Source organism: Ciconia boyciana, chromosome 7 (assembly GCF_034638445.1).
Source record: "Ciconia boyciana chromosome 7, ASM3463844v1, whole genome shotgun sequence".
In the NCBI taxonomy this organism is placed as follows: Eukaryota; Metazoa; Chordata; class Aves; order Ciconiiformes; family Ciconiidae; genus Ciconia; species Ciconia boyciana.
This window is the reverse complement of record NC_132940.1, coordinates 62,475,451-62,723,067: the sequence shown is the minus strand read 5'-3', so window position 1 is coordinate 62,723,067 and position 247,617 is coordinate 62,475,451. Positions and strand designations below refer to the sequence as shown.

The following is a 247,617-nucleotide window of genomic DNA, read 5'->3' as shown; positions in this document are numbered from 1 at the left end:
TCTGGCCTTCCAGGAAAGAGAAACCTCATCTTCATAATTGTTTCCATCATCATTGCACTGTAAGATAAGGTAGTGACTGATGAACTAATACAAATTTCATTGATGTTTATATCTGTGATATTTTTGTGATTTTTTAAGGATCTGAAATTGAGACTTTTAAGCAGAGTTTGGAAATAACTGTTTACTTTGTAGAGTTAATTCGAGGAGAGAAAACAAGCACTCAGGAATTTATGTATAAAATCTGAAGAAATGTAGATAAAGAACTTTAAATGAGATTAAAATGAACTCAGGACTTTAACAACCATATTCACATTCATTTTCACCTTCATGGGACTGCCATCTCCATTAGTGATACTATCATGGCCTGCCAGAGTCAGAAATAGAAACTGTTTTTCCAGTCAGTTACAGGGTTATCCCTGGATTGTAGTTTTATTTTAATTTTAGTTATTTACTTCTAGCTTTTGTGCTGCTCTTATACACCAGGAAAATGTGTGCAGGCTTCTCTCACAAAGCATGACTATCTGTCCTAATTGTTAGTCTTGGAAGTGCTTTGCTGTTACATTACAAAATAAAATTAGTTCCAGTGCAAAGGAATTTTACAGATTTGTTTGGGAACATAAAAGAGTATTGAGGAGTGGAGGAAATAGCTGAATTTGAGAAAGACCTGTCAGAAAAATCTTAAGCTCTTCTCCTGAAACATTTGTAACATTTCGTGTTTCAAGTGTCACTGTTGAACTCGGTAGGAGTGGTTGCACTTAAACACATAGGTACTTGTTTGCAGTGTCTAGGCCTCAATTTGTAAAAGGCTATCGAGGAACTCACTGAGCTCTTGCTGAAGAAAAGAAGTCCTTAATTTAAGTAAAAACCCTATTCATTTGTTGTGTTTCAGAAAATTCTTTAATTCCCCAATTTTTTTCCCTGTGTGGGGGTGGTTTTGGTTGTTTTTTTGGTTAGTGTGTACTTTCTGTGCAAGTATTTGTCTGACTCGTAGCTCAAATGCCTTGAAGAATTTGAGTGGAATGCTTATTTACCATGTGAGCTGCTGTAGGATTAACATGGTCCTGGTGTTCAGATGGCTCAGTGCACGTGACTGGACACCCTAATAGATGATGATCCCGGTCCCCAGGTTTGCAAACCTTTTCTCCATTTGACTGATACAAGTACAGCTCTTCACTGTGTTTTAAATCGTTCATCATTGTGCACTGTGAATATTGTATGTCTGAGAGATCCAAAATTATGTCAGTCCTATTGGTAAGGAATTACTCTTGACTACTTCCTTTTGAGAGAATTATTGTTTTTTGTTTGCTACCAAAAACTCATTGAGCCACATTTTGCCTGATTCATTTTCTGTTTGAGTTCCCTTCACAAGGTTTTGTGTAGGACTCTCTCCCCCTCCTCCCATTTACCAGGAGATAAATGCCTGCTCGCAGCTCTCAGTCACTCCACATCAGTTTTCCTCACAGCTTTCCCTGTTTGTCCAGCTCGTCAGTCTGTCTGGGATAACGGGTATTCTTGCAGAGATTAGGTTTATTATGCATGCACATGTAAGTGAGGATGGCAAAGTAAAGAACCACTAAGGACTGGTTGTATGAAGATGGTCCTGAAATAAGTAATTAATGGTTATACCAGTAAGGTTCTTGAACTAACTGTAGAAATGGCATTGGAAATTGATCTTTTTGTCTGTGAAAAAGCATAGCTTGTCTTTTGGCTTGGATCCGTGCAGCACTGTAAGGACAGGAAAAAAGATCCCAGGAGCTGTTTGTTTTTGCAGTTATTAAAACCGATGAGCTCAGTGTTTGGAAATGCTGCAAAAAGGGAGAGAAGACCTGGAGCAAAGCAAGGGAAATGCATATGCAAGGCGGAGAGAAGAATCTCAGGCAATCTCAGATAGTCGGTGCCACCTAGTGGGAGCTCTCCAGAAGATTGAGTAGAACCAGGCTGCTGCTTTACACCCTAAAGAAGTCTCACAGAGGTCAGGCCGTGAAATAAAGCAATTATTAATGAGAGTGTGGGTGCTCAGCAGCATCAATAAGCAAGGCAGGGAGTGTGTGAGATGAAGGCAACAGCTGGTGGACCGTGTGTGGGTGAAAAAAGTAAAGTTAATTAAGTCTCTGATACAGCTCCATTACAAGGGGACTCATGTCTTTTAGAGTTAGCTAACAAAAAAACCCCTAACAACACTGCTCAGTCAGTGTAGAGGAGCTCTTTGCCTGTGATATGACACAAACTAACTGGAGTATTGCTCTGAAAGGTTAGGGAGAGACAAGAGACAGTGTGCACATGCATGATTTGTTAATCATACCTGAATTGTAAGTGCTTTGAGGCAATGGAGCTCGTAAAGTTTTACAAGCATTTACACAGCACATTTACACTGTGAATAAAGAAGTGCTATGACTGCTACTAAGAATCTTGGTAGGGAATACTGCATAATAAATAATGAGCCTTGAGAGTAAAACCTACTCATCTGTGTTATCAGACGTTCTTGTGTTCTGGCCATGACGATGAACAGCCTCTAAGAGGCATGAAGTCCAGCTCAGTGCATGATTTTTTTGTTTGTTTTTCTTATAATTTTATTTGGTTTGCTTAGGAAATTATGCTAGTCAGCCAAGGGTGTTGTGTTTGTGTGTTGCTCTCTTTAAAGCCTTGCAATTCATTCGCTGATTCAATCAGACTTATCAGAGGGCAGCAATCTCAGATATTACATTCCTGAAAGTTTCATGCAAATCGGTGGCTGGGTAGAGGAGTGAGAGCCATGAGGGAAAGGCTGAAATGTAGTATCAACTAGGGTCTAGTAGCATGGAAAAACACTTTATAAATATTCGAAGCACAGGAAAAGCTACCATTACTTTTCATAGTAAACTATAAAACACAAGATTTTCAAAGATAAGCTTCTGTTGGAACTATTTGTTTAGGCAAAAGTAACAGAAAACTGGTAGTAAAACAGGAATGTGAACAGGATTAGGTTATTAAGCAGCATCGGTGGTTTTACTCCTGATTACACTCTCTGAAGTGGAATCACATTGCTAGAGCACAGTCGTCATCATACCCCAGCACGCTGCCTGGTACCATGGCACCATTTAATGCTACAAAAGTTCTTAGCTGGAATACATTTATATCCTGGCAGAAACCCAAAGACAGTGTTTGTCTTACCTAGATGTCTCTTGCTGTTTCATAGTAGAATATCCTAGTATACTGTGAACATATTCTTGCTATTTTCCACTCATTCTATTTTAAATGTAAGATAACCTTGTCCCCAGGTGGAGGTTCAGAACTACAATATGTGACTGCCAGCAGACTGAGGAACTGATGGTCCCTCAAGAAGGTGCCCTGTGATTTAAAAGAGGGTGGCAATGCACATAGTCCTAGGAAGAACAAACAGGAATGGACCGAGCTCCCTATCTCTGTGCTGCCCCTGGGACTCTGTTGCCTCTCTCATATCCAGGCTCAAAGGGGCTCTCCCTTCCTCCCCGCCTCTTCAGCCCTTGATCTGAAAAGAGGAGGTTTTGAGTCAGTCATGGGGCAGTTAGCCTTGCATCTGTAGGAATCAAAGTTGCATTTACCATAAGTCAGGCCAATCCTTGAGGAGGAGAGGGGGAGAGAGAGAAGGGATACCAGCAACCCAGTGGCCCAGATCACTGGTGACAGTCCACGTGTTTCAGCAAATATCCCAAATCCCCACAGCATCAGGTACACTTGGGAACCTGATTCTCTGTTGTTTCTCTTTGGATATTTTGTGCTTTTTGGACTCTCACTTATGCTGACCTGCTAGAGGGCTGGGACATGAGATTTTGTAAGACTAGTTGTACACGCATGTTATTTCTAGCATGTTGTGTATTATCTACTCTTCAAAAGGAATCTCTTCAAACAGCCCCACAGAAGTTCCTGTATTTAAAAATAGCAACCATAAAGAGCTTGCATTCTCTTCTTGGCTTTTCTTGTTATATATTGCATGATTCAAGAAAAAGCCTGAACATATAGGGAGGAAGTGACACAGACATATTGCTGATGATGAGAGCACTAAGCAAATGGAAAACAGAAAACAGAAACTTGGCAGAAGCAGTAAGGAAGATTAAAGTACATCTGGGGTAGAGCTGTGTTATTCCAAGGGGTAAAATAACAAAAACAATTGGAAATCAAAATACATTATTCGATATTTTAGCAGTCAAATACCAGCAATGAGGAGAGTGAGTTTGCCAAATTTTGGTAAAATAATATTTTATTATGGTGAGCTTTCTACAGTGACTCAGGTAAACTTCCTGGTTGCTTAAAATTAACTTGTTTTATCTATAAAGTGCCTCAAAGAATGGAGAAGGCTGCTGCAACAAAGCAACATGGTTTTTGAGTTCATGTAGTACCTGTAGAATAAACACACTGCTAGGAAGCTGATGTTTTCCTCCAGTTTCAGATAGCAGAAATGTCCAAATCTGAACGTTACAGTTAGGTAAAATAATTCCTGACCTCCTCCCCTTAAGAATAGTTGATTAGAAGTGCAATTCCTCATCAAATCAAGTATGCATATATATTTACCCAAGGTCTTCACTTCTCAGAAGAGGAGCATAGTATGTAATGCATATTATGTATATAAAACAAAGACTTGCATTCCTACAGGCAGTTTTCTGGGTGACATACTGGTTCTATTAAAGTCAACATCCGATTATGAATATAGTATACTCAAGATTTCACTTATACTTTCTTTTGACTTCACAATTTAATATGTGATTACTTTGTTTTGACTTGACTTATAACCTAATGCATGACTAATGCTGATATGCAGGATAAAACTTCCTGTTAGAGTAAATCCCAAGACACTCTGGTAATTTTATTGTCAATTTGGACTCACACCAATGTTACAGTGGAGAATTTTTTCATCTTTATTTCCCCAGTAAAAGTAAGAGGCCCCAGCTGAAATATGACAGCCAGACTGAATTTTGGAGCAGTTTAGATCCAGAGCCAGACCTGTATTCTGCAGTCTGAATCTTTTTCTAATTAAAATACACTTGATCTACTGTTACAGTGTTGAAGAGCTTTTGAGGTCAGACTCTCACTTTTTCACTTTTGCAGGATATTTTGAGGAAAGAGGGTTGTCTGTGTTTTGGGACACATAAATGAAGTTTGGTTAATAGATTATAGTAACCATAGACTAGATCACATTGTAAATTTCACACTCCACTTTGATTTGCTCGTCCTGAAAAAATGAAATTTTTACTGCATTTATCACAGTGGTATTTGGAGACATATTAGGTTTCAAAGTGGGCTTACTGAACTTTCTGAATCTGTCTTTTTTTCTCTCAGGTCAGCATACACTGTCTTTTAGGGCTCTGTTCATGTCTTTCAGTGCCAATTTTGAAACTAGTTCAAGAAGTAGGTTTTATATGATTTTTTGAAGACATGAAGCCTCAGGATCAGTCAGGATTACCCATCCTCTTTGGACACATCACTTATATCCAAATATGCCAATATTTCTCTATAACTATCAAAGGCACACAGCCTGGTCTGAAACAAAGTGAATTTTTAAAAATGGAAAATAAATTTCAATTTCTTGAGTGGGAATGATGGTATCTAGGCTATTTTGCTTGGAAACTGGTTCCTTTCCTTATTTGAAGGGAACAGCTAAAACCCTGACTTTAACTAGCTTCACACTGCTAGCAATGTACTTTATACAACTCACTTCAGAACCATGCAAATATATCATGTTAGCTCATTTGTGTGTGACACAACACACAGCTGAAAACTTGATGTTTTGCAGAGCCTGGATGACACTCCATAATGTCACCTGGGGAAAACAGTTGTCCCAGAAGAGCAGGATTCGGTTTAAACTTGATATTTAGCATATTAACTACCTTCTCAGGCAAGCTAGTACTCCCACAAAATTCCTGCTTGGTGAATATTGGCCTATAAACTTCATGGGATAGTAGAGTGCTCTGGGCAACCTGCATGTGCATGTATGGAAGCTACAGCATCTACCAGGTTGTTATGCTGGGTGCTGTCGGGGGACCAAACCACAAATGGGCACACAGACACCTTGTGGCAGAGAGAGTAGGCTGCCCTAAACACCCCTCCATCTCTGACTTCTCAGGTCAGATCCTCAGAGAAAACCTAGAAGAAGTTGCTTCAAAAGCTAACCTGGAACCTTAACATTTCCTGGTTCTAATAGACAAGTTGATTTCATGGCTATTACAGGTTTTCTCACTCTGCACCATCTATTAAGTTCTCACTGTCCCAAAAGTACCTCTCTTTCTCTTTCTGATGCCACAGGGTCAAAGGAGTTTGTCTCTTCCATTGCTTTAGCCTAACCCTAACATCCCTTCTTCTCCCAAAGTGTCAGCACCCTCTTTCTCACAGTAATTCATTAACGTAGTTAAGTAAACTCCTTCCTTAGTGTAGGCAGCTGAAAGGTGTTGGTGCTTCTGGTTTAGCACGTGAAGAAAATGGAAGACATGCAAGAAATGGAACTCAGTTAAATGAGAAGCAGTAAAGAAGCAAGCACATAGATATTGTTTGCCTTCTAAAAGGCACACGTAGAGTGTCCTCTGATGATAAACCTGCAAGTGGCATATGCCCAATATTTTTAGTTAGTACAGGATTTCTTCTAGCAATAATAAACACTATTTAAGGTGCCAAAGCTGTTACTAGTCACAACTTCTCTATGCAAAAACTGCAGAGTGTGTTCCAATTGGTTGGTGCTTACCCAGGTATTATGCCAAGACTGCAAAGCCACAGGCTAATGATAATAGTTGGGGGTTTTTTTCACTTACAAAGGAAATTGTGCAATTAAGCATATGTATAGCAGTCCTATATAATAGGAAACTTCACCCAAGAGATCTGGTTGTAGGTCTTGAAATCACTGGAAATCTTTTTAGTACTGCATGGGCCCCAAACCCTTTATTTATGAAACAGATCCAGAACATGCATCCAAGCTCTCTATCCTGTTTCCATACCATAGTGCTTTGCTGGGACACAGTTTAAATTCCTTTGAACTCAAATTCTCCTTGACTACAAGAAACATTGACTGGGATCCTGCCTTTAAAAACAGCAAAGTAAATGAGCCTCTACGCTCAATCACAAATAGTCAAGCCTTTGTTATCTGAGCTGCTTTTAACATAAAAATCTCCTACGTGAAAAAAGAACAGCCTATTTGTCAAAGCTCTTTTCTGAGATGGAGGGATAAGTCTTGTCAGAGTCCTCAGCAAGGCAGCGTACAGATAAAACTTACCTGAGAGATGGCAGATGGAGGTTACAGTCTTCTCTGAATCAGGGAAAGGAAGAATTCAACCATGGCTTCTGCACACTACGTTAATGTCCGAACCACTGGGCTTCTGACTGTTTTGGATACCATGTTGAAAAGTCCTGATGTCATCCCAAGCCAGATGGGGATGGTACTGTAAATCTCCAGTTTTTGTAGGCTGGGGGAGAGTTTCTCACTTCAAATAATAAGCTGCTTTTACTGAAACAACCAATTAGGAATATGCTCCTGCCAATTTAAGTTCTTTTCCTTTGCACCTAAAGATTGAGCGTGGAAAAAATGTTTTTTTGATGTTGTACTTCAGTTATACTGCTTCTCTGCCCAATATCTTATAAATACCTTCTGCCTTGATGTTTATGCAGACTTTACTTTGAGGCCATATTGACCCCTGAGATCAGGACCCTGATGTTGAACTGAAATTGGAAAAGGGATTACAAAAACCAGGGTACGACCACTTCATTTTGGACATGATAAATGTGCAGTAAAGAGCTTTTAACTAGTGTATCTCCATCACTAGAACCCATTTAGTAAAGGACAATAATACTGATACAACTGAAAAGAAGAGGATGATGGGGGAGACAAAAAGAAGAGGCAAACAAGCTAACTGATGATACCCAGCTCATTAGTAAGCTTTTTAAAAGGAGGAAAACACACTAAAAGAATCCTTACTCCAAGTTCCCTGGTGCATCTTATTTTCTACATTCCTTCTAGAACGCAGCAGCCTTCTGGACAAAGACCACCTATGTTATACCATATTATATGTTTCTGATGCATATTCATCAGCAAGAAGCTTATCCAAGCTTTTTTAGGAATCTCCATTTGAACTGAGAGGCACGTGACCTGTAACTTCATCTTTTCATGGCAATAAGCACCACAAAAGTAAATGACTCAAGTGTATTTGTGGCGGTATTTGCAGAAACAAATCCGACAAATCCTTCTTGGGTTCTTAGTAACCTCTCAGATGCTGAATAATAACTGCTTTGAAGTGAGTACATAATCCTTTTTGGGGGTTTTCAATGAAATATGACTCCATGTTTCAAGATGTGGTGGTGATATGGAAACCTCTGTATGCAAATCAACTGCACCAGTTATTTTGTGCTGACAAGAAATTGTTTTACTTTTGAATGAGACAAGAAACACTGACTAAAGTACAGTCATGTTATACATTAAAAAGGAGCAGCCAATTTTAACACCTTGTAATGAGAATATATAGCGACAGAAATATTTCTTACAAGTACAGCCTGGTGGTAAAACGGTGAGATGTTCTGGCTCTCGATTAGCACAGTACAGTTCTACTTCCTATAGGTATGTGCGCTGTCGTGATGGCTTGGCTGCTCTTAAAACTACTCAGGCATGGTTCCAATGTTCATTTTTACATTGTGTTTATCCATTACAGTATATGGATGGCACTGACGTCAACTTCTCAGCAAAAGCAGAGCATCCCTGGTCACTACAAAATAAACGAATCTGATCCATCTGGCGCTTCTCTCTGACACAAGGTTTTTGCCAGTAATTCTGTTTGCTGCCATTCAGGCATCCGAGCTGGGAACCAGTTTGAGATTCATCCTTCCTCTCCTTTCTTCTCTCCTTGTTCAATGATCTTTAACTATGACTTCTTTAAATTTCTGTTCTATTTACCCTCTATGATTCCTCAATGGCAACAGCATGTGTTCTGCTTTAGAGTACTGCTGTAAGGAACATCATCCTAAGGGTCAAGCAGGTGTAATTCTGAAAACACTGTTTTACGTGGCTGTTCAGTCAATGACACTTTGAACCTTCACTTGGGCCAGGGGCCTTGTATATTGTTCTTGTGGGCTACAGAGGACACAGGAGTAACACAGATGTCCTTCTGTCACAAAATCTAGTCCAGAGAGAAAATGGAAAGGTTGGACCAGATGACCTTTTGAGATCCCCTCCAGCCTGGGCTGTTCTGTGGGTGTTCCTGGCCTGTGTTGTCCCCTCCAGCCTGGACCATTCTGTGGGTGTTCTGCGTCTGTGTTGTCCCCTCCAGCCCGGACTGTTCTGTGGGTGTCCTGTGCCCGTGTTGTCCCCTCCACCCTGGGCTGCTCCGTGGGTGTCCTGTGCCCGTGTTGTCCCCTCCAGCCCGGGCTGTTCCGTGGGTGTCCTGTGCCCGTGTTGTCCCCTCCAGCCCGGGCTGTTCCGTGGGTGCCCCGTGCCCGTGTTGTCCCCTCCAGCCCGGGCTGTTCCGTGGGTGCCCCGTGCCCGTGTTGTCCCCTCCAGCCCGGGCTGTTCCGTGGGTGCCCCGTGCCCGTGCCGCCGGTGACGCTGTGGCCCTGCCGCCTCTGCCCGCAAGATGGCGGCACCTCCCTGAGGCGGACGCAGCGCCGCCGGCTGCTCCCGCCTTGGGCCGCGCCGAGGCTGCGGCAGCCGCGGCGGGCTCGGGGAGGGAGGGAGGGAGGAAGGGCTGAACTGGGCAAGGTGGGCTTTGGCTCCAGCTGTGCCTCGCTTTGCCTGACAAAACGAAATCCTGTGAAAGCAAAAACCACCTTGGTTTAGATTTCAGGCTGAGTAAAATGAAAAGTTCTCCAGAAGCTAACTACGGAGATTGAACTAAACCCCAAATATTCAAACTTCCTGGGGGAAAAAAAAAAAATCCAGGTTATAGAGTTCCCTAAGGCAGCATATTTCTTTCAGGGGGATACCTGAAAGTGCTGGGTGCTGAAAAAGTCTCAGAGATCTTTGTGAGAGGCTCTTTCGACCTATCCACCCTCCGTATTCCAGGACACCTTCGTGGAAAGCCATTTGCTCTCATCAACCCATCCGGGCTCCCTCGTTCTCTCAGGTGCCACAGGTCTCTTACAGAGGTAGAGCTGACGGGTTCTGCTCACTGGGTGGGTTCCATCCGCCCTGTAGGACAGCTGCTTGGTGGTGTCGGTTCTCTGTTCCCCTCTCCTCACACACACTGCGCAGCTCCCGGTGTACGGGAAAAGAATCTGCGAGATGCCGTAATGTTATTGCTTCTATTCTGCACTGCTCTGGTGCGTTTCTAACAGCCTCAGTAAAAATTCTAGTTTAAAAAGTACATCTGGTTTCTACTGGCTTGAGCTGGCTTGTGGGTTTGGAGATGAGTTAATCAGTCTGCTGTCACCAAGGTGTACTGTCTTCAGAGTGTGACCATTTGGTTCACACATAAATAAAACAGGATTTTTGTTTATTACAATCTTTCCATTTTCTGCATTGGGCAGGTTCTGGCATTTTACACGGGCAGGTTGACTGAAGAGGTTAGCTTTTTAGCTTAACAGCATTTCATCCTCCACAGAGTAGTAATTACTATATTGACACACTTCCACTTCACTTGAGAGTAGACTCTGTCCAAGAAAAATAAAAGCTAGCTGGGGCTACCTGTCCACATGTGTCTCAGTTTTATTTCAGAGGCAAAAAAGAATCGTGACTAGGAAATAGGAAAAAAATCCTTCCCCAGTTGATGGAGATTTCATCATAGAGTTCAAAGATGTTCACTATGTCACTAAATAAGAAACTGTAACTGTATGTTAACGTTCATCTAAACTTTCCATCAGCTGATTCACGTTCATGTATTAGTTACATGCCCTTTACTATCTTATCAAAAAGAGAGAGCATTATATTGTACGATACTTGTGCCTGGGGCACTGGCATGGGCCTCAAGATAACTGTGTCCTATCTCTGCTTCTGCTTGACTTCGACATGTTACATGTTGCCTTTTCCTTCTCTGTGAATTAGGGATGGTCATTTGCTTCTTCCCATGTGGTGTTTATTTATACTATAAAAACTTAATCTCTCACTGTATGGTTTTTTCACAACTGATTTTGCCTCCGTGGGTATCCCTAGATGTTAATATAATGGAAAAAATATTTGACTGCTATGATTTTTTATTGGGGTTTTTTTTTTCCTTTCTGTCTATAAATTGCTGATAACATTCAGGAGGACTTTTCCAGAACTTTTAAGGCAGCCTTTGCCAGAGGTTTGTAAAGGGTTTTGAGATCTGCAGGATGAACATGCTAAAGAAGTGCCAAGGGAGATGATAATAGCCTATGTTTATTACCTTGATACAATCCATAGAGTTTCAGTGGAAACAAGTCATAAAGTGCTTGTACCCAGCTGATGGAAACTGGGGTCTTACAAAACTTTCTAATTCCCTTCTTCCCACCACACCAGCTCTTCGTCCCACTTTTCATTGACCTACTGTTCTCAGTGTGCTGGTGAGTCCCCTATTTTCAGTGCAAACTTGATTTCACATAGCCCAAAGTCTGCATTGTAAGTGAAGCACTTTGGTTTATGTTGCCTCGTTATTTTTCTTCATGGTACACCACGACACAAAGGTGGTTTTGCAAAGTTAATTGAAACCAACAGGTAACTGACCTGCACTAGTTAGAAATGACCTACTAGGTACCAATTTACTATACTTGGACTGCTTTTTTGGCTTGTACACAAATATTTATGGCAAATTGGTTTAAAACCTATTGTAACAGAGTTGCTGTGGCACCGTGGGATTATTTATAATAACATTTTATTATATATATAAAATATTATAAATATAATATATATATTTATATATGTTTGTATATATTAATATAAATATATACATGTATTTTATAGATATAATCGCTTTTTATAATCACATTTGCAGAATTTCACCCCTTAAAATCCAGGTTTTATTTCACTAATAAAAATGCATCTGTTCATTTCTGCTGAATAGACATTTTACCACTGCGCAGTCCCACGTTTGCTGGGAACTTCTCAAACTGGAGGCCTTATTCAGGGCCCTAAAAGCAGAGGAAAGTGGAAATCTGTGTACACGGGGGCTCACCAGGGCAGCACCAAACGGGGCTTTTGGTCACTCACTTTTCTCAGAAACAGCTTTTATAGGAAATATTTGTGGAGGAAATATCCTAGTAATTTTAAAAGCATTGGAAACATATTTTTCTTTTCAATGGACATCTGTTGTGCTAAAGAGAAAACAGGGCTTAGAAAATAATGATGACTCTGTAGCTCCATATTATTTTCACTGTTTGTACATACCCAGAACAGACCGTATTTGTCAAAAGTTTTGCTAAGCATTAGTAAGTGTTGATGTAAGTACAATATGCTGAAGCGTGCTTGTAGAAATCACATAATAATTCATAGAAATATAATCAAAACACAGACCATCCACAGCAGTCTGGAGTTCACAGTGCTAGAAGGGAGCTCTTAGTTCTTAGATGAAATTATAAATGCTCCTGGAATGCAACTTCTGCAACTTTCGTTTGTCTTGTCTAAACTCATTGACTGTGCTTTATTGGCAACTAAAAGCAAGTCAGTTATGGCATGAGGAATGTGCTGAACAAGGTCAAGAACATTTTAAGGCAGCAACTTTTTTTGTTGGTAACATAAGGCATAGAGGTTTCAACAGCTAAGTAAAGGTCAGGATGATTCAGGGTCAGCCTTAAAAGTGCTAGCCTGAAAAGAGTCATAAACACACAATGGCCCAGAATTTTCTACTGTTCAACTGTTTTTATAGCTGATTACTCCAAAGTGAGCATAGGTAGTCAGTAATCATAAAAAGTCCTGTTGGGTTTACACCTGAAGGGAGGAGAACAGTGTGAAGGTTTTTTTGAATATGCATTTTTTGGTATGTTGTAAACATGCCAGAAAAGCTCTTTGCAGTATGAAAATTTCTTCTGGAGTCCGGGAGTTAAGAATTGGCTGGACTAAGTAATGACAGTCTTTCTTACAGCTTCAACAGAAGTTGGACATAGTCCTTTTTCTGGAAGATAAGGTTATGGGCATTTTGTTTGTTAGAAGAAGAAATTTCATTGTGTGAGAGTAATTCATGTTTCCTAAGTATGCCACATTTCTTTAGTATGCCTTTTCTACAGTCGAAATGTGGCTGTGTCCTGTCCATCATCTGTCCTAGAAATGGAAAAATGAGTGACAGAAACTATTTGTTAAAAGTTGTTAAGATTATTCCACAAATGCTACAGGAAAGATACATTGTTTAGGTAGTTGCACTATGGTATATATACCTAAAAGTGAAATATACTGGGGAAAAAGAAAATTGGTCAATGGAGTGTGTTAAAGGTCTTTTATTTTCATGGATGCTTCACTTTGCCAGCTCCAATTTATAAATCTGCGGATTCTGGAACCCGAACTAAATATCAGTGGGATAGCATTTGCCCCATATAACCACATGCTAGAACTGGAGTTTGCTCAGCAAAACTGTCATCCCCCACCTCCAAAGATCAGATACTTTCTTAGCATCCTGATCTGTCTAAGGCTTAATAGAAAGAAATTTGTTTTACATATCTAAGGCTAATAAACCAAAATCATTGCAGTAGGGAACAGGTGGAAACATTCATGTTCTCTGAGGTTTAGACTGGTATATCACAACAGATACTGATTTCTAGAGATTGATAGTTTATTATTAGTTTATTTCTCATAATTAATGTGTCTGTGTGCTCACATGGACTTCATGAGTCACATTTCAGCTCATTATCTTGGGAAACAGACCTATTATTTTTGAAAGCCATCCAGTCAATAAATTAGTTTGGAATAAATGATAGTCCAAAACAACTTTTCAATAGATTGCTGTCATGCTTAGTTCCTATCAAAGAGAAGCCTGAATTTTTTGTCGTGACATATGGATTAACTGAGCCTTCCCTGCTGTGAGAAAACAAAAGACAATTGGTGATGCATGGAGCAAACTGATCTTAAAACAGAGACATCAACAAAGAAACATGACAGCATGAAAAGACAGAGTACAGTCTGCTGTCCACATTTACAAAGTCATTCTCTCTTTAACTCCAACATACATCTATTGTCTATTTTTCTCGAAGTAAGTGACAGTGTTCCTTAACTATAGCATCTCAAAAACCCCTGCACCTCAGACAGAAGTAGGGGCATGTTAACCAGAGTTTCCTTTGGTCTTGATCATGCTTTCATGCTTGCCTTTGAGCCACAATAAGCTCACCCAGTGTCAACAAGGAATAATTCTCCAAGCACAGTTCCTTTCTTTGCTCTGGCTTTCATTTGCTCTTCCACACTACTGAGACCATATGGAAATTTCAATGTGATACAATAGAATAAGCTGATTTGTCGTATTTTCCCCTCATTATTTATGCATGAATATGCCTCTTACCTGATATAATTTTATTTTGTTCTGTTATACATGCTTCTGATGTATTTAAGTAGCTCACTACATACCATTTAATGTGACTTTGTAATTGCCAATTACATCTTTATGATGCATCTAGATATAATATGGAGGCATAATGCAGCTGGTTCTCATCTGGTGTAAGACAATGGCTCTGTGCTGGATCAGTTCACATCTTTCACCAGATACTGAGGATCAGAGGCTTGTTAGACTGTGGATGAGGGAAAGTCCCTGTTTGACAGCAGAAGTGACACAGCCATGGTGGCTTGCTGCTAGGAGTGCAGTGTCATGAATTTTGAACTTCCTGATATGACTTGTAAAATTTTGCTTCAAATGAATCCTGATCATTATCTAATGTTCTTGTTCAGGTTGAATTCTTGAATTTGTGTGTTGGATTTTACCCCTTAAGGATCTGAGCATTTTTGTTCCAGTGTCTTTAGTAATAAATGCTTAGTATTTTCTTGATTTTTAGAGGAACAGGTATTTTATTTCCTATCTCTTTAAAAGTATCTCTCTTCTCTGAAATTCAGAATATTTGTGGGAAAAAATTATTCGTCCATTGTGCAGTTGCTGTCATACTGACTATTGTTTTTAAGTGTGATTGATTCTTAAAGAGCAGCTAATAGAGCTCTTTGCCCACTATCCTCTTGTCATTGCTGTAGATAGAAAGAAACCTTTCAGCAAGATAAACTACTGATTTTATTACACCTTGTACAGACCGTCATCAAAATAGGACCAGAAAGCTTGATCCTTCCCTTACTAATTCCTATTTTCATTGGTAATTCCTCTAGCTTGTTTCTACGAGAAGTAAGTGGGAGAGGCTTACACAACCTTCTGCAGATGGAAGGACTGGAACCATCATCCCTTAAAACATTGTCCCTTAAAATTATTCACAAGAAAAGCATATGGACTGTGTGACTTGCACAGAAACCCTGAGAAGCTAGAGGAGGAAAATGGTCACATCTTACTTTACCCACAAAGCCTTTAATTATTGATGAGATCTACCTGCTTACTTAACTCCCATAATGTAAATATACCCGCATATTGCATGCATTAATGGATTTGTCCTTAGGCCACCTTGGCAAGGCAGGGAGAATTTAAAGGGAAACTTGAAATTAAAACACAACCCTCCAGTGCTTTAGGACATTTAGGTGAAGTACAAATACTTAAATCCTGGCAGTACAGTGAGAATTGCAAGCCTAAAGCTCGTAATGGCCATGTTTTTGACAGTGATGTTTCCCTAATGCTTAACATTCTGTTTCAGCTTGTGTCCAGAACTGTCTCTGTCTTAGCAGGGCTCAGCAGCTTTGCCTGTCCCATGCTGACATCCCTCTGTGCAGACTGCTACCTGAGATAACCTCTCCAGAAGACATGGAGCCAGTATCTATCTTTATTAGAAATTATGCTACAGGATACAGGTCTCTATTCTTGCCCAATATTTCAAAAGAGATTTTTCCTCAGTGTTTCCTGTACTTCTGCCAGTCTTCCTCTATGGAAGCACCTGGCGAAGGAGAAACAGGGGTGAGAAATTGAGGATTCCTGGAGAAATGCAGGGAGAAAGAGGAAGTCAGGACAGGAATGTAGCTGGGTGGAGCTGCTTGGAGTAGGCTCTGGCTCCTCAGTGCAGTGCAGTGTGGTGCAGGAGCAGAAGGAGGCATTGAGCTGAAAAAGTGATGACTTGGTCTTGTTCCCTCTTCTAAAGATTGCTGATTTATCTAGTGATTGCTTGATGTAGAGATCAGGGTAATCCCAGCCTGCAAATTCCAAATGGACATAGTTAATTTTTCATAGGCCAGTATTTAAGCCCAGAGGAAGGTGAGATTTAGGACACATCTTTGCCTTTTGTATTTTTCTATAGGATAATTTATATAGCTTCCTTCTTGGTGATGCTGAGGATCCATTTCTTCTCTGCTGCAAGATTAGGTGCTGCAACTCTACTTTAGGAGCTAAATAGCCTAAAGTTAATTTGTCTACAACTTTACAACTCTTCTCATTACTTCTTTCAGGTCACCTACGAGCTTTGAGAGCAAGAAAATAAACCCAATGTCCCATATAATTTTAATGCCTAAGCTATCAAATTCTGGTTCCTGTGCTGCATTTACCAACTTTTAACTAAGTGAAAACAAGCCTTAAGATGGACAGAATAGTTTATCAGTTAATAATGTATATCTGAATGATATTACTGTTGTGCTCAACACTTAAAGAGAGCAAATATAAAAAACACCATAAATTTGAAGATTCCGGCTCAGTAATGCTGCAACAGCCAAAATACATTGTAGCAGTTCAGGAAGCAAATTCCATTTTCACTGAGAATTATAAGAAAATGTATATAAAGAGAAACTGCTTTTCAAACTAGATTTTAGTACATCGCTGTAATTCCTAATAACAGGAGCAGATGTCCTGGGGGGCTGCTACCTAGTTCAACACACACATAGTTAAGTGACAGGGGAGGAGCAACACAGCTGCAGAGGCATCCCCCTTTATCCATATCATGTCCAGACCAAGCTCTGAATGTCAATTGCATATTGCCCTGGTCCAAATTATCAGCTATAATACAAGCTAATTGATGTTAAGTGAATGTTGTCTACCATATCAGGTTAATTAAATTAAATGTTTCTGTCATATTTTCCTACCATGAGTTCAGTACAAAAGTGGGAAAAATGCTGTTGCAAGGAATGACATAGTAGGAGTGAGATTTTGTTCTTCTGCAATCCTTTAGATCTGCAAAATCAACTTCTCAATTGCTGATCAATCTCCAGACTTTTCCCTGCATGCATCATTGCTGGAGATAAAGGTCTTGTAAAGAAAATTTAGGAGGCAACTTGCTGATGGTGTGCAAAGATATAACAGAACCTATCTTGTTCTTCTGTTAGCCCTGCAGTGCTAACCTTGGTAGATCTGGCTTGTCAGTAAATATATGGTTACAAAAGAACGTTCTGCTATACTGAGAAGAAAGTTGACACATATTATTTTTCTAGTTCTAACTAAACTATAAAAGCTGATCATTTCCCATTGTCGGTAACATTGCAAATAAACTTAGCTAGCAGGTTTGGACTACCTTGACACCACTGGTGTAATTACCCATGCTATCACAGTAGATGGGTACATGCAAATTTGAGTTTTGAAATTGTAGCTGGCCTTTGCTTCTATTCAGCCTCTAGGTGTTTTTCTGTCATATAAAAAAATATATTTATCTCCTAAGAGAAACCATCATAGCGTGCTGTAATGTCAGGATTAGTTTGCCATTTTTTGGCTATTATTTATATTAGCATAAGGCTAAAGATCCCCAAGCAAGGTTCAGGATTCTACTGCACCCAAACACAACCCCAAAAGGTTATTCCCACTTCAAGGAGCAAAAGGCTTAGTTGTTGGAAGTCACTGAAAGTTAAATTGGCAACCTCCAAAGCTATTTCATATAGTTACTTGAGGCAGAACCCCATTTTTAGCACAGGAGTTACTAGAAAAAGGTCAATGTGTTATTCTTGTACCTGAGGCTGCAACACGCTGTGGTTATAGTGATAGGATTCATAATTAAAAGGCTGAAAACCAGCTAGGAACGTAGGATTGAAAGGCGCTGCCTGGTGACCAAATCCAGTTCCCTGTTATCACCTAAAAACATATTTTAGAATTCTTTTAATGAACTTACAAAGTTCCGCCATGTAGCTAGTTTTTTATTTTGTTCCTATTGCTTGTATTAGGAAGCTAGTCCAGACACTCACTTGTTAAACAAGTAAAAACTCCCTCATAATTTCCTGCTTATACATATGTGTATGACTAGCTTGGACTGGCTTGTTCTTATGCCAACATTCTCTTTTAGCTTTGCCAACATTCTTGTGTGTCCCTGACATTTATCCTGTCCCACCCCCCTTTTCATAGTGTGCTTTAAGAGAGCAGTCACATAACAATCCCTCTTTCTTCCCCAACCTTCATTCTGCTAGTTGAAACAAGCCTTGGTTTTGCTCGTCTAAACAGATCAAATTCTTTCTAGTTTCCTGGCTGCCTGTTCCCCTGTTCATCCTAATAGGCCTGCTCCATACCTGCATCATGTTGAATTCTTTTCTTCATACTCCTGAATAACCAAAATTGTATGTGGTATCTCAGAAGGCCTCCTAGTAGGAGCAATATATCTTTATTGCTAATGCAGCACTATATTCTAGGAGCATACTAATCTTTTTTTTTTTTTTTTTTTTACTGCCTTATCACATTACTGGCTTACCGAATCGTGTGAGTGACTCCATTTCTTCTCTTTGTGCATCATGGCAAATACAGCAAAGATTGTTGTTATTATTAGTCCCCAAGTGTATCATCTAGCTTCTTGTGGTTTTAGATTTCATCCATGTCTTACTTCAGCCTCCAAGTCATCTTGTTTTTCCAGCATGATATTCTCATACTCTTCAACACCTCTCACCTTTTCACCAGCAAACTTCATGAGCTTATGCCTATCATTTGTGCCATGTGCAGAGATACTATTTTTTTTCCCCAAAACTTATCCTTGAGAGATTCATTAGTGAGCTTCCCATAACTAAACAATTCCCTTTTTGAACGCTACTCACCATTATATCCTCCTTAGCTTTTATTGTACAGTAAGCTGCTTGAAGTTAAACTAATAATTTTCCACATGTAAGAAATGCTTCACTGAAGTCTGTATAGATTAGAGTTTGCATCTAAAAAGACAATTATAAAAAAAGAATATTGAGTTAGTTTGGCATGATTTAGTTCCATAAACTTTTTAGAATTTCATACCATTTCCATTAATCTTTAATTACAGTAACCTTCAGAAATATTTTTCATTTATAAATTTTGAGGTCAGTCTAAAAAGCCTGTAACTGCTTACATTGCTTTTTTTTCTCTGTATATCTAGGTGCTTAATTTATTATTGTCTTGATACTTGAATTAATAAAACATGCTTGATTTGCAGCACTGAGTCCACTCAATGCTGATTTTGTTGGAGTGAAGACTGCTTTTTTGACTTCTATATTCTCAAACACTTTTCCTGTAAGTCTTTGTAGCAATGTGGGTTTCTCCAAAAGTTAGTAATAGGCACAAAATTATTAGTTGGGGATTCCATTCCAACACCATTTTGTTGCTGTTGGATATGATCACGGTACAACCTGTTAAGCTGTAGATAAACAGACATGCAGGCATGTGTGAAATATTTAATTGCCACTTGCTTGCTGCAGTACTGTGCTTGCTGTTTCCTGAAGCATGGTCAGCGCAATTCCCATACTCAGAATGATTTTATTTGCATTTAGCAACAAATACTGCTGATGCTAATAGCTGTCTCCCTTAAGAATTTTAAAAGAAAGCTTATTAAACCGTTTTCAGTTCATCAGCTCCCTGTAGACAAGAGTGTTTAAATCCTGCCTTGTAATACGTAAATACCTATATATATGTGCATGGCAGTATGAGGTTAACCCTATGTATTAAAAGAGCTGTTCCAGGATATGTATGATTCCTTGAGAGTAAAGGAAATGAAATACCTTTTCATGCATCATAGTTATTACAAGGAAGAGAATCCTCTATGCTTCCCAAATACCCATGATTAGGAGAACAGGACCTATCTGTTGCTAACTTTCTTAATAGTTCATTTATTCTTTTAAAAGAACTTGGTTACTAACATTTGATAGGGAAGTATGGGGGAAAGCTTGCAAACATCTTCAACTGCAGTGTGCAGGCATCATCTTCTAGACTTGACATTTGGAAAGAAAGCCTACTAAAAGTTTAGGAGTTAGGGAAGGTTCTGGAGCAACGTGCTTCAGCACCATAAGGGAAAAATATGCCTATATGATTTTTTTTTTTAAATCATGGACCCTGATGAGTACTTTTGGAATATACATGTTAGCTGAGGCATTCCCTTTCCTCATGTCTTTGGTCTCAGAGTAAAGTCAAACTGAGTGGTGGTGCTTAAACAACGTGTTCAGGCACCTGAGTTTGACCCATTTTTATTAAAAACAAATCTGGATAAATTTTGGGGTTTGTAGATCACATGGGTCATTCTTGTCTATGGTGAGGGGACCCAGGAGGAGGAAAGGAGGAGAAAAAACTTCTCTTTCTATTAAAATACAACAAATTTGTCTGAATTTTAAAAGATGTATTTTAGTTCTTAAAACATCTGAAAATATGGGTCAGGTCTTGCAGTTTCTACTCATTCAAAATACATACTGCAGTCCGTAAGTGTTAATAGGGGAAAAATAAATACAAAAATCTTAGAATTTTTTTGGCTTAGATTTCAGTTTCATCATTCCCATGAAATTCGGCTGGTTTCTGTTAATAGTTGGTAAATAAGTTTATAGTAGGTCCCTCGGATGAAAAAAAGCACAGACAAATGCTCCTTTATGCTATGGGTACAGCACCTTTCAAAGGCCATAAAAACATGAAGAACAAGGAAAAAACTCTCCTCTTTCATTTTATCCTTCCCTCCCTCTTTCCCTCCAAGCCACTACATTAATTAGCTGTCTGACTGATTACTCAGTCAAGGACTTAAGAGATCAATGGTGACAGTAGCCAGGCAGGTAATTTAAGGGGAAAAACAGTAAAGTAATGCTCGAATGTCTTTCTGAGAATGAAGTGCGGTCTAGTTGTGTCAGCAGAACAGACAGAGAGGAAAGTTATACACAAAAACACGCTACTGAATTTTGGTTCTTCTGTGATAAATTACCTGAAAGTGTATTCCTGGGATTTCATTAGCTCCTAATTGGAAGCAAACACACAAAGCATTTACTCCTTTGAATTTTAGTATTTTAAGTACTAGTGATGTGCTTAGCACTGTATTAGACAAAGGAGAAAATACAGGCTTTCCAAGCAGCTCACATCTGAAATACACGAGCAATTCCAAAGGGACCGGGAAACCCTGAGGAGAATTCTACTTCTGCGCACTTTTTTCTTTGATATATTTTGCAACTGCATTTTCCGTGATGTACATGAGAGTTACTAGTTTTAACATCTAAAACCCAAGTTTTGAGGGGGCTGCCTACCCCGGAGGATAAATTAGAACGCTTGAAGTATTAGTGCTAGTTAAGACTGTAGTTTTACATGCAGCTGTTGCTGGAGCATTATTATTGCCTGTTTTGTGTGGTTGAGTTCATCCCTTTAGTATAGCCCTGACACTCACTGAACTATGCTATGAACTAACTGAAAAATTCATTAGGTGAAACAGACCTCTTTTATGACATATTCTAATATTTCTTGCATTTATTTGTTTCAATTTTCTTAGAGAATAACTCTTTGACATTTCCTACCCTCTGGATAGATCAAGGATATTTGAAAATCAGATTGTGTTGTCTACCTATGGTTGGTTGGCTAAGTCTCAAAGGGCTCTCCGTATTTCCTGACTTGATGAGCCTTTAAACACTCCTAGCACGAATACCCCAAATTTGATTTCTGCGAACACATAAACATGCAGGTACTCGGCCGAGTTTTTGAATGAGTTGCTTGTTCAGCTGTTTGCAGATTTTCAGGAGGGTAATAGCATGGCCAAAAGAAAATCACTGAGAAAAGAATTGTTAAAAAATTTAATTTTAAAAAATTAAAACCCATTTCCTCCTAGAAAATATTTTGTAATATTTGCACTGCTCTGCAAAACAGTGGATTGCTCTGAAGTTTCTAAATCCTAAGTCTTTTCTTTGTATTGAGGTGAGGCTGGAATAGCTCCATTAAGTTTATTTGAGTTATGTCTGGCTCTCACCTGTGTAGGTCAGAGAAGACACAAGTCTCCCCCAAATGTGTGATTTTAATTTGAATGTACATAAGTACACTAGATTACTCCGCTCATTGGAGTGTCATTATCCCAAATCCAGAAATAGATAAAAGTACTCCCAGTTGTTATTGCCTGCCAACATAAAACTTACTTTAGGATTATATTGTCAATAGCGTGTTCCTGCTAGGGTTTTGGTTAACTAATGCTAAAGAGAAAAGCTAAGAAATGAGATCAGCGGCCTTTATATAAGTAATTGTGGATGTGGGTAACATTTTATTTTCTCAATCAGATGTAATAGCTCCCTACAGAAATATACTCCTGACTTGAATATCAATGGATTTCCACTTGTTCTGTCAAAAAGAAATACTTTATTTGAACATTTTTTCCCTTTTAGAGAGACTGCTATGAGGTCAAATTGTTCAGACCCTTTTTGTTTTCCCTCCCTTCCAACCCCTCCCGCCCTCTCCTCTGAATGAACCCCCAACATCAATGAAAAGCCAAGTTCCTGTTATACCGGGCAAATGGGAGAGCGTAGTTGGTGACTGTTGGATTGGTAGGGTGGAAGTGACTGGGGAATGAGTAGGATCTTGACAGTAAATTCCCACGCAAGGCAAACCTCTTGAACCACACGTGCCCTGCCTCTCATCGTTGCCTGTACTGGCACCTGCGAAGCCATTCCCGCTGCAGGCAGAGCCACCGCGAGGGTCCCAGTTTCCAGTCCCAGCCAGGTTTGCCCAAACACACAGCAAGTTTGTCATTACGCTTCGTGCAGGGCTTTGGCCCTTGGTGGCAGCTAATGTCTGTGGATGGCTGTGCTGCTACCAAGTAATGGAAGAGGGGTCAGAGGGCAGAAATGCTCAGAAAGATAGAAACGAAGCAGGAATTTCAATTCAGAGCTAATGGATGGGGTTCGGAGGCTTCTATTAGCAGAAATTATCACTGTATTAATGTATTTCAGGCAGCTTTTTTTACAGTTGGATATGGTGTTATTTTCCTAGTTATCCATTCCGTGACAAGTGGTTATAATCAAAGCTGTCTGTGAGCACTATTATCAGAAACTTACTATTATGTGCTGTAGGAAAAAATATCAGGGAACAATGCAGTGCCAGAAAGCTATTATATGTTTTAAAGATCTAGTGCAACACCAAGTATTTATTTATGTACTACTTTTACTTCCTGTGGAAGAAAATAATTTGAACTTAATTTTCTTGTCTTACCCAACTGCTTCAGAAAATGTACCTCCTGAAGTAAGTCCATAATTATGATTAACAACGCGGGCTAGATCCTCAGCTACTGTAAATTAGCATTCCCCCATTCATTGCAATGGAGCAATGCCAATTCATTGCAACAGAGTGTCGTGGTTTAACCCCAGTCGGCAACCAAGCCCCACACAGCCGCTCGCTCACCCTCGTGCCCGGTGGGATGGGGGAGAGAATCAGAAGAGCAAAAGTAAGAAAACTCATGGGCTGACATAAGGACAGTATAATAATTGAAATAAAATAAAATAAAAATAACAAATTGTAATGAGAAGGAAAACAACAAGAGAGAGGAACAAAACCCAAGACAAAACAAGTGATGCAACCGTTCACCACCTGCTGACCGATGCCCAGCCCGTCCCCGAGCAGCGATCCCTCCTCCCTGGCCAACTCCCCCAGTTTCTATACTGGGCATGAGGCCATATGGTATGGAATAGCCCTTGGGCCAGTGTGGGTCAGCTGTCCTGGCTGTGCCCCCTCCCAGCTCCTTGTGCACCCGGCAGGGCATGGGAAGCTGAAAAGTCCTTGACTGGTGTAAGCACTGCTCAGCAACAACCAAAACATCAGCGTGTTATCACATTATTCTCATACTAAATCCAAAACACAGCACTTCACCAGCTACTGGAAAGAAAATTAACTCTAGCCCAGCCAAAACCAGGACACAGAGAAAGCTTCCAATGGCCTTGCTGTGCTGCTTTCCATCTTCAAGGGTATTAACAAACCTTCTTTAATACAATATCATACAGAATTTACTCTGTTTCACCAGAATGAACTTAAAAAAGGCATAAATCTAGCATTGTGTTCCTAAAAGTCTTTAAAATTATCTTGAAAGCAAAATTAATCCTTTCAATATATTCTGTTGATGAATTAAATCAACAAAACTGCTATTGCTCTGTCAAGTGGTCTGGCTTTGTAGACCAACTTTATTTTCTTCTTAAATTTCACGTTAGCCATATACTTAAAAATATTACTGTAATTCTAGTGTAGCTCTTACTGCTTATTGTGGAGGAAGGAACTCCAGTGAGACAACACAGAAAGAAAGTAATTACGTAAAAATGTTTCTATCTGCATAGTTGACTATGAAACATGAAGAAAAAAAAAATCACAAATCATAGGGATTTGGGGGTTAAGGACATGAGTAGGCAATAATAAATTTGACACTTTTCAATTAATAAACCCTCAAGAAGGCTAAAGATTAATCAGATTAATTTGAGCAACAGAGTAATCAAAACATTTTTAAAAACATTCTCTGATTCAGGCTGGTCTGCCATACTCTCCATCCAGTTGGCACTGATGAAAATGATGGTCAGAGACTAAGATTAGTGAAGAAACATTCAGAATTCCTGAGGACACACTGATAGACAGTTCACATCTGAAAACAGGTACTCTCCCTGCAACTTGTTCTTTCCAAATCTCCCATTCTCAGCATCCCCTCTTTTTCATCTTACACCTGGGAATTGAACAAACAAAGTCCAAATAGGTTTTTGGAACAGTCCTAAATCAGGGATACTGTGAAGACAAATGGTAAATGTCTGTTACCCCAGCTGCTAAGTTAATTACTGTAATGGGAAACATCTTGAGAGAAGCATTGCATATGGTTATTAGCAATTAACCCACCACTCCAAAAATCACAATTCCTGCTAATAACAGAACACAGCACAGCCTTCCTAATTACAATCTCTGCACGAAAATTTCTTTCTATCAGAAGGGAATGTTAAATCCTGTAACTAGCTAGGATTTAAAAAGACTGGAAATGGAGATATTGAGGATTAGACAGAAAAATGAAAATAGAAAAGGGTGGTGTGTTACTGACTCAGAGTTGTGGGCACACTCATTCATGCTTGGGGATACACAACAACCTTCATGACATTTTTGTAGGAGGATAAAATCATAAATGAAAATTAAAATGTTAATGGGGAGGGAAACATGCTTTAAAATGGAGAGGATAGGATGGGACTTCATGAGAGATAACAACTTTTCTACAGAACTCATGATCTGGACAGTGTTGTAAACAATGTGCTGAATTTGGATTGCACTGGAATCTGTCAGAACAATTTTATAATCAACAAGAGAGGAGAATAACAAAAATTATGTATTTTCCATCCCATAGAAAGTCCTTCAGTACTACATTCAGTAGTACTACATTCAGTCCTTAAGAAGGACATTGAGGGGCTGGAGCGTGTCCAGAGAAGGGCAATGGAGCTGGGGAAGGGTCTGGAGCACAAGGCTGATGGGGAGCGGCTGAGGGACCTGGGGTTGTTCAGCCTGGAGAAAAGGAGGCTGAGGGGAGACCTTATCGCTCTCTACAGCTACCTGAAAGGAGGTTGTAGAGAGGTGGGGTCGGTCTCTTCTCCCATGTAACAAGTGATAGGACAAGAGGAAATGGCTTCAAGTTGCGCCAGGGGAGGTTTAGATTGGATATTAGGAAAAATTTATTTACGGAAAGGGTGGTCAAGCATTGGAACAGGCTGCCAGAGAGGTGGTGGAGTCACCATCCCTGGAGGAGCTCAAAAAATGTGTAGATGTGGCACTTTGGGACATGGTTTAGTAGGCATGGAGGTGTTGGGTTGACAGTTGGACTAGATGATCTTAGAGGTCTTTTCCAACCTTAATGATTCTATGATTCTATACATGGAGGGCATGAGCTGTTTTTTTCTGACCATTTGTATTCTATAGAATTGGATTAGATTATTGCTCACCTGCACAAAGCCACCAAGGGGAAGCGGTACTTTCGCTGCTCAGATCAAAAGCTGGTTTAGCAGAGCAAGATGCAATTTAATTCACTCGTTTCACCAATCAGGAAGGGAACTCTTTTGTCAACATGTTCAGTGCTTGGTTTGGTAGTGGCCATGATGTGGTTCATAAGTATCAAGATCAAAGCCACACAATTGTATAGCAAATAAGTTTCACGACAGTAGGCATGTGTCTAGCTGGTCATGGCAGGGATGTGAAATATAAAGAAGTCACTAATGCTGTATCCACTACCCTTTTTTCCTGACATAGCCCACTGCTACCACTGTAAGAACTAGAATAAAAGAGTCTGCTTTTACCTCGATATTATCTGTGTCAGGTCTGAAGATTCAACTGACTTGGGCACAGTCGGATCAATTATCCCAGTAGGCTTTTGAAACTGCTTTCACCAATGCTGGTTCCCTGCAACTCTTACTCATGTGAATCGTCCCATTAAAGTCAACAGCTTTGCAGGATATTCTCACTTAAAACACAGCTGAGGATAAAACATTAGGTAATATTTGTAAGAAGGGCACACTGCACAGGCTGGGTTTACATTTCAGTTCAGGAGAATGTCAGTGTCATAGCTGGTAAAGCGAGGCCTGCAAGGCTTTCTGCACAGATTGCAAGGAGATTTTACACCGCTCCATCTTCAGAATTCAGCTGCAGCTGTATTTTGCTGTGTGGCCCCCAGGCAAAGGTCTCATCTATTAAGTGGCCTTCACCGAGTAAGATAGTCTGCACTTCAGTACCTCCCAATTTGCATGTTGCTGTTCCATTATTCTTAATAACTGTGTGTAATAAATGTTGTCTGTAGTTTGTAACGATCACATACAGGTTTGAAAAATAATGTTGAACAGTTTATCGTTGAGTTCCTTAAGATGGAAAAATTAAAATATTTTTGAAAGACTAATTTAACTCTCCTGGAAAAAAGAGCTGAGCAATAAGATCCTTTGCTATTTTGTCATGATGTGATCCTGAAAATAAGCCAGGTTAGGATGACATCTCAGGACATAATTAACACTCAGCCTTGACATAATGAAGGGCTATTATTTTATGAAGAAAGATTTCCTGGGGTTTAAGAAATAAAAGTATTAGAAAACTGTGGGCTCTGCAGGAGGCAATGAGATTAGCTCAACACAAGGTCCTGCAGAGTTAAAACTACTCCAGATGCAAGAAAGGCTTAGCCATTCAGTGGAAATTTCAGGGTACAGTTAATCTGCTCTAAGGTCAGATAAGGGCTATATGTTTTCTTTACCATGAAAAAGAAATCAGTCAATAAAATCTCAAGGGGATCATGTCAATGCAAGCTTCAAAGCAATGAACAATATAAAGCCAGCTTTCTTGTTCTGATTGGTAAATGTTTACCTACTTTAGCAAAGGCCTTGGAAAATAAAAACCATACAGGAAACTGTGCTTGTGAAGTGTGTGTAAAGGAGAAGCCGGTGTATCTTGTTACAGGACTGAAAGGAAGACAAATTAATGCACTGTAAAACTGAAGCTGACCCCTAACCCGTGAGGATCTTAGTGTACCCGTGCAGTTCTCTCTGTCACAAACTCGTACAGGGGCTAATTGGGAGCAACTTGAGGCCAAGCCCATTGCACTGGCGGGGAAGGGAATCGCAGTTGTCTTTAGCATCGGTTGGCTCAGGGCCCATCTGCTCATTTGCAGCCCAGTGGCTGGTTAGTCACGGGTCTCTACAGATAGGAAAATCATGGTGTAACGGACCCCGAGTCCTACTTCAGATCATAAAATGCTTAAGGTGTGTTTTTCCCATTTTTTATTTGCTACTATGCACAGTTCCCTGTCCAGGTCAGTTGGTCTCCCTTCTCTTGCCAGTAAAGGGGAAAGAGTTGCCTTCTGACAGCAGTAAAGGTCTGGAGAGATCATAAAGAGGAGAGGATGGATGGTCTAGAGGGTTGCGTGCAGCTCCGGGATTTAAGAAACCACTCCTCGGTTCCCAGCTTCATGTTCTTGCTGTCACTAACTCTCAGCGGTAGTGGTGGTGTCCCTCCCTCGTGATGTTAAATGCATTTATTTTCACGGTTACCTCTTTGAAGTGCTCAGCTGTGATCGCAGTGGCCGTCACGCACAGAACAAAGACGGAGCAGAGGGGCCGAGGTACATCTCTCACAGCAAAGCAGAAACGGCTTGGCATCCTGGAGCAGCGGGGAGGGTGAGCCGGGGGTGGGCAGCCCTCCTCCGAGAACCGGTAGCCGTCATGAACATGAGGTTGCATGCAACTTCATCTATTATTCAGTGAAAACAAATCCCTCCTTCTCTCCACCTTTCTGCGCTGTACCCAACAGGAATTCGGACCGGGAGGAAAGTCCCTTGACAGGAGCGGAACCGTTGCAGAGGAGGAGCGGTCGGCGGTAAGGACGCGGACAGAGCCGGCCGGCAGCAGACCCCGAGAGAACGGCTCCGGCTGCCCGGGCTGCGCGGGTCCCGGGCAGGCAGCACCGAGCCCCCCCCCGCCCCCCGCCGAGGGGGGCACCGCGGCCCCCTCCGCCCCGAGCGGCGCGGGGAGCGGCCGGGGGCGGGCCGGGGGCGGGCCGGGGCCGCCCAGCCACTGGCGCGCCTCGCCGCCGCTTTAAATGATTTGGAGGGCCGGTGCCGGCGGGGCTGTCGCTGCTGCGGGCGGTGGCGGTGCTGGTGCTGCCGAGCCGCGGCCGCTCTCCGCATCCCTTCCCTCGGTGGGGCCATGGCCATGGCCGCGGGAGCGGGGCCGGCGTGCCTGTACCTGTACCTGTGCCTGTGCTGGGCGCTGGCCGCCCGGGCGAGCGGCGGAGCGGAGCCGCGGCTGGAGCGGGGCATGTGAGTGGGGCGGAGCGGGCGGCGGCGGGGCCGGCAGCCGGGCAGCACCGCCCGGGCGCGCTGCCTTTGTCTCTCGCGGGGACAGGGTCCTGGGGGCCGGGCGGAGTTCCCCTCCTGCAACCGCGGCGGTGGCGATTCAACTCTCCGGCCAAGAAAGTTTAGCTGGGTGCGCCTTTACCTTACCCGAGGCCCCCCCGCAGCGTAGATTTCCCATCCGTGGAGTTATTTTTGAGTGGTTACTCGGGAGACTTACAGCCCCGGAGGGAAGGCGGGCGGGCTTGCCTGACTTTGATTGAGCTCTGAAGTGAGCTTCAGAGAGTGCATCAGCATCACCGAGTCTGTTTCTTCCCTCTCCTTTTAAAAAAAGCGAAGGGGTGGCAGAGCTGAGCCTTGTGCAGCTGCAGCAGCCCATGCTTTCTGAGGGGTCACGGTGAGCTTTGCCTGGTGGAGAACAGCAACAGGAAAACCGGGGTAACAAGGTGTAAATCCAGTCAGGAGGAGTAGGGACCGGGAGGAGACAGAGGTGAGAGCGCTGGGAAGCATCCCCCCGCAGCTGTAAGCACAGCTGGTCTGCAGACACAAAGGAGTTAGGTCCGCATGTATACGTACCGCTGCTTATGTGGAAGGAAGTTTCCACGAGGTGTTTTGCATGGCACGAGCAACGGGTGTCCTTTGTTGTAAATGCAATGTAACGTTTTTGTCAAGACATAGTTTTCTGGTCAAATTCTACAGGAGAGTAGCTGCCAGCAATATCTTAAAGTTTTTGCTCATTGAAATAGAAAAGAAAATTCCTGGAAACTGCTCCCTGCTTTGTATTGGGCACCTTTTTCTCTGCAAAGCTCCTATTGTATTTTTAAGGAATGTCCATTCTCCCCCAGGCAACCTGACAACAGCCTTTTCAGATGTCTGTGTATGCCCTGATTTCTAACCTCTTTGCTCTTCCTCTTTTTTTGACTTAATCAACTGCATCCCACCCTTTTATAATTAATTTGTCTTGTATTTGGTTTCAGTTTAGTTATTTCTTCTGTCACAAAATTGAAATTTCTAACCCTATTGCTCATTGGTTTTCTAAGCAATATCATGTAATTATGTATTTACTAGAAGTGCTTTTAAGGTGGTTTATATTACTCCATTTTGCTAGAGCACTGAGTATCCATCACAATGTTTAGAGAAGTCAAGTTCATTTTCTGGTAAAGCCTTTTTCTTTTTTAAAAGTGCTCTGTGTTTTCCAGGCATGCTTCTTGCTCTCTTCATAGGCAATTACTCTACTACGAGGGAGAATACCGTTGGCCTACGTTAATCTATTTGCATTTGACACATCGGTAATAACTATGATTCTGCACTTTTGAAGCTGGAGGTGGTGTTAATTGCGAATTGCCTCCAAACAGTTTTTGTTTGCTTTTACCTTTTTAAAGATAGCGTCGCTGAAAGAATATAGGAAACATTCCCTTCTGGAAATGAAGCTGTATGAGGATATTGCCGTTGGGCTTGAGTCATTGGGAGCAGCAGTGCACTGTTAGCCAGCAGCAATCAAAAAAACCCACCCAAACCCCATACCTGTGGCAGAGCCTTGGGTGCTTTTCCCAAGAGGCGTATTCCTGCAATTACTATAATTCTTACTGCTTTTCTTGAGCTAGGGCAAGTATAAGTATTACTCCAAACTTACTTTACACTATTTAGGGACTTCACCTTTGATGTAAAGAGAAATACAAGAAGTCATTGCTCCGTAGGAGTAAGCCTGCCAGCCGTCACCAAGAAACAGGGAAATGTCCAAAAGGACACTTTTCATGAATCACCTTTTTTAGTAATTTTGTTTTGTTCTTTTGACATTGGTCATCTGAAGTCAATGGGATAAGAACAACAAATGTATCCCTTGGAACATACCATGTTGGGTGCTTCCTTCTTTAGCATTTGCTGTTGTTGTTTTGATTGAGATCTTATGTGGCTGAGGATATACAGGATATTTGTTGTAATTGTTTTCGTTCTGCTGCTAGCTTGAGTATTTGCTGCTAGCTAAAAATGCAAGGGATCTGTGTGGATGTTGGTATTCTGCTTCCAAGCCCCCTGAGGAGATTTAATGTAGAACAGATTATAGGATGACTAGCTATTTCCATCAACTACGTTTCCAGACAATTAGCCCTTGATGATCTTGTATTAGAACTTTAGAGAACACTGGAACGACTAGAGAACAAATATGCAGTTTTCATTGAAAAGCATGCTATTTAGGCCTTGAAATGAGGAATTAACCATCTCTCGTCATAAAAACCATATTTTTAGCAGCTCACTTTGCAGTGAGCTCTGTAGTTCAAAATTGGGGTATATAATGACGTTACAAGTGTGATGGATGGCTATCTACCATTGAGTTTACTTCCAGGATTGTGCTTCACAGGAGGCTGGAGGTAGTTGTGGTCCAGTGCAGAAATAGGAACTACGAGTAGAGGGCTTCAGTTGCTGTCAGAAGTCATAAATCCTCTCCTAGAGAAATATTCCACCACAAGTTTTAGAAGTACAGATGTTTGCTCATAGCTATATAGGACAGAGCAAAAGGCAGGAGCGGTTATGAGGTATGTGCTAGGAACCCCGTTTGTGCAGTAAATATTACCTTTCATAGTTAGGACTGAGACATGGCTCAAGAATGGATTCTTCTCTTCCCAAGTGACATGTGAGTGAGGACTTCTTCAAAAAAATCATGAGAAACTTTGTCCCTGCCAGCATTAAGCCCATTGACTTGCTCTGTGGTTTTCCAGGTCCAGGATGACATGTAAAGGGTCTGAATGGGTTTTAGAGGATCCAGGCACAATCTTGCAATAAAACTATTTTCTTCAGGTTTTTTTGACTGCTCAAATGTTGCAGCTGCACATTTTTACTCTATCCGTAAGCAAGTAAATTTGGTCACATTCCAAGGAACACCTGGATTTAGAGCTGGATTCCTGGCTGAGTAACTGTTTTCCAGCTTCTTGAATTCTATGGGGCACTGTAGGCTTAGTCAGGCTCCTCCAGATAAATCATATTCCCAAAAGCAAAATCTAGCATTCAGATGGTATCTACATTTGCAACACTCAAGCAAACTTGGTCCTTTAACTGTACCAGTGATTGGGCTACAGAGATACAGGACCGGTGTTGCAGCACGTCTCACTGCAGACAAGTGTGGCTGTGGACAATATTTCAAAGTAATATAAAGAACAATTTTTTTTAGGCAAGTAGGTGTAATTAAAAAGGTGAAGTCCACTTTTTTTGGGGACTGGAATGTATTTCAAAATAAACTACTGGTGTACAAAGCATTTCCATATGAAGAGATGCATCTGAATTTTTGATTGCTACAGTGGAACAAATTGCATGTCATTTTGAATATGTTGGAATGCAGTGCAGAAAACAAAGTAACGCAAAAAAAGTGCTTCTATAAAGTATATGGTGATACAGCTTAAACTTGGAGCCTGGAGTTTTGTCATAATACTGTCCAAATGATGTGAAAAGTAGGTTGTTTAATCATTTCTTGGTGAGAAATTGTCTCAGTATATTGGCTGTTTAGCCAATACACTGTATTTTCACCTCCAGTGATGCCAATTTGCAGGTGTGAGGGAAGTTTGTATTCCTAGTGTTAAATAAGGGCTTGAGGTATATTAGGTTTTTGGAGCTGAAATGAGTAATGTAGTAGAATCTCCTTCCATTGCTGCGAATGGGATAGCGTATCTTCACAGATTTGATAGTTAAAAAATGCAGGTTTTCTAGTGAAAATAAGGACCTGATTTGCCACTGTGGTGTATTTAAATTTGTATATCACATTAAGGAAGATTAAGTTAAGTCATTTTTCAAGCTCTTTTAAAATCTTGGTTGAAGTGATGCCGGCAGCCCAGAGCTGCTGCTAAATTCTGATTTAGACTACTGAATTTTACCTAAAAAATTTTTTTCAGCTGAAACCTCAAGTACTTCTTCCCAGTCCTGTCTGCCTAGAATCTGCAAGGTTGCAGTAAACCGTCAGTATTCTTGAATGGTAGCTACCTCCAACCTTTGAGGTTTGGATAATGTGATTTTTAGTAAGCATGGTTTAAATGCTTTGGCATAGAAGTTAAGGCAGTCTTGTCCTGTTATGTTGTCCCCCCTCCAGATCCTTTAATATCCAGTAGTTGTTGCTAGGAAGGAAAAATAAATGTTGAAGACTGAGATGTTTCTCATCTTTGTGGATGTGAACATCATGCTGAACAAAAAATAGTCATTCTAGCCGGTGCACTACAGTATCTTGCCACCAGATAGAGCTCATGCTGGTCAGCATGATACCACAGAATCGCATTTTTCAAGACGTTGCAGTTAAAGCCTCTGTTTCAGAGTTTCTAGAGGAAAATTAATTTTGAATTTAGTCTTTAAACAGATGGTAAAGGGCTCTTTTTTTCTCCCCCTCTATATTCATTGGCAGGAGACTTAAAGATAATGAATGAGTGTCATCATGCAATAGTTCTTCTCCTGATTTATGACATGTTTTCCTGGTCTTCAGGAGAAAAATGAGGTCAAGACTTCTTCCTAAACTCTGAAATAGCCATAAGACTATGAAAATATATGGTCATAAAATGTGATAGGCTGAAGTTGCTGTATTTATCAAAGATGAACTTGATCTTGTGATTGACTGTAAAATATTTTCCAGTTTTATAAATCCATTTTCCTATGAGAGACATCACATAATGTACCTGCAAGAGGTTTAGAAATTTGCCACCAATAATCACAATAGCTAATATATACTGTATGAGTCTTAAATCTACAAGTTTAAGGTAGGTAAGTCCCTGCTTCTATTTGCTTTTAATGGGATTTGGCTTCTTAAATTACTCTCAAAAAACGTACCCTAAGACGGGAGAACTTGTCAGTGTTTTTTTAGGTTTCATTGTGCTGCATTGTGAAATGTTGATATAGTTTAGTTACTTATGCATACATTTATGATGTGCATGTACCATGTGTTTGCAGTATTTCTGATTTCTAGGAAAACTGCCTGCTTTTTGCTTCAACTTCTTTCTTCTGCATTGTTTATATCCAGCGCTGCTTATTTATCATAGTTCTAGGTGTGCCATGATCTAGATATGACAGAGAACATGGAATATTTTTAATAAATTTGAAGAAACCTCCTGGTGAGGAAGGGCAAGATTATCTGGTAATGTAAAACCTAGTCTTTGGATGACTTGTGGGCAGAACCTCCTTTGGAAGCGAAGCTTTGGCTCTCAGGGAGTTAACGGACCATATTGCAGACTCGTGTTATTCACCAATTAAATACCTTCTCTCTTTGAACACAGTTAATAGATTTCCTCCTTCTGAAATTCAAGCCTGTTATTGCTTACGTTCTCTCTAAAATCTATTGCTTTTAATTTATTTCTGAGGAGAAAGAAATTTCCTTTCATTACTGCTAAATCAAAGCATTTTAAAATTGCATATTGAACATATGTAGTCTTGGTTTTATACTTTGGATTCCATGCTGGTCTTGGTTTAAAACTAGTCATTAATTGTTCCGGAGGTAAACTTGAGATTTTTGCCTTTTGCGTAAGCAGATGTATGCTTTCAGATATAATGTGTACACAAGCTGAGCTGTACATTTAGTTGTATTTCTCGCGGTGCCTTTGACCTATGGATGAGTGTTTGATCCCAGGTGTGTGAAAAGAGGAATGCTATTTAAGTTGGAGTGCTGATGTTCTTTTTTTGTATTCGTTAGTAGAAACACCATACTGCCTTCCCTTTGTAAGTCAGAGCAGAGCTTGGTTCAAATTGTTGCTGAGTAGAGAACACCATGCCCAGACTGTGTTTTTATGTACATAAATTAATTCAATATTGAAAATATATTATGATATCTCGGGCTATGCCTGAGAAGGAGGCTTTATAAGGTCCTTTGTATTGTTTTATAACAAAAAAGATTTCGCAATTTATGAAACATGTATTTTAGGCCTAGCCTTTTCAGGTGAGAATATTCCTCTATAGGAAATGAGTTTCCATACACCTCGACCCTTAGAATACTCTTCAGTGGTTATCCTTCCATTTGTAATTGCTGGTGCTCTCCCTGCCTGGCAGATGCGTTGTCAATGGTGAAAAATACAGTTGCATGAACTTCTCTTACAATTGCGTTCTTCATGAGGCAAGGCCTGTCCATCTTTTTTTTTTGTCTGTAAAGTAACACCAGGAATCTGTGGGGTATTTAGAACCTCTGTGTAAGTTTCTAATCAGAAAGATACAAATGTTTGGTGAGGGTTTTTTTTCCCCTGTTTACCACTATTGAACACTAATCCACTAATGCATGCTTGTTAGTTGCCATGGTTTTTATGGCTAGAATTCATAAAATATTTAGCCATAAAAAATTAGGCTCTACCAAAATTGCTTAATGTTTAAAAAAAAAAAAAAAATCAAATGGGCATTTGCATCAGTGGTATCAAGCTAAGGATTTATAGGGGAGTAAAAGACTTGGAATACTTTAACACTTAAAACATTGGCATGTAGGGACTTTTCTTGCTTATATTACATGTTACTTCAAAAGTAAGCTTTCAAGAAAAGAGATTTTGGTTCTAAACTGTTAAAATATGGCATCCACCACAAAAGCAGTGAACAATTCCTAGATACTGGTTGCCAAACTGAAACTGAGGATTTCACTACCTTCTAACTAGTTTCACTGTCAAGCAGTGTGGCACTTGCTGTAAACCCAAATGAGCTTTTTCTCCTTATGACACAAGTGGTATGACACTTTTTCAGTGATTTTTATTTTAACATTTTAGCATCAGGTCCTCTTGTGCCTTTTTGCCAAAAGAAGCTCAGGTGTGTGTATCTCGCAGATTTACTGGGGTGGCTTTTATTATTCACTCTTCTGCAGTGGAATGGTAATTGAGATGGGTGTAGTTAATGTGAAATTTCATCTAGAGGTGACTGCTGCTACTTGATGCTTTCCTCTTAGAATTTCATGTTTTTTTAACGCTCAGTGTTGTCTAAACTCTGGACAATTATTTGCTTTGTCTTAACAATGCGTATGTGCAAACTATTTCTTAGCCTCCTTATAAGTGACCTCCCATATGGTTTTCTAATTACATTAGAGTTGGATCCCTGGGACAAAGGTCCTTAAATTGTCCGTAAAGCAGTCGGCATGCTAGAAGGGCTTGTCGGTGCTGTGTGAGGCTTGGCAGGGCTGGTCACTGGCAGTGATGCTGACACTCTCCTGGATGCTGTTCTTTTTTTAAGTAAGTCACTTGTTTAAAAATAACCCCGGTGTAGAAATCTGGAGGTGCACAGAAGGCATCTAACAAGAAAGAACATAATGGATTTAAGAAGATGCTAGTATCAGGTAGTCTCTGGAATTATTGTACTATTATTTTGGTAGTGATTTTTCTTCGTTTACAATAAGACTCATGCCAAAGTAGCCATATTCTGGCATAATCAACTATTTTGGATACAGTAGATAAAAGTAATGCTCACGCTTCCCCGAACATGAATGAAGACGGGTATTTGGAGGTTATCAGAGTTGTATGCCAAAGTGGTGATACTATATTTGCCATCCTGTGGGTCTGTACTTTACTTGATGCCTTACATGCTCCTGCAGAAGCCACTTAGTGCCTGCAGAGGTCAGCCGGTAGAAGAAACTATGAAACGGGATGTAGCTGGGGACTGAGGCTATGTGACGCTATTTAAAAGAAAAAAAAAAAAATCACTCCTTGATTTAAAATGCAAAAAAAGGTGACTTGGCAAATCATAGTTAAATGATCTGGATGTGCATGTTTATCTTCTGCTTTTCTTGCTAACCAAAATAGATTATTCTGTCTTGGGGGAGGGAGGAGGATAGTTAAATAGAAGCTAAACGACAGATGCTGCACTTTTGATAGCGGTAGGAACTAAAAATCTTATTGTTGTTATAATAGCTGAGTGTGTAATTAATCATCTCATATTGATTTGCTCTTAATCTAGATGCAGCGCACAAAGGCTGAAAGAACTCTCATGTTATTTAGCTGCTCCATCTAATCAGAGAGAGGATGTGAATAAGACACAGCAGTGCATTAGTAACCTGTGGGGTTAGGAGAGTCTTCCGTGGTGGACCTTTGTCCACAGATCCAGAGAGCAGTAGTGATAATGAGACCTAATCTAAATGAGCTTGGTGCTTACAATCCATATCCCAGAGGGCATATAAACATCACAAATATTGATACAGGATCAGTAGAGAGCAGGGATTGATTAGTGGTCAAGGGAGCAGGATGTCCTAATTGTCTCTGGTAGTGCTGATTAATTTTATCTGAGAAATGTGGAGAAATGAGCCTTAAAATAGATTAAGGGTAGAAAGGGGAGCTTGGCAGTTTAAAAAGGAAGAAAAGCCTTTTCTGTCATTCCAGCCTTTGTGAATTAGTGTTGCTGTTAAGCAATACATATCTAGAGACAAAATTTATCTATATCTTTGTTTCTATATAAATAAATATATATAACTTCTTCTTTGGACCTTTTGTTTCTGTGGACTATTTCCTAATTTGACTCTTTTTTTTTTTTTTCTGTGTTCAGATGAAATTTGCTTTTCTCTCCTTTCCACTTGAGATGATATTTGTAACAAACTTTTAATCAATGTCCTGTTTGCATACAACATCCTGGTGCTGACCTTTTCTCCTCTACAGCGCAGCATGTTTCTGCATGGTGCCAGCCTGCCTTTCTAGAGGTCTCTTTTATAAGAAGCTGGGGATGTCTTGTTTGGGTGGTTGGAGGTGTGAGGAGATTCAGACAGTTCTCTAGCCTGAGAATTTTCTAGCCAAAGCCATTGTGGCAATGTACAACTACGTTCTGATCAACATCAGTGCATCTCTAGAGCAAAACCACTAGTTACCGTCACAGCAGCAGAGAATTTAGCCCTGACTAATCTTGGTTCCCTTAAGGAAAGTTCTCATTTGATCTTTTCAAACTAAATCTGGAAAAGCATATAGACTATGCTTTTCTAAACTTTTAATAAGAGCATAAAAGGAAGGAGCACCGACCAATTAGTGTTTTGAAAATACAGAATTCCAGCAAGTCGCTGCTTATGACAGGTTTCATCTGTTGACTGTTTCATGGGAAGATCAATAGTGTTCAGGCTGCAAATTCTTCAGCTGAGGCAATGCAGGCTACAACATCTCATTTTTAGGAAGATGTTAACAGCCTTCTGGCTTAGTGTAGAAGGGGGTGTCATTTACTTAGTGTCTGTGGAAAGACCTAAAATCAGACAGCCAAATCATTCTTTGCTTCATATTCGTTAATGTTTTGATTTAAAGTTTGCGCTGCTGAAAGAAACCTTTAGGGATATCTTGATGTGTGTTTGCTCTCTCACTGCCATTAAATCTACCTACCTCTAGCTTCTTGTTTTGAGCTGGAAAAAAGTGGATTGATAGAATGAGAGATTTCCTTTTAATTGTCATTCAAAGAGTCAGGTGCTAGGATCACGCTAGGAAGAATAAGAAAATATCCCTGTCGCAGAGATATGATGTACCTTTTGAAATGGTGGAGCTCTTCTCTTTCTAGCTCTTGTGTGTTCAGCTGTCTTCCCTTCTCCTCACTTCTCTCTGCCCCTTCTGGTCCACGTGTGCCAGGACTGTGTGCAGAAAGCTGCCTCTCTGCTCCCACGAGCAGATGCCCCGTACCTGTCTTTTCCTTTGTTACGTGAGAGCCATGTGCGCTTTGTCGTAAGGGTCCATCTATTGCTATATAAAATTATTTATGCTTGGGTGAGCGTGTGTAAAAGAGGAAGCTGCACTGATATCCTTCTCAGACTTGCAGAATCTCGGGCAAGGATAAAACTGCAGAGAACCTCACTTGGGAGATTGTAGACATGCTGTTTCTATCATCTGTTCTCTGCCCCGAGTTGTGGGAAGGCTGCCGTCCCTCGGGGGAGCTCGGTTGAGGCGATACTGGTGGTGACGACAGCTTGAGGTGAAAGACGTAGAATTGCAGCTCAGGATGAATGACCACAATTGCCAGTGACTCCTTGAAGACTTCAAGGATGCTGTCTGTATGTCCAAATGCTGTGAAATGCTGGGTGGGTGAGACCAGAGTCCATCGAGCTTGTGGGCTACTTCCAGGAGTGGGCAGCAAATGGCTAGTGAGGAGAATAAGAAAAAGGTGAGCATGCAGTGAGACTTTGCCTGAATAACTGCCTCAGCCTCAATACCTTGAGGCTCAGGGACTTCCTGAGCCAGGTTTGCCATCCTAGTATTTAATAGACCTCTACGGGTGTTTTTTGACTGTATTTTTGTATGAAGATACATATTCCTTTTTAAATTCTAAACACAGGAATGAATTGTATCCCGCCTGGAGATGCTTTTAATTTTCTCTGAACTTTTCCTGTTGTGCAGTGGTTCACAGGCATCACAGCCATATGATTAGCCAAGGCTGCTCTTGCTTCATGTTGGTCTAATTATCTGTTCATTAGAATCTTAAGTCTTGAGCTGGAAGTGTGTAGGGTGTCTTTGTTTAAAGGGCAGTCTCCTAATGCAAATATTAAGAGAGAGCTTTCTGTCTTGCCCGAGTCAGACTGACAAGCTAATAATAGCCTTCGTGTTAGTCTTGGCTAACAGAGAGCATCAGTATAAAAAGGTTTTAAAGGACTAGTGTATCAATCAAATCATAGAACATAATAGACATTTGTGTGTTTTGCTTGTTTTAACACTTAAACTCCCATTAGGAAGTATTTTCTGAATGCAAAGGGCATGGGAGTGAAAATGGAGCTCTCCTCCTCTAAATAGATCATTACATCCACTTGAGGTTTCAGGTTAGTCTTAGATGGCCTCTAATTAATAGAATGCCGTAATACAAAACTGGATTTTCAATAGTTGTAGTCTTGTTCAGGAAACTGTTCTTAGGTTATAGGTAACATATCAAAGAGCAATGAGTCAGATGGCTTAAAAACTGGTGCGTTGACTGTGTGTGGGGGGAGTTGTGAAGAGGGCATGTTTTATGTCCCAGCTTTGCCAGCAGAGGATTACATGTTATGCAATTGCTGCAATTTAATTATAGTGTAGCAGAGGTTTTGATATCTGCCTTTAAATTATCCCAAGGGCATCTAGGAGGAATGGCTTACTTTGAATAAATCTTAATAAACATATGACTTTATGCTGCTGGCTTGTTTTGTTCTGGGAGCGCCATTTGTTCCTAATAACTATATCATAGAAGTCAATACAGCTATTCCTGGAAACATGGCAATATCACATGAGTAAGAATTTATAGGATGGGCTCAGTATGTCATTACAACAATTGTCAGCTTCTCTCTTTTATTTATGGAAGAGTGATGCATATGAATGTACCTTTATCTGGAAAGTTTTAGGCAATTCTAATAAAAGGAGATATGCATGAATTATCAGTACATGATGTTCTATTCGCTAGAGGGAGAGTCATTTTAAAAAGCCTGCTAAGTGAGGCATGGTTGCTAAGTAAGGCGAGGGTTTTATTAGACCAACTGACGTAATGGAAAAAAAGCAGGCAAGATTTTGGGCATACAAAGACCTCCTTTGGATGCGAAACAAACGGCAGACTTTGCGCTAAGAATGGCTTGGGAACAATTGCTCTGAACTTAAGCTAAATATGTTAAGTGGTGAGGTAATTCGAGAGGAAGGGGTAGCTGGGACACGTGGGAAGGATTGCTAAGTAATGGATGCGACATGGGAATGTGGAGGAAGGGTGGTTTCTGGAGGAGTTTAAGGCAATCTGAAACTAGGCTGCTACTGTCTTCTGTCTTGCTTCATGCTGCTGGCAGCTGCAGCTAGGGCAAACTCAAACAATGGGAAATAAGGAGGAATATAGAAAATGGACTCTGCTGTGGAGGAGGAAGAACATGTAGCGGCGTGGGAGGGATGTCCACTGAAAGTGTGGTTTAGGGTGATGGAGATGAGCAGTTCCTCCAAAGCCTGGGAGAAATAGGCATTCTAGTTCAGGAAGCTAATTTCTATCAAGATAAGGCTTTCTAGTACAAATGTACTCTTTACTCTTTTTCCACGGTGAGATAAGACAACCAGAGCATACAGTTGTGAGCTTTCTTTTCATAACTTCCTTTCCTGAAATTCCTGAGGGGGTGGCTGGTTTGTTTTTAAATCCGATCTGTTTCTCTCCTGGAGTGTCCTTGTTGGGCGAAGGTCCTCTTTACCCTGAGGTGGGTGTCCCCAGTGTTCCCCTCGGCTGGAGAGCTGCAGTACCTGAGGAAGACCTGGCTGGATTTCCCATTCTGGGTGTGCTTTGCATGACCGCTGGCCTCTCTGGAGTACTGAGAGTCTTCTGCACACTACTGGGAACATCGTGGAGAGGCAGGGTTTCTTCCAAGTATTTAGCTCAGCAGTAAAAATGATCACACTTCTAGTATGTTCCTGTTCTGCACAGGCTTAATTTAATGATGTTTGTAAACTATCTGAAGACCTGCAGATGAAAGATGTACTTTTCTTATTAGAAAGGCTACCTTGCGTGGTGTTCAGACATGATAGGGAGCTGTAAAGTACTTTGGGCCTCTGAGATAAAAAGCACCGTAAATCTTGAATGAGATATTAACAGTATCCAGTGTAACTAATGATAACTTTAACTGCCGGGCGGCTGTTGGGCTAGAACAGCTACCTGTCGTATTAATGCAAAAAACCCCCTGTTTTCTAGCACAGGCTCACATTCCTCTGTCGATTGACAGAGAAAACGAAAGTGTGAGTATGTCTTCCTCTTCGTTACCCTCTAGCCTGAAGAGGGGTCTCAAACTGAAATTTGGGGAAGGACTTGTCTGCTAGCCAGGGTGACACAACTGCTGGCTGTTGTTTACCATTTACCAGAGTGGGTATACAAGGTCCCTTGTGTTTTAGTCATTGAGGCTTAAATTTGAAAAGCCTCACCAGCTAGAGCAGGCTGTTTTGGGGAATTGACGATTTAATGATTATGTTAACAATCTGTAAACTTATAAAAAAAAAAAAAATCACTGAATTAATTTCATTTTTGTTACAGTAGGCTCCTGCCTTAAAAGACAACAAAACCCTCCATGTTCTGTGGCTTTAGTTAGACCTTGCATGTTTTAGGCAGTTATTTTCTGGCATGCAGCATCTCCTAATTTACACCAGGGCAAAGAAATCAGAATAAGGCTGGTAGAATCTCTGCAAAACCATCAACGTGCAACCTTTTTCTTGACCCTCCGTACCTCCTGAAATCCTGCTATTTTTGTAACTAGGGCTAGGTAGCAGGATGAAGATTACATATCCTACAAAGCAACGCTTTTATTTTGGTCTTGTTATTTTAGGAATAATCAGCAGAGAACAACGATACTTCCTCTTATGAATTTCATGTGCTTCCCTGAGGGGACTGATAGCAAAGGGGGGCTCTTACAGAATATACATTTTCCGCAGCAATAGTTTAGATAAATCTTATCTGCCCTTGAATCGACAATACAGCTTCCATTGACTTGTGCGGAGCCTGAATTTCATTGTATATTTTGTTGAGTTTACGTACTGTTTTCTAAGGCAGGCGCTGTGCTTTCATTCTGTATGTACGGAGGCTTTGAGCTGTGGAGGTCAGTGCCTATAGCTGTCAAGTCTTTGATTCCCACCCTGGCGTGTCAGCTGAAAGAGGGGCTGTTGCATGTACAAGACCTAGTAGGGGGGCTTCCAGCGGTCTCGGTGTAGGACGAGCTTCTCGGGCTCCCTCACCTCAGTCATCGGCTCCTCAGCTTGTGATGTGCCATCCTTTGTCAGGCAGTGCCTCATCTGAAAGGGCAACTGTAGGCTGCTGTTATCCAGAGACAGCACAGAGTGTCTGTCGAGGCGTCAGTCAAATCCTGCTCCAACACTTTAGCTCTCATTTTCTGGGAACAAAGTACAGTCGTGTTTTGCTAGCTGGGCCATTCATGTAAAAATTGCCATCAGGAATGTGCTCGTGACTTGTGCAACCAATACGTTAATGAAATCTTGGCTCCATTAATGTCTGTGGACCATTTGCTGTTCTGAAATCACTGGATCATGATTTGTCAGGTGTTTATGGATACTGTGTTTTTGCAAGAGAGCTGTTTCATCAAGGTGAAACAAGTCCTAGAACTACACTATTTTGAAAAAGTAATATAACATATATTTCAAACTGTTACACGTAGCATAACTTTATGTATATTTCTCTAGACTTCTAAATTTTGTGCTAGAAATAATAAAGTATATCTTTTTCTTTCCCTCAAGGCCAAATGTCTGTCCGGTGTTTGAGTTGGCACTGGTAGGACACCAACAGCCGTGTGTTCAAGCCTTTAGTCGTGTGGTCAAGATGTGGAAGCAAGGTTGCACAGGGAGGAGGTGGTGTATGGGCTATGAGAGAAGGTAATATATTATCTGGCGTTGTAAATGAACTCTGTTACTGAACTCAGTGCAAATTCTTTACAACTTTTTTTTTTGAGAGAGAGAAGTTGTAAACTATTTCATCTGAAATATGTGTGACTTAGTTACGGATATATCGTGTCCTGCTGAGACTTTACTTTAAGTCTGTTATTACTGAGCGGAAAATGTGACTTTCTTCTGTGTTTTGGGTGTGTCATGAACTTCTTGCCTGGCTTTAGATCACAATTTTATATTATCAGAAAATGCTCCTGTCTCATCCTGTTTCAGGTGAAGTCCAGCTGTCAAATCATCTACTTTGAAAAATTGAGCTTCTTTCTATTCCTGTCATATACTCATAACTGATGGGAGACCTGACTCTCCCAACAGCTAAAACGAAAATTGATTGCAAAACAAAATCACTCACCTTTTGACTAGCCTGAATACAAATTCATCAGAAAATATGTGGACATAGTACATTAGAGCTATTGGATGTTATCAGGATGCATTTTGCTATATTTGCTTCATTTTTAACGAGAACTACTGATATGGGCTGAAAAAATGTATAGTAAACATGATGTATGAGTACAGTTTGTTACTGATGAGATGTGAATAAGTGGAACAGGAGTTGTGATTGTTCTCTTAAACTTGCTCTCTTCAAAGGTCTGGGTACTACACCGTTTACAAGCAGGTGTACAGAATGGAGCATCAGACTGTCTATAAGTGCTGCCCTGGATGGGTCCAACGTGACGATGAACCTGGCTGTTTGCACTGTAAGTTGATGGCAAAACTGTGACAAACCGAGAGATGATATCCTTAGGCCTTACTTTCCTACTGATGCTTACTTCTAGAAAGATGGATTTTGTTTCTTGCTATTTATAACGGGGATTTCCAGTTATAAAGAGGTAATCTATTGATGGGGAAAGAAACTTCTTTTAAAAATACAAGAGCTGTCATATGTAAAAGTACCAAGTATCTCTAATTTTAATCTAAACAGTGGAAACTGAATTTCTGATTATAGTTGTTGCAGCACTTTTGTGCCAGCCTGGCTTTGATGGGCCAACCAAATTTATTGCTGTTACCCAAATTATGCAAAGAAATCTGCTGTAAGGCACTTGTTTCTTGGACGTAGCACTCATTGTGGAGTCTGACTGATTTTGGCTTTTTCACTGCTGCTGTTGCCAGTGAAGCAATTGTGTTTCTACCCTACGGTTCTCCACCTGATGACAACCTGTTCCTATCAGTAATTTCTAATCATAATTGGATGTTCTCCTAAAAGATGGAATTTAATTTAAATAAGGAAGCACTTTAGCCACTGTTAACCAGGCATGAGTAGAAGATAGCAATTTACTCACTGTTTAGTTTTGTTACTGTTTTGTCAGTAATTGTATTTTCTGTATGAAAGTTAGCATCTGTTCCTATGTATTAATCTTCATACCAACTTGAGGGCTGCATTCAGAGAGCTTGCCTTTATGATTGTCTCTTTGTATTTAAAAACCAAAAACAAGCCTGAGAGGTATTCCCGTTAGTTTCAGCTTGAATCTGCATGTTCGGTGTGCACCTGTTTTGTTGTAAGAAGTCAAAGATATGCTTACGATCTGTATTTTAATCTCTGGTGTAAAGGAGTTTAACATATTTGAGCACCAGTGGCAATATAAAGTTATTTTCTTCCTGAAAGGCCAGTGCAGGCTTGCTTTGAATTCTTTAAGGCATGAAAGCAGTTGAATTATTCTTTTATATTTGATACTCTTTGCAAGTTTGGCTCAAGTATGTGGAATTTAACTTATTGTAAATAAATAATGTTCTGCATTGGAGGAAAGGAAGTATCGTAATTCCCTTGGACATTGTCCTGGTTTTGGCTGGGCTAGAGTTAATTTTCTTCCCAGTAGCTGCTATAGTGCTGTGTTTTGGATTTAGGATGAGAATAATGTTGATAGCACACTGATGGTTTAGTTGTTGCTAAGTAATGTTTACACCAGTCAAGGACTTTTCAGCTCCCCATGCCCTGCCGGGTGCACAAGGAGCTGGGAGGGGGCACAGCCAGGACAGCTGACCCACACTGGCCCAAGGGCTATTCCATACCATATGGCCTCATGCCCAGTATAGAAACTGGGGGAGCTGGCCAGGGAGGAGGGATCGCTGCTCAGGGCCGGGCTGGGCATCAGTTGGCAGGTGGTGAGCAATTGCATTGTACATGACTTGTTTTGTACATTCTTTTATCATTATTATTATTTTCTCTTCCTTTGCTGTCCTTTTAAATGTCTTTATCTCAACCCATGGGTTTTACTTTTTCCCCCCCACCCTGATTCTCTCCCCCATCCCACCAGGACAGGGGGAGGGTGAGCAAGCAGCTGTGTGGTGCTTAGTTGCCAACTGGGGTTAAATCATGACAGACATATATAACGTCTTTTAGTACACCAGTATTTCTTAACCATTGCTGAATTATTCTCTAGCAGTTCATCTCTTCTTTCATTCTGGGTTCAGGTAGTGTTTTGAGTCCTGAAACTGTCTTCTGCCTCTGAAGCATCAGGTTAAACTGCATTATCTTCGTCTTATTTTTATCCAAGTTAAATTTCTTCATATCAACATGGCAGTTATACCCATGATAACAAGTTCTATTGCAGTCTAACCTTTCCACTTAAATAAAAAGCTGGATTTCTTATTTGGAAGTTCCTGTTACAGCAGGACTATGACAGGATGAGGCAATTCTGGAGGATCCTTGGCACAAAACCAACACCCCCCCCCATTTCATTCTGTTTGTGTGTAATAGTGCTGTGCGCTGTTGGCACTTGCTTCAATGGAGGGAAATGTTCTGAAGCAGGATCCCAGATGTGCCAGTGTCCTGCAGGATTTCAGGGTCCTCGCTGCCAGTATGGTGAGTCAAATGTAAATTGTCTCAAATGCATCCGGTGTTTGGGTAAAATGCATGTTTAACAATACTTGGTAAAACATGAATATTTTATTAATGTTGACTTAAAATTAAAGTTGCCTCTGCTGCACTCCAACTGGTTATTTGGTCATTCTCCTGTTTTCCATACTTTGCCTTTTTTGGTGTCATTCTCTTATCTCTTATTTGGTCATTCTCTTATTTTCCAGAATTTGCCTTTTTGGCGTTTTAACAAAGCAAGATGAAAAATTAATTTGGTTGATATCAGATGAGTTTCTGTAATGGATAATATTGAATATCAGCAGTGGTGTCCAGTGCAGTATCTCTCTATTGCTTCTGAACTTCCATGTTCTTGTGGCACTCTTGCTAAATTTCTCAGCATTGCTTTTACCCTTGTGAGAGTAAACTCTGGGTCAAAACAGGTTGGGCGGTAGGTAAAGAATGTAGCAAATGAAGCAAATGTATTCATGGGATTTCTTTTGGTGCATCTGAAATTAGGAAGCTTGGTTTTACAGATTGCTGCCAAATATTTCCTAGTGTTCTTGAAATAATTTATGCACCAATCTTTCATTTCAATAACTGTGTTCTAGCATATTATAGACTAAATTCTATGTGGCTTAGACTATCACCCACTCTCAATGGGAATCTTTCTCTTATATGCTGGTTCACAATCTGATAAACTCACAATGGGTTGGCTTGTAATTTATGTGAAATAAGACCATCATATACTGTGTAAAGCTCTCCAAAATTATAGAACTGCATCCATTTGACTTCTTAAGGGGGAGAAAAAAGTCATTCCTTCAGAGTAGGCTGTGATTGGGACAAAGGATTTCTTTTGTATTAGACAAATGATAATTTCCTTTTCAACTGAAGCACATTGTGTTTATTCAAAGAAAGGCAGATTTTTGAATATTTAGGTTTTTCGCTTTTAAATGCTGATATGTTCACATCCTCACCTGGCTTGTCTATCATGAAGTGAGAAGGAACATAACTGTTTACAACAATCCCTTTAGGAGCTGAAAAGCTAAGCTCTCTACACAATTCATGGCTTGTATCATGCTTGCTTCCTAACCTCTGTCATATTCTGATCTCTGGGCTCCACCAAGGCTTATGTGGTGGACTGGGTCTTGTGTGGGCTCACTGCAGCAAAGCAACTGCGTCTGTATGGGTAGCAGCCTCCCTTAGCGAAGGTAATAAAGCAGCTGGAGTTGCAGCAGGCATGGTAAGTGGGAAATGCAAAAAGTCAGCAAACGTTGCAACAGGGTTGTCTTCATTGAAGCCTGGTCATAGATAACATTTTTCATGTATAAGCAAGCATTTAAATAAAACGCAGGGCTCTTTACAATGAAACTTCTACTGACGTCAGAACACAGTGTGCCCACATCTGCCTTCAGACAATATCAGCTCAGTTAAGCAAACTCCAAGGGTGATGCTGTAATTGTGTATGTCTTTACTGCCCATAGAAACTAGAAGTTTATATATGTAACTTGGTATGAACCAGAGTGACACCAATGCAGGTTGCTTTGTTATTGACTTACAGTAGAGCTGCTGCTTCAAAGTAAGCAGGATCTCTAAGGAGCCCACATAATAATCTTTTACCAAATGCAATGTAAGTCTCAGCAAATTCTAAACTGTCTTTGCTAGTTTTTTGAGTCTCCTTCTGTTGCTGGAAATACCTACGGCACCAAGGCATTTCCAACAGGCAGATTATGTGGGTGCAGCATGTGGGTAGCACAGGTCAGATTTTCAAACTGAAATGAGATTGTGCGGTCTCTATTTCAGAGGTTGGCGACTGCAGACACTGTAAAAACAATGTGAGGTATCCTGCAGTTCTTGCTTTTTGCAGTTGGGTGGAACTTTATCTTGGTGGTTTGTCTGCTTTCTATTGATTCCTAAGGTTTGAATGGAATTTCAGTAGTCATCATTTTCAGGTTTATATAGTAGCTGCTATCGCAGCCTGGCAGGAGTGAGTTTATAAATTAAATTCTGAAGGGAAAAACCTCCTTTCAGAAAGAATGTTATGGACAATTCACCTGCCTAACAAAAGCAAGGTAATTTAGAGTGTAAGGCCTCTTAACCATTGCAGGCATCTCCAGTCAGATGCTTGCGAGTTTTGTGTCATATTTGTTGCAAGCAAAACTAAAGAAAATGTACTGTGGAACTGGCAGCTGTAGCCTCTGTTTTTCTGGCCAATGTTGGCATATTGCTCTTTAAAGTAGCTTTAATTTAATGTGACTGCATTACTTAATGGTAATATATTGTGGTTTTAAATGATCATTAAGTCTAGTCTGTCCCCTCCTCCCTACTTGCCTGTGCACCCTTACTGTAAAATAAACTGTTTTCCTTCCAACACTTAACCCAAAGGAAAAGGAATCTCTCCTACCACCATCTTTTGCTCGGAGGATTCGGTGGAAGAGATGAGTGCCAGGAAAACCACGGTTTATGTTTTTGGCACATGTGTTATAAAATGTTAGTGGAAAAGATTATACTATGATGTGTGAAGCTGTCAAAGGCACTGTTTGGTAGAGAGGCACACTTCTTTGTACCTCTGGACTGCATCCCTCAATTGTCTCTTTGGCAGGAGTGTTCAGGTGGCCCTCTTGGGCTTTACAGGGGAAGGGGGGCTCTAACTGGGTACGAGACCACAAAGTACTGGCAGAAAGCTGCCCGTTGGGCATTCTTGGTTGTAATCTTGGCTCTGTCACTTCTGGTGTTGTGGCCTCCTGTCAATCTCCAGACAGAGGAGGAACCATGGGCATTTCATAACTGTACTTGCACTCATTTGAGCACAATTGTTGCATGTATCCCCTTTTATGTCCTCCCCTCTCTGACCTCTTTGCTTATCTTCTTTCTGTTTCTGTCATTGTGTTGACAGCTAATTCTAAAGTTTCACTTGTGCAGTGGCTCTCATGATCTCCCTGCTGGGCACTACAATCCACAGACAATAGACAAGAAATTATTATAAAAATATTATTAAAATCAGTTACTTGAAAAAAATAAATGGGAACATATATCTCGAATCTTCTAATCTGGCTTTTCCTGTTTGTTGTGTTTATATTTGCCATGAAATTAGTAAGTACGTAAGCCTCCTGGAAGTCAAGTTGCTACATGCTTTGCACTGGTCTGTCCTGCAGAAAGTTTGTGACAGATCCTTGAGAATGACTTATGACAGCCCAGTGCATCGCAGCAATCTGTAGCAGAGATGATTGTTCACAATTGGCGTGATCGCATCTAATGACTTTTTAAAGATGTCACGTGGTGTTTTAGCAGCCTGTAACGTGACATTTTTTCTGATTAGATGCTGAAAGGGTTATGATTCCTGTAACAAACTTTATGTAATTGTGACTAGAAATGCATTACTGCATCTCTTGTATACTTCACTCCATATTTTTATTATTTTACCCACACAAGCAGCAATACAAACTTGGAAGAAAGATTTATGAGTGAAATGGTCGAGCTCTTCATATAGCCATTACAAGGATTCAGTGACAGATTGAGCTGTCTCTTTCATTGTCTGCTGCAATTTGTCTTGTAATAATAGACTTATATCAATTACAATGTAAACTTGCAAGCTGTATTTCTTTCTATTTTTTTAACTTGTTTGGAAGTTGAGTTTCCCATTTCTCTTGAGCTCAGTGAAAGGGAGGGGAGACTTCTAACAAAAAAGAGAAACGGCAAAACCCAATGCCAAGAATAAAATCTGCTGCAGTGCTGGTTTCATTGTTATTCACTAGTTGTCCTGGTAATCTTGTTCAAGGCCTGCTAGCCACCTGAGCTGGACATGGAAGTAAATTAATTTCATTTAGCTTGTTTAATTCAGCCCTGGGACTTGTACTTGGACATGCAGCTAGTGAAAGCATTCCAAATTCTACAAACAAGGGTAACTTTATTTACTCCTTGTGTACATAAAATTGCTCAATGCAAAGTGAGGGGTTAGTTTTGACTCTTAAGCATTTTGTCATCAAACATCAAGTTATTCCTGGTTTTACCAAGTGCCTCCTGCTGGTTTTAATACTTAAAGTAAAAGCAAGAGTGAGAACTGAATAGGCTTTATAATTTAATGACTGGAAAAAAATCCCGGCATTACAAAGGTCTACCTCTACAAGAGGCTACCATAATTAGGAAAGAGTAACTACAATTGAGCTACTCCGAGAAGATGAGTATTCTCGGAAGATGTTTAAAAGTAGGCGAGGAATGACCAGGGCAGACTTGTCAGGAAAGTCATCTTATGATGACATGATGTTTGTCATCTCAGCTTAATCATTTGAAGAAAGCTGAACACAATATTCCAGTGTTTAACAGATTAAGTGTCAATATATTTAAATTTTACAGTGTAACGCTTGCTGTAATGCAGGTGGAATTTAAATTCTTTTACACAGGCTGATGTAGATTACTAAAGATTGCATGCTTGGGAAGCATTTACCACATCTTGAGAGGCAGTGTGGTCTGCTGAATACAGTACTTGCCTGATACTTGAGATAAGAGCTTTGTTTTTCACCTGCCACTGACCTTGGATAGGAGTTCAATAACTTTTAGCAAATTATGCCACTATGCCTCAATTTCTTTGTATATGAAATGTTGATAATGATAGCTCATTCCTTTGTAAAGTGCTTTGAGACCTAAGTAATTAAGCGTAAGATAATAGCACTGGAATGTGTGCGTATATAAAGGCAAAATGTACCCTACATGGGTAGCTAAAATGAAATGCTTATGAGATAGATATTCATCAGTTCATTGACTAGCTGTCAATCTCTTCCTTTGGTCACACGCTATTAAAATATTGAACTACATAAAGAGTCTAGTATAAACGAAAATGTCAGCACCTCCTAGTCCAGGTAGATCAGAGTTTACACTACAGAAGTACTTAAAACAAAGGTGAGTGTTTTGTGTGTTGTTTTTTTAAACCATTGATTAAAATGGCATGAAGTCTGATGGATCTTCTTGCAACCAAAAATACTCTCTCATTCACTGTGAAAAAGAATTTCCTTCCATTTTCCTCTAGGAAATATTTCTTCCTGCAAAGAGTTATTTGATAAAACTTCTGATTAATGTCCTGTCTGCCATTCCAGTCTCTTGGAGAGATGCATATTTTCTTCTTTGAGACTGAAGACCTGGACAAGCCTTACCAGGGCAGTATATATCTATGAAATGGTGCTACAAATTTTCATTCTTTGTAGGTCCCTTAAAACAGCAAATGGCAAGCTTAAAACTCCTGTGTATCTGTTACCCATGGAGATGTCTTTAGTTTTCATGGATCTTTGTTTCCCAGTGGAACTAGATCATGTTTAAGTATTTGTGAGGGTAGACTAATTCTTAACATGCTTACGCAGTGCTTGCTGATAGCAAGGCCCTCACTGTTGTCAGGGGGTCTGGTATTCTGTTTTCATGTTTTGGCTATGAGTCCCTCCCATGCAGTTTTACCAAAGATAGAACTTTTAACATGCAAATGTGTAAACGAGAAGAAAATACATGATAATTCTGCATTAGCCCATAGGGAGAGTGGAAGAAGATGGCACAAAGCTAATTTATGTTCAGATTGCTCTAGTTTAGTGCACATAATCTCTTTATCAGGGTGTTTTTCTGTCCTAGCACAGTCACTCTCCTGCTCCAAATGACTCTGTCTCACTAGTGAAGTGGTAGTGAGCCAGTCATGGCAAGGGAAGCAGAGGTGACTGATTGGGCTGCTCAGGATAAAGGTACCTGTCCTCTGGCAGAAGGAAACCTTGTGGTTATCCTTTACTCCTCGTGGGACCTGGTCTCCTGTTTTTACTCTGCTCCTTTTCAACTCCCAGGAAAAATGATCCATCAGTCCTATACCTTTTTCTTTGGCTACCATACTCTTCTGTCCTTGTGATGAAGAATCATAGAATCATTAAGGTTGGAAAAGACCTCTAAGATCATCTAGTCCAACTGTAAACCCAACACCACCATGTCCCAAAGTGCCACATCTAACGTGCTTTTTTTTAACTCCTCCAGGGATGGTGACTCTACCACCTCTCTGGGCAGACTGTTCAATGCTTAACCACCCTTTCAGTAAAGAAATTTTTCCTAATACCCAGTGTAAACCTCCCCTCGTGCAACTTGAGGCCATTTCCTCTCGTCCTATCACGTGTTACCTGGGAGAAGAGACTGAGCCCCACCTCTACAACCTCCTTTCAGGCAGTTGTAGAGAGCAATAAGGTCTCCCCTCAGCCTCCTTTTCTCCAGGCTGAACAACCCCAGGTGCCTCAGCTGCTCCCCATCAGCCTTGTGCTCCAGACCCTTCCCCAGCTCCGTTGCCCTTCTCTGGACACGCTCCAGCCCCTCCATGTCTCTCTTGTGGTGAGGGGCCCAACACTGAACACAGCATTCGAGGTGCGGCCTCACCAGTGCCCAGTGCAGGGGCACGATCACTGCCCTGCTCCTGCTGGCCACACTATTTTTGATACAAGCCAGGATGCTGTTGGCTTTCTTGGCCACCTGGGCACACTGCTGGCTCATGTTTAGCCAGCTGTCAACCAGGTCCTTTTCCAGTGGGCAGCTTTCCAGCCACTCTTCCCCAAGCCTGTAGCGTTGCATGGGGTTGCTGTGACCCAAGTGCAGGACCCAGCACTTGGCCTTGTTAAGCCCCATACAATTGGCCTCAGCCCATCCATCCAGCCTGTCCAGGTCCCTCTGTAGAGCCTTCCTACCCTCGAGCAGATCAACACTCCTGCCCAATTTGGTGTAATCTGCAAACTTACTGAGGGTGCACTCAATCCCCTTCTCAAGATCATTGATAAAGATATTAAATAAGACTGGCCCCAAAACTGAGCCCTGGGGGACACTACTTGAGACCGGCCACCAACTGGAGTTAACTCTCTTCACCACAACTCTCTGGGCTCGGCCATCCAGCCAGTTCTTTACCCAGCGAAGAGTACACCCACCTAAGCCATGAGCTGCCAGCTTCTCTAGGAGAATGCTGTGGGAGACAGTGTCAAAGGCTTTAGTAAAGTCCAGGTAGAGAACATCCACAACCTTTCCCTCATCCACTAAGTGGGTCACCTGGTGGTAGAAGGAGATCAGGTTGGTCAAACAGGACCTGCCTTTCATGAACCCACACTGCCTGGGCCTCATCCCCTGGTTGGCTTGCACATGCCTGTTGAGCGCACTCAAGATGAACGGGTCCATAATTTCCCAGTACCGAGGTCAGGCTGACAGGCCTGTAGTTCCCCAGATCCTCCTTCCGGCCCTTCTTGTAGATGGGTGTCATATTGGCCAGCCTCTGGTCATCTGGGACCTCCCCTGTTAACCAGGACTGCTGATAAATGATGGAGAGTGGCTTGGCAAGCTCCTCCGCCAGCTCCCTCAGTACTCTTGCGTGGATCCCATCTGGCCCCATAGGCTTGTGAGGGTCCAGGTGGTGTAGCAGGTCGCTAACTGCTTCCTCCTGGATTATGGGGGGTTTATTCTGCTCTCCGTCCCTGTCTTCCAGCTCAGGGGGCTGAATACCCTGGGGATAACTGGTCTGACTATTAAAGACTGAGGCAAAGAAGGCGTTAAGTACCTCAGCCTTTTCCTCGTCCTCGGTGGCAATGTTCCTCCCCGCATCCAATAAAGGAGGGAGATTCTCCTTGGCTCTCTTTTTGTTGTTAATGTAGAACCACTGTTAATAAAGAAGCGCTGGCTGACAGCAAAGGTGTAGATGCTTTTGGTCTTTTATATGGCAGTGAAGGAGCACCAGTGTTGTGTGAGCTCTTGACAGCTTGAGGGCATCCTGTTGGCTGGGTATGTGCTGAAGCACTTCAAAGTTGTGCAACCACTTGTGCCTGCATTAGGGGCTGTGGTAATGAGTGTCTTTTTTTAGTGCTTGTCAAAATAATAACAGTGCTGTTGTACTGGAGTATCCAAAACTCTTCCAAGGAGTGAAATTTGAAAGCGAGAGTGTGTTTTAAACAACAAACACAGCTAACAAGGTGTGTTGACGTGTTTCATCTCATCAGAAGTTAAGAGTAGGCTGTGGCACTTCCTTTCTGTTTGTCATGTGTGAACCACACAGGAGAGACGAGCAGCGTGAGGTAGTTTCATATGATGGTGCTTTACTGTCTTTACTTCTTCTACGGCAGGTTGTTTGTGGCCAGCAATTAATGCTTGATGTTGTGTTAAGGAAGTAGTCACTGCTGACATCTCAGCCAGTTCTAAAGTAAATTGTTTTAATTCAATGAAATAGTAGGCAGTCTAGGTTTTAAACAACCTTAATATAAATTGATCATATTACAAATGCAGAAGCCCTTGATGTAGATGAAGTGATCCGAGAATCCAGTAAGTATTTACTGCTTTGCTGTAATTCTTTCCAACACTGAAGATTTCACAGTTCCTTTAAATCTCTTTCAAAGGCTGTTTCAGGTGATTTTTATTCAGTGTTAAGAGTGTTCTACTGCCCAATATGCATTTGAAAAATCTCTTTTATTTAACTTATTTCAGATGTTTTTGGGTTTAAAGTCCTACTTCAGTTGGCTGGACAACTCTGCCCTTGCTAAAACTGCTAGATGCGTCTTTGAGGGCATAGTAAGTTGTATGCTTAACTCATGTAGAGTGGTCCTGTAGGCATGAAAGCCAACCCAAAAGGAGACCTAGAAATCTGCTCAGTCTAAAATAAGGATGACCTCTTCAAATTTCCCCTCTCATTAACTAAAAATCAGTATCTTATTTCATATGAAGATACTGCTGTTATCACTGTGTTAGTCCTGTTAGTCTGCATCTCTTCACCTTCCTTGATATTGTCTGTAGCACACTGGCAGCAGGCGAGTTCATACCAAATGCAGCCTTTGTATTTCTCAGTGTAATCCTCGGTGTATCATCAGCCTCTGTCAGCTTGGTGTTGTCAGGGCTAAATTGGTGTCCTGCTGTCACCGCTGCGTTCATTCTGATGCTTCTCGTGCAATCTGCTGCTTGGTGACCTTGGAAGCTGCCTCATGGCACTGCCTGTTTCTGCCTCGGGTGGGGGCTGTGAAGCCTCACAAGATCTACAAATCCAGTTTTGGCCCTTCCAGAAGCAAGATAAAAGCTTGGCAGCACTTAAAGCTTCCTTGATGGCATGGAAGTCTGGAGAGTCTATAAGCACAGAGGCAACTAAAATAATGCTGTTCAGGTCAAAAAATAGAGAGGAAGGTATGAATGATGAAAGTATGCTGTCCTTGCACTTCAGAGACCATTTCAGATCTCATATCCATTCAGAAACATGGCTTGTGCAAGTCTTCAAAAGGCAGACAATACTTGCACGGTTTGGAAGAATATTAGGGCAGGAATCAACTGAAATAGTGGGATGGGGATATTCAACTCTATCAAAGTAGCTTGAGAGCTCAGAGGAACAATAGAGAAGTATAGGCACTAAGGCAGGTCTTCCCTTGGACTGCCAAAAGAGCTTGACACTTAACTTGGTCATTTTTAGTAACTGGGAAGTAGCACTAGATACGTACAATTTATTTAAGCAAGTACTTTAGTATGCTTTCCTGTTTTGTGTGCTTGGAAATAGTGGATGATTTTTGTTTGGCTGCTTTTACTGTACGATTGTAATTCATGCTTTGTCAGGAGCAAATTTGGATAAAAATTTAATTTATAACGGATTTTATATAAACCAAATGCTTTAGGCGATTTTATGTGGTTAATCAAAAGTATTTGCAAGAGAAAATATGCCAACAGAACTTTGGTGTTTAAAATTAGTATATTAATCAGAGCAGTTATTTATAGTTAGTGAACTGAATTGATTGTTTTTTTCTGTGATGTCCTATACTACTTAGAACTAATCGATCTCATCCTGTCTTACTTGTAGGAAAAAAGGGAGAACACTGCTCTTTCAGTCCTTAATTAGTTTATCAACTTTAATGAAATTTTAGCCATGGTAAAGTCTTCTGATGTAACCTTTTAGCAGATTCTGGTCTCACTGGATAGTTGGAGACCTTCAGCACTTCAGTGATCTAATTGCCTTGAAAATCTGAGAAACAAATATGCAGTGGTGGTTTTTGTTTTTTTGGGTTTTTTTAAACCCTAAGTCTTAATGAAGCGTATAAATTTCACATTCGATTTTTAAATGTTTTAAAAGGGAAAAAAAAACCTATTTGAAGTATTTAAAAATAAAAAAATCTGTTTCTAATGTACAGTGTCAACCCCTACATGTAGTTCTATCAAAACAGTCATCTGCTGTCGCAGAATACTGCCTTCTGAGTCTGGTCTCATGGTAATATACCTTTCTCTAATCTGTCTCCTGTCTTCTGAACTTTGATGGCAACTGATAGGTATCCTGTCACTTAAAACAGATCGTGGTTTGAATAATAAATTATAGATATATATAGTCACAAATTAATACAGATGTAACGTTGGACCTAAATATAAAATGTCACAGAGCTGGAGCTGATTAGAAACCCATGAGAAAGATGAGTTGAATGCTCTTCTGTGCAGAGACTTGCAAAAGACAAATGTAATGCACAAAACACTGCAGAAGGTCCAAGCTATCTATAATCTCTCAAGAAAAAAGTTATGGTTAAGATAAAATGACATTATCTGTTCTAATGATGGATAGCGGTTGATTCAGAGATTAATTCCAGCTGCAAGCAAGATCCTGTGAAGGATTCAAAAACCTCGAAAGCATGGCTTCCTCCAGCCTTTCCGTTCTTTCTTCTTTGCCCTTCCCCCTGCGTTCACGTCTCTCTTCACACACACCTAGTCTTTGCCAGCGTCATCTATAGGAACACCTTTCAGCATCGGTAAGATATGAACCTCTACAGATGAAAAGCCCTTTAAAGTAGCCACTTAAAAAGCTAGGAGGAATAAAAGCTTTGTCATTTTAAAATGGGAATGGTAAAACACTGATTGAAAAATCATGACTGGCTCTCACCTAGATATGACAGCATATAATAATCGGCCCATCTTGCTGAAATGCTCTCGAGTGCCTGGGCTTCACAGCCATTAGTACAAAGCGACAGGTAGACAGACGGCAGTAGTGAAACAGCAAACAAATATGTCAAAAGTAAATGAACCTAAGAATAACCACTTCAGAGCAAATTCACCCTTATTGTCTTTGGTGCAAAGGGCTGTTTACTTTGTACTTGGTGCAAAAAGTAAAAAAAAAAAATGGAAGAAAACTTGCTGTCTAGCTGCTAGCATTTATTTGGTGTTGGTTCAGGAAATGTGGTAGCAAACCATAGCAAAGATGAATGTTGTGCAGAGATGCTTGCAGGTACGTTTATTTCTTCCCCCCCTATCAAAAGGTGAGTGAGCAGACCTCGAGTCTCTAGAAACATCTGGATTCTATTTCATGACTCCTGCTGGTCTCTATGTGGCCGTGGGCAAATTTCTTTGGGTATCCAGCCTGCCTGCTTCAGTGCAGTGCAGAGGTATCTGAGCTAATCACCATCAATTGGGTCAGGTAATATAGGTGAGTTTAAATAGCCCACGGTACTATGGCTAGACTTTTGTCAACAGCCAGGTTGGGCAGTTTTTATGTAGTCCTGTATGCAACCCCTATATTAAAAAAGCATCTAGATAACCTAGGGTTTTAACTGTGATTTGGCAGAATATCCAGCAGATTTTTTTAATCTTTATTGTTGTATTTTGGGAGGTTTGTAGAGTGAATTTTGAGATGGTTGCTATGCATCTCATTCTCCTCTCAACAGATAGCTGTCCCCTTTCTTTAACCTTCTTGCGCTTGGACTCAGAGAAGAGGTACTTCTGTTTTCTGTTGTGCTTTCTCACCCATCCTCAGAAGTGATTGGAGTGTTGCATGTTTCCAAAGAGGTACAAATAATAAGAGAACTCTTCACAAACAAAGTTCAGTTGACTGTTGCTTTCTACTTCAGTGGCATTAGTCTAGCATGTCGTTGCTGATTGCAATGGCAATTTCATGGGAGTAAAAGCAATGTTTCTTATAAAAGTGAGGAAATGGAGCCTTCTTGAGCAGCACTTCAAAGATTATGACTGAGAAAGTCAAATTTAAGTAGCTAATTATTTTTGCTGACCTAAACACTTTGTTGACACACAGATATGAACAGGTTTTGACTGTAAAAGAAAAAAGTATACCTCTAGAAGTGTGCATATGCAGCTATTCAGTCAGGACCGTATCTCTAAGTCTGATTTAAGACATGGACAATGGCCTTTAAGAAATGCTCATAGCATCAGAGGAAGGCCTGTGGTTCTTTTCCTGGTTCCTTTCCAGCCCTCACCTGCAATTCTCTCAAGCTGGATCTTGATATTTGCTTTATTCTGGAGGCTGTGTTTTAAGGCTTAAGAGTAGATCTGTTAAGGTGTATCCTGTCATACCTCCTTTCGACAGGAAATTCCTTCCATCCTGTGCCTCGTGTCTCCTCGGGTATCCTCTCAGTGCTTCTAAGGAAAGAGCTATTTGTTGTTACCCCTCATCCACCTAGAAATTTGTTTTCTCAGGTGTAATAACTGCAACAGAATTCTTCTGTATAAATAATATTTTACAGTCATTTAACAGCATTCTCCAGTGCTGATGTTTATTTCATCTAAAAGGGGCAAAAGAGTTAATTACATTGTCTAGAAATGGAGACAGAATCTTGCCAGCAACCACGAGGCATTATTGCTCACTTCGATATAACTGAACTCACAGTAGTGGCAGCTGGATTTAATTATAAGTTTGCAACCCTGTGGTTTCAGCAGCAGCTGCTGAAGAATGGATAATGCAAGTAGCCTTCAGAAGCTGTTCACATTAGAGATAAAACCTTGTCATTCATGGAGACAGCTGACTGAACAAGTATTAAAATGAACAAAGATTTCCCCAGGGAGGTTGCAGGATGAGGTTTGTTTTTTGTCTATCTGGCTCCTGCTCAGATATGTCAGGCATGCAGTATTTTATTCTATGTTTCCACCCAAAAATATGAGACTATTCACAAATAAAAGTCCTAGAGTATCTAATCGCCGAACATATTGAACAGCAATGTGTGTGCATGTGTGTTTTGTATTATGAGTGACTTCCGTAACGCTGAGCAGTCTAGGCTAAGCGTCGGTTGTGTGATTAACATGTGGCTAAACAAGTTAGAAAGGAAATAATACTTATTGGATTTTGTTGTGTTTCTGTAGCAGTCTTATGAAGTAAGCACTATCCCTGCCTGAAACATGAGGAGGGAGAGGGATGGGAGAAGGCTAAACATTTGCTAAAGGCACCGTAAAGTTTCACTTTATTTGTTATTGTATTCAATGCTATGTCAGTAATAGACTGCCACGACTGACATGCTATGGGATAATATGTGCCTATTGAAATTATATTTTCATTTTTTTCGTTGATGTTTTTCAGTTTTTATAGAATGGAGAATTTCAAATTCTAAAGTGAATTTGAGTCTTGAAAAACTAAAACTAGAAGCTACAACCTCCACAGGCAATTTCAAATATCTTCCAAGTTGGATTGGAACAAGAGCCAAGTCTAAATGATGCAGAAATTCTAAGCTTGATACAGATTATATGCCTCGTTTCAAACTTGGCTGCATTGGTGCCATTCAGTATGACATGCCTTTTACACCTGAAAAACTGTTTGCTGCTATGATTTCTTTCTCCAGGAAGGCAAATCTGCCTCTTTTGTATCATTAGATTACTTCAATGCCAGCGTATCTTCAGGAGAAGACATTAGAAAGCAAATCTGCGCTATTTTGTGTCCGTATACAGACCGTATGGTGTCACCTGCAACACAAGGATTTGCCCTAGCAGCTGTTTAAAAATTTCCTTTTTAATGCTGTTGTATCACTGGTAAGTTGCTCTTTTACTCCCAGCAATTTTGGTAGTAGTTCAATGCTAATATGGGCATGTAATCTATAAGATTCTTTATTAATCTCTGAAAGTTGTGGTATAAGCTTAAGGTTAGTATTACTTGTGGGTAATTATCAGTCTAGAAGTTAACTGTAGAAGCAAAAATGTCAGGACTTTATTTTCTACAAATGTCAACACATTAATTGGGCAAAGCAAGTTTAACTACTCTTGCTTAAATTTCTGCTGCTCAGAAAGGCTTTCTAGCATCTCTAAAACGATTGTAACTGTACAGTACAAACCCCAGCAATTACAGTCTTGAACCGTGGAGCAGGTTTTCAACTCCACTCACTTCAGACATTCCCTGCTGTCATTTTCCAGCATCATGGGTCACGGTTGCTTCCTAAAATGACTTCCCATGCTTTCTTAGATTTTGAGGTGAGTAATGATTTGGAATACTGGAAATCCTTTTCTGTTTTCTCTACCATGAGACTTGCTGTTCTCTGAAAATAGGCCCTGTTTAAGGTATGTTTTGTTGGGCACATAAAAACCTAGGAAAGTCTCTCAGATTCCAGACTTGAGTGTTTCAACGCTCAGCCTCGCATGGCATTTCTTAGGTGGCCCCCTTTTTTTCCCCCAATAATAATGAAGCACTGAATTACACTGCTTAAAGTGCAGCTTGCATTTGCCTAGGCAGATATCTGTCACTTCTTTGTCACCTCTCCTGTGGAGGAAGAGGCAGCTATGGATGAGATGGTCTCTGGAGGTGCTAGCCCTGTGATTCTTTGAAATTCTTCCATTTCTATTGTGTGTCTTGATCATTCTTCCTTTTCCTTGTTCATTTTTCTCCTGTCGTCGCTACTTTCCAAGCCTGAAGTTGTGACTTAAACTTTAGATCCAGTTACTTCAAAATTGTTTTCTGCTTCATCAGGTGCTTTCTAATAACCGCTTCTAAGTACAACTGAAGTTAAAAGGCCAAATTTATTTCATGGCCACCTGGAATAAAAGTGGCTACTCTTGTTTTTAAGGTGTTTGAGAGATTCAGATGGTGTGCATCACTTGTAAGGTACTGAAGTGAGGGAAATGGTGTCTGTGCTGTCCTTTTAAAGAAAACTTATTTCTAACTGTTTCCTTTTTTGTAAAATCTAATTGCTTTTGGTTCACCAAGAATTCATGGACAATTGCTTTTCTCACTATTACCCATACTGGAAGTATAGCTTTTGTGTTCAGGGTTGCTGACCTGAATCTGTTTTCTCTCACTGTAATCTCGTACTGTTTTGGAGCTCAGAAAAGCTGGCAGGAGTTAGGGGAGGCAATACTGATCCGTTAGATGGTAGATGTGTCTTACATCGTTTACGTCACATGTGACTACTAGAAATCCTGTTAGTATATTACATAAAGGCTAACTGAGGGGGGGAAATAGCCCATTTCAGTGGAGCTCTTTTTGGCTAGTCTTTCACTTGTCCATCCATCTCTTCTTCCTGCCCCAACCTGAAATGTACCTGCAGGTACAAGTGTGAGTTTTTTCTTTTTCTTTTTTCTCCCTCTCCCGCCCCCTTACTATGGCCTTTAGATCCCAGTGTTGCATTTATGCTGTAAATAATGTAGAAACTGTAAGTGTAATTTATTTGGGGTGGGAAAAAAAAGTCAAACTCAGTATGATGTGTTGTGGTTTAACCCCAGCCGGCAACTCAGCCCCCCCCAGCCGCTCGCTCACTCCCCCCCGGGTGGGATGGGGGAGAGAATTGGAAGGGTAAAAGTGAGAAAACTTGTGGGTTGAGATAAAGACAGTTTAATAGGGAAAGCAAAAGCCGTGCACACAAGCAAAGCAAAGCAGGAATTCATTCACCCCTTCCCGTGGGCAGGCAGGAGTTCAGCCATCTCCAGGAAAGCAGGGCTCCATCCCGCGTAACGGTGACTTGGGAAGACAAACGCCGTCACTCCCAACGTCCCCCCTTCCTTCTTCTTCCCCAGCTTTCTGTGCTGAGCATGACGGCGTATGGTGTGGAATGTCCCTTTGGGCAGTTGGGGTCAGCTGTCCCGGCTGTGCCCCCTCCCAGCTTCTTGTGCCCCCCAGCCTGCTCGCTGGTGGGGTGGGGTGAGGAGCAGCAAAGGCCTTGGCTGTGTGTCAGCACTGCTCAGCAACAACTGAAACCTCCCTGTGTTATCAACACTGTTCTCGGCACAAATCTGAAACACAGCCCCATGCTAGCTACTATGAAGAAAATTAACTCTATCCCAGCCACAAGCAGCACAGATGTTAAGCCTCCTGAATATTTTTCTCATTGTGGATCTTTGTACCCTATGGAACATAGTCTTGAACATGTGCGTAATGCTTGCTTAACTGAATAGCCTTGTCTGCTCATTGTGGTACTGGTACAAATAGGGTCTGTTTATGTAAGTGATGGTTTCCAAGCTGGGGTCTGCAGTGTATCACTTCTTTGACTGTGCAAAGATCCACAGAGTTCAATTAAATCCTCTTTTCCCTGATTTTTCTGCTTTGTAGTTAAATATGAACTGGAGATGTGCTCTTGGAGGTCTGGTTTAAAATCTGCTTTCACCAGCTTGAAGGTGGTACTACACGAATGTATTTGGGAACTGAATTTGGAATTATTTTTGACCTTGGCATAGAAAAGCAACAATATCCACTTGTAATAATCTTCCTTTAGTTGTATATGGTGTGTGAAGCAACAGGAAGGAGAATATGCTACAGAATAGGTAAGATAGCTGTTCATCAGAGGGCAAATTTAATAGCTGTGAAATAAGTGAATATATTAACAATGCTTGCTAAACTCTTTGCATGGAGGGCAAATTCATCTGTGGCATGACTGTACAATTATCCATTGATTGCACCGGAGTTGTACTTCACTTCTCTAGAGAATTTAGCCACAACTTGTTTCATGTTCCACCTCTGTTCCAGCCAAGTAAATTTGAGACGGAAGAAAATTGCACAACACACAGGGAAAAATGGAAAGAGAGAAACTGTAGGTGTAGCTCCGAGTGTTGCTCTCGTCATCATCTTTGTATTTCAGATAGCTTTGTGTGACGATCCATTTATCATGGCAGTTGTTCATTATTCTGCCAGCCACTTGGCATTATCATTTATTCTGACAAGTGCATAATAAAGCTGAGAGTTTTGGAGCTGATGAACTACTGTATACGTGAATAAATACTTTAGGATTTTTGGGTTGTGCAACTAATTCAATTTCACTGAAAGCATTTTTCTTTTGGTTTCATCTAATTCTGTAAGAAAATGGGATGGCAAATAAAACAATCCCCCAACAACCAAAATGCCATCAATCCTATCATAGACTATGGACAGCTTTTTGGAGGTGAAGGATAAAGCTAACCAGCGATTTAGAAAGGTGTGTGAAGGGTAACATAACTCACTAAAATTTCAGAGAAAATTTTAGTTATCTGTCCAGAAGAGTTCAAACAGGTTTGGTCAGTACCTGACTCTTCTCCCACTTTCTCAAAATTCCTCTATATTCTTAAATAAGCATTTGTAACATAAGCATGCTGTCTTTATTAAAAAAAAAAAAGTTATGTCTGACTTCTGGTATGCTACATGGATGCTTTTGTTATAAAAGCCTAGCTGGGCAGTTAGTGAACTCAGCACTTCACAGAGTTCAGTTACTGCATCCCAGGAATGATTCTTTCCACATGCTTTAGCCTTAAAATAAATAAGGAAGTCTGTCTAAAGAAAAAAAGCTTGAACTAGCCCAAAATATCCAGTCCCCCATATTCGTGAAGTTTCAGATGTACCTAAACATTTAGAAAAGTGAGATGCACAGGTTGTAGTGGGGGAGAACTCACAGGAGAGGAACTCTGCAAGGTTAAACGTGCTCTGACATGGCCTCAGTTAACCAGAAGTTCTTGAAACAGGGCTACTCTGTCACTGCAAGTTTTCCTTATTAATTGATATATTGCTCTCATGCCCTCTTTATGAATGTTCATTTCCATAAGCTTTCAAAAATGCAAATTCGATGCCAGTATCTTTTTCTTTTGTTTTTAATAGCCATATCAAAGTATCAAGTGGAAAGTCTGTATAGGAACGGCACGTTCAAATTTATAACCAGACGAAAATATACTCTCAGGGTAGCATTGTGCTCTGGGATTCAGGAGCTGAATATGCTTGAAGTATGGTTCATCATAGGGAAGGTTATAGTCCAGTTACCTTGCACAAACATTTCTGGCTGACCTGCAATGCAGTTCATTGTCTGTACAGTTCACAGGATATAATGCCTTGAGTTTCGTTTGCCCTTTATCCTGACACAGGTACTTAGTAACTATCACCTGATTTATTTTATTGGGCTTGTTCCCTTCCAATATCAAATTTCCTGACTTCGTAGTTTTAAACAGGTCTTTTTTTTTTTTTTTTTTCTCTGTTGGGGGGCCCATATTTCTGTCACCATTTCAAAGGTTTTCTGTATGGTCATTATTAACCTTATTCAGTACTAAGAGGAAACCTGTTAGATTTTTAACTAGTAATGGTGAAGAACTCTTGCCTACATAGCATACTATCTTGACAAATGTGCCAGTCTCTTCCTAACGACAGTCTAATGTCTATAGGCTAAATTAGTTGATGACTTACACAGCTTTGATCCACTGAGGCATGAGGACGAAGGATGGGTTATTAAACTTGTCCAGAAGCCACGTGAATGTGGCTCATGTGTCATTGTACACCTTCTTGAGGAAAAGAAAAGAAATATAGCCTCATTGTATGAGAGCAGAGTGACTGGAGGTTGTTCCAATGCTGTTGTGTTGGCATCCCAGCTGAGGGACAGAGTGGCCCTCCTTTCTCCAGCACTGTCTAGAAAGAATCCACCTTTCTGAATGGCAGCACCTTTTGCTGCCAATGCAATTCAGGATCGTCTTTCATCCACTGCAGTGTCTCTCCTTGCTTTCCTTCCATGTTTAATCTTGCAAGATGGTAGCATAAGCTATGAGGCTCAGCGGTAGGTGGCTTTATTTGATAGTCCCTAGGACGTGGGCCAGAGCGTGTTGCAATCTCCTGTGGAATATCTCCTTCTGCATTGCATTTTATTGCACTGCAGTATGATGAAATTTGGTACAGAAATTCTGGAGAGCACATGTGAAGCACTTAGTCTCCTTCCCAAGCCAGGAAGGACTTGCTGCTGTGCCAGCAACTCAAATCTGCAAAGGCAAATGCTAAAAGGCACAGTGTCCTCTGGCCTGTTCCTCCCCAGGTCTTTCCTTCCACTGTAAAAGATAGTCCTATTCTTGTATTCCTGTCACTCAGCTCTTTGGGATTAATATGTAAGTGCGTGCTTCCTCAGAGGAGCTGAGAACTATATAGGCCTTGCTATAGGTCTCCAGGCCTTAAAGCATCAACAGCCCTTGTTAAGGAAGCGATGGCTTTTGAGTGTACCCACCAACAGAACCACAGAAGTGTTTTTTCTTTATGAGCACTTGCCCTATCTCTGCTCTTGCACAGCCAAGCAGAAGCTATTTGCATTGCATTTGGCCTCTCATACCCTCTGTTTGCAGGTTTTGTGTGGCAGGTATTTAGCCATGTTTAAACTCTACATCAGGTTTATTTTATTTTTTCTAGCGAAAATGAGCACTTAACCTTTCAACAAATTATATGTAAGAAGATTAGATCAAAACCAGTATGTTTCGCTGTTGCAATCTGCAGCCAGCTTTTAGATTGCAAAAATAGGTCTCAGTGATCAAAAGTACCATATGCACATATTGACATGAAGGAAAATCTGACTCAGTTGCACATCAGGCCTGTGTCAAATGGAGGCAGTGAAGATGCAGTCCAAATGCAATGTGGGAAGGATAAGTTGACAGCACTTCTCTGCGAGAGAACACACTTTATGCTGAGAATCCACAGCTAAGGGGTAAGGAGGATCACTAGGATGGTGGTGCATTTTTGGTTTAGCTCCTGCGTTGTTTTCCAGAGAATGATGGTGGATCATCTTAACAGTATCGTGATTCATTCTTCTAGCTCCTCTGAAAATTAGATACTTAAGCGTAGAGTGAATACTTTGGTAGTCATCTAGGGACCCCACAAGCAGTTTATGGGAAGTCTACATCTGTGGAAAAAAGCGTCTTCATGTGTCTGGCTAGATGCAGAGCTGGTAGTGCCTAATAGGACAAAGATTTTCCTAAAAAGTTACTTCTTCCTCCCATTTCTCCTACCTCTGCATGCGTAGATTGTTACGGAAAAGCTTGTCGTTGTGTGTAACTGACTGAACCGGTAACAGGCAGTCTTTTTTGGATTAGTTACTAGGGGTGAGTCTGAGGCACTTCAGCAAGTTTAAGGGCTTTTTACTGTTTTTTCCTGGCTCAGTCTCTTTCTGATTTAAAGGTTTTAATGACTGGGACTAGTGTGTAGTATTTGCATTCCTTCATTAGGAGTAATCTAGGGCAATGTTGTTATTTTAAAATAAAAAGCAAATTTGAAACTAGTGATGAAAATCAAACATCCCCCACAATGAACCCACAGATGAAAATCAACCAAAAATATTCTGAACCCATAAATGTGGAGCAGGTAGATGACTATTTCTTCCTTTTCCTGTCTTATAACTGTCTGATGTTGCTAGATAAGCACAATAAACCATTTAGTTAGTTCTAGTCATGCATGTCTTTCTCCCTCCTTCAGTATCCTGAATCAGACTAATCCTCTCTTCTTCACTTCTTATAATACTGCTTTTAAAAGTCAAAATATAAACTGGTCTTCCTCAAAGTTTCTTATGACCATTTCTGCTGAACAGTCTCTTCTTCTTTTGGATAAATATGAAGGTTTTGACATGCAAAACATGCCATATTTTTCAGATTACTTTATTTTCTCAAACGGCATAGTTGCACTTCTGGCCACCTCGTGGGGATAACAGCAATGCCTAGACCAGCAGATACTCCAGAGAGGCTCAGCCACCTGTCCTACCTCTTAGCACTGCTAGAAATAGCAGCAAGTAAAATTTATATTCCTTTTACAAGTATGGAGTAATAGGGTTCTTCTTGGAGGTTGAAAAGGAACAGTGTGAGCGATTGCGTAGAGCTCCAGCTGAGCTCTCTCAAGGCTGCTTGAGGATACTTGCTGCTCTAGCCAGAGACTCCCAAGTGTCCTATCAGGGCACCCTCTCCACGTCCTACTTAGCCTGGTTGTCCTCCTTGGCTCTCTGTTGAAGGTGGCGTTAGCCATTCTGTAGGGCTCTTGCAACATTTCATGAAGAAGTAGCATAAAGGTCCGCATCTGGGTTTACAGGCAGGAACAAGTATTCTGAAAAATAGATGACTGATCCTACAAACTGTACTTCTGAGCACAGAGGGGCTGAAATGATTCCCTAAAACATCTAAGTTTTTTCATGACTCTGTCCTTAGCTTGTTTGATGTCTGTGGGCATGCAGCCCCCAGGTTTTTCCTCATCTTACCCATCTATGAACTAAATGTTATAAACTTTTTTTAATAATTGCAAAGCCTTTCTGAATCTTGCATATTTTCCTTTTATAAAGAATTTTACCTGTAGGGAGAAACACTCATTAAAAGCCTATTGTGTTCGCAATGAAGGAAGTAAGATTCTGTGGTTTAAAAACTACTGCTTTCAAAAGTCTCTTTAAAGTATTGCAACAACTACATTAAAACTGAGGGCGTCTATTGATTTAATGCACACAACAATATGGTATTGTGCTGTGTTTAGGTTTCTCTTTTAGTAGAAGTGTATTATTGATTGTTTTCATTTTTACCAGATGGTAATGACTAGCAAAGTAAGTCTACACAAGTTGCCAATAACAAAAAACATTTGAAAGCTTTCTTGCCATTTTGTTTGACTGTAGTGTACTTATAATGATCTCATTCTTTCTCATACTTAAGTAAGACATTGTCTTCATCTTGTTGAGAACAGATTTAAGCTTAAAATGCAAGTTTATATAAATGGCAGTACTTTGTAACTTGCTGTTACAATCCATAGGTAGGAAAAAAAGTGAATGTTGCAAATACTTGAAGAGACTTTGGCCGAAATTACCATGACTTATACTCTTTTCAGCCCTGCTGGCTTCTAGGGAGGGATGTGAGGCAGCAGAGGACTTGATGCACGGTTAGCCTCAATAAAATAGAGGATCTTCTTGATTCTTAGGTACTTGCAGCTCCTACTGAAGTCACAGGGAGCTCTTCATGAGAAACAATGCAACTTTGAGTTAAGATGCATGAACCTGAAACAAACTGTCCCAGCAGAATTTGGGCGAGCAGGAGTAAAGCGGTAAAATACCACGTCGTATATGATGGATCTGTTTGGCAGGGTCCCTCCTGATTGCATGCACCCTAAGCATGTTTTGAAGCTTCAATATAATTTTGGCAAGTGATGTGCTGTCACCGTGGAGTAAATGAGAAATGATCACCTTCTAGTAGAAGTGATGCTAGACTTCACAGACAACTTCTGTTCTCATTTGTTTTGCTTTTGGGGAGAAGGCATGACTGAACCTTTCTGTCCATTGACTGCAAGCTGGTGCCCAGTCAGCGTGGCAGAATAAAAGTACATGCTAGTTCAGGTGGAGAGGATAAAAAATAGTCGGATAGAAGGGAAAAGAGGAGTTTTGACTTAGGTGGATAGCAGCATTAAGTGATGTGGAATGGCAGTTCTGCAGTTATGTGCATCTGGGACTATGTAGGCAGAGGGAATAGTCCTGGAGCCAGAGGAGAGAACTAGGAATAGGAGCCAGGAGAGCGGATGATTGTTTCATTTTTATTCTTATTATTTATAACATTAATTTTTTTATAGTTTTTTTTTTCCCCCCTGACTGAAGCCAGAAAGTTAGTGGTTTCTGATACAAACTAAGGTTCTGGTCTTGGCAGTGAAATGCAGCTACAGTCATCTATCTAGGATTTTGGCCGAATGGCTTGCTTAACTCTGCCCATCTGTCATCAGCATCCTTTATTCTGTGGCAGAGTGAAGCTGGGAGTTTGACTTCAGAGATGCTTGTTATGCCTGGCGTGTCACTGTTCATGACAGATCTGATGTACTCATGTAGCAATTAACGGTGGTGCAGATTTTCTTTTGGCACCATCATGTTTCATGAGTTTTCATCATCGTGTACTTAGTTTGAAGTGAACAAAATACTGAATATTAGAGACAGCGAGGGCTGAGATTGCACATGCCTTCGCAAATAGCACGAGAGAAAATGTGCCATAGTGTAGGGCTGGCCAGGCAACAATATTTCTGGTCCGTGATTGTTTTCAAGATCAGAGTGTTGTTTTGTTTTGATCTTGCTCTAATTCAGGATAAAGCACCAAAATGCAAGCGTTTATGGACCTGAAGATCTCCATGATTCTGCTTCGGGTAGAGTACGTGCATAACTTCAGAAGACACCTGCTCTGGCAGGTGCTGAATAAACCTGAAATGATCTTTGTCACTTCCATTATACTCATCAATAAAATGAAGAGCTGTTCAGTCGCACAGCATGATGTGTCCTTGGCTCTGCACAAGCCTTGCAGCTTGGCTGTTTCAGGGCCCTGGCCAGCATGGCTTCTAGATGCGGGGGACATCTGTCTCCCAGGGATGTCCCTGTTCTGTGACTGAAGGAAAATCCGGTGGTTTCTGGGTCCGTAACCCCTCCAGATGGGCTCTTTTGGGCTGTTGCAGACCGGGGTTCTCTAGCAGCCATCTGCATGAGCTGCTGAGCAGCTATGCTCTTCACTAGCATATGCCTCCTCCATGTTTCATCAGAATTTGATTTCAACTCATGTGTTTGCTGTAGGATGCTTATTTCAGTGAATGATCTAAAAACAAACAAGCTTGTTCCTCTTGGAAAATTCTCAATAGCCTTTATTGTGTATTTAATTCTGCTGAAGTTTCTGGAAGATCCGAGTGGCATGATCTGCTATAGTCGGCCTCTTCTTATAGATCACCAACAGAATGGACTTAGTACAGCATTAAAATCTCTTCTGCTGAGAATATAACTACTTTTTTTTAATGTAAAACTAGTAAAATAGAACACCAAGTAAACCACTTTGCCTCAGAATGAAGTCAAGTGTACATATTTAGGCTAAAATATGAAACATTTTTTAAGCAAGAGACAGTGTTAAGCATCTATTCACGTAAAAGAAGGTAGTAAAACAAAGATAATTTTTATCTTCACCAAATAAAAAACCCTCACAATGCTGATCTCACTTAAGCCTATATAAATAATTACTCTGAATTAATTTTGGGTTTCTGTTTATTCTGCAATGCCATTATCAGACAGCTGTTTATATGCAATTGTAGCTTTATAGCCTAATTCTGCTGCCGTTGATGTGAATGTCAAACCTCGCTTCCTTCAGTGGAAGGAGAATTGGACCCTTAGCTTACATCTTAAGAGTAAGAATACGTACACAAGTTTTTACTTTATAAGAATAAATTGTTACAGAAAACCTTCCTGTCTAGGTTTTCAGTGACTAGAATGTGTTTTCCATATTCAAACTGTAATGAGTAACAAGTTGAAACTTGCATTACCTTTGCTGGTTTTACTGAGTATTACAGCATATTTCCAAGCTGTTTTATAGGCAGTTACTTACTGTAGTCTTTAAACTGAAAAATGGCCTCCTAGAGTTGAGCTGTCCCAAGTCCAGTTTGGCAGCTGTTCCACTGTAGAATTGTACGCTGCTCATTTTAAATCTTGTTGATCGAGTTATTCCATATTCCACTACAGATTTCTTATTTATATAACTTTAAATCTCAAAGGGACTGAAACAATAGTTGTGGCAGCCAATTCTCGACTGAGATTTTTTTTTTTTTTTTTCCTCCCCACTGATCTTTTTATGCCTTTGCTGGCAGCGAATGTGTGTGTCAGTCCTGACTCGGCTACTGCACTCTTTTGGATGCTCCCCCCCATTATTAACAATATCAAAGGATAACTTAGTCACCTCAGCCTCGGTCTGAATACCCTATTTGCTGGTCATTTTTGGTCTTTCAGCCTGGAAGGCCTGGATCATCTAGGCTTTAGAAAAGACTTAAAGTAGATCTTTAATATAAGAAAGGATTCCTTGAACCTTGGACTTTCTTATTTTATTCCCTTTGCCAGTATTATGTGGGACAACTGAAATACCCAACAATAATAATAGTTTAAAATCATCATTCTTCAGATAGCTTTTCCCAAATACTACTTAATTCCTTCTCTTTCTGTGCTATTGATAGGGATGGAAAGGGCAGATATTAGATATGGACTAGTCACTTTACCATCTGTATAATAACCAAAAGCATCTACTAAAAATCGCTTTCTGCCATACAATAATTTAATATGCAAAAAAATGAGCAAATATCTTTAAAATATCTGTGCCTTTTAATTAGCAATGCTCCATGCCAATATTCTTGCAGTGAACATCCTCTGTGGAAGAAAGATTTTTTTTTTTTAATGCCTTCTTTTGGGATGTGGGGGTGGAGTGGGTCTCAACAAGATACACTTTAGCAAAAACCTTTTCTGAGAGTGTACATCTATGTATCTGCAGAAAGGTGGTGATGCATGTCATTGAACTGAGTGATTGATTGGTGGCTATGTGGCTTTCAAAATACATTAGAGAATATTCCTTTTTTTAAATAAGTCTTTCTGGTTTCAATAAAGGAGGAAGGAACTAGCTGCTTCTTGACACTGAGAAATTCTGAACAGCTTCTTGATTTTTTTTTCTTTTTGTTTCCCCAGCCACCTGTGTTACAAGGTGGTAATTCTGTCAGTTTTATTCCAGTTTTTAGGATCACCTAAGTTACTTAGTAAAGCCAATATTGTTTGTTCATGGATCTGACATGTATAGAAATTCTCTCTTAGTGAATATGTAATTTTGAGCAGGTGAGTGGTGTGTGTGCATGTATATGTACACATATATATACAAAGGCTATGAAAGAAGACTGATTTTGTAAATCTGTAGAGTGTTTTAGTGAAAGATCTTAAAGCTAAGTAAATGGTGCTTCTCTGCTTTGCTGAGGGAGCTTTGTTTACATACATGTACAAATAAACTCCACGTCCAAGTTCACTATTACTAAATAGTCCCTGTGCATCCTGTATAGATACAAAGAAATTCTTTAAAGCTAGCCTCTTCCCAGCTAACCTTCTGACAAATGCTTACAAAAAGAGAAGAACCTTTCAAAAGACAATGTTTTTTTCAGAGGAGAGTCCTTTAGGACTAATGCTTCAGCACTAGCCTGGATATTGAAATCTAGGCACCATTAGCTGGAGTGTCCCAATTACTTTAATTGACACAGACATATCTGAGGAGAGAGGCTGTTTCCAAGGTTACCAGGATTTGAATTACAGCATCACTTCTAAAAAAGAAAAAAAAAAAAGCCACCCCTCCCTCCAAACTCCGGTCCTCTTAGAAGTCAAAGAAATTATAGTAAGAGTGGAGCAGGCTCTTCCCAGCGCTAGTAAATATGGTCTGAAGAAAAATTATCTAATGTCTTATCTAATGCAGTGGCCACTTTGATTTGCTTTTGATTTATTCGCAAAGTACCAGTGTTATGACTAAATGCTCTTAAAGGATTGGTTTCTGGATCATGCCTGCAGCCACTGGGGATTATTGTGAAACACTTTTCAGTGTCAGATCCATGTGCATGTCTGGCACTGAAAGAAAACACATCTTCTCTCATCACCCATTTTCTGCAGAAATGTGTGTTACACTCAATAGGAATGAGAGTTGAGTCTTCAGCTCTGTTCTGTATTAATGTTTAAATGTTCATCTTATTATAAATTGGCATAATTCTAGAAATATTATGTCTTCCAAACACTTTTTTAGAATTCTCCAAAAGAATTTCTGTGCTGTGATGCAACTCTTAGTTCCATTGCTGCATTCCAACATCTGTTTCACTTTAGTGGGAATTTCAACACTTATCCTCAATGTGGCATGTGAAGTTTTTAGAATATAACTTTATCCAGTTTTCCAGGGACTAGTACTGGAAGTGGCAGCAGAGGGGGTACAGGTTTTGAGGCTGTTCTGGATTACAAGAGGAGATACAAAAAGGTTAATGCTTAAGACTGTTCTGTCTCAGTTGTCCTTCTGCCCCACTGCTGCCCACTTTATTGTGCATACTGCACCGTAATACAAAGAATAGGAGTTTGTTGTGACATCTGGAGCTCCTGTCTATCCGGTTGGTGGCTTGCTTTCCTCCATAATGGAGTTACATGTTTGAGTCATCCACCCCTTTGCCCTGCGGGCCCTCTTCTCTTCCGCAGGCTCACTGGCAGTCATGGAAACCTTAAGGACCTGGCAACGATGACTGCAAAGAAAGAGAAAATGTTAGAAGGATGGAGGGAGAATGCAGCAGGGGCAGGGGAGCATCTATACAAACTGTATGTTCATCTCTGGCCTCTGGCAGACAGCTTTGCATTTAGTTTTGGGGATGATCATTGTGGGAATTGACTCAGTCAACGCTGGAGCTGAACACTTGCTGTTGTCTCCCCTTCTGTTGTCTTGTAGACTAAGTTGTGCTCAAAAGTTCAGAGGATCATTTTGTTCTTAATCCCATCTTTTCTGTAACAGTCTAATGGAGAAAGACTATCTGCCTGTAAGTTCAGCCAATTAACTTTCTGTGAACTCTGCTGCTAAATTCTCCTCCATTTCCATCGTAAATCAGGAGCAACTTTACTGGCCCCGGTATGAAGTCACTTTATGTAATTGAAGGGAGAACTGGAGAGTTTGAAAACCGGTCTGCAAAAGGTTTTGTGGCAGAAATTGTTTTAAGAGAAGGAGCTTTTTCTCCTGCTGTGGAGATACTATGTCATGTACCTAGCCTGTATGTTGTGGAACAAGGAAAGGAACCCAGTTGATTTACACCCCAATATCTCCTGTAGACGTGGTACTTCCCACTAATTCAGTTTGCTGGTTGAACGGGTCCAGTACCATTTTGCTGAGTGCTCTGGCAGACCTACATTCCCCAAATCCCTGATCATCTGGAGCATAAAGCAACAAAAGGCATTGAAAGCCTCCTTACTGGTTTGAACCTATTGATAAGCATCTGGAAGTAAAATGAGAGAAATTCCATGAGGTCTCCAGAGCAATTATATAGCTGCGATGAGTTTAAACAAAGTTCAGTAAGACACACCGGACTCGCAGCCTTTTATGATCATCAGTCATCTGCGTGGATGAGAGCGTAATATTTGTTACGGGCATGCTGTCAAGACTCTGTAAGACTCTAGTGAAGAATAGTTTGCAAGACTGGTTCATCATAAATTTTGTCACATAAGAGTGAAAACAATTTTTTCTTATTGGACAAAACTGAAATATACATGGATCTTATCCAGTGGATATCTTCTTTTAAAGCCTTTCTGGATTATATCTGCTTTATTAAACTATAACCATTAAAGAAAATAAAAGGCTGTTCTCAGAGCCTGAGATCTTTTTATTACAGAATTGGAGAATGCCACAATAGGTGGGAAGAGCTTGTGATGAATTTCCTTTCTAGTCCATGGTTCAGGTGTTTACAAAAGGAAATGATTTATGAGATTAATCTAGATTTCAGACTGTGTTTGGCAAGGAGAAGAGGCAAGAACACCCTCTGAATAGCATAATGAAACTAAGGCATTTAATTTTTTAATATCTTCCTTCAGTAAGTGAAGGCAGCCTGTTCTAGACATATGTGCCATTACTGATTTAATCGTATAAATGACACATACACAGAAATGATACACAACTCCTGTATTTGGAATTACTGAGTCTTCTTCATACCACTTCTGTGAAAAATAGCTTTTTTAAAATAATCTTTTAGAGCTCTGAATAGGGAATTGCATTCCTTAGTGTTGAACTGGAGTTTTTAGGCACTGTGACATGTACCAGGAGGCTCGTGTTAAGAACTGGACAAACGCTGAGCTAGAAGATAGTCCATATAGAGAAGGCTTACAAAGAGAAAAGGCTCATTTTCTTTTTGAAACCAAATATACTAAGAACATCTATTGAACATATTTGTTTCTTGATTTTAAAATTTAGTGACCTCTTTCTTTCCATACAGAATTGAGCACTTCAGATAAATGAATTGTAAGTAAGACCAATTCCTTTAATTGCATAGGTACACAGTGTTCTTCCAGTACTTTTATACTGGGACCAGTACTGTGATGTGTATATTGGGCTGGGACCCAGTGCAAGCTGTACCAGCAAGGAAGTGTTTCTGAATGTGTCTGAAAGGGTGTTGGATGCAAAATGACTATGGCAGCGTAGCCCTACTGTCCATACTCACCTAGTATAAAGGCCAAGGTGCAGAAACACTATATAGTGGCCTAGTTAAAGGCTGGCAGAAATCCCATCTGTGAAACTATCACATAACGCATAACACATAAGCATAACGCATGTAATCATAACTTAAATTAAGAGGCCAAAGTAAAAAAAAACAGAGTACAGCTGCAGCTAGTTTTTTTGAAGAATACTAGTAGAGACCTTATTGCAAAAAAACTTAAAAAATGATAAATTCTGAATGAAGTGCTTTGTTTTGACGCTGTTTATCTAAATATTGTCTCTTTCTAGCAAATGTGGTTATGTGTAATACACACAAATGCATGTGTATGCTTCACAGACATACTGGAGGAGTTGCTTATCAAATCCATGGAGACTGTTCAGTCATCCAGTGAGACACCTACCCATACCAAACCACGAGTTTCTCGTTCCAGTTTCACAAAAATAATGCTGGGGATGTGGAGTGAGATTACAAACTTTTGGTTTGTTCCAACCTATTGAAAAATTGCTTTAACACACTTTTCATCATTTATCTCCTCATTTATATTCAACTGCTGTTCTGGGATTTGCCAGCTTCAAAGACTTTTTCATTTTACTATTTCTCTGCTTGTTTAAAAAAAGTAAGAAAAAAAAAAAAAAGATGTAGTAGCTGGTTGCACTTCATAACTGTCTGGGGGAGAAGTCATGGCTCCCTTAAAATTGATGGAAAAACTCTCATTGACTGTAGTGAAACTGAGTTTTCCTTCTGAAATCTGTTTTTAATTATGAAAACAAACCTTTCCCTTTTTTTTTTCCTTTGCCTTCTCCTCTCTCCTTGCTTGACTTTTCATCCCTGCTCACTTGCATCATGTTCAAATACTCTTATTTGCATGTTGTAACAACACCAAGAAGCTTTATTTCTTTTGGGTGATCAACTTTCCTCACTAATTCTTGTGCCTTTTGAAGAGAAGAAATAGCCCAATGCTTTTTTATGCTGACAGCAAGTAGAACACGCTAGACAAGTCTGAAAAAAATATACTTAGGTTATCTGTTTATCTCTGGAGGTGCTACTGAAAGCCAAAGGAGCTATATTCCTGACTAAAGGTATTAGAGTGTATGTAAGTCTTTAAGATCTCACCCTAGATGTCTCACTGAGCACTTAATCATCCTACTGAAGTTAAAAATGAATTTAGCATATGCTGTAAGTTCTCAAGTAGTTAGTAGGGTTGAAGCCTGTTTTATAACTATAGTGTTCTGCTTCCTCAGCTAAAGCTTTTTTTCTGTCTTCTTTGAAGAACTGATTCTGCTTACAGTGGCCAACAGGTATTTGAAGAAACCAGATAGCAATGTTTTCTAAATGCATACACGGTAAATAAAGCACAGTGGTTGGTTTAGCGAGCATTGTTCTGTTGTAAAGCCCTGGTTCTGTAATGGCTTTGTAAAGAGGGAATTGGACATGCAACTTACTCCATTGTTAGGTAACCTCAGCAACCAGTTCCTATGAAAATGTACATGAAAGAGCCTCCTGTCTCTAGACATTGCCTTGCTGCAATTGTGTTTCTATAACAACTTGAGGAATCGTTAATAAATTTGAAACATAGCTTCTTCCCCTAAGCATTTCTTGCAGCAGAATGGGTGTTCGTACCGGATTTCAAAGAGAGCATCGTGTTTACAATTTATTTCCTGAGTAAAGTAAATAACTTTTTCAAGCAGAATTGAGCCAATACATTCTATTAAAAAAACCCACTCTTGGCTCTAAAAATTGTCCAGTGGGTAGCTTGCTTAAACAAGTAATTATTTCTAACATTCTGTAAATTATTAACTCCTTTAAAACATGAAAACATTTGTCTGTTGAACTGTTCTTGTAATGTTTTCTCTTCCTATGTTATTTTTCTCTTCTCTTGTATCTGGAGATTTGAAAATAGCCGAAGATATTTTGGGTTTTCTACCCACTTATTTTTATTTTTAGTTTTTGTATTGCTCACCTCTTAGAACAAAGTTTCAAAGGTTGCTTCTGAGAAAATTCATTAATGATGCTTTTTTGAGATATGTTTTTCATGGGATTATAAAAAGCAGCTTCTGATCCCATTTCTTACTATCAGTTTGTTCTTGGGACTGTGGGTTCATTTGGCTGTTCCTCAGTTTCTGAAATAAAACTGAGCTTATCTTGTAACAAGATGTTTGACAACTGTTACATATAATGGGAAAGGGTAGTCATGGAAAGATTTTTAGAAACTAGTAACCTTATGCTTAATATACTTATGTTCTTATGGTTCTTCAAAGGTTGTACCTTTGTGGTTGGCATCCTTGAAAGAAAAAATAGCTAGAAAGTAGTTTTTTGCATGTTAGCATTTGTTGCATTGCATTTGTAAGTTCCCCAACATTTTGGGACAAATAAATATCAAGCTAAATGCTCAAAGACTATGCACGTTGCAGCATCTTCCTGTTTGTGCTTTGACTTGCTAATGCTACATCTGTTCACTGGTTATCATTTACAAAAGAACATGACATAGAACTGTAATAAATATGGGCCAGAACTCATACTAACCTGACTTTCAGTTGAACTTACTCTTCCAATTTAATCTTTAGAGATAGCAGATTTTATTGCAGATAGATAGATAGTCTTCCTCAATAATGGCAAAACTTCCTTGGTGAAAACGTAATGTTCTGAAGAGTCTAATTATGACAGAAGTTTGATCAATATGTACTTCCTTAAAGTTATACTATAGCGTTCTTGTTAGAGAGCTAGAGAATTGATTTACTTTCTGTAGGACCGCTGCGTTGAAATGCACCAAGCACAGCGTCACAAAACCAGGTAAGACAGTTAATCTAAACGTCCATTGTAGAATAACCAATGTTATTATTGTGGCCTATGTAGAATGGTCCAGTGTGTTCCTAGAGAGCAGCTTAGATGATTCACGTCGTCCTTATTTCCATTACCGCCGTCAGTGATGAGTAATGGTGTGCTGTCCAGAACATGGGATTTTTACTCCTCCTCTTCGTGAAAATCTGTTGCTCTGAGCCAGCTATATCTGCTGTTATTTAAATGGCTCAAATATATACTTTCAGGGGACAAAAATACGCAGGCGTTGCTGAGTGAAGTTGAGAGGAACTCTGTTAATTCTTCTCTTATTTTTGCTCAGGCTCGTTACTGAAACCATCTTGGGATGCAGAGCCCAAGTCAATCCACTTGCATCTCTGTTGCTGTTGAATATAAAATGCCGACTTGGAGCTGTCTCTTGTTTGCCGTATAATGTTCAACCATTGACTCTGTTCTATGATGCCCTCAGGAGGCTATTAAGAAAGTAACTCATTGTGGGAATACAAAGTGTAGTGATAATAGTTTGACATAAACTGCATAATGGAAGAATTTTATAGATCATTAAAGCTCATTTTAACATTCTTTATTTTGTCCTCTGCTGTGGATTAGTGCAAAGACCATTGCAGACAAAGGATGGATGATTGCTGCCGGATTCATGAACTTTGGATCAGGGTGTATAGGAGTCAACGAATAGAAGCAGATGGTTCCTATTGGGCAAACAGGTTCTGGGAAATTAACTTAGTGTGTACTTTTATTCATATTTCTGCAAATAGTAAGAGCACCGGTCATGATTTCAAGGCCTCTAGAGTGCTTTTACCAGATGCTTTCAATGAGAAATTCTTACTCTTTCTGGCTGGAAGATTAACACATGCTATCTGTCTAGCACACTCCGTACACTCCATAGTTAGTAACATTAGAAGACTAGAAGATATTGGTAAGTGTAATAAAACCACACTAGCGTAAGCAAGTACGCTGTCCCTCAGAGCATGATATTGGAGAGGGTTGAGATGGTTCACTGGAAAATACAATACTTAATATATCAACACATAGTAGTGCCAAAACAGAAAGGTTGGGTGGAGGACAGGAGGAGGAGGAAGAGGAGCGTGTTCTTGGTGATTCGAGGAAAAAAGAGTGACAAAAATGCAGAGGTCATCTACCTATATTGAAATTACAGATGCAATGTGGTAGATTTTTTTCCTGTTTAACTTGTAGGAATAAGAAGTATTTTACTTTTTTGACAGTATTTCATTTTAATGTTATTACTGTGGGGTTTAGTTGCAGATGAGGTCCTCAGAGTGGTGAAAATACAAAGCAGTTTTGCTTATCCCTGCCCAAGAATTACACCTTAAATGTAAAAGACAATAGACACTAACAGATAGGGGGGTAGAAAATTAATGAGAATTTAAGCTGTTTATTGTTTGAGGTTGTGGTTTTGTCATATCCATGTCTTATCCAATTGTTGAGCATCTTAATAACAAAGTAAATTGGTAGAGGGATTTTCGAAGGTAGGCAATGATTTAGTTTTGTTCAGGGAGAGCTGTGTCCCTGCCTGGTCCCGCAAGGTGAGGGACAACATAAGACAATGTGCAAGGAGAGATGTTTGCTTTTATTTTTATCATATGGGTAATGAAGTCTGACATCTTGATTGATGGGACAGAGCTATTGGGGACCTTGGAAGTAAGGCAAGGCAAGAAAATATATGCTTGATGTCGCAGAGAAGAAGGAGCCAGTAGAAGAAACAGCACTCAGATTTGGCTGCAAATACCACTTATCTGGACTGGTGGTTTCACAAGTCTGTACGGCTATGAGCAAGGGAAATTGCAACACTTGGGCTCCAAAAAAAAAAAAAAAAAAGTGTGATAAAATCTTTTTACAGTAGTCAACATGTAAAAATGGTGAGATCCTCAAAAGGAGTTAAGCTATCCAGATGAATGCTCTGTTATTGAAGCTGGTAGGCAGACCAGATCTGGCAGGCAGGATCTGCAGGCAGACCCAGATGATGTGCAGATTAGCAGGGTGCCTGACAGGATGGTGATGTGGTACCCGGTAGACGAGAGACGATGTAGCAGTAACTTTTTTTCACTCCAAATAACATGCAAACAGCAAACATGGCAACCCTGTTCTCCTCACTGCAATTATTCCTTAAAGGAGCTGGAGACTACCTCATTAAAACATCAAAACAATTTGTTAATTAGCTTGTCCGTTCAAAAGTACATACCTAGGAGTCCAGTGAAATAATTGGACTGGAATAACTGGAATTCCAGTTTCTGTGGAAAAGCAGATTTAGAATTTAAAACCTAATTAAGAGCAAGCAGTAAACTAGCTCCTGTTTTGAGCAAAACCATTTGAGAATTAGAAAAATACAGATGAAGCTAGTGATAAACCAAATCTCAAGCAATTCATTTAACTGGAAAAGCTACCCCGGGGACTTGGATGGGTCTTAATCTAGAGTTTTCTTCACTGTAAGATGTTTGCTCCCTATTGATATCTGCAGCAGGGTCTGTCCTCGCATTTTGTTTCTCCTTTTAATATTTTGGTTTTTAGTTGCTAACAATTATTTTGATCTTCATTCTTCCCACCTTGTCAGTTTGAGAAAATTAATCAAATGCCTGACAATGATCAGAAGTATTAATCTTTTGTGCTTCATCACTTAATTTTTTGTATCTCCTTTTCTAAAGCTAAAATATATTTAGCTTCAGACCTGTGTGGCTGACACATTCCCCGTCCATAAGGTTTCTCTATTTTGGAAATCCACCGAGACTTTCAAATAAATTGAATTGACCTGTGCAACTCTCTGCGTGTTTGTCTCTTGCCTGACCCTCCTCTCATATGGCAAGCATACAGATTTGAATGAATATGATTATATAGGAAAGCAAATTCTCTGTTTATAATAGCTTTTAATTGCTATTGCTTGGCAATGGAAAGTGCCAATACTCTGTTTTTTCAGAAATGTTTTTTCTACAGGAACTTTTGTTTGAAATTATCATCATCTCAGTTGTTTAGTCCAATGACTATGCCATGACTAGTTACTAGGTATTATAATTGGTAGCTAATTGCAAGCTTTGGTTGAGTGTCTAACACATCATTTATTCAGAAACAAATGTACCTTTTCTCAGCTGAGTATGGTTCTGGCTTGGGTGAAATGAGTAGCTCAGTGTTTTGTTATTCTGCCCTGTGATCATCAGCCCCACAAAAGTAGCTTTCCCTTTCATGTGCTAGCTGGAGGAAATTTGTCCTTGTCAGCAGTGTTCCCTCGTTCGCCTACCTGCGTGCCTCTGTTTTATCAGGTGCTTCAGAATTATTCGGTGTTGTGTGGGAAGTCTCAGAGGAGGAATTTGTCCAGTCATTTGGGGCCGGGATCCCTTCCCTGTGCGGTATTTTCAATCCAGGTATTGCAATATTATGCGAACACTTGCAAACTGGAAGGTGGAACATGCTGTAACCAAAGGGGATGATTATTAATATACTTTGCATGTGCAAGCTGTAAATAATAAACAACAGTAACGAGGCAGCGTCTGATCCACATCTGACAGTGAACTGCTTGTGTTGTGTTGTGGCTTTTTGTTTGTTTGTTTGTTGTGTTTTTAAAAAGACGATCTAGATGACATCTCACTAAAAAAGCAAGGGTTTTAATTTTAAAATTTGTATGTCCTTTCTTCCTTGGATTTGAATCACTAGTTAAATCCCTATTTTGTTTTTTTCTCTGTTGCTCCTGATAGTGGCACCTTCAGGAGAGGTTTTCTCTATGAAACTTAGGAGGCAGTCATTTTAATGAAAAAAATTTATTTGCTATAATAAGATACAGTTTTTGTTCTCTTTCTGCGTAGAGAACACGGAATTATTTTCCCTTTCAAGCAGCCTACTACAAAGTGAAACAAAATGTTAGGTACTTCAGCTAGCTAGAGCAAAGCTAAAGGTTGAATAGAAATCTCTGCCTTGCTGCTGCCACTGGCACTGACAGTGGTTCTGATATTCTTGTGGCAGTTTGTTTACCAGATGGAAAATTTTCATTCATCGCTATATTTTCTTTGTTTGTCACAAAGAAGAGAATTGGACTTCATCTCTTTTAATCATGGTTAGTAGAACTGATACAAGGAGAGTCAAACAGTGGTGCTGAGAAGGCTGGTAAATTTAACACTTATTTTTTAAAGAAAAATGAACTTACATATGTGAAAATGAAACTTTTTTCTCACCTTATCTTAATGTTTAATCATAGACCTTGCAACTCCCATTTTCCCCGTCTGGCACTTAGTTTTGATAGGATTACTCATACCGTTCTCCAAACTCGAAAGCTCAAGGGAATGCCTGTGAGCACATATTAATGATACAGTTTTTCTGGATTAAATTCACTTATATCATTCCTAAAAGAGGAGATAAGTTTGAATTGCTAAATCTGCCCAACTTCTGTGTAGTGCAATGTCTTCTTTATGCCTCAGATAGAGGGGAAAGTGGGAGATGTGGCTTTATTTAAAATAAAATGAGTATTTAGCAAACCAGAGGTGCAACGAATTTTCATATGTCCCCTAGGAGAGGAACATACTATTTTACTGAAATAACTTGGCAGTTACAAGGTGCGAAGTTTGATGGAGACTTATCTAGTCTGATGCTGAATGTATAACATTAATTTTGACTGTGTACATTTTTGTTCTCGCTAAGTATTGGCTTGAGTGGTAAGCATTCGAGCCAGGAAAGTGCTCACAAGTATCTTACTACCATCTTTAAGAGTGCATCTGTTTAATTGCCAACAAAGTGATCTATAAGCAATATGCACAATGGTCACAGTACAAATCATAAACTCATTTAAAGCCCTGACTCCCCTCAGTCCACATTATATTTTATGTCCCGTGTAAGCACGATTTTTGTGAAAAGAGAAATGGAACCATGTGAAACATCAGCTCTGGATCCTTCCATTTGTCCCAGAATGGGAGTAGGGAAGCTGCCTTCCAAGTTACTGGACCACCAGCGCGCCTCAATCACGGTGTCCCTGGTGGAAAGCCTTCCAAGCAGAGAGTTGTTTGTCTTTGTTCCCGCTTCAGGCTTCTAATAAGGCATTTTGTGTAAATCGAGGTTGTTTTCAGCGTGGTGAGGTATTAGCTGTAATCTGGGTTGAAGCTATTTGTGTGTGGAACTAGTATTGGGAGTACAGGACTTATTTGACTAGAAACCGTAGTTATTTTCAGTGTGCGTAGAATGAAGTAAACCTAACAAATGCTGGTTATCTTTAAGTAATTCTTACTGCTGTGTTACAAACAGCAGTGCTCTCAGCACTATACTTATTTGAAAGCTCAAAGGCTGTTTCACATTAGACAGCTTTATTCTCTGAAAATATATTCTCGCACCAAAAGAATTATTGAAATCTCAGACCTCCCTGCTTGGTCATAAGTCCTCTAAGCTTCCATCACCTCTTTGCAACGATGCTTTTAATGAGACTCTGCAGTTCACATCTGGCTTTTACTACTGTGAATGTATGACAGAATACAAAGGGTTCATTGTTTAAAAATGAAGACCTGAGGCTTGTAAGAAAGCAGTAGGAGTTGAAAGTGACTCTAAACAAAATCCATTTTAAATGAATTCAAATCTTCAAGAGTGTTTCTTGTATATTTTACATATCAAAGGCCTTCATTTCTTATTTATGATAGGTAAAAACTGTATAGGCCATTGCTTGGTATTGTTTTGTCCTTATTTCACTATATTAGTGCTTGGTTACTTTAGGGTAGCGTCTAAAGGAAATCTATCTTTTCTATCCATAAAGAGCCAGTGAGTCTACATTCTCTGTTCAGGGAAGTATCTATATGTTTACACAGGACCAAATATTGCTGGCCTTTGGTGACAAGTAATGAATAATATTTGCAGTGGAAACAGAAGAGCCTTCTGTCTTGTGGGCAGACCCTATGGAAAGGGTTGTGTCCACTGGAAAGCTCCCAAGAACGACCAAGAAGAAGGTGGGTAGGGGCAGGTCCAGGAGGGGTTTACTGGCTGATGGATCCAAGCAGTTGCGAGAGGGATTGCTAATCCTGCAAGCCAAAACTACTTCTCTTTTGGAAAGGGAAAGAGTGGGCATTTTAGAAAGCACTTCTTCATCTGAAAGCAACATCTGTGGAATGACTAATGGTAATCTGTGGCCGTGAAGAGTGTTAAGATCTTTTTTGCTGTCCTACAGAAGGTACTTGCATAAAGCCTCTTGTGCGAAGTTAAGAAATGCATTCACTTCAAGAATCATAATTTTTGATTCATTTCATTAGTATTCTTGCAGTATTTCACCATATGTTATGGGAGTGATATATAGGGCAAGCAAGGGGAGTCAGGAGACCTGGCTCTGTGTTGGCGTTGCTGTAGGATTCTTTTGCGTAGTCTATGTTGGCGGGTTCTTTTCGGTTTGCTGTATTGTTGCTTTCCACCTCCTACCATTTCTTTCTAGTTCGTTTGAACTAATTCAGAACGGGGACAGTTTTACCCTGCTATGTGCTCTCAGCTGTGTCAGCTTGGATTTCTCCCCAGACTACCTGTTGCTATTTTTCTAGTTAATTTAGCCACGCTGCATCTGGTAGCTGAGCTAACTTACTCAGAGCTCGTAGGAGGCGCTGGAAATGGCAATTCGCTGTGCCGTGTAAGCACCTTGCTTGCTTTTGTACAGGTTATTACAGCTGAGACCTCTAGATGATACCATAATTTTTGTGCTGGTTTTAGACAGGCTGATTAAGATAAAGTCAGGTTGTGTCTTTCTGTACTTCCCTTTGGTCTTTAATGTTACTTACTTCTCAGCATTACTTACTTCAGACAAAGAAATAAAGTGTGGTGGTTGAAATTAATGGCATGTGTTCTCTTCTGTACAGACGTGAGATATGTTATTAAACAAATGATACTTCTGGAGAAATAGAAAATTTGTGATTTTTGAAGTTACATACACTCTTACTTAGAGTATACAGAAAAGCGTAAATGATAAGGCTAATGCCATATATTGTAGGCGATGTTTCTAATTTCCCATATAGCCATTCAGATGGGAATTGAATTGAAATTGGGTTAGAACTGAATGTGGATTGGAAGAGAATACAGACTTCTCCCATACCTGGGTCTCAATAGTGGTTTGGGTTTTTTTTCCTTCTTTGAGTGGTTTTCTATGGTTCCACAGTAGTATTTCATATCTCCATGTGCTATCAAGGCAAGCAGCTTTCAGCTGATCAGCCAGGGTGACTCACTCAATGTGACCTAAACAGTATGGTCCTTGAAAATATCAGTTAGATTTAGACTTTGTGTTAAGGTATGTGAATAGACTTTTCATGTATGACCATCGAAAGCAGGCAGAAAGTCTTCCCTTTCCTCCTTTGCCCCAGAAAACACAATTTTGGGGAATATATTTTACCAAGAGATAGACAACAGAGTAGAACTGTATAAGATTGTTTAAAACTGGGTGAATACTTTTTTTTTTTATGAAGGACTATGGTCATACACACGCTTTTTTTTTTTATTTATTTTAAAAAAATAGACTGACATTCTAAGTACTGCAAATTAATTCCACAGCAGATTTACAACATAGCAGGTGACCAGGGCTTTTCCCTCACCACTCCACCTGCAAAAAGCAAGACTCCAGGTTCTCTGGATTTAGCCTCATCTCCTCTACTACGGCTAAGAGAACTTGACACCAAGTGTGATAGCTTGGCTTGTTCATAAACCATTTTGTACTAACGAAAGACTGCTTACAATTTATAAGGCTTTTGTTTGTTTTTAAGAATACTGGAAATAACTGCAAGCTGGATTAGAGGGCTGAAGAGCAGCCACTTTTGTAAAGTCTCATGTGGTCCCTGTGTATGTACTAGATGATGGAGTGCAGACCTGTAATCACCTCGGAGCTATGGGTCCCTCAACAGGCAACTGGGAGGATAATTCTTTTTTAGACAGAGTTATGCGCTGTTTTGAGGGATGATACATTTCAAAAGAAAAGGTATTACTACAAAATTTGGGCAATGCTATGAACGGTTACAAGGTTATGATGAACTTTTAGTCTGATGATGTGTATTTTGAAAAAAGACAGTTATTTTATTCCATGAATTTAGGGAATACTGATGTTAACCTGCTTGATTAAGGATTTAATAAAAAAGTTTGTCTCTGGAGCTGATGTGCACATATGATGCTGTCTCCATGAGATTCAGTAATGTGAAAAAAAGAGCTCTTGAGTCACTTCCATGCATTAATTTTACTTAAGATAATTTTTGAAGTCTGAAACCAAAAAACTGTGTGTGAGAGAGAAATACTATGACAAAGATTAGAGCTTCGTAGATGGTTTTATTTACTTACCCTACAGAGCTTTTGTGCCATTGTTGTGGATTGCTAGGAATCCTGGGTCAACTTTAGCTCGCTCTGGCTAGCTGAAGCCTTTGCTTTGCTTGCTGTATGGGGTTGGTAGGTGCCTTAGTTGTTGCTGACATTCAGAGGAGCATCTGTGAGGGACTCGATGGGATTTAAGGGGCAGGTAAGGTGCACTGCAGCTGCAGGGTCTTCAGAAATTAATCTTAAGCATAATAAGCTACTGTAGCCTTTGATTCAACAAAGAGTGAAGAAGCAGCAGTTTGTAGACAGATTTGAATAAAATATGAACAATTGAACAGAATCACTGAAGTTTTGCGATGAAGTTTTTCACCTGCAGACACCTGATGGGCACAATTCGTAGGTCAGAGTGTGGCTTTTGTTTGGCAGCTTGTTCAGAGTACACTTGGCTGGACTCTAGTCCAGTCGTCACGGGGACTGCTGCCAGCTTGACCTTGTTGGGGCTGGCAATCTCCAAGTCAGCCCCATCTGTGAGATAGAAAGATTTGTGTGTCTCTGTGTGCTCATGGATGCTTACTCTGCTCATCTTCAGTTTTCTGATATATGACAGATGAGGTCCTGCAATTTTGTTTTCTTGGAAGTGACATTGTATTTCCTTTTTCTTCTATAAAGGTCGAATTACTTTTTGTAATTCTTGCCAGTAAAGGGAAATTTAGAAGACTTGGTTCGCTAGGGTCAAAGCAACCCCTGTGGTTTGGCATCTGAATCTATTCCAAAGCAAGAAAGATCTAGCCTCCTCTTTGGATTTGGTCGGAATATTACAAGAGCTTTCAATCCAGGCAGAGAGAAATGTTGTAAGAATAGTTAATACAAACAGATTTCTACAAATGCAGCTTGCCCTATTGTTCTGATGCAGGTATGGATTTTCTTAGGTAAATTTTCTTAGGTAATAAATGGCAGAGACTTGCAGTGTCAATACAATTTTTTATTGCGTTGGTATATTTATCAGGCAGCATGAAGTGCCAAGAAAACATTTTGATCATTTGTGATATCTCTGCTCCTGTTGTGCCATACTCTGTAGCACTGGTGTTTGCAGGGACTTTGGTGGTGCATACACTTCGTATAAAATACTGTTCGCTGTGAGTGGGGTTAGTGTAATCTGTCCTCAAAATTCAAGATAAGGAGTTTCAGCACCTCCGAGTCCTGAATAGTTGCTTTTGTAACACACAGCATGATGAGAAATAGAGCCAAGCAATTGAATACAGGGAAGATCACCAAGGTCTAAGGGAAGCAAATGTAAGAAAAAGTACTATGCTGAACAAGCACAAGCCTTCGCATTGAACAGACGCCAGAAACTCTACCTTCTGAGGGAAAATTGTGTTATCTTTGACTGTTTGTTGCTTCTGGAGCAGATAACTACTTTGGCCAGGAAGGTTTTTTTTCCCTTCATTCAGTCTGTCATTATGTGGCCTGATTTTTGCCTGTTAACCTTTCATGCTTACACAAGCTTAGAGCTTCGGGGATGTTTTGCTTTTCCCACTGAAAGCTCCGGTATGAGGAAAGTACAGAATGTAGTTTCATCTGTTGCAGCTCCTCAGTTAATACATACTGCTGCAGAGCCACTGAAATTGCAGGGCCGACTGCCAAATTGCTTTTGTCTGCCTCTTCTTTCTCGGGGGTGAGTTGTAGGTGTCAATACAGTAATGTTTTTTTAAATGGCATCCCCCTACCACCTAATCTCTAAGCTCGTGGCAGTTTGATTATATAAACTTTGTGGTAAATGAGAGAAACTGAGGCACATTGTTGTTCAGTGTTTGTAGACGTACAATGACTTAGTGAAAATGGCAATAATGAAGCTAAATTTCCCAATCTTAAGCTATTTTTGTAAATCCTGTGTGCCAGTTTATGCAGGGTTTAACCCTTGCCGTCAAAGGGTATCAACTTTGGTAATTTGCTCACCTTCCTGAAGAACAGGTAGCTACTGTAGCTTGATTTTTCAGAAATGCTGGCTACCCAAATCATTTGGGAAGTCATTTGGGGTATGTGAGCTTGACAACTTTGAAAATAAGACTTCTGGGTTGTAAAATGTTGCCCACAGTCTTCCAAAGTTCAGTCAGTTCCAGAAAAATAGTTCTGCTTTTACTGGTGCTATGGCACTGGTAAATACCCAAGTGTTTAGTCAAAGTGCTTTGGATTGAGTAAAATGCAGTGTGGTGTAAATGAGATCTTAAAGACCAAACCTGTCCGAGGCTAAAATACAGTTCTTCCCCCCTTGGCCCTCCCTCTCCAAATTAATGACACCATAAATTGAAACAAATCTGAAACGTGTATCCCAGTCAGGCCACCTTTACTCATCCTGTCTTCAGGTTGATCCAAATACTCTTAAGTCTTTCCATTGTCTACTTTGGGAATAGACCAGGCTCTAATTGTCCCTTTAGCGAGAAAGTTGACCTCTTGACTGATTGTTTTTCTTTCGCTGAATTTCTTTCTGTGTTTGAAAAGAGAATTTAGATGCCACTTGACTCTGTTATACAAAGGGAACTGAGATTTAATAATAATAATAATAATAAAATAATGATGATAATGCTTCTCTGGCACTTCCTTTTGATGTGCCCTGTAGGAACATCCTGGTTCAATCACACATGGAAGTCAGCAGAGTCTTCCCGTTAACCTAACCAAGGTCATACGAAAAATGAATAGAATTTTTCTTGAAGCTTAGTAAGGACGAGCTGTATCTTCAGATACTTGTCTTTAATCTGTTCTATAGAAGATTGATAAAGCAATTGGCTATAAAGAGATTATAATATTTCTTTCTCTATTCTAGCCAACTTTTTTTTTCAAAACTGAAGCATCTGGTTTTATTGTTGAAGCTTGACAGCATGAAAGGTCTTGAAACTTGAAAGGTCTTGGAGAACTTGTTTGTGTTAACAAATGTATAGTTTTTATAAATGAATAAAATTTTGAGTAATTATAAATTAGCATTAGAAAAACACTCTTAAGAAAAAATATTTTATGAGCAGCACACCTCTGTTGTGTCTGTGTGACATCTTAATACTTTAGGTAATATTGTTTTAATTGGGAATTCCAAGAAACCGAGACCCATATACTTCTTTTCTGAATCTTTATATCCAAGAAGGATATAGAGGTCACCCACTTCCTTGAAATGTCTTCTCTTTAGCTAAATCATACGCATTGTTCTTCTAAAAGAGCAAGTGCAGTAATGAGATGCCGCCTTCTTCCCAAAGAAAGTCGGAGCCAGGAAAGAAACTCTGTGGGGAAACCAAATGTAACCATCTAATATTTTATGAAGAATGATTTCTCCTCCAGGGTTACTATTTCATGTTTTTATTCTAATAGATCTTGTTAAACAATGAGGCAGGTAACTCTGTCCTTACTTTTAATGACTGGTTTCAAAAAAAGTGCTGCTGTTCATCAAGTTGAGTGCTTAATTATTGTTCCCTAGGCCATTTGCAAATATGCCCTGAAACAGTCTATCAGTGTAAAGATTAATTGAAGTCATTTTGTTGTCTGGGGAAAATTTGAAGTAATTTTGTTGTCTAGAGAGAATTCCAGAAACTTTTCTTGACGTTCCCTGGTTTTATGAGTAGGCTCACAGGTAAGGTGTCGTGGACTTGGGTTGGGGTTGTCATGTGTGACATAACTTTTCAGCTTTAGACAGTCTGTCACCATTCCTAAAATTGCCTACCTTTGTTCAGGAGCTGATCCAAAGCCCGTATCTCAGACTTTCAGTCAACCCATGGCTTGTGTGTTGGCTTCCTGCTGTGACTCAGAGGACCAAAAGAGCCTCCACTTCACAGTGAGCAACAGGCTATGATAATAGGAGAGAATGAAGAGAGAGTGATTTCTCTTTTAACAACTAGCAAAAGTTGCTTCACTAAACCAACATCAGTACAAAAAATATCTGTTCAAATAGGCAGTGCCTACTTGCTAATTGGTTGGCAACCTGAATAACGTTTTATATTTTATGTATATTCTGCTTTTCATCAGTGTCTGTGGGCTTTATGAAGTGTTTATGAACTTCTTTGCTTCTCTCATTATAAAACATGCATTAGCCTCCAGGCTGGAGCTCCACGGTCATTACATCACATGCCAGTAGCAACAGAAAAAACTGAGAGAGGTTAAAAATTTTATTCTCCTCTTTTGGTAGTGTATAAAGGTCCTGGTCATGTTTGGGGCCCCATTTTGCTGAGCAATGTAAAACTACATAGCAGGAAGATAGTTTATTTCCCAGATATTATAATAAGTTAAATAGAAACTTAACAATAACAGGTGGCGGCAACAAATTGAGAGAGCACAAGTTAATGATGATTTCACTATAATTAAAGTATTAGCAGTGGTTATTTTACAGCAGCTGCTTAGTTGTCTAGAACAACCTATTCAGCTAAAGTAACAATGATATAGGTGAGAATGTAGCTTCTAATAATAAAAAAAACCTCAGGAAGAAATTAGTTACCATTTTGTCATTAATGCAAACTCCTCTTACCATTTCATTGCACTCATTAGTGATTTTGAACAATTACTGCACCTCTTCAAAATCTGATCTAAAAGATGGTACTTGTGATGGTCTCAGAGCATCTAATGTTGTAGTGAGATGTGGGTTTGCTCCTAACCCATGTTACTTTTGGTATGTATTTTTAAAATTCCTGCTGATATCTGTGCTTTTTGGGGAGATTTTATTAAGGCCTAAATAATGAATTTTTAAAGAATTGTCCATTCTTGGCCATACCTTTGGAGCCTGTCATTTTAAAAAATGATGGAGAGGCAAAGAGAATTCACATATCTGTGGAGCCATGCTGAGTGAAACCCTCACAAACAACAAGCAGAAGGTGAGGCTGAAAGAAAGGCATCCATTTCATTTTTTGAAAAGCTTGAAGAGATATGGTGTCTGATGGGGAAGAAAACCAAGCCCAATACTCCAGTGACAAATATCCCTACAAGTATATTCAAGTGTCTCAAATTTGGTGTCCAAATTTGACTCCTTTTGAGTCCAAATTGGACTCCTTTACATCCTACTTATAAAGGGTTGTTTTACACTGAAATAATATCAGCCAGAGAAAGAAATTTAGGGATGCTGTGGCCATAAAAAAGGAGCAGCTTCAAGTGAAGTACCTCCTTTAAAAGTGGTTGGCATTGACTGGGTTGTCTTTCTGACCATGCAAAAGCCACATGCATGTTGCTTTTACAGTTTAGATTTCAAAAGCTAATAGTCAGGGGTAGGCAACTCAGGCTGAGGAGCACGTAGGCTAAGGTAGGTGAGGTCCATAGTGCTCATTCACTGCTGTGGTTCTTTCTGTGGAAGTCTGGCAATAAAGTTCTGAAATATTGAATGCTTTTTATTTTAGTCTTTGCCCTCATTAAGATATGCCTGTTAAGCAAATGTCTTGCCATTAAGAAGATGACAAGGAATTTCTCAGTGTGTGCTGCATGTGAAAAACCCAGAAACTAATAAAATTTTGGAGTCTGTCCCCACCAGGACATAATTGCTTTAGTCTTCAACCCATGTAATTTGCATGTAATAAATGATTGGAGCAAACATATCATTAGTAACCAAAATATTTATCATAGCTCTTACTAAAATAGTGCCAACTCCTGGAACAGTATAGGGGAGCTGGTGTTGTAATGTGCACACTCCTTAGTTTTTGCTTCTTTGCTTCAAAGAAGTGCTGCCGTACGTATCCATTGAAGGTAAGGTGAGTTGGAGAAGCTCTTGCAGCAGTCCATGCCAGCAGAGTCAGCAAGTGTCCATTAATCATCGTGACCCGTTCAGTCCTTGCAACTCTTCTGTGGTTTCCAGTGCTCTGAGCTGTACCTTGCCCCTCTGCAAGTGGAATACAGAAGCAACTATTCACTAAGAACAATTTCCTGAGAAAACATCCTGGTTTCAGCTGGGATAGAGTTACTTTTCTTCCTAGTAGCTGGTATAGTGCTGTGTTTTGGATTTTAGTATGAGAAAAATAGTGATAACACACTGATGTTTTGGCTGTTGCTAAGTGGTGTTTGCACTAGTCAAGGACTCTTCAGCTTTCAATGCCCTGCTGAGTGCACGGGAAACTGGGAGGGGGCACAGCCAGGATGGTTGATCCAAACTGGCCCAAGGGCTATTCCACACCATACGCCGTCACGCTCAGCACATAAAGCTGGGGAAGAAGAAGGAAGGGGGGGACATTGGGAGTGATGGCGTTTGTCTTCCCAAGTCACCGTTACACGTGATGGAGCCCTGCTTTCCTGGAGATGGCTGAGCTCCTGCCTGCCCACGGGAAGGAGTGCATGAATTCCTTCTTTGCTTTGCTTGCGTGCGCAGCTTTTGCTTTCCCTATTAAACTGTCTTTATCTCAGCCCACGAGTTTTCTCACTTTTACCCTTCCAATTCTCTCCCCCATCCCACTGGGGGGAGCGAGCGAGTGAGCGGCTGGGGGGGGGCTTAGATGCTGGCTGCGGCTAAACCACAACAGAAAAGAAATGTCTTAAGTTTTGAAATATTTTTTCAGGAAAGAATAGAAAAATACCATATTCAGATAAACAATTTATTAGGGGAAATTTCTTGAAAAGGCAATCTAACTTGGTTTTAAGTGATGTAGCTTTGCAACATACCATTTTGCAATGTAAGCTTGCAAGACCTAAAACATGCTGTCTTTGCTCAGCACATCACATATATTAATAATTAAAGTTGGATTTCAAGGGACAACTGTGCTTTGATGTGCAACTCCTCTGCCTCCCCCCTTTTTTGTTCATTAGGGACCTTTAGAGTGAGAGCGAAAAAGGCAGAGCTTTTCATTGCACTTTTGCTTTGCACAGTGAAAGGGCAGTTTTTGAACTGCATTTACAAATTTATTTTTTCATTGGACTTGGTGATTGGATTAGCAATACTTCTGGCTTTATTACCCCTGATTAAAGTCAGGGCACTGGGGATCTGACACATGAATTCTGTCTGTAGTTCACCCAACACACACTGTTTAATCCTGTTGATTGCAAGGCTTACCAAAATTGTTTAGTCACAAAGCTAGTTCTGTAAGTCAGCGAGGAGAAAAAAAGTAAATAAAAGATGACTCGGGAGGAAATGAGTTTACAATTTATGTATACTCATACAGCCTCTACCGAAAGTCCAGAAAATCAGAATGTTAAAAGTTAGAGCTCTGGATGACCTTTCAGTCATCTGGTCTGTCCCTGTACTAACGCAGGATTATTTCCTATGGTATACATCTTTTAAGTCCTTGTAGAAAGGAGATTAGGTCTGAGTACTCTGCCCATGAAAATGTACTCGGTGGCGAAACAAAAGGAAGTGCAGTACTTATTTCACTGTTATTCAGTCTTCTGTGTTCCTTGGACCTCAAATCTCCTAAATGTGGAGGAATTATTAAGTTGTTTAGCTTCCATTAAAGATTTTTTTTGCTCCATAAAACTGAACACAGTAATGCTTCTTCACTAAGAGTATTAGTGGCAGACAAATTAGTAAGCATCTATTTTCAGTTATAATTATCTTTGAGGTTTGGGGTTGTCATTGTTCTCCAAATGCCTTATGTCTGCAGTCCTCAATTCCTGCCACATTTTTCAGGCAGCAGCCCTGCTTGTCTCCCACCATGTGCTGTCAAGTAATTGGGCAGACTGTCGCCAGATTTAGTGGTGATCCTTCTACTTTGCCAAGATTTTTGCAGTGCACTGTTCAATCTGGCCTGCTAGCCACTGCTCCCGGCTTCCCCTGCTCTTCCACTGCAAGCGTGACTGGTTTGGTGGAGTTTTTCAGAGTTCTGGTTTGCCAGCCCTTGGGAGTCGTGAGAACACAAGATAGGTCCTGGTGGGGATGGAAGACTAAAACCGGCACTGAGTAGATGGTTGCTGAGAGTGCAAGTTATATAGCAGAGATGATGTATTTCATGACCTCTTAAGAAAAAGCCTAGTCTTAACATATCTTGCTAAAGACTAGAAGGCCATGATGAGGTTCACCTTAAAAGGTGAACGTCTGGAGCCCCCGTCGTTCTGCAAGTGAAGGTCATGACTGGTCCCTCCTGCATGGGGTTGCTTGTGCTCCTGGAGTGAAAATGGGAAGGCGCAAGTGAGCGTTTAGACTCTTGTTTGTTGTGCCCTGCTCAACAACGCTGCTTTAGGAGTTGAGAGTTGGCCTTGACATTTCAGGTTTATTGCTTAATTCAGTACAGTAACATTGGAAATCTTCTGTTAGAAAACACTAAATTAGCTTTAGACTGTAGAAGGAGGTTATATAAATGAGACGTGATAAATCAAAGCTTTTTTAAGGGTGTAATTTGTACTGAATACTCTTGGAATGAGTTTTGTGGATTTGGAAGCTGAATATTACAATTTCAGTGTGGCAGAAATATGTTTTGGTGAGAATTAATTCCTGAGTAACAGAATTATGTTTATGTCTACTGAGCCTCTATCCTCTCCAAGGCAGCATCTGGCTTATTCTCCTTCCCAATTTTGCATTTGGATAAAGTCCGAATAAGAAAACTCTGGGCTGTACTGCAGTTCACCAAGTAACTCAGGGACCCAGTCCTGCCTAGATCCCTTTCTAGTTCTCAGCTCGCTGCTGTAACAGGTCCTGGAAAGTCTCTGAGTACCCAAACAGAGGACCGACACTTGTGTGTGTCTAATTTTTGGACCTTCTGTGAGAATTCACTGCATAGCTTGACCAGATTGGCTGATGACAGGCTCAGTATGGACCAAAGATCAAGGAGAGCTTTCACTGCAGCAGCTTCTCCTGGTACTTGGATTTGTGTCGTGCTGTGGGGAACAGGCTCTTCTGCCCCTTGCCATTGCCTCACCAGATGAGAGTTGTGGGGAAGCTGGTAGGAATGAGCTGCCTTGGCTTCCCTTTGTGCTTCTGCTTCATCAGCAGCTACTGCATGTTTAAGAATCCTGCAGTGACGAAGCAGGAGAGCTGGGAGCATCTCTACTCCCATTTAAGGTGGGGAGTAGCATTGACCCAACAAGGTTGATCTCACCACTGCCTTGTTAAATGCCTTTTCCGTTGCTTGTCCCCATCACGTTTGGGGGCTTAGCTTCTGTATTTTTGTTAATAAATTGAAAATACCCAGTGGTGCTCAAATCTTGTTAAATGATGTTTGGGTTGCCTCGTAAAACAAGATAATTGTGCAATCACAGAATGGCTTAAACATCCGATTTGGATTTGAAACAAAAATGCTGTGTAATTGTTCTGTAAAACTTGTAACTCGCAGATGAAATGGATGTTATCAGGCAGATGTTCTTTTATTCACCAGCAGGCTCGGGATCTCTGGCTCTTAAGTAAGAGGATAAGCGAAACACGCTCAATTAGCTCAATTGTCTGTGGCTAACCATTATGCCCAGCTTCTGGTTTCAAGGTACAGCTCTGCAATAACTCCTGACAATTTTCTCATGCGCTCGATGGTGTTATACCAGTGAACTGAGCCAGTGCTACAGGACATAAAACCCCATAAAAGTTGTGGGAACACTGGCACTTACACCTGTCCCCTGAAAACTGAGGATTTTCTGTTAAATAGGCTTAACACTGCATCGATATGTAAAAGAACTCACACCTTGCTGCAGAGTTACTTCGGTGGAAACCTTTTCTCTCATCAAGACAGAAAAGATTTAAAAATCTTAATTCTTTGAGGAGTAAAACTTTAAAACCTAGCTTAATTTTTTGCTGACCCAAAATTGAATGCTGTCATTTTTGTGTGCGCTTTCTTTCTCCTTGGTTTCACACCTGTTTGCATTTTCTGAAGTCATTTCAGTAACATTTCCTGGGGGAGAGCCACAAACCTCCCAAGCAAATGCCACCTCTTCCACCAATCTGTGAGCAAATTCCAAAGAAAACTTAACCTTTAAGTGGTATGTGAGGGGGCTGCTGACACGTCTGAAAGTGTTATCCTGATAGAGCACAATTCCCGTTGTCCTTTTGCAACTTCTCCTCCGAGAGACTCTGCCAGTGCTTAGAAGTCCTCAGGACTGTGGAGGAGGTAGTTAAAGATGACTGGAAAAAATCCCTGCTAACCAGAATTTCTTTTGGTACTTCTACTGGCTTTCCCCTTGTCCTGTTGCGTGATTGTTACCAGGTCTTCCTGCACATCATTTCACTAAATAATGTTTTTTTTTTTCCTCTGCTGAAATCCATTGCGCTGTCACCAGATTTGCAGCACGTATTGATCTCTCGTCAAGCACACGCTTGCCCTGCCTTTAGCAGTGTCTTGCCTGTGGGCTGCTGCTTCTCGTTATTTCTTCTCTGGCCACTGTGCTCTCCGAGGTATGTCCGTCATCCCATTAAGTGCATTTGAAAGGCACGGACTCTCTGGCGTTCCCCTAACAGAAAAAAGTAATAAATCTCTTCTCTCAAAAGCAATGCACAATATGTAACTTGAATCTTTCTTCCTCTTGTCCCACAGCTCAAATTTTATATATTTTTTTTAAACTTAGCATGTTACAAAACATTCCAAGACTAGAAAAATTAAACAAAACAAAAGGAAGTTTACCATATAAGCTTGGAAGACTTGGTGCAGACAAATAACCCAACAGTGGCCTTAGTTTTTAAAGCTTAATTATGTCAGATATGGTTAGCAGTTAGATGGGAAAGCACAGGATGAGGCAGAAATTGCTTTTAAAGGTAGTGAGGTGAGCAGAGATTGTGTCTGGTTCTGTATTGAACAAAAGCCTAATCTTGGAAGTAAACTGCATAGGACTGTGGTAGGTGGTGGGCTTTGGGCACCTTTAGACCCAACACTTTATTCTTGTTGCCCTTTTATGCTGTGTTAACCAGCTAAAATCTAAATTGGGATGTTTAACTTGTCTAGCTAAATTTCCCTTGAGGATTCAAATGAGACTCTTCCCCCCAGCTCTCTGTTGCTGATTGCTGGCAGATTTTTCTTTCTATCCCTTTGCCACTAATGTAAGAGGAAATGAATATCCTCAAACAAACTCTTTTATTGCATAGAGGGGACCATCTTCTTTCAAGTTCATTTTCTTTGCTGTACATCAGCTCCTAAAGGTGTCATACACGATTCTAAAAAATAGAAAGGCAGATATGGGGACTGAGGTTCAGATTACTCATAGTTCTAAATAAAACACACTCCTGAGCTGGAGATAAGAGTAGCTGTAGATGCAGTGAAGCAACATAAAGTGTCTGTCTTCTGCAGCACAGAGAGCTACCAGGAATCCTCCTTCCTCCAGGAGAACTAAAAAAATCCTGTTGCTGAATTAATTAATTACTAGGAGCGGGAAGTTTAGGTCTTAGAAGAAAATTAAAACAATAACCACCATACAACAAAGCACCTTCTGATTTTATCAGAAGTGCTGATCATACTTAGAAGCATTTATGGGATCATTTTTCAAGTAAAATTAGGACAGAGAAAAAATAATCACATGCAAGCAAGGCTTCCAGACCAATTTGAGGAGACTAAAACGATGAGCAGATCCCAAGGTGCAGCATAAGACTGTAAGGGGAATGTAATTTGTATAGTTGACACCCTGACAATCCATGTGCAGTCATCCTGAAATATTGCTAAATTAACTTAAAGTTGCCTCATGATAAAAATTGTTTGTTTTTTTTTTTTTCTCTGTATCAGACTCTTTTTTCCTTCAGGAGAAAGAAAACCAACATCATATTTGTTGCATTTAAAGTGTGCCTAGGCATCTTGAAATCTAGCCTGTGGATTAAAATGAATTGGGGGTAAAACACAGGTTTGTTTCTGCTCAAAACAGAACTTAATAGCTGAAATTTCTCTGGCTTTTTGGGGGTCTGCTCTGGCTGTGCTGGACAAGTCTGCTAAAGAAAGCGGTGGCTGTGCTACTCAGGAGCGTCAGATTCATGGTTTTCATTAACCTGAAAGGTATCTCAGGCATGGGCAGTAAGGAGGTGGTGGAAACACAGCACTTCCTCGGAGGACTTTTTTAAAAAGCCTGTGCGCTTCTCCTAACCTAAATGGGGGATTTAACCTTTCTAGCAAATTCAGGTCTACCCGGCAGTGAAAATTGGCCAGCTCTTAAAAATCTCCATCTCTTTATGCACTGTGGTAAGAGCATTGCTCCGGGGGAGTTGAAGGTGAGTGCTGCAGGAGGCCTCTCCCGGGGTCCGCGAGCTGCCCTTGGGCGTGAAGAGTGGCGGCTGGTTTGCTTTAACATTCCTTAGTGGCAGAAGATGAATTTCTCCGATTTGAAGCTCACCGCTTGAATCAGGCTGCAAGACAGAGGAAGGCGGTTATGAATCCTTAGCAGCTGGAGGACTAGACAATTTTGCAGCTAATTTTTCTGCTGTTTTTAATGCCTGATCGATTACCTTATAAAGAGCTTAGAATTAAAGTTTACTTTAAGCCACTCTGCTGCTTCCTGTAATGAAATGGGCTTCCTTTGGGGTGGGACAGAAGCAAGTGGTTTTGAGCACAGAACCCGGTGCACGTAAGTTCCTAGGCTTTTGGGGATTTGCAAAGCAGCATGCAGAGCACTGAAGATTTGAGGTTTGAGCTTGGGAATTGAATACCCGCCACGCTTAGCATTATTCTCCTTGCATTTATTGGTTCCCCCTATGAGCATACCTTTGGAGAAGGCAAAGAGTTGAGAGCAGAGGGAAACTTGAGAGAGGACAGCAGTATTGGAACAACATGAAATGAAAAGCAAACCCCTTCAGTATGTTGTCATTTATTATTTTAAGGTGAAGGATCCCATTCAATAATGCTGTGGTATACCCTTAACCCAGCTGGCGGTGTTTGTGTCTTTAAATTGCAAGTAATTAAGACTTGGCTGTAGATTAACCCAAGATCCAGATGCTAATGTAAAAAGATGACCTCTTTTGAAAGCTGGGTATTTCAAGATGGTCCTTGCTGTTTTTCTTTTATTCCTGTTTGGTTTTTTAGCAATACCTGCTTGTTGGGCACTACCCCACACACATCAGAAACAGAGCAGCCCACCTTTTACAGACTTAAAAACAATTTATACCATATATTTTATATACATCTATGTTCTTGGATGGATAGAGAAAGAATTTGATTTGGCAAAACTAAACTGTACATTACATAGCAGTATCTAAACCCCTTTCATCCAGAAGCGTCTGCTGATTTGTTAATAAAAGTATGAAGGATTCAGGAAATAATTTTGATAGAGTCATATTGTGTGCTATGGTAAGAGAGTTACACTAATGAGGGCTGACTGAGATTCATTGATCTTGAAAAAGGTAGGAGAATAGTTAATTATGTCATTGCAGAGAAGATTAAACCAAGGGAAAATGGGTGGTGGGATGAGATCAGTGATCGTGGGATCACATTGTTATAGAAGAACATGGCATCCCTCTCGGAGGTTGGAAGAGGGTTGAAAATGTGCTAACTCAGGGAAGGAAAAAACAAGCAGCTGGTATTTGCTAAAACAAATGAACGTGAAATAGTAATAGAAATGAGGTTGTAAGGCCTGGGAGAGCTTGAAAGCCCAACTCTTTTATTAGAGTTTCTAGCGCTTGGGAAGACGACGGATAATTCTGAATGCATGCGGTATGCAGATGTCTGGCAGCAGCGAGTGAAAGTGTAGAATTTGGGACTTCACTGTAAGTAAAAGAATAAACAAGTGAAGTGTTTCAACAAGGAAACATTCAGCAATATGTGAAACATTGAAATTAAGCCACATGAGATTGTGGTGTGGTCTGTGTACTCACTGGGGCAGCAGATCTCTCCTTCCTCTGTGAGCCCAGACAGGGCCCTCAATCTCCCCTTTTCCATCGTAAAATGGAAAGATGGGTGTTTCCCTGTCTCGCAGGAGAGCGTTGATGATAAAGCATTGAAGACTAAGAGATTCCCATCACATAATACAGACCTAGGACTGGAAGAAAGCTCTTGGGCCACTGACAGGATTTCCAGCTAGCATGAGCAGATGTGTCTTATTAATCCCTCTATAAACTTGTTAAGCAACTGCTTTAAAAACCTTATGTTTTAGTGTTTGTATCTTTGTTTCAGATCTTACTGTCATTAAATATTTTTTCAGTGCTGCTGCTGTTAAACCATCTGGCAGTGGACGCAGATCTCTAGTTTTTCTGAGGTTTTCCTCCTCTGTTCCTGTGTTTTGGTACCAGACGTAAATCCAAAGAAATGAAGAGTTGAGGGGCTAAAACACTATTAATTCTCTTATTTTATGACCCATGTGCAGGCAGCTCTCATTTAAAACATAGACTGAACCTTCACTGTTGTGATGGAAATTTTGCTTTTTCATTGTGTTTAGTTAAAACAAACATTTCCGAGCACAAAATATTATAGGTCTTGGACTTTTTGTGTAAAGTCTGTGCTTTTTTCCAGAACTCGGCAGAAAAAATATGAAAAGAAAGAGGGGAAGAAATCCTATTCCTTTCCCTGCCCCGTTTGCCTACCTTCATGCCAATACGAACATTTTTCTCTGTGTAGAGTTGGCCATGAAGGGAAATGTTCTCGGAAAGAGGGCAAAGCAGCCCTCTGATATCAGGGCGGAAAGCGTTGTGCAATCGCTGTTTCCTTGTAGAACAGGACGAAAAGATGAGCATCTCTCTTAAACATACCACGCTCCACAAACAAATTTTCTATCTCCATTTCAATTAAAAATTTTAAATGCAGCTTCATGCTAATGCAAGTCATGGCAGAACACCGGCAGGTGACTGAGCAGTTTGTGTGCGGCACTAGGCGGTGACTGGGGGATAAAGTCGCCGTAAATCTGGGAAGGGGAGCAATGGGAGAGGTGAATCCTGTGACGTTATTTTAGAACAAAAGCAGGTGATCATTAACAGGAATATCAAATGTAAGCCCTATAACATTAAGCAGGAGAGAAGAAAAAGGGGTAGAGGACAAACATAAAATTGTGCTTGACGATGGTATTTTTGGTTACTACGACATCTCATTTAAAAATTTTAGACATGCTGCTGTAGATTAAGTGCAAAATATTTTAAAAAATACAGGCAAAAGTCTTGATTGCTTTGTACAACACGCATGGACACAAGGTACAACTTTTCATGGTGTATTTTGCTATTTTGCTCCCTTTTTGTTTGTTAGTTTTTTGATTTGTTTCACATGTAACTAAACCACAATGCATTATTTCTGGTTTTCAGAAGGCAGATTTGTGCCATTAATTAAACACTCCTTGGTACTCTATCAAAGCTGCAGTGGCCAAAATGCAGAAGACAGACTTCTTTGTTGTTGCATGTTGAAGCCAATTGTATTTGCCCAGGGAAAGATTAGCTACAATAGAAGATGTTAATTAACATTTTCCCCCCATTCAGGGTTGAGTGCAGTTCTTTCCCCTCCTTTTTATTTTCTGGTTCAAGATGAGGCAGAGGTGGCTGGTGGTCTTTTCCCGTTTCTCTCCTCAACTTTCAATTGGCTATTTTATTTAGGTTCGCTTTTACTTGGATTAGTGATGGTCACACTCCTCTCTGATGTCAGTAGCTGTGTGGCACTTTTTAAATACCTTCATTTCTGTAATAAATCTGAGAAATGTCAACTTGAATGCGGGATAAAATCCTTTTGTTGTCCTTCGGTATTTGCATGTTGGTCTTCTGCGGACTGAAATTACACTCTCTATTTTCTTTACTTACAAGGTCAACGTATGACCCCTATTTCCACCTTGCCATCCTGGTTGGAATTGCAGCTCCAGCAGTTAATGCCGACATTAGATATATCTGCTTCCCCTTGAACAGCTGTAAGAACAGAGAAGTCAACTGCACAGTAATATCAAGTTCTGTTGATGCCACTCTCTTTTTTCAGGCCAATTTGAATCACTCTGTAGATAAACACTTCCGTCCCAAGCATTTGTACATGGTTTTCATCAGCATATCAAATTTTTACTTATATTTGTATTCCATGTTGAAATATTTATTTGAGGCAGGATTGGCTCTAAGTGAACCTCCACAAAAAAAAAGTACTTTTGTGCTCAAGGTTGCATCTGTTGGTTAAGCATCCTGTCTACCACTCTGATTTTGGATCCTCTTCTCACAAGTAACCCACAGACTGATACCAGACTTCCAAGAAAGTCTCGGTACGAGCCACGCAGCCTCCACCCTGGAGCTGTGATGTGTACAGCTGTACTGATCCTCAGTATTTAGCAAAATGATCAATGTGAAAGAAGAGACATCCCTGTGGCAGCTGCTGCTGTTCTGGGTTCTTGGCCAGGATGGCAGCAGAAGTGCACATCAGCATCCTTGGTGCCATACGGCTTGAGACTGTTGTGTCGCACACCATGTGGAAGATGAGAGAGAATAATTTCAGCTGAGTATTTAGGGAAGGCTGCTGGGTATTTTAGGTGCCTCTGCGTCCTCATATTGACCCTTTCTCTGCAGCGTATCTGCTTAGTTAAATCTTGTCAGCATGAGGGTGTGCGACACATACTTTTCCTTACATCGGATAAATCAGTCTGGTGAGAATATTACTCCAATAATAAATTTTACCTTATGTCTCCCTCTCCTCATCCCTCCTTCCTGTTGTGAGCAGGCTTCACATCTTGACATTCCCTTTAAGTGTCTTTACAAACGACTGAATTAATTTTCTTTTGTGACTCTTATCCTGCACGTTAGAAGAGATTGGCATGGTTGGTGAAGCTGATTGTTAGCTAATGACTTGTATTTGATATCAAGTGCCCCACTTTAAATGCAAACAAAACATATCCTGCCAAAATGAAAACAAAGCGTGTTAAGCAAAGACCAGGCGCACAGGGCTTGACTGATGTTCAGAAGCTATTTTTTTTTCTCTGTGAACTCTTGTCAAAGTCTAGAATTCATGAAAGCAAGAAAGAGCCTTGATTCACTTCGCGTGCCCTTGGGGAATATATATGGCAAAAAGATTTAAAATTCTGATCCAGCAGCTTCAAAAACATGGCATCTGAAATAAATTATTTTCACAATATAGCAGCAAGTGAACTTTTACACTGAAATTATTCCTTTTGAACTTCTGCGTGGTGTGCAACACAAGTGTCTCGAGCCATACGGCGCCAAGAAAACACCGTCTTTCAGTGCTGTAGCCATTCTGGCTCGGATTCATACCAACAGCTGTCAGACTGCTGTCTCTTTTTTTGTATTGATCATTTGACTGGAAAATGAAAAGATAATTAACAGTCTGATATTTAATAGGGAATTGTTTTAAACACAAGGCGAAACCTAGATGGAAGGGATTCCTGGTGGAAATCACCTGGAGATTGTGTATTTCACTTAACTGCAAATTTGCCTCATAAATCTTAACGGTTCTGTTCCATATTAAATGAATTTAGTGTCAGCAAATTTTAAAACTATGTCTGAAGTGTCTAATGAGTTTATAAGCCACTAGAGAAGATAGGATGCTTTGCTTGCAGCGTGGAGCTTAATTTGATATTCAAGGTCAGCACATCCAACTTCTTAATCAAGACCATAATGAGGAAAACATTTCTACCCAAGCAAAGGAGCAGAAAATAGGAACAGTACAAGGAGGAGCATTTACGCAGCTGATTAACATGTTCTTGTTTTAATCTGCTGCCAAAGTTGAACCAAAACTCTTATATGCTTCTCTATTAAACTAGTGCATTAAAATGTAAAAAAAATTACCTTAGTTTCTAAGGGATCGGTAAATGGATGTGAAACCACATCATTCCATTTTATTAGCAAGGTGACAATGTTCTGGTGCCCTACATTTCAAATGGAAAATCTGAAGCCTTCAAGATGTAATGCATTAAATGTTCTCTTAAATTATGCCACAATAGAAGCAGAGCACGGGGAAGGAACTTCAGGAACGCTTTGCAAAGGAGCTGGGAGCTGCTTTGGGGAATTAGTGAAGGTACGCTGTTTATATTAGCAAATGAAGATAAGAACTGCGCAGTTCTTTAGCAGCAGAGTTAAAATCTCAGTCCTTAGGGCATTCTTTTCGGTGGAAAAACAGTCTGATGCTTTAATAATTTTATCTGTACAGTTGATAACAGGAATTGCTTCTGTCTTCACTAACTGATGACCAAGGGTTGAAGCAATACTGTTGTAGTCTAGCTGCTTTTTGTGAGCGCTTTAGGCATTTGACCTTCACTTCGCCCTTCAGCTGGGTGGTTTTGGCTCTGTATCTGCAGACTACATAAGCGGAGTGTCCAAAATTATTTCAGTCTGAGATACTGTCAATATGTCATCAACTACAGCCCTACTGGGGAGTTTTAAAATTCTTTCCAACACATAATGGATATATCTGTTTAAACAGTTCTTAAAATTCTGAGGAGATAGACAAATCCGGCAGAAAATCAATAGTGTGTTGCTAGTGGCTCTATTATTTATTAATTTCAACACAACCCAGTGTACTGCTAGGTGAATATCAAAGGCCAGGTTTTTTTTAGTACATTATAAAGATAATATCTTAAGGGGGAGGGGGTAATTTGAAGGTCTTTTGTCAGATAAATATCTCCAGAAGGTCCATCAACTAGACTCCATTCTTTTTGAAGTCTGAGCTACATTTGTGCATTTTAGAGCCGAACGTGGGCATATAGACTGATATTTGTGTGGATTTCTGTAGAGATACCTTTCTTCATAGTGTTTTATTTTCTCTGAAATTATTGTTTAGAATATGTAGCCTTTGGCGTGATCCTTGTGTCAATGATGCTCTGTAATCTTTCTAGGAAATGAAGTGAAGTGAGAAGTCTGATACATAGAAAAATTTCCTTTCATTTATTGGGCTATCTGATGTGTCTCATAAATAAAGATTTAAGAAAAGCTGTTTCAGTAAGTATATTTATATTGAGAATAAATCTATTTTATCACAGTACAAGCCATTATTGCTCAGCATGGGTGTCCGCTATAAATTGGCAATAGCTTGGGGCAGCTTTTAAATGGTAAATCGTGATTATGAAGATATTAAAGCCTGGCACTATCCTGGAAATAAGTATATAATGATGACACCTTCTTACTTGGAGATCTACTTCCTGCATGTATTTACAGTCCAACCTGCTGATGGAAGAAACTAAAATAGATTCTGTTTGCTGGAGCTCTGCCGTCAGCACACTCCTGGAAATGGGAGCTGGGCTTTTCTCAGGGCTAAGCAAATCCACCCATACTCATTAGGAAAGCTCCGATAGCAGGGTCTTCATGGCCAGTAATACCTTCCTTCGGCAAGAAAAAAAAAATCGTCAGGGTTTTAGATTCGAAATGAAATTGCGAGGCTGACGGAAATCAATGGGAGGAAGTCAATAAATTGATCAAGATAAATCTAAAGTTCTCCTGGGAATGGGGCAATCTCCTGGGCAACTCCAAGAGCACCATATTTATAAAGAGAAACAGCATTTCAACGTTCAAAAAATTACTGCTAGCAGGGAAGTATACTTCTTTGCTGCAAAAACGTACGATTGTAGGGAAAAATGGGGTTTTTTGTGTTTTAATTTTTTTTCTTTCCAAAAATGCAAAATGCACATCTGATTTGCAGGAAATTTGGGGGGAGCCTAGTCATCAGGATGCAGGGCTAGGAAGGAAAGCTAAGCCTTGAACTAAAACCTGGTTCTTTTGTTGTATTCCTAGGAACCGTGCAAGTGTGCTGAGGTAGGACAGAATGGGACCTTCCGGGGCCATGGTGGCTAACCAGAAGTGCCCGTTTTGTGGGAATTTAGGGTAGCTGGATCAGTCTGGGTAATCAGGTCTAATTTGCTGCTGCCGAAGGCCAGCCATGTCATGTAAGTCCTTACATATTTTTGTTTTCAGACTACTGCTGTATTTTCAGTTTCATTCTCTTCCCTTTCCTGTTTTTAAGCAAGAGCCCGGAGATAAAGGATGCACGTTCAGTCCTTTTGCCTGGCCACCACGCAGTTCCCTTCTCTAGTCTTCAGGAGCTTCCTGAGAAGCCTCCCAAATACGAGAGTGTTTCTCATTTCCAATACAACTGATTGAAGCAGGCACACATTGAAGCCGATGTCCTAGGCAATGCAAAACTTCCATCGCCCTGTTTAAATTAATAAAGTAATGTAGCCCAGGCAGCTGAAATCTGTTCTAGGTGCATGGACATCCCTCAGGGCTGTTGCCAGCCTCCTGAGCAGCGTGCTTCCCTTGGCCCCTGGTTTGTATTTAACGTAAGTTGCTGGTAGGTGCCTATTGGTGTTTATAAACTGGTGAGTAGTTATTTACATTGAATTTGAAAATGTTTCTCTGTGGTGCTCTCAAGACTTTGCAGAGAGAGGTGTGCAAAGTAGCGGCTTTCACAGCAGGCTTCACATCCCCGCAGTGGTTGAGATTCAAGATTATGGTTAATTCTCACCTGGTGTTAGGGAAACTACTTGTCACAGGTACAGAAGTGGTAACTTGCTCTTTAGCAGTAATAAGATTAACTGTTTTTAAGAGAATTAAATACTGGAATTATCCTACTGTAGCCATCTTATAACCTTTGTCTTATACCATCATCTTCCTTTTATGTACTGAAAGCGAAAACAAATTTTTAGCAAGTTTTTCTGGCAGTATAATAGACCAAAGCTTTCTATAATAAAACCATAGCACAACTTTTTAAGACTTTGTAATTTAGAAGAAACTGCCCAGGAGGTTTCTGTATTATATCATTTCAATATTATTTCATTCCTGTTGTTGGGAAAGTGCTGTTCTCATTTTGGCTTCCATGCTTGATGTGTTATTTGTGTAATGTGGGTATAAATTCCATTTGGACAGTTTTATGGTGGGCATTGTAGGTACTGCAACATAAGGTACAGGAGTAGTTTAAACTATCTAAAAACAGCTTAATTTGATCCTAAACTGTCTAGTCAAAGTCAACTGCCAGTACAGTGAAAATGGATTTATTGTCGTTTGAAATAAAACCATAAAAAGCACACGATAGTAGTTTTTAGAACAATATTTAGAGTTTGAATCTCAAGAATTATGTTCTAGTATAATGAATCTAAGTAGTATAGCTTTGTGATCTATTTATGTGTTTGTATACGTAAAATTATCTTAAAATAATATATGAATTAGGCCAGGTTTGGTCAAGGAAGAGTCTTGGCCAAAACACAGTAAGGCAGGAAGGCATGCATGAAAAATAAGCTTTAATCCACTTAATAGCTTCTCTGTGTGAAAGCTGTGTCCATTTTATGAACTGGATGATGGGGTGTGGATGTAGGACTCCTATGGGAAAATTATGAAGTGGATATCTGAGAGCAGGTATGTGCTACAAAGGCATGAAATCTCAGTCTAATATTTCCTCTTGTTCTTTTAACAATAATATGCTTGTGGGTTGTTTTTTTAAATTAAATCTTTACGTGGATTCTCTTTGCCAACTGGACTGTATAGCTATAAGTCTGTAGTGCAGTTTATTGTTTTATTTGGAATTCCAATTTACAATGGTAAGTAATTTCTTAATGTAGGATTTGAATTAGCATCTTTTTCTGTAATGTATTTGAGCATGCAAATATTGTATTCTAGTTTATGGTATCAGAATACCTGTTAAATACACTTTTATCTTCCCCTTCACTAGAAAAGTCGTTATCTGAAATATGCTACTTCTTTTGTTGAAGACAGAACCTATTTAAGACCTTTTTCATCTTCAATAATTTATTACATATAAATCTTTGCTTATAACTTCATGAAGCCTTCAGGCTGGCGGCATTGTTAGAAGAAGAGTTATAGAAGGCAATCATTTTTTGTATGCTCCTAATAAATGGAACTAGGCCAGGTAAAGGGTATAAAAAAGTCAATACTTAAGAAGAAAAGACGTGAAGGCAGTGGATTGCGTTTGTGTTCTAATCTGAATAAGAAACAGCACACGTGCAACAGAGATCAAGTAAGGTTTGCCATGCGTCTGGGTACACAGTAAATTGAGTGCAACGAAAATTCTTATTCTGGGCGAGTTCTTTCTTCTAAGACGCCCAAGTAGCATGTGTGTGTCAGGCGGTTAGGTTCCAATGCAATTGGTTATCTTACGTTTCAGATATATAAATACCTCTTTGATCTAAGTTTGCAGGAAACTCAAGTCAACACGCAGTTGAATTGTGGATGTAATTTTTCACCAGATGCGCTTGAAATAATACTGACTGTATGAACCTTATTTTCCTCAGACAAATCAGTGCACGGGTGCACAGAATGAGGTATAGAAAGAAAGAAAAAAATAAAAGAGAGCGTTGCCAGAAGAAAAGCTGGTGCTGTAGCTTCAGGCTCAGTCTTGCTGCATCAGGGCATGGGATGCCAGTTCGTGTTTACAGTTCAAACCCGGAGAGTTACTGCTGAGTGGCAGGCGACAGGGAGGTGATTGAAGGAAGGTTAGCCTGAGAGCAGCCAGCATTGTAGAGCCGTGAGGCTATAAAATACGAGTCAGATTGCGTGCCCATATATCTGTATATTAAAAACCACAGAGAACAACAACAACAAACTCCCCCCAAACCTGCTCCCTCTGAAGCACGGCCATCTTCCTGGCTGGCTCTCCCACTTACAATCCTAAAAAAGTTATTGATCACGTACTCTGACACCAGGTTAGTAGTCTGCGAGCAGCAATTAAGAGACTCCAGTGCCTGTGCAGCTGCGTCTGATGTAAAATTAGAGTCCTGGGGAGCACACAAATTCACTTGAGCTGTGGTGCTGGTGTAAATGTCCCGTGGGAGAGCTGAAGCCAACGCCATGTCCTTGTTTGTCACGTTGCTGCACAACATTGGGAAAATACTCAGCTCGTGTAAATCCTCCTGGCTGCATTTGCTGAGGTTCACTTATTATTTAGACCACCTGAGGACGTGTCCCCGTTGTACCCACTGCTGACACCGTGGCAGTACGACTGTCCCATTCATGTATCCGGTGGTTCAACGGCCGCTTCTGCTCGACACCTGCTTTGTTTTAAATGGGAATGAAAGGAGTTGAAAAATTCACAATTCTCAGAATTCTTGCTAGTGGAAATCGATGGTTTTCAGGATATTACATATCCTGTGAAAACTGTGTTTGTGCATGTTTGTATATGCAAAAGAGAGAGAGCATCAAGGACAGCCTCAGCACAAATGCACTTAGTAGCTGTGGGAGAGTTCAAGGCTCATGGTGTTCAGGTATGGAAACAGCACAGAAAAAATGAAAATAAACTTCTATTTGAATCCTTCTGCTTGCAAAGTGGTAGAAAAAAAAATGAATAGTGGTACCAAATCTAACAACTGTTCGGCCGAAACTATGGGAGTAGTCATTGCTTTGACCTTCCCCAGTGCCAGACTGAAAATCGGCTGCCTCACCCGTCTGTGTCTCCCACGCCAGAGCTTTGCTGGTAGGAGGGACGCTCCGTCTGAGACACTACCTGAGGAGGAAGATTAATGTGTCAGTGCTGGCTTAAATTGTCAAGCAGGTAATATTTCTTTTTTCTAAAAAAGTAATTACTAGTGAAGTAAAGGATGGGTTTAGGCATCCAGAGGTTTAAAATGACATGAAGTATTTGGTGCTACTATTACAAGAGGTGATTTATCCCGGTAGATCCAGAAGGCTGGTGCAATGAAAATATTTCTGGTTACTGTTACTGCTTACCATGCATAAAATCCCTGAAAGAGAAATATCTGAACCATCCGGAAGAGTAATACTGGAAAGAAACCCAGTATGTGTGGTTCCTTGCAGTTTGTATTCTTCATTTCATTCTCATTCTTTTTTTTTTTCTCTCCTTGAAAATGCCAGTAAACTACAAATAATATTTACTCCTGGAAAAAAACGCCAACACTTTCACTCAGTTGTTAGAACTGTAAACTGCAGACCTGTAATTGAAGCGAATGCAAGATTATTTGGCTGATTACCCATTTGCACAATGATAGGTTTCCTTTTTGTGTGCGAAAACTAAATGATAATGTTTAAGTCATGACTGCACCTTGGCAGCCTTTGAATTTGGATGTACAGAGCTTTCCTTAAGGTAATATCAGAGCCTCATAGCGTAAAGCAGTAATTGATGTGACTGATCCGCGAGTGAACTCTGCAAGGTGTAAGATGAATAGCAATGAAATTGCAAAAGGTACAGTAATGAGGCACGCTGTATTTTAGTCTGTCTTACTAGATGTGTGCGGCTGCAGATTACGCTGATTTACCCTACGCTACCTAGTAAAGGGCATCCTAATGTAAACTCAGAATTTTAGTTTTAGCTTATTTCAAATAGACCTCCAAACTGTTTGGTGGGTTTGGGCAGAGATTTTATTGGAAGTACAAATTCTCTTGTACATGCATTGTGCTAAAAAGGGATTTTTTTTCTTTTCATAGTGTTCCTTCTAAGCAAAAACCCTGTGGTATTTGGACCGTCGCTTTTGTGTTGTTTCTTACCAAGTTGCAGGATGGTTTCTTGTACATAACGAAACAGGCTTCTTAACTTATTCAGGTACTTAAGAGAAAGAACACAATTTCCTTGTGTGAAGTAGTCCTTAAACTAATAAAGGTATAACCTGTTATGCTATTGATTAGTAGTAATACCCTCATTTCTGAATTTGGCCATAATATTTCTTCTACCAAAAGAAACCTCTGCAAAACAGCTTGCTTTAAACAAGGGCTGTAAAATGTCAGACTCAGAATTTCACATTCAATTATTCTATTCCCTAACCAACATATTTCAGATTTGAAGTTACAGTTTTGCTTACTTCTTGACATAAAACCCTTCCCTTGAAAAGCACCTTTCCTTGGCGGTAACTGCTGAAATGCTTCCGAGGTTCCTTACGCTACAGGAGGTGCCTGCCGGCGGGTTTCACCTTGGCAGCGCTGGCATTCAGCAGATAGTTCGTCGTTTTACTCTGGTAATCGTGGCACCGTGGCGGAATATTTCAGAAAACCGCCAGGTCACGTAGGCCATGTCGACCGGGACTTTCTCTTCTGGCTTTATCAATTCCTCTCGGCGAACTTGCACAGGAAACCGCAACGTGAAAGCAGAAAATTGAGAAGGATTAATAAAATCTGTAGCAGTTAAACTGACTGAACAAGCCCGCCTCTGTATGCACGTTGTGTCTGGCGCAAATGATGGTTTGGGCAGAGCTTTGGCAATATAAGCAAAGTGGGCATTTAATCCTTAATTTCCTTTGTTTCTCCATGTCCTCTGCATGCAGCTTCAGCCCTGGCAGCACCGCCGAGTTTGAATTTCTTTGTTTGTAAAAATTAAGGCGAGGAGAAGGAGAGTTTCTGCTGCTGGAGATCAATGACAGCACTCTCATTGACTTCTGTGGGGGTGAGGAAACAGCACGCAGCAATCACGGACGGGGGGAAGGAGTGATGGGCTATTACGGTTTGGATCTGAGGGGCGGTAGGAGTTAAAAGGGTCGTGAAGTTTATGCATTATTGACAGAATACCCATAATGACTCCTTAGGAGCTATTATACAGTGATATGTGAAGGCCTTAGTTGGAGATGATTTAATTTATGAATCATTTCTGTGATGGATTGCCTGCTATGTCAGACTGGCTGCTGCACTAACTCGGTGTTCTTAATTCATTATGAAAGATTTTATGCAAAGTAATTGCTGTACAACAGCCACTCTTCAGAATGAAATAATGTGGACGCATTTTTTCCCCCCTCTTACTAGTGAAAGCTTTTGTTTGCATTATGAGCAGTGTTCAGTTTGTGAAGTATCATCTGGAAAAGCTTCGCTAGGAAGCAGCATTGCAAAAGAACGGAGCTTCTGAAATGGCAAATGTTTTTGCACTTTGAGGTCTAATCTTTCAGGTTTCGGGTTTCCTTCAGTTTAATGAAGTCTCATGTTAATTCAGGCATGGGCAGCATATTGAAATTCTTCATTCACAAATCCTCCAGAGGAATTCAGGAATTGGTTCTAAAATATCAGAGGTGAAATTTAGAAAGGTCTTTTTATTATTTTGGTGGTTTCCTCATACAGTCTTGAGCGAGGCTTGTAATCTTTTTCTTCTTACTGCAAAACAAACCCATGCTTCCTTTTTAGAGAAAGTGAAAAACTACTTTTTCCAAGCAACGCAAGAATTCAGCTCTACAGTATGTGGAGGCTATAAAAAGTACAAATGAATTCAGAAGGACTAGACAAACTCTGTGCCCATCAGTAGCGGTGGTATCCTGTGGCCCAGATGCAATTTTTGTCTTGGGAAATCCCAACAGAATACGTAGGGAGGAGAGGACTTCTTCCTTTCCCTCCTGATGTGCTGGCTTCCCAGACATCGGCCGGCCGGGATGCTGAGCCAGGTCAAACTCTGACCATCAGGGACACTTCGGGTATCCTCTTTCCTCGTCTTATTTCGACTGTAAGCTCTTCCCGGCAGAGACTGCCTGTCTCGCAGGCCATGCTGGCAGCACGTGGTTAGAGCCCTCTTCTTCAAGGCATGGAGGAGATCATCTTCTCCGTGCAGTGCAGGGGCATGCAGGAATATTGCAGTCAGCCCCAGAATAAGACGCTGTGTTAATATGGTACACGCTTAATTTATTCTGCTCCTCGGGGGGTGAGTTGCTAGTCATTATTGAGAGAGCATAAACACAGAAATCCAAGGCATGGACTTGATAGTTATTTTAAAAATCTTAATTCCTTCATTCTGCTTTCTTAATTCAAAGCAGGGATGAAATTCTAATATATTATTCTGGGAAACACAAAAATGGATTCCTCTGGGTTAAAAAATTCAAGTGTGAGTTTAAAAATAACTCAAGTGATCCTTTTTCTTTCCATTAATATGTCCTGTTTTTGAAGTCTAGAGATTAAATCTTGAAGATTTTTTTTTCAAATAAATGGATGAATAACTTAAAAGTGCAACTCCAGAAGTATTGTAAGAGGGTACAAGCTCCTCTGCCTTGGACAAGATTGATGAGGCTGGCCTGACTGCCAAGCATGCAGTTTACATGCTAATAACAAGTAGGCTGTCTTGCAGGGAGAAAATACATTGCAGAGTAAGTGTGGAATGTTTATTAGTCCCAGTAAAGTGCAGCGGAGACAGTACAAATGATGTAAGAGGAATGCTGTGCAGGAAACATAAGTCATTAGATGAGGCATATGTGTTTCTTGGCCAAAACCCCTTTGTTTTATAATCAATCCCTAAGGATTCGGTGCAGACGGATGTCACACTCATCATCTTCGCCCCACGCCGGGTTCCACGGAGATGCAGCAGCTCGCCCAAAGCTGCCCCCATGGCTCCAGAAATCAAGGGTGGGTAAGACCTCGTAAGCAAACTTTAAGGCGACCCATACTTGGTTTCAGGGGCTGGGTGGCTATCGTCATCGCTGGGTATCGATGCGTACGCGCGCGTGTGTGTATGTGCTTTGTTTTCTTACACAAAATACTGTACGCATGGCAAGTAGGGGACAATTTTGCTTTTCCCCTGCTTGCAACAAAGTTTATGGCAATGAAAAGTTGAATGAATGGTAGTAAGAGCCCTTTTGCATTAGCAAATATCAAGCTTACTTCTTGTTGGTGAAGAGGGAAAGCAGAGAGGGTTTAAACTCTCGCCCTCCTTTTTATCATACTAGTCATAAATGTGAGGGAGATTTTAAGGCACAGCGATTGGAAACAAAATGAAATTTATCCCTGCTGCTTCGTAGATAGTATATATTTTTGTAGAAAGCACCTTGGCTTCATTGGCTGTAGCTTCTTTGTAAAAATAGGAAAAACTTTGTTTCCTTTGCAGTTTTACATAACCTACTACTTATAAATTCATCATGTTTTGATTTTAGTATTACTGTAATTTTAGGAGGTGGGAGTCACATTTTTTATGCTGTACCTACTTTTCCCTAAATTTTCTTCTTGAAGAGGATAAAATTCAAATTAGTTTTCCTTTGGAGAATGCTGGTTTTATACAAGTCCATCAAGAAATGTCCTACAGTAATGACTACCTTTTTTATCTTCCAGTGCCAAAACTTCGTTGTTTAAGTTTGCTGGACAAATCCTACGAGTTTTCATTCAGCACAGCTAGAGACTTACTCAAATTCCCATTTACCAAATTAGAATGGAAATTTCCAACAAACTGTTGTGGTGTTATCAACTGCAAATAAACCGAAGGTAAAACTGGCAGCAAGCAATATGAGACAGCAATGAGTGATGCCTCTCCAGTGTTATTGAAAAGGTTTTTTTTTTTTCCCCAGTGAATGAGATTTTTCTGGTTTCTGGTGGAATACAGTAAATCCATGTTGCCATTTCTCCTGGCTGTGGATCTGATCGTGGTTGCCTGAGCGGGTGTAGCTCTCTGAAGTAACTATTCCAATGTATCTTGGATTTGGTGCCCCTTGAAGCAGCTGGCAAATGTGGTGGACCAAGTAATCAGCACTTTGCTACAGAGAATCCACTCCATGTCTTTGGGTTTTGGTTTGCCTCTGGGTACAGACAGAAACACACAAATAAAGGAAGTATGGACAAATATAAGCATCTGTTATATGAGCAATTGTTGACAATAATCTTAAACAAAACAAGCCACCTGCTCTAAGAATGCCCCAAAATTCACTGTCAGTGGCTTTCTAAACTCAAAAGCTTAGAAAATAAAGAAAGAAATAAGAACAACCTTAAAATGATACTTGACAATATAAACAGAAAGTTCACGTATTGGAAAGCTCTGGCAAGAGTTATTAAAAAACCCAAATAAATAATATCACATCACTGCACGCCATTTATCTATATCCTTCCGCATTTGCATACTGGCAATCAAAATAACCTACTCCCCCATTCTTTGAATAGGCTTTTCAAGCCTGTTCCTTTTTTTTAATTGCTCTATTTCCTTCTGGCGTATAAGATAGCGTCTTTATTTTTTTTTCTTACCTCATATTTGTGGTGTAATAATTTTCAGATACATGCTCTTCTAGGAATATAAAGTTTTGGATAGTATATTTTTAAAGCTGATTTACTGTTTTTCTTTTATTAGCTTAAGGGTTAGAAGCTTTGGGCAGATTTTAAAGTCTGTGTTTGATCTTTTTTTTTCCTTTTCCCTATGAAGATGACAGTTCATGGGAATCAGTAAGCTTTATCTCTCTGGGTTTTCTGAAAAATAAGTACCTCTTTCTGTGAAAATAGATTTTTACATTTTAAACAGGAACCATTTCAGGAAAGGCCATCCTTCTTAAATTTTTAAAACAATGCTGCATAATGGTAAAAACCCTAAAAAAATAAAATAAATCTAAACTTCATTCTCTACATTTTCTCAGCGTAGGTTTTGCAATTCATAAGGAGGAAGCCAGCATAATACCTGGGATTTGTAAATCCAAACTTGAGCGCAGGCACGCTCAGCGATGCATATGGATGCTGGTCATGAAGCACAGTCCTGCCCTGGGTCTGACTGAGTACTCTCATTTAGTCCAGGAAACTATTTACTATAATACAGTGGGTGATTTTTTGAATTGGGCCCATAAAAAGGAAAATGTTCTTGTTTACTGAGAGAATACATATCCTAGGCATCCTTTGTTCTTCTTTCATATGTTGACAACCCTTTCATCTTCTATGTAGTGAATATACCTGCGGGACAGTTTATACAGGTTATAGCCTTTCATTTTGGAAATGCAGTACCATCCTGCTCCGCGTACAGCTCCCGTAACTCCAGAGCTGTCCCTGCTCCCGGCACTGCCCCTAACAGCAAAGGGGCAGGACCTGCGGGTGGAGGCTTGGGCAGTCCCAAGCAGAACGTCTGGAAGTGCACCGATTCAAATTCTGCAAGAAAAAACAACTCTCCTTTTATTTAAAAATCAATTTTCTTCCAGTTCCCTGCTTTGCTTCAGTACCATGTCTGCCAAGCCAATATCTAATGTTGCTTGCCCCCTGACTCTCTTCTCTTGGTCTTGGTCTTTCATGTTGTCTTCTGTTGTCGCTGGAACATCGCTGCTGCTTTTTTACTGACCCCTTTTTCTTCCCTCTTTTAAACTTCTCCTTTAGAGAAACGTCCTTTATTGTTTTCTGTATGCTCAGTCTTCTCTGAATGTGTGTTCTTCTTGTTATCCGTTACCCAGGATAGAAGTACCGCAGTAGCTGTTGATTATAACAGGGAACTGCAAGGCACCACGTCACATCTTTTGGGTATGGATAAATTACATTACATCAATAGCTGTTGGTATCTATGAAACTTAAGGAGCATGGGTAAACTGCAACAAATCTGAAAGTGCTGGAGGTATTACTCTGTTTTAAAAGATTTTGATTGTGGTGAAGAATTATTTGTGAGAGTAAATCCCATTCTCTTTTTCCCAGTGAAAAGAGGGAGTATGTCTATCTTGCCTCAGTGGAAAGCATTTAACCATTCAATTAGCAAGTTCATCTGGAAGCACGTGAAGACAGACACAAGAATCCTCCTGGGCATGCTGTATGAATACCAATGTATTAATTAAAATCTAGCAAAATATGTCAGTATTCTGCAGTTTGGGCCATATCTGAGATATCACGAGGCCACCTTTTTTTCATAAACTTCCAGTGTACACATACAGCATTAGATGTTTATCTTTTACAAAACCACTTTCTTTCTGGGATGCATACAAGTCTGGAAGGCTCCTGGGTTTATACAAATGTCTGGTAACTGCAAAGATCCATATTGTCCTTACCGCGGCGAGATCTGCTGAGCTGCCTGTGCGATGGGCCCTGTAAAAGCAAGCTCTGTTTGGGTTGTCCGTCTGGTCTCCTTTCTTTGTTGAAACTATGAAATACACAATGTAAACAGTCAGCATAGAAAGCCAAACCCAAATGTAATCTATAAACTTTGTTGCTTGGGGCTTAGGTTTTTTAAATGCCCTGAAGTGCAAGTTCCCAGGCTCCTTAAACTTTGCGCTGGATTAGCAAATGTCTCCCTTTCATCTCTCTACCATGATCCGTTCCACCGGGCTCAGGTCTTGTTGTCATCTTACCTGCTTTCTGTCCACTTTCTCTCTCACTTTCACCCTTACTTTCTCCTGCTCTTTTCAGTTATTGTTCTCTTTTCTCCAGGACTTTCAACCCAACTTCTCAACATTACTATTTTTGCGACCCCTAAGCCATGTGAACTTACAGCAAGGACAGATGCTAGGTGCCTTGGAGTCCGTATTTCCTCTGACCACTGTTACAAAAAGGACTAGAAACCAGGATTCGGCTGTTGGCTAGTGGCATGAAGCCAGGAGACAGGTTTTTTGGGGAAAATTCGCAGCTATCGCAAAGCTCAAGGGTGGGAGACCTCACCTCAGTGCCCTCAGTTGTGGCTTACAATAAGTAGGAGGCTGTCGTGCAGGGTGAAATCGGGTGCTGCGCTGGAAAATCCAGTGAATCCCGCAGGCAGGAGCGTCAGTGCCGCTGTGAAAGCAGCAGGAAGGTGGGAGCCTGGCAGGACCTGGGTCTGTTTGCACGAAGGAGGCACGTGCACCCAAGGGTGCCTGTAACCAGCACCGTGTCCCTTTGCGGGGCTTTGCTGAGAAAGGGCAGGGGCACAGACACAGATTTTCAGCTGTTGATAACTGTGCTTGCCTTGGCAGTGTCCCTTTAAGCAAGCCCTTCACATCTCCTATATTGCTTTAAAAAGTTCATAAAGTTTTCCCATTCGATTTGCTGTTGCTAGGTGCTGGGTGTTTTTTTTTTTTTTTCATTGTGCTTGTTACGAAGAAGCCTTCAGCAGGCTAAGAATATTTTATAAGGTTAGAAAATGGTGTTAAATGTTAATTAGCAGTTGCATAATCCCAGGTGGCATCCTCTCACATGCACTCGTCAATTTTTAATGAGTGTCACTCGTGCACATCAAACTCAAAATTAGCTTTCTTTCCCAAGCACTCTGTTTGATTTTCACACTCACTTCCCCTCCCCTTCTCCTTTGATGTTACTGACACAATATATCATGCTGACATTTGCTTTGGTTTCATCTCCAATGCATATTGTCATGTAGCTAGTTAGTTATCTGCAACATATACACATACTCATATCCATAGAAGCACATCTTCATAGAATCACAGAATGGATCTTGCCTTTTTTTTTTTTCTTCTTAGGCATACTCTCGAGTAACTTGAATAAGGAAAACTTGATGCAAAGGCATTTTAGGTTTCGATCTGAGAATTCCGAGTACCAGAGCCGCTCTCCGAGCTTAGCTGGAGGTGACCCTCACTGACACTGTATTGCATCTGTTGGAGCCCTGGCGTAGTTCCTTCAAATTAAAATTTGGAGCAAAAGTCTCTGTATCTCCATGAAATTTATCACAAGTTAAAAACTAACAAGCAGTGTTGTACGTACGTGTATCTGCTAACTGGTGGGATACTTCACCACCTTGTCATCTGTGCGTGGTACTCATACAAAAGTATGACTAATCAGAGTTGGAAAGGGCATTTATCATCCGCAAAAGCATGCTTAGTCCTGTACGGGAATGCCTTCTATGGCTTGGGTTTGTTTTTGAAAGGTTTCATAAACAAAAGTTGCCAAGACCAGTGACGTTTTGCAGATCTGCACGTGCAGGTGGAGTAACCTGATTATTGCAACCCTTGCAGTGAACCTTTGGCTGCTCTCAGATGAGATAGCTGTAACAGCGTTACCCAAACAGCTGGTATTGGAGAAAGTGCACGCTTAGAAAATGGATGCAAATAAAGGGACAGTCAGGCTGAGTAAGATAATCTCAACTCCTACGGAGTCTTTCTCTTGACTTTCTCAGCCTGAGCAGATCTGTAGACTCAAATCTGTTAAGCAGCTTCTTGGTAAATCATGGAACAGCTGAACAGAAGCTCGGATAAGTGAATTTTCACTGTTGATCATTTCCATTAGTCTTTTTGCTTGTTAAAAGTAAAACTCCCCCCCACACGCTCCCCTCCCTCAACACGCAGAGTTTGGTCCTTAGCTTCTGATTTGATCGGGGAAGTAAATTTACTTTGGTCTGCATTTTGCTTTGATTTTTATTCGTTAAGGAAAGAGTTCTTCTAAGCATCAGGATGATTTTGTTTTGTTAAATGGAGTTGTTAGCTCTCTTGGCAGGAGTCTCTGTACAGACTTTGCTTTGATTTCCCCTAAGAATACCATGTGTTTGAAAAATATTGGCTTCTTGACACCATAGTGCCAATGACCTCTCTTTCCAATAGAACAAACTCAGCTTTAGATTATTTTTATTAATCAAGATTTTATCTCTTACCAGAGATTGACAGTTTTCCAAAATCTTTTTGACAGCTACTGTTACATGCAAGAGGTGAACCAGAATTAACGATCAAGGGTTACAGGCCTGATTCCTGCTGTTGCTTACCAAAATGTAAATGGGGGGAAAGCTCGCTGATCCTCCTGCAGTTACACCGGCACAAATGAGATTAGAATCCGGTCGTGTATGCAGGAAAATGAAAATGTCATGGCAATGACTTGTGTCCAACTTCAGAAATAAACAGATCAAGCAGGAGTAATTACATTTCTCTTTCACCCTCTCTGCACACAGACAATTTTCACCATCCTTTGATGATCTGTACGGAAAATATATACGATAATAAATACTTCCACACCCATGGCTAGTTTGCAAGAGTAATGTAGCCACTTAATAAGAAGAAAGTAGCAAGATGATACACAAGGTGTTGAAATGCCAGAAGGCCACTGTATTTTCTGAAAGCTTCCTACTTAAAATGCCTAGGGTTTTTTTAACTTACAGTAGCAAAGAGGGGAAAAAAACCCCTATGCTGGGTTTGTTGGGGTTTTTTTTGTTTGTTTTGTTTTTTGGTGGGTTTTTTTTTCATATCCCAGCAGTATGTAGAAACCCTGCTCATGGACAGACACCAGTGCAGGCACTGTCCAAGGAGGCAGTGGGGATAAATCAAATGGTGCAAGAGCTGCCAACTCCCTCTCCCTTGTTCTCCACTGCAAGCAAAGATACAAAATACTCAGATGTGCTAATTGAAGCATATTGTGCCTTCATTTCAAAGTTCTTATTGCATGGGAGAACTTAAAAGATTGTTCTAATATTAATTAACCTGTTTTTGATCCTTCGTATGAAAAAGCAAGCTGTTCTAATAGGAATCCAGCCCTTGCTGCTCCTGAACTTGCATCTGCTCCAGACCCATCTGGAAACTCAAATGGGGTAGATGACTTGAAGAGAGAAATGATTACTGAGTTTTTTCCAGTCTGGATCGGAAGTTGAATGTTAAAAATTTAATGAGATAGCTTGCTATTGTGGGATTTGGCACCCCAGTGGAGTTTCTGAAAAGCTTTGAATAGTACGCAGTATTTCTTAGGACTGAGTTTGGGCTTATTTTGACTCTCACTGTCACCCTTCAGGTTTTCATAGTTTGTCTTTCAAGAGATTTGGACTGCTGTCCATTGAAGCTTCGAAGAGATAGGTATTATTAAAGAGGATGTGGGTTTCAGTCTATTTTTATTGGTAGATTATTAAACAAAATATCAGCTTCGTCTGGAAGATCTTCAGTCATTTTATGTGCGTTTGCGACCAAGCACGTACTGCCAGGCATTTGCCTCCTAAAAGCAGGCTTATTCTTCTGTGCCTGCTAAGCCATGTGCATCGGCCTTAAAATGCTGTCTGAACGCTGACTCAACCTGGGAGAAAAGAGCAGAAAGGTGTTTTCAGTGCATTACTTCATGTTCTGTTTCCTGACATATAATTATGTATTTTCAAACACACGTACTATAATAAGTGAAACCTATTCATTTGGAGAGCAGGAGTTTTTCTTTCCCCCCCTCCTTGCTTTTGAATTATGATTTACTTAATGTAAGATATTCTGCCTTCCAAGAGACAGAAAATTGGTTGCTTCTGCCAATATTTGGAGTTATAAACCATTGTTTGAACTTTATGATAGCATTAATCCCAGTGCGTAGATTGTTACTATGGTTAAGGACTGTCTTATCAGCTCTAACAGCCCTTGGTATTGCTTCAGGCCATTAAGCAACAAATTGCCTGTGAGGAATAACTTGTTGCATTTCTCCCACCTTGTTTTATAATGAAAGGCATTATATTTAATGTTACGCTCTCTTAGGTTCAGTTGTCACCCCCAGACAATGCCACCAGCTCTGCAGTCTATATAACTGCCCAGTTATTCCCTGTCTTGGGAATATACCTTGGAGAAGATGGGATCAATGTAATAGTATTTTGAAGTAATGGCAGAGTTTTACCTGTTGAAATTGTGGAGTTCAGCATTCGCATGCAATCTGTGCTCTAATGTTGTGGGGTTTTGGTTTTTTTTTTTCAGGCCATGACAATTTGTAGGACAGACAAACACAGACTTCAGTCTGTTTTGATCATCTATTTGCATGTCAGTATTGAGTTTTATGAATGCACATGCTGGCTTACAGAAAGTTGCGACCGAAGAAGAATGTCAAAAGACAGAATTACTGAGGAAATGTAATTACTGAATAAAATTATTAAATAAAATTGGAGATGTGACAAAATGAGAATATGACCCCATTTTGAATGGAGACTGTGGAGATGTTTCGTGTCATCTTCTCACTCGCATTGTGTTTAAATCTGATTTATTCAAACTCTGATTGATTCTAAGTGGTGTAATGGAAAGGAGAATCAGCCCATTGTTCTTGATGGATTCGTTCTCTGTTTACAGCTTGTTTTGTCAAAGAGAAGAATAAGGGCTTTTTCAGCCTCTGTAACTTTTATTGTAGGTTAAAGGAAAAAGAAGCAAAGATACAAGTTCTTATGACACAACAGGATGGATAGGACTCGCTTCCTAGCAGCAGCAATGTTGAATTGACTCACTGTGTGTACTCCTGACAGGCTAAGTTCCACCTGCACATGAACAACATCCCTGCCTCCTTACCTCTGCACAGGCGGTGGTGGAGCAAACACACTTGTCTTGAGCTGGTGGGCCTTGCTCACCCGTCTCTTGTTGCATTCTGATTACTCCTTTAGAACTAATTTTGTTTCTCTGGAAATCAGCTGAGAACTCGCCCAAATGCATCTCTGAAAATAGGCTGAGGAGCTGGGAGTGATGAGCAATTACACTGTGTATATCAAGAAGCCACCTGGAATTGGGAGTTCACAGGTGTGGAAAATGTTGTATGATGGTTCTTTCCTTCTTCCTGGACCACCTTCTTAGCATGGTTCACGTTGAAACAAATGCTGGATTCCAGCCATTCCTAGTGATCTGCTCCAGATAGGTATTAGCATTTCACAGTTAGTGACCTGGGCAGGGTGATTTAAAAACCTGTTATATGCCTTTTCTCCTTCTGCTGCTAGACTTGAAGAGCCAACAAAGCCAAGAGACAGCGCCGTAGAGAAAGGTGTACATTAGCGAACTCCATTGATTTTGATGGAGCCGTACTGACTGACACCACCCAAGGAATTTGCCTGAAGTGAGAGGTGGATTGGATTTTGTTTTCCTTATTATTGAGAGAATTGGGGTTTTTACACTCCAGTTAGCTTAGAAACGTGTAAATTTGTTGAAAGCTTTTGGTGACACAGGGAACAACAAGGACATAATTTCGCTCTGCAGAAGTTTAAGCAGGAAGGTGAGAAACAGGGGGGTCTGGTTTTCCTTTTAGGGTAATGTAAATCAGAAATAACTGCTGAAATCAGTGAGCTACACAAATGTAAAAATTGGAGAAAGCAAAAAGCAAATCTGTCCCATTACCATTTTACTTGTAAACTTGATATATCTGATAAAGAAATCATTTAGAAATAATAAACATGCCATTTTTACAGTCACATTTCAGAGCAGAACCACACTTCAAGGGCTATAATTGTGACCTACATTTTGAATTATTTGATAAGGCTGACCCCCCATGATGATCTCAAATTAAAATCTTATAAATTACCACTTTCTGGCAAATAGGCTTGCTGTTATCATTTCACTCTGACATTTATTCTTTGCTATGGGTCACTGCTTTATTACTGTAAGAGCTTTTGGCCAAGTGCTGTTCCCAAAGCATAGGAAAGACGTTAAAGGTTAATTTCTTGCAAACTGTGAGAAAATGTTACTTCTCATTCATTTGGACTTGCATTACTGAATTTGCATTCTTTTTATAGTATGTGTATTAGTATGTAGCTAAAATCCCTCACAGCAAATCAACCAATAAATTGCACTGAATTACAGTGCAATAATTAATTGCTTGTCATTTGGTTTCCAACAACAATAACAAGAACATTTTTTTAATGCTCTTGGCCAGACAATTAACATTTTCTCTCTTGGTGTAACTCTGAAGTCTTTGGAGCTCTGCCTGCAGAGTACTTGGCCCAAAAGTTGCAAGTGCCATGAAAGTTGATTGTCGTGTCTTCATCCGAACGTGTCTTGGGCTGTAGCCTTTCTATAAAAAATTATGATGATGAGAGCTAATGTTTGGATCTACTGTGTGCCGGGTCTTCAAATGGACAGGCAGTTCCCCTGGAAATTTGCAGCTGTACCTCAAAGGTAAAACAATTCTTGGTCAGCCAACACAAGACCAGATGGGCTAATTCGCCCCAGGAAGAGCCCTGTGAAGTGTTTGTTCTGCACGTAAGCAAGATTCATTTGGGATTTGACAAGGGGACAGTATATGGAAGATTTACCGGGATTTATCAGACCCACCCTTCAGGTGGTGACAAGGCCAGAAGGCAGCAGGAATGATGTGAATGCATAATTGCCCTATGAATATATTGTGCTTTATGTGATTTTGAAGGTATTAATGTCTGCCTTCCCAGTGGGAAATTCTGTAGAGGGAACTGTTAATTATCTCCATGCTCAGCTGAGATTGAGGAGAAGGAGCTGGATGAATATGTGATACCTGCATGTTGCTTGGGCAAGTACTTCTTCCCGGAGGGATCAAGGTTGTCCTTTAAAAGAAGTGGGGTACAGCATGGGGTTGCTAATAGTAAAGGCACACCCCCCAGATCCATTTGGTATTACTCAGAGGAATTTGGCTACGTAGAGGAGGAGGGAGGGAAACATTGACATAGCTCTTTACCAGACAGAAATGATTAAAAAATGAATCATGGTCTACACTGTGTGAGCTATCACCTGTAGTTCCCTGAAGAAATAGGTTAATAAAGTTGTGGCCTAATTAAATCACAGATCTTGTTTGTCTTCTTGCCCATTTGAGACTGATATCTTCCAGGCTTTGCCATGACACCAGCCCAGAGGCTTTCGGGCCTTGTGCCGGACAGCGCGCGGTGGGTTGACCCTGGCTGGACGCCAGGTGCTGAGCAAAACGGACTCGACTTGGGGAAAATTAATTTATTACCAACCGAAGTGGAGTAGGATAATGAGAAATACAACCAAATATTAAAAACACCTTCCCCCCACCCCTCCCTTCTTCCCGGGCTTAACTTCACTCCTGATTTTCTCTCCCTCCTCCCCCAGAGCAGCACAGGGGAACGGGGAATGGGGGTTGTGGTCAGCTCATCACACGTTGTCTCTGCCGCTCCTTCCTCCTCAGAGGAGGACTCCTCACACTCTTCCCCTGCTCAAGTGTGGGGTCCCTCCCATGGGAGACAGTCCTCCATGAACTGCTCCAATGTGAGTTCTTCCCACGGGCTGCAGTTCTTCACGAACTGCTCCAGCATGGGTCCCTTCCACAGGGTGCAGTCCTTCAGGAACAGACTGCTCCAGCGTGGGTCCCCCATGGGGTCACAAGTCCTGCCAGCAAACCTGCTCCAGCGTGGGCTTCTCTCTCCACAGGTCCACAGGTCCTGCCAGAAGCCTGCTCCAGAGTGGGCTTCCCATGGGGTCACAGCCTCCTTCAGGCATCCACCTGCTCTGGCATGGGGTCTTCCACGGGCTGCAGTGGCTATCTGCTCCACCATGGACCTCCACGGGCTGCAGGGGACAGCCTGCCTCACCATGGTCTGCACCAGGGGCTGCAAGGGAATCTCTGCTCCGGTGCCTGGAGCACCTCCTGCCCCTCCTTCCTCACTGACCTTGGTGTCTGTGGAGTTGTTCCTCATCTTCTCACTTCTCTCTTCGGATGCATTTTTTCCCTGTTCTTAAATACGTTATCCCAGAGGTGCTACCACCATCACTGATAGGCTCAGCCTTGGCCAGCAGCGGGTCCGTCTTGGAGCCAGCTGGCATTGGCTCTATTGGACACAGGGGAAGCTTCTAGCAGCGTCTCACAGAAGCCACCTCTGTAGCCCCCCACTACCAAAACCGTGCCATGCAAACCCAGTGCACAGTGCAAGCAGGTGCGATGCTTTGCACATCGAGTCACTAAAGTGTTCCCCTTTTGCACGGGATGGGACTTGTGTCAATTAGTTTATTGCTGACTAGTTGGGGTTGCCGATAGTTTATGCTTAGCATCAGGAAACATCTGCGTGATCTCTCCTGAGTATTTTGTCATTACCATACTGTCTAGTCTTAATTCTCTCCAATTATTTTGGCGATCGTGCAGTCTCCCTCTACTGCCAAGTTTGGAGGCTTCAGTAAATAGAAAATTAAATGTGTAACCTGGGTGTATGAAAAAACCTATATATCATAAAGGCACTGCATGACTCATTCTGACAGTAAGAGGAACACTAGCTATGTTAGCGAGGATTATGCAAGGTTGACTTTGGTGCCAGCTGCTAGTTACTCGTAGTTGTGGGTTCTCCGGGAAAGCAGGCAGGTTGCACACCCTGTGCCTGGTACAGGTGGATCGTTGTTGCCCATCCCAGGTTTGACACTGGCGGAGGCTGGAGTTGGCTCCCAATAACGTTGTGTAAGAGTTGGGTACAAGAAACCAAAGCAGTTCCTCATTCCTGGCGCTGAATGAGGTTCGTTTGCAAAATAAGAGTGGTGAAATATTCTCTGTCAAGCTATATCCTGCAGTGTTGATATACAACAGGGAATACATAGGTAATATTTGAGCTTCACATCTTACTCTTTTGTGGCTTCACTAGGGTTAAGATATGAATCGGAGCGTTAATGTGTGTCCCTATTGAGCATATATTCACCACAAAGTAAAACTTTAGAAAATGTTATTTTCTAATAGTCTAAAGAAAATGTTATTTTCTTCTTTGGTTTGTAAGCATATAGCGTGTATGCTTTCATCCTGGTTTAGGCTTTTATTTTGAGTTAAGCTCACTGATAGTTGTCAATGAAGGATGTATAGCTATGGCTATGAAATTCAAGAAGCCGCTGATACGATTATAATAGCCTCAACAAATAGCTGTGACATTCATTCCTTGCAGAGCTGTTTGTTGATTCTCGTTCATACCTAAAGAAGTGCTAATGAGAACATTTTGGAGTAACTTCGATAACTTTTCACTGCTTTCTTGTTTAAGAGTTGGAGGTTTTGTTTGGATTTGTAAGCTGGCTTTTTTTTTTTTGGTAACTCCAAGTGGATGAGATTTTTTTTCTGTAGGTAAATATCAGGGGCTGCAAGGAGAAGAATGACAAAAACATGTTGGAGATGAAAATAAATCAGTATTTGGCACTTCATGCTGTTTAATCGGGAAAACATTTAGTTCTTTTTATTTTAATTATTTGGTTGGTGTAAAGAACTTTAAGGATTTTGCCATTAAAGATCTCATTTTACATCAATATACACATCAACTTTTGACATCAGACATGTTTTCTCCAATGTAGTCCTAGTGCAGACCCGCAAGCCATGATATCTGTGCCAGTCTATTGGATGAAGGGCTCAACTGGTGGGACCTTCTGACTCAAGGAAATCTAGCCTCTCGTTGGCAGGCTATTTCCTTAAACTGTCTAAGGACTTGGCAACGGAGTAAGGACATATATTTGGTGATGGGTCATCCAGTCTTAGTGCCAAAATACAAACTGTGTTAAAGAATATACAAAGGAAGTGTCTTGAGCTTAGAATTTTATCACTCGCATGACAAACTTATCAGTGCATTCTGAGTTGCCTGTAGATCCTATGTCTTAACTCTAAATTTGGAACTCGTTGTGTTTAAGTGTCAATACCAAATAATCCTTTTTTAATCTTAGTGGTAATTAAATCTCTATGTGATTTAATTCTCATGGTTTAAAAACTTTATCATCTAAGTATTAATGCAAATTGACCAATTCCATTTTTTCATTGCTAAGATGACACACAATTGTCTTACATCTTGAAGCGGTAGAGTTTCCTTATTTTCGTGGAGTCCTCAGCCCAAACTTGCCATAACAGAAATGCTATTTGGATTGAATCTTAAAAACAAATAATGAATGGAAAACCCCATTCAGTTGCTTTAATAAGTAAAAATAATTCATAAGGGATACAGATTGCAAACTACTGACTTGAAATTTTTGAAGACATTCTCAAAATTTGTATTACAAACCAGCTGTACCTTCCTCTCCCTTATACTGTCCCTTGCATCCCAGCTCAAATTAGGTCTCTTATCAGCCTGCAGCAAGGACTGCGGCCGTATCTCCAATATCCTGCAAAGAGAGGATACCACACAAATATGGGGGAAGTGGCAGTACTTCCATTTATTATTAAGCGTATGACGAGAAGAAATAAAATTGTTTCAGAGATGAAATACGATCCTTTCAAAATCTTATGCCGGGAGAGAAAGTGAGTGTTCCTCTGCGCTGTAGAAGTAGGACTGGTAACAACTGCCAATTGAGTGGATTAAGGAGAATAATGAGTGTCTCTCTTCTCGTATTGTTCTGCTACCCTGCTCCCCAGCTTCTTTCAGACCCTCACTCTAGATGTCTATTATATATTTCATTGATAGAAGACTCTATGAATTTGTCCTCTAGGTAAACACATTTCTATTTTAACGGGTTGTGAAATTGCTCCAAGACACAAGTAAATGATCAAAATGTGCTATCAGCTCCAGGTGTAATTTTTGGCTTATTGATTTTGTCTGTGGTTAGCTACAGTACATTTAAAACCAGACAAGCGAGGCAATGGAAAATAGGGGAATATCCTACAGTGGCATGGGCTAGCCAGGTGATGCAACAGTTTTTCTGCTGTAAATCCTGGTCTTGTACAAGTTTAAATTAAAAAGGAGGTTTCATTTAATCTAAGTAGCAAGGATACAATGTGCAACTTCAAACTAAAAAGGCAGAAATACAGTACTAACTGTAGGTATTCAGTGTTAAGGCTCCTGAGATGCTGTTTGACTAGGTTATTATTCTTCTAGATTTAAATACACAGTAGTACTTTTTGAAAATCACTTGTACAGACATGCTATTTCTCTTTGAGTAATAATGGTTTACTACCTTTCATTTTATCTTCTGAGGGTTCAGGGTAGGAGCATTACCATGCTGAAACTAAATCATATTTCTTATATCCTATTTCATTCTCTTTAGCAGCATTTGACAGCAGAAAGAAGAATATTACGTTTCCAAACTACGGAATACTCATACTTCCTTATAGGAATATTATAAAACTTAACTTATGGGGCACATTTTAATATCTTCAGTCACATGTACTCAAAGCAGGCATAAGCGAAATACTAACTAATGTAATATGTAAGGGAAGTGTTGGTATTTACTGTGCAGCAAGGACTTATGACCATTTTATGGAGATTTCTAGACCCTGAGATTTAATAATCTTTTTGATTTGTCACTCTGATGGAATGAAAGTGCTCATGAATTTACTCTAAATAGAATTTTCTAATCATCCTTAGGAAAATTAGAAATATATGGCAGATTAACAAACCAGCCATTCATCTGTTGGGTTAAACGTACTAACATGATCTTAACAAGCCATGTCGTCTTTTAACACATGCAAAGGACCGAATTATCTGCTGAAAGACTGACATTATGTAAATGTAACATTTGCTGGACCTCTAAACCCTGTGATTAAATTACTGTCTAAATTATTCTGCAATATGAATGTCGCCTACAAAAAGAAAAGCTGTAAAAGAAATGACTGTGACATCTTCTGGGTTTGCAGTATTTCCATAATGAGTATTTGAAATGAACAGTTTGTATATATAACTCAAAATCTTAATGAAATAAGAAGAAAGAAAGTGGAGGATGTGACGTGAGGAAAAGCTTACTCTACAAAGAAGCAATTTATCCCAGCGTTTCAGCGAGACTTTGTTAGCGGAAGAAGCATGGCTCAATTAAGAGGGGAATTTCATCCACAAATTAAAACTTGGCACTGGAGTGATGCTTCCCCTACCTTCCCTCTGCGGATGTGTTGGGTAAGCAGTGGCAGGTAATCTGCTTTCACTTAGGAGCGTGAGAGAGACACATCTGTAAAACAGGAAAAAATAAAAAGGGAAGAGCGTGCTGAAACACCGGTATTGCAAGCAATTATGTCCCTGAAAGGCTGCGTATAAATTGTTCCCTGCAAATAGATATCTCCTCATGCAGAATAACTGATCAGCTAACTTGTACTGTGTCATTAACTCATGTAAATTATCCTCCTTGTATTTCACTCATTCAAAAAATTAAAATCTAGCAGAACAAATGTGCTTCAGCAAAAGGAGGAATTGAATGTTTTATTAATTGGCTACTTAGTAAGCTATAACAACAACAGGGGGGAGAGACAGCGCTGCACAGAGAGGCATTAATTGAGCCTTATGGTACACCTGCGAGTGAAATGACTGACTGATATCCCTTTTCCCACTACATTGCACTAGAGTCCACGGTGATGGAGAGTTACCGTTCCCTGGAAAAATCTGTAAAGGGCAGGTTTTTTGCTCCTTTAGTGTCTCCATGAAGCCTCGGGTGGAAATTCGGCACAGATGGAAAGCAGCAGAACTGAGATGCTCAGAGTAACAACTTGATAGCCACCTTCACTGGAAAGTTAAAGATTTCGCTAAAGCTCCGCTTTATTTCTTTGTTGGAGCTTTTACTCTTTTGTGGAGACCTTTTTCTCTCTCTTCTCTGTGTCTCTTTCTTCGGGGAAGGATTTGGGGAGGACAGGAGGCTGCCAGAGGGAAGGGCCTTGGAGAGGGAGCCTCCTGTCCCCCTCTGCTCTCCCCTGCTCCCCTTCCTATTCACTGATGGCCACATGTGTAATAATAGACAAAAGGAGAAAAAATAGGTGTTCGTTCAGCTGAGGCAAGATGTGACATTACTGGTTTTAGAGTGGTTAATTTGAGCTCCCACTAAGGAAGACTGCTGAAGAAATGAAGATTTAAAAAGGGCGGTGGGGGGAGAAAGGACAGGTATAAAAGCAAGCCAGCCTCAAGCAGAGGCTGGTTTTGTGTGTTTTCAGGCCTTCCCACCTGAAACATCCAAATCGGACTTTCTCCCCAAGAATGGCTTGGCGTTTGTGAGACGCCTTGGTTTGCTCGTGCTGCTAGCTTTTCTTCCTCCCTCCCTCCCTCCCTTCCTTCCTGAAAACAGGCACTGCAAATTTTGTTTTACCCCATACTACTAGCCCCTTTCTACGGAGATTTTTTATTCACAAGCCTTTATTAGAAAAGACGGTCAGTATGGCCAGTGCTGGTTCTCAGCAGATGGGTTTGGGGGGTCCTTTCTTTGCATGGAACTTGCATTTCTGATCAGTTTTGCTTCAAGTTCTGTTGTTATCCTAAGGGAACCTGGTCCAGATCTCCACCATCCCCAGTGATATTTTCTAATCGAGAAGACTGGTTCCAACACATGGGAATGCCTCTTTGTTTTCTCAGCAGCTCGATGGAACTTCTTGATTCTTTTTATAAATGTTTGTGGTTGTAAGTTGTAATGAGTAGAAAATTTAGTGTGAACTTTTTACCTGCAATGCACGTGTTATCTTTTCTCAGACAGCAGCAAAGTTTCCTCTCAGACCGCAGTGTTTTCCTGCGAGCCTTATTTGCTTGCTTGCTTCATGTGCCAAATCCTATAACAGGAGAATCAGTTGTATGTTTTGGATGTAATCAGCTTATTCAAATTCTGGGGAAATCCAGAGGTAATTTCCAGATTCATTCATGTTTCCACAAGACGAGTGCTCGTGGTACCATTTTCCGATGAAGCAAATCTCTCAATCCTACAGACCGCTCATAAAAACTCATTTCTTCTCCCTGTCCCCCCATGTGATTTCGTTCAGTGAGACCGAGAATGAAAAGGGGTTTCATTCAGGTGATCTTGTAGTGATGCTACCTGTTTCAGCGTGCTATCTGCCACTTAAATGGGATGTGGTGGTTTCTTTCTTTTTGCTAGAAAAAGCTTTTTTTTATAATAAAAAAGCCTGCAGATGTCCTACTGGTTTCCCTTCATCCAAACCCTTCCTGTTGTGTGGAAAGAAAAGCAGAAAAATACTGGGGGGGGGATAAATTTAAAAAAAAAAAAAAAAAAAGAAAGAAACACTCTAAACTGACCCCCTCCCCAAACTATTTACAGATTCTACCAAAATGGCGTCTTAATGTTTGAAACTTGCTTTTTATTTAAGCCTTGTCCTCACTGTCACTTACTAACGTACCATGGCCCTGGCACAACTGGGAGAAGACTCCGCAGGGTGACTTACTGGTTTGTAGTATCTCCTCTTCTGAAGTGGAAATACAGTTTTCTGTGGCACCGTACCAAAGTTACCCCCAAGCTTCGCTTCACTTTTTGCTTGAAAAAGAAATATTTCTGTTTTTCCTTTCCCCGATCCCTGTTCCTGTTTGGTCAGTGCCCCGTAAATACATCTGAAAATAGCTCCTGCCCTAAGCAGTTCAGTTTATAGTTGAAAATATGAGGAAAATGGGGAAGCGGGAGAATCAGCGATATGTATACTCCCTGTTTTTCCAACTTACTCAAATTCTGGAGGGAAATAGATGCACAGGAAAACAGATGAGTTTAAATGCTTTGAGGGTGAGGTTTCAGAGTTGATTATCTCTGAAATGTATATTGCTCTGAGTTACACTGAAATCCATGGTAATTGAGTAATTTGGTCATTTCCGGCACAAGCATGAGTAGTTTTTTCAATACCTTCCTACTGAGCTTAAATTACTGCACGTTTACACTTGCGTAACTATAAACTGAACTTTATCATTAATTTTTCAGCATTAAAAAGAAAAAGTAGGCTAAACTTCAGCTATAGACGAAGTATTTAAAATAATTTCCCAAAGCCCTTCATAAATATGACATTGATTCATTGATATACAGACCATTAGCAGTTAGTCTCCTCTGTTCATCTATCATTTCAATTATCTCTAGACTTCCCCAGGGTCTTTGACAAATGGGAGACAATTTGCATTTTGTACATTAATGACCTTGGTTGAATTTGTAATTTTATTTCCCCCATCTTATAATTATACTTTAGCAGTTGAGGGGAAAACCCCACAAAACTATAGTCAGACAGTTCGTAATTTAATCAAAAGTGTATGAATGCTGAGATGGGGGAAAAGGAAGGAATAAGGTCAAAATTACATAAAAGTATTTTGCACTTTGTGAAGAACTTTTACTTGAGGGTGTGGAAGATTATTGTATGTTAAGTGTGAGGAATGTTACCTCTCCGGGTCGCAGGCTTAGGAGACCGGTTAAAAACACAGCCTAAATCTTGGCCTCACAAGAATTGTTGATCTTCTCCCAAACCAACTGATTTCTTCCTAGAAATGCGCTCTCTCGGTCCCTGCTCTGACACTGATGCACAAGAGGGATTTCAGAAAATGATCCCTTAAAAAAGGAAAAAAAAAAACCCAAAAACAGCAAAAAAGAGGAAAAAGAGCCATGTCCCACCGCGCTGTCTCCTTCGTGCCACATCTACCCCTGGTTTGCTGTTTTAAGCTGCTGTTCTCAGTGCAGTTCTTACATACAGATTTGGGCTTTTTTTGTCTTCTCATTTTTTTCATCGTTTGAAGTATGAAATTATTTTCAACAATACCACAGCATTCATTAAAGGTATCTTCTGTTAAGCATGTTTGTTAACATCTATTTTTGTGACTTTTCCTACTGAGTCTTTTTGGACCATGCACGTCAGAAGAGGCAGGGCTGCCTCTGAGCGTTAATGTTTTCATATTAGGTCAGGCACAGGTATCTTTTAAGTACGGCTTTTCATCCAGAAGCGTTGCAAAGCTCCTCTCGAGTCGTACGTAGACAGACTTATTCAGGTTTCTGGAATACCGCCGATCCAGCTGCAGGGAGCTACACAGCAGTGTTTAGCGCGGAGGACAGAAGTGACCAAAAATGAGCCAAATTCCCTCTGAGCTCATCTCTGCTTGGCTGTCTTTCCTGCCGTCTCTCCTCCCGGGGCTGCGGCTGTCCTCTCGCCCTCCTCAGCAGAAGCTGACCGCTCGTCCACACTGCTGCAAAGACCGAGAGCATCACCTGGACCTGGTGACTGCAACGCGATGGGGACGGCCGACCTGATCCTGCCCGCAGCCAGGACGGGGCCAGCAGAGGTGTACACAGGGCCGGGCTGTGCCTCACCTGTTGTCACCACAGAATATTTCATTAAAAACTGCAACATCCACTGGGAAGGTGAACTGTGGGCTATACTAGCACCATGGTTGGCTACTAGGTAAAAAGACCAGTTGCTAAAATAATTTCCATTAATAATTTTGGGTTGTCTAAAACTCCCAAATAATCCTTCTTAGCTTTATGTTATATAGAAGATTGCCTATTTAGTTAAACTATTAATTTCCTCCTCTCTGATCTTTGAACCTGTGGTCTTTTGCTCTAGTGGTGTAGTAACCAGGTTTTAGCGTTACATGTGTTGGTCACCGTTCACACCTTTCCCACATTTAAAAAAAAATGAAAAGTACAGAAGTATTCACGTGTTATCAGTTCTTTTCACAGTTTGTTAGTGCTCACACTGTGGGATACCCTGGAGAACAGGTATAATAAGTGTTTAGTAGACTTAAGCCTTTTAAGCTTCTAGGTGGGCCAAGGAATTGGTACAGCGTACGTAGGAAAAGTAAAATTCACAGCTTAGGTATCCTGTGATTGAAGATCAGCTTGATGGCCTCGCTGCATCAGTTCCTTCCCCAGAAAGCTCCACGGCCAACTTTCAGGATTTTGGGGCGGTGTGTTGGTTTTTAACGCGTGCCATGTGATGAAGATGATCGCTGCCTTCTCTAGGAATCTTCTCCAGTTGTTAAAAATTCACCGCTGCCATCAGTGCCAGCAGCGTGGTATCTGAGATACCAGAGTCTTTGCCTTTTCCTCGAACATGAAATCACTGCAGTCGCTCAGACAACATTAGGTGGTAACTGTTGGCAACAGCGATGATGTTAGGAACGACGTATGTTTCTGGCTAGATTTTCAGAACCATCCATAACATTATACTACATGTACTTTGCTCATATATCACACTTTCCTTTTGTGCGTCAGAATGAATTTGGCTGTCTCTTCCATGCAGAAAAGTAATTACACTGGGTTGGATGTGAGGAATTTATTTTTTGATTGGAACCGAAGGGTGAAATTCCAAATGTGAAAACCTGAGCTGTGAACTGGCATTGACCTATGGCCCCGGCACTGCCGCTGTCCTGCATAGATGCTCGGGCTTAGGAGGGAGGTAGGCATATAGCAAGAAAGGTCTTAGTTTTAAACAGTGCTCAGTCCAGTCTGGACTAAGTTCAGGCCAGGCTGTTCAGCCTTGGATTCTTCTGACGTACGTCATACAACTGTTTTTCACATGCTGAAGAGCCGGCAGCGTTTGGTTTGAAGAGGTTTGGTTAAATTAGATGCTCTGAGTGGTCTGTAAGAGTGAGCTAAAGATCAAGGTAAACATATTTATTGATTTATTTCCTCACTCTTCTGAAAGCAGGGCTCGGACTCCAAACAATGCACGTGTCTGTGGAATATACTTGTCTTTGCCTAAAGTTACGTGTGCTGCACACAAGTGCCGGGTGGATACGTCTTTATTTCCGCACAGCCTGTATGGCCATGTTTGGATTTTTCTGCTCCTAACAGTGTTTGCCCTTTGATGTCTGTTTTTAATTTATTGAACATCTACTATAGATCTTAAGAACTTTAAATTTATTTCTATTACTTGTTCTCTTTAAGAGTATTAACTTTAATACTTTGACCTTACTGCTGCTCAAAAAAATCTAGTTGGTTATCCTAAACCCAACAATTTTATAGGAGTATGCTGTTATTTAAGATTTTACAATGGTATACCCTTTGTTAATAGTGAGGAACATAAAAAATGTCTGCTGTTTGCAGGGAGCGAGGTAGAGGAACGTATGTTTTAAAGTGTAAAATGATCATGTTTGAGAAGACCACCTGATGTAGTAACTTTGAAGTTTTAAACTATCTACACCATCTCACTGATGCCTTGCTGAAAACACAAATGCAAATTTCTTTTTGGTTATACCCTCTGAAAAAATTTGGTATGACTCTCCATCAAAACCAGCTGCCTGACATCCAGGTAGATTTAAAAGGCAAATTTAGCTTGTACTGGGAACCAGAGTGTAAAGCTTGGGTTACATAAAACTGGCTCTTTCTGACTCTGGTAGGAATCAGTTTTAGCAATGCAGGATTAGCAGTTTTAGCCCTCTAATTTCTGCCTGTGATCACCTTTGACATTTGATGCTTTAAAAACCTTGAGATCACATATTTTTATAACCAGAACTCCCAGGCTGTAAAACTAAGTCTGCTACCTCTGCTAACGACCGCCGCTGCACGTGGTGAACACATGTGCTTGCAGGAGCGGTGAAGGTCCCAGGTTCAAATGCCAGTGTCAGGCTGAGGTAACTTTCTGCCAAATTGTTCCTTCTGCAGAGTGTCTGCCTTACGCCATCACGCTGAGCCTGATTTATTTGTTTTAAAGGAGACCTCTGGGCTGTCGTGCTAGGAAAAGCCCTGAGAAATCACAGCTGTTCTCAGCTACTCAGTGTTAATTTAACTGGAAAAAGAAAATCCTATTTCTTCCATCCTTTGCTTCGAGCTTGTCACTGGTACAAACTGTATTCCAGTTAATGGTTTGTACACCTCTTTTTTTCAAGCTTGATATAACTCCGTAGCCAAGTTTAAGTGTCCTGCTTGAATTCCTTACCGGGAGTTTCCTTCCAGTTAAAGGCTGCTCACCTCACTGCCGTTTATGGTGAGAAGGATCCAGACCTCTCTGAAATATTTCACTCCCGTTTAGCACTAAATGAAATAGCTGCCTTTCTGAAGCACCCAGCGGCTCCCTTCCGTCGAGGTGCTCGGCACTGGACAACGCTGCTCTTTGTGCGCCTCGGCTATTGCGCGCTGCGCTCCTTGGCCAACCTGCCCCGCGGTCACAACAAGCAATGGTTAACAAGCACCCATCGGTGTCCGAGAAGTTAGAAGAATTCAGAAGACAAATTAGGCAATGAAGTCCCTGGGAATAATGACTTCCCTTGGGTTTCTTTACAAATTAAACTGATGAAGATTTAATCATCTTTTTTTTCCATGGGTTCCTTCGCCCTTGACACGCAAGATCAGTTACTAGACGGCACAGTGACTGAGTGCAGCTAGTGGTAACGGCGTATGTCTGTGTAAAGCAAATAACGAGTTCTCATTTACGTCTCTTCTAAACGAGTGACCTGGTTGTATCGTTGTGTTTCAGCCATGCAGGGAATGATTACAGAAGAGTTATTTTCTGTAGTAGAAAGTGAGATGACTTTACAACTATAGTTAGCGCAGGATTTTTATCAAGGCAGTGAGTAATTCTGCCCACATAACTGTTAGGAAGATCTTCTAGAAATGAAAAGCAAAAGATGGGAGAGAATATTCAGGAATACATAGGAAGAAAGAAATATTTAACCCATTTAAGTCAGTAGTGGAGGTGTGCCGTTCATTGCTGTTTGATCTAATCCCAGGCTGTATCTGATGATGAGTAGAGTCTGTTCTGCTGGTGATTGACATTGACTGGCAAGGACAACTATTAAGAAAAATAAGAAAAGAAAATAGGAGCTTCCACTTAAATCTCAATAATGAATCCCACTTCTAAACCAAAAGCTGGGCACGCATCATCTTTTCTCTGCTGAGAAATCTTCTACATTCATTTCAGTTCATAATGGTTTTGGAAAAAAAAAAAGAAAAAATATTTCATTATTCATGTGAAAAACGAACTAACTTGCTCACATGCTTAGTCCTGGGGTTAATTGTATTATGAAAAAGAATAGTTCGCAAGGAACTGGCTTATTACCATAGGAGTGCCCTGAAATTTAAGCTCCTTAATTTAGCTTGCTCCGACTGTACTATTGTAGTAATCCGCCTGTTTGTATGTTAAGCGGCAACTTCTGGACTCACGGCTTCGGTCCCGTAACGGGGGCTGCAGGCAGGCGGTGTGCTTGGGCACGCTCTCTGCCGGGGGTTCCTCCTGCGGCAGCGCCCATCGCTTTGCACCTACGGTTCTGGCCGCGCTGCTGGCACGACGTCAGATCGTGTTTCGTACCAGGTGAGAGCCTGCCCCAGCGTGAACTGAAGTACCCAAATTTACTGTGGAGTGCAGCAAGTGTCCCTTTTCCATAGCGTTGCAGTGGAAGCGAGGACACTTCTGGGTTTGAGACATTTATTTTAAAGGCTTGGAGAAAAGAAGCTGTACACTTGGTTAGATCGATCAGTTCTTTTTCTGAGTACAGAATAAAGACAGAGAAAGAGACAAAGCTAGAATAAAAACTTACTTTATTCTACGCTTATAATAGTACTTTGTTGCCTGTTCTGCAACTAGAAGCTAAAACTATGATTTGAGTTCCTTTACATGAATGTTTGGAAGCCAATTTCCGAATAAGCCGTTCCTGTAGCGCCCAGTTCCCTGTTCCTGCACCCTGCTGCCTGGAGCTCGCCCTGCTCCGACTCCTGCTGCCACAGACTCAAATTGCTGCTATATATAGATTTTCAAGTAATAGTATAGCAGAGATTTTAAACATCCCACGTTGCGCATGGGTACCAAAGTAATGCCTCCACTGAATTGGTAGAATCTGACCCATCATTACAGGTTTTACCTGGAGCAAGCATATTTATTTCCATTTGAAATTATTCGTTCACCTTTTATCCTGGTGAGTCTGAAAGGCATCAACAACGTACAGCTCTGTCTTTATCTCTGCTTTTGTTATTTATGTGTTGGACTATTGCAGTGCTCTTCGTAGGAGGTGACATCTTAAATCTCTTAAAAATACAGGTTGAGCAGAATGCACGAACTGCCGCCTTCCTTTCCTTGCTGTGCTCTTTTGATGTCAGTGCTGTATGTCTCTGAGCCTGTGTTTGGTCCTGAAGATGCTGGCACTAGCTAACCCGTGGGTACCTGTGGGTTATTTACACGTATATACAGGCTCTCCCTCTCCAGCTATCTTGGCCTGAGAACCTCCATAATTTTGCATAGCCTGGATTTTTTTAAAATGTGGAAGCAACTAGTTCTTATGGAGATTTATAAAACTTAATGACTGTAAATGCTAAGCTTTTAGAAATGACCTAGCATACCTGTTTTTTCTATACCCTTTTTCAATTCAGTTCTGATGACCTGATTTATAGGAGATCATGGCAAGCTGGAGGAAAGGCAGAAGTTCTGCATGTAAATTTTCTTGAGATACAGGAGCAGGAGAAGGAAGTCGCACATCTTGTTGGGAATAATAGAAAATACTGGGAAAGAGCCTTAGCTTGTGACCAAATGGCTGCTATCTTCTACTGATTTTCTTACCCAGGAAAGCAGAAGGCAGCAAGCTGCAAGCCTGTCCCGGGTTCAAGGTGTACTTTGCAAACTCCCCTTTAGGCACCAGGACTTGGCTCGGCAGGAGTCGACCGCCCGGCTTGTGCTTGCAGTTCATGCTTGGGATTTAGCACTCAAAGCATAAAAGAAATCCAGTTGCTAGGAGTCCTGAAGTCTTGCTAATAAGCACAGCTTTGGAAACGATTTTTAAAGAATGCTTACCTGCCTGCAAAATATGTAAGGGCTTATGTTGTGAAATCAAACTTTCAAAGTTCGATGTCTTTTCTTCTGTTTTTGTGTGCATAACCAGCACTTGTTGGTACTGTAGGTTAGATATACCCCAAAGAGAATGCATTTTTAAGGCAAAAGCACTTTAGACAAAAGCAAGGGCTTTTAAGGATGTCACTGCAGAGAGTCCTGAATTCTTTCTAAAAAGGCTCCATTTTGTGGCATAAAAAGCCGAAGCAGAAAGAAATCCATCTCAGCAGAGCTCTGATGTAAGGAAAGTTGCAGTAGAGCAAACGATGCTTTCTTTTATGTTTTGCTCATAACCATCGTAGCAGGCAAAGGCAAACACTTATCTAATTTGATAAAATATCTTTAATTGCAGCAACGGTACTTGAGGTTTGGGCTGGATGCATAAGCTCTGTTTGTAATCATAGTTCCAGCCGTACTCCACAATCATCTCCAATCATTGCCAATTAGCTTAATTCAGATGTTCTGGGATGTTCAGTTGCATTATTCATACCTTGTCTGGGAAAATGTATTTTAAAAATGAGTACTATTACAGGATTTCATTGTGCTGTGATAGATTCCCCGCCACCCCCCCCCTCGTTTTAGTTACTCTAGTCGGTGTAGAAAGGAAAACTTTGTGCATGATTTAGGTCCTGCATTTCACTTTTAGGAAATAGTTGTTCCTGCTTGATAGAGAATTTTAAAGAGGGATAAAAAAAAATCAAAGCTGGTATTTTTTCACATAACAGTTTGGTTTTGGAAGTCATTGCTGCAAAATGTCATTGATGCTCAGGACATTAGGAACGAAAAGAAGAAAAACAAAAGAGAGAGCAGCCATGTATGTGGTTACGGAGGACTACCATAACAGTGACAGAGATTTTTAAAGGATTTTTAAATGCCAATTTTCAGAAGTGAGTCTAGTTTTTAGTTAGCGGAGAGGAGGAAGAGGAGAGCTTGGGGTGGAACAGGCCATCTCTGTACCTGCAGCGGGGCACTGAACGCTCCCTGCTATTGCACGAGATTAACTACAGGTCTAGTCTAACACAGCAGTGCTTGCCAGCATCTTGGGTTTTCAGAGCTTGTTGTTTCACTTATTTAAACTTTGAGCCTGTTTTTTCACTCTACAGAGTTTTATTCTGACTTCAAAGGAGTTATTCGTAATGTGAGCAAGTGCAAATGATTGATGAATCTCTTTGGTTTTTTCCTTCAAATGATAATTTTAATAAGGAAAAATTAATATTAGCGAAGTACATTTAAAAAGGGGCTTTGTTTGATTTTGGTTTTGCATCTAAGTTTCATGAAATGGAATTTTTTAGTGCCCCAGTAACAAAAGAAAGCAAACTATGGCAGAGACCCACATCCCTGGGGAACGCGGGCCATGCACGCGTTCGTTACGTGACTGACATTCTCTGCGTATATGAATGTGGCACGGGGATAAAGAGGAATGAGTGCAGCAGTAATTTCTTTTTTAAAAAAAGAAAAAAAATGAAAAAGAGGAGGTGATAACTCGTTAAAGCACAAGTACTACGGCTGCCAGTGGAGACAGTGGCAATGATGGGTGTTTTCTGGGAGTTCACACGCAAAGAGTCTGTGCCAAACTCTCAGATAAGTTTGCTCCGCTAATCAGATGCTTGTTAATAACAGCTCAGATTTACGATACTTCATAACAGCACAAGAAGAAATATTCATCCTGTTATTGACTTTGGGGAGGAAGAAAACCTAATAAAGCATTAAGAGTGCTTAATCAATACACGTGTAGGGCTGTGCTTGACTATCAGAATGCGCAGCTTTGTTTTCTATTCAGGCAGATAATTTATGGTGAGCGCTGGAAGTGATGGATGTAATTTATGTTTTAGAGACAATTACTGTTCAAAGACAACTCTTACAAAGCTCTTGCACAAAACAAAGAAAAAGACAAATGCAGTCTCTGGGGTGTGAGCATTGTGCTTACCAGCCCGTCCAATATATTTGCTCATTACGTTATATTTACGTGTAGCGTTGCCATGATGTATGTGCATACGCATTGGCGTGAACTACATTGCGTCATAGCAGTGAGCGGCCTTTAAAGTTCAAATCAACTTTCTCAGGTTTCAGGATTTTTTAGACATATGGTTTTGGTTGCAGACCATCTGGGCCATAATTTTAAAAAACAGTGTCTAAAACTGTAAGTTAAGGAGCTACCTATTTGCTGGATCTTTAGCACTTTTTAAAAATTGAATCAAATTATTTAGCTCTATAAATGAGAAGTTGTCAAGTGTGCATTATGATTCGCAGACACTTGCCTATAACACCTCCTTATAAAAGCAAATTGTAATACAGTTACATATATAGTCGTTTTTGCATGTACCAGGCACTCAGATATATTAAGGTACACATATAGGTGCATTTAGGTTACACATTATAAAGTATATTTAGGCTTTGATTCTAACCATTATGAGGGGTTTGTACCTGAAAGTATACGAGTTAGGTTTTCTGAGTTAGGAATTTGCATCTCTAAATTGCTATTAAAGTCAATATAAGCTGCCAGTGCCTGTTAGAGAGAGTAACCAAACCTGTTTCTTAGATAAAGGTATTTAACATTTAGATTCCTGAGATCAGACCCTCTTCATCATAGTCTTCAGGAGAAAATCCCAACTGGGAAGAAGTGTTATTAGTGAACTGCTGTCTTCCTCCTAAATAAATATATTCTCGTTCCTTTGACCCCTAATTGAAGCCCGGTGTGTTAGCCTGACGCTTTTAAACTAATCAAAAGAACCTCGCCTCTCTGTGATGGTGGGCTTTGTTCATGTGGTATTGCAATAACAATGTGAATGATTTTACAGATTTTATTCCCCTTCAGTGATTTATTACAAGCCCAGCGAGCTCTGACATGCACTGAAGTCAGCGGCTTACGGGTCAGAGCACAGGTTAGCCCCAAAGGCTGGTCACTGAAACGGCAAGTTTGCATGTGGTTGCATTAAATAAATAAAGTTGTTGCTCACCTACAGCTGATAAATATAGAAACGCTGGAAAACAGGTTTTAAACAGTGGGCTGCAACTATGAGATCCTCTTTGGTATTTTAAAAATGAATTTTTATATTGCTACCTACTGCATAAACTTGTTACACGGGTAAAATAGACTTAAAAATACTTTAACCTGTAGGCAGTGGGTTAGCTGGTGTGTCCCATAGATCTAAACATGCAAATCATTGCCAGAATTAAATGGTGCCTCAGTCTGTTGTTTTCCTGCTGCAGAACAGCCTCTTTTTGCAGGGTGGTTCCTGCTCGGGGCAGATGCTTTCCCCTGCACCCCGTCTGTCCAGTCCTGCACTCGGGGCCGGCTTCGTCCCTTGCCGGTTTGTAAAGATGCTGACTCCAGCTCCATGCAGAGGACCCGCAGAGCTGCAGCCCTCGCCAATAGCTCAGCGTAGAGGTGTGTAGAGGAGACTTCTCCCCTAATGTATTTCTGCTTTCCAGCAGAAAACGAATTTTTTTTTTCTTTCTTCATCTGCTCGCTACATTTGAGAGCTAGTAATAGTGCAGGTCACTTCCGTTAGGTTTAAAATTGGATTTACCAATGAAAAACACTTTGTCCAGTGTCTGCTTTTATAGAAAGTTTTCACTTATGTGTAGGAAATCTGAAATCACCTAGGCTTGCATAAAAACTTGGTGAAGGGTTGTTTGCCGTGGAGGCGGGGATGCCTCTGACTCGCTCTGCGGTGTGATATTTTCAGGCAGGGAGTGAGTCGCATTGAACAAGAACCCAGAAGTAAAGGGACTGGAATCAGTCCTTCTTCATTTAGCATATAGCTCCTAAGCATATTTAATTGGGCAAAGGTGGTCCGTTTCATGAAAAGAAAGCATGCTGCCTTGCATATCAAATATTTGACGAGATTTTTAGATAAAAGAATACCTTTTCACCTAGTGCAGTTCTGTAATACCACATGTACAGGGAATGCGGGACATAGGCACATGTCTACAATCCACATTTTTGAATACTAGTGGATTTAAAATACGCTGTGGATTTTTTTTCCGCACGCGTGGTAGACATCATATATAAAGTTAATATCAAGTTAATCTAGATGAGGGGTTTTTTCCAGTTTTTTTTTCCTTAAGACTCCACATGGCAGGATTGAAAGCTCACACAGCGTACGTTCCATGGATAATATTTTTGTGTTGCACCATTGGCTCTATAAATAAATGTGAAGCATTGCAGTAGCAAACATCACATTTATTTTTTTGAAGCTCCTACAGCATGTCATTACAGATGGATTGATAGTCTTGATAACATTGAACTTTTGTCAGACCTAACCTGGCAGACTTGTTACATGTCAGAAATTTTCTGTCATTTTTCTTGCTATTCAAAGGGCAAATATATTTGCAACCTTGAATGACATTGAATATGGAAAGCAGACAGAAGTTTATCATTTGACAGAATTGTTTTTGTTCTGGGTTTTTTTTTCCTCTTTTTTACAGTGGCAAATCTGTAATTGGATTTTAAAATTCTGACTCCTCTGTGTTTTAGGAATAGAGAACAGCTGATTGCAGCTTTTAAGAGCCACGTGAACCATCTTTTTACAAATGTAAACCACATTCTTTATTACTTCACATTCAGATCATCTATTTTTGTGCTTTTTGGGCTGAGGCAACATCTGACCGACCTTACTGGGTTGTACAAAACAGCTTGGCCGGGTACAGGCAATGGAGAAGGTCTTGTACAGGAGACGGTACAGCGAAGGACGCAGATGCTTAGAGAGCAAATTTCCGTAACGCTAAGGTTAAAACTAGTGCGGTTTATACCTAGGGAGGGTACGCCTTCAAATGTGAGCGCTGGGTAATAGGATAAAGCTGTATCAAAATGCTTAATTTGGTGTCTTAAAATAAACGATAATTTAATAGGAGTTATGCTGATTAGCTTTAAATAAGGTATTTGTTTTAAAGAGAAATGTGGACGAAAAGTCAGGTTTTCTGCATGTAATAGAAAAAGCAGTGGATTTCTGGTGTAAGAAGCAGCAAAGAAATGGATGAAAACATTTCATCAAAGGATGAAAGCAAGTCTTAAGGCAGGGACAAGGAAATCCTGGACAGAGCATTAAGATGACAGAGAGTTGGAAGAAGATGAGGTTATCTGTCATATAGCACCAATACTTTTGGGGGGGCAAAATTCATAGGTGGACCACTGTATTCTGTGCTGAACAAGAAAGAAAAAGATTTCTGATTGCTAATAGAAACACACTGCAATCAAAAGGAAAAACATTCTATACATTAGTATGCAATAGCACTATACGCTTCCGAATGTATTATACCCTAGTGAAATCAAGAGGATAATGATTAGCTCCTCAGCTAGAAAGGTTTTCTTCCAATGTTTTGGTTCAAAATACAGACACGGGTGTTAATAAATTGGGCTGTATATCGTAGACCACATCACTTAGTCAATATTTTATGCTAGGAGGTCATGTAGCATTGTAGGTACCAAACGCAGTGTAGAAGAATAAAGTAGTTCTTCCCATTATTTTGTTTAAAAAATAAAAAGAGCAAGAGATTTTATTAGTTTTCAATACTGTTAGTATAAATAGCAGTCGAAGCTGTGGAGCAGGGTTATTATGTGGCTCATTACTGTTTATTACCACAAGGCACATCAAGATGTCTGCTAGTTAGAGGGAGTAAATCATTTGGAACATGCCTGTTTTGTCGATCTTCTGCACGATGCTCAGCGCTAGCGTGCCTTCTTCCAGCGCTTTGAGGAATATGTCTAAAATCTGTCGCTTGTCATATGTTCTCTCCGTCTCTTGCTGAAGAGAAGCGAACAGACGCATGTCTTATTTTGGTACGATTTTTTTTTGCATTTTGGAGCGGGGTGGGGGATGTTTTTCTTTGGAAAAGTTTCTGTCTAAATTGTTTTCCCATGAAATCAGAAGAGCCTTGACTTCACGCGAGCTAGGATTTGGTTTGTTGTGTAGCTCTGAGATAACTGAATTTGTTTTTTATATAGCTTGCCAGTGTTTTTCAGTATCACTGAGGACAAAGGAAGTTTTGTTATGTCGGTCATTACACTGAATTTAGAGCCACAGAGAAATGGGATGCTTTTAGTGAGTTTGTGCCTCTTCAGCTGCACTTTAGTAAATGTTGGTGTTTCATGATACACTTTTCTTTTAGCTTTTTAATAGTCTGAAACCTCCCCAAAAATTTCTTTTAACCTCTGGTTTTTAGCCAGGATCAGAAATGAGCTAGTAAAGTTAAGCTCAAGCTCATCAAAGAACTAACAAACCTTGGTAAATCTTAGACTGTATCAGCTAAGGGATTGCAGTTGGAAGGCTCTCATCGTGCATGAATGTGAAATTCTTTCTTTTTTTGATTTGTCTTTATAGCACTTTGTAGTTTTTTTGACCAGAGTCCAATTAGAAGTTTTTTAAAAAGCCGCATTTCCCCACTGGAGATGCAGAGTGCCGCCAATACAAAGTCACTGCCTGCAATTTTTACAGTCGTGCTGGTGCTTATCCTCTGTTCCTTTATCTTCCTCCTCCTGCTTTTCTTGCTCTCTAGCCTGAAAGTAACGCGTGATCTCTACCAGTGCCAAAGGCTCGTGGATGTGAGATCTGTCACCTGCGTCCTCATGCCAGGCTTTGAGAACGTGGTGTGTCCCCTGAGCCCTGGCTTTCCCCTCACCAACACGCCGAGGAGGTCTGCTCTGCCACCAAGCCAGTTCAAGACATTTGTCAAAAAATGGGGAAGATGACACCCACAACCTGTTATTCTTAGGCAGGTTCGTTGCTGTCCCTGCTTACCCCTGCACTGATGAATTATGTGGCTGTGTGAGATCAACACTTCAGAGAGAGCAAAGCAAGCAAAAAAGCATTGCACAAGTATGCCTTCCAGAATACGTGAAATCAGTGCAGCAAGTACCTGCTGGTTTTGTTGTATTTACTATCCCATTTGACAAATTTTCTAGTTTGGAAATACTTCCATACCATCTGTTGTCTCTGGTCCTGTTCAGCAGAGCAGCATTGATTGGCCTGATGATTTCTGTCACATTTCTTCAGAAATTCTTATGCAGGATATATAAGTACACGGGTTAAAAAGAAAATGTGTTCACTATTGATTTTTCTCTGCCATTGGCTAGCCTATTTACTTACTTATTTATGTGGTTCTTTAATGTTCTTCATTTATGTGTAAAGATCTAATTTTTCCTATTCAAAATCAGGCAGGCAAGCACAAACTTGATGGGGTGAATATGTAAGGTATATAGATATTAGTGCACACATATCCAAAGGAAAGAAGGACCTTAACTGATTGACATCTTCCAGAGGTTTTTCATCTCTGCCGTGACTTCTAGAAGCAACCTAACGCACAAATGAGCCGGTGGAAATGACAGGATAACGATTGTTCCTGATCTTGTTGCACAGAAGTGGGAAGCTGGCGAGATGGCTACAGCCTGCCGCTGGTGGACTCTGCAGCTTACCTTGCGCAGAAGTTGGGGAGGAAAAATCCCACCGTTGCACCTCTTGGTTGAGTTGGGGGGCACGGCAACATAGCTGGGAGTCACTGCTCTGTGGTTGCCTCCAGGGTCCTTAGCTGTACGTCTCAATGACTTTCTCACTTTGTCACATCAGAATCATACGCGATCGTCCTCAAATAACCAGGTAACGTGGTCAATGCCCACTCTTGACTGATTGCCGTATACTTTCTTCCGACAGACATAAATGAGTGCACCACTGAGAATGGTGGCTGTCACGACCGGTGCTGTAATACCATCGGCAGCTACCACTGCAAATGTCCAGCTGGCCAGAAACTAGAGGAAGATGGAAAATCGTGTGGAGGTAATGTTTTGTACAGTGTCCCACTGCTATTAAGAAATCAGAGAAGGCATTGGAAAGGAAAAGGAAATGTTAGCTTTTATCTGGAGCCAGCTGAAGAGCATATACTCAGAGTTGTCAAGAGTGCAGATCTTCTCATGTCTGGATTATGAAGATGTAACTGTAAGAACACTTCAAAGGGTTTCTTTTTCTGAAAAAAATGTTACCACTTAACCTGGATTGGCTGTGCCATGTTCTGATTATGGAATTTCCATCATCAATTTAAAAACCTGAAGAAAGTGGGGATGTTTGATAACATTTCGTCTGTCTCTAAAACAAAATGGTTCTTATCAGAAAATACCCATACATTTTTGCCTTTCAATCACAATTCCACAGCTAGAGATTTACGGAATAAAAAAGGATTTTAAACCACATGCTACGTAAACCCATTTGTCTTCTTCCTAAGGGAAATAAAAGTCTAGGTAGTGCATTATGGGGTAAAATTTGTTCTTATGCAAAAGCTTGACTTTGTGTAGAAGCAAAACATCACATAAGCTTGTGTTAGAGCACATAATGAATTATGGTTAGACTCCTTAAAGATGCGCTGGTAAGCACAGAGTGGGTGTAAACAAGCCCGTCTGATCTGTTGACCTACAGTCATTACATTTTTTGCATCATCAGATGCAAAAGGTAGAGGAGATGAGGCGTACAGTAGCCAAGGTGTACTGTATCGCAGGCCAGAGCAGTTCCTTCTTCTTGAGCTCTCCTCTAACACAAGTAATGAATGTTCGCTGCCATATGGTCTCGGGTGCGCTGGCTGGGTGCCTGGATTGCACCCTCGATTGCATTTCATTGCTGCAGTAAGTGTCTCGTTTATGTTTTTTGATTATCTCAAGATGAAAGGTGCTAGGTAGGTTTTCGTGAACTGTATTATCATCTTTTCACAAGAAACCCTCTTCCTGTTGTGTAGTGTCTCACAAATTCCTTTCTTCCAGGATTTCATTTTGCTGTTGTCCTTCAACTCCTTTCTTAAGGTCTGTACAAAGCAATGTATTTCTTAGCCACATTCTTAGTCCTAAGTTTATAATTTATTTGGCTGCACTCCTTTTTCCACTAGAAGGTTGTAGAATTATTTTCCACAGCAAGCTATCATTTGATATCCAGCTTGACAGTGTAAATAAGCAGTAGATGGTTATTTTGTTTTGATTGAAGTTTTTCAGTATGGTCCTCCACGCTTTCATTTTGGCCTTTTGAGAGCTGAAGGCAGAAATACTATGCATGATTCACAGATTCCTGCTACTTCACCTCAGTCTTCTCTTTCCTCTTTTGGGGCTTAGTTGGTAATATGCCCGTGAACGAGTGTAGAAGGCTGTATGTTGATGACTACTTACTGCTTTCAGATCTGTCTAAAAGTTTTTCGAAAACTTAAGTTTTTGAAAGCAGGGGTCCTACTGATTGTAATTCTAAGTTGCTTAGCATGCAAGAGTCCTGTTTCCATTAAAACAGTTTTGTGTTAATAAGTTAGCTAAATTAGTGTTCCTTCTGCACAGTTCTGCTATTTTTAAAATATGCTTTAAATTCTAGTATTTTGACATTCTTTAAAAACTCAAACAGAGCTTAAGAAATTTATTCTTCTATTATCTAACCAGGAATTATAGGAGAATATATTATTAGCCATTTTGAAGCCGCTTTTTGAAATCTTCAGGCAAAAATGGAAACGTACAATAAACTGGATATGCTCAAGTCATAGAACAAAGTGAACGTAGCAGTGACGCTAATTACACCCGAACTTTTGTGGAGATGATAATGACGACGAGCATATAGCTATACTGACTTGCAAGACGGCTTCTTCAGCCAAATTCTAGCCATCAGATATGACAATATAAGTAACTTAGTGGTTGATTCCTACTTATGGGAAAAGAGAGCTTCCAAACAAAACTGCGTGTGCTGCTGGAAGGTGCTGGTCTTTAGGATGTGACACTGAATTGGTGTTTTATTGATGCCTCTGTGTTGCTCAAAGGGGTCATTTTGCAGATGAGAGTAAAACAGCTTCTCATTCAGGTTAGCCAGCGTTTTTGGAGGAGTAAGGCAAGAGTAAGTAAGTTGTTCTGGGTAGTTATGTTCTTTCTTTATGGCATCGTTGTGCTTTATGTTACCCCTTAGTCTAAACTCGAGCATTAAATAGATGTGTACTATTGTTCTGCTCCCATTATCCGTCTCATGGTTGGTTTTATTTCACCGGTGACTGAAATGATCAATTGGTGTACAGGTTTTTTTTATAAGCCAAGGTACAAATAAGGTGTATCGTTAGAAAAGCACCATGGAAGTAGTACGGATTTTATTCAGTAAGTCTTTATTAGTGCAAGGATTGATCTTGTTATTCAGAGACAAAATAGAGCATCCTTCTGACAAAGAGGAAAGATGTCAGGAAATAACTGTATTTTTAAAAAAAATAGTTTTAGCCATTTCTAGCTGTTTAATGCTAAGGAAGGGAAAGTGGATAAAAATTCAGTAATCCAACAACATAATGAAGTGTACTGCTGATTTGATCAATAATAGCTGGGGGTTTTGTGAGCAATTTTAGGAGACCCAAAGGCCTAATTTCGCAGCTAGAATGAGCTGAGGATGCTCGGCATCTTTATCTTCTAGGATGTCAAAAGTGTCTGCAAGACACAAGGCTCCATGAATATGAACAAGACAACAGCATAAAATAGGCGAGATAATCTTAAAATAAGCTATTGCTATCAGCATTGACTAAACCTGCTCTTTCTCGGGTGGTTCTGCGGCTGGTGGGAGCCACGTGGGGAAGGGGATGGAGCGTCGCAGCCTGGGACGTCCCACGGTATGGACTCCATACTCCTTCCGAGGCCTGCAAGAGTCTTTCCTAACTAACTGGGGGCTCTTATGGCAGGAGATATCATTCAGTTATGTGGTATTACTTCATCCTTTATTACTTCATTACTTTATGAGGTCTTACTTCACTTCATTAAGGGATGCTTACATCAAGAGGCGAGTTGTAGTAAGGTGAAGGCACGTGCATCTATAGAGAAATGCCAGCCAGAGCGGTGAACTGATTAGCCTTTCAAAACTAATTATCTACATGTTGTACTGCAGATTTTACTCTCCAGTGTTCATGGACAGCACTTCAGTTTTCTTATCTGACAGAGAAATATTTTCTGACAGATAGTCGCGTAGGCATTACAGGTTTTGACATAAAACTCATGCTTACCTCTCGCTCTTCATGTGTCTGATGGAAATTAATGATGAGAAGGGATTTGGATTGAAATCACTGCACAAATAATACAACAAATTAATATTTGACAGTTATTAGTATATGACTGTCGGCCCGATTCTGTGCCCTATGCATCTGTACCGGCGTGCGGTGTTCCTGGGGCAGCCTGCTTAGTGTCCGTGGGTGGGTTTGCTCAGAAAGCCGTATCTTGGTCTGAGTAAGGGAGAGGAAGCGAGTGTGTGTCTGTCCGTGTGCGCAAATCAGCTCTACCTTTGTGCGATACCTCCTTACTTGTTAAGCAGAGGAACCACTGACTTCTTAGGTGATCCTCTGCGAGGCGTACGGATATTCTCATTTTATGTTTTATACTAATGCGAATCGATTCTACTCAAGCATCGCAGAAAGCAAAAATGATATATTTCCAAATGGTATTTTCCAAACAGAAATACCATTTTAAAACTCAGTTATTGGCACAAGTCCAGATCTGTGAGGGATGCCCAGGCTACAGCTACAAAAGTGCGTTTTCACGCATGAATAAGCTCCAGAAGTCAAATTAAAAAAGGTCGTGACCTTATGTTAACCTTCTTTGGTAAACTGTCATTTCTTATTTATGTTATTGTGCTCTCATCTGCCAAGGCAAGTGAAGGAACTTAGAGACAAATGAAGTCCTACGATTAGCTGTTGATGAAAAGAAGCTTTTATTTTAGTGATTAGAGTAATATTGCAATCACTGCAACCCCGTCCCCGGGGGTTTCAGTCAAACCTTGGAGCCCCGGCAGATCTCCTGACCTTTGCCGGAGGGACTTGCGGAGCGGCTGCCTCCGGAGCCAGGCTGTGACTTTGCAAGGCCACCGCTGCTTACCCCGGTAATGTAATAGCCACCGGAGCCACTGAGTTAGCCTCGTCCCCAGTCGGGTGGGAGCTCTCCAAACACCGTTGCCGCAGAAGCGTTAATAGCTGGGCTAAAGGGAATACTGAAGGATTCCTCTAAGAGAAAGAAAGTGTTTCTTAAAATGACCTCAGCATTTATTTAGTCTGCAAGGTGTGAGGCGTCAGTCGTAACTTATTCTTGTCAAATTCTGTGCTAATTCTGCATTTGAACATTTTTCCTTGCCCAGCAAATCAATGCACCAGGCTTTTGCTATGGCCCGTGAAAAAACTGAAGGACTTAATACCGTGCACCTCTAGGGAAATGCCAAGGACTTTTTTTTTAATTGTTTTTTTAATCGAAGAAGCGAAATTAGTCTATTGGAGGAATTCAGGATGCTTTTGCATTGTCTTGTCTCAGAAAGTTGCATGTGACTCATAACAATATGGCATGCCATGACACAGAGTTAGTTATTTTCAGGAACGCTTCAATAGAAAGATAATAAGGAAAATAAATTATATTTTATAAAAAGAAAAATATACCAGTTGTGATCACATGTGCAACAAGTACCACTCCGCATGAACTCAAATCTTAGAGCAATCGAGTGAAGGCACTCCTAGATGAGGTGAAGCCACCCAGCCTTATTCATCTTTCTCTATTTCAAGACCTTGTCTTGAGATATGGAAATAAAACCAATTACAGGAATTGTATCACAATTATCTAATTATTTCTAACTGAATTATTGTGCCCACTTAATGTCCACCTCAGAGAATTAGGGGAACGGACAACTCTATCGTGTGACCGTAACAGACCCCGCGTGAACAATCTCGATAACTAAGATACTTTAATGTATTGGTTTTATACAGTAATTCAAAAAAGAAGAGAAAAAGAATAGGCAAAAGAAAAAGAATTGTGAGAGAAAAGAGGACAAAACCTAATTTCTGGTATTTCCAACCCTGTCGTTAGGTGCTCTCAGGTACCCTGGGACTCCAGCATGGGTTCTTATAGCTGAGTCAGAAAACTCCAAGTATTTAAGTTTCAAAATATGCAAACGCTGTGAAGCACTCTGTCAGAGGCTGAAGAATAAACATTTTCTTCTCCATTAGTTTGTACATCCAGAATACTGGTAGATGTCTGATCATTTGAAGTGAATTTAACAAGAAGCAATAGCTGTTTTTACATTTAAATATTGTTTATTTATGGTTGCTCCTAACTGTCAAATCAGTATCTTTAGTCACAAATAGAAAGCATAATTACTGCTTTTGATTTCAGATCCCATTTGATAAAAATCAAGGGTTCCCTAACTCCTCTTATAAAAGGAAATACATTAACTAAGAGTAAGGGTTAATTGTGCATTTTAAACACTATTTAGCATTATGCAGTCAGACTTCCATGGTTTTCTGGACACTATTGAATTTAGGCAGGAGAACGGCGTGGTGTTTGTGCATGGCTGCAGAGAAGATCTGGGCAGAAACTACCGTAAGCCATTCATAGCTGTATTTGCAAACCTGATTGGGAATTTAATTTTATTTCTACTCCTGAGTACTTCTTTTGGAAATTCCCGATTTTCATTTTTAAGCATTTGTCTCTGGCTTTTGGGAAGAAACGAAGGCTGGAGGTTGTTTGTCTGACCTCTCTTATGCACTCCTACGCTGCATTCGGAGCCAGCGGGGATCAATAGCTGCTGGGAGCCGTTGCACTCTCCTAGGCAAATAGCATCATCTTTCTGCATTTCTCTCTTCACGGTAGTACTGCAGCAAAAAACGTGCTCAAAATAAGTAGTAAAAATTGCAACACATTCATAGTAAAGGTAACATTAACTGTAGGTTATTGGACATTTTAAATAAATTACCTGAATCTTGATTAATGGCAAGCCCAAGGCAGGCAGGAACCTGAGCTGAATTTCGGGCTTGTTTCAGGCTCGCAGCGGCTGTCAGCACGCAGGAATGCCGTGGGTTGGTTTGGTCAGTCCCCTCTCATTTTGTGCACCCTCCCAAGCCTAATCCACTCAATAACACGCTGGGGACGCACGAACCCTTTCAATCTTATTAAAAGGTATCAGATACTAAAGTCAGGAAAATCCGAGTCATTTTGGGTCTGACCCGTTTCTCTTCGGTCAGGGAAGGGCAGAGACATCACTCGGGCCAGAACAGACACTTCCAACTCTATGTTTTGAGCACTTACGTGGCAGTCTTAGCCGAGAAGAGCATCTGATGCTCTGATAATTGATTTATGTTTGAATTTGAATTGCACTCGTTTAGATTTTCCCTGATTCATGCTTGACTATTGCTAAAGTCTCCCCGCTCCTCTCTTACACGCTGAACAAAGACGGCTGTGAGCTAAACCACATAATTTCTCACATCTGATATCCCTCAGGGTAGATGAACTAACAGTTGTGACAGCTTCCTCCAAAGTGAATATTGCCATTGAAGAGTGAGCTCGTTTATCCTGGATACATGTTTTTATTGATTGGAGCTGAGGACAGGCACAGGCAGCTTTCAGTCACTTTTTAAGGAGAAGTTTTATGCAGACCAGTTGGGTAGAAATGGCTGGTGTCAAGAGCAATATCCTAATCCGAGGCTCCAGAGCAACAGCTGAAGGACTCCTACCTGCATTTGCAGCCTTGGCTCTCTGGACAGACTGGGACCACTTATATTTCAAGAATTCAATGATTATTTCAAGATAATCTTGGTAAATCTCTTTTTTCCATGGAGGAAAAATCTCTTTTTCTCATGGAGGGTTTTTTTTTTTTTTGGTGTATAGATTTTTCTCTTTGAACGTTTAATTCAACTGCAGCATTTTAATAGCAGCCTTTTGCAGAAACAAACCATGCAACTGGCAGTTTAATTTTCAGGTTATGTCAGGATTGCACAGGGTTGGGTGTAGCACGGCGTATCGGCATGTCATACGTTTCCTGCAGCGCGTCTTCTGCTGTGTTCCAAAGCAGCGTGTTTTTTAAAAAGCATGGTATTATTCATAAGCCACCGAAAACTGGCACCTCGTTCTGCATTTCAGTTATCAGATGAATTATTGATCACCGATCTGACACGGACTGAAAGGGAAAAATTGTTTCTAGATGTCACAGGCCTCCCAGGTAACAACAAACGATGAGTCCCATCTCTACGGCGTCTGCTGGTCTAGTCCATATGGCGCTTGAAAGCTCACCGTGCGTCACAGCTGATTATAGACTCGGCACATGGGCTGCTTCCCCAAGGCTTCCAGCTCTTGTGTCTTCCTCCGGGATCTGAAAAGCCTCACATGGGCTCTACCAGCTGGAAAGGAATACTAAGTGAGAACCGTAACTTGCTATTATCTCTGGAAAGGAGTGGTTGTGTAAAGTGCGGGGAGAATGACATTCATCCCCTCCATGGCTTCTCTGCGTGTGACTCCAGCTCTTGCCATTGTGAATTTGTGCAGCAAGTTGGGCCTGAGCAAACATACTGGCCTGAAAAGTTTTCTTTGTCCAAGCTACTCGATGCATAAAGCTTTATCGATCAGCTTTTGACAATGAAAACATTTAAGGTTTGGAAATATTATAGTATTTGCTGCACCAGTCAGGGATTTAATGTGGTTTAATTAATGCCAGAGCTTTGAATAGTTAGATGAAAAGCACTATATAACTATATGAAAGGACTATTATCGTCCAGACAAAATATAATATTTAGAAATAATATGACAAAAATGATAGACTGCAGTACAAATATGTTTTGAGATATTTCTAGGCCTCTGATTAGTTTATATTAGCTAGTTTCTAGCATTTATGACTACCTCTGAAAGGCAGGTTATGGAGAATGTTAACATTCCACTGGGCTGATTGACAATAATTAGTTTATTTTAGAGGAAAGGAAAGAAGCATGGTATTGTTGCAGCTGACTAATGTGAATTAAAAGCTAGGTAATCTTTTCCGCAATTACAGAGATACAATGATTGCCGTTGTCAGAGAAGAAAATACACTTGTACTTTTAAGAATCATTGTGTAGGAAGAGCTTTGCAAGCCTGAAATTGAAGCTCTGGTCATGGTCTCCAAAATTACGGTTAGTAGTAATTTTATGCAGAGGCAAGGCTTTTGAATACTTAAATTATAGCTTGTTTGTAGCAAGGTATTTACCAGCAAATATAAGCATCTTATAAACAGCACTTGAATCATCTTGGTGTTCATTTTGAGCACATCGAAAATGTAAATTGCAACTGAATTACTCTTGCGTAGAGAGGCAAGGCTTAGAAACCTTCAATTCATACTTTAAATGGAAATTATGAGAGGAAAAATGTGCACATTTGCCTTTCAGCGGAGCGTATTGTGCAGGGTAACGACTGCTTTTTCTATAGCTTTGCCTACAGGCTATGTAAACAAGGACTAACAGCAGATACAGCGATAGGAAGAAGTACAACTCCTGAGTGGTGTTTATATTCCTCTTTAGAAGCATTTAATAGTAGTCTTTACTGAGACGACTAATACAAATCCCATTTTTTATTGAAATGCCCGTGGATTTTACGAGCCACCTGATATATCTGTAAAAAGCTTTAAAACAATTTGTGATAAAATCTAAAGCAAACAGAAATCTGTCAGCTTCTCTGTTCAAAGTATTGGCCCAAAGGAAGCGATCCAGACATGACTGTTGGCAAGATAGCAACTGCTGGGAGGGCTACAGTTCGTTATTAAAAGATCAGTAGTTTGATCAACATCATATTGGGTTGCGCAAACTTCAATTACATGAGTACCTGAGGGCTTTAACTGGGATTTATTAGAAGACCGACTTGAAATAAACCTGCTGTTGTGGCATACCAGATCTTTGAAAGACCCACCTGAGTACCTTGTTAACAGTTACTATTCCAAAAGAGATTCGATATCAGCCAAGGAGTTGAAAAACAACTTATAAAAACGGAGCAATCAAGTGATTCATTTGACGTCATTTTTAATCTCAGTAAGAGGAAAAAAAAAGGGGGGAAATAAAAGAAGAAAAGGAATCTTCTGTGCTTGGTGACATTGTTCATTAGGCTGCAGCTCTGGAAGTTGGTATGGACAGGTTTGGAATGTGTTAATGCCATTTCTCTCTTCTTGTGGATGAATCTCTGCAGAGTCGCAGCTAATATATGTCGTAAGGAATCAGAGCAAGAAAATCTGTGGAACATGCTGTCTTTTGCTCGCTGGCGATTTAAGTTGCAGATCGACCTGGAGTTGTGATAGCTCCAGTGGGGATCGACGCTTGTGGTGGCTTCTTGAGGAGACGTCATGGGAACTAATGGCTGGAGAGCAATGTCAGTGAGCCAGGTTTTACAGAAATGGAGTGGATTGTGCTGTGGTCTCGTCTAGGTGCGACTGGCAGGGATATGGAGCTGGGTGGCTGAATGGTGTGTTTTCCCTCCCTGTTTTCCTCGTCCTGCACAGTCTTGTCGCTGCAAGCGCAGTGCCAGCGTTGTACACGCTTCACGTGTTGAACATTACGGTTCTGACTGACGATTGCTTCTCCCAAACCAGTTATTACCACGATGGGCTTATGTTCCAGTCAGTTTGCGTGACGAGTCTATCCACGTGATGTCTTAAAGCTTTTTACCAACCCAAGTAGGACATTTGTCACAAATAGCATTCATGTTTCTGACCAGCGGAATGTAGGTACTGGAAACTGGAAACATCAGATAATGAAGGTATTTGCATGATTATCGTTTTCTTTTGCATATTTCACCTACTGTGTGTGGAAAGACATTCCTCTGTGCATCCTACTGTAGTAAAGACACTTACTGAGCTCAGCAAGCGGGCATTAATATTGCTGCTAACAAAATCCAGATGTTCTCATCGCATCACTCATTTCTCTCTTTTTATTCCGTAACTGTTTTTTCAAACTGTCATATCCTACTGAGAGAAGACGCTGATGGCCCAGCGTATAAACCTCCTTAGTACATCTCAGATTTGAATCTGCGCAAGGAGTTTGGGCTGTATCATGCTGTCGCTTATTAAGTACATCTCCTCGTAGGGATCCTTTCCTCCTTTGCCACCCTCCCGCCTCCCAGCATGGCCTAACTGAATTGTGCTGAGAAACTGTATTTAAAAAGCGATAGCCCCATAACAGATTTTCCTTCTGCTCTTCTGCCCCGCATCAGAACCACTTGCAGGAGCGTTGCGGTGAAGCTGCTGATGCTAGTGATCTCAAAGCCTTTCTCCGAAGCAGAAATTACATAAAACTTTAATTATTGTGTTTCAGCCCACGCTGCTGCGGTGCACAGGCAAAACATCCTCTTCCAGCTTTACAGCCGGTGCATTCACTTCTTTTCTACAGGAAACAGTAAAATTAGTGAGGCTGTTGTCTTCAGTATATAAACATTTTTAAAGGTCATAAGTTACGTGTTTGTCTGGATTGTCGTTCTTCAGATTGTACTCCCTCGTTGTTTCGTGTGGTCATTCACTTATCCTGGCACCAGTTTTCCGCTGAGAGTTTATGTCCTTCTGCGTGGGTTTCATAGTGATGTGAACTGGAGTCATCAAGGGTGTACAGTTCCCAAAATATCTATTAGAATAACCCCACTGTGGAGGCTGGTAACCCTATCAGTCTTCCTTTTTGGCTTTACGTTGCTGAGGTGCTGGGTACTACTCCAGGATTCAGAAACGGATCGTTCTTTTTTTGTTTTAAAGACTAAAGAAAAATGTACAGATCTGCTTTGTGAAAAGATGGAGAAATGTATTTCTGCACGGCTGTGTGAAAATGTCACGGTGTTGCCTGAGGTCGGTCCATGAAATTACCATGTTCCTTACTTTAATTCTATACCCTGGTTTTCTTGCAAATTATCTGGCCTCAATAATTACTTAAAACTCATATATCCATATATATATATATATATATGTCTCTGTGTGTATATTTAATGAAGAATGCCTTGAAACTCTAATTAGGGCTGCTTGACTCCAAAGCAGTTTACATATCACAGGCTTACACAGCTATCAAACAGATGCTTCTCGTTTTTTTCATTCAACTGACATTTTCATTTTCTCTGCATATTTTGAGGACTGAGCAGTGATGTGTTTTGACTCCTGAGGCTACAGACAATATCAAAATGAGGATTAGAAATGAAGCTTTACCTGTCAATTAAGTTATTAAGCTTGTCCTCCACAGCGTCGACACTTTCAAATGGCCTGCTTATTGAATTTGAAATAGTTTTCATTCTTGACCTTGTTCAAATTGAATGGACAGTTCTAATTATAATCTTCAGAGTTTTCAACTGCAACATATGGTTTGCATATAGAGTTGTGGATGAGGGGCTCTTGGCTGTTTATTGAGCTAAACCACTGTTAAGTATCTCGGGAGAGATTGACATGTCAGGCATTGAAAGTAAGCAGAAATCGGCAGTATAGATATTGGCCATTTTTGTCTTTTCACATCACTCTCTGCAGGAGATCTGCTCTTGAGGGACATCTGAGAAAGGAATTGCGATTGCGGGATCCAGTCATCGGTGAGGAACAAGTCACCACTTTCAATGGTTGCATTGTGCCAGTCTTCGCATGAAAGGAATATTAAAAAAAAAAAAGTTAAAAAAAAGTTAAAAAAAAAGTAAAAAAAAAGTCTTAGAGCATCTTCTTCCCTGATACATTCCTCCTCCGTCCCGACAACGAATTCCAATTACCAGGATCTTCGGCAAATCAATGTTGTTCTTTCAAATCATCCTTGCCCCCCGCTAACAGGGTTGCGTGACGTCTCACAGCAGTTTGTTCGTGTATTTATTCTCCAATAAGGCCAGTAACAGATCAGGAAATTAAATGCAGGTCTTTAAGACTTGCTCAGGTGGATTGTCCCTTTCAGTGCGTATAGATGGCTTCTCCCCAGAAGCGATTGCTGCCGCTGAGCCTGTCCCCTGGAGCTGTAGGGCTGCTTGCACGGGGCACATGCGCTGGAAGCAGCTCTCCGCCTTTCCTCCACACTTCTGCCCCAAAAAGCCATGCCTCAGAGATTCCTCTGTCCTCTTCCCTCCTTTAAAACAGTAATCCGGAAAAGCATCTCCCTTCAGACCTGAAAACAAATATTTATTACCTACCACAGACGTAGTCCCGTAGATGACTCTGCTGTTCAGCATTTCTCAGTGCCATGGTCCCTGTCCCTTGGTGTTCTCAGTATAAAGACAGGTTAAACCAGGGATGAGAGAAAGGAAACCCAACCTAGACACAGCTAGAAGTCATTGTAGCTACCTGGAAAACATCTGAAATCTAGGGCAAGGTACCATCTGCAGGGTAGAAAATTCCTCTCCAGAACGTGACCGAATCACCAGGGAGGTCGAGAGGAAGGTGACAGACTGAAAGACAGTGAATCCAGTACAAAAAGCTGTGGTTTTTAATGCCATTGATTTTCAGGGGAAGGTAAATAATCAGATAACTTGGAAAGCCTGTTTCTGTGCATGGCTAATTGGATAGCCCTGCCGAAATAGGTGCCGGTTAAAGCTGCTTTGTCCTTAATCCCGGGCAAGGAAACGTGGTGGAAAACTCCCTGCTCTAACAAGGGTCCTCTTTCATTGTGGAGTGGTTCGCAGGGACTAAATTGGGTAAGGAATCTCTTAACCATGCCTTTTAACCAATCTCTTATCAGATGTGACATGCTCCTTTCAGTACGGTTTGCTGAAGCTATTCCATTAATTAATTTTGTTGTCGCAGGCTTGCCTCAGACACCTGTGACTTAGGGAAATTTAAGTAAGCTTCAGCAGTGATTGGAGCGAACCTGGCTGACTTTGAACTGGAGCAGACAATGGATGCTCATGTAATCCATCGGAGGGGCCAGGAAAGGGGCAGAAACAAATAGCAGAGGAGCAAAAATAAAAGCCCAGGAGCGCTAACAGTTCAAAATGACCCAGCTGGCTCCGCAGGAGCACATTTATCTATGCTGAAAGCTGTTTCACGAAGGTGTTTTAACATCAGGGTCTAGCAGACCACTCAAAAGAGCTTGTAGCATATTTATGGGGTTTTGTGAAGCATAAAAACCCCCTAGACTAGAGGTTTTGCAATTTAAAATCTCACAGCTATCAAAAACTGCTCTTTTCCTTCTTCGCTGCTCAGTTTGCTTCACTGAAACAGAAATATGTTCTCTATTAAAATGAACGGAAATTCTGCTTTTCCGTGTTGAATTTTAGGCTTTGTTTTTGACCAGACTTTAAACTTGTATTTTTATTCCCAGAGTCAATACGGATGTCAAACTTCCTTCATTGTGGAAAAAATGGAGAAATATTTTTCTAGCAACAGGAGTTTCAAAACTCCTCCAAAAAAACTTTCAAACCCTGAAAACCACTTTAGTGTTGGTAAAACAGGAGAGAGAATTTTGAAAACTTCTGCTGCAAGAGCAAATTATGTCATGCTTAATAGTGAGTACATTTGTGAGTGGATTCACAGTGGTTGCCAAATTATGGACATTTTCAAACTCGAGACTTGGGGAGACTATGTGAGTTAAAGGAGGCTGTGAGTTGAATCTGTCATAAATTCATCCCCTTATAGCAATAGTGGGTCTTATTTTACGTTTCACTTTTATAGAAATAATTTCTGACTTTTGTGATCAGCTTATGAATGGCTGGGAACCAAGCCTGTTTCCCTTCCTTCCCTTAAGTATACGAATTATTTAATTTAGAAACACACTAAATTAATGTGTAAAATCCGCCATGTAAATTAGTGGGGAAAGACCATATGATATTTTCACTTCATAACTTGTGTGAGGTTTACACATCCTTTGGTATATATAAAAGAGACTAATCACAGTGCCATTACAAATAACAGAAGGGAAAGCACTGTCATACATCTTTGTTGATTTTAAATATTGTATTAAATAGCAAACAATAAGAGAGTTTTCATGTCGGATGTACTAAATGATCTGCAGCTGAAGAGTCTAGGCAAGCTAGTCAGGGCAAGGGAGTGGTAAGCCAGATTTTTGTTATTTCCAAAGAAATGTTTGAGTTGAACAGTTTATCCACTTGCGATAATTTGAAATATAGCCACTTAAGGTTTCTCATTGTGGTTCTTTACGGAAGATCCAATCTTCCCTTCCCTGTTTCTCTATCACCACCATTACTGGCTGTTTAATCCTCACAATATTGTGTGGGGACCAACGACCCACAGAGCTCCCTGGGTAAAGAAGAGACAAACCCCTGAATTTTGAGATAAAGCTGCAAAGAGTAGACCGTGCTTTCTTTTTCTGGTCATGATTTTTTATAAATAATTACTATAATTATTTTTAATTATAATCTGACTTTAAAACCATCAGCATAAACCATCCTCTGAGTAAATGCAAATAGGGTTTTGTGTTTCCCTGCTTCTGCTGAGTGCATCCTTTCTGCAGTGAGCTGGGGGGATTGTGGTGACTGGAAAATGGAAACGTGCGTGTGTCATTCATTCCAATTTTATGTAGTATTTCTTAGGCATCTGGTAAAGAGGGTGTAGTTATGCTTCTGTGAAAGTCATTTGGGCCAGATCCGCAGATGGTGGTGTGGTGTTTCGGGTCCCTGCGTAGAGGCGATTGTTCTAGCACGTACCCCGAACCTATTTCTTCCATCAGCTCCCAGCTGGACAGAAATCTTTTCATCCATATCAAGTCTCTGGTGCTTGTGGGGTGGGTGATGCTCACAACTATTTGGTCTCTGCCTCTCTGCTCTTTACTTGCCGAAGTAAAGAGTTTTTGCCAAAGCTAAAAATAAAGAAAAATAAAAAAATCCTCAAATGATGAGGTCCATACTGTCCAGTTCTGGTTTCTTTCTCCAGCAGTGCCTGGGCACTGTGAAGAGGAAATTTGTTCTCCATTTATCTATCAGAAAGTACTGGTTTTGAACAGTTATCAACCTGTGCATGTTTTTACAGTCAAGGGAGAGAAACCCTGTTCGTTTGTCACCCAGAAGAAATGCCACGGGCTCTGTGAAGCTAGGCCAGTGATAAACCTTGCTCTGCCACCCTGTGCCTGCTTAGACCTCCCTTTGTGCTCTTGGCAAAGTGTCCTCGATGTGAATGCCATCCCTGGGATACCCTTGGCACATCATCTCTCTTTCCATTCGGGATTCTCAAAATGTTTGTACCATCATTGGCTTGGCCAGCCCAAAGAAGGGAACTCGGGTCTGCAGTAGAGGCTGTGTTTTAAATAACCGTATACCTTTCATTTTACTAAAAATGTGCAAGCGGGAAAAGTGTGCAATAAACTTCATATTAGAAGACCGTTTCATCTTGTACGTTCAGAGCAGCTGCACACACGTGCACAGAAGGAAGGCATGTGAAAAGCGATAAAAGTTGCAAATAATGACCTTGTGAGGAATGCAGTGCTTTAAAAAATAAATTGAATTAGAAAGGAAAGCGGGCCTGCCTTTCGGTACTTCTGCAGGCACTTTGAGATGTGAAGTGGCAGTCGTCCTGCACCAGAGCCCAGACATATGCATATGCCTACAGAGGGTCACGGATGCATCATTGCAGACCTATGGGAGAGTGGGTGATGCATTAATCATGGGAGTAGTCACTGCAGAAATTGCTAGACGGGTTCCTTGGAAAAAAAGGATTTAAAAGCAAAGAGGACTTGAGATTGCATGAAGTGCCTGTCCAGGGACAAGCATTTCTAAGTCCCTTTGGAGGTCCGTGACCATTCAGGTATTTGTTATGTGCAGGTTGACGGTTGTAGCCGGTTTGCAGTATAAGCAGAAGTGCCTTTGGCAACACCAGCTCCCCTCCGTTCAGAGACACGGGAGCTGTGGCTGCAGCCTGCTCGTGACCTGCAAGCGGTGCTGGGGTGCTGCAAGTGGAGAACTTCAAAACGGGGAGTTGAAAAATAGCCCACCTGCTCACAACTCTGTCCTGCACCATATGGCCGGAAAAGAGGGGAAAGATCATAAAGATGGAGAGGATACTGCAGGCGTTCAGTCCTCCTGCCATCAGAACTGGGTTTTTTCTTCTTTTGGGGTTTAGTTTTGTGTGTTGTTTACATTTCTTAATGGTTTAAAAAGCTAAGCCGTTTGTTAGTAGGGAATTGATCTGGCAACATCTTGCTTTTTTTTCCTTTATAAAGAAGTGATTGCAGGTTCACTAATTATCTGTGTTTAACACTGCTGTCAGTTTATTTTTAAGGAACTGATTGATCATAGCTGTTCCTAAACGTTTTAGTAACGATATGAAAAAAGCCACTGATGTGATGACCCTGAATTCCAAACTAGCAATCACCCAGCTCTGTATTTAAACAGGTTTTGGGCAGGGAAATCGCGCAGTCGCCAACATGGCCCATCAAATCAATTAGGGACAAGCTTCCTTGAAGATTAGCAGAGCCCCCATTCAGGGCTATAGAGGACTTCAAAACCTGTAACTTCATCAGTAGGATCTGCCCTTGGAAAGGGCATGGTGCTGGCAGCGGGTCGTGCATGTGTACGCTGCATCCTCTTTGCCCATGTTCGGGACTTGAGACGTGCATCCTCTTGGGATGGAGGACAGGTCAGTGTGTAGTCGCGATGCACAGAGCTCAGTCCAAATGCACAGACCTCAGATGCATGAAGAGCTAAAAAATCTTCCTGTCATGGTGGCTAAAATTATTTACATCCTGGAAACACATAGGATTGACTTTTGGCTTGTATGACTGTATGCTTTTGTAAGGCAGTAAAAAGTTCACTTGATGATCTTACTGGTATAGCAGGGGGCTCCCCGCTATCCCGCGGGTCTATGCCCCTGCCCGATATGCTACTCGGGTGTAATAGAGTGTGGTTCAGTGTTAGGGGCTGGTCCCTCGTTCAGGAACACTCCTGGTGCCCAAAAGCCATCTGCTTTGCCTTGATCTAACAAAATACGATCTCTTCCAGTTAAGGAGAGGTGCCACAGATGCTCAGTCTCACTCTCGCCAGGCTTCTGCCCATATTTTTTGTGGAGGTTGGCCAGTTGAAGGGGTTCCCATGGAGTGGTCTTTATGGTATTTCTCTGCTTGCCCCCTTGAAGTTTGGCACATACCTCAGTTTTAATAACAGAGGCTACCTTAAATTCTGATTCATCTAATTCACTCTCATCGCTAAGTTCTTGATCGGGGTCCTCCCAAATATCTCCGTCCCAATCTTCCAGGGAAAGGATTAGCTTATAAATTTTTACAGGATCTAGAGAGGGCTGGGGGCCTGAATTATCATGAGTTCTAGTTTATCCTCTACCTTCCTTACGGTTGGACTCAATGGCCTTAAAGGTCAACCTAAATGATTCTGTGATTCTATTCTATGACTGACCATAAGGCTATTCCTGACAGCCTATTCTCAATGAAAAATGGGTAAATGGGGACAAAATCCCTGTACATCCTCGGGTACGTGATGAGGTACGTGCTGCATACAGATGGCATGGAAAGCAGAGACATCTTCAGTGGGAATCCCACTAAAATACATCTCTGTTGAAATCTTTGGCGGGTGAGGAGGAGGGTACTCGCATACCGACTCGGCTCTATTCACCCATCCGCATAATCCCCTTTGCAAGATAGCCTTGGGACAGCACACCGCTCTCATTGCGCCTCTCGCCTCTCGTCTCAGCGGATTGCTCTCCCTCTGTTTTGTGGGAATGCAGTTGCTTTCATCACGGTCTGACTTGTGATAAGCAAGCCATAAATGGCTTGAAATTCAGGTTATTCAGATAAGCGTCCTAAATTGTAACTATAGAAAGCTGAGCATGTAGGTGTTTCAGTTTGATCTGCAGTGGAAACTAATCCAAATTTAATTATAGTGTATTGTTAAACAGATACAATCTTCCATAATCCCATAATATTCTAGAATTACAATATAATGACTTTATATTTCTAGAATATTTTTAATATTTTTATAACATCATAATTCTAGAATAATTTTATATTTCTATAGTTACTTCCATGTAGAAAAAGAAATGGCTACTTCTGTACCTATAACAGCACAAGCTGTTGTTTTCCTGGTATATATGTCCTTTACTGGTGTACAACTTAAATATAAAAGTCCAAATAGGTTAGACTTTTAAAACTTTCAGGTGCAGTTCATGCATTTAGATTAGTGTCTACTTTGCAGACTGCTCCCCAGACAAAATAATTAAGGCATTTTTCTTCTGTAACTGGGAGCAAAGTTGTTTCCTGGCCTTGGGATGTAGGAGACATTGAAAGACGACTGCGCGTTGCATTTTTCTTGATTATATCTGTAGTATGTGAAGGAATCTTTCAACATATAATCCTTAAAATATTGATCTGGCAGAGAAAGCCTGAGACTAGAAGGGATCGTCTGTCATCAAACTTGCCGCTCACGTGGCGTCCTGGGAAGACAGTCGTGGAGTTGCGTTGCAGGCTCGTTGATCTCGCCTCTGTTTTTCCCCCCACTTGCTGCAGGGAGTCTCGGGGTGGAGTTAGCTATAGCTTGTATATACAAGTATTTTAGGGTCTTTTATTTTTCATTTAATTATATTGCCTTTTGGCAATATAATTGCCTTATGGCCTTTCGGGATGTGCCAGCACGAGGGAAATGCTGTTGAAGGAAGAGCCGCAGCGGGTGCGGGAGCTGCTGGGTGCAGAGCTCCCCCGTAAACCAAGTCACTTCTTTAAATGTTCAAATAGCATCTAACAAATAGAGCTAACTCCAAGTGCTTGTTTTTATTAGCTGGACTATTTTTTCTCCTTTGTAAGTGCTGATATCCCAACTTAAAACCGTATTTGGTATATTGGAGAAATTCTGCAGCTGATTGTAGCCTATAAAATTAATATATTGAAGCTCTCAGTATTTGAGTTTATTGAGGTATAAACACTAGAACGTGGTGTACTGTATAGTTCGGCTGCTTCCTTGTTATATTTTTCTGAGCCTTTTTGATTATTTTACTTCTGTGATACTCAAGACAAATAGTTTCCTGGTTTTGATTTCATCCTGGCATTTTTCAGCAGGCTATTTCTTAACGGTATAGAATTCAACAAGATGAATAACATTTTCTGTTTACTGTTTACATTTAAAAAAGCAAAACTTGTGTTTAAAAAAAGAGTATTCCAGATGTCTCCGGGCAGTAGGAAATGTATGTAGTATACAGTGTAATAAAACAGCAAATATAGCAGAAGGATTAAAAAGTGGCGCACGTTAGCAAATGGTCTGAATTTAAACACTAGTCAACACCAGGACTTCATTTTAGGTGAGTGAAATTCACATGTGAACTATTAAAATTTAACTTCATAAATACATTTCCTTAGGACCAGGACGCTGTGCATTTCCAAGTCATCTTTAAAACTTCCTTTTTCATTTAATTTTGATTAGATTTTCTAAAACGGAATAAACATAAAAGCATTTTAAAAAAAATGTAAACCATGAAAGCTAAATGCAAAGCAGATATACCAACAGCAAAAATATGAAAGCCAGACCCCTTGTTCCTCAAGTGCAATATGGGGGGGCAAAAAACCCCTCTTTGTGTTGCTGTGTGCTGCTCCGCTGCCGGCTCGCTTCCCCACAGCAGCAATTGCAGACTCGCCTTCCGTTGCAGCCACTCTTTTATTTCTTTAAATCCCAGGCTCCGCATCCACACCCGCTTGGGTGTGCTCGGGTGGATACATCCCTTAGATGATTTGCGAACATGATCTAAAGAGCAATTAAGTCAATAGGAGTCTTTAAGGTTGAAAGGAGGGTTCTTTATAGATGCCTGTTGCAGGAGGGAAGTTTGGCTTCGGCCAGAGGAGAATGTCTTCAGCGGTCAGGATAATTTGGTACCAGCATCGCCTCTGGGTGAGATGGAGGGACGTGGAGTTGCCACCCCTGGGGGCTGTTAATGAAAGGACAGACAAATTCTAGTCAAACATCTTCCAGGTGAAATTTTGTCAGGGAATGGACTAACTGACCCTTATTTCCAATGACTTCTGCGTCGATTTTTAAGGTAATGGTGTCAACATGCCAATCAAATGCTATTTACAGCAGCCCAGTGTTGCTGAAAAGGTGCAGAAACTGCTTATGTGGGACTTTTGGAAATTCAGTTTTGTAGGTCTGTTTTAAACCTTCGCCTGTTTACTTAAACCGTTCTTGATCCTTTTTGTCCGTCTTTGTCCATCAATTTCAGATGAAACATTACAGCAGTGTTCTCAAGCTGGTTGAACGCCAGTTTCCCTCTTCATTTGACTGAATGTAACCCCCTAAAATGTGAATATGGAAAGATACCTGCTTAGGTTCGGAAAAGGTATCATCAGGAAATCACATCATTTTTATGGGAGGCCATCTGACAAGATGCTATGGAAAGCTCCGGTGAACACAAGGAAGCCCAAGGGACAGAAAACGTGGCACAAAATCATCATTCTTTTTAAATGTAATGGCTAAGCTCTCTGTGTGTTGAGTGGTTGAAAATGTAATGTTGATTGAGAGCATGGGCCCTGCTTTTGCATGGCTCTTTTCCATTTATGTCAGCTGTATGTGCTTGTACCCTCAAGAGCACCTGCTAATAGGATTAAAGGCCTGATGCAAAAGGAAACCTTCATACAGCAAATTTTTACAAAAGCCAAATGTTTGACCAGTGGTACCTACAAGCTCAGATGTGTTATCTAACCCTAATTCTTTCCCTGTATTTTTCTCTTGGCCCCAAGGAAACAGCCGTGTCACAGATCACTCTAATTAACAAGGCCTTCAGAAGTAGAGACTATAGAGGCAGTGCCTGCGGGAACTTTGAAAAACACCATAAAATTTCGATTTTCTTTGCTCTGTTTACAGCGCAGAAGCGAAGTAAACAAAAACCCAGTCTGAGTTTAATGGTTGCGTTATGTATGAGCTACGTGCCGTCCAGGAGAACCAGGGTATGTCTTTGCTGAGGCTGTCTCGTAATTCTCATCATCTGCCTTCCTTCTCTAGACGTGGACGAGTGTGCGGTGGTCAATGGTGGCTGCCAGCAAGGCTGCGTCAACACGCACGGCTCCTTCCACTGCCAGTGCCAGGCAGGACACCGGCTCCATGCGGATGGACGCACTTGCATAGGTAAGTAAACTTTAACAAGCACTTGCATAGGTAAGTAAACTTTAACAAGCACTTCCCATACTTCAAGACCTTTTTTTCTCTGCTAAACCTGTCTTCGCGTAAGTGTAAAGGTTTGTAGACTTCCCCAGTCTGAGTTTTGCCTAATTCGCAAAGGATGTTCAGTATCCCTTCCAGTTCAAGTAGTTTACGAGGATTCAGGTGTTTCCAAATTTGTTCTTTTTTTGAGAACAAAGCGGTGATGGTGTCCTGTGTTTCTTTGATGCAATCTCGTGAAAATGTCTTCTGTTTTGCAGCAGGCATTAAAGAAATAGGGGGTCTTCATTTCCAGTGAAAACGCTATTGCAATTCTGAGTGTTTTTCTGTTCTGTCACATCCCCCTCCATGTTCCAGCCATGCCTTGGGCTTTTCTGCCCCCGTTGCTCTTCCTCTTACTTAGTCTTTTTGCCTGTTTTTTCTGAAGAGGTACAAACAGCAGATAGTGAAATCTCCTGCCCACGGGTGCCTGGCAGAACGCTGCTCTTCCAACCAAGCAGTCCCAAACTGCAGCTTGTGTCTTCAGTGATGAAGACAAAATAAAACATTGTGGTTGCCACCCTGAAGTTCAGTCTACAGCAGGTGACCGTCTCTGTCAGACTGCCCAGGCTGGGACCCCGTAGGCTTTCCCAGGTGGTAGCATGAGCAGAGGCAGGAGGGTATCATTAACTGCCTTGAGGGGTGAGATGATAGAATCTCTACGACTGTGCTACAGTGAGCAGAGCAGAAAATCCTCTCGGGAGGATCAAGAGAAGAGGCCAAATTTGTGAATTACTGAGATACATTTGAGAATATGGTGCTACGGACTGTTAGCTAGAAAGGGCGCTCTAAAAGGCTAATGAAATATTTAAGTATGCGCTCAGAGGTCTTCTCGGGTTTTCAGGGAGTGCATGAAGAGAACAAGCCCTACCCTTCCTTTGCTGCATGTTGAATTTTTTAGGTAAAACAGTAAAGCAGAATTGTCTGCTTGGGTCTGTTTAACATTTTAGTTATTAGGCACAGGGAGAAGTATGGATGAGGTGGGCTGAAAACTCTCCTCCAAGGCATATTACATGAATGTTTAGCTTGTGCTAATCCTTTTAGCTCACGCAGGAGGTGCCCATGCATGTGAAACTGAGAGTTTTGAGCACTTTTCCTGAGGTTCTAGTCATGCTGTGGACTGATAATTAGGGTGCTATAGATTTGCAAAAGCTCCTTGTTCCCACAGCGTTCCTATGCCCTTTGATCCATCCCTTTATCTACATCAGTCTTTAAAAAGGTTGCAGTGCTCCTGTACATCAGGGATACATCTTCGTCCGCTGCAGTCCTGTTTATAACATCTCTGTTACAACTGATACCGAATTTCCCTTGCTCAGCCAGCAAAACCCGTGCTGTACTCCTCCGTGGCACACCCAAGCAAAAGACAACACATGAAAGCCAGTAACAAAAGAAGTTGCAAACCAAACTGATTGCCTTTCTTTAAATTAGTTTTAAAGCTCCCATACTGAAGGTCTTCAATTCATGAATGCTTGCTTGTGGATGTGTTCCCCTTTCTGCCAACGTTAAATACAGAGCATGGGTTGGATGCAGGTCTCGTCTTGGCAACTGCTCTGCTAATCTGAACGATGCCCCCAGTTGTGCTGACAGACGTCTACTGTCGGTCAGAGAAATCCCATTCCAAGAAACAGGCATTAGAAAACAGTAGGAAGAGGATGGATAAGATCCCAAAGGCTATACCCTGTTTTTCAGATTCGGGTGAAAAGCCACTGATTTACGGTATGGAGTTACCCTATGCGTGCTCATGTAAATGAGAGCACCATGGAGCTCGGCGGTTCAGCCCGTGACACAATGAGCAGCTCTGCCATTACAAATAAACCCTGCGTTTCTTAGGTTGGACTCTGAGCCCTGAAACAAGACATGCAAAGTTAATTCTGCATGTTGCTAAAAATAATAATAATAATAATAATAATAATAATAATAATAATAATACTGTCCTTGTGTTGCATTTAAATCAGTACAAAAGTCAAGTTGTTGAACTCTGCAAAAAGGATTAAAATGTTCTGTCATTTGGGAAGAAGAAAAGGACATCATTTGTTTAAATTTTTAAGCCTGATTTTAGGTAATATGAGAAGAACAGGCAAGTATGGTCAGACCACATCTGCAGAATAAGTTCACTCACAATTTGGTCATTGTCTTGCTTCTTGCACGAAGTCCCTTGGTTGTGCTTAACATCAGCCAAATATGTCATCAGTCATTTCTGGTATTATCACAGCAATAAATTTACTGATGCAGCTAGACCACAAGATGTACCAGTGCTCAAGCTGTGGGAATAATGTTTTTTATGTAAAGAACGTACCTTTTTGCGTTTGTTGGGTTTACCACATACAGAGACTTTCAGTGTTTTGGTAAGTAACTGCAATTAAAAATACAGTGAAATCTCAGTCTTTACTTGATGATCTTTGTTGGAGAAGGAATGGGTAAGGAAACACTAGTGTGAGAGAAAAAAATAATGTGAAAGCAGAGTGATTCCTATTTAACTAGAAGCACTAGTGTTTTTCTGTGAATTAAAAGAAAAGAGAGAAATTCATCTCCCTCTGATCAGATCTGACCAGGGAAGACCCAGAAGTGAAAGATGTGATGTTTGAGTTACATTACTCTCTCTGGATAGTCTCATTTTCAGCTGTGGTGGAGAGGAAAATTTATACAAAAAAGGACTAAAGTGGCTTTGGGGAAAAAGAGCAAGAGAACTGAATGATAAAGGCAAAAAATAGGTATTATGGCAATTAAATTAATTTACCTGTGTGATATGTAAAACCTTCTGTGGACATAGAATAGTGACGTTTTCACAGAATCACAGAATCAAGAAGCTCCGTTTGGAGTTGTCCTAGCTATAAACATTATCAGAAAGCAAGTTTTCACTTCACAAATGTAAGTATTCACAAAAAGTTATTAAAAATATTTAATACAATGTTCAGTTCTGTTTGCAGTATCTCAGAAATTGTCAAGGAGAAACAGAAATAAATCCTAAGATGAGAGACAGGAGTAAGTTTCAGAGAGAACTGCTATCATGATAATGGATATACACAATACTGAGCGGAGGATATTGAGTTCTGTTTCAGCTGTTTAGACAGGACACCAAAATAAATGGATATAATAAGCTCTCATGCATTGGAGCACAAGACAGTTACTAATCGATGAGGACAGAGAGAAGCATTTCATATAAACCAGTAATCCAGGAGTGCCTAGCGTTGGGATTTGGGCACTAACTGCTTGCGCTGACCATTGGGGATGGAGAGTTTGCCTCTTCTGACGCACCAGTTTATACATTCAGTTTATACACTCATCCGATCAAGAAGTAAACCCAATATTGCACCTCTCTTTTGACCTAGTGCGGCTAAGCAGAACATCTAGCGTTTCAAATAGGGCTTGCATTAGCAATATTTCTTCTGTAGATACTTTAGAGGATGTAACGATCTCCCCCACAGACTAAGAATAAAAAAAGAGACAATGTTCTGAAAATGAGCTGTTTATGGAAGGTGATTATCTCAGCTGCAGAAATAAGAAACAAGCATCCCTTTAGACAGGCTTTTCAGATGAACCCAGCCCAGATTTCTGTTATGTTCATTCTTTCCACGTCGTCTTTTTTCTTTTTGGCAACCCTATGTTTCTGGGAGCAAAAGTGCCAAAATCACTTGAGGGGAAGCAGATTTTGCAGCCTAGATGGCTTGGAAGTCTCCCATACATGAGGAAGTGGATCTATCTTCTTATAAGATATTCAGCCTACATCTGAAGAGTCAAAAACCTGGGATAAGCTACTTTCTCCTGTGATTGCATGGAAGATTACGGAACCGTCACAAGCTTTTTCCAGCAAGTCCGGCCCTCCTACCACATCATCGCAGTGTGTTTGGGATCCTGGCTAACTGCTGGTGGTCCATCCCTCCACTGCTAGTACGATCCTCAAAATACATGGTCTGAAGAAGTCTGTCTGTTGTTTGTCATTCCTCCTATTCTCATTAGGAACTTCTGCTCTTAATCTAAAGCAAACAACCTCTAAAATGGGTTGATTTATTCAATGAAAGTAAAATACTTTCTTCTTGAATCGTTTGATGGTCTCTGATACTTTGTGCCATGCCAGAATCCCATCTTTTTCAATGCTCCTTTTCTTTCTTAGCTTTTCGGTCCCACAAATTTTGTTCATTATTGAATTCATTTTTAGATAGATGTACCAGACTGAACGTTCACTGCAAATTAAGTAATTAGAATAACCAAAGGTAACACTGTCCAATTTGTTTTGTTTCGTTTTTAATGCCTTGATTATGTTAATGTAATGAATTTAACTTCATTAAAGTTTAACGGACTGGTGTCTGGAAAGCAAAAACTCAGACAGAGAACACATTTATTGTAGTATCGGGCTGTGGTTTTGGATTGATGTAAATTCATTGTCTTCACTGGAATTTATTCTTGTTTGAACTCCTGGAAGTGAAAACAGAGCGCAGTCTTTAGAGCCCAATTCATCTCTGGTGCCGACTATTATCTTTGATGTCTGCCTTATGCAGAAAAGCTGTTGTGATGCGGGTTTTTGTGGAGACTTTTGCTCACTAAGGCTCTTAATAGAGGAAGCAACAAAGAAAATATCTCTACAAGTCATGATCTGTGTTTTTCCACATAAGTAAAAGCACAGTATGTCTGAAGTTACATTTCTTGTCATTGATAAGGTTGGATTTAAGGTGATGGAAAACATAGGCTTGAAGAGACTGCATGTTCTAACCCCATGGTTGCTATGTATACATCCAACTATGGCTTCATACTCGGGTTTTTTTGTAAAAATGTGAGCACTATTATAAAAAATAATGGGTTGAGAAATATACATTTCTCAACCATCAGCAGATCTTTGTCTTTCCTGCGTGATGCCTCCCTTGCTCGGCATCGCCAGGCGTTATCACCAACCGCCCCGCAAAGAGCCGGGGCCAGGCACGCGCCGCCGTGCCTGTCAGCATCGGCAGTGGGGCTGCTTTTCTACCAAACTTCAGGAGCACATCTTTGAAAGTGGAAGGCATGCTGTGTTTCTGCCTGAACCCCGTGCACGTTCTCAGACCTCCAGCCACAAGCCCCTTTACGAGAGGTGGAATTAGACTCACGACATGCCAAGTCTCGCCCTTTTTCTGATCAAAGATGCGTTGCCGGCGGCTGGCAGCACGAGCACAATGCATCCTGTTCCTTCCCCGGTGCTCTTCTCATTCAGTCTGGCACCTTCTCACGTAGCCCACGCGATGCCTTGGCAGCGGGCGTGATAAACCTGGACGAGGCCCCTCCGGAGTCGTCCCTCGCTCCCCGGCCGCCGGCAGAGCCCCGTGCAGGGCCAGGCTGCACGGCCCCGCCGGTGCATGCTTTCGGCGCAGGAGTTCACGCCCGTCCCCTTCCGGCTTCGAAGTCTCCCAAATTCTCGGTACGGCAGGTTGCTTCTTATCTCCCCTTACATCCAAATTGGCTTATGGCCAGAAAAAGGGGGAGAAGATGGCACTTTTAAAAATTGAGATGTGTATTCTGTCGCTTGGAGCCGATTTAGGCGTTTTTCATCTTCTGAAATATTTTCATCTTATTTGAATATTCTTGCTGAAAAACAGGTCTTTGGATACAAATGTGAAGCAAGCAGGAAGCTTTGTGTGTATTGGGTCTGCTGTCTCCTGTGTAGAAAACGAGCTGCTTTCAAGTTCAATTGCTAACCGGGCAGGAGGTTTGCAGACACAGGTGGAGAGCAGAAGCCAGGGTCAGGTCTTGTAAGAAGGTGGCTCCTGGCTGCTGCATGCATCCATGATATAATGTAAAAATTTGCTTTTCTTTTTGTCTTTTTAACACAGATTTGACTGCACAAACTAAGTATTTGCTAATTGGTAGCATAGGGTGAAATGCATCCTCCAGCAGCTTTTGTGGCTAAAGTTTTCTTAATGTCTGTTGCAGATAAATGAATTAATATTCCTAAAATAAATATCAGAGCTCTTTGCTGACTTCATTGGGTCCAGCATTTCATGCCTTCCATGAAGGACCAAATAGTCTTCCCAGCTACTCATGGAGAAGATAATACATCCCTGCTGTTAAAATATATATAGGTGCAGTCATGCAGACGCTCACACTTACATACGTACAGCACAATAACAGGTCCAAACGGTCTATCTTATTTTTATATGCAGTGTGCGAATAGGTGTGGGTGTGTGTTAATGTATTTTGGCAGGAGGAGAAATGTTTCTCCAGAGGCCAGGGATATACGTTGAACAAAAAAGAACATTAATTTGTCTGGGTAAAAGAAGCAGCATCTTGAGAGATGTACTAAAGAGCCTCTTGTTCCTTACGGTTTACTTTGTGAGTCTGTCCTGCGGAGCTTGTGAGTCCTGTCATTTGCAGCTTCCTATGCATGAGGCTGAGGAAATCAGCCTGAAAGACAATTCCTTTTTTTTTTTTAAATCAATGATAGCAGGCACAGAAAAAAAAACAATGGGAAAGTGCCAGCAGGGCCACTCTTTTTTTTCCCTCCTTACCTCAGTGGATTCTCAAGTGCCTTGCTGCTGTCAGATCAAAGGGTGGCTGTACTTTAGTCAGCATTGCAGCTCTTAGATCTCGCCTGCCTCTTGCTGGAATCACGGGCTTTCGCCGACGTGGGACGCTGGGTCAAACAAGCACCATAAATGCAAGGGAGAGTAATCACGCAGGGATGGGGACAGGTGCATTTATGAAAGCTGTTTGGCGAGGTTTGCGTATTTTTACTGTCATTTATGTAGTTAAAATAGGAAATAAGTTTCTTGGGTTGTTGACATGTGTTCCTTCAATTTTTCCTTGGCTCCAGCCCTCAATTCCTGCAGTGTTAACAAGGGGGGCTGTGAGCAGGAGTGCGTTCAGCTCAGTGAAGACCGATACAAGTGCCAGTGCCAGCCGGGCTACCAGCTGAAGAGGGATGCCAAATCCTGTGAAGGTAAGTCCAGCACTACCTGCCTGGAGACACACATTAAAGGCAATTTAAAAGACCCCAGGGTAATGCTTCAGGTCGTATTCATTCATATTTCACCCTGCTTGCCAAAAGCAGCTTTAGGAATCGCTTATTAACAGGATTAAAATGACACGTGTTTGAGGTGTGAAGTTCACGTTGGTTCACAACTTTGAGCAAGATTTTGGCCTCGTAGACTCCTGGCTGTTTGTTGCACACTGATGATGATGATATAGGTTAGGAACTTAATCACGTTTTAATTCTAACATTTTATTACTCACCAAGTTGTATATAGAGTTGGCCTGCAGAACATGTTTTATTCTACAGAAAGTCTTTTCTTTATCTGCTTTTGGCTTACATTGCTCCTAATCAAAGTCTGATTCATTCATCCTCCTCTTCAGGTTTCTAAGCAAACACTCTCACAAGCAGAACAGAAATGCTACCTTTGTGTTTGATTATTGTTTTTTTTTCTTGTATATCTTAACATATTCATCAGTTTTTAAGGCAAATCCTCCCCCCTCTTCCCCAACACAAGCGCACACACATGGTACCCTTGAATATGCCAGAGAAAGATAGGGCCAAATTTATGGATTTATTGCGCTAAAATTCCTGTCACAAAACCGTTTCCATATGGCTCCTCTTCTGCTCGGAGATTTTATATGCTGTGTATAAAGTGTAAGTAAATCCTGCTGTTCAGCTTGCTTCCAGCTCATGCTGTGTGCAACGAGCGCTTGCCCTTCGGTTTTGGGCTCCCTGAGCCCTGCCCTCCGCAGAGACTGCACCCGCTGTGCTTCAGCGAGCATCTGCAGCCAGCTCGCCTCTCCGTCTCTCACGGGGTGGCCGTGTTTTGTCCCCAAGATTGTCAGAAAGAGTTGGAAAAGGGGCGCGTTAGCAGGGAGAGGGCATCAGAGACCTTCCTTCGCCGTTCTCCAGCCCGTTTCCAAACCTCTCGCGGCTCCTCCGCTGCCTCTGGCACTCAAGATGTCCTTGGCCAAGCCAACTGGGCGTGCTGACCCCTGCGTGGGGTCACCCAAAAAACCTTTCTGGTGTTTTTTATGGTGTCGTGGTGGGAGAGAGGTTGGATCGGCAGGGTCTGAGTGTGGCGATGCCTGGTCGGGTGGGAGTTGTCCCTTGGGCGGTCATGGAGCAGTTCAAACCTTCGTGTGCCACTTCGCGCTCTGGCTTAACTCAACAGCAAAACGAGCAGGCTCGGTCCCCTAATTGGTGAGGTTTTGCCACCTCACAGGCAGCTGTGTTCGCTCCCTCACGTCGTGGGGCTGATGAGGGTCAGCCACCCACTGAAGGCAGCAGTTCGTCACCAGCCGGTAATTACTGAACAGTGGAGAAGGGGCAAGGTCAGCTTTGTCCGCGGGTGAGACCTTAATCTGGAGGTCACGTGTATGCCTGGTTACCTGTGTGCAGGGTGGTGTAAATCAAAATATAATAGTGCATACCTCCCAGGAGGACAGCTGTGGTCAGAGGAAGGAGAATCTGTCTTGCAAGGGGAGCTCAGCTGGCAAAATGAAGACCGAATAGGATGCTTTTCTCCCTTAAATACCTTAGCGAATAAACACCCAGGAGAGAAAAGTGCTAGTTAAGCCGATGGACAAGATTTTTACAGGAACAAATGAGCATAAAGTGGCTATGAATACATTTGGGTTGGCAATTAGAGATGTTTTAAGTAGAAAAGGTGGGAGGAGGTGAGCCTGGCTGCTTTTAATTTTCAACCAGAAAGGATGGCTGCTGTAGCGCTAGGTTGGATGGAGAAACTACAGCGTCATGAGGGTTTTCACTACAGCAGGCATAGCTGTGCTGCAGGTGTGGAGTCATCCTCGCTGCTAAGCTAATGCTGCACCCCGTAGCCCTGAAAGGCCATACAGAAACACCCAAGCCTAGAAGGGTGGTGCAGCCTTCAGCGCGGAGGCAAACCGATGGGTTGGAGTGGTGTGGCATCAGATGAAGTGGTGAGATAGCTGCTCCAGGGGTGAGGCATGTATGGATGTGGTCAGCAGTGGCTGTGATACTTGTGTAAGAGAATGGGCTATATAAGATGTCTGCTAGAGTGAATTCCTTGTTGGGTTATCCAGGGATGGTAAGAACAAATATCTTTCTCAAGCCACTTTGAGTTTCCCTTCTATAAGTCAATGCTATTTCCACCCCTAACCTTCCTTGCCATGAGAAGGAAATTTTACTCCTTACCACTTTATATTTTCTCCAGTGTAAAGTCATGGTTGCTGTGAGCAAGAAAACTAGCTTGATAAGGCCCAATTCTCTTTCTTTAGGTGCTCTAGAGGTCATGGCAGATAGGACTGGAGACCCTGTTCTTTACAGCCTTGCAGTGAAGGTCTGGAAGGTCCACAGCACATGCAGAGCCCATAGTCACACTTCACCAAGAACATCACTGCCATCCCAGATCAATGCATCACCATGGCTTTTTCAGTTCCTGGATGTCCTGGGACATCTAGGAAATGAAACAGTTCCAGTAATTTTTTTGCCATAGTTTTTAACAGCTTGCAATAGAGATTTGTAGGATGGAGTCTGTTATCCACTAAAGTTACTAAGTCAAACCATAAGAGCCAAATGTGTAGGAAAAAGAACACTATTGAGTTATTTTTAGCTTTTCCTGAAACTTGCCTATAACAGGAAGGAACAGATATGTCAGTGGAAAACAAGTCAATCAGTGGTTGCCTTATGTCCTGAAGATCTTTCCTTTACAAACTTTTATCTTGTCTCAGGACTTCCAAGGCTGCTATCTTTATTCAAATTACTATGTTTTACTAACATCTACCCTATAATTTGTTGTTTGCTTGTTGTCATGTCACAGAGTGTTACAAGTTTTCCTCTATGCTGTAATCATTCTCAAATTAAAGCTTTAGATGCTCTGAAAACCTTTATAATATGCAGGTTTAACAGATGCTGTTTGATAGTGATTTCATTTAATCTATCCAAATAAAAAAAGAATCAACAAGTAACTCCGTATTTCATATCAGCAAGGAATGAGTTCTTGCTTGAAGCTAAATTCTTTGTAGAGTGGAAGTTGTTGAACTGCAGAGCCAAGTTGTCAGCCTTGAAAGTGTCACGGAGGATGAAGTGCTGCTGTCCCTTGGAAACCTATTTGCACCCTATCATGTTGAAAGTCCAACAGAAAATTTCAGTTCTACATCCTTAACAGTGATTTTTAAAATTTTTTTTTAATAGTGTCAAGTCAAACTCAGCCTGCAGCCTTGAACGGTTATGTTCTTGAGATGCCAGGAGGTGAAATGAGGGAATTTGAAGGTGTTCTGGGGCAACGGTGGCAGAAAATGCCACTGGCTACACAGAAAAGTGAAAACCGGAGGAAATTTTAAAAAAACCTACCCTATATTTAAATGTATCTCTATAAAACAGAGGTCTTTCTCTCCTATTCCCTTCTCCTGCACAGCTCTATGTATGTATGTGGTTAGCCACTGGAAGAGCAAAGCAGCAGGGTCTAGAGGAAGACACCTTCAACACTTCCCCAGGGTTCCTGAAACCCTGGCTCCACTGCCATTGCTGTTGAACTGATGTTGACTTGCTTCCTGGTGCCCTGGTAGAAGTTGGCCTGTACAGAGCTTGGGATGGCCAGTGAAGGAGATGTCAGGCTGGAGGCGAGTGAGGAATAGTGGCCAAATGTCTCAAATCAGACAGTAATTAGTAAAATGCTAAAACTGAATTAGAGCTTGATAGGTGAGGAAATAAGCTTACATTTTATAAAGCTTTATTTGAAACTAAGAAGAACTCTAGAGGACACATTTTCAAAGGTGTCCTCCGAATTTGCCTATATAATGTTATTCACCAGCGTGTTAGTGTAACTAGTACTCCAAACTGAAACCTCAACCTTGGGCAGAATACCAGATTTTGGTATGAAAACTCTGGCTCTTAACTCAAATCAGACCTGTCCAAACAGTCCCGGGAGGTCTATTTTTGTGTGCGCAAAGTTTTTATTTGGGCAAATACATCAGTCCGCTTCCAGCAGGTATGTGTTCCTGAAATAAACCCATAAAACACAGTGAAATCTTTGAGGTGGAGACTTCTGCAGACACTTTATAAATAGTGTTTCTAAGTACTTGCCACTTAGAGCGGCTTATCCTTGAAAAATGGTATGTTATTGTTCAAAAAAAGAAAAAAATATTGATGTACAACATGAATGGCATACATTTTTAGACTGAAGGAGATCTTTTGGGGCTCTTCAGCATTTATTTCCTCTAGAGACTTTTAAATACATGTCGTTCCATGGTGAACTCCACCGTTGTACGTGTTTATGGGTTCACACACATTGGAGTGCTAATTACTATTGTTTAGAGCCACTCTTGAAATGTGCTCAGTTACAGCAAAATAAGGATAAAATGTACTTTTCTTGTCCTACTTCCAAGATATAATACAAGCCCGGTTCCCCACTGTTTAAAACATTGCTGGTGCTCTATGAAAAATGCTGTCCAGCAAGAGAGAAAATAGCATACATTTTTTTAATACTTTACTATACACCACATTCTGTCAAATATTTTTTTTTTCAGTCTAATCTCTTACAGCTACAGTAATCTTCGTTGTTAGTTGTAACGATGGCAGGTAAGACCATTTTCAGACAAAAACGTGACCTTTAAGTTGACAGTCTGCTCTAATTGGTTTCAGTGATAGACCCCTGCACAACTGGGAATGGAGGATGCTCACAAATCTGTCAAAATGCGAGAGGAATTGCAAAATGCGAGTGTCATCCAGGGCATTATCTTTCTGCAGACAAAAAGTCCTGCTTAGGTAAGAAACTATGGACTATTTTTGGGGAAGAAAGGTATTAATCAGTGCTCTGGCTTACTGAGCTTTGAACAGAAAGGAATATGTTATACAAAGATATGTATGCATTTTGAAACAGCAGTTCTCTCTGTGATATTTATGTCAGCCGATAGTCTTGAAGGACGATTTTAGTAATGAAAATTACTCTGTGATCTCTTAAATCATGCTTTCTAGCAACTGGATTTGTAGATGCTGTAGTGTTATTCTTGTAGGGTCCCTTTAAAATAATGCCCCAGATACAGCTCCTGGAAAATTGGTTCAACACTCTGAACCGGGTCACTGAAAACCTATTTAGGATTCAAAGGGCTTTTTAGCTGGAGAACTGTTTCCATATTAATAGAGAAACTACTGTGAAGGAAGAAATCATGAAGTCTAAGATTTCCAAAGAGAGGAGCTTAAAAAGTTGAATTCCAAAGTCCTGTATTTAGTCTGGGATTTTCAAAAGGATCTAAAGCATTTCTGACCCGAAATGTGAGGGAATTAGAGACCAAAATACCTGCTTTTCTCTTTCAGTATGATGCTTGGAAGCTAGATAGTTTATCAGTTTTATGAAGTGCAAAGCACCTGTGGCCTTCACGGTGCACAGATTTTTACCAGCCTTGTTGGGATCAGGGTATGTATTCAGACCCTAATTTTAAACTCCTCCTTTTGAAAACTTGGCCAAAATTTTGCCCATACTTAAATTGTTGTCTTATCTATACAGAGTACTGGGTGCTTTGCAAAATACTTACTTCCTACCCTGAGTATTTTACTCAGTTGCCTGTAAGCCCTTCTGCGAGTAGCATTGCACACCCCCTCTCTTACTGGGCTTGCTCATGAGTAAGGTTACTGCAAAAGCAAAGTATTTTCAAGTAGCGTAGACACTCCACTGATGATTAATAGATGGAAAAAGCAGTGGGTTTAATACTAGGGTCAGCACATTACTCATTTTATCTCAGATACACATTGACAATTCTGTTAATTTGTGTATAAACTAAAGCATTAGGTAACTTGCAATGTTATATATTGGAACAAATGTTCTTCCTGACCTCATGGCAACAGTCTTTTGAATCATTAAGCATCAGGTCTTACCATGGATATACAATTATTGTTTTTTTCTCCTAGAAATTATTCAATGTCTTTTGCAAAATTCAAGCTGGTATTTGACTCTTTGGAAACCGAGCTAGAAGGAGACAGAGGGCAACTGAAGTGTCATACTTTAGCTATTAGCTGTAGTTACAAGATGTGGAGAAACATGTGCAGGATGGTGGCTGTGGTTCAGTTTTCCAACTTTTTATTTTTCTATTTGACAAAGCAGAAAAAGAGAAAAGAACATTTACAGCATTTGCCAACATACTCTACTTGCAAAGTGACAATTAATTACAGAAAAAGGAGAAATAACCCATTTCATTCTAAAGAGCAGCTACTCACACTGCTGCTTCAGAGAAGCTGTCATTTATCCTGAAATTTTCATGAGTCGGTGTGTGGTGTTTGCACTGCCTGGGGCCTCTTTTTGAAAGTAGGCTGATTGCGTTCATAAAGCTACTTGTGTTCAAGTGCAAGGGGCCATGAGTACGGCACTGGTTACAGCACATATGGAGGAAGAAAAACCTGCGAGAAAGTGGTTTGCTGTGGTAAAAGGTGAGGAGCTGCACACCGGACTGTCGTCTCCTGTGCGCGAGGGACTGACCCAGGATCGTTGCGATGAATAAACTGTATTTTGCAAGCGAAATGTCAGAACAAGGGAAGGAGCAGGAGGTCGGTTAGGGGTTTGCCACGTGCGAGATAATGCCAGTGTCTGCAAGGAGGCTGGTGTTTTCTGCAGCTGTGCTCCACAGCAGCAGTATTTAGTGTAGGCTTTTGTTGTTTTTTTTCCCAATTCTTATTCCTTAAAAATATTTTCATGCTCTTCCACTAAGTTTTTAGGAAGATGGATGTCTTTGGTGACATCTAACTCCAAAATACAGACTAGCGAGTGTAAAGCTGAGGAACAGACTGCTTGCCAGAGGACTGGGTGAAGAACAGTCTCCCCACCTACAGCTCTTCACCTTTTTGCTTTTCTTACAGGTGGGGTGAAACCTCCGATTAGAGTAGGTGCCTCCCTGCTGGACTTCTGTAGAAGAAGCTGCAGGATTCAGGGATGTGACAGAGAAGATCTGTCTCCCTCGTACCTGCTGAAACCCAGCCACCACTTAATCCAAATAATTTGACATTCAGAAAATAATCAGCTATTTCCTGCTTCATTAATTTAAATATAATGGCACTGAGGACCTAGTGATAATTTTAGGGTACTGGGAGATAGACCTTTCTTCCAAGTTCTTCAAGTGACGTCTTTTGCCATTGCTCTTTTTACAGGAATAATAAACAAGTTGCTTTGGCTGATACTGTAAATGCAATGTTTGATATTGTAAATATTCACACTGAGAGGTTCAAGGTCAATGGTGTTTAGAAAAAAGGATTATTTTGGAGAATAATGTTGTGAGTTCATTCTCTGTTGTGGGAACACGTGAATCCATGTTCCTGGATTCATCAGATGCTTTCATTTGTAGACTAACGTCAGGATGCTCTTTTCAGTGGATGCTTGGAAATCCATAGGGTAATATTATTTTTTACTTTAATATCCAAACGAATGTCTTAGCCTTTCTCTCTGCTTCGTAGACATTGATGAGTGTGCAGAAGGGAGAGCCAGGTGTGCTCATCGTTGTGTGAACACTCCGGGATCCTTCACCTGTGTCTGTAATCCCGGCTTCGAGCTGGGGGCTGATGGAAAGCAGTGCTACCGTAAGTGACACTTTTACAGCTATGCATTTCAGGCTATCTTACCTGCAAACTGCTATGCTTCATTTTTAATTCAGTTGGATTAGCACTCCCAGCAAAATAAATGTATGCAAAAGCTCAAGCTTAATACTATTTTCTTCATCTTCTGCTACTGCTGGTTTTGCAGGTTGATACATTCCTAAGCCTGTGTTCACAGACCTTAATTACTGCATTTCAAAGAGCAAATAGCCCTATTGGTTTATCTTCAGAGTCTGGTGACTTCTATTGCAGAGCGACCAAAATATTGCTATTCTATGAAATTTATTCATTCCTGCCCTCCTTCTCCCAATTTTTTTATGTGCTGGATCTGATGCAAAAGAAAACCAACATGATGTTCTGCTCTTGTCTTTGTCTGTCTAGGTTTCCTTATGCTTCTCTTGAGATTATTGACACTGTTAAGTAGAAGCTTTAAAAAAAAAAAGGAAAAAAGCAAGGTTGGGGATGAAAAAAATATTGGAACAACTAAAATTTCCCAAACTAAAGTGATGCTGAGCCCTGTTGTCTTCCCTCACATACTTACCTCTTGCCAGCGGGGTTTCTTAATCAACACTACTTTTCTTGAGAAGGGGACTGACTCCCAGCGCCGTTAGTTGATAGGTGATCCCTGGGCTGTCCTTGAGGGCAAATTTAGATTAATAAAGGAGGTGATGTGGAAAAGTTGGTGTTATTATGGACCTAACATAAGCTCACTGGAATGCAGACAAAAGCATGACCTGTTTTAGCAAAGAGGTGGGCAAAGATCATTCAATCTAATAATACTGTGCAAGAACTTTCAGCAGAATTTCCTTAGGAAAATATGCTGCATGCCAGAGAATGAATGCTTTCTTTAAGAATGTGTGTGTAAGAAATACTTGTTAAGGATGAAATTCAGTTTCAGTGCATTAACATACATTAAGAACAAAACCCAGTTATGTGAGAGACATCCTGGAGAATTATTTCATAGGTGATGGGGAACTGTGAGTAGTGCAAGTGGAAATGCAGTTAATATATAGATACAAAATGATCTGTTATGGGGGTAAAAAGTGGTTTAGACCACTTAGATTTCATTGTGATTTTCTGATAATATTTCTTCTCGATGTTCAGCAAATTTCAGGGGATGGTGATTCTCTGCACCTTATGTACAATATCACAGAGCAAACAATAAAAATAAAAACATCCTGCATATATTTATGATCAGGATTATCCCAGTGTTTGAGCAATTTACAATCTTTGTTTATTCTTTCATTTCCCCAGCGGCATGGGGAAGAGCTGTTATTCCAGTTTTTACTGATGAAGAACTGAGACAAAGTGAATGATGACGACAGTGTATAAAGTCAGATTCTGCATGTGGTCGCTGAGTTTCCTAAATCCCGGTTTAACACACTGGGCAGGAGACTAGATTTCTTCTCCTGTCGCACATAATCTTACCATGCGTGAGATGTAGCCCTCCATATATGTTCTAATTTATACCCTCTTCCAGCTGGACTTGCATTTCTTGTTGGCAGGCAGGTTGCTCCCCGGGGGCACAACAAGGGATGAGAGGCACCGACCCAGATGTGTCGGAGAGCGGCGGCAGTGGGGAAATGCCGTCCTTCCGTACCAGATCTGACGGCCGCCGCTCGGAGCTGGGCTGTTTCTGGAAGTACGATGGCTCCTTTAGGGAGGGTGTTTCTCAGTTCTCCTACATAGTATGGGAAGTTAATTCCTCTCTAAATAGCTCTGTAACAAGACAATCCGGCTAATTCTTCAAGAGAAACTTTATAGCTGTCCTTATATTTTCTTTTCATCCTGAATAAATGGTTTAATGAAGTACCTTGGTGGGAATGAGGTGGACAGATGCTCCCTTTCCTCTCTGAGGGTTTCTACTGGACCTGGCCAACGTGTTGTGAGGACTGTCCAGCGCAACCGAGGGCAGGAGGCTGGGGCGGTCTGTCAGGGCGCAGGGGGCTGGCGACAGCACCGTACCCCCACCCCCTCTTAATTGTAGGGGGACGCAGTCTCAGCAGAGGAGCTGCCGTGTGCCCCCTTGAAGGGACGTCCGAGGGTCAAAACCTGCAGATTGGTTTGCTTTCTGCTTAGGTGTCAGGCTCGCCAACAGGACTCTGCTATGAAAATTTTAAGGCGTTTGTGTTCGGTGGATGTTTCAGAGCCAACTCTTTCCCATTCGCGTACAAAACTAAAAGCTGCTTTTTGGAAAGCATAAGCGGTCGGGGTTGAGCTGAACCACCTGGGTTCCTCAGATGGTTCCTTTCCTCCTCTGGGGCAAGGGCAGAGCTCACTGTTAGGTTCAAACAAAGCATAAATCTCAGGAAACCCGTGAATGCTCCCATAGCAGGCGGACTGCTGAAACGGTGAGCCGGCTTCAGAGCATCCGCTGTTATGACACCAGGAGACAAATACTTGGAGTTCAGTGACTCCAAAACGTGCTCTTCTTGGCTGTGTGTGGGAACTGAGTTTATATTTCCTGCTACAGCAGTCGGCTTTTTTACGGAAGGCTTATTCTCCGGCGATTCTCCCCCTGTGCTTGCTTTTTAACATCCTTTTGATTTATTTCTCCGCAAGGCATTGAAATGGAAATTGTTGATAGCTGCCAGGACAACAACGGTGGCTGCTCTCATCACTGCGAGCACACAACTGCGGGGCCGCGCTGCTCCTGCGACGATGGCTATCGCCTCGATGTCGATGGCAAAACGTGCGCAGGTAATTCGTGGCGAATGCTGCACCTCGGCGGGAGGAGGGAGGAGGTGTGGCGGGTCTCTCTGCAAGGGGAGCCTGCAGGAGAGCTGGCACTCAGGGAAATACCTTCCCATCCCCTGCCCTTCTCCTACAGGTTTTAATTAATACCGTCCTCTGGCGCTTCCTCAGCCGCTGCTCCAGCTTGCCTTGCTCTGCGTGTTTGCTGGGATTATTAATTAACGAGGGGAAGGAGTTCTGCCTCCCACATGGAAGACGACACTTTGGTGCATCACCAGTTGCCAAGGCCATATCTCATTGTGTCCAGCCCAAGCATCACTTGGCTGAATTTTTTTCCTTCCCCTCCTCAGGCGGCGCCTGGGAAGAGGCTCGGCTCTGGCTGGGAGCGGTAGCGCTGCTGTTCTGAAGCGCTTCATGCGCAAACTCCACTCTGTGTTATGGAAGTTGCTCTATTTCCATCAGATTTGCTCAGTGATGAGATTGCACTTCTGGCTGTGAGAAGTCTCACTTAGGAATTGAAAGCCATAGAGTTAGATATGTTTTTATTTCGAGAGAAGAGCTTAAAAATTCCTTCATGTTTTAAACAATTTTACGATGTGATTTTTTTTGTTTACAGCTTTTGCTATGCAAACTGTATCTCATTCTGGTTTAGACTTGCTGTCACCATGCCATTAAAATTTTAAAGAATAGCCAAGAAGTGGGGGGGGGAAGAGCAGGCATCACAGAGCAGTATAGTAAGACATGAGGGGAGGTGGAGAGCAGGAGCGCTGGTGAATGTGAGAGGCATTACAGACAAGAAGAGTCTTGCAACAAAGAAAGCCAAGTGCAGGAGAGAGGAAGGAGCAGGGGAGGAGGGAAGCACCGAGGTCTGCAAGGGCGGTTGGTGCTGGAGCTTAAAAAGCAAAGGAAAAGAAGGTCAGGGAGGCAGATTTGGATCCAGAGCCTCGCCGGGGTGGGACGGGTTACGCGGTCCCGCTGTGTAGAGGAGGCAGAGCAGCCTCCTGCCCGCGCCCCAGCTCCGTCACCTGCTGATGGAGAGTGCCCAGGGAAGCAGTTCCTCTGGCCACAGCGAGGGAAGTGAGGGCGCAGGGGAAGGGTTTGGCAAGGCTGAGGAGGTGAAAAGCTGCTCTTAACAGCAAAAATCTCCTTTTTGTTGGATGCACATTTTGCATTCCTACGCAGACAAGGGACTGTTGCTAGACCCCGGAGCAAGGCATCGTCTGACGTACTGCAGAGGAGCTCGGCTTGTGACATTTCTGGAAAACACTCCGTGTTCAAATAACTTGCATTAATCATTTTCATGCTGACCTCCTCACCTCGATTGATTAATTACATTTTCTTTCTCCTCTTTCTCCTGTCAGTGTTTCCTAATAATGTTCGTACTCCTTCCAGGGTTAATTGAGACACTGACCTTTCCCATCTGCGGCTGCTTGTCTGGGTAACGTTCAAAAGCGTTTTGCAGACTCAGCATTGACATGGTGGCCCTTGAATGGCCACCAACCCGCTCAGCGGGCTGCAAGGGCTGCGAGCAGCTGAGAGCCTGCAGTGAAAAGATAACAGCTCGATTCTCGTATCTAATCACCAGAACAGCGGTGTCGACGATACCAATTTCCAGATGGACACAGGGCAAGATAAGGCAATGGGCAATTAGTTCTCAAAACCTACAGTTGCACCTAGCAGGCCGCTGATGGCCAGCAAATGCGTTGTTGGATCGGAGCTTTGTTTCACTGTTAGTTTGCATTGCAAAAGGTTGAACGTACAAAAGCGCAAATGGTTAAATGTAGATTACTGTTAAATAGATGGTATTTGTGGGCTGGTGAGACCTAGTTGTTGTCTGTTTTGTAAGTCACCTCGTGGCACCTAAGACTTGCAGAAAAGGTGCCTCTCCCTGGACATGGAGGGTATTGGCTGCTGTGGGAGAAGGTAGAAGACAGCCGCTGTCAGGATTCAGACAGCGTTTTCTGTGGGTGGAGGGAGAGGAAGACATAGAAAGGCACGTGCTGAAAAGCGCGGTAGCTACCGAGCAAAACCGTGGCAGCAGCTGAGACCGTGTCCAGGGGCTGAACGAGCTGCCCCTTCCTTGCAGAGCTGGACGAGTGCGAGACCGGAGAGTCCTGCTGCTCCCAGTTCTGCATCAACTACGCGGGAGGCTACGAGTGTGCCTGCAAAGCGGGGTTCCAGCCGAACGCCGACGGCTGCGCCTGCGACGGTGAGTCCTTTGGTAGCGGTGGCTCGCTCTAACTAAGCACGACAGCAGGCAGAAGAAATGCTGTCAAAGCTCGTCACAGGGCTTTGTGGGCATTTCCCTAATAAGAGAATCGGTGACCGTATGCCAGCTTTGCTGATAAGGTTTTACAAATGTGTAATTTCCACTTTTTGAGGCTGGAAGACAGTAATAACCCAGCATCAAGCATGGAGAAGTGGGGCTGAGGGAGGCAAGCCAGCAGAGAGGAACTTTTCTTCCTCTCTCCGTGGCCACTGTATATTGATGCGTGTTAAAGACTACTTCTACAAAAAGAGAGCCCTCAAAATAACCAAAGGATCAACTGAGCTTAACAGCTTAAAGCAACTGTTTTCACTTGAGACAAAAACAGGTGAAATAATCTGTTCCATGCTGCCCTGAAATGTTGTAACATCTCCAATACAAGTGAGAAATGGAGAGCCCCGAAGTACTAAGAAAATCGGGTTTTCTTATGTGCAGACTAATTTTTCAGATGCAGCCAGGCGCAGAGTGCACTCTCCAAGCAGAGGTACTTGCACCTAATCAGCATTTATATCTGTTTTTTTCTAGATGTGGATGAATGTCGTCTTGATAACGGCAACTGCGACCATTTCTGTGTTAATTCTCTGGGGTCGTACGAATGTGCATGTAAGGAGGGTTACAGGCTTGGTGTTAACAGATGGTCCTGCATCGGTAAGTTATTGTTACATTTTGAAGGCCATTAAAGTATTTCCCACTGATTTAAAATGTGAATTCAACTGAGATTTTCACAGATCCTGGGATACTGGGGGCCCGACTTGAGCCATCTCTGAATGTGGCCATGGTAGAGCTACATGCAACACGCGGATCCCAAGTTCATCCTCAAGTAATGGGTTTTGCCTAGGATTAATGTGAGATGAACACTTAAATCCCCTGGACATTTTTGAAAATCTAAACCTTGTGTTTTAGAAATAAATACTATTTTGACAGTGTACTTGCACTATTTGATGAAGTTTAACACCCTGTGGAAAAAAGGTAGCCAGATTCTGCTTTGATGAACCAAGGCAAGTTTTCCACTAAAGCCAGTGGTGTGATTCTGGATTTCTGCCAGTGTAACCAGTACAGAGTTTAGCCTAGCAACTTAATTTTATAACCAAGTTTAGCACCTGCTAAACCTTGGGCAAAATTTGATATTCCAAGAACCAACTCCAAAAAGAAAGGCAGCTGATTTCCCATCATTTTAAGGCTCAAATTTTAGTTTTTCTGAAAATAAATTGGACAGCCGGTCTCGCTCTATATTTGTCATCTCCAAAATGAGCTAGAGTAATGGCTGTCATTAACTAAAAATAATCTCAAACTTTAAGTGAGGAAAATTAAACTCCTTGTTTAATTTGTTTTTGGACTTTCCAGGACTAGAGTTTATTTCCAGAAGAAAGGAAAAGGAAAGATTTTTTTCCCCCCCTTTTCTCTTTTTTGGGTAGCAGAAACTCTGTTTATAAATACAGATGAGAAAATGAATGGGCTGTGACTGCTGTGCAGGCTGCACAGGGGTATAGCTGGAAAATCTACCAGCATAATAAAAAAAAGAAGATGTAAACGAGAGGAAAGGGTCGCGGAGGAAGACTCGGGGCCAGGTCCTGATGGCACGTGTGTGTTTCAGCCCTAGGTGGGGAGGAGGCAGATGCGGAGGAGGCAGCGGGGTTCGCTGGGGCTCCGGGGCTGCAGTTCAGGGGTCCCCCCCAGCTCCTTCGCTACACGCTCGGGGCCCTCTACGAGGATGAAGATGCACGAGGAGAGCTCACCCTGGTGCACAGGGTCGGTGAGTGAGCGAGGGACGCTTTTAGCCATCGCGGCAAATGGGGGGAATAGTCTTGGAAAGAGGATTTGGGGCAAGAGTGATGCTGGGCTGGCCGGGCTTAAGCCATCAGGAGGAGCAGAGGAGAGGTGAGCATTAATCCTGCTTTCTGCCCATCTCCCTTTCTCCTAGAGCTCCAATACTCCCTTTCTCCTAGAGCTAGGGAAGGGGGGGGCGGGGGGGGTGTTTACAAGCCCTTTTGTAATAATTTGAGATTTTCTTACTCGAGATATTTGCATTCTTGTTTGTGGTGGGAAAAAAAAAACTCTGGAGGTTCTGCAGAGATTGTGGATAGGATCTTAATGTCACCGAGATATTTTAGCAGAGAGTAACATTTATTTTCTACGCCTTTCTCAATAGACCCCACAAAGAGAGAACATGAGGGTGCGCGCGTCAGCGGGTGCAAGGGAGAAAAGGAGGGTGGGGAAGGTGAGGGAGGAATGCGTTTTCATATATGGCTTCCCATATAAACTAACCCTTTTTTTCATATCCGTGAAGAACAAAGGAAGTGATAAATGTGTATTATGCTTTGTTTTCCTAAAATAACACTCAAACTATGCTGTTAAAAATATCACTGAACTATGCTTAAATAGTTTGGGCACGTTCTCCAGGAAAAGCACGGACCCATCCGCGTAGAGCTCAGGCTGGCCGAGGGCTTGGCTCAGCTGGTGGCAGACAGAGCACACACAGACACAGGCGTGGTGCAAAGCAGCGCGTCCGTGTGTCTCCTAGCAAGCAGCTTTGCACCCCACCTGGACTTTGCATGACTTCAGCGTTTCCACCTGAAGGTGGAAATGTCACCACTGAAAGGGTATTATGAGTTGAAACCCTGTGCTTTCTTTCTGATGAGCACAGTAAGTGCTGGTGGGTCAGCAAGGAGGAATGGGATTTCTTGTTTTTGTTATGTATGTCCTGTGATTTTTATATGAGCTCTAATTACTCATCCGACGACTGTGCCCTACAGGCAAAAATCAGGAACTGGTCTTGGTTTTAATAAAAAATTAACTTATTTTTATGAACAAAACTGTTAAGACCTCCCAAATCACATAGCATCCAGACGGACTCAACGACACTGATAACCAATTGGGAAACTGATAAATGAGATAACCACAGGCAAAATTATCAGGCCTAGAAACCACAATCAAATATTTATTGACCAGTTTCTGCATGTTTTATTTATGTTTAGCCACATAAATTTGGGTATTATCAGTCATAGCTGAGCATCCGCGCTTTTTCTAAAGCTGAGGCTTTGCAGCATGTGAAGGTTTGTAGGAAAAGGTGATGGAGGAATGAAACTTTTAATGGTTTAGTAAGTGCTTTTACCTCCCAAATGCTGATTTATTCCTTATACTTTCAGACATATTTTTGTGCTGCTATCTATATTATAAAAATACAGCTTTAAACAATAAGCCGGTGTAGGTAATTACCTATTTTCTATAGATTGAATGACTTTTTAATGCAGAAGCATGATGTTTTTAATGCTAATTTGTATTCTTCTCCTGAAGTATGAATTTGTAACCTGTTCCAAGTGGGAGCACTGGGATTCTGAATGTCTCTGAAAGCTTGGGCATTTGTTCAGCTTCAGAAAAAGGAACAGTTGGGTGCTGAGACCTAGAGGAAATCTGGCCTCACATAGAAAATTGCTGGTGAAAAGCAACCAGCCTGCTGACTTAACTGTTAGCTGAAATAATCTGCCAGCTCGCTTTCAGGTGTTGTTCAAAATCCCCTTCCAAAAAGCCTCCAGCCACAGCCATAAAGCCTCGAAGGCAATAAACTGACCGTGTGGGTAGGATCTTAATGTCACCGAGATATTTTAGCAGAGAGTAACATTTATTTTCTACGCCTTTCTCAATAGACCCCACAAAGAGAGAACATGAGGGTGCGCGCGTCAGCGGGTGCAAGGGAGAAAAGGAGGGTGGGGAAGGTGAGGGAGGAATGCGTTTTCATATAAGGCTTCCCATATAAACTAACCCTTTTTTTCATATCCGTGAAGAACAAAGGAAGTGATAAATGTGTATTATGCTCTGTTTTCCTAGAATAACACTCAAACTATGCTGTTAAAGATATCACTGAACTATGCTTAAATAGCACCGCATCCAGCTACTGCAATAGAATAGCAAAAAGGATAGCCTAGCAAGGAGAAAAGGAGATTGTCTCCAAGAAATACTTTTAATTATCTACAATACTATCAAGCATTAGGTGCAAATTCGCTTTTTCTGAAGGCAAAATATTTGCTTTTAAAAAGTAGTTTTAAGTGCTCTTTGATGGAGAATTACAGCATTTAAGGGAGTAAGTTCCAGCTGAAGTCCCAGCTTTCATTTTATTTAGACTCTAAAATTTGAAGAGGAAAATTTGGGAATCTCCATTTGGGACTGTCTTTTGTGATGAATCAGTGGTATTTGCAATGCTACCAACAGTACCGCTAACAGCGTGAATACTTTTTTTTCAGACTGTCAGTGCTGCGTAGGTTCCCTTTTGCACTTGTGCGTCTGGAACGATAGGTAAGAGCTCGTGGAAGTATTTTGTCTGCGTGCTCACTAAGCCTTCTGTATTTTTTCGTTTCAGTTTGCCTTGATAACGCTTTTGGCAATGACTGTAGCTTGAGCTGCGAGGATTGTCTGAACGGAGGCCGATGTAACAGCGAACACAGTGGCTGTGTTTGCTCACCTGGGTGGACCGGCATCGTCTGTAATGAAAGTGAGTGCAGTGTGTTTGAAAGGTGGGGACTCTCTCCTAGTGCTGTGACACTGCAGATAGGTAGGAAATAGGAAGAACCTGTTGTACTTTTTAATCTGTAAAGCTCTCTAAGGAGCACAGCTGCCTCACGGGCAGATCAAAACGTTATTGTAATGTGGCACCTTAAATAGAAATGGTAAGGGATGCTCCAGTACGCAGTACGAACCCTCCAACAGCGAGGTCTCTGCCCTCCAGTGCAGTGCAGTACAGTACCCTTCCTACGTGTTTGTCTTGGCGTTCATTCCTATTCGCCCTGCTGCTGAAAGTGCCAAGGTTGCCTGCCATGCTTTGCTGCGCAACTCGCCTCGCTGACTTTCAGAAGTCTGTCCTGGCAGGTGGCGTGACAGTCTGGGTGGACATAGATGCTAAACTTGATTTTTCCTTTATACCATCCCAAGACATTGCCTTTTTTTTTTACCCCCTCCTTGTGTTGGTAAACTTGGGCCTGTTTTTTTTTTTCTTATCATTCTTTTTATTATTAACATAATTTTCTTGGGACGGTTAATTTTTAATATTGGAAATTGTATTTCTCAGAATTCTCTCGCCAAGTCGGCCAGTGCCTTTTGTAATAGCTTTCTACTCTCCTTATTCCTGCCTCCTGGCAGAAGATCTTTCTGGTTCAGAAGAACGTGTCAAAACCAACTGATAGAGCGGCGATTTCTTGATGTACCATGCACCATTCTTCATCTGCAGTTCGGCAAAGCTTGCGTTGCTTGTCTGAGACTTCACACAGCAGTCTCTCTGCGTGTTTGAGATGGGTCTCTCCATTTCATGGTGTATGGCATGACGGCCCATTATACTCAGAAAATTGGTGCTATCACTGATGAGACAAATAGACGATTATTATTACTCATCTTATTGCTTAGCATCGGTAGACAGCAATCTTCAGGTTAATCACCGTCAAGATTGTTTAGGAGGCATCATCACAAGAACAGAAATATAGAAAAACCAGCAAATGATTGAAACCAACATTCTGCCCATAGTTATTTTGGGAGGCTGATCGTGGGTTTGGTTTGTAAACACTGGGGAGAGCTGGGAGAACAGGGATGAAGAGGATTAAAATGCTAATTTCTAGTCTACCGAAGACAGTTCAAGCTATCAAGTTAGGATATTCTTACTTCTATTCATGGTGCTCTGGTGGTTCAGGATAGATTATAAAAATTTCCAGGCAGGATACCGATTCTTTAGTTCACTTCATAAATAATAATAACATTTTTACTCCATACTTACAATAGATATCCATGCATGTAATCTGGTGGAATTCACCTCTGGAATTTAAAGAACTTTAATGGGACTGTATTACTGAGCCAAACCTGCAGTCCGATAAACTAGGCATTGACTGTGATAAATACAATATATAATCTGTATGAATTAGCCATATGTGATTGCTTTCACTCTTTTCTCTCGCTTTCTTAATATACAGCATAGTCCATGGGTTTAGGGTAAGCTAAACAGTTGAGAAAACTGGAATGAAATTTCTGTAATAATGCATGAAAGAAATCGAATGGTAATTGATGTGAAATGTCAAGTTTCTTAATGTACATTGATAAAATGTCAGTTAAGTCAGATGACTCCAGCAACTGTATTTACTCAGCTAGCTCAGGCTGCAAATAGGGGAGCAAAGCTTTATTTCACAATTTGTTTTGTGTTGGAGCCATGAGAACTTTAGAAAGGAATCCCGTGCTCATGTGGATCCATTTCTGCCGTGGTCATCTGGGAAATTTCAGAGATTATGTTAGAAAAACACAACGTTATTTTTATAGTAGTATTTGGGAGTTAAAAAATGTTTAAAATACTTATCTCCAAATATTCAAAACTGTGCCCTGATTTTTAAGCTTTGTACTTTATAGGCAATGTTTTTTGAGCCCCATGCATTGTGTGGAGGGGAGCATATGCAGGGGAGAATTTGGATACATCCCATAGTTCTTCACATAAGTAATCTTGGTTAATTGAGGTGTCCTTTTAAAATTACCTAGTAAATATTAGATGGATGCGTATTACCTTATATAAAAAGAATACGATTTTGTTTAGAGCCCAAGACTAAAGAGACTCTTTCCTTGCTCAGTTTTGATGACTGGAGTCTTTATTTCATTTCATTTCTAGCAGAGGGAAAGGATTTCTCGGCCCATTCACCTTCCCTGCTTTCTCCGCAGCTTGCTCCCCCGGGACCTACGGCAGAGGCTGTGCCAGCGTTTGCAAGTGCCAGAACGGAGGCTCCTGCGACCCTGTCACGGGGCAGTGCCGCTGCCCGCCCGGCGTGCACGGCAAGCTCTGTGAAGATGGTACGGCTGCCCTTGTCTCGCCGGCTGTAGCGTGTGCCTGAAACCTCGCCACCTCTTTCCCCTTGTTTCTATCCAGATGTAATTGTGCGTGGTAAATCTCAGGGGCCCGAATGAGAACGGTCTCCATTGTGCGAGACGTACTGCAACCCTGCGGCTTGCCTTGCAGTGACTTTTGTTTAAATAATAAGCAAGACAGAGGGTGAGAAAAAGCAAGTGCCTTGTAAGGATGGGCTGCGCAGAGCCCCAGGTCAGCGACGAGTCAGCGTGGTCCTTTCTGTAGAGCCAACTAAAGGAGAGCTGACCTGGTGTTCGTCTTTTAACACTTAACGGCTGATGCCTTGCTGTGTTTGTGCACTCAAAAGGTTGCCCGAAAGGCCTCTTTGGGAAGAACTGTAACAAACCGTGCAACTGTGCCAACAACGGCTATTGCCACAGACTCTACGGAGCCTGCCTGTGTGACCCCGGGCTCTACGGGCGCTTCTGCCATCTTAGTAAGTCCCCGTAATTTTTTTGATCTCTTTATTTAACACATGAACAACGTAACGGTCTTAAAAAGATTCCACGTCACCTATAAAATGAGCGGGGCTTTGGGTTCTGCCATGAGCTGGGAGTAGCGGGAGGATGTGTCTTTTGACGCGTGCCAGGAAGCCCCAGAAACTTCATTAATCTTTTCCTCTAGCCATTAATCTTTGCCATAAGGACTGAGATTTACCGATGCAGAAAGGTGAGGACTATAGGGAGGGTTGGGTTGGGATAGGCAGGGTAATGGTAGGGTTGTTGGTGAGGTTAAGGTCTGGTTGGAGCTAGTTAGTGCCTTTGATGCAGTTGGAGTGGGAGCTGAGGAGCAGGGGTGGTTGAAGCAGGATGAGGGAAAAATTTTAAATAGGAATAAAAAGAATCAAACCAAAAATGTTACAAAAGAGATGGTCAGGTTTCTTTGCACTTACAGGTTTTGTTCATAAAATCTATAAAAGATTGAAAAATAGTTGTGATTTTTTTTTTCATGAAAACTTTTGTCTTGGAGTGTATCCAAATATTTTTTCATTCAGAAACTTAACTAAGTTTGCTTTGAAACATTTCTGGTTCTTGCATTCACCACATATTGCTTGAAATGAAATGAATTACTTAATAAAGGAATCATGTAAACTACATTTTACGCACCCACACATTAATAGGCACTGTCATAGGAATGTGGATGTATTTGCTGCAAGTAAAATGAACGTGTTGCTTTTTGCAGCAGTTGCATTCTGCAGCAGTGTGCAATCTCAGATAACTCATGCATAATTACAGAGCTAATGATTCCTTTTCATCTGGCTGCAGCCTGTCCCAGGTGGGCCTTCGGAGCCGGCTGCTCGGAGGAGTGTCAGTGCGTGAAGGAGCACACGCTGGAATGCAACGCGAGGAACGGGACTTGCACCTGCAAGCCTGGTTATCACGGCAAAAAGTGTCAGAAAGGTATAATAGAAAGCCAGCTTCCCTATGTCTGCTTATTCCTTTGTCCTAGCATTATTTCTCATTCTTCCTCCCATCTGCTTTGTTCGGCTGCTGCTGCTGCTACTAATATATTCATATTCTCCTAATTATTTTTTTCTGTGGTTTTTCATACAGCAAACGCGATGAGTGCCTGCTATCACAGGGCTTACAGGGACATCAAGGGGAATACAGCTTAAGAACGCAGGAGTCTTAGCCTGATCAAATGACAACGGAAATCTAGAAACCAAATTCTAATACAACCCTAAATAATGAAGATTGCGGGAGTTTTCACTTTTGTTCTTTCCTTTTTCCGCACAGACAGTAAATAAGTGGCGAAACCTGTGTTTTACGGCAGCAGGGTTATTTGTAAAGGGTTTCAGTAATGCTACGTTTCCTTCAGATTTGCAGGTCTTTGAATTCAACTTATTCTTTGTAGTTTTTGGAGGTAGTTCAAAGAGAATTGTATTCCACATTCATGTTTGCATGTCTCAGTAGCCCTCTCCAGACAGTAATGGAGTAACGCAATAAAGATTCTCCCTTCAGATTCCTCTCTAGGCAGGCAGGAACGTGTCGGATTTATGACACCAGTTCTGCGGGGTTTGGTGGAGAATAATAGTGACGGTATTTAATATCTTTAGTGTTCGTGGTGATGTGCTCGGTTCTGGGAGAGAGCATCCCTCGCCCAGCACTGGCTTTGCACCAAGGCAGAGAGCAGCAGAAGGTACAGACAGATAAGAAGAGGAATTCTGTAATGGCTGTAATTGAATATATCCTTAAGTATTCTGCCATTCTGTTTCTGGGTTGTATTTAAGCAATAACCTCTTTGAAATGTCCATGCAAGTGTTTAATAAGTATTTTACACTTCGTTATCAGCACCTCCAAAATGTTCATTATAATAGATTTTCCGCAAATTTCTGCCAAATTATTTTCTGACTTTTGTTCAGTTTTCTTAACTCTTCCTTTTTCTTATACATGTTTTGTGTGTACTTGCATTTTCCAGAATGCATGCCTGGCTTTTATGGGGCTGGTTGCAAACGGAAGTGCAACTGTCCTACTGATGTTTTGTGTGATCATGAGACGGGAGTCTGCAAGCATCCATGTCCACCTGGGTTTCACGGAGAAAAATGCCATTTATGTAGGTACTCATTGCATGTTTCCCTGGGAGGTACACTTTGGATGGGAAAGCTTACTCAGGAAACTTAAGTTCAGGTGCAGAAGTTGCAAATAAAAGGTACATTTGTTGTTGATACGAGTTGGCAGTTCCCCACTGAAGCCAAGCTGATATTTGGAGCTTGGTAACTGCTGTGTCACTCTGCTTGCAAAGGCCGAGGCACAAGGCTGAGGCCAGATACTAAAACTAACATTTGTCCAGGTAACTATAGTTCCTTCTAAAGCTTTAGGCACAGATTTTCTAGAGGTTTGGTGCAGTTAATTACAGACCACCAGTCGCTGAGACACTGATGCTAACATAGATCACTTGGTACCAGCACAGCTCAGTTTAAAATTGCTGGTGGTGGTGCCTCTTAATGTCTTCAGAATTCTTCCTTATACTAACCATGTCTTTGGGCTTCTTTTGACCAGCTTGTCAACCTGGGAGCTTTGGGGTGAACTGTGGGCAGAGGTGCAGCTGTGGAGAAGCACCGTGCGATCCAAAGACAGGGCAGTGTATTTGCCCAGCTGGGAAGACTGGTGCTACATGTGAGCAAGGTGGGTTTGGTGTTGGGCTGGGGTAGTGAGTGTCTCGCTTTGATAGACATGATAAGAAATGGAATTATTCTGTTTCCCACCAAAACTGCTGCAATGCAATAGGCTTCATTTGCAGGATGGCTAAAGGATAAGTCTTGGTGCAGAACATACGACATCCACCACGTGGGATCGCTTGTAAAGGAGGGAGAGTGATTCAGTTACCCTCACTCATCTCTCTGCTCTGCTTAATAGTAGTGATTTGTATGCTGGGCTGGGTTTATACAAGTTGGGCAGAGATATTGGGGCATTGCAGCAGCTCTGAGTCCCAGAGCAGAGCTTGGGACTGTGCTGCCGTATGCACACAATGTGCGTCAGGAGCCATTGAAGAGCCTTGGCCAAAGACAGCTATTGTGGAACCAGCAAGTGAGGGACCTGGAAGAGAGGAAAGAATTAAAAAGGAGAGCATTATTGTGGGTAATTAAGTAAAGGGATGAAAAAAGTGTCAGGGACACTGAACTACCAAGGGGCCGTGGGATGCCCCTCTTCCACGTGTGGAGCTCTGGCTATGGCACGCCTGAGGAGCCCTGCCTAGACCTGGGTTGTGGCTCACCGCTCCTCAGAGCAGGAACCTGGTGAAGGAGGTGGAGCTGAATGGAGACCTGGGCTCCACCTCACATTCCTCTGGACTGGATAACCATCCTGTCCTCCACTCAGCCCAGCAAAAATACAGCAGCAGCCCTCCCCTCCTGCATCTGTCTGCAGATTACCATCCTCTGCAGGTTTCCTTCGCTGAGTGCCCTAGTCAATTTTTCAGATATGTCCAAATACTCCTGATGTTACTGTATCAGAAACCAAACCAAAAAACCAGACACACAGCGACGGAAGTTGGAAGAGAGCCTTTGGGTCTCTCTTTAGATGTGTTCTCGCGTTCTGCAGTGCAGAGGCGTGTTGACTTTTTCAGAAAGTTTCCTGTGAAAATGCTGTATGTCTATAGAGATAATATAACAATCCTTTATCCAGCTTAGTTTTACTATTCTTTTTAAATTCTTCAAGGTAACAGCAGAAATCTATAATTGCCTTGAAACAGAAAATGGCGCTGGGAGCATCTCGTGTGCTTTTTTCCCTAGATTGCCCGGCCGGCCAGTGGGGACCAGACTGCCAGTCCTCCTGTGAGCCCTGCGCCAATGGGGGACGGTGCAACGGGGAAACGGGAGCCTGCAGCTGTCCCCCTGGCTACACCGGGACATCCTGCTCTGCGTGTAAGTCCTCACATCGGCCTTCTCCGTGAAAAGAATGTCGGTTTGAAAGTTGGCTTATGGTTTGGTTTCTACCTTCTTGCTGGTTTGTGAGATGCTTGTTACGTTAGACACGCTGATCCAAGATAAATTATCCTTCAGCTTCAGGAATTCCCAGGTTGGATTTGACAGGATTTGCCAGAGGGAGATTACAGATAAATGCAGATGACAAGCTAAACTGCATCCTAAAGTGATGTTATCATTAGAGCTAATTTACGGCAATATATACTTAGAAATACAATGTGTAATAGCCACAATACTTGCATTGTAGTTCTGGTTGCTTGGCAAGAGGTGCTGACCAATTGGCACCACTCTTGGGTTACATTTGCAGCAACACTCCTTGATGTATATAATTTAGGATTAAATAGTAGTGAGGACGAAGGAGTAGTATCAGTGCTGTCTCTGCAGATCCACCAGAGACCATGAGAATATGCTCAAGCAACTGGTCTGTGCTCCTGGGGCATGACTCCTTACCCAGGCCTATGGGTATTAAAGGCTTGAGTATGGCTGTCGTGCTGGCGTAGACAGGCTCTCAGGGACAGCACTGCTTCGTGCAAGACCTCACAGGTGGCATATTTTTTCTCCTTAGTCACAAAATCGCCTTTGACGAAGGTTTGCTCAGCACTCTTTTTCCTCCTCTGATTGATCCTGATGTGCAGGAGAAGTACCGGAAAGTCATTCAAGCTATTCCCGCTCTACAGGACTCAGCCCCAGGCACCTAGTATACAAATTACAGAAGTTTCTTTCATTTTGCCATTTTGATTTCTGGATTCAGCTAATGCATGTTTCAGAGGGCAAGCTGTTGCTGCCTTGTTTGAGAAGATCAGTCTGTGCCTGAGTTATTATCTAGGTGAAACTGCAGTCTGTTCATCTGTTTCCAGCCTGCCCCGATGGTTACTATGGACAAGATTGCCTGCTGTTATGCAGGTGTAGCAGCAGTGCTCGGTGTCACCACGTCACCGGAGAGTGCACGTGTCCCCCCGGCTGGACCGGCCACGACTGCAAGCACCGTAAGTCAAAGGCGTATTCGCTCCACAGGGCGCACGGTATCTCCCAGGGACTTAACTGCAAATGTAAAAACCGGCTCTGTTTGTTCTTAGTCTATTACGGTTTTTTAATATACTTTTGCTAATCTTATTGCTTCTGAAATTGTGTGTTTATAGGTTTGCACAGCCTGGGTGGTTATAATCCTTAATTATCTAGGTTCAAAGTATTGAAATAGATGGCTGATGAAGCGCAAAGTATTGATATAAGCTCCTGTTTCAACACTACGGATCCCTTTGCCCAATACCATCTGTCCTGTCAGCATTTTGACTGACAGACAGTTTTGTTTTTCATTTTCAGCACAGATTAGTTTTAAGATTAATTCTCAATTTTTCATTTTGTTTAGGGAAGATTTATTCAACAAGTGAGTGGCATGTACAGTCGTGTGTCTTAAGGTCACTCCTTAACTTGTGAATATAAATGCTGGGAGAAATTCTGTTCTCTGGAAGAGCAGACCATCCTTCTGTTGACTTTAGCATCACTGTCCATATTGATGGCCATGTAAGAGTACAAATTTGCCCTTTTTGGATAGCACCATATAAATCTTAATCCATCCTGCTCGATTCTTTCCTTTTCCCGTTTCATGTCTTTTCTGCTTGATGCGTTATGATCCCTCTTGCAAAAAGCCAACAGAATGCAAACCTCTTTCTCAACTTGGTCTTAGAGACGTAAAATCATACAAATTAATTGCCAGTGTTGACCGCAGTAAGTTTTGGACCTGGCTTCTCGGTACTGAAGAAAACTCTGGGAAAATCTGAAGTTTCCACCAACATGCGTGTTTTAAAAATCAAACCAGTTGGTAATATATAGAGCCATTTAGATAGCTTTCCATAACTGCCTAGGCTGTCTAAAGAATTAAGAGACGATGGCAAAGAAAAGCTTTTATTTCTATTCAGGAAAAGATATGAGAAAAGTTGTTTTACAGAGATGGCTCAGTAAGGCAGCTCTTCAACTACTGCAGACCAGGCATGAAGCAGATGCCCAACTCCAAAACCAGGTTTCTGTTGCCCTCATTGCCACTGTCATCTTTATCCTTACAAGAAAGGCAGGAGATGCTGTGGTACCTTGTCGTAATCATGTCAGTGTTACGTGATTTTTAGAATGAAAGCAGTAGGTTGCTTTAACAAAGACGGTGAGATTTGTCTGTCTTTGTCATGTTGCATTTCCCAGTATTTTGAGGAAAATATGGTGGATGCTTACAAATCTGTCTTGTTTTATCCATTATCTATTCTGGTTATGCAGATTTTTGCTAAGTGAGTCAATAGCTGATATTTTATTTCCATGAAATTATGCGTTTGTGACTGTGGATTGATTGGTATGGATTGACTATGAATGATTAGTTTTATGTGGATGGCATAATATCTGCCTACTTTCAGCTGAAATAAATCAGCAAAAATTGTATTTATTTGCATTGATTTGTGCCCCATGCTGCAGCTGAGAGTCTAGTCCAGAACTGTATCTTAAGGGGCCATTTTGCATCTTTTCTGTTCTCTCGTTTAGATGTAAAATAATCCGCTAGGCAAGCTCGAAGTTGATTCTCAATGTAAATACCATTTTACATTGCAGCCTGCAGTAGTGGCCGTTGGGGAGAGCGCTGTGAAAACACGTGTGTCTGCAATAACAGCGACGGTAGCTGCGATCCGGTCACCGGCTCTTGCTTCTGTGAGCCGGGATTCACTGGGAAACACTGTGAACGGAGTAAGTTGCCACTTCGTCAACATGGGGAATTTGCAAAACCAGAAATTATTTTTCCTGGTAATTCCCTCCGGGAAGACCTCCAGGCTGAGCCGCCTCCAGTCTGCCCAGCGCGTCGCAGGGCTCTCGGGTTTCATCGGGGTTAGATAGTTTCCCTAATTTGGATTCCAGAAAAATTATTTTCAGACTTGTTTGGGACTCAACAGCTATTTGTAATGTTAAGACCTCATGTGAGGGATAGGATTGATGTGTATTTGGCTTGTGGCATAGAAGTTTCCGTATCGGTTTTATTTATCCAGTTTTAGGTCCACAATTTTTCTTCATAAATGTTTTTTTAAGGCCAGGCATATAGAAATGCTTCACATGTACATAACAGAAGCAAAATCAGGAAGATTTAGGGTCCTCTATTTGTTAACAACAAAAGTGCTCAATGGTCTCACCAGCGACCCATGATCTCCACTAATCTGGCTCTAACAGAGGTCAATAGCAGATGCCTTAAGAGGATAAAAACAGGCATATAGATAATTCCTGATATGTTTCCCCAGGTTTCATCAATTTGTCACTCAGGAGATTCTTGAGACAGAAGCAATATCTCTATATTCAATACAACGTGATTTTTTTCCCAATTAATGTGCCTATTTCCTCTTTGATTCCATGCAGACATTTGTTATCCACTTCATCTTGTGGCAATAAGTTGCATAGTTAAGCTTCTTTTATTTTATTAATTATTATTATTATTTATATTTATATTTATGTTGTTAAAGAAAACAGATATTTTCTCTATTAGTTTAACAGTCTTACAGTAGCCCAGATGTAGCTACCAGAGTCAGTAGTGTAGGCAGAATTAACTGCTGGTGTCACAGAGAAATGTCAAAACAATTAATCTGGAACGGTGACCTAAGACAAAAACCCTGGAAAGTTGATCTTACGGCTCTTGTTGCTGTTGGCACAGAGGGAATGGAAAGACAGTTAGTGGGAAGACCAGCTCCCAGAGAAAGAGCTGCCAGCTCCACTTCTCTTTCACTCTTGACCTCTCTCAAAACAGCATCTCTGCAGACAGAAAGCAGCCAAATAGCTGGTTGGCATCTTCTCTGGCAAGGTAATCAGTGAAGCCATTGCCACCAACAAAACATCTGGCAACCCCTGATGTTCTGTCTATGGGTTTTCTGTTTTATTCAGTCTGCTTTGTACCCCACTTTAATTGTGTGTGTGTGTATATATATATAAATATATGTATAAAAAAATGCATATATATATATGTGTGTGTGTGTGTGCAAGATTATGAAAGCCATACTTCTTCCCTAAACTTTTTATGCTGCCTTGGAGGCAAGATCTTCACTATCCCTGCAGAGCTCCTTTGCAGCTCTGCAGGCAGCTCAGTTCTTCGGCGGGGTGGATGTATCTCAGCATGCATTGCAGCAGCCTGCGCCTGCTCGAGCAGAGGGCAGGTTCTCTGAGACGGGAACTGCGAAATCGTTTGTGAAGTGTGCTGATCCGTTGCCATCACCTTGAAAGTCTCAGCTCCAGGCTAAATGCTGTAGGTTTGAAGAAAGCTCAGCGGAGAGCCCCGCACCTATTACGGCACTGGAATACTATTCTCCTTGCATGGATTCTCTGGACTCTGACTGAAATTTCGAGTGAAAAGTAAACACTGAGCAGGATCAAGCTTTTAAGGCACAAGTATTCTTCAATGTATTTACTCGTTGAGCTAGCGTAGGAGGCATGATGCACAACGATCTGCAGCTTTGGGAATAGGAGGTGATGCAAATGGGATTTTGCACCGATTCAACCCTGGGATGGAATTTCCACTGTAAGTGCAAAAAATACATTCAAACAACTCCACATTTAAACAACAGCCCGTTTTCCGACACAGATGATTGAAACCAAAGAAATACTTCAGGTACCTTGCTGTCCTTCTGTCTCCCATCCCAACCTATAGCCTCTATAAGAGACCCAGGGGTCCGCTCCAGTTACTGGAGTCACTGAGCTGCAGGAGTAACCCAATTCACGCCAGCTCCCTCCCTGCCCACCTAAGGCTCTGCATCGGCAGCACCAAAGCCACCACTTTATTCCAGACGCAGCGTTGTCATTGAGGATCCTCGCTGTTTTCTGTTCTCTGTGATTCTTTCCAGATTGCTTGAAAATCACTTGGTTGATGTAAATGCTAAAATCCTACACTTTTTAAAGAGATCTGGCAATAATCTACCTATCTCATTTTAGAGGGGAGTTCACAAGACCTTCAAACATGAGTAGAGGCCCTGTAATATTGTGTTTAGCCAAGTATAGCTCTGTTTCAGCCTGTGCAAAATATCTAATGTGAATTAGGCAGCTGGCCCTATTCTTAATTGATTTTCCTATAATCCTGGAAGAAGTTATTTTCATTCTCAAGTGTTGTTTTCTTTCTTCCGATAGTGAGTACCATGCAAATCTTTTAAAACTTCTTACATTAACTGCTGTGGAAATGTAATTGTTAATCTGTCCCCCAGATGTAATGTTTTCACTTGGATTTTTCAAAGCAGAGCCTGAAAGTGAAGTATGCAGCTTTCAGTTTGGAGCTTTCCAAAGGAAGCCACCACATTTCATATTTTCTCCAGCTTGCTGGGGAAGGAGGATTTGCAGGAAAACAGAGTATAGGGCCTCAAAAGGAGGTGCAGAAGCTGAGAGCTGTCCCCCTCCTGGCTGATGAAGTCCCGGAGGAGACGTGCACATAAGCAATTCCAGACCGGCGTGCAAAGTGTCATCACGCAGAACCCGTGAAGTCGCAGGCTTTGCAACTATCAGATGATACTAGTTTTCGGTGCAGAAATTAGCCTTTCAACACCCTGGCATTTTTCTAAAATAGACCTTAATAAAAACAGCCCAACTTACCTGGACCCCAAGGAGAATACTTAATCACATCAGTTTTAAGGCATTACCATTATGCCTTGATTCTTCTTTTGCGAATAGTAACAATTCCCATGTATCTAAAAATTCCCCATTGATCCCTGATCTGCTCCAGAATTAACCTGTCATCTGGTTTTGATTCCTCTGCCGCAGGATGCCCCGAGGGAAGCTTTGGCCCGAGCTGCAAGTACAGCTGTCCGTGCCAGAACGGAGCTGCCTGCGACCACGTGAGCGGAGCCTGTACTTGCGCAGCGGGCTGGACAGGAACGTTTTGTGGAAAAGGTACTGCAGCTCCCTCTGGTCCCTTTTGGGTTTATGCAGATTTTTTATTTTTTTTCCCCGGGTCACCAGAGAGCTGGTTTTACAATTTACAGCACCTGATCTAAATAAACCATTGAACTTAATTGGAAGACGATACTAAAATGTGCGCTTCCATCCTAACTCAGCTAAGCATTTCGCCGTGTGCCTAGCGTTGGGCACATGTTTTAATGTGGTTAAAATTAGATGCGTGCTGAAGATCCCCGCTGTATCACATCTTTATGAAGACTCTTTGTAAGCAGAGTCTTACTGTTGTAACACTGAGCAGAAAGGTGTTTGTCCTGCCTTACACTTGCTTGTTCCTAGTGCATCTCTGAAACATTTTAGAGGAAAAACATAGATCTGTGCATCTTCCCAAAGGAACTCTTTAAGAACAGGCGTACTTTCAATTTTAATAAATCCAACAGATCGTTTTCTATTACCTGATCATTTGGTAAAGTGTTGGAAAGGTTGGTCTGGATTCCTTCGATACGTTATTGTGAGTCAGCCTGGGGCATCGTCTAAGGAGGGTTGCTGTCCCGCTGCATCATTGTGCAGATCATAAAGACGACAGTCTTGAATGCAACAGAAACAGCACGCAGTCAGGCAGACATTCGGAAAGTTATTTAAGTGTCAATGATTGCAGATTCTACAAATGGCGATCATTAAACCAGAGTAACAATTATTTTGCTTAGAAAGCAGCTTTATCAGCAGGTTACAGCTACGACGGAGGGAAGCGGCGGCACCAGCAGGCAGCTGCTGCCCTCTGATGGGAAGGGAGCTGCTCCACAGCCTTCCCTGGAAGGCAGCAAGCACCCTGCTGACTGGAGCTCAGATATTGCTTGTTGTTCCCCTCTCATCCTTACCAGGAATTATTATACAAAATAAATACTCTTTTCAAGGTCCTGCTGCAAAGCATGCCTTATAATTTCTGGTATCTCCCCTATGTCCCTTGTTAACATTATTTAGTTGAACTCTGTTTTCGTAAGTCTGTCTTTCTTTTTTTAATTATTATTTTTTATTGGAAAAGCAATACAGTTATCTGTGTTGTGGTGTAAATCTGTTCACTCCAGCAGGAATCAAAACGGGGGCAAAGAGGCTAAATATCCTTCGCCAAAGTAGGTGTGAGGAATGCGGAGAAGCCTGGGTGACATCCGTTGGAGAAAAAAATACAAGTCTCAGCTTCCAAATCAATCATGTTGGACATTTTTATCTTTTTAAATTCCTGAAAGAAGATTGTGGAGGGGAGAGTAGAATTTAGTGCTTACTGTTCGTATGACCCTGTTTTCTACATGTTTTCTCTCAAGCAGGCAGGGCGTTTGCTCTGCGCTGGCCTCTGTTACCTTTTCACGTAGAAAGTTTCAACCAGAACAGTTTGGCTGGTTCCAAAAGATGAAAACGAAGGAAAACGTGTGGGTGGTTTGCCCTTGGTAGAACCTTCTTGGCACCTTCTCTCTGAGGAGCTGTAGCACTTCTGTTTTTAGTGACTCGGAGACTGGCAGGGTTTCCTTCTGGCGAGGATGTGCTTTTTGCCGTCCTCTTGGCAATCCACCCACGTCAGCCAAGCTCTGCGCCGTGCAGACAAGAACGTAGAGATTGAGACCCGATGCAGCTGGTTTGCCTTGGACCTCTCACATACTGCTGATGCTTCATCCCAGGGCTGGGAAGGACTTTTCCATCATCACAGAAACACCGAAATGGAAACTTTTGCAGCCTTCTAAGTTCAGAGTCCTAGGAGAAAACAGTACCTTACCAAATCTAATATTAATTAATATTAATAATTAACATTAATGTCACCCCTGCACAATGAGCGCGTTTGAGCCTGCAGTCGTTGCTTCTGGTATTTTGCATTGTGGCAGTGTGGCATTGTGGCACTGTGATCCAGATTCAAGCTGAAATTGCAGAAGTCCCAAAATTTGCCTTTGGGTTTTTTGGGGATTGGTTTTCTTTTTTCAGGTGGGAACAAAGTACTGCTGTTCCTTTTCATTAATCTGCTACCTTCAGTGCGAAGCAGGGCTTCATATGCCAGCAGGACTGGCATAGGTTTACATGCCAGTCCCTGTTGCAAAGCGTCACTTCAGTGGCCATTTCCAAGTTCTTTAGTGGCCGCAAATTTCCATTATCCCTTCTTATTATTTATTACCGTTGTTAATGTAATCTTAGCCCTGGCTAATTCTCAGCATTGGGCTTTTATTGCATATCTCTTCATGGTGAAGTTAACTAAGCTTATCCAGCTTACTCTGCCTCTGTGGATGCGCACGAGCAACCGTAGAAAGCTCTTGGAGGATTTATGGCACTATGGCCGAGCGAGCTTGTATTTGTCATTTTGAGAATTTGTGTTACCAGCTAACGTGCTGCAGCGTCCGGACCAGTAACCAGTGTTCATCCCTTGGCAAGGCAGCCAAGCTAAGGGAAAAGCACCGTCGTGCTTGAGCATGCCATGGAGTTTGAGGCAGGGGCAATGCTTCAGTCATATTTTAATTTTAACTAAATCAGGGCAAACCTTTTGCCAGAATCAAGTATTTTGGGGGTATGACCCAAGATCTTGTGTGTGATTCAGTGTTCTCTGAAAAGAGTATGGAGAGCGAGGACAGCGTGGTGGCTCAGAAGGCGTTTGCAATATTCAGTGCAAATCAGTATGTACCTACGTATATCCCCTGTCAGTAATACCGATAACAACCAAAGCCACATCATCATCCACCAGCATGGGACAGTTTCCAAGCTAACCAGTAGCAGGAGATACTGGTTGCCATTTCGTGAGACCTTGCTGTGAATTATTCAGGAGTTGACTGAACTTCTGTGCCCTCAGCCACAGGATGCTGCCAAGAGACCTCACGCTGTTCAAAGTACTTTTGTCTGTCCATCAGCGTTGCGGTTCTGCTCTGCTCTGAGTCAGCTTCAATCGGCTGTTCTTCATCTCCACCTGGTATCGTTCAGTCGTACTGCTGCCTCTCCAGTAGTGGTATGATCACATATAATAATAATAATAATAATAATAATAATAATAATAATAATAATGGGTAAGAGTAAAGCTATCAAGCCATTTTCTGGAAGAAAATCAGACATTTCTGAAGGTGGTACATGCCTGCTCCATCTTTCAGCTCTGCTTAGTCCATTGGAAAAAGTGAACCTTGTGAATCCTGTAACTCTTTCAAAAGAGCTGCAAAAGGAGCAGAACTGTTTCAGCTGAAAGTAGCTAACATTTGCAAATAAGCCTGAAAACAAAACAATCTACTAAGAAACGTTTGCAGGCCATCTGAACAACCTAGGAAAGGCTTCTTTTGCATTTTCTTGAACGCAGCAAGTGATACAACTAGAACACTTGAAGAAACACTGTACGGCTCTTTACAAGGTCTAGCATTACCAAAGGAAAATGAATCCTTTTTGGTGGTTCCTTGAGAGTGATGCTACTAGCAATGCCTCTAGATATCGTTCCTATCTGAGAAGAGAACGTTACATGCCTGGGGAGAAGGTACCTGAGGCACACGTGGGGTTCTGGCTGTTCCTGAACTGAAGTGCAATTAATGCCTCTGCATTCCTGGGCTGTGCAAAGGCAGTAATCATAGCAAAAGGTGGCTTTGTAAGTCCCTTCTCTATTCTTTTAAAGCATAGATAATGTAAGTAGTATTTTCTCCAGAAAAGATGCTTACTGTGGTCACCCACTGCTGCAGGGCTTTGGTTTTAATGCACTTACAGCTAAACAGGTAAGTAAAAACCAAACAAACAAAAACTCCGACCTCAAAACCCCAAAACAATCTTTCTTGTATTAAATAGCTAAATATATCAATGCTTTCTTCAAAGAAACGTTAGCATCTGACATGCAGGAAGCATGAGCCACGGGCTCCTGATGTGAGGCAGCCCAGCCGTCCAGCCAGCAAACGCAAAAGGAATCAAGGTGTGCCTGCGTTCGCTGTCCGTGCTCGCAGCTCTGTTACGAGTGTGCCGTGCCAAGCGAGCTGGGTCACCCTGCCCGGCACCGGGGTTGTTCCGCTCCCCTTTGGGAAGGCAATTGTTATAATTTATTTACTTCTGTAAAGTGCTGAGCATCCGCTGCTCCCTCTTTGAAGGTTGCGATTGTCTTCACTGCAACATAATGTTGTTTAATTTTGTTCCCCGCTGCTCTGGTGTGTGTTGTATGACCCAAGGCACGTCTCCAGTTACGGGATCAGGCCGACAGAAGAATTATCCAGTTCGCTGCTTAACCTGACTGAATATCCCAAAATGCCACACAATTAGCCCACAAATTGGAGGCAGCAGGAGTCTCGGACTTTTTCTACAGTGTGTTTATTAATTGATGCATTAATAACAGCAACGTATAGCCCTTGTGAAGTGCAGCCCTCGAAGTTTGCATTTGAACTGCTGTCTAAATCAGCACTACCGCAGGACAGACTAAGTGGGCTTCTCTCTTGGGATTTCAGCAGTTAATTGTTATCATAAGATAGCCCAGCAAGAGTTCTGTTTTACTAAGATGAAAGGGAAAAATAAATACTGTGCCTGTCTAGGAAGAGCTGGCAGCGCTGTGTAGTCCCTGCATTAAACAAAGAAAAACTCAGTCAGGCTTTGAAGTCACCTAGGGTTAAGTAGGAGAAGTCCGTTCTTGTATGCTGTGCCATACACGCTACTGAAGCATAATAAATAAGGACGTAAAGATTGAAACCACATGCTGATGTCTCTTCCTTACAACTTGATAACAGCTCTCTCCTCAGTACCAACTGCACAGAGGCTGACGGATGCATTACAGTTTTATATCGGTACGACGAGGCACTTTTGTGTTTTTCTGAGACAGCACATACTTGGAAAGTGGTGTAAGCCTGAAATCTTTCATATGCCAAAGAAGAAGCTGCAGCCTGGACAGGATGAAGGGAAGAGCAGCTTTTTGATTTTGAGTAGATGAAATAATCATATGTCGTCACAAGCTGAGCGGGAGCTCCGAGAGTAGAGAAGCCAAAGCAGATGTGGCAGTGTGTACACTACCACCGACGCCATCTGAAGGTCCAGGTTTGCCTATATTTACGAATACTGAATTTCCCCCCGCCTTGTAGCCAAAGCAGACAGCTTAGGCTACAGTTCTTTCTATTAGAGGACTGAATTTACATTTGTGGAAGAGGCAGTACGAGTAGACTGCGACAAAGAGCCTGGGCGTGAAGAAGAGACAGGGCAAGAAAAGGGACAGAAGAGTCCAAAGTGGAAGATGCAGATGGATAATGGTGTGATTCTGACCTGGTAGAGAGCTGGGAAATCAATGTGGAGGGTCATTGGGTAGTGCATATGATGGTAATCGTCGTAAGACTCTATTGGAAAGCCAGTCATTCTGATTTCATGGTAGAAGTGTGAGGATAGGGTTTTAAATATAAGTTTATATGGAACAAGGAGGACAAAGAGCTAAGTTTTATTGAATAACTACTCATTTAATGAGCACCGTCACTCCTGAGACTGAGTGATCCGGGGGTTCTGTGGAAAAAATTACATACAATTGTGTATCTACAGATTTATTATCATTTAGTATAACATAATTATACATGTACTTATATAATCTAAACACACACATATATATGCAGACAGAGAGGCTAAATCAAGGCTACATAGACAACATAATTCCTTATTTTTTTTTTTTTAATTCCACATAACAGCCTTAACGTTCTTATAATGCAGCATTTTGGGTATGATGTGGCCCACTGACAGGCTCCGAAGGCTTATTTTCACTGCTGTCAGCACTGGTGCAGATGTAAATTGAATCCATGGGCCTGCTCTTCTTTACGTGCCCTAGATGTAGGTACTGAGCTCCTTAAGCTCCCTGGAGTTGTCTTGCTACATTTAATTTGTCTTGGTTTTCTCTACGCCTTCTCTTTGCCAGGTTTCCATTTCAGCACTGAACTACAACACTATGGCTTATGTTCACTGTTAAAAAATCTTTAGAAAGGTGTCAGGAGAGTAAATGGGAGCATAAGTTTTGCATTTCAAAAGACAGCGAGATAGTCAGGGATGGCCCCATAGTCTTGCATTATGTTGAATTATTTCTTTTTTTTTTCTCTGGCCATTACAGAAGCACAAGTACCGGCTTGTGTGAATCCAGATCCATTCTCTCTCCTGTTGTATGGCTTTTCAGTATATTCTCAGCGGTGTTTTTCTACGCAGAAATCTGTTGCTTGTGTAAAATGGGTCACGTTTGTCTGAGATGCACGCAGCAGAATTGTGCAGGCTTAACCCTTGAAGCAGCTTTGGCTCTTAAGCGTAGTCACAGAGTAACGTGTGACAAAGCACCCACGAAAAGATGAGCAGCGCCCTGTGTTCTCAGCTCTCTGAGCTAGCGTTTATACAAAAAAAGAAAGGGGAACTTGGCTAAAAAAAGGATGTTTTGCATTTTCAGCTTGTCCAGATGGATTCTTTGGGCTTGACTGCCACCAGGTGTGCAAGTGCAAGAATGCTGCTGGCTGCGACCACATCCTGGGAACATGCCGCTGCCTCCCCGGCTGGCTGGGCGAGACCTGCGAGCAGCGTACGTACAGGCTGCCTCACCATCCCTGTCCGCAACCTCTGGCAGCCTTAACATGGGCTGCTTCTGGGAATGCAGGATGACCTCCCAGGGTACAGTTTTAGATAGGTCACATTCCTTTCCAAAGATGCCAAAAAAGGGAGCGATTTTTGGTGGCTGTGTAAATAATGGACTTCATTTTTTTTAAAACTGCTGTTGGCACTTGTGAGACATCGTAAGCATCAGCTTTTAAATAGCAGAGCTGTCTCCTACCATATGACGAATCTCTGCTTTTTATTTTTGTGCAACATTAAGAGGTGAGACGTTGTATCTCTCTTTCTGGTGTATCTCATCTAATTATCAATTATAAAGCGACAGACTACAAATGCGCAAAGTGGAAAACTCAGGGCTGGGACTATTTTGGTATTTGAGCGTGGCAAAATAGGTTTTTAACTGATTCTTAGAAGAGTTATTTGTTTTAACAAAAAGTCAACTTCCTAGATTTTCACAAGTATGGATTATCCCCAGTCTTCAAGCTAATAAGGTTTTTTGGTATGTTTGTGTGTATGCATATATAAAATTGGCTCTTCTGAGAAATTGTTCACTAAATTTCATGGGAAATTAAATTATTGTCTTTAGCTACATAGCATTACATATGGAGATCACTGAGCCTATTTGCAAAATTTAGCAAATCTGGGGGTTTTTTTAAGATTTTTCAGGTTTTAGCCTCTCAACTTCCTAGTTTCACTTTAGGATGATGTCATGGCCTATACTTCCTTTTGAAAATATGACTGCTGTCTGCAGGACTGTGTCGTAGAGCTGGGGTCCAAAGCAGCTCCACAAGGAGCCCACTTTCATTGTTCGTGAACACTTTCGTAAGACTTCTTTAATCCATAGGTTGCAGATTTCTGCAACAGAAAATTGGTTTAATTTAGAAAATAGAGAGAAGTGATACTTGTATTGAAACAATTCTATTCTCTGGCCATACACCATGTTATAATCAGCCCTGTTTGAGGGCTGCTTCATAATATGTTTCCCTCGTTTGCCCCCACCGCGTAACACAGCCTGTCTTCTGAAATAACTTCTCCTGCAAAATCCCTTGCTCTTTTGATTTACAGGAGGGTCAATGCTGGTGGATCTTTCCACTTTTTAGATATTTCTGCCAACATCCCACCGTTGCAGTCCTTTTTGCCTCCTCGTGGCCCCCCATAAAGAACGCTTGGCTTTCCATCTCCCACCTCTTGAAGACGGTGGTGGTGGTAATACTCCCCTGTGGGTGTAGGTTAATGAGCTGACCGTGAAATAAATGCAGAGCCAGAGCCGTATAGCCATACCGCAGAGCGGAAAAGGTGCTGCTGAACAGGTACGATGTTGCTTCTTGGTCGCAGCCCACTTTCACTGCCCTTCAGCCGAGCCACAGCATTAGCAATGTGTCACCTTGGCCCTTCCCCGCTCCTTAGACTGCGTTAGGGATGGGAAGCTTTGTTCCTACATATTTCATTAAATTCAATTAAGAAATGCAGCTGTCTCTCAATGGCCTTCTGTGCTCCCCTCTACTTGCATGAGAAAAAAACCTATTTATTCTCTTGAGCCACAGCCATTAGAGCTTTTTGCCGGGTTGATTTATTCTTCATGCTGGTGAAGATGCCAAAGCGTTTGAGGTCCCCTTTGCCTGTAAGTAAAAGAGCAAGGTCAGTTAACGGTGCAAAGGGTAACCTCCTTTTCTCTTGGCTAAATGATGAATCTTCATTTTGATTTTAAGACTGGACCTCGGCCATGCCACTCCAAAGCTGCTTGGAGTAAGGCAACCATGGGTCCGAGACACCGACTCACCACTCCCCATCCTTGTTGGGTGTTTAATATTCCCCTTGCCGGTTCCTGGGACTCGCCAGCTCTAGCAGCTGGAAGGACAGCCCTCGTGTTCAAGTAATCAGATTGCAGGCAATGTGCTGGAGGATATTGAGGAATAATTTTGACATCATGGGATTTGAATTGATCTTAAGCTGGCTATGCAGTGCATTTTATACAGTGTTATCTAATTATGGGCGATACGGACAGTAATGCCTTTTGTTGAAGCTGCCTAATGCTTTCCATTACAAGACTGTGTTTTTCAATTGCTTGTAAATGAATTATATTAATCTGGGATGAATTCTGCCAAGCAAGCTCTGCCTCAGCTTAAGGTTGTGTTTGGTGATTTTTTTATTTTGGGGTGGGGTTTTTGAGTGTCTGCCTAAGATATTTTAGGTTTCTAAGAAAGAGGTTTAGGAAACCTATATTGCCTATGTTTAAAATAAATTAAACTGTTTTGTTGAGTGTCATGATGCCGCAGCAATATAGAAGTGAGGACTTGACATATGGCATCTCTTTGTGCCAGAGATGTAACCTTCCTTTCTGTATACAAACTCATCCAAATTTTGCAGTTTCCACAAACAAACAAACAAACAAACAAACAAAAAACCACCCTGAAAACCCTCATGTTGTGTGTGGACTGTAGAAGCTGAACACAATTCAGTGTCTGCATTTTGCCCTGATTCTACTAGTACTAAAAATGCCTCTTTCTGGAGCTGTTTGGGCTCAGCAGGATCTTCACAGAAGCAGTTCCTTGTGGTAAAAAAAGACCACACTGGTTTGCAAAATGAATGAGTTCAGAAGGATCGGCTCTGCCAGCGTCTCTGCTCAGGGGCGATGATAACCAGGGCTTTGACATTTCATACTGTGTGAGCACTTGACTTTGCAAATTCCCTGTTCTTTTAAAGCTGAAACTTCATTTTGGGGAGAATAGCCCATGGGAGCTGCATGAAATCAAAGCTTCTGGGCACCCTATTGAGTCGTAGTGCCCGTCGTTTCCCTGTGCTCCCCGACACTTTTGATGGCTCTTGACTTCCAGTCTGAATGTTTTGGTCTCCAGTTTCATGTGTTCCTTACTCTGCGTGCAAAAATGTATTTTAAAGACTGCAAATGAATAACCCCTCCTCTTACAGAGGAAAGGCACCAAGAGGAAAATGTTGAATCAGGAAGAAGTCTAATAATATAAACCTTTCTATTGCTTCTTTCCTTTGCACTCATCACGAAGAAAGGAGAAAAGTCCCATGGTTATTTCTACATTCAGTCATGGAACTTCATAAAATAGCTTCAATATATCACTTGTTACGTTATTCTTCAGAAAAGTACTTTGATAATCAGGATCATCCTACAGAGAAGCTAAAAAAAGTTTGTATCCACCCAATAGAATAATAAAAATTTTCTTCTCCAGAAATTTCTGCTTTCTTACCAGAATTTTCACTGGAAAACTCTTTTGTCTTCTCGGTAAGCATAACAAGAGCTTTGCACGCATACTCCAAAAACCTCACACGAACCACTGGTAACCAGTCAGGGGACCTGGTTATGAGCTGTTTTTTCCTTTGGCTTGGTTATGATATAGTTCTGGTCTGTATTGTGGAAATATTTAGTTCTGCTCCCAAAACTGAGCCAGAGCTCTGTAGGATGGGCTGAACCTTTAACTTGGCAACCAGGCCTCATTTGCAGAACAAACTTTTAACTGTGATGGGACTGAGCTTCTGCACTTTCTTGTGGTTTCAATGTGGATGAAGTCCAAGCGATGACAAAAATGAACACTGTTGAAAAGTCCTGGGAGAAATGGTGTCTGTGAGAACCGCATCGGGAAGCTGGAAGTCCTCAGATGGGAAGAAAAGGGCTGAGAATGGGTCAGATACTGTCAACCAAGTTCACCCTTGAGGTTGAGATGGTTTCACTCCTCCCTTCGGTCCCCAAGGACTTGTCCTCCTGCAGCACTGCATCTTGTTCTGCACACTGACACCCTCAAAAGCATACAGGTTTTGGTGAAAAGTCATCATTGGGTCTGATCCTGGGAGATGTCACATTCAGCGAGTGCAGGACACTCTTCAGGATCAGGGATCAGAGCCTTTTTTGCCTCTCCGATGCATGCCAGCAGCACTGCAGGGACGAGGGCTCTGGCAGCGTCGTACAAGTGAAGGAGAGCCTCTGCAAGGCAGGCACAGAAACCGTGCAAGGAGGCTATCCAACTTCATCAGCTCGTTTGGTATTTTTTGGGTGATATCTGAAGAAAACAGGATAGCAGTACTGTCTGTTTTTCACCGTTTCAAGCTATCCAAATCTCCAGTGCAATGAAGACTACAGGAATTTTATCACTGCCATTCTTCGTAGGCAGCAGCACTGAAAACAAAGCTGCAGCAAGTGTACATTTGCGAGATGGCTGCGTTAAGTTTTCACCTGGGAGCCAGCTGCTTAACCAAATGCACTGAAAATATCACCCCTTTCTGACCAAAGAACGAGACTCTGGGTGAGCGAAGGCATCCAGCTGTGAAAAATGAACAGTGAAAACAATGAAGTTGTCAGTTCTCTTACCAGGATGCAAATAAATACCCGGGCTGTCAAGTTGGCGGTTCTGCTGGACCATTAGTTTAGCACAAAGAAATTCCGCAGGGCAGGGAATGACAGCTGATCCATCACCCGAGCGATCCTGCCCTTCGATAAAAACCTCTTCAGAACGCGCTATGATACATATTTTTAAGCCACGTTATTTAGTGTCAGGCATGGCTAATTTATGGACTTAGGCACCCTTACGATGTGAAAAGTGTGTCATTGGAAGCCAGTTTCAAACTGATTTCTCCAGCCTTGGGTTCTGTCTCAGGTTTGCTCTCTACGATGCCTCCTTTGATGTGTCCTGATGGGGTTTTATGGACTTTTCTCGTTGCAGCCTGCCAGGGGGACAGCTACGGGCCAGGCTGCAGCCACACTTGTCACTGTCACAACGGAGCACTCTGTCATCACGTAACCGGGACGTGCCTTTGTAGCCCGGGCTGGAAAGGAGCCACCTGCCAAGAAGGTACAGTTGGAAATTCAAACCCCTGCCGGAGGATTATAGGAGGGAAAAATAAAACTGCTGCTCAGGGGGCTTCATTGGTATTTTAATTATCCGCTCATTGCCCTGTGTTGTCATTGGTTTTGTATCCGCACAATAACGCGGCTCGGTCCATTAAATAAATCTGTGATGCCGCGTTGCAGGGGCCGGGTGTAGGAGCTCGGTGTACACGGGGCAGAGGGGGCTGAAACAGAGTCATAAACTGGAAAGAGAGCTGGTTTTGAAGGCTGTCTGATTAAGGGAGAAAAGGTCCATAAAACTCCCATTTATGACACTGAAACAAAGCTGTTTCTTTTCTATGGCCTGCTTTACCGTCCCGTGCGCCCGACTGATCCTCATCATTACTGTACGCTGTTCCAGACATAGGCTAAATCCAGAACATGTGAAAGGCATTGGGGCTTCCAGCCTTGGCAATTAGACTAATACGTGTGACTCAAACACAAGCCCAACTCCAAGGAGCCTTGAGAAAAGAGGCTGGCAAAGAAAGGCTGCACTGAGGCTTAAGTTTCGCCTCCTAATCCCCTGCACCCAAGCCGCTAGAAAAAGACTGTCCATCCCCGTTGCAGAAGGCTCCTTTTTCCGTGCCTTCTCTGCAGGGCTCTGTAAGCAGTGCCACGGAGCTGGGGATGCTGCCGCGGGTGCTCCTGGGTGAGCTGGGGTTTGGAGCAGCCGAGAGGATGCCGAGAGGATGGTTGGGGAAAGGGGATGAAAGCTGGCAGCGGTAGAGCAATATATAAATTAAGTGGGTCCCCCTTTAAAACCTAATTTGAAGAGCTCTTTCCGTGAAGGAATAAAAAGTTGGGAAGGCACGGAACCGTTCTTGATGACATGTACGACACGACCTAAAATTTTCTGTTTTGCATGAAGGCCTCAAATACAAAACCAAAGCAAAAGTTAAAAAAGCTGTTGTCAATATGAAGGCATTGTCAAACCTCCCCTTTTTCTTTAATGATACATTTGGGGGTTTCTTTTCTCTTTGGAGGTAAGGAGGTAGAATAAGCGTGTGAGGCTGGGTGACCCATCCTCTGGTGACTGTGCTTTTGCAGAGTGAGAACTTGCTCCTGTTAGCATCTTTAAAAAGTGCCACTCTGGCACATGACAGAGGTGTGTATTTTTTGTGCCAGAAAAATTAGGTTCTATCCATAGGATCTGGTTGTGATGGGAATTAATAAACTTGCTTAATTAAAATTACGTAAACTGTGAAATGTCATCAGCCAGCTGTGAGTAGCAAGATCACTTAGAAAAGGAGTTGCGATTTTAAGGGGACTGTATGAAGAAGTTCTGAAAACAGGGAAATCAATAACTCCACTCCCTGGCGTTGAGAAAGCTGGTAGGAACCAAGAGATATGTTTTGTAGGTGCGAACAGAAAATCTTGAGGTCATTTGGTGGGCCGTAGCTAATTGACTTCATCACCTGTTTTGTTCCCAGATGAGTTTTACACTGCTCTGTGTAATTCCTCATCAGTTGTGGCCCCATTTTTACTCGGTTGTACCTCCCACAGCATCTCCACCACCACCAGGGCGAGAGGGGGTGTAAGCTGGGAAAGGTTGTGTTTAACCTGTGTCCTCCTCCTGCTCTTCTTCATGGAAGGCTGTTGTCCTACCTCCTCTTCGCAGCCTGTCCTCCTGGATGGTATGGTGCAAACTGCCTACAGCGCTGCGTCTGCCACGGCCAGGCGATGTGTGACCATGTGACGGGCGAGTGCCGGTGTCCCCAGGGTTGGACGGGGACAGCGTGTGAGCTGGGTGAGTCTCATCACGTCCTCCATCACGCCAGCGCCTCGTTTCCGTCACTCTGCGAGGAAATGCAGTTCTGGTGAGGTCTGGTTTGAGACAGCCCAGAAAAAAAGAGAGGGGAAGGGCAGAGGGCTGGAGAGCACCGTGTGTGGAGAGGCTGAAAAAATTGGGGATGTTTAGTCAGAGGTGAGAAGACTGAGGTATGGTATTGCCACTTGAACGTACCATGGTGCTAGAAACTTGCTGGACAAAGGAGAGGAATAAGCTATTCTCTGTTCCTTGGGAACAGGGAAGAGAGGTAATGAACTCAATTTGAGGAGAAAAAAATAATAAAGTAAATCCTCCAAGAGGAAAAAAATGTATTTCTAGAGAATTTTGACAAGGGAGGCTTCAAAATCTTCCCTACTGAAGGTTTTTAGGACCAGCTGACCATATTTAAGAGGTGTAAGTATGTTCTCCCTGGAGCCCCTCCAGACTGGCCCCCGTCAGTCTCCCCCATCTCGTTTCAGAGTGCGGGGACGGGAGGTACGGAGAGGGCTGTGAGCAGAACTGTAGCTGCCACCATGGGGTTTGTGACCAGCACTCGGGGAAATGCATCTGCCACGCTGGCTGGACTGGGGACCGCTGTGATGTGGGTAAGGGCAGTTCCTTCTGCAGATACTTTATTTAAACGCTCTCTTCTGCAATCAGCCATTTCTTCTTCCACAATAAGAAGTCCGTCTCTATTTTGTATCTTGATTTTCCAGTGTTCTGTAGGCCAGTAAGAAGTAATGCCAGTGTCAGCGCTCACTGTGTGTCTCGGGAGCCCCGGGGGCAGGTCTTTGTCCAACCACAAATACATGCCCGTGTCCAAATCATGTTATCTCCTCCTACTTCTGTTCCCTGCCTGCTAAGAAAATTGAGGTCTTTCTCTACCTTACGGGTATGAGGAAGAACATACAAAAAGGAGTGAGTTGTAAGGAGAGTTTGCCAGGTCAGCCACATGCTGCTGCGTCTCTGTGGGTCATTGAGGGGAGCTCAGCAAATTGGGCTGTAATGGTTCAGATTGTACCTACCTTGCACGCGGTCCAGGGTGCCCAGTTTGACATAGCTGTCTGGCATGTGTAGATCCCTGTAAAACCCTGAAATAGAAATCTCCTAAGCAGTAGGTATCAGATGACTTGAAATGTGCCTTCAGCGCAGCCACTGACATGCTGTGACTTTTGCAAGCCACAAGCAATTTTCTGATGTCTCCTGAGATGCTGAGGACTCTCAAAGCCTCGGCCACCAGTGTGACCTGTAAAGCCTTCACAGTGCTCACCGTCCTTTTCTTCAGGCCTCACTTTCTCTTTGATCGCTTTGCGGAGACCTGTGAGGTGGAAAGCAGTGCACGGACACGGTGTATTTTCACTGTTCAAACAGCTGTCCCTCTGTCTATGCATAATTGTGTAAAAGTGAATGGCATCACCATCTCTATAGGCACCCTCTGGACTGGTACTCTAGACTATGACTAAGCCTTTGCAAGCTTTCACATGCGGAGTCATTAATAGCCAACGCTAAATGCTTTTAATATTTTTATTATATTCTCTTTCAATGCTATTTTCTGGGCCTGCAGTCTTCTAAATATACATCGCCAAGATGTGCAAGAAGAACAATATTAGCTCATTTGCTAATGACGAATGCTTTCCGTGCAGCAGGAAGAACCGTTGCTCTCTCTGCTTCTCCTCGCAGTCTGCGCCCCGGGATTTTTTGGCAAGCAGTGCGAGGAGCAGTGCGACTGCGTACACGGCTTGTCCTGCCACCATCAAACTGGAACGTGTCACTGTGAAAAGGGATGGCGAGGGAGGCACTGTGACAAACGTGAGTGTCTGCCGGGCGTTTACAGAGGAAGGTTCAGGTTGGTGTGTACGTCCCTCCCGGATCCAGAGCCGATGACAGGATCCTTTCACTCCCATGTTGCTCCGTGGGGTCGGTCTGGAGGTGTGCACGGGGATGGTTGCAGCAGATCTGTCGGAGGAGGGTAGCTTTGCACCATCCTGCCTGGCCCCTGCCCCGTGCCCTAACCAGAATCGGTTGCACCGTTGCAGCTTGCTTGCCCGGCCGCTACGGCACGGGCTGTGCCCGGCGGTGCCGGTGTCCTGCAGGTACCCCCTGCCATCACCTGACGGGCGAGTGCGGCTGTCCTCCGGGATTCACCGGCTACGGCTGCGAGAAAAGTAAGTTTGTTATAAGAATGCAAATACTTTCTTTGCAAATTAATTGAGAAATTAATTTCTTAAATAAAAACCTGATGATACAATCAATGCCTGAAGAGGGAGGAGACAACAACCTCATGGCAGTGAAGATGGACGAGGGCTGTGTGTCACTCACCCAAACGGTTTGGTGGGTTCTGGCCTCTGTGCCTGCTGCGGTTTGGGCCGGCGACGTTTGCCCTCTCCAGGTTTGCAGCTCTCAAGCTGGCAGGGAGCAGCTGGGGACTGAACTGGATCAAAATAGACCCAGGAGGTGCCAGCAGAACCCAGCTCCTGCCCGCAGCCATCGCTGTGCCGTGGGTAACGCAGCAGCTCTGCTTTCTGTTGGCCTTGTCCCCGTGAGAGACCATCTATTCCTGCTGTCAGAGCTCATGGAAATGTCATTATCTGGTTTTTCTTCAATGTTGAATTTGGCCACCTGGAGCTGTCTGTGAAAGCAGGCTCATTCTGCGACCCGGGCTGCGTAGTTTTGACTCTGTCCTTCCTTACAACGTTTTGCCTGAGCGCTGCTTTAGCAAAAAGAAAAACGACAATAAAAAGAATTAAAAGAATTGACATTGGTATCCCATATCCTCCACTAAAGGACTCTAAATCCTGACCCACAAGCAGGTCAACTTAATGGAAGTGAGATGTAAGAATTAGATGTGGAAAGTCCAAAACCTGTAGGCAATGTGGCCGTCAACAGGCAAAATGAAACCTGCAAAGGTGTTGGTGCTACAGCAGCTTTGCAAGTTTAAACTCCCTGCAAAAGGTAGAATGTCTTTATCCACACGCCTGGTCCCTTGTGAATTATACTGTTATTTTAGTCAATTTTACCTGACATTTCCCTATGATTTTCTCTAGTGACAAGAAAATTGTATCTAGCCCTTGACAGTTGGGCACAAATTGACTGAACAAAACAAAATCAAGCAGTGAAGTAACCCCCAAGTAAATGTAATAAATCCAAAGTCCCAGAGGAGAGCATCGTTCTGTAGGCAGGGATTTTATTTAATAAATTTGAGCTTGCTCTTTGTTTGAGTGTTCTATTTACCAAGACAAATTTAATTTATTGGTTTACATTTCCTCTTCCCCAAGCTTGTTCACCAGGCACATATGGTAAGAACTGTAACCGTGTATGTCAGTGCTCTGCGGAGAATGAGGAATGTCACCCGGTGAGCGGTGACTGTGCGTGCCGCCCGGGCTACTACGGGACCCGCTGCAACCTCCGTGAGTATCTTTGTGGGCTGCCTGCTTTCTGAGCGAGGACCGAGTTACGCAGAAGCATGGGCTGGTGCTTTGAGTTCATCTGTGTCAGCACCTTCAGCGTTGACTGAGATAAAGTAAGCATAGGTTGGGTTAGTTTACCATAATAAAAATACCCGTATTATTGCAAGGGATTAATTTAATTTTTTAAAATTAATTTAAAAAAAAAAAGACTCATTTACTAGCTCAATTCTTTCCCATTTCATGCCGCGCTGAAGAATATCAATATCATTCTCTACATTTACACCTCTCATCTTCAGCTACACCTGGATATTGTGTAGCTCTTTCATTTCCAAATACCTAGGCCAAAATACTTCCCAAAATCTCTGTGTGCTCAAGTAAGGACAAATGGTTATTAGAAAACAACAAGCTACAATTGGCAATAAATCTAAGTGATTCATAAAGTCACTTAAGTTGTAGGGCCTTCTGAGGAGCAATCAAATTACACAAATCATCACTCTGGATTGAAAAATGGTGAGTAGTGTAGAGGACAAAATGCCAATTGGCCAAACGGTCCATCATATAAAATATTCCCAGATCCGCATGCCTCATGCCGGTATTTTAGACCATCTGTAAAGTTGTTTCTGGTGGAATGTGGCAACTGATAAGAAACATATACCAAAGTATCTAAAAAAGGAGACAGTTAATTACCTTTTTATTTACAACTTTAATTTTGTTTTTACTCTATGGCTTGTAATAGTCTAATTTAAAAAAAAAACAACAACTTGAAAGGCAAACACTGATTTTCCTTTCCTAGGAATCCAGCGTGGCTCTGTTTGGTTCGCTTGCTTTTTTGGGTGACCGTTTGGATACAAAATGTGATATGTGTGGCTCTAGTAAGGGTTAAACCTGTGCTTTATTCCTCAAGTAGGAATACATAGGAAAGAGGCTTATTTTAGAGATGGGCATTTGTATTACCATCATGTCATCACAAGTTATTCTTTAAAATATAAATGTAAATGCAAGGATTGATTCTGTCCTCCTTTGTACGTCAGTTCTCACTGTAAGTGAGATCGAAATCCAGCCTTCAACATCTAGGCTAGAGCCATCTGGATCCATTATACATTAGATTATAATAAATATTATAGTAGAGCAGTAGTGGAGATCAAGTATTTAACAGTATCGTTTTAAAGGACTTAATCATGGTTAGCCTATTACTTTTATGTAGCAATCTTTCAGTAGTTATTACCTGTGGGTATAGTACTAAATCTCTATAGATTATAGTAAATGTCCTCGAGCTTGCTTAGATCCTTAAGATTCTACTTCTGAATTTTAAAATTTAAAACATTAATAGTTACACTGAAGTTCTGATACGAAAGAAATTACTTACGAAATGAAATCCGTGTTTCGTTGCATGCAGAGGGGATTTTGCCATGGGCTCCTGTCTAGCTAGGATTAAACCTATAGCATATGAGGCATGATCATTCAGGGTGCTGTGTTCTCTTAGATTCCAAAAATACACAGTATCTTGCACAGCAAATTCTCACTTAATAAATACAGTTTTGTTAAATGTTTACTGGAGGGAGAATGGAATGGTGGAGGTTCACAGAGAGAGAAAATTTGTCTTGCATCTATGTGGGTTTTTTTCCTGTTCTCCCCTATGCCACTCTGACTATTGCATAGACAGACACAAAAATGGAAGGAAAACAGTTTAAGTGTGTTATTTTTAGGTTTAGGTCAGTGGAGTGAGAGGTTGTGGACCTGATTCTGAAGTGACTGATAACCAAGGATAGCTAGTGTGACTTTGGTGGGAATACTCCGTGTTCCCGCTGTCCTCACTACAGGGAGAACTGGGGCTGCTCCAGGATGAAGAAGCTTTCGATATAATATTAAAAACAGCATAGGGAGCCGCTCCCAAAGACGTGAAATGGGCTTCAGTCCAGTCAACATGTGGTTGGATGCTGCTGGAAACGGTTTCTGGCAACTATTGCTATATTTATAGTACTGTGAAAAAAGGTTCAAGAAAGTATCTATAAAAGGTGTAGTTGGCTGGGAAGTCAAATTTCCAGGAGCCAAGAGCAATGAGGCTTTCATGTTCTCAGATTTTGGAGTGAAGAGCTGAAACAGTCTCTTGGCAGGATCCAGAGGAAGCAGACAAGCTAGCAATAAGGTTCCCATCAATTGTCCATAACTCAGTGGACGGGCAGATCTACTCGAGTGAAGTTATGGATAAAAAGCAGTAAGTGGTGTTGTAACGGATAAAAAAAGCCATGCTACATCTCTGTGACATTTACTGGGCTGGGTGAACCCTGAGCCAGAAAGACCTCACCAGCTTCACCTTCAAGCTGTAGGTAACAGGATGCTTCAGAAGTGATTTTTTTTGACAATGCAATTAATAACATTGGTAAGAAAAGCCCAAGTGTATGCAGCTGGTATGAAAAGATTTAGGAGCTCTTGGTCATGGCAAACCCACCTAAACCAGAAGGAAAAAATCAGGAAATGAGTTAGAAATCTGGCTGCCGCTCCTGCTGTGCTCAGAAAAAACATAAGTCAGATCCACAGGAAACTGTTAAATTAGAAAATGTCTTTATGAGATAATTGCTGGTTAGAGGCTAACCCTCTTTATAAAGGCAGAGCCTACTTAAATGGCAGGACACGGTGTAAATTGCCCTAGCTATCTGCATAGAAGTTCTCCTGCAAAGCAGTAACAGATGAGATGGCCTTGTTAATAATCCCATGAATGTTGCAGCTGATGTGTTTGCCCTGCTTGTGCTGCTCCCTGTTGAACCAAAATAAATACAGTGCTGCAAGGGTAAATAAACTGGTAAGGGGGGAATTACTGCATCCCTTTCAGTAATGGAACAGCTCTTGCTGCTCTTGAGCGGAGGAACAACTCTGAAAGCTTTGCCAGGGAGAAGCAAAGCTTCTGTTTGGGAGTGTGGGAAACAGAATTAAAAAAGAGAAAAACCAAATGATGACCAAAAGGAAAGGGAGGAGGAAAAGAGAAAGTCACTTAGAATCCAATTAAATCATTGAATCTGGGTGTGTCCTTAACTTCATATCTTGGTGGAAATGAAATAGATGTTGCAGGGCTCACTCCTTGATGCCAGGGTTTGCACATGAAACAGATTTTCTGTACTGGCAGATGGAAGCACTGATGACGAAGTATTCATTGAGAAGAAGCCATGGTTGAGAAGGGCTGGGGAGAGTATCTGCGTGTTATAAAAGTGTGTATCTGTTTAGTCCTGATGATCTGCTATCCTGATTTGAGCAGAAGCCAATTTTCAGTTTTATTTTAAAAGGCATCCCTTTAAAGCTTCACCATAAGCTTCTCTCTTTCTGGTGGATAGTTCAAAAAATCCAGAGGTTTCTCCAGCCTCTCAGACCATGCTTTCATGCCTTCAGAAAAGAAATAAAAGATATGAAGTTAGTTATGCACAGATTGCAAGTGATCTGTTGCTTGGAGACCGGTGCAAATATATATTCAACCAGATTTCCAAAGTAGCCATAGGCTTTCCTTTTGCTGGGGGAAGAGAAGGAAAGAAGGAGCAAAGAAATGACATGTACAGGCAGTAGCACTAGTAACTGTTGAATGATGAACATGTTGCTCTAAAAGCACCGGCTTTTCCTTCTTCCAGTACACTGGAAAATTGGGATAATAGCCTGCATCTCCAGAGTTCAGTGGTGGCACGCTGGAGGCAGGTGCCTAGCAGCTCTGCCCAGCTCTTTTCCTCAGGTCCAACCTCCATCACTCTAAAGAGTCTCTTGAAGACATGAGCTAAGCATGGCAGATGCATTCATGTCTTCCTGATCTAGTATCCAGTGCTCCTTCAACATTAGCTGCCCAAAAAGAAACCAGAAATACTCGCTACCACCTGAAAAACCTCTTCATGGACAGCTTGTTGCCATGTGACACTGGCTCAGCAATTCATCCAGGTCTAATATTTCTTCTAGTTATTACAAAATACAGCTGCTTTTTTTTTTCCTCAGGGAATTTTCTGACTTTGTATTTAAAGCATCCCTCTCCTGTATCTGTCTTCTGAGGTGTCTCCTGAAATGTCGTGTTATTGTCATGTCTTCCATCCACAGCCCACTAGATGTGTCATCTGGCAATGCAAACTCCAGTTTGAAGTGAGAGAGGAGTTTATACAGGAAACAAACTTTCTTCAACTTAAACATTTTTAAAAGATGAGACCTGCCCTACTATCTGTAACTGGTCCGTTAAAACGACCGCTAGAAGAGGCAGAGATAGCTCACGGCTTCTCACCATCACAATCAAACCAGGCTGTTGCTGCCCAAAGGAAGAGGGACCAAGGCCCCATCTCTCCATCTCTGCCATGGGAGGGAAAGAGGGGACAGGTCGATTTGGAATAGAAATCCAGGAGGAAAACCTCTGAAGAACTGGGCTTGCTTTTCTTGCTACCCTCACGTATGAGGAATGGGAGGAGCAGGCTCGACGGCAGCAGTCGGTGCGGCTCTCCAGGGGTTTGACGCTGCAAGTCAGCGCTGTCTTGCTGCCCCAAGGAGTGCATTGCCCGAGGCAGCCATCTGCTTGTCAATGCCTACTCTTGGCCCTCTAGAAGTGAATAGAGTTAGAAAATGAAAATCTAGTTTTGGTTGAAAGCAACAAAATGCTTATGACATGAAATGCAATGGGCCCAGTAGCAACAAAACCTAATTGCTATTTTGTTCTTTTAAAACAGGGTGTCCAAAAGGTACTTATGGCTCAAACTGCCAAAAACCCTGTAAGTGCATGAATGGAGGCCATTGCGACCCTGCATCGGGAACTTGTGATTGCATGCCTGGTTTCATTGGAGCCGACTGTAGTAAAAGTAAGCCAACATTCATGTTCTACTTCTTTCAAAAAACAGCAGAGAGAATAATCTGCATTAAGAGCTTGTCAGCAGAAAAACAGACAGATCCCAGCTACCTCCTCCTTGAATTGTAAATCAGGATTCCAGCTTTGTAAAAAATCTCTTGCAAAATATTTTCCCTCTCTTCTGCATGCATAGAAGCAAGAACACTCATCCCAGGATTACAACCTGCTTGCCCAAGTTTATTTCTAGAGCCAGCTCAGCATGAACTGCTCAAGTTTCTTCTTCCTGTCCAAAATTTCTAGGTTGAGAAATTATCTCAATATTTTGCTTCGCACTATGGTGCCATTAGTTTCAATAAATGGGAAAAAGATCAAGTTTTGTCATGGCAAAACTGGTAAAGGCTCCATGGCAACCCTACTCTTACTTCTCTGTTTCTGAGCTAAATTGTGTGGCTGAATTCCTGTGCTATTTCCAAAGCTATGATCTCTATGAAGTTCTCTTCAGCTTATTCACAATGCTATAATGGTTAGTAGCCTCTATCTTTGCTCTTCAGCATAGGACAGCGTCAATATTAAGGAAAGAAAGATGTCTTTAGCTGGAAGGATGAGCATCTGATATTTCAGTTGTACGCTCACCTTTTTGGTAGGAAACCTACTAAATGTTCCATGTGAAACTGTGGATTATATTCATAACCTCAAGTAAAGTTTCAGAGGAAGAAGCAGTCATGTCTTTGGATGGGTTTTGGTTTCATAGTCGTTGCTTTGAAGCACAGTAGGTGGAATAAAAATGAAGCCAACTCTACCTGTAGGATCCTGCCTCTGTTAAAAAAGAAAACTGGCATTGGATACCCAGGGTGTTTAACAAAAGACTGTTTCCTTCAGCTTGCCCTGAAAACCGATATGGGAAGGACTGCACCCTGTTCTGTGCATGTGGTAAAGGTCAGTGTGACCCACAGACTGGCAAGTGTACCTGTCCTCCCGGCCAAACGGGACCCAGATGTCAGCAAGGTAACAAAGCGGGACCCATGGCCATCTCGTCAGTTGGGCACATACTGAAAAAAACAGCAAATAAAACTCAGCGACAAACATTGTTTATGGCTGTCTTTCCCAGTGCCTTTGCTTGATAACATTGCAGTTTGCTGTACTCGGCCCCTGTCCCTCTCCGCTCCGTCACCCTGCCTTTATCCTACCCCCATCTCCTGCCCACATCTCCCTGCTTTGCTCCACCACACTTGGTACCATTGCACTGGCTTCGCCACAAAGCTAAAGTCGCTGTTTTCAGAGACTGCAGTCCAAACAGCACGTAAAGATGGGGAAAAGGGTGGTTTGTATCACACAACATGAGCGGTGTGAGGGTGCTGGGGGTGGTTGGGACTAAATTCAGAAGTAAATTACTTGAACTGAAAAAGTGAAGGGAGAGGATTTGCTGAAGAGAAGGAGTTGAGAGATGGGACAAAGGGAGGAGAGCAAGAGGAGCAAATGTGGAGTGAAGCCAAGCGAAGAGATATGGTGAGGCAGAGAGTGGTTGGATGAAACTGCTAGTGAGAATCATAGAATCATAGAATGGTTTGGGTTGGAGGGGACCTGTAAAGGTCATCTAGTCCAACCCCCCTGGCAATGAGCAGGGACATTTTCCATTAGATCAGGTCGCTCAGAGCCCCGTCCAACCTGACCTTGAATGTTTCCAGGGATGGGGCATCTACCACCTCTCTGGGCAACCTGTGCCAGTGTTTCATAAGCATGGAATAGAGTGTTCCACAACCCTTGGAAGACACCAGGCATACTCCATGGGGAGCATGTGTTTGTATTTATTCCCTATCACCTTCATCCTTTTTTGGGATGCTAATTTATTTTTTTTTCAAACTTTGTTAATTCTCTGTAGTGTGTCCCCAGGGACAATATGGCCCCAACTGCCACCTGACATGTACCTGTCAGAACGGTGGTATCTGTGACCATGTGGATGGCAACTGCACCTGCGGGCTCGGCTGGACAGGAAGGTCGTGTGAGAAAGGTAATTGTCTGCTTTGATGATAGTGAATGTGTACATTCAAGCAGGGCTTTGCAGTGTCTGCAGACCCACAAAAGGGGACAAGTTTTGCTTAAGTAGACTCTCTCCCAGCTGCATTCGTCTGTGTAGCTTCTCTCACGCAGAACTAACCCTAGTTAGAGCTTTAGGTCTTTTTTCAGAGACAGTTTCCTCATGAGTCCTGCTCTGTAATTCTCATAAATTCCTTTGCATGAACTCTTACTACTTCTCCTGTCCAACTTTTGTGTTCTTTTGTTCATGGGAACATTGCTTTGTATCTTCTTTCATGTTCTCCTCTGAGGCCAGCAGAAGCCCGCATCCCCCTCCTTTTGTCACGTTGTCTCTTGTTACTCTCTTCCCTTTGACACTGGGCTGCAGTTGAACTTCCCATGTATTGACTTCCCTGCTAGTACAGTTCTGACCACATCTGTCCAAAGCAATTGAGATTGTCTTGCTATTTCGTCCTTACTCTTCTGCATGACAGCTCTCCCTTACACAAAACAAAGCACGCTAAGCTCAGTTTTCACTCCAGAAACCCTCCTGCCAGCCCAGAGTAGAGTTTTTCCACGTCTTTCTGTCCATCTCCCCAAAGTCCTTCTGCATTTCTGTGTTCCCATTTCTCTCTCCAGATAAAAGATATCTCTATAGTTACAGACTTAAATGTTCAGGAAACCATGCGTTTACTGGTATGATGTCAAATAAATAGTTCTGAGTTCACGTTCAAGACAAATGTCATCGTTACATCATAACTGCCATGGTGTGATCTTTCCAACACTCTCCTGGGCCCTCATTTACAGCCTTTCTGTCCCTGACATCTGTAGAATATCCACCTCGAACTCCACACATATCTTTACCAAGAACTGGTCATTATAGGGGAGTGTCCCTATATAAAAGTGTCATATAGAAATGATACTTTCTAGCAGAATTCTTCAATGCAATTCTTTCACTTTGCACCTGAGAAGACTCAGAGACCTTCTTCATGCATGCGTGCGTGCAGAGAAGGAGCAGGGAGAAAAGGAAAGATGCTAACTACATGGAGCCGCTCACAACATGAATACCATTGTGGGCAGGTGCTGAAATACCTCCCCCCAAAAAAGTGCAGTTTACCAATAACTGGCTAACTTCACGTTGCGTAGGCCAGCTGTGTTCATCTTTATTTCTCTGTTCCTTGAAATCTCTGTGACCACCCATAGGTTGCATTTGGGTTGCAAAGCCTCAGTAGGGTCATGCAGGTGTCACCACGTGGAGTGGTGGATCGTGGCTGTATCTTATAGATGTGCTTAGATAAAACATCGCTGGTATCAAGCATGGGGGTAGACAGGCACACAGCGCATAAAGGACTGTATATTATATGACTAGAAAGGGCTTTGCTGTTTATCTTTTGACAGAGATAGCCAAGTTATTGGCACTTTGAGTCTTGACTTCCACAGCAGTGTGGTTTTGAGTGTGCTTTGACTGGAAATCAAAGACAGCTAATCAGGCATCCTTTTTGTAGTGATTAGATATGATGTTCTTGAAAGATCTTGTCTGACATTTGCAGAGTTACGAATCTGATTAGTTGGACGGCCACACTCATTGAAGTTGGTCTGCCCAGATTCAAATTATCACAGCAGTGGGAAGTTAACTTACGCAGAAATGATGCCTAGGTTAATGATATTGGCACAGTCACTTTTGCATGACTTGGCTTTCAGTAATTTGAGACGTGTTTAGTTCTGTAAAAGCAGATATCTCATTATACATGGAAAGTCTGTTGCTATGTGTGAAAAAGAGATCCTCACGGTTTTATTAGGAATTGGAATAGTGTGAACTCCAATGATAACACAGAGGAGGAAAAGCTATGTGTTTTCTTTCACACTTCCTAAGTGCCTAAAAGAAAATATTGCTGTAGATATAAAAAAAATAGAAGATACCATTTATGCCATTTACTGTGTGGCTTTATAACACATGGTGTGGGTTCAACATTGACTACATAAAGAGACAAATTTAAAAAGGTAGGCTATAAAAAGCTGTTCAAACATCTATATAATATAAAGATTTCTCATTGCAATATGTAAATGCATCACAGTCGTGCAGAAATGCTGTGTCTTCATAGCAAACGTTCTCCTCGGGTCTGCAAGTATGGGCATCATATCTCAGCTATACCAACTATCATAGAAGAGCTTTTCTGGGTGAGGTCAGTGATTTGTTGGTTGTTTGTTTGTCTGTTTTTCTGCCCATGTCCTGCCAGCAGAATGTCTCCCAGGGACGTATGGGTCCGGCTGCAGCTTGGACTGCTCGTGCCAGCACAATGGCACCTGCGACAGGTTCACGGGCTGCTGCCGCTGCCCCGAGGGCTACTACGGCCACTCCTGTGAGCACAGTAAGTGCAGGCACCCTGGGCAGCCCGGGTGCTGTTTTCCAACAGTAAGGGGATGTGGGTCTTCAGAGTCGTCACGTAAACACCTCGCCAGTTCAGTTAAAATTTTTGGGGTGTCCCAGATCACCCGGCTGCTTCCAGATCTGAGTAACTTGCATACCTCTGATGCTGGGGTGGTACAAGTTTAGAAGCACGTGGCATTATTAGAGTTAATGGTAAATACCATTTTTGTTGGCTCCCAGGGAATGTAGCTGAGAATACAGAGGGTTTTAAAGGGATGTATGTTTTACTTCATAAACCTTCCTCATTTGATACTTTCATTTTTCAGGGTGTCCCATTGGATTTTATGGGCTAAACTGTCTTCATGCATGTGCCTGTAAAAATGGAGCGAGCTGCGATGCAGTGACAGGACAGTGCATTTGTCCTTTGGGTTATCAAGGTGTCTACTGTGAGAAAGGTACGTGTACCCCTCTGATGTAAAAGAAAAACAAACAAAAAAACCAAAATAAAACTCAGAAAACCCATGTCATTACTCAAATGTTTGCTTGTTGAGACCAACTTCTTTCATATTTTGAGCTTTATGAATATCCTGAAACACTAGATTTGGGCTTGTTTACCTGTTATATAGCTGGGTGTTCTCATTTCCTTATAAATTAACTAATCTGGTTCCAATTAATACGGTGAAAGTCCTGGTCTCCATGATGTCTTGCAGCAATGAGTTCCACATGTCGTTTATTAAATATAAGTTCTTTTTACTGATTTTAAATTTGCTTCTAAAACTCCAAATAAGATTATTAAATAGGTGCATGTCAGACCTGTTGAGTGTTATGGAATGATCTTCTAGAGAGTTCTAATTGAAAATTAAAATAAGTGCCAGTTACATTTCTGGGACAGATTTACAGATACCTTTGATAGGTTAGATTAGACAAACCCAGCATAAAGAGAGTTCATATAAATATTATGCCTATTCCACTATGTTCGATTCTTCATTAAACTTGGCATTTACGCTAGCTTCAGTGGAGAGTTTATGAGCTTTCCTCTGAGACATCTTGGAAGAACTCTGGCCTAATGTGCGTCTTGCCATTCCAATGTGCGTCTAAAAAAGCTCTCTTGCTGTCAGGCTGCAACAGGGGCTGGTTTGGAGAGAGGTGCCGGCACCAGTGCGACTGCGGAGGAGCTCCTTGTGATCCAGAGACTGGGAAGTGCCTTTGCCCACCTGGGAAGACTGGAGACAAATGTGACATTGGTAAGGGTAATATTTTCTGAAGGCTGGGCTATGTATAGTTAAAACAATATGACCTGTTGGTGTAAGCGTAACTCTGAAAGGATGTTTGCCGGTGTTCAAGAACACATTGTTTGTAGCAAATTACTGTTTCGGGTTATCAACAGCTTTATCAACAGGCTGTACCTCTTGATTTAATCAATATTTAAATTGATGCAGTGATAGGAAAACTGTTTATGGGTCAGCTGGAAAATGTCATTTGCCCTGAGTTCTGGAGAACGTGCACTGGTGAAGAATATACCAAGCAGCTCACAGTTTTACAGCTGAGTTGGGAAGACTCCAGAGGGTGCAAATGGGCACAAGGGATCCGATTGCCGTGTGTTTTGTCACACGGACATTTGTGAGCCTTTTCAGACCAGTGCAAAAGTAAGTCCCGCTGCGGGTTTGCTTCCCCAGGAAGCAGGGCGGAATCCCTGCAGATGGGGGTAGCGGAGCTGCAGCAGCTATGCCTGCCTCTGGGGTTCAGCAGTACTCCAGGAACATTTAATCCAAATAAAATTCCCTCGTTTGCAGCACAGGCACTTGGGCTGTGTGCTTGGGAAACGGTTGGCCCACGAGAGCAGAATTATTTTGTAACAAGGGTATAAAAATAGGTGGGAAAATCCTCCTGTAGGGAAAACCAATCCCATCACTGTACCCTGATGAGGAGGTTGCAGGGTTGAGAGGCAGCAGTGACAGGCCAGGTTCTTGAGCCAGACCCTGATCACAGTTATGCCGGAAAAAATTTAGGGTTATCACTGGCGTAAAAGGAATTGCATGGGTTTAAACAAGTGTAAGAAGAGATTTGTGATCCCAGCGTTGTGGCAAACAAGATAAAAGGAATGGACGTCCATGTGCTGATATTGGAGGTTCACACCAGGACCCATAATCCTCCTGAGCCCCAGAATCACAGTGGGGGAATATTATTTCTCTTTTTGTTCTAGGATAGGGCAGGAAACAGCTTTAAACAGCCTGTTATTAATGCAAAGTAATTGCTGGGAGCTTAAGTGCTAGTGCAACCTGCAAAATGAAAATGGAAAATGATTTGCTTCCCTCTCCACGCTGTCCTGTGGTCAGAAATCGAAGCCGTCCAGTCGGCAGGCACTGATCTGGCGGGGGACAGCAGCCCCCCAGCCGGCACGGCACTGGGCATCCGGAGGCCTTTCCAGCGAAATTTTAGGCAGAAGTGGAACGCAAGGGGGAAGCTCAGCACCAAAAATGTGAACTGAGGTTTTGCTTCTTGCAAACTCTAGGAGTCATTTTTATTTTTCTTAAATCAGCTCGGGTAGCCCCTGTCCATGAAAAGCTGCTATGGGGTAGGTTTTATTTGCATTTTTATTTTCAATTAGGCTCAGTTCATCTGTGATATAACTGTGAGCAGCTGTGACTGTGCAGCGGCCATAAAGATAAAAGGCCTGATTTTAATTTGAACTCTGGTAAAGCACCCATTAAACAGGCAAAATGTTAATTAAAAAAAAAAAAAGAGAGAGAATATAACAGACTTTTATGGGCGCTCTTTTTCTGTAGCAAATTAACATTGCAGACTTTCAAACAGATGTCTTAAATACACACTGTTATTAACATGAAAATGTGGTATTACATAAATTAAAATCAGGTCCAGAGGTGTTCGAGGAGACCTTTTCTCATAACATTTCTTAATTGAAAAGGCCAAGCTCTGAGCACACGGGGGGAGTTCTCCCACATGTTGGGGCTGCAGCTGATGCAGGGCTCAGCAGCACTTTTATTTACCTAATGGTGCCTGTGTGAGAAAGCGAGGGCCTTGATTATTTACAGTATTTTCTAGCGAGGTGAGGGAGAGAGGGCTATTGCTTACAGCGTATTTAGCACCCTGCCTTGTGACTCGCTGCTAACTTTTCCTTCATGCCTTTATTCTGACTGCGTAAAAAAATTGCAATGAGAATTTGTCAGCCTAGGTATGAAATGTATTTGTATTTGGGAGTGAGACGTTTTGTGAGATTAATTTGCCAGGAGGCAGCAGAATTGTGCAATCGGAGTAAGGCATGAGTGTATATATAAAATGGATTAATTTTCGATTTCACATTCTTTGAGTGAAGGCTCTTTGCTGGCGCACGCTGACAGCCAAGCCGTGCAGCGGAATGCTGCAGGAGATAGTGTGGATCCAGGATGCTGACAGTAACTTTCCTGAGCAAATCCCAAGATCTTTTCTGTTGGGCTGTCAACCCCTGGTTTTACACCAGTAATGATTTCCATTCTGGGAACTTCTTTAGGACAGCTGGGCTACGGTTTGGGCAGACCATGCAGTAGACGAAACCTGAGGACCAAAAGGCTTTCCAAAATGTGGTGTTTTAATGTTAACAGATGCAGGTTTCTAAGCAGCTTCCTCATCTCAGAGAACAGGGAGACTACTAGGGAGCATTTACCCTCTTCCAGACACTTCTGTCCTTCCAGATTGCAGGTCGGACCAGTACGGCCCTGACTGCTCCCTGCGATGCCAGTGTGCCAGCAAATCCCGGTGCAATCCGTACAACGGGAACTGCATATGCCCAGCCACGTGGATGGGGCCAACCTGCAAAGAAGGTAACACAAGCCAGAGATGGGCAGACTTTCTTAGTAGAAGAAATCATGCATTGACCATGGTGGTGGTTAGTGGGCCGTTTGGACAGGGGTATCAACCCACCACGCAAACATGGTGCTCAGCAGTAGCCACCACAGCTTCTGCGTCAGGCTGTGTGAGGCAGAAGCCGTTCTGCATCTCCACCTCTGGTGAAAAACTCAGAACCCATAATAGCAGCACCTTTGCTTGGAAGGGTTGTGTTGGTGTGTGCTGCTCTCCTAAGGGTCCAGGAGTCTGATGTTGCAAATGCCAGGGGACACTGCAAATGCCAAGAGTTGTTCCAGGTGGTGGTGAGGTCTTGGCCAAGCTGAACTGACTCAGTGCAGTGGTTTCCCCTCAGAGCAGGCTGTGGAGATCTTGCACAGCTTGCCCAAGGATTCCTGAGGCTGCCTCCAGCACAGCTGTGCCGGAGAGCGGTACACTCTTCTATGCCTGCCAGTATGAAATCTTGCCCTGAAACAGTTGATATCCACAGCCTCTGTAAGATGAATAAGGAGGTTTACTTGCTGTGCATGCCGTCACGTTCACTTACTGTTTGTAGAGGTGTCAGGTTTTGAAGAGCATGGTGAGGTGTGATAAGCCAGATAAGTAGATAAAACATTGGAAAATAGATTTGGATTAATTTGTGAGCATGCTAAAGCACTCATCACACTATCACAAAAGGGTTTGGGGTTTTGGGTTTTTTTTGTTTAGATAATTTATCTTCTTAATGAGATATAGTACTGAGTGAAAGTTTCCTCCCACTTGTAGTCTAATCACAACTGGCTTGATGGTGATACCATACAAGTTTGCATTTAGTTTAGGAAACACTTCGAGAACCTTCTGTTTGAGAGGTGTTTTTACTGTTTTGCCTGCTCTCTGCTGCTGTGAGGAGGCCAGTGTAACTCAGTCCTCTACCTTCTTTTGAAGAGTACCATTTATTGAATTATTTAAGTGTAAATTGTATAATCTATATAATATTTCAGTATTATGTTATATAGACCTGAAACCATGTTTCTACTTAATTCTCTAGGTGGCCCTCCAAAGCTTCCTTTTGATGAAGAACAAACTCAAGAAAGAGGGAATATTTTTCCAAGAGCTCTACAACAGTAACATTTGGACTAATAAATGAACTGTTTTATATGCACAGACGGTATTTGAATTTGGATATGAAAACAGCTATTCAATTCAGCTTGAATTGTACTGAAGTATTCACACTTCTTATGGAAGACTACAGAGGCCATTTAGTAGCTGGATCCTTTTAAAAATTTGAATCTGTTTCATGTATTTATTCCTAGCCTCTTACCCCTCCATTAATCTGCTCTGGACATTCTTTTTGATATATAATATAATTCATTGTTTGAAAGCTTGGACATGTTTTTAATAAGACCAGCTCCAAAAAGTATCAGGATAAGCAGTATGTGACATATCAACGTGCAGTGAGCCACACCACATATAAGTGACTTTCTAAAACCGCTTGACAACCAGCGTGAAGTTTAATGAGTGTTATGAAGCCAATATGGATTCACCGCAAAATCACATTGCACAGAAACTAGTGGGATTCACCAAATTAATTCCTCTTTGAATAACATTGCGTGTTCTAGAAAAGCATTCAGTCTAATTTTAAACTTGCAACTGAAGAAGAATCCACCACAGTCCTCAATAAGCTGTTAATTAATTTAAGAATATGTACCGCATTTCTAGTGTGGAGTGACTGATTGGAAGGTCTCCATCTATATCTGGCTTACGTCTGAATCCGTCTTCCAAAGAGCATGGTGTCATCTGTCAGACTCTTCTGGCTCTCTGCATTCTCCCATCTTGTCAGTTGAGTTTCTCAGTGGCTTGTCAAGTCAAACTGTGGAGCAGTCCTCATCAAACAGTACCTTCTAACACAGAAAAGGGTTTTATCTTGGATGGAGAAAGCAGACAGTAAGCAAGGATAGATGGTTAAAGATAAATCTCTGTGTTCTTTATATAAAGGATTATAACGTGCTTTTACTGCACAATAGTTTGATTAAGTCAGCTTTAAAAAGTCCTGATACCATTCAACAGCTGCTGTTGGTCACCCAATAGAACAAAGACATTGTGGTGCTATTTTGTCTGTTTAGACAGGTTGTTCTTTAATATAGGACTATGTCATTATAAAGAAATAATGTTCTCTAGTTTAATATTCTGAGTTAACCAGACTAAAAGATTTCAGAATGCCTCTTTATACCTCTCTTTAGGTTAGGCGTTACAAAATCTACGTAGTAACCTCTTGAGTCTGACTGTATCAAAAGTGCACTTATGAAAGGGCGTCAGGACCATGGGCTCAGTAGACACGGTAGTACAGGCAGTTCCAGGTCTTGTGTTCACGCCACAATTCACACACCATAACGAATTGCAACTCGGCAAGAGAAGGTTTTTGTCTTAGAAGAGACAAAGTGATGATAATTGATGCTAACTTGTGATTTTTGAATATGTTGTTTGTTAGCAGTTGGATGATGAGTAGGTGAAGTACCAGTTTTACCCCGTGGTTCACCTCAGGTCTTAAACACATCTGCAGTCATTAACTGGCCAGTACAAAGCAAGCGACACTTGCTCACCTGGGACTTTAATTCAAACTGTGATCTGTTGGAAGCAATCCAGGTTTGGTAGGTATTTTTCAAGCTTCATGGAAGTCTTACTGTTGTTATTCATCACTTCATCGGTATTGAAAGTCATCCTAAACACAGTAAAGATATTTGTGAATGTGTCAGAATTAATTAACCAACCGTGCTTTCAGCCAGAAAATCACAGGGGCTGATGCTGATCCCTTGTCATTTCTTCTTTAGAGCTCTATGAACGTCGCTGGAAAGTTTACTTGACGTAAATGTGACAAAATTGTTGTTGTCCCAAAACTAGTCAGAAGCGTGTAGGTCTCAGCAGGGCTTTACTGTCAGCTGTGACATTTTAAATGTTCTTTTGGAGATGTGCTGGCCTGGGTCTGATCCTACAATTATGTGAATTTGGGGCAATTTCACTGAACTGGAACTGATAAGGTAGATCTCGTGTGAGACAATTAGATATAACCTTAGCAACTGCTGGAGAAGAACGACCCAAGTTAAGCAATTGACATATTTTGATCTTAACTATGTATTTACTGCAGAGCCGAACTACAATAGTAAGGCAAGCATTGCATTGTATTCAAGATCTTTCGTAGAATCATAGAGTAAGTTAAATTCTAAGTGACCTCTGGAGGTTTAGGCTTCTCTTCAAAGCTTGGTCAACTTCAAAGTTAAATGGGGTTGCTCGGAGATTCATCCAGTTGAGTCCTGAATATCTGTAAGGGTGGAGATCCCACAACCTCTTTGAGCCCCTGTCCCAGGGAAAATTTCATGCTCACAATTTTTTTTTCCTAGTTTCTAATCAGAATTTCCTGTTTCAACTTTGGGCTGCTGCTTCTCATCCTTTGAGTGTGCATCTCTGAGAAGTGTTTGGCTTCATCTTGTCTACAGCCTCCATGGGGTAGTTGAAGACAGCAATAATTCCTTTGGTCTTCTCTTCTGAAGACTGAGCAAACCCTGCTCCCGCAGACCCAACTGTATCAGCCCCGATTACCTCGGTGCCTTTCCACCGGCCCCATTCCAGTAAGTCGGACATCTCAGTTTAGGGAAAGATGCCCGATGTCTGGTATGGTTACTCAGCAGCTAATGCATAAAACTCAAGAACTTACATTTTGCTGTTTGACAGCAGTTTATAAAATGTACTGTTTTTTTTCTTATCTCTGTATACTGATATGTGATTAAAGCAGCTAATCAAAGGGGAAGCCTTTCTCAAGCCATATTATTTACACCTGTGTATACTTGTTTACATTTTCCACAATGCCTTCATAATAGAATTGTAAATATGTAGTATAGAAGAAATAAAAGATTTTTGTATTAAGTATTTTTAAAGAATGTCACAATTTTCAGTACATGATGAAACACATATTTTAAGTGACTGATACTGAGCCTGTGCCAATGAATTAGAGGCCCAAGTAGATCTGCCTGGGAAATATTTCAGCAAACTTTTTTTTTTTAAATCAGAAAATGCCAATTCATACAAAACTATTCACATGCACTAGTCTTTTTTATTCATTCCTCCTTCAAAATACTTCTTAGCTTCTTTATGTTATTGCCTTGGGAAAGACGTTCACTTCAGTGCCATTAAACAGATCATTCTGATTTGGGGCTTAATATGACTTTGTTCCAAAACAAAGTACCATCGTATAAAGGTAAAAAAATCAAAATTAAATATTTCAAAAACATTAAAAGATTACTTTTGATGGGGTAGTTTTGAATGTCTTTTCTTGCTTCTCTGTTTGTGAAGGTTTTTACTTTTTTCACAAGGCAGGGAAAATGTTTACAGAATGTAATTTTCTAGAAGAAGAGCCAAAACTTTACATCATTAGCTATTAATTAAGGAAGTTTACTTGCTTGTGATGTCTTTAATATGTTTTGCTGCTGCTCCTTACCTCAGATTAACAAATTTACCTAATTCTGTGCCTACAAAATAGTCTTTATCAGACAGTATGTACTTTTTAATGGAAAAGCTACTAAATCAGCTTTTCCATAGATTCATTTTGTGGCAAGTGAGTTTATTTACTACTAAAATAATGTAACTCTGCTTACTTGCTTCATCAGATTCCAGTGAAAAACTGTCAGGCTGATACTGTCAGGCTGAATGTAACACTGGAGCTTGTTGAAAATGAAAGTGAAAACTTCAGTGAAAATGGGTCTCATATTTAAATTTATGTCCATCTTCCACTTGGTAAATGCCTTTCTTGGCTCTCCATTTCCCAGAAGGCTGAAGTTAATTATGCTTTCTTGAAAAGAGCGCTCTGTGTATTCCACTGTAACACACTTGCATGCACAGATAACTCCTTTCAGAAAGCCATTTAAATTATTTCGACCATGCAGTTTCTGTGCCAAATCCCACTCTCTTACCTTGTCGTGTATTCCAGGTAACTTCATTTTAAGAAGAGTGGAAATGAGTTGAGTGTAACTCAGTGAGTCCAGCAGAATCTTACTCAATGTGAATTCATGAAACCAGAACATGTTTTAAGTTAGACTTCAGTATTTATGACACTATCCTCATAGGAAAACAATCAGAATTTTAAAAATTCCCCACTTCCCCTGCCAAAAATTATTATTCTACTTTTATCCTTTTTATGTTGAAGAACCGTAGCTATTAAAGTTTGCCCAGATTTCTTGCCAACCATATTATTTTGATTGGCTGCAGATTTCTGTTTGTGTAAGTAATAACCATCAGAGCATCTGGAGTTGCCAACGGGACAAACATGGAAATTATACCTTTATGTCCTTCCCAGAAGAGCCAAAGACACATTTTGGAGCCATCATGGCTTCATACTGTTGATCTAACAGTGACAAATAACATTTCTGTTAAGAGTTTAGCTTCTTATCAGAGCAAAGAAAAGCTTAGGAGGGTCCTTGAGAAAACTGGTGGACCAAGAAACCTCCATCCTCCCATCCCCGTGTTAATTTTTTTTAATAGTTAGGCCAGAAACCTTCTCAGTCCCCAGTTCTTGAAGGACTTTTCCTGCACGTTGACCTGTGGCTGACTGCAGCAGCTCTGTGCGTGAGCTGCGACCGTGCCCAGTAATTCTTTTGCGGGGTCAAAGCTTTAAATTCTAACACTGTGTAAAGCAATTTCCAGTGGTAAACACCGAATCGGAGACTTGTGGAGCATAAATTGTTTATTCTGTTCTTTTTATTGCTTTTAATAAGCACTTGCATAGCAATGTTATGTCTTTGTGAATTTGTAACCCCTCTTCAAAGAATATGTGGAATGTATCTCCAAACTGTACCGTACTTTCTGTTGTACATGTATCATAGTGAAAGGATGCTCATTTTTTTATATACATATCATTAAAACTTGTTCCTGTTTTCTCCTTATTGATAGCCTTGAAGCAATAGGCTTATGTCGTGGATGAAACTTTACTCTGTTAAACTAATTCACATTCACAGCAAACACCCTGAAATCACACCTGCTTTTAGTAGTTTGTATAGAATAAATAATGGCCTATACATAAATGGGTTTATATATGATCCCTGACCAGAGCAACTTGTCCAGTGACTGAGCCTGATAAATAGAGGTTTCTGGCACTCAGACTCCAGAGTATTAGAAATATTCAAAACACAGCATAAATCTTGCTGGAAGAGGATGGTTATGAAGTGTAACATTTCTGGAAGACTTGGGCATGAAGCACTTTGAAGGCATTTGAAACTGCACACCTGCGGGCTTCCATCAGCCTTCTTGGACACTTCCCAGAGCCTAATACTTGCCGAACAAATAGCCCCGTTCACCTTAGGGGTATTGTCTTCTCACATTGGCAGGAGCTAAAGGAACACATGTGCTTGTTTAATGCCAAATAATGCAGTAAGTGTGTGCTGGTTAATTGGAAGTAGCATGCTAAATTGAATTCAAAATGTGTAACAAAGGGGGGACAGTATATCAAGCTGTCAGAGAAAAAGTGGACAGATATGGCTAGCTGACTTCTGGGAGAACAGCTCTACAGGCTTGGGCTTATTTTTAAACTTTAGAGCAAACATTTTAAATTGAGCTCTGTAGTACTGCAGGACTTTGTCATATGTGATTTACTTCGTTTTTCATACAGTTTTCAACAAGGATTAGAATAATTAAGTTCATTTGGTTTGTCATCTTTTTAACATATGTTATCAAGATAGCTCTATAATCATTGCAATTTACTCAATAATTTCTTTATTAGAAGCAATATTTAAACCGTTCAAAGAAATTGTTGACATTATTGCGCTAACCTTTCAGTCCGAATGATTGCCATTAAGAGCTGATCAAAAAGTAGACGTGGTGGGTTAATATTCTCAACCTGTGTAGAGTTGGCATTGGTCTATGTCTTAAACCTTTAGAAAAGCCATTTGCGGCACTTGAGAAGTTCATGTATGCCTGCAATAGATATATGGCATGGGAATAAAAGCGATCTTGTGACCGTGATCCAGGAAGCAATCCTCCATGGTATGGTCCCCTCGGCATCTTCAGACACTGTTAAACCACTCTGTAGCCAGCACTGTTTATCTCTTATTTTAGTCAGCACTAAAAGTTCACAGGGTGTTAATAGCACATTCTGTATGCACACAGTAAAAAAACCTGTCCAAAGTCCGTAAATGATTTAAAAATTACTTAGAAGTTCTGTATGATAAGGCACTGCTCTGTTGATTTCTTCAAGCATGGTAGTTAAAAAAAAATACAACTCAGTTGTGTTGTTTTATATATGAATAAAGATGTCAGCAACTAGTCATCTAACTGTCCATGCCATTTGGCAGTATCTAGCTTCCTTTTCAGTAATAGCCCAATAAATCTTTATCTTTTAGTAAGCTGATGACAGCAAAACATCTTGAGAAGCTGCATGTGGCGTAGATATTATAGTTAATGTTTAAAATGCTTCATGCCATCATCTACTGGGTGTTTTTTCCAGTCCAGATGTAACATCTTGGCTTAAGGCATGTGTTCATGTCTCCCTCTAGTGACTCCAAGGGCCTAATGATAATTAAACTAATTAATTATTTTAAGGTCTGTGATTTCTTGATGTAAGAGATCAAAGAGTTAGGCTTGCTGCTCCTCAGAGGTCAAATCTTGGCTAATTAATTAATATAGTAAAGTATGACCTACTAGCATCAGTCGTAGACCATGGCCCATCTGAGCAAAGGCTGCACAACCATAGCAAGGTGATGGTCCTGCCCCGAGACCACCATGGTTGTCCCCAGCAACTGAGACCCATCTCTGCTCAGATGGCCTTAGTGCTTGCACAGACCTCTTACCAAAAGTAACACAAAATTTGCAGATTTCCAATTTGCAGAAGTTGCTATACTTCGCATCGATGTTTTCTTTCTACATACAAGTCCTTCTTAGTTCATCCAGAAACACGAAGGAAAGCTATTGTGAACTTCAAGGGTTGGCTCATCTCTGTCCCCTGCTTTGAAGATGGGGTGGAGGCTTTCCAGCGTGGGAGCGCCGGAGTTAACCAAGCGCACATCGCCTGGTTAAGTGGAGCCATATTTGGGGTGGAAATGCTCCATGTTCCCACTGATTCTGCTTTGTTGTTCCAGTTCTCATTAACAAGAAAGTGGCCTGTCATTTCTTTGTTATTTTGTAAGTCTTAGCATGCTATAAATTACTTACTTACAAAGTGACTTAATGAAAATTCTCTGGTTTTTGCAGCTGGAGGTTTTTTTTTTCAACCAGAAATCCAGTTTTGAATGATTTATATGCCCTGTAAGATACGCAGTAGGATTCCTTGCAGTATGTCATCAGCAAAGAATAAGTTTGGTGCGAGCAGAGGCTGTGGGGGTAATTCCTGCCTGTTGCTTTGCTTTTTTTTCCTTTTTCTATTTGACATTTATGTTGTGGTAGCCGTTGTGGATCTTGGCCTTGCACTCCTAGGCACATGAGAAGGCTGCTCTTAATTATTACTTTAACCTTAAGGGTATATATATGAAGTACAGAAGAGCAAGCATAATCGCGTCACATTAAATACGGGCCATATTCCTGGGTAATGAGGGATGGGAGTGCTGCAGAAGCAGCCTCACAACGAACCGCTCTGGCCAGGGCATCGCTCTGCTCGAGCCTTTTGCAGAGCTTTTCTCCACCCTCTCAAAAGCAAAGGGTTTGAACAGAGACCATGAAGGACTATTAGAACTGTTCACAGTCACACTTAGCATGTTAAAATTTTCACAAGAACTAGTGAATTTGATCAGAAAATAGTTATTTTTGGCTGCCAATGTGGCAAAACCACTTAAAATACAAACTCAAGAATGTGTTGAAAGGAGACCCTTTGCCAGTGCAGCTATTGTAGCAGTCTCCCCTCTGATCCAACGGGAATCTTCTCTCCAAGAAATGTTACTTAAAAAGTTAAGGTGGAAGTCAAACGCCTGGAAAATCTTTATGTCTTTGAAAAGAGTGCAGGCAGGGGTTGTTTTGGTTTGGTTTCTTGTTGCAAACCCTTCTGCTGTGGAGTGGTACCTGGAGTTTTCCTTCCCTTGGAAAGCTTTGCAGATTAATTTGGTAGTACAATGTCACTGGTTTAATAACGTCCTATCTACGAGGGGCAACAGAGACACGTGACTTGGGGGCAGTGCATCCAGGCCTTTAAGTCCAGGGTTTTTTACCCTAAAAAACTAAGTATAGCATCATGACAAATTTGCAGTGAATTTTCTCTTATTTCTGATTTCTAGCTCCAAAAAAAAGCCTTAAGCTTTTTTTTCCCCTTTTTTTAAAAAAAGCACCAAACAACAAACCAGTGCTACTCCCAGGGGTGCAGCCCCACCACCACCCAGGGTCCTCTAGAGAGCCAGGGCTGCCTCCCCTGGGAAAATCAAAAAAGGTCTGTAAGGGTTTGGGACGGAATGATTTCACCTAAACTGCAGCAGTTAAAAAAAAAAAAAAAAAAAAGAAATCCATTTTAATGCATATCTCAGCAAGTGTTTCTGCAAGCAGAAAACAGCCCCTGAACACTTCAGGAACTGAAAAAGGATGAAACTACAAAGCCTGTTATCTTGAGTACATAAATGGTGCTTCAGTGCCCAGCGCTAAAACTATCACGTGATAAGCGTGTTCCAAGTCATGGGAGATGTGAAAAACATTACAGCCGATAAATGAATGTTTTATTTTCAGTAGGCATGAAGGAGGTTGTTGAAAAGTGGGTTTCTTCCTGACTCTGCTGCCAGGAATACAAAGCACCACACAAGAGACTTTGAAGGTCCCTCTGGGAAAAAAAATGCTATTACCAACTCAACTGTGGTGCGTTGTCCAAGTTGCCCTGAAGGAATCTCTGCCAGAAACACCTGTTAACAATAAGGACTTGTTAGTGTTTCACAATTATTTTATTGCTACACCAGTCCCCGACACAATAAATTTTGGCAAACATTAAATACACGATACCTGTGAAAACTTCTGATCTGTCTGCATCTGTAGAGACCAAGATAGAGCTGCATCTGCAGGGCTGGTGAGGGCTCAGTGGAGCCGAGCTTGCACTCAGCAGGGAGGGATTGATGGGGTGTGTTGGGCACACATTTGCGATCCTTTAGGAACCAGCATTAGGGAAGAGAAGGTGGTCCATGAGTGAAAAATAACCTACTCCACTGCCTCCTTACCATACTATTAAAAGTCTTATTTGTCATTATTTGTTTGCCCAGCCTTGGGATTCTTCGTTTTTAAACTATCCTTTTTCAGTCCCAAAGCTGTCTCTTCATCTCTGACTTTTGCTTTTCATGCCGTTCCCCTGACACAGGGCACGCCTGACATCGTGTAGCATCTCCCCCCTGCACTACAGGCAGTCAGGAAAAATAAAAAGTTGTGGCTCTATCGGTCAGGACTACAACTTTTTCAAAGAAAAATCAGCATAAGTAGCTTTTGCGGAAGAAAGTTAAGCAACAAACCATTTGTGGCACATCCTAACTTTTCAGTACAGAGGCTGCGAAAGGGAATGGAGGAGAGCTGCACTGGTGGCCAGTCAGGAGGGATTTCTTGTATTTGCCCCATCCCTCTGAAGGTGTTGCTTCATCATGGACTTCAGTTCAGACCAGATACGAACTCGTGATATATCAGAGATGTGAACCTTCTGCTTGAAGGCATATTTACAAGGGGTATTGATAGGCATGGTAGACTTCACCTTGTGAAAGTCAAAGCTGACCAGGCTTTGCAACTAAAGAGAAACCATGAATGGCAGCTTCTCTGCCTGATATCAAGGCAACATTGAAGTTTATTTTGATAGTTAATCCTCCCCGAGTGAGGAAACTGCAGCACTAGCACAACACTTTCAATATACGTGCCTCACACTGCCAGACCTTAAAGATAGGGCTGTACCTTGATGGACGTCAAAAAGGGACATTAGATTTTGAAGTGGTACTGAGAGCCTGTCTTCATTCTTGAGCCTTGATACACCTTTATAGTGGGTTTGTAAATTTAGGTATCTGCTTAAATCTCATCTGCTTGATACAGTTTATGTGCAATTTGACAGCATACATTTCCAATTAGTGACGGATTGCTAAATGACGTGAGTCCCGATGATGGTTCACGTTGATGGTGCAACGCTTCTAGGTTCTCATGTGTTGAGTGTCACATCCCTTGCTTGCAAAAGATATAAACAGATGGCGATGACAGGCACTGATTCATTTTGCTTGGGTTTTTCCAGAGGAATAGGTGGCTTCAAACCTGCTGAGATACAAGAGGGACCTGGAGCTTGGGTCTCCTACACCCTGGTAAGTGCTGTAGTCGCTGCATGATTTGATAAGGAAAACACTAGCTATGGCTATCTTCCCACTGGCTTATAAATATAGCTTTAGCATTTGTTTATTTTTAACTGGAACGAGCATATTGGTAATTTGCACAATTTTTCGGCCTCCAAAAATGTCTGAGTGACTCAGTAGGTGGCACTCTTTCTATTCCTTTATTTTCCACCAAATGTCAAAAGTAAGTTGGAGCTGGAGCTTGTGTGTGTGTGAAACAAGTTCAGTAAAAATGTAAATGCATATTTGTCTCCTTAATTGAATATAGTATATTGTGAAATCATTACTGTCAGGGCACACTTGGGTTTATACAAACGCTTAAGTAAAGAAAATATATAAACCTAGATTGACTTGAACAATTCGAATGTGATAGCGGACATCTGTGTTCAATAACGTTACTTTGGTAAGCGGTGTTTAATATTTCATGTCAAAGCAAGGAGAGTAATAGAACGGGGTATTTTCTGAATTCTTAGATTGCTGAAGTTTATGGCACGGCATAATATATAATCTGTCCTTTGTCAAGCTCACCAGAAAGAGCCCTACTGCAGCTGAAGATGTAAAGTGCTCTAATATATATGTTTCTAGACCTCTCCCTGCTTGAGGAATTAATCTTGGAAGGTGCTGAGTGCCCTGAAGTGCCAGTGAAGTCAGTGGGATTTGAAGTTTCTCGCAGCTCGGTGGATGGGGATCCTTACAGGGGCTAATTACCCTCCTCCGGTCCCCGGCCAGGAAAGCCCTTAAGCGCTGCTTAACTTTTAGTATGTGAGGAGTCCTCTTGAAACTGGCGTTAGTCACGCTGCGGAGATAGTCCAGCTCATGCCTCCAGCTCATAGTCCAGAGGTCCAGCTCATGCCTCCATCATCTTATAAAATGAGCTGTTCCCTGACCTTGGGAATTTAAAATCTGGATGTGAAGAGCTGAAAAAGAGGGAGAAAGCTCCTCGCCCAGGGGCAGAGCCCAGAGTGCCCCAAAACAGGCCAGAGCCTTATCTGCTGGGCTTCAGGTGGTGGAGGAGGGCGTGCCTTCGCTCCAAGTGAAGCCTACGCACAAGTACATCGCCAGCTCGAGGACTCTGTTTGCGTTCAGAAAGTTCAAAGGAAGAGAAACATTTCTAAGTATCATCTTCCAAGTCTATTATTAATGAACAATTACGTTGATGGTTTTGGATGGATTTGCACAGAGTAATTCATCTACAAACAAATCTTTCTTTTGTATCCCCCCCCCCCCCAACCCCAATCTTTTGTATTTCATTTTTAGGTGAAATTCTGTAGTGGAAGTGGCCAAAAGAAACATGCTTTCCCGAGCTTCATGCTGAATGTCTGTCTGGATATTTTCATTTTAACTGCAGCTTGGGAAAAAAAATGTAAACACGGTGCTGGTATCATTTTTAAGCTGAAACTGTTCTTCCCCTGTGTTCAAATAGCATTATAAATGTTTGCTCAAAAGAGGCATATTTATTCATCCAACCTCTGAGAGAACACTGTGTGCATAGGTAGTAATAAAAATGTATTAAGGAGTGAGAGAGATTCCCCTGGTAAATGGCTTTTCTCTTGACCTCCTCTTAAGCATCTTAGCGGGGCTCTGCTGCTGCCTCTCTGAGGAAGTATGTTTGCACTGGGGAGGAAGAATTTTTAAAGTTGCAGAGTGTTACAAACAGCGAGCAAGTAAGTGTGGGGTTGGTTTTGTGGTTTTTTTTTTATAATGCTGGAAAAAAAGTCTTATGAAAAAGACGTGGCATGCAAAGTAGTCACACGTGATGAATGTTGTTCCCAACATGCTACATAATTTCTTACAAGGTAGATGATCAATGTAATTGTTATTCCATAACATTATTTTTTTTTCTCACTGATTTCTCAACAAATTGGTTTTTGGCGTGACTATTCACTACTCCTGCGTTTGATATTCAGATGTCGATCAGATACCAAACATCTGACTGTGCGGCTTATCTGGCACATGATGTATGTGCAAGTATTTGTATGTGCAAAAATGATTTCCAGTAACTCTTTTGCATGAGACCATGGAAGTGCTTTTCCATTAATTTGGTCCACTGAAATGTTTGTGGAAAGGAAACACAAAACAGGAGGGACTGTAGCAGAAAGAAATTCATCAGGCTATTTGTGTGACTAAGGGCAGGGCTTCCCTGCTTTGCTCACCCAACTGTTTCTCCTATCCGATTAAATGTGCACTTGGCAGTCATCAAACTGAACGACTCGATTCACCATAGAAGCTGGAGATGGAAAACACCTGCTCAGATCATCTTCCAGTCCAGTGCAGAGCCATTTCCCTGCAGGACATAGGTCATCCCTAAATTCTGCAGCTGACATGCTATATACAGCCTCAACTGGCAACATCCTGTCCAGCGCTGCACTTCATAAATCAGGGTTAGGCCCAGTAAATCGGCAAGGAAGAGCAGTTACCAATGGCATATCTCTCTTCCCAATGGCTTTCTTATGTTTCAAGGAATCAGTGGCATGTCAGAAATGATAGTCTTACTCAAACACTAAATAGTATCTTGATAGTGCCATATCTTGCCAAACAGGAACATAAGCAAACACTCAGGTCTTCACTGGGGACTTGAGCAATCACCCTCCGCGGCCAACATTCCTCCCGGCTGTTTACGCGTCCATCATAGGGTCATTGCTGTTGTTATCAATAGCTGATGTTATTACTGCTATATTACTATGTCATTTTATCATTCCTGGGTGGGAGGATGAGTTAAACGATGAATCTGCACATATTTGTCATGATGGGAGCCTCCGGATCTCCATGTTTCTGTGGAAACCTGGCCCTGGTTTAGCTGAACTGGCTTTAAAATCTGGCCCCGTCGTGGGTGCTAAGCACTCAGAAAAGGAAAAAAAGCTGGCGCTGAGCTCCGCTTGGAAATCTGCTCCCAGATGTATGGATGTTTGTTTATTTTTACATTTAAGAGACCTAGAAAACTGCACCAAGACACAAAATAGCACGACAAAAATAGTCTTTGCAAATACTAATCTTGACCGATTGGCATAAAGCGGATATGTATTCTTTCCATAAATTTTTGGGTAAGCTTAAGTTACCAGAGGCCAAAAAGGAAAG

General features: G+C 41.5%; 1 protein-coding gene across 1 annotated transcript; it reads left to right on the top strand.

Annotated features, from left to right (window-relative positions):
• Positions 1–28,739: 28,739 nt before the first annotated feature.
• Positions 28,740–234,416, top strand: LOC140654303 (uncharacterized). The gene is made up of 38 exons (XM_072867465.1): positions 28,740–28,872; positions 43,005–43,139; positions 43,797–43,906; positions 45,904–46,008; positions 145,913–146,035; positions 166,873–166,995; positions 173,846–173,971; positions 178,631–178,753; positions 181,427–181,549; positions 184,127–184,264; positions 186,345–186,467; positions 187,050–187,172; positions 188,119–188,277; positions 190,879–191,010; positions 193,203–193,331; positions 193,694–193,822; positions 194,652–194,786; positions 195,805–195,939; positions 196,386–196,511; positions 197,618–197,749; positions 198,667–198,795; positions 200,396–200,527; positions 203,561–203,689; positions 210,072–210,200; positions 214,915–215,043; positions 216,697–216,825; positions 217,326–217,451; positions 218,527–218,655; positions 218,883–219,011; positions 220,122–220,253; positions 224,933–225,061; positions 225,928–226,053; positions 226,928–227,056; positions 229,302–229,430; positions 229,756–229,884; positions 230,548–230,673; positions 233,119–233,247; positions 234,297–234,416. Exons 1-38 carry the CDS (start codon positions 28,760–28,762, stop codon positions 234,374–234,376), a joined length of 4,812 nt encoding a protein of 1,603 aa, XP_072723566.1. The 5' UTR covers positions 28,740–28,759; the 3' UTR covers positions 234,377–234,416.
• Positions 234,417–247,617: the final 13,201 nt, after the last annotated feature.

Coding starts and splice junctions, on each gene's coding strand:
- LOC140654303 (XM_072867465.1), top strand. CDS start 28,760: ATGGCCATGGCCGCGGGAGCGGGGCCGGCGTGCCTGTACCTGTACCTG. Junction 200,528..203,560: donor TGGGAAACACTGTGAACGGA/GTAAGTTGCCAC, acceptor CCTCTGCCGCAG/GATGCCCCGAGGGAAGCTTT. Junction 217,452..218,526: donor TGGGGACCGCTGTGATGTGG/GTAAGGGCAGTT, acceptor TTCTCCTCGCAG/TCTGCGCCCCGGGATTTTTT.